We start from the raw sequence: 220,758 nt of genomic DNA on the forward strand, positions 1-220,758 counted from the left end.
CTTCTAGATTTTCTAGTTGATTTGCGTAGAGGCGTTTATAGTATTCTCTGATGGTTGTTTGTATTTCTGTGGGGTCGGTGGTGATATCCCCTTTATCATTTTTTATTGCGTCTATTTGATTCCTCTCTCTTTTCTTCTTTATTAGTCTAGCTAGCGGTCTGTCAATTTTGTTGATCTTTTCAAAAAACCAACTCCTGGATTCATTGATTTTTTGGAGGGTTTTTTGTGTCTCTATCTCCTTCAGTTCTGCTCTGATCTTAGTTATTTCTTGCCTTCTGCTAGCTTTTGAATGTGTTTGCTCTTGCCTCTCTAGTTCTTTTAATTGTGATGTTAGAGTGTCAATTTTAGATCTCTCCTGCTTTCTCTTGTGGGCATTTAGTGCTATAAATTTCCCTCTACACACTGCTTTAAATGTGTCCCAGAGATTCTGGTATGTTGTATCTTTGTTCTCATTGTTTCAAAGAACATCTTTATTTCTGCTTTCATTTCGTTATGTACCCAGTAGTCATTCAGGAGCAGGTTGTTCAGTTCCATGTAGTTGAGCGGTTTTGATTGAGTTTCTTAGTCCTGAGTTCTAGTTTGATTGCACTGTGGTCTGAGAGACAGTTTGTTATAATTTCTGTTCTTGTACATTTGCTGAGGAGTGCTTTACTTCCAATTATGTGGTCAATTTTGGAATAAGTGCGATGTGGTGCTGAGAAGAATGTATATTCTGTTGATTTGGGGTGGAGAGTTCTATAGATGTCTATTAGGTCCCTTGGTGCAGAGATGAGTTCAATTCCTGGATATCCTTGTTAACTTTCTGTCTCGTTGATCTGTCTAATGTTGACAGTGGAGTGTTGAAGTCTCCCATTATTATTGTATGGGAGTCTAAGTCTCTTTGTAGGTCTCTAAGGACTTGCTTTATGAATCTGGGTGCTCCTGTATTGGGTGCATATATATTTAGGAGAGTTAGCTCTTCCTGTTGAATTGATCCTTTACCATTATGTAATGGCCTTCTTTGTCTCTTTTGATCTTTGATGGTTTAAAGTCTGTTTTATCAGAGACTAGGATTGCAACCCCTGCTTTTTTTTTGTCTCCATTTGCTTGGTAGATCTTCCTCCATCCCTTTATTTTGAGCCTATGTATGTCTCTGCATGTGAGATGGGTCTCCTGAATACAGCAGACTGATGGGTCTTGACTCTTTATCCAGTTTGCCAGTCTGTGTCTTTTAATTGGAGCATTTAGTCCATTAACATTTAAGGTTAATATTGTTATGTGTGAACTTGATCCTGTCATTATGATATTAACTGGTTATTTTGCTCGTTAGTTGATGCAGTTTCTTCCTAGCCTCGATGGTCTTTACATTTTGGCATGTTTTTGCAATGGCTGGTACCGGTTGTTCCTTTCCATGTTTAGGGCTTCCTTCAGGGTCTCTTGTAAGGCAGGCCTGGTGGTGACAAAATCTCTAAGCATTTGCTTATCTGTAAAGGATTTTATTTCTCCTTCACTGATGAAGCTTAGTTTGGCTGGATATGAAATTCTGGTTGAAAATTCTTTTCTTTAAGAACGTTGAATATTGGCCCCCACTCTCTTCTGGCTTGTAGAGTTTCTGCCGAGAGATCTGCTGTTATTCTGATGGGCTTCCCTTTGTGGGTACCCGACCTTTCTCTCGGCTGCCTTAAGATTTTTTCCTTCATTTCAACTTTGGTGAATCTGGCAATTATGTGTCTTGGAGTTGCTCTTCTGGAGGAGTATCTTTGTGGCGTTCTCTGTATTTCCTGAATTGAATGTTGGCCTGCCCTACTAGGTTGGGGAAGTTCTCCTGGATGATATCCTGAAGAGTGTTTTCCAACTTGGTTCCATTTTCCCCCTCACTTTCAGGCACCCCAATCAGACGTATTTTGGTCTTTTTACATAATCCCATACTTCTTGCAGGCTTTGTTCATTTCTTTTTCTTCTTTTTCTTTGGTTTCTCTTCTCGCTTCATTTCATTCATTTGATCCTCAATCGCTGATACTCTTTCTTCCAGTTGATCGAGTCGGTTACTGAAGCTTGTGCATTTGTCACGTATTTCTCGTGTCATGGTTTTCATCTCTGTCATTTCGTTTATGATCTTCTCTGCATTAATTAGTCTAGCTGTCAATTCTTCCACTTTTTTTTCAAGATTTTTAGTTTCTTTGCGCTGGGTACGTAATTCCTCCTTAGCTCTGAGAGGTTTGATGGACTGAAGCCTTCTTCTCTCATCTCGTCAAAGTCATTCTCTGACCAGCTTTGATCCGTTGCTGGCGATGGGCTGCGCTCCTTTGCAGGGGGAGATGCGCTCTTATTTTTTGAATTTCCAGCTTTTCTGCCCTGCTCTTCCCCATCTTTGTGGTTTTATCTGTCTCTGTCTTTGATGATGGTGACGTACTGATGGGGTTTTGGTATAGGTGTCCTTCCTTTTGATAGTTTTCCGTCTGACAGTCAGAAGGACTGTCTGTTGGTCTGTTGGAGATTGCTTGAGGTCCACTCCAGACCCTGTTTGCCTGGGTATCAGCAGCAGAGGTTGCCGAAGATAGAATATTGCTGAACAGCGAGTGTACCTGTCTGATTCTTTCTTTGGAAGTTTCCTCTCAGGGGTGACTCCACCCTGTGAGGTGTGGGGTGTCAGACTGCCCCTAGTGGGGGATGTCTCCCAGCTAGGCTACTCAGGGGTCAGGGACCCACCTGAGCAGGCAGTCTGTCCGTTCTCAGATCTCAACCTCCGCGTTAGGAGATCCACGCTCTCCCCAAAGCTGTCAGACAGAGTCGTTCGCGTCTGCACCTGCCCGCGCTTTCCCCTGTTGGACTGCAGCTGTGCGCTGTCCCAGAGGTAGAGTCTACAGAGACAGGCAGGCTTCCTTGAGCTGCTGTGAGCTCCACCCAGTTCGAGCTTCCCAGCGGCTTTGTTTACCTACTTAAGCCTCAGCAATGGCGGGCGCCCCTCCCCCAGCCTCGCTGCTGCCTTGCGGATAGATCGCCGCAGACGGCTGTGTTAGCAGTGAGGGAGGCTCCGTGGGCGTGGGACCCTCCCGGCCAGGTGTGGATATATCTCCTGGTGTGCCTGTTTCCTTAAAGCGCAGTATTGGGGTGGGAGTTACCCGATTTTCCAGGTGTTGTGTGTCTCAGTTCCCCTGGCTAGGAAAAGGGATTCCCTTCCCCCTTGCGCTTCCAGGTGAGGTGATGCCTCGCCCTGCTTCAGCTCACGCTGGTCAGGCTGCAGCAGCTGACCAGCACCGATTGTCCGGCACTCCTTAGAGAGATGACCCCAGTACCTCAGTTGAAAATGCAGAAATCACCGGTCTTCTGTGTCGCTCGCGCTGGGAGTTGGAGACTGGAGCTGTTCCTATTCAGCCATCTTGCTCCGCCCCACCTCATTTCATATTTTAATTATTTGGGTATTTTCTCTTTTTTCTTAATCTAGCTAAGGGTTTGCCAATTTTGCTGATCTTTTCAAAAAAACAAAATCTTTGTTTCTTGATTTTTTCTATTGGTTTTCTCGTTTTATTATACTTGTCCCTGCTTTAACCTTTATTATTTCTTTCTTCTGCTTGCTTGGGTTTAGTTTAATTTTTATTTTATTAGTTCCTTGAAATGTAACATTAGATTATGGATTTTAGATCTTTCTTCCTTTGTAATGTGTGTGTTTGAAGGTATTAACGTCCCTTCTAGTAATGTTTTTACTAGACCCCGTAACTTTTGGTATATTGTATTTTCATTTTAATTTGAGAGAGTATTTTCTTCTTTTCCTTGTGACTTCTTTGACTCACCAATCATATAAGATTGTCTTGTTTGATTTCTATGTATTTCTGGATATACAAGTTTCCATCTCTCGTTGATTTCCATTTTCTTTGTATTTTATAGTTTCTTTACATGGAAACTATAAAATACATTTTGCATAATTTGAATATTTTTGAAATTGTTAAGACTATTTCATGGTCTAACAGATACTCTATGCTGTAGAATGATCAATTGCTCTTGACAAGAACATGCATTCTAATGTTGTTGAGTGTAATGTTCTGTAAATATCTGTAAGGTCTAATTGGTGTATACTGTTGTACAAGTTCATTATTTACTTATTCATCTTCTATCTAGTTATTCTGTCTATTGTTGAAAGTGGAGTATGGAAGTATCCAACTACTATTGTGCTACCATTGCTTCCTTCAATTATTTTTGAAGATTGCTTCCTATATTTAGAAGCTCTGATATTTGATGTATAAGTACTTATAATTATTATATCTTCTTGGTGAACCGCCCCTTTGATCTGTAACTAGTGTCCTTTTTAGTCTCTTATAACAGTTTTGGTTTACAGCATATTTTGTTTGATATGAATATAGCTCTTTTGACTCTTCTCTGGCTACCATATGCATGAAATATGTTTTACAATCCTTTCCCTTTAAGTTAATATGTGTCCTTGTGAATTAAAATAGCAGGGCGGAGCAAGATGGCCAAATAGGAACAGCTCCAGTTTCCAACTCCCAGTGTGAGCGACACAGAAGACCGGTGATTTCTGCATTTTCCACTGAGGTACTGGGGTCATCTCACTGGGGAGTGCCGGACAATCGGTGCTGGTCAGCTGCTGCAGCCCGACCAGCGAGAGCTGCAGCAGGGCGAGGCATTGCCTCACCTGGGAAGCGCAAGAGGGAAGGGAATCCCTTTTCCTAGCCAGGGGAACTGAGACACACAACACCTGGAAAATCGGGTAATTCCCACCCCAATACTGCGCTTTAAGCAAACGGGCACACCAGGAGATTATACCCACACCTGGCCAGGAGGGTCCCACGGCCATGGAGCCTCCCTCATTGCTAGCACAGCAGTCTGTGATCTAACCGCAACGCAGCAGCGAGGCTGGGGGAGGGGCGCCCGCCATTGCTGAGGCTTAAGTAGGTAAACAAAGCTGCTGGGAAGCTCGAACTGGGTGGAGCCCACAGCAGCTCAAGGAAACCTGCCTGTCTCTGTAGACTCCACCTCTGGGGACAAGGCACAGCTAAACAACAACAGGGGAAGTAGCAGAGGCCTGTGCAGATGCGAACGACTCTTCTGACAGCTTTGAAGAGAGCAGTGGATCTCACAACACGGAGGTTGAGATCTGAGAACGGACAGACTGCCTGCTCAAGTGGGTCCCTGACCCCTGAGTAGCCTAACTGGGAGACATCCCCATTAGGAGCAGTCTGACACCCCACACCTCACAGGGTGGAGTACACCCCTGAGAGGAAGCTCCCAAAGGAAGAATCAGACAGGTACACTCGCTGTTCAGCAATATCTATCTTCTGCAAACTCTGCTGTTGATACCCAGGCAACAGGGTCTGGAGTGGACCTCAAGCAATCTCCATAGACCTACAGCTGAGGGTCCTGACTATTAGAAGGAAAACTATCAAACAGGAAGAACACCTATACCAAAACCCCATCAGTACGTCACCATCATCAAAGACCAGAGACAGATAAAACCACGAAGATGGGGAAGAAGCAGGGCAGAAAAGCTGGAAATTCAAAAAATAAGAGCACATCTCCCCATGCAAAGGAGCGCAGCTCATCACCAGCAACGGATCGAAGCTGGTCGGAGAATGACTTTGACGAGATGAGAGAAGAAGGCTTCAGTCCATCAAACTTCTCAGAGCTAAAGGAGGAATTGCATACCCAGCACAAAGAAACTAAAAATCTTGAAAAAAGAGTGGAAGAATTGATAGCTAGAATAATTAATGCAGAGAAGTTCATAAATGAAATGACAGAGATGAAAACCATGACACGAGAAATACATGACAAATCCACAAGCTTCAGTAACCAACTCGATCAACTAGAAGAAGAAAGAGTTTCAGCGATTGAGGATCAAATGAATGAAATGAAGCGAGAAGAGAAACCAAAAGAAAAAAGAAGAAAAAGAAATGAACAAAGCCTGCAAGAAGTATGGGATTATGTAAAAAGACCAAATCTATATCTGATTGGGGTGCCTGAAAGTGAGGGGGAAAATGGAACCAAGTTGGAAAACACTCTGCAGGATATCATCCAGGAGAGCTTTCCCAACGTAGTAGGGCAGGCCAACATTCAAATTCAGGAAATACAGAGAACACCACAAAGATACTCCTCCAGAAGAGCAACTCCAAGACACATAATTGCCAGATTCACCAAAGTTGAAATGAAGGAAAAAATCTTAAGGGCAGCCAGAGAGAAAGATCGGGTTACCCACAAAGGGAAGCCCATCAGACTAACAGCAGACCTCTCAGCAGAAACTCTGCAAGCCAGAAGAGAGTGGGGGCCAATATTCAACATTCTTAAAGAAAAGAATTTTAAACCCAGAATTTCATATCCAGCCAAACTAAGTTTCATCAGTGAAGGAGAAATAAAATCCTTTACAGATAAGCAAATGCTTAGAGATTTTGTCACCACCAGGCCTGCCTTACAAGAGACCCTGAAGGAAGTACTAAACATGGAAAGGGATGACCGGTAGCAGCCATTGTAAAAACATGCCAAAATGTAAAGACCATCGAGGCTAGGAAGCAACTGCATCAACGAATGAGCAAAATGACCAGTTAATATCATAATGGCAGGATCAACTTCACACATAACAATATTAACCTTAAATGTTAATGGACTAAATGCTCCAATTAAAAGACACAGACTGGCAAACTGGATAAAGAGTCAAGACCCATCAGTCTGCTGTATTCAGGAGACCCATCTCACATGCAGAGACATACATAGGTGCAAAATAAAGGGATGGAGGAAGATCTACCAAGCAAATGGAGAACAAAAAAAAGCAGGGATTGCAATCCTAGTCTCTGATAAAATAGACTTTAAACCATCAAAGATCAAAAGAGACAAAGAAGGCCATTACATAATGGTAAAGGGTTCAACTGAACAGGAAGAGCTAACTCTCCTAAATATATATGCACCCAATAGAGGAGCACCCAAATTCATAAAGCAAGTCCTTAGAGACCTACAAAGAGACTTAGACTCCCATACAATAATAATGGGAGACTTCAACACTCCACTGTCAACATTAGACAGATCAACGAGACAGAAAGTTAACAAGGATATCCAGGAATTGAACTCATCTCTGCACCAAGTGGACCTAATGACATCTATAGAACTCTCCACCCCAACAACAGATATACATTCTTCTCAGCACCACATCGCACTTATTCCAAAATTGACCACATAATTGGAAGTAAAGCACTCCTCAGCAAATGTACAAGAACAGAAATTATAACAAACTGTCTCTCAGACCACAGTGCAATCAAACTAGAACTCAGGACTAAGAAACCCAATCAAAACCGCTCAACTACATGGAAACTGAACAACCTGCTCCTGAATGACTACTGGGTACATAACGAAATGAAGGCAGAAATAAAGATGTTCTTTGAAACCAATGAGAACAAAGGTATAACATACCAGAATCTCTGGGACACATTTAAAGCAGTGTGTAGAGGGAAATTTATAGCACTAAATGCCCACAAGAGAAAGCAGGAGAGATCTAAAATTGACACTCTAACATCACATTAAAAGAACTAGAGAGGCGAGAGCAAACACATTCAAAAGCTAGCAGAAGGCAAGAAATAACTAAGATCAGAGCAGAACTGAAGGAGATAGTGGCACAAAAAACTCTCCAAAAAAATCAATGAATCCAGGAGCTGGTTTTTGGAAAATATCAACAAAATTGACAGACCGCTAGCAAGACTAATATAGAAGAAAAGAGCGAAGAATCAAATAGACGCAATAAAAAATGACAAAGGGGATATCACCACGGACCCCACAGAAATACAAACTACCATCAGAGAATAGTATAAACCCCTCTACGCAAATCAACTAGAAAATCTAGAAGAAATGGATAATTTCCTGGACACTTACACTCTCCCAAGACTAAACCAGGAAGAAGTTGAATCCCTGAATAGACCAATAGTAGGCTCTGAAATTGAGGCAATAGTTAATAGCCTACCAACCAAAAAAAGTCCAGGACCAGATGGATTCACAGCTGAATTCTACCAGAGGTACAAGGAGGAGCTGGTACCATTCCTTCTGAAACTATTCCAATCAATAGAAAAAGAGGGAATCCTCCCTAACTCATTTTATGAGGCCAACATCATCCTGATACCAAAGCCTGGCAGAGACACAACAAAAAAAGAAAATTTTAGACCAATATCCCTGATGAACATCGATGCAAAAATCCTCAATAAAATACTGGCAAGCCGGATTCAGCAGCACATCAAAAAGCTTATCCACCATGATCAAGTGGGCTTCATCCTGGGATGCAAGGCTGGTTCTACATTCGCAAATCAATAAACGTAATCCAGCATATAAACAGAACCAAAGACAAGAACCATGATTATCTCAATAGATGCAGAAAAGCCTTTTGACAAAATTCAACAGCCCTTCATGCTAAAAACGCTCAATAAATTCGGTATTGATGGAACGTACCTCAAAATAATAAGAGTTGTTTATGACAAATCCACAGCCAATATCATACTGAATGGGCAAAAACTGGAAAAATTCCCTTTGAAAACTGGCACAAGACAGGGATGCCCTCTCTCACCACTCCTATTCAACACAGTGTTGGAAGTTCTGGCTACGGCAATCAGGCAAGAGAAAGAAATCAAGGGTATTCAGTTAGGAAAAGAAGAAGTCAAATTGTCCCTGTTTGCAGATGACATGATTGTATATTTAGAAAACCCCATCTCTCAGCCCAAAATCTCCTTAAGCTGATAGGCAACTTCAGCAAAGTCTCAGGATACAAAATTAATGTGCAAAAATCCCAAGCATTCTTATACACCAGTAACAGACAAACAGAGAGCCAAATCAGGAATGAACTTCCATTCACAATTGCTTCAAAGAGAATAAAATACCTAGGAATCCAACTTACAAGGGATGTCAAGGACCTCTTCAAGGAGAACTACAAACCACTGCTCAGTGAAATAAAAGAGGACACTAACAAATGGAAGAACATACCATGCTCATGGATAGGAAGAATCAATATCGTGAAAATGGCCATACTGCCCAAGGTTATTTATACATTCAATGCCATCCCCATCAAGCTACCAATGACTTTCTTCACAGAATTGGAAAAACCGGCTTTAAAGTTCATATGGAACCAAAAAAGAGCCCGCATTGCCAAGACAATCCTAAGTCAAAAGAAGAATGCTGGAGGCATCACGCTACCTGACTTCAAACTATACTACAAGGCTACAGTAACCAAAACAGCATGGTACTGGTACCACAACAGAGATATAGACCAATGGAAGAAAACAGAGTCCTCAGAAATAATACCAGACATCTACAGCCATCTGATCTTTGACAAACCTGAGAGAAACAAGAAATGAGGAAAGGATTCCCTATTCAATAAATGGTGCTGGGAAAATTGGCTAGCCATAAGTAGAGCACATAAACTGGATCCTTTCCTTACTCCTTATATGAAAATTAATTCAAGATGGATTAGGGACTTAAATGTTAGACCTAACACCCTAAAAACCCTAGAAGAAAACCTAGGTAGTACCATTCAGAACATAGGCATGGGCAAGGACTTCATGTCTAAAACACCAAAAGCAATGGCAGAAAAAGCCAAACTTGACAAATGGGATCTAATTAAACTAAAGAGCTTCTGCACAGCAAAGGAAACTACCATCAGAGTGAACAGGCAACCTACAGAATGGGAGAAAATTTTTGCAATGTACTCATCTGACAAAGGGCTAATATCCAGAATCTACAAAGAACTCACATAAATTTACACGAAAAAAACAACCCCATCAAAAACTGGGCAAAGGATATGAACAGACACTTCTCAAAAGAAGACATTCATACAGCCAACAGACACATGAAAAAATGCTCATCATCACTCGCCATCAGAGAATTGCAAATCAAAACCACAATGAGATACCATCTCACACCAGTTAGAATGGCAATCATTAAAAAGTCAGGACACAACAGGTGCTGGAGAGGATGTGGAGAAATAGGAACACTTTTACACTGTTGGTGGGATTGTAAACTAGTTTAACCATTATGGAAAACAATATGGCGATTCCTCAAGGATCTAGAACTAGATGTGCCATATGACCCAGCCATCCCACTACTGGGTATATACCCAATGGATTATACATCATGCTGCTATAAAGACACATGCACACGTATGTTTATTGCGGCGCTATTCACAAAAGCAAAGACTTGGAATCAACTCAGATGTCCATCTGTGACAGACTGGATTAAGAAAATGTGGCACATATACACCATGGAATATTATGCAGCCATAAAAAAGGATGAGTTTGCGTCCTTTGTAGGGACATGGATGCAGCTGGAAACCATCATTCTTAGCAAACTATCACAAGAACAGAAAACCAAACACCGCATGTTCTCACTCATAGGTGGAAACTGAACAATGAGATCACTTGGACTCGGGAAGGGGAACATCGCACATTGGGGCCTATCATGGGGAGGGGGGAGGGGGGAGGGATTGCATTGGGAGTTATACCTGATGTAAATGACGAATTGATGGGTGCTGACTAGTTGATGGGTGCAGCACACCAACATGGCACAAGTATACATATGTAACAAACCTGCACGTTATGCACATGTACCCTAGAACTTAAAGTATAATAAAAAAATTAAAAAAAAAAAGAAAAAGAAAAGAGAAATGACTTAAAGCTGAAACTTACTTAAAAGTAAAGCAGAGCATTGCAGTTTGGAAAATTTACAGCCTAACCAGGAGAAAAATTCAAGCAGGCTTCTGAGTAACCCAAAATATAAGACAGCAAGTTTTTATTGCTCTCTTTTACTATTGGCCATAAGTACAAAAAAATTTCTGTTTTTCTTTTTCTCTGTATACCCTCTAACAGACCAGTTTCAATAAAGCTTGTATTAAATTTAAGGATTTGATACAATTTTTAAAAATACATTTCCTGCTTACTAATAGAAACAACCCCAAGTTCAGAAATAAAAAACAAACAGCTGCTTTGTTGAAACAGCTGCTTTGCTAACACATAACAGTGATTAACATGTTTGTAATCATTATTAAGATATTCCTCTTTGTAATGTCTAAAAAATATGCTTGGTACTAGATAATATTAGTAACGTATTGGTCAGTTTATCTTGATGATGAATGGCCAAACAAGGAAAACACTGCAGAAGATTAGATGGAAGATGGGTCTAGCTTCCTGCTAAGTGAATCTTTGTTTCAAACAGTAACAAGATTTTTGATCTATGCATCTCTTGGGTGTCTTTGCATTGTGGCTGACAATTCTAACAAGCTTTCATATATGATAGCAATAGGTTATTTTACCTCTCTGCTTTTCTAGTCCACAGTGTGCAATATTTCAGAAGAGTAGAGAGAGCTTCTCCTTTCCAACATTCATTTCAATACTTGGTAGTGGAGGAAAACATGAACAATCTTGTGAAACTGAATTTCCCACTACTGTACTATCATTGTATCTGAGGATGGGTGTTCAGATTATCACCCTGTGTCAGAAGCAGATTCATGCGATTTATAATCCCCTTATAGTGGAGGTGGAACAGATCCTGAAAAGAAAATTACTTGAACTGCAAAATGAAAAATAAGTCTATCGGACATTTTTTTTTCATTAAGTATAAATACTTTCTAGTTATTTTGAAGAAAATAGATATTTTGAAGAAAATGGGATGCATTTTAACTATGAGAGCTTTCACTAAAAATTGTTTAAAAATTGGGGTGAAACTCACAAATCATACAATTGACCATTTTAAAGTGGCCAACTCAGCTTCGTTGAGTACACACACAATGTTGTACCTCTATCTACTTCCAAAACATGTTCGTCAACACAAAAGGAAACCCCTGACCCGTTGAGCAATTGCTCACATTCTTCCTTCCCCTCAGACCCTGGAAACCGCCCATCTGTGTTGTCTCAATGTAGTCCCCTATTCTGGATATTTCATATAAGTAGAATTGTGCAATACTTGACCTTTTGCCTCTGACTTTCTTCACTTAGCATAGTGTTTTTGCAATATGTGTCCATACTCCTTGTAATATGTGTCCATACTCCATTTCTTTTTATCATTGAAAGTATGTTATTGTATGTATATTTACAATATATTTATACCTTCATCAATAGATGGATATTTGGGTCCTTTCCAATTTATTTCACTATAAATTTTTAGTAAATCCATAATTTAACACTAAACTGTTAAATGATAGAAATGATAGATGCTAATACAATGTACCTTTTGAAATTTTTGACATTTTTAATTAACCCCTTCATATATGTGTGTGTGTATATATACATATATATATACACATATATACACACACATATACACATATATACACACACATATATATATATACACATATATATGCGCACACATTTTGTTTCCATTTGTCTCACAGATACGTAAAAGAGGACATGTTTGCAGGAAAAGCATAGATCTGTGCGATTTTACAGAATACTGCAATGAAACATCTGAGTCTTCTGTACCTGATGTGAAATCTGCTGATTACAAACTATGCAATAAGACTGCCTATTGTCTTAGAGGAATATGCCAAGACAGGGATGGACAGTGCGTGCAATTGTTCATTTTTAAACTGTAGTTATTCTGAAGTCAGTAATCCATCCTATAACCATGTAAAAGAGTTTTGTTTTTTTAAATCCAAATTTAAAAATAAAATTGCAATTTAAAGTAACTTTGAACTATATCAAGAGGTAAAATGGACTTAATAATCACAGGACAAAAAAAATAGAGCATTAGTCAAATATCAGATGACAGGTAGAAAGGGAGAACACTATTAGAATAATAGAAAAGAGAGAAAATGATTGATCTCTCAATTATATCTGCACTAAAGTAACACTTTTGCTCTTTCTTCCCAAGTGGATAGTTTTTAGCAGGTGTTTCTCCTTTGTGTATAGACAGTACTTACACCAAAAAGTTGTGGTGGATGACACTGAATGAGCATTATTGCTCTCTAGATATCTCCATATTAATTTACTACATTTTTACTTTTAATTATTTTTTTAAAATGAGTAATTGGAACTTCTTTATTTATGTTTTCAGTTGCTCAGGGTGCTCCTTACCTGTGTTCACAAGAAGTGAATTTGCATGCTGACGATTTTGAAAACTGTAAAACTAGTTCCTGTAATTTTGAGTATGTATTTTTAAATGTATACATTTTTCTAATGTTGGTATGTGTGTGTGTATATTTCAGAGGGTCACTTAATACAAATGAGAGATGAACCTAGCATATACAGGTGAGTTTATATTTTACAGTTTACAAAATGTTATAGGTTCTGAATATATTGGGTGGTGTAATCTAAGTAACATTTTGAATTATCATTATATTTTGAGCTATTATTTACCTAGTATATTTTGTCCCTAAGTGAAAAAAGGTTAATTTTTTCTGCCTTATATTCCCAGACATGTCCTTTGTGCAAGGCTAGTTTGTCACTGGAAAAATGCAGACTTAATGTCACATGAAGATTATGATGTTCAATATTCTTACCTTGGAAACCGTGTATGTGTGTCTGCATTTTTACAAAATTCAAGTGGTAGCAAAAAGGATAACTCCTATGTCAAGAATGGTACCTTATGTGGTCCAGAAAAGGTAAATAAAAATTTTACTTGACACTATATGGTGTGTGTGCATACGCATAACAGTGTGAGAGAGATAGTCATCTTTACTGTTGTATTACTGTTATAAATTTTTATTACTGCGTGATCTTGAGATTCAACTTCAGAATCCTTGTTGGTCAAAGGAACTCTTACTTTACTACCTGTCATTTTTTCTTTTTTATTATACTTTAAGTTCTAGGGTACATGTGCACTACGTGCAGGTTTGTTACATGTGTATACATGTGCCATGTTGATGTGCTGCACCCATTAACTCATCATTTACATTGGGTATATCGCCTAATGCTATCCCTCCTCACTACCCCCACCCCACAACAGGCCCTGGTGTATGATGTTCCCTTCCTGTGTCCAAGTGTTCTCATTGTTCAGTTCCCACCTATCCTTTTCTATGGCTGCATAGTGTTCCATGGTGTATATGTGCCACATTTTCTTAATCTAGTCTACCATTGATGGACATTTGGATTGGTTCCAAGTCTTTGCTATTGTGAATAGTGCCGCAATAAACATACGTGTGCATGTGTCTTTATAGCAGCATGATTTATAATCCTTTGGGTACATACCCAGTAATGGGATGGCTGGGTTGAATGGTATTTCTAGTTCTAGATCCTTGAGGAATTGCCACACTGTCTTCCACAAAGGCTGAACTAGTTTACAGTCCCATCAACAGTGTAAAAGTGTTCCTATTTCTCCACACCCTCTCCAGCACCTGTCATTTCTGACCTTTTAATGATCACCATTCTAACTGGTGTGAGACGGTATCTCATTGTCATTTTGATTTGCATTTCTCTGATGGCCAGTGATGATGAGAATTTTTTCATGTGTCTCTTGGCTGCATAAATGTCTTCTTTTCAGAAGTGCCTGTTCATATCCTTTGCCCACTTTTTGATGGGGTTGTTTTTTTCTTGTAAATTTGTTTGAGTTCTTTGTAGATTCTGGCTATTAGTTCAGATGAGTAGATTGCAAAACTTTTTTCCCACTCTGTAGGTTGCCTGCTCACTCTGATGGTAGTTTCTTTTGCTGTGCAGAAGCTCTTTAGTTTAATCATATCCCATTTGTCAATTTTGGCTTTTGTTGCCATTGCTTTTGGTGTTTTAGGCATGAAGTCCTTGCCCATGCCTATGTCCTGAATGGTATTGCCTAGGTTTTCTTCTAGGGTTTTTATGGTTTTAGCTCTAACATTTAAGTCTCTAATCCATCTTGAATTAATTTTTGTATAAGGTGAAAGGAAGGGATCCAGTTTCAGCTTTCTACTTATGGCTAGCCAGTTTTCCCAGCACCATTTATTACATAGGGAATCCTTTCCCCATTTCTTGTTTTTGTCAGCTTTGTCAAAGATCAGATGGTTGTAGATGTGTGGTATTATTTCTGAGGGCTCTGTTCTGTTCCATTGGTCTATATCTCTGTTTTGGTACCAGTACCATGCTGTTGTGGTTACTGTAGCCCTGTAATATAGTTTGAAGTCAGGTAGCGTGATGCTTCCAGCTTTGTTCTTTTGGCTTAGGATTGTCTTGGCAATGCGGGCTCTTTTTTGATTCCATATGAACTTTAAAGTAGTTTTTTCCAATTCTGTGAAGAAAGTCATTGGTAGCTTGATGGGGATGGCATTGAATCTATAAATAACCTTGGGCAGTATGGCCCTTTTCATGATATTGATTCTTCCTATCCATGAGCATGGAATGTGTTTCCATTTGTTTGTGTCCTCTTTTATTTCATTGAGCAGTGGTTTGTAATTCTCCTTGAAGAGGTCCTTCACATCCCTTATAAGTTGGATTCCTAGGTATTTGGGAGTTCACTCATGATTAGGCTCTCTGTTTGTCTGTTATTGGTGTATAAGTATGCTAGTGACTTTTGCACATTGATTTTGTATTCTGAGACTTTCTCTTGCCTGATTGCCCTGGCCAGAACTTCCAACACTAGGTTGAATAGGAGTAGTGAGAGGGGGCATCCGTGTCTTGTGCCAGTTTTCAAGGGGAATGCTTCCAGTTTTTGCCCATTCAGTATGATATTGGCTATGAGTTTGTCATAAATAGCTCTTATTTTTTTGAGATATGTTCCATCAATACCGAATTTATTGAGAGTTTTTATCATGAAGGGCTGTTGAATTTTGTCAAAGGCCTTTTCTTACCTGTCATTTTATATTTTGAATTTTGCCATAGGTATTTAAAATTTTCTCATTTTTGAAAACTAAGCCTCTCTGTGAGGCAAGACTCTTATCTCAAATAATATGCCTAAATCTAGAACAAAAAATAAAATCAAACAACATTCCAAACAAAGGTCAGAAAATCTGAATAATTACAACATTAAAGAAATAGAGGAAAAAACTCCAAATATTTAGTAATTGACAAGAACTTGTTTAGTTATAATGAAAGTAAAATATTTATTTGCTCATCGACCTGCACTCTGAATTTGTTCTCCAAAATCATGACATACTTATTAAAATTTTGGCTTGCCCATAACAGTAAAACATAGAGTTTAAGCTTTACTTACTTTTGAGAGACATAATAGATAAAGGATCTTTGAACCAGTGCCATTGAAAAATTAGTTGACTGATGAAAAAGTACAAACTTGTCACACATTTTACATAATTTTTATATAGATCCAATATTTTAAGAAGAGAAAAATTAGAGGAAAATGGATATTAATAGTAAAATTATTTCAGAATGGGAAAAGTTGTTACCACATAAAAATAATGAAGTAATGACAAAGATACATTCTTATGTGGCTACATTATAAAGGAATATGTCATCCTTTCAAAGGATGACAAAACTGATAAAATAAACTGACAAAAATGTTTACTATGAATATGACAGGGTAAATATATAATTCGCAGCTAATTTAATCATCAATTAATGAAAGAAAAAGCACAAAAATGATGTGTATATGTGCTACACTTCAGAAGACATTTGGTCTTTGTCCCTGGTTCCTGGTGCAGAGCACCTAAAACTATCAGAATTTCCTAAGTGACAGGATTATCATTTGTTATTCATAATGAGCCCTTCTCAATCAATATCTGAGTTTATGCTAATGCAGTAACTTAGGGTAGGGCCCCTAGATAGCCTCAGGACGGGGATGGTCACCAGAAAGACCAAGTGATTAGAAGGTTGACACTCTCAGTCCTACCCAATGACCTTTGGAAAGGGACGAGGTGAAGCTGTGGTTGAGCTCCATAAGGACTCTCTATGCGGCTCATGCCTGTAGTCCTGGCTACTTGAGACGCTGAGGCAAGAGGACTGCTTGAGCCCTGGGGTTTGAGGGAAGCTCTGGTGCGCTTGAATTGTGCCTGGGAATACTCAACTGCACTCCAGCCTGGGCAGCATAGGGAGGCCCTATGTCTAAAAACAAGCAAATGAATAAACTTCTTTTTTTTTTTTTTTTGAGGCGGAGTCTCGCTCTGTCGCCCAGACTGGAGTGCAGTGGCCAGATCTCAGCTCACTGCAAGCTCCGCCTCCCGGGTTTACGCCATTCTCCTGCCTCAGCCTCCCGAGTAGCTGGGACTACAGGCGTCCGCCACCTCGCCAGGCTAGTTTTTGTATTTTTAGTAGAGACGAGGTTTCACCGTGTTAGCCAGGATGGTCTCGATTTCCTGACCTCGTGATCCGCCCGTCTCGGCCTCCCAAAGTGCTGGGATTACAGGCTTGAGCCACCGCGCCCGGCCATGAATAAACTTCTAAACAAAGAGATTCAGAGACAGCTTCTGGGTTGGTGAACACAACGACTTGCTGGGAGGGTGATGTGCCAGGAGAGGGGCATGGAAACTCTGCCTGTACCACCTCGTCCCCATCAAATACCTTGCCCAACACACCTCTTCCAATGGGCTGCTCCTGAGTTACACCTTTATATTCCTATACATTTTTTTACAGTTTTATTTTCTTTTTAATTGACAAATGATAATTGTGTATTTACATGGTATACAATATGATGTTTTGAAACAGTATATACTGTGAAATGAACAAATGAGTCTAATAATTATCACATTCATTATTTCAAATATTTATAATTTCCTTACTGTGAGAACATTTTAATCCCCTTTCAGGTATTTTGAAATATATGATATTTTATAATTAAGTATACTCATCTTGTTCAATAAAAGATCCAAACTCATAATTAGCTTTTACTCACTGACATATTTTTCTTTTCTTTGTTTACTCCTTCCCTAACTCCTTGTAACCACCATTCTAGTCTCTATTCCATGAGTTCAACATGTTTAGATTGCACATGTGAGTGAGATTATATTTGTCTCTCTGTGCCTATTTTACTTAATGTCATATAGGCTCACCAGTGTTGTTGAAAATGAATTTCCTGTTATTTTTAAGTCTGAATAGTATTTCATTGTATGTGTATACACACACACACACACACACACACATCACATCACATTAAAAAATATATATGCATCTGTTGATGGACACTTAGGTTGTTTGCATAGCTTGTCTATTGTGAATAATACTACAATAAACATGGGAGTCAGATATCTCTTTAGCATACTAATTGCTTAGATAAATACACAGCAGAGGGACTGCTGGATCATATGATAGTTCTCTTTCTAGTTTTTTGAGGAATCGCTGTACTGGTTTTCCAAAATCGCTGTATCAATTTACAATGCCACCAACAATGTGTAAGCATTTCCTTTTCTCCACCTCCTAACCAACACTTGTTATTTTTAATATTTTTGATAATAGCTAATCTAACAGGTTTGATGTGATGTCTCATGTGGTTGTAACTTGCATTTCTCTGATGATTAGAGATATTGAAAATCTAATTGGGTACTTTCTCTATGTGACTAGGGTTTATCAAATGACAGCCTTCGTCTTGGAAGCTGATTTTAGGCCATGATCACTAAATATGATACTATACTAACCACTGGTTTAAATGGGTAGTGCTTATTCTAGAGGACAGAACATTCTAGAAGCCCGAATTCTGTAGTCTTATCAGTCTAGTTGCTTTAGGAAACAAAATACCCTTCTAAATCTTTGGGATAAAAGTGCTGTGTGAACTGCATTCAGTCATTGAGTGAGAGAGGGAGAAGTGAGTAGTGGATGTTGAGAGCAAAGTAGGTTTTGTGGACAGACTTCTGTGGATAAGTCCACATCTTAGCCATCCCTCCCCTTCCTGTCCTTTCAGCTCTTCTCCCTCAGTTTTACTTATAATCTTGAGGCTGTAGCTCTTGAAAGCATTGCCAAGCTAATCAATGAGGCTCCTCTTTGCCATTTTCTTTGATATGCTTGCTTTTCCACTTCATTTTATCCATTGTTGATCTTCCTTTTTATTTCAGCATTCCAGGAGGTTCTTACATCTCTTTTCTTCCTTTTGCCTCTTTTTGATTATCCTTTACTCTCTTTTATTGGAAAAAGAGGGCTTTTGTGTTCGCCAGCTCTGTCAATTCAAATTGGAGTTATTTTCTGGCTATTTAAAAAACTCATCAAAGATGTGCTTTGTTTTCATTTGTTGTTCAACATTGTTCAATTGATTTCAGAGATATAAGAAAGTAGAGACTTCTTTACCTCACCTTCATGAAATGTGGGTCCTTTGTAAAAATTAAATTTAACATATATTTATATTTACCTCTATCCATACCTATATAAGAAGATAAATGCATTTTGTTTAATATATTTCCACATCTACATCTATACCTATATGACTTTAGACAGGTCTTCTTTATTTCTTATTTGTCGATATCAATATACATATATCTTTCTTATTAATTGGAATAAAGATTATAAATAAAACACTCATAGATTTAACATAGTAATATATTAAGTCAACAGTATGCTACATGAAAATAGGCATTTCCAGCTAGGCAAATTTGCTTAATATTGGTTATGATACAAAGTGCCTTTGAATTTGTTACTTATAAAACAGGAGAAGAGTTTATCAGACTGATTCTAGCTCATGTATATGAGCTAGGAGAGATAAAAACATCTAAGTATAATCATTTGATAACTGAAAAGGAATATGCTTGGGGCATATTGATGAGATAATCAACAGAGAGTTTTTCAAATTAATAAGCTTGTCAATTAATTTAAAAAATAACATTAATTGCCTTTCTTTTACCTATTCTTATACACAGGACTGTAAGTAAATATGATATTCAATATTTTACAAAGTATCTATAAGTAAATATGATATTCAATATTTTATAAATATATTTAATATTTCATAAAGTAATTTAATTTTAATTTACTTTATTACTTAATTTTTCTATAAAGTTACAAGTAATAACATATCATTTTGATACGACTTCAGGTTCTACTACTACAATGGACAAAAGTCATCAAATCCAAATTTATGTGTTGTGTTTATATCTTATGGATATAATTCTTGTACAAAATACAGTTGCTCAACTCTTGACTTTGCATTTAAAATTTTTGTTGTTGGTTACTTTAACATTTTAGTTATGTGATAATCCAAATATGTGCATCACTTAAATATTCATAAGTATTATCATATTCAAGAAATACCATGACCTTTTTTTTTTGCGACCTATCATATACAGAAATATATACTTCAATATATACTGGCCAGACTAATTTATCAGTCTATTAAATACATTCTAAATGTGCTAAATCAATTGCTAATTTGAATTTATTTGATAACTGATAATTGGGTTCTTCAGAATGCATTTGACTTGCACTTTGGGGCCAGCGTCTTCTGTCATACAGGTATTTCATATTTATACAGTAAATCAGAAAAAAGTGGCCTATCTGCATGTCTTGGATAAGAATTTCTTCCTAAATTACTTATACATCCTATTACTTAGAGTTTCTTTTCTTATTGTTGATTATTTAATTTTAATTTACATTTTTACTTAATTTTTTCATAAGCCTATTTCTGGGTTCCCAATTCTGCCACTGATTGTTTTTTTTTCACCTTTTAAGTTCAGGGGTGCATGGGCAGGTTTGTTAACATATGTAAACTTGTGTCTTCAGGGTTTGTTAACATAGACTATTTCATCCCCCAGGTATTAAGCCTAGTACACATTAGTTATTTTTTCCTGATCCTCTCCCTCCTCCAACCCTCCACTCTTTGATAGGCCCCACTGTGTATTTTTCCCCTCTATGTGTCCATGTGTTCTCATCATTTAGCTCCCAACTGTAAGTGAGAACATGTGGTATTTGTTCCCACAAAGGAGATGGCATAGTTTTTTTTTATGGCTTCATAATATTCCATGGTGTGTAGTTATATGTGTGCAGTCTTATTCCTGAGGTCTCTATGCTGTCCCTTGGTCTATGTGTCTGTTTTTGTATCAGTACCATGCTGTTTTGGTTACTGTGGTATAGTTTGAATTCAGGTAGTGTGATGCCTCCAGCTTTGTTCTTTTTGCTTAGGATTGCCTTGGATGTTTGGGCTCTTTTTTGGTTTCATACAAATTTTAAAATAGTTTTATTTTCTAGTTCTGTGAAGAGTCTCAATGGTAGTTTAATAGGAATAACACTGAATTTGGAAATTGCTTTGGGCAGTATGGCCATTTTCACAATATTGATTCTTTCAATTCATGAGCATGGAATGTTTTTCCATTTGTTTGCATCATCTCTGATTTATTCGAGCAGTGGTTTATAATTCTCCTTGTAGAGATCTTTCATCTCCCTAGTTGGCTATATTCCTAGGTATTGTATTCCTTGACAATTGTGATTCCTTGATGTTCATCAGTGAAAAAATCCTCAAGAAAATACTGGCAAACTGAATTCAGCAGCACATCAAAAAACGTATCCACCATGATCATCTAGGCTTTATGTCTGGATGCAAGGCTGGTTCAACATACACGAATCAATAAATGTGATTCATCACATAAACAGAGCTAAAAACAAAAAACACATGATTATCTCAATAGATGCAAAAAACACTTTTGATAAAATTCAACATCCATTCATGTTAAAAACACTCAATAAACTAGGTATTGAAGGAACATACCTCATAATAATAAGAGCCATTTGTAACAAACACACAACCAACATCATACTAAATGGGAAAAATCTGGAGGCATTCCCCTTGAAAACTGTCACAAGACAAGGATGCCCTCTCTCACCACTCACATTCAATGTAATATTGAAAGTTCTCAGTGTGCAAAAATCACAAGCATTCTTATACACCAGTAACAGACAAACAGAGAGCCAAATCATAAGTGAACTCCCATTCACAATTGCTTCAAAGAGAATAAAATACCTAGGAATCCAACTTTCTTTCTTTTTTTTTTTTTTTGAGACGGAGTCTTGCTCTGTCGCCCAGGCTGGAGTGCAGTGGCCGGATCTCAGCTCACTGCAAGCTCCGCCTCCCGGGTTTACGCCATTCTCCTGCCTCAGCCTCCCGAGTAGCTGGGACTACAGGCGCCTGCCACCTCGCCCGGCTAGTTTTTTGTATTTTTTAGTAGAGACGAGGTTTCACCATGTTCGCCAGGATGGTCTCGATCTCCCGACCTCGTGATCCGCCCGTCTCGGCCTCCCAAAGTGCTGGGATTACAGGCTTGAGCCACCGCGCCCGACCCTAGGAACCCAACTTTCAAGGGATATGAAGGATCTCTTCAAGGAGAACTACAAACCATTGCTCAATGAAATAAAAGAGTACACAAACAAATGGAAGAACATTCCATGCTCATGGATAGGAATAATCAATATCGTGAAAATGGCCTTAATGCCCAAGGTAATTTATAGATTCAATGCCATCCCCATCAAGCTACCAATGACTTTCTTCACAGAATTGGAAAAAACTACTTTAAAGTTCATATGGAATCAAAAAAGAGCCCGCATTGCCAAGACAATCCTAAGCCAAAAGAACAAAGCTGGAGGCATCATGCTACCTGACTTCAAACTATATTACAGGGCTACAGTAACCACAACAGCATGGTACTGGTACCAAAACAGAGATATAGACCAATGGAACAGAACAGAGCCCTCAGTAATAATACCACACATCTACAACCATCTGATCTTTGACAAAGCTGACAAAAACAAGAAATGGGGAAAGGATTCCCTATGTAATAAATGGTGCTGGGAAAACTGGCTAGCCATAAGTAGAAAGCTGAAACTGGATCCCTTCCTTTCACCTTATACAAAAATTAATTCAAGATGGATTAGAGACTTAAATGTTAGAGCTAAAACCGTAAAAACCCTAGAAGAAAACCTAGGCAATACCATTCAGGACATAGGCATGGGCAAGGACTTCATGTCTAAAACACCAAAAGCAAGGGCAACAAAAGCCAAAATTGACAAATGGGATATGATTAAACTAAAGAGCTTCTGCACAGCAAAAGAAACTACCATCAGAGTGAGCAGGTAACCTACAGAGTGGGAAAAAAGTTTTGCAATCTACTCATCTGGACTAATATCCAGAATCTACAAAGAACTCAAACAAATTTACAAGAAAAAAAAAAAACAACCCCATCAAAAAGTGAGCAAAAGATATGAACAGGCACTTCTCAAAAGAAGACATTTATGCAGCCAACAGACACATGAAAAAATGCTCATCATCACTCGCCATCAGAGAAATGCAAATCAAAACGACAATGAGATATCGTCTCACACCAGTTAGAATGATGATCATTAAAAAGTCAGGAAACCACAGGTACTAGAGAGGGTGTGGAGAAATAGGAACACTTTTACACTGTTGGTGGGACTGTAAACTATTTCAACCATTGTGGAAGACAGTGTGGTGATTCCTCAAGCATCTAGAACTAGAAATACCATTCGACCCAGCCATCCCATTACTGGGTATGTACCCAAAGGATTATAAATCATGCTGCTATAAAGACACATGCACATGTATGTTTATTGTGGCACTATTCACAATAGCAAAGACTTGGAACCAATCCAAATGTCCACCAATGATAGACTGGACTAAGAAAATGTGGCACATATACACCATGGAATACTATGCAGCCATAAAAAAGGATGAGTTCATGTCCTTTATAGGGACACGGATGCAGCTGGAAACCATCATTCTCAGCAAACTGTCGCAAGGACAAAAAACCAAACACTGCATGTTCTCACTCATAGGTGGAATTGAACAATGAGAGCACTTGGACACAGGGTGCGGAACATCACACACCAGGGCCTGTCGTGGGGTGGAGGTAGGGGGGAGGGATAGCATTAGGAGATACACCTAATGTAAATGATGAGTTAACGGGTGCAGCACACCAACATGGCACTTGTATACATATGTAACAAACCTGTACATTGTGCACATGTACCCTAGAACTTGAAGTATAATAATAATAAAAAATTTCCATTACAATCTTAATTTCCACTTGCAGAATGTGTATTACTAATGTCTGTAAATTTTGCGTATCTCTGTTATATGGAAGTTCATAAAAAATGGTCATTTCTGATCCATATTTTATATAAATTGTGACACAATGTATAATTAAAAAAAAATTCTTGCCAGTGCATTCAGGCAAGAGAATGAAGTAAAGAGCATTCAAATAGGAAGACTCAGAGTAAAATTATCCCCCTTTTTTTATTTTTTATTTTTTTGTCGCCCAGGCTGGAGTGCAGTGACCGGATCTCAGCTCACTGCAAGCTCCGCCTCCCGGTATTACGCCATTCTCCTGCCTCAGCCTCCGGAGTAGCTGGGACTACAGGCGCCCGCCACCTAGCCCGGCTAGTTTTTTGTATTTTTTAGTAGAGACGGGGTTTCACCGGGTTAGCCAGGATGGCCTCGATCTCCTGACCTCGTGATCCGCCCGTCTCGGCCTCCCAAAGTGCTGGGATTACAGGCTTGAGCCACTGCACCCGGCCAAATTATCCTTTTTTGCAGAGGACATGATCCTATATCTAGAAAATCCCATAGTCTCAGCCCAAAAGCTTCTTAAAATAATAAACAACTTCAGCAAAGTCTCAGGATACAAAATCAGTAGGAAAAATTACTAACATTCCTATACAACAACAACAACAACAGTCAAGCTGAGGGTCAAATCAGAAGTGAACTCCCATTCACAGTTGCCACAAAAAGAATAAAGTACCTAGGGATACAGGTAACTATGGAAGTGATCATTTTCTTTTTCATCCACTACATCATGTTTAAAATATTTTTTAGTCTTTCATATAAATGTTGGTATCTGTATCCGAAAGCACGTTTGCCCTTTGTTTTTGTTTGCTTGTTTCTTTTCATAAAAGCTGGCTCTCATTGCAGCTATTTTACTTAAACCTGTCACTATTCAGAATACATTTTTACTTCAATCACAGCAATTTCTAACTTCATAATTTCTATGCCTTTCTAGTATAAGCCATTTCACTTGTATCAAGAATGTTATCTACTTTTATTTAAAAATACAAGAGACACACCCAGGTGTGTTGGCTCAATTCTGTAATCCCAGCACTTTGGGAGGCTGAGTCGGGTGAATTACCTGAGGTCAAGAGTTCGAGACCAGCGCGGCCAACCTGATGAAACCCTGTCTCTATGAAAAATACAAAAATTCGCCAGGCATGGTGGCGCTGCCTGTAATCCCAGCTACTTGGGAGGCTGAGGTATGAGAATTACTTGAACCCAGGAGACGGAGGTTGTTGTGAGCCGAGATTGTGCCTCTACACTCTAGCCTGGGCAAGAGATCGAGGAAAAAAAAATTACAAGAGACAAGAGGAAAACTTTATGATGCTTAGAAAGGTATTGCATGAGTATTTATCATATTCCTTTTTATTTAAAAAAGTATTTTTTCACATGTAAATAAAAACTACTTATAACAAATTACACTATATTATTATAATAAATTATATTAAAATATAAATTATAAAATACTTATAAATGAGAATTTATATTGTATATAATTAATTATATATTATAATTTAATATTATAAAATTGTAATTTACATTAAATGTCACAAATAATTCATTAAATGTTCATGTTGTGTATATATAATGCTCTTATTTTATTTGCTTTTGGCTTTAGGTTTGCAATACTCTGAATAATTGTCAATGCGATGTTGGATATTCTCCAACTTGTAGACAAGACAGTTCATCACCAGGAGGAAGTACTGATGATAGGTTACAGATTTTAGGTTAGTCTCTAGATCTATGTTCCAATAGAGCTTTCTGCTCTCAAAGAAATGGTCTACATCTCTACTGTCCTATGTGGCTATTAAGCGCCTGATGTGGATGGTACAACCAAGGAACTGAAATTTCAACTGTACTTTACTTTAATTTAAATTTATATAACCATTTGTGGCTAGTGGCTAGTATATTGGATAGTGCAGCTCTAGATCATACTGTCAACCAAACTTTTCTGTACTCTTAATTTTCATCCAAAAGTCAACATTTGAAGAATCCTTTCCTCACCTTAACTATTAACTGTGGTCCCAAGAACATTTCTATTTATTTAAACTTCAAAGGACCTACCAAACCATTTTCTAGAATGGTTGTGTCATTTGGCATTCCCACAAAGAATATATGAATGACCCAATTTTTTGGCATTCTCACTAATATTAGATAGCATCATTATTTTTTAAGACATTCTAATAGGAGTGTATTAATCTCTATTATGGTTTTAATTGTGCTTCCTCAATATGTAATGATGTTAAACATGTTTACTGTGTTTATTTGGTATCTGTATATTCTCTTCAGTGAAAAGTCTGTTCGTATATTTTGTCCATTTTTAAAATTGGATTGTGTTTTTTTAATGTTGCATTTTGAGAAATTTTACATTTTCTAGATACAAGTAGTTTTTTGAGAATATGTTGCTTCACACATATTTTCTTCAACTCTGTAATTTATTTTTTCAGATTAGTTATTTTTTAAGTTTTATTTTGATAGAGCATTTTTTTTCTGTTTTAAGATCATGCTTTTGGTGTCAAATATATTGAACTCTCTGCCTGTCCTAAGTCCTAAAGATTTTTTGCAAAGATATTTCTAAAAGATAAAGTTATTTATTTTACATTTAGGTTCATTATATATTTTGAGTTATTTTTATAAAAGATGGGAGATATTAAGACAACAGTAATTTTTTAATTTATGGATGTCCCAGTTTTCCAGCAGCATTTTTTGAAAAAGCTATTACTCATCCATTGAATTTCTTCTCTCACCTTTGTCACAAACATTGGACAGATTTCTGTTGGTGTGTTTCTTAATCCTCTCTTCTCATCTTTTGATCTTTGCGTCATTGTCTCCACCAGTACACCAGTACCACACTGCTTATTATAGCTATGTCATAATTTTTAACATTGTAAAATAATTCTTTTTCTTCAGAGTCATTGTGCCTATTTTAGAATTTCTCCTTTTCATATGAATTTTAGAATTAGCAGAATAAGCTCATCTATGTTTATAAAATATCTTGCTGTGATTTTGATACAAATTGTATTAAACTTATAGATCATTTTTGGAAGAATTTGCCTCTCTTCTATTATTGAATCTTCCAATCTATGGACACATGCATCTCCCTGTATTAGTCTGTTATCACACTGCTATAAAGATACTACCTGAGACTGGGTAATTTACCAACAAAAGAGAATTAATTGACTCACAGTTTCACATGGCTTGGGAGGTCTCAGGAAACTTACAATCATGGTGGATACGAAGGGGAAGCAGGCACCTTCTTCTCAAGATAGCAGGAGAGAGAGAGAGAGAGAGAGAGAGAGAGGAGAGAGAGAGAGAGAGAGAGAGAGAGAGAGGAGAGAGAGAGAGAGAGATTGAGATAAAGGGAAACAGCCACACACTCATCAAGCAACCAGATCTCATGAGAACTCCACCATGAGAACAGCATGAGGGAAACCACCCCCATGATCCTCACCTCCTACCAAGTCCATCCCTCCACACATGGGAATTACAATTAGAGATGAGATTTGGTTGAGGACACAGAGCCAAACCATATCACTCCATTTATATAGGTCTTCTTAGATTGCTTTCATCAAAATATTGTAATTTTCACAAGATACTATACATGTTTTGTTGTTTCATTATTGAGTACTTAGTTTTCTTTAGAGCAATTATAAATTATGTGAGTTTTTTTGGGGGGGTTAAATTTTGGCTTGTTCACTGTAAGTATACAGATATGCAATTCATTTTGGGGTGTTGATCTTGGATTCTGCAACATAATATATTCATTTTTAGTTCTGAGATTTTTTTGTAAGTGCCTTCAGATTTCTGTGTAGACTATCATGCTATTTTTAAAAACAGAGCTTTTTCAATATGAATCCCTTTTATTTCTTATTATATTGGCTAGAAATGAATTAAAGTGAGTAAACATTCTACCTTTAATACTGATTTTAGGAGGGGAATAATTCAGTCTTTCACTATCAAGTCTGATGCAAGCTGTAGGGATTTTGCTTTGTTTTGTTTGGAGATAACCTTATGAGTTTGAGGAAATTTCTCTCAATACCTAGTTTCTGAGAGAGTTTTCATATACGTAGCACTGGGTTTTATGAATGTATTCAGTTTCAATGGCTAGGATCATATGATTTTGCCTTTTTGTCTGTTGACATAATGGATTTGGATATCCACATGAATTTTGGATACTGACCTAGTCTTGAATATCTAAAATAAATTCTTCTTGCCTATAATCTATTATTTTATTATTAGTAGTATTTTTATAAAGATAATATTGTTATTTATTATTGCTTTTATTTATTTTATCTATTATTTATTGCACATTACTAAATTTGACTTGTTAATACTTTGTTGAGGATATTTGTAGATATATAGGTTTATATCTGTCATTATTTGTTCATTGTACTGTATCTTGTTTAGGTATCGGTAATACTAGCTTCACAAAATCACATGGGAAGTATTTACTTCTATATTCGATACTACTTAAAATTGATATCATTGTTTCTAAAAGTACATTTTCCAGGTAATTCTTTTGTGCTGGTAAATTTCTTTTCAGGGAGTTTTTGAATTTTTAAAAAATCGTTTTTAAATGGAAAGACAAAATTGCATGTATTTACCGTGTACAACATCTCACATATTTATCATTTTGGTCATGAGAACATTTTAAAAATGCTCTCTTTGCATTTTTAAGAACACATATTTATTTTCTTAATAAATATATAGCCATTCATTGTATCAATTTCATATTAGCTGAGTTGAGTAGTTCGTACTTTCTGAATAATTGATCTAACTAATTCTTTTCTACTTCTATCAAATACTGAGACAGAAGTTTTTAAAAGCTCCAAGCATGATTATGGATTTATTTCCGTATTTTTTATTTCACTGTATTTTTCATTCCATCTTGAATCTTCATTAATTGCTGCATTCATTGGATTTTAATGTCTTTGTGTGGAACAGCTTCTTTTATTACCTCTGTAATTTATTTCTTTATATTTGTCTTGAAGCCTACTTAATCTGAAAATAACCCTCAGAAGTTATCTTTAACCTGGGATCCATTAAATCCTTACTTTGTGTACTTTAAAAATCGTATCACAGATTATTTAGAGAAGTAGGAATAAAAGCAGCAAAAACCAGCTTTATAAAATCTTACATTGAAATTTAAACACAGAAAATCAACTTTATAGTCTACATTTTTACTGTGTTTCAATATGAATGAGGTGAGATTAGTGTACTTGTAAAAGAGATCCCAGTGAAATTCTTCACCCTTTCCACAAGTGAGGTTATAGCAAGAAGATGGCTATTTATGAATGAGGTAGCAGGCCCTGACCACACAATGTCACCAGCACCTTTATCTTGGACTTCCTAGCTCCAGAACTGTGAGAAGTACAATTCTGTTGCTTATAGGCCCCCAAGTCCGTGATCATTTGTAATAGTAGCCTAAACAGACTAAGATAATTATCATTACAGATTAGAGTCCAACTTTATGTTTCTTTGGATTTGTCTGATTCATATTGTGTAATGTCTTCTTGTACTGATTTTTAAAAATCATTATGGGCAGTACAAAAAAATCTGAGTTCTCACTTGTGTTCAATAATAGCTAAAATAAAAAGACAATTTGTCTTCAAGACTCTTCTGTACCTTCTTGAAAACTGATACATTACTTTGGTAAACAAATTAAGAAAATGAAAGATTTACAAAGAAATAAAAAAGGGTCCCAGGAATAAATCCTTTCATATATGTTGTAATAATTTTCAACAACATTGACAAAACCATTCAATAGAGAAAGGGCAATCTTTTCAAAAAATTGTGTTGGAAAAACTGGATAATCGCATGCAAAAGGATGACGTTGTACCCATACTTGTATTCTACACACACACACACAAAAACTCACAATGGATTCAAGATCTAAATGTGAGTTTTAAAACTATAAAAATATCAGAAGAAAATACAAGGAGAAATCTTCATGACATTGGATTTGAAAATAATTTCTTGTATATGACACCAAAACCATAGAAAGCAAAAGAAAAATAGATAAATTGGAGTTTAATAATTAAGAATTGTGCATTAAAGAACACATTCAACAGAGTAAAAAAGAAATGTGTGAAATGGGAGAAAATATTTGAAAATTATATATCTGATAAATATCCAGAATAGGTAAAAATTTCCTGCAGCTCAAAACAATAAAACCCTGTTAAAAATGGGCCAATGACTTGAATACAGACATTTCTTCAAAGAAGATATATAGATGACTAATGAGTACATGAAGGAAGATATATAGATGGCTAACGAGTACATGAAAGAGATATATAGATGGCTAATGAGTACATGAAGGAAGATATATAGATGGCTAATGAGTACATGAAGAAGATATATAGATGACTAATGAGTGCATGAAAGAAGATACATAGATGACTAACGTGTACATGAAGAAGATATATAGATGGCTAATGAGTACATGAAAATATATTTACCATCACTAACCTTTAGAAAAACGCAGGTCAAAACTATAAGGAGATAACAATTTTAACCTACTAAAATGGCTAGTATAAATTTTTTTTTTTTAAATTGTGTTGACAGGAGTGTGGAAAAATTGAAAGTCTTGTACATAACTGATGGTATGTAAAGTGATCCAGGCTTTGTGGAAAATACTCTAGTGGTTCCTCAAAAAAAGAAACACAGAATTATCATAGTAGCCAGCAATTTGCATATACATGTAAACCCAAAAGTATTGAAAGCAGAGACACCGACAGATATTTTCGCATCCATTTTCATAGCAGTATTATTGCCAATAGCCAAAATAGCACGGAAATAACCTTTTCTCATACATGAGATAGTGAAGAACCTTAAAAGCGTTGAGCTCTACCATACTTTAAGGTTGCTGCATATTTGCTTAATTTCAACAGTTTTGCATTGCGATTCATTTCTTATATAAAACATTCTGAATCACTTTTCTTTAGACAAATCACTTTAAATCAAGATATCATTATACTGTCTGCCTGTATGTGTGTGTGCATCCTGCACATGTGTTTTAAAGTTACTGTTTCCTCGTCTTTTTTGATGGTCACTAAATCTATTTACATTTAATATCATAATATTTTGATGGCAATACTGATTGCTTAATTCATTATATTGATATTTTACTTGTCTGGTTTATTTCTTTCATTTAATTCTATAGATATTTTTGCATAGATTTTATATTCCTCTCTAATTCTCTTGATACTCATTTTTATATTAATTGGAGAAATATCTATTTTTCTAATTAATACAGTCAAAAGTAGAATAACGTTACATTATACAAATAATGTGGAAATTTTCCATAGAAATTTTGCCAGTAACTCACTTTAAAATTAGTTCCCAATCATGTCAATACTTTTTCATAAAATTATTTTTGAAACTGCTTATATAGCTCTGCTTTAAAATTTACTTTTAAATGTTTGTAATTTTAACTGACAACTTAAAATTGTATACACTTATGAGGTAAGAAGTGATGTTATGATGTGTCATGACATGTTATGATATGCTATGATATGTATATATACAATGTGGAATGATTGAATCAAGTTAATTAGCATGTCAATCCTATCAAATACTTATTATTTAATCCTCCTATCTAACTAAAACTTTGCATCCTTTGACCAACATCTCATTTTTGCTATGCCCCTAGCCTCTGGTAACTACCATTCTACTTTTTCCATATATGTTTATATTATGGTTTCATATGAATTTTATAAAGTTTTATTTATATGAAATATAGCAATGATATTTTTATAAAAATTTCATTGAATCTGTAGATTACTTTGGGTAGTATGGACATTTAAGCAATATTAATTCTAATTCATGAACATATGAACACGTCTTTCTATTTATTTATTATTTCAATTTACGTACTATCATTTATTAATTTTTATGATTCACCCTCAATAATTTTTTATAAAATTACTTTGAAACAGTTTTTTTGCTCCATTTTTAATCTGAAGTACACTTTATTAGATAACATTAAGTTAATGTGTTATATGTAGCCATTCATAGAAGGGAATATATTAGAATAAGATAGATTAGAATATATCATGTAAATAAAGATTAAATATAGCTAAAAGTTTAAGACTAAATTTGTCAATAATATTGCATATTGCCAGTGGCTGTATATTGTCAAAGATATGTGTAAGTGTACTGAGTTGACATAAACATAGAATGCACTTTGGGGCACAGTTCATAGAAGATTAGAAAACACTTTTAAATTCAAATTTATGTATTTATTCTATAACTGTATTTGAATTTCAAATTTTAAAATTCAAATCAGCAGTATGCTTTAAATATCACGTTTGTAAAAGTCACTCTCATATTTTCAGGAAAAAGTACACCCTTGTTTGTGAAACGACATGCTGTTCCTCAGAAAAATGGTCTTTTCATCAGTTCCTACATTTTTCTACCTTTCCTCATTTTAACTGCCATCATTGGTCTTAAATGGAATAAAATGAAGGGATTTTGGCACTGAGCAAAAAGTGTAAGTGGAAGGTAAAAAACGTTAGACCCACATTAGATAAAGGCCAAACACAAAAATGTATGCTCTCTGAGAGGTATATGGAAAGCAAAGTGTGGTATTGGTACCTATTAATTAGCTATCACAAATGTAGTTTTTTTTACTCTTCTTGATTTTGCTTGAGATTACAATGGCTATTAACCCTAAAACCAATCTTAATCTCTTTTATACAGTTCTACATCAGAAGTCAGCAGTGGTAGCAGCAACAATAACAGCAGTAGTGACAGCAACCAGTCATAGAGGTAAGTGATATAATTCATAATACATACATATTTAAAAATTTTTAACAGTACCTTAGTTTGAGAAAGCTGTTATTCCCATATTTTATCATCACAGCTTCTACATTTTAGTATCATATGCTAAGCAAAGACCAAAGTATTTTATGTTATTACTGCTTTATGCTAATTTGGAAATATTTTAATGTAACTGATATCAGCCAGATATTTATTAAAAATATTTTTGTAATAAGAAATGACTTCCAAATTATTTTACATACATTCTTAAAGTATTTATGAATAATCATATTTCCTGCTCCTTCATTTAAGATTCTAATTTGTTTAGAAATTGGTAAATCTAGTTGATTTACACAGATTGTTTCCCTACATTTACAGTTTTTCCTTAATAACACTACACGGGTAGTGTTATTCTTATTTTAGAAATAAGAATATGGATGTAAATAATTTAAGTAATTCCTCATATGTATAGAGTTTTAGTAAGTTTTGCCGTTGGGGTTTAACTTAAAGCAATCAAACTCTAGAGTAGAAACTTACAATCTTAAAACATAGCCTGAAATGTGGTTAGGGATAAGGAATAGAATATACATGGATTGAGGACCTAGTTGATGCTAAGCAAAATGTTAAATACACTCTCCAAGGCATAAAGACAATTAATTATTTACCATGAAATGGCTTGAAATAGGCATACACATGTACTGTTCAAATTCATATGTGTTGAAAAATAATAAAGTTTGATGTTAGGTCTATTACTGGCAGTAAATTGAAAAATTCAAAAATTCAATATAGAGCAAGATCAAGATTTCATCCAATTGTTTATCTCCCATTCCTTCATATAAGAGTTTGAGTAATAATTATGTCCATGGGTCTCTATTTCCTTATCTGCCACCAAATAAAACCTTTATAACTTGTAACCTCAATGTAGAAGTTTTATTCATGCCTAGACCAATCTCTACATCCTCATTAAATCTTTATTAGAAGCCCATGTCTTACCTGAGGATTCTGGCACTTGGCTACTGCCTTCTTCTCATGTCCTTCAATCAGAATCTCACCATCCTGCTGCGTGTCTTCACCTGAACTCCCTACCACCACCATCGACCAACCATAGTTATTTTCTCCTAGAACTTACCATTTCCCTGATTTCTTCCAACTCATAAGTCGTAAATGCAACATCTTGCTTTCCTTTTTCCTTCTTTTCACAGCTTCCTTCTGCCAACAGTAGTTTCTGGTTGCACTGAAGTCTTGCCTCAATAATATGAGAGAGAGGGTTAGGCTATCAGCCCATAAATAATAGCCATACAAGTTGATGATACAGTAAATGAAACACGATTAATCATATACAAAAGATTATAGCAGCAAGGATGAGTGGGAGAGTTGCTGTTGAGGAAGGAATTGGATAACAATTTTACATGTTTTTTTCTCAATAGGTCATATAGCACAAGTGATTTGTAAGCAAGTGATCTGAAGGAGGTGAAATAGTTTTGATCATTGAAAGGAGTTACCTGAGTTCAAAGGATGAACTCACAAAAAGCTTTTATTTAAATGCAAAGGGTACAGTGTAGCAAGAGAGCGTGCAGGCAAGCATGGGGGGTCAGAAAAACAAGGGGCTCCAAGGTTCCTTATTGTAGATTTTAAACAGCGCATTAATAATCCCAATGCCTTTTCCTGAACAACAAGTCAAAACCAGACACCCAGGCTTTCCTGGAAATAAAGATTGAGCTTTTCCGTTTTAGCTGTAAATTAACTCTATCCTACAGAGGCATGGAATTGGCAGAATTACTCATGCATATATCTAGGCAATATATTTCCAAGCACATGAATGATATGATACAAAATAAGTTGGGAATGTTTGAAGAATACCAAAGATGTGAGTCCACCTGGAGTAGAGTTAGTCAGAGGGCTGTCGTTGTGGTTAGGTCAGAGAACCAACACCATGAAGGGTCTTGGAGCTTTGGAGTCCATCTCTGTTTTACTTTGAGTGAAAGGAAGGAATTACTGAACAGTTCAGATTCCAGGTACATGGCCTTACTCTTTAAAAGGCTGACTTGTTGAAAACTGTCTGTATGATCGCAAGAGTAGAAGTAAAGAAAATACTGCAATAATATATGAGAGAAAAGATAATACTTCAAGTCAGGAATGGTAAGGATAATCTTATGGATACATTTTGAAGGTGACACAACAGAATGCATTGACAGTTTGGATGCAGAATGTAAGAAAAAGTGCTTAAATAATATGACTATGGATGCAAAGCAGGAAAACAGCAAGGCTAAAATGTAAAACTAGGCCTGTTTCTAGAATTTGGGCTCTTTGTGCTTTTTAAAAGTCATTTGCAAATCTATGAATATCGAGATTTAAAAAAAAAAAATAGGTAACATGAGCCAAGACAAGTAACTGGTATGCTACAATAAGGACTTTAAATATTTTTCTATATGAGCAAGAGCATAAAGTATTTTTGAGGTTGTAAGAGAGAGATCTGGCATGACATGTTTTGCATTTTACCTATTTCATTGGGATAAAGTAGGGAGAATGGATTCTGTCAGAACTGCAGACTGGTGAAGCAGCTAAGAGATTACTGAATGCATAGGAAAGGTGTGATAAGGGCAGGATTAGAGAGGAGGAAAAGCACAAAACTATTTTCAGGAATATGACAGAGGCAGAATCTGGTGAATTGGTTACTGAATGGATGTATTTGAATTAGAATTAAAGAGAGAACTACAAAGACCTCTACTTTTCTGACAGAATGGATAGTGAAACCTTTTACCAAGGACATACTGTATAGTAGGGAAAGAACTGTCTTAGGTTGGGGTGAGGAAGTGGAGGGGAGTGAATGATGAGTGTGGTTTTGAATGTGTACATGTGGAAACCTGTTGGAAATGCACTGAGCGTTTTTGAAAATTCTGTCCCTCTGCAGATACATAATATAATAGAGAAATGAATAGGAACTTTTTTCTGTTTTTTCACAGGTTTACATTGCTCTTTCCCCTTCTGTTTTCTTGTTGGTGATTTCCATTTATTGATGTAAATTTAGAGACCATGCTAATGAAACGTATGTGACTACGAATTTACAACATTTACTTTTAATGTGACTGCCACACATTATTCATGAATAAGGAACTTTGCTTTATGAATGTCCTGAGTATCAGGCACAAATTATTAATACAACAGTATAGCAAGCAGTGTCTTATTTGACTAATTAATTGCTATACCTATAGTTGCATTATAAAAGTAGACAACTTTTATTAACAATGAAAATTTAACATTTCTATTTTTCTGTATTTCTTTTACAACAGTAACTACATGACAACATCAAAAGCCGTAAGATAGAGAAGGGATATTACCAAGAAATTTACCATTAACTGGTTTGATTCAACAATGAAAACAAAAATCGCCTTTTTTCTCCTTTCATTATGGCTTAAAGCTTTCAATTGCACAAACAAAATAAATTCTATGACAGAAAGTATGCAAGTGTGTATCTATTATTCTACCTGCCATGAATCTTTAGGCAAAAAACACTTTGCCTTTTTTTCACCCAGAAACCTGTTGTCACGCGTATCCGTGTGAAGAGGCTACCAAACAGGCTTTGTGTGAGTAATAAAGCTTTTTTAATCACGTAGGGGCAGGCAGGCTGAGTCCGAAAAAGGGGTCAGCAAAGGGAGATAGGGGTGGGGCAGTTTTTATAGGATTTGGGTAGGTAGTGGAAAATTACAGTCAAAGGGGGTTTTTCTTGTGTAGGCGGGGCGGGGGTTACAAGGTGCCGGGTGGGGAGCTTCTGATATTCATTGTCCAAGGAAAGAATTTCACAAGATCAGTTGATCAGTTAGGATGGGGCAGGAACAAATCACAGTGGTGGAATGTCATCAGTTAAGGCAGGAACTGACCATTTTCACTTATTTTGTGGTTCTCCAGTTGCCTTAGGCCATCTGGATGTATACATGCAGGCTTGGACTCAGAGGCCTGACACTTGTTACATCCTAAACTGAAAACTTTCAGATTCTTCAGATGCCCACGGTCATGCTGACTGCTGCCATCTCAAGAGAAGACACCAACAGCCACACCTCTCTGATAGTTCATGATTCCCCTGCCCTGTCTGTTCCAGGCTTTAGGATACTGAGTGGAAGAATTGCTAGGTATTCACTCTCACAGCCCCCAGATAGTCACTAGTATCCCTTCTAAGGAAATTGCTCAAGCTGAGTTTGAGGTCATAGTGTAGCAGGACGAGCTGCAGACAAAACCTCTCAGACACTCAGTTGTAGAAGGAAGGGCTTTAGTCCGCTGGAAGCATGGGCAAGCTACTGCCTTAAAAATCTGAGCTCCCCGAGTGCACAATTTCTGTCCCTTTTAAGGGCTCACAACACTAAAGATTTCATATGAAAGGGTTGTGATTGATTAAGCAATCTAGGGGATACGTGACAGGGATTTCATGCACTGGTAGTCAGAGAGATACAGAACATGGCAGGGAGTTTCACAATGTTCTTCTATACAATGTCAGGAACATCTGTTTCTAAGCCATGAGTTCATTTTTAACTACTGGGTTTAGGCCAGGCAGACCCTGGCTTGGTTCCGGGGCTGGTGCCAGGCTGCCTGTCTTTAGTTTTACTTCATTGTTTTTTCTTAAAATAGGTACTGAGTATAAAACAATATAAAACAATATGAGAGGGTTTCTCTTTCCTCAATCGTACCATCAGGTACATATGCTTCCTTGGCCCTGTATAAACTGATCTAGAAGATTTCTCTGTCCTTTGGGAAAACCCAAACTTGCTGCTCTATCTTCCCTGAAGTTGGGCATTTCTGGGTAAGATTTTCTCGCCTCGGTCTCCCCTCCCCTCTGCCTCTTGCTGAGATGGGGGCACTTCTACACATCGCAGAGCATTACACATGGGTTAGGGATCCATTAACCCACCTGGAGTCCAATTAGGACCTACAGAGTCTTCATCACAAACCAAGATGCTCCTCGGACAGGGGTGGAGGAACCTCACCACAGAGGTCCAGAGTTTCCTATTCCAAATATCCCTCAACTGAAAAATGGATAAAAAAAATGTGGTATATCCAAACAATGGAATATTATTCAGCCCTAAAAAGGAATGAAGCACTGACACTGGTACAACATGATGGTTCCTTGAAACCATTAGGCTAAGTGAATAAAGCCAGTCACAAGCATCAAATATTTACATGTGTATTTGAAGCAGCCTCGTTGTCTGGGGCAAGTACAAAGTTTCTTGGTCTCATGGCCAAGGAGATGGAGGTCGTGGACACACACACACAGACACACACACACACACACACACACACACACACACAGAGGGAGTTTGGAGCAGGAGTTTAATAGACAAAAGGGAAGAACAGAGAGGGGTCCCAAGTGGGTTGCCAAGTTGTCAGGGTTTTTATAAATGGGCTAGTGAGGAGGGGGCTCGTGAGGAGGGGATGTCTTCTCCTCCTAGGACCAGACGATTTGATTGAGACCAGGTGCACTATCTGTGTGGCGCAGAGTTTTTTGTCAGTTCTCATTCCATTCCCTGCACACATAGGCAGAATCTCAGTCTGTGTAACTTTGTTATGCTTATCTGGGAGGGAGAATTTCTGTGTCTGTTCCCAGACATCTTCTTGCAGCTGCAGGCATTCCCTCCCCCCAACAAGTCTGCTTTTAGCTTCCCTATCTTAGCGTGCCTAAAGGGAAAGGAATGTGCTTATTAAAGTTCACTGTTTTACTGGGGCCCATTGTGTAAGTGTGAAGTTTGGTGATTACGCAGGATACTTTCCCCTTCTTTCTGTGCCCAAGCGGCTGATCTGTGATTTACAGCCTGAACTTTAGCCTGCTTGTTGTTAGAAGAGAAGTGATTTCTTTGAACTGCCTGAGGTGAGAAAGGGGGCTATTTTTGAGCTGCGTTTTGTTAAAAGGAAAGGTTTCTACCAGGGACTCACTTTACCTTGTGTACCTAAATAATTTCTTTCTGCCTCCTATGACATATTCATTTGTATGAAATGTCGAGAATAGAGACCTCTCTTGAGATAGAAATTAGTTTAGTGGTTATTTAGGGAGTGGAGGGGTGGGACAAAGAACTTGTGTTGGGGGTGGGAGGGTACTGTATGGCTAATGGGCACAGAGTTTTTTCACGATGCGATGAAACTAATTTCAAATTGACTATAGTGATGGTCACACATATCTGGGAACATACTAAAAATCACTTAATTGTATGCTTTAAATGGGTAAACTACATGGCATGTGAATTATATCTCAATAAAGCTGTTTAAAAATATAATCTGGGACAATTTTACCAGAAAATATAACCTGGGATAATTCTACCAGACTTCTCTCATCTTCATTGCCACTAACTTATTTTGGGTCATTGTGTTCACTGACCTGCTTCTTGTCAATAATAATTTTTGAGCTATCTGTTCAGGTGTACCAGTACCTAGCAGATCCAAGTTTTAGTCCTCATGTGTTTTATTTATTTTGTTTTTTATTTTTTGAGATAGAGGTTTGTTCTTGTTGCCCAGGCTGGAGCGCAATGGCATAGTCTTGGCTCACTGCAACCTCTACCTCTGGGGTTCAAGCAATTCTCCTGCCTCAGCCTTCCAAGTAGCTGGGATTATAAGTGCCCACCACCACACCAGGGTAATTTTGTATTTTTAGTAGAGACAGAGTTTCACCATGTTGGCCAGGCTGGTCTCGAACTCCTGACCTCAGGTGATCCACCCATCTTGGCCTCCCAAAGTACTGGGATTACAGGCATGAACCACCATGTCCGGCCCTGATCAGTTTTATTTTTGCACACAATTTTGCACACAATTTTTGCACACATATTTTGACACAATTCATCCCTGAAATAGGGGGTACTGGAGTAAAAGGCTTGAATGTGATAGATGAATTAGGTTTTGGACATGTGCCATTTAAGATAGTTGTCAAAAAGCTAAGGGAGGCAGTTGCATAGTCTTCTACAGTGGTCTCAATTTTTCTCTCTCCCCTTGCCTTGCTGCCCTTCCTGTCTCCAGAGTTTCTTACTCAGAGCTTAGAGTCACTGTTAACAAAACAGTCAGATTGCATTGCAAAAGTTTTCTTTTCCCTTAGAACGCTATATTATAATCTTGTGTAGTAAGCAAGGTACACAACTGAAGTAAAGTGCTTTCTAATTGTCTTTTCAAGAAAAAGTTCCATTTTCTTGAATTCTCTTTATTTGCAAAAATAACACTAAATATTAAAGCTTTCCTTTCTCTTTCCTCCACTGATTATAATACAGTTTTATGAGAAAAATACACAGTTGAAGAAAAGTGCTTTTTGATGGTCTTAGTAGGATAAACTCCATTTTCTTTTTTGCAAATATATTTCAAATAATTTTGTGTATTTATAGGGTACAGTGTGATATTTTGATCTACGTATACATTATAGAATGCTTCAATCAAGCTAGTTAACATATCCATCACCTCATCAATTTATCATTTCTTTGTGGTGAGAACATTGAAAATAAATTTTAGCAATTTTGAAATATGCTTATTATATTAACTGTGGTCACCATGTAGTGTAAGAGATCATTAAAATTTATTCTTTCAGTCTGACTCATACTTTGTACCTTTAGATCAACATTTTCCCTTTCTCCATCCCTCATCCCACTTTCCCTAGCCTCTGGTAATCACCTTTCTATAAGATAGACCTCATTAGATTTCACACACAAATGAGATCATACAGTATTTATCTTTCTGTGCCTGGCATATTTCCCTTAGCATAACGTTCTCTGATTCCATCCCTGTTGTAAATGAATTTCCTTTGTTAAGGCTGTGTACTATTCCATTGTGTATATGTACCACATTTTCTTTATTCACTCATTCCTCATCGACACTTAGGTTGATTCCATGTCTTGGTATTATGAATAATGGTGAAATTGTACCAGCATTAAAAAGTTCAATTTTCTTGATTTTTCCGTATTTGCAAAGATATTTAAGTCAGCAGTAGCATGTAGAAAATTGCTAGTAATAATAGCTAATAATAATAGCTGTTATTTCTCTTTTCCTCTTTCTCTTCCACCTTAGTAAATAAAACCTGCCATAAAACCGTGATATGGAGAAACAAAATTACCAAGAATCTCACTAAAAAGGAAAATCTGGCGTATTTACTCCAATGTAACTACTGAGGGCTTTAAACAACTTAAACTTCTCTGCAACAAATTTTGCGCAACCTATGCTTCCATCTGGCATTTCCTCTCCCTGCCCTGTGAAAGTGGCCCAGCCCCCAGAGCTTGTCAGGCCTCACCCCCAGGGTCCTGGGGCAGCACAGGGTCCTCCCTGGCCCAGGGGCCCGGTGGCCAAGAACCTGCCCGCGAGCTCAGCGCTGCTCAACGGTCTCTGTCCTTGGCTGTGCCTCCTGCGCTCTGGTTGAGCCATGTTCTTTCTCCTTGCCTTCCTCACTGAGCTTGGAAGGCTGCAAGCCCACGTAGGTAAGTCCACCGGAGCCTCCCCTTTCTTCTTCGGCTTTAGAGCGGGCCTGGGCTCTTCCTGGGAGCAGTTTCTTGTGATTCTGGGACCCTCCGCCGCTCCCTTTTGGCATCTCAAGCAGGTGCTTCCGGTGTGTCAGGGACACCTTTCCATGCCAGGCCAGGGGAAGCAAGGTCCTTAGCGGAGGAGCTGTTAGCGCTCTGCATCAGCGCCCATGGTCTCAGTGGCCCACACGCAGTGCGCCTTCCGGGATCTTCCCACTCGGTGAAGGATGGAGGTAGTGGAGTACTAATGCCTTCAGCGAACGCCTCAGATCCTGAGGAAGCAAGCCTCACAGCGATTCTAAAAGGCAGCTAGAGGGGCCTGTAGAACAGCAACGTCTACTTTTTTTTTCTTTTTTTGTACCTTAGCAATTTTCAATGTGCTGTTAATTATGTAGTGAAATTTGTGGACTAGAGAGTGTGAGCACATGTAAAAACGTTTACTTAAAATTTTAGGCGCCACCATGTAGTCAGGGATAAGAACCCATGCTTGACTGAAACGATTGTGGATGCAAAACAAAGACGAAAACAAACACATTTCCTTACTTCAGGTTCTGAAGGAATATTTCTGCATGTCACAGTTCCACGGAAGATTGTGTCAAATGACAGTGAAGTTTCAGAGAGGAAGGTAAATGATGAGGAATATTTATTCTATATTTAAAGTTTTATGGCAATTTTTATTTACCCTTATATTAAGTCAGATCATACGGAATTGTATTCATTGCTAAATCATATTTTGCCTGTGTTGTTTTGTCTCCTGCCATGTTTTGATCCTCTTCTCCCCCATTTCTACTGCTTATTTCCCTGTCTTTTCTCTTCATCTCTTCCTAACACACTACTTGTTCACAATTTCCAAGAAATGTTCAGCAATCAAACTGGTAGGAAAAAGAAACCAATATAAAATATGCATGACCATGGTTTAGCCAACAAACTAACAAATTTTTTATTGTCCACTAAATGATGTAGAAATTGGTCATAAGCAAAATTTAGACATGGAAAATTTGATCCACAAGCATCAGTCTTAATAGCATGTAACCTACAAAGACATTTGTAAAAAGTGAAGAAAAAATAAGAATGTCACATTTGCCCTGTTATGATGAAAAATATTACAATAAGTAAAAATTAACTGGAAAAAGAAGTTGGAAAATTACTAACCTGCTAGATTAAAAAGTGATTAAACTGAAGGCCTTCAGTCTTGTATATTTGCTTGATTAAAATGCCTAGTTAATGACATAGTTAAAATGTTCTATTTTACAAACTGGAAGTTACATGGAAGTTACAATATAGAGGTTTATATTTCTATGCAGTCAAAAGGTACACAATATATGTCAACTCTGAAAATGTTTCAGGTTGAAAGAGTGATTTTAAAATTATGAGTAAGGAAAAGATTAATTCATTAATTCTATTTTGGCACACAATATTGGGACTTACCATGGCTATGTTCTACTAGTGAACAATTGTAATAAATAAAATATATGTCAAATTGTGTTTAGGAATCACAATAAAATGAATACTTTCCTTTAGAGAGGTTGGAAAGGATTTTCATTTATAAATCTTATTTATCACATTATCCTCCTGAAGTGGAATTATTTATTATATATATTCATTTTAAAAGACAGAGGATTAAAAAATATTAATGGCATCAAATCTGTGTCAGCATGTAGAGTCTAATCTTTAATTTGTAACTCCAATTCCACTACAGTAAGCTGCTTTCTGTTGAAAAGTTACTTGCATAAGTTATTTTCTGCCAACACAATGGCTCATGACTGTAATCCCATCCCAACCCTTTGGGATCCCAAGGTGGGAGGATTGCTTGAGCCCAGGAGTTTGAGGCCAGCTTGGGCAAGTTGGTGAGACCCGATCTCTACAAAAATAACCTAACTGGGTGTGGTAGTGTGTGCCGGTAGTCCGAGGTGTTCCGGAGGCTGAGGCAGGAGTATCCCTTGAGCCCAGGGTTTGGAGGCTGCAGTCAGCTATGATTGTGTCACTGTACTCCAGCCTGGATGACAGAGGGAGACTTCATCTCTTAAAAACAAAAAACAAACAAAAACCCCCAACTATCTATCTATCTATCTATCTATCTGTCTGTCTGTCTGTCTGTCTGTCTGTCTATCTATCTATCTATCTATCTATCTATCTATCTATCTTTCTGGGTTTTTCCCCCCTGATTTACTACTATTACACGTTGTCATTGTATAATCACTGTAAACTTCAAATTTCTTACTACTTGTCAAGAAGCATATAGCAACTACGCAGGGCTTGATGAAATACTTTTACTATGAGAGACATGCAGTATTCAGTCCTTGTCTACACTTTTGGTATTATTTATATGGAATTCTTGAAGTTATATTTTATTGTATATGGTATTCTCTTCATGTTTTAAAAACTTTATTGAGTTATAATTGATATAAAAATTGCACATATCTAGTGTAGACATTTTGATGAGTTTGAATATATGCATATACCCATGATATCATGACCACAATCGATGTACTAAACATATCCATCACTTCCAAAAATGTCCTTGCATACTTTAATTTTGTATTTTGTGCTAAGAATGCTGAAGATGAGAAAGATCCTCTTAACATATTTTCAAGTGCACAATGATGTATCGTTAACTATAGGTACTATGTTATACAGCATATCTCTAGAACTTATTCATCTTTCATTACTGGAAGTTTGTATTCATTGAGCAACAATTCCCCACTGCTCTCTTTCCCCAGACCCGTGGCAACCACTATTCTATTTTCTGCTTTTATGATTTTGACTATTTTATTTATTTATTTGAGGTGGAGTTTCTCTCTGTTGCCCAGGCTGGAGTGCAGTGGTGTGATCTTGGCTCACTGAAACCTCCACCTCCCAGGTCCAAGCAGTTCTTGTGTTTCAGCCTCCTGAGTAGCTGGGATTACAGGTGCGTGCCACCACACCTGGATACTTTTGTATTTTTTTAGTAGAGATGGAGTTTCACCATGTTGGCCAAGCTGGTCTTGAACTCCTGAACTCAAGTGTTCTGCCAGACTCAGCCTCCCCAAGTGCCGGCATTACAGGCGTTAGCCACCACACCCACCTATTTTAGCTATTTTAGATTCCTCATATAAGTAAGTGGAATCATATAGTGTTTGTCATTCTGTGACCGTCTTAGTGTTCCAATATGTTTATATGCCACATTTTCTTTATGAGTTAATGTCATTGAACTTTTGGGTTGCTTCCAAACCATGAATATTGTGAATAATATTGGAATTAACATGGGGCTGCAGATATCTCTTCAAGGTCATGGCTTTAATTTTTTTTTGGATATGTAGCCAGATGTTACATTGCTGGATCACATGGTAGTTCTATTTTTAATTTTTTGTGGAACCTCCATACTGGTTTTCATAATGGCTACACCATTCTCCATTCCCGCCAATAGTGTACAAGAATTCCAACTTCTCCACATCTTTGCCAGTGCTTGTTATCTTTTGCTTTTGTTTGTGGGTATGGGTTTGTTTGTTTTTTTAATAAAACCCATTATAATAGCTGTGAGGTGATATCTCATTGTGGTTTTGATCCTGCATTTTTCTGATGATTAATGATATTGAGTACTGTTCCTTATACCTGATGGTCATTTGTATGTTTTCTTTGGACAGACGTCTATTCAGGTCCTTTGCCCATTGTTTAATCAGGTTATTTGTTTTGTTTTGTTTTTGGCTGTTGAGTTGTAGAAGGTCCTTTTGACATTTTGGATATTAATTCTTTGTCATATAGATCGTTTGAAAATATATTCTTCTATTCCATAAAACAATGGCTTAAATTTTAGGATATTACAGGAACTATGAAGAAAGTTTCAAACCTTCTGTTTTATCTAAGTATACATATGGAAGCCGTAGTACCCATTGTTGGTTCAACACTGGGAAACAACTCTCCAGTTGGGGAGAGCTGACCTCGGTTAGGATGTGTTTGTTTCCTGCTATCAATGCCTTCTTACCAAAGACCATTGTGAACACACTAGCAATTGAACAAATGAGAATTATTACACATTGCAGTGAGGGAGAATGCACACCGTGGGGAGCCATGGAACATCTCTTTAGGAGGTTGTTAAAGCACTTGTAAGACATTGGCATGTTTTGGGAATTTGGGGGAAGTTTTAGGACTTGTGCCTTCGATCTGGTTTAGATATGGTCCGGAAGTAGGCATAATACTATGATTGTGTATCTTAGTAAGTCTTATCTAGGGCACAGGAAGACCAGAAGATTCCTAAATCTGTCATTAGTTAAGAAGCAGCAGTCATTCACACTAGCCCAGTAAGGGTATATTCAATCTTTCTTTCTTTCTTTTTTTTTTTTTTTGACTTGGAAGGGCTTGCATTTTGTTGGTGTTCACACACGATTATGAAGCAGTGTTGGTTTTGTCTTGATACACAATTGTCTCACAGTGGTCCTGTGTTACATTGATGTCCTTTTAAAGTGATTATATTCAACAGAAGAATTCCAAGGCTAGCTGATAGTACCAAGCCAACTCTTTAATGTTACTGGCTGCTCTCCCCTTTCTTATTCTTTATGTAATTAATTTATGTTATGCACATTATGTCTTACTCAGACTATAGCCAGAAGCAAGCATTGGAATCATAAATGTCTGCACAAGACAAATATATATATATTTTGTAGTGAATTAAGTTGTCATGGTAAGGTTGAGAAGAACTATCTATGCAGAATATCTATTCCAAATGACTGTTGTTATAGATATTAATATAAATAGAAAATATAAGAATATATGTAACTGTATATTATGTATAAATTATGTATGATTGTGTATATTATGTATATCAAGATGTATGTATATATTCCTTGACATGCACATTTTACACACACAAACATGTCAATGATTATGTACACACATGAAGAATATATAAATATATACACCAACATGTGTGTATGAATGTATATATTTTTATTATTAATGTTTTTATTAATAATAAATAGTTTTTAATTACAAATTTTGTAACGTATGTTTAAAAATTTTACACTTTCATTTTAAGTACTCCTTGAGTCATATTCTATACTTTTTTATTCATTTTTCAATATTTTAAAATGAATACTGTCATTTCTTTTTGGCTCAAGTATTTTGGGAAGAGGACATTTTGCCTTTAATTTCCAAAATAAATTTTTCTAGGTTTTCTTTTTTATACTAAAATAACATTTTACATTGATAAATAACACATATATCTCAATGAATTTTCACAAAGTAGACACACCTCCAAAATTAGCACTCGATTCAGAAATAGAACATAAGGAGCAAGTCACAAACTCTCTCCTGATTCCTTCTAGTTATTTTCCTGCTTATTTTGACTTCTAAGGTCCTCGCTTATTATTGTTCAAAATTGAAAGTTACAGGCATATCTTGGAGATATTGCAGGTTTGGTTCTGACTTACACTTGGTTCTAGACTAATGTAAGTCACACAAACTTTTTGGTATCCCAGTGCATACCAAAGTTCTGTTTACACTATACTATAGTTTATTAAGTGTGCAATAGTGCTATGGCTAAAAATAACAATGTATAAACCCTAATTTAAAATACTTTATTACTAAAAAATGATAACTATCATCTCAATTTTCAGTGAGTTGTAATCATTTGCTGACAGATGCCCTTGCCTGATGTTGATGGCTGCTGACTGATCAGGGTGGTGCTTGAAGGTTGGGGTGGCTGTGGCAATTTCTTAAAATAAGACAATGATGAAGTTTGCTGCGTCAGTTCTTCCTTTCATGAAAGATTTCTCTGTAGTATGCAATGATGTTTGATAGCATTTTACCCACAGTAGAACTTATTTTAAAATTGGACTCAATCTTCTCCAGTCCTGCCACTGCTTTATCAACTAAGTGTATGTAATATTCTGAACTTTTTTTTTTTTTTTTTTGTAATTTTAACAGTATTCACAGCATCTTTACCAGGAGTAGATTCCATCTCAGGAAACCAACTTATTTGCTCATCCATGAGAAGTAACTCCTCATCCATTCAAGTTTTATTATGAGATTGCAAAAATTCAGTCATATCTTCAGGCTCCACTCCTAATTCTAGTTCCCTTGCCATGTCTACCACATCTGTAGTTATTTTCTCCACTGAAGTCTTGAATCCCTCAAAGTCATTCATGAGGGCTGTAATTAACTTTTTCTGAGTTCCTGTTAGTGTTGATATCTTAACCTCTTCCCATGAATCGTGAATGGTCTAAATGACATGTAGAATGGTGAATTCTTTCCATACTGTTTTCAATAGACTTTGCCCAGATCCAGTAGAGGAATCACTATTTGTGGCAGCTATATCCTTACAAAATGTATTTCTTAAGTAATAAGACTTTAAAGTCAAAATATCTCCTTGACTAGGCTGCAGAATGGATGTTGTGTCTGCAGGCAGGAAAACAGCATTAATTTCCTTGCACATCTCCATTAGAACTCTTGGGTGACCAGGTACATTGTCAATGAGCAGTAATATTTTAAAAGGAATCTTTTTTTCTGAGCAGTAGGTCTCAACAGTCAACTTCAAATATTTAGTAAACCATGTTATAAATAGTTATATTTTCATCCAGACTTTGTTGTTACATTTCTCATCACAGGCATAGTAGATTTAGCGTAATTCTTAAGGGCCCTAGCATTATCAGAATGGTCACTGAGTATTGGCTTCAGTTTAAAGTCACTAGCTGTGTAATAAGCATTAACAAGAGTCAGCCTGTCTTTTAAAGCAAGACATTAACATTGGGTTGAATGATAGTTCTGTTTTTACTTTTTTTGATGTTTGACCCAGCAATCTCACTAATGGGTATCTACTCAAAGGAATATAGATCATATAAAAAAGACACTTGCACTTGTGTATATATTGCAGCACTATTCACCATAACAAAGTCATGGAACCAATCTAAATGTCCACCAAAAGTTCACTGGATAAAGAAAATGTGGTATATATACACCATGGAATATTATGCAGCCATAAAAAGAATGAAATCGTGTCTGTTGTAGCAACATGGAGGAACTGGAGGCCATTATCCTATGTGGAATAACCCAGAAGTGAAAAATAAAATATTGCGTGTTCTTACTTATAAGTAGGAGCTAAATAAGTGATACAGTTGGACATAAAACGATGAAGAAAATAGACTCTGGGGACTCCAAAATGGGGTATGGGGACAGAATGCCTACTGGATACAGTGTCCAATATTTGAGTGATGGGTACGCTAGAAGCCTAACTCCCAGCATCATGCATTTAATTCCCATGTAACAATCAAGCATGTGTACCCCTGAATCTAAAATAACAATTTAAAAAATCCTATGCATGGATTTCCCCTCTCTAGCTATGAAAGTCTCTAGCTGAGTCCTAGATGGCATATTCTAGTAGAAGGCTGTTTTATCTACATTGAAAATCTGTTGTTTAGTGGAGCAGTCTTCATCAATTATTTTAGCTAGATCTTACAGATCACTTATTTCAGCTTCTACATCAGGACTTGCTGCATCATCTTGCATTTTTGTTTTGGAGATTATCTTCTTAAGTCTCACGAACCAACCTCTGTTAGCTTCACCCTCTTCTTCTTCACTTTCTTATCATTCTCAGTCTTCGTAGAAATGAAGAAAGTTAGGACTTTTTTCCAGATTAAGCTTTGGCTTAAGGGAATGTTATGGTTGGTCTGATTGTCTATCCAGACTGAGGAAACCTCCATATCAGCAATAGCTTGTTTGCTTTTATGTTATGGGGCCACTGATTTTTATTCTTGCATAATGTTGCTAAAATGTCCATACTACCCAAAGCAATAGGCAGATTCAGTGCAATCCCTACCAAAATTCCAATGGCACTCTTCACAGAAATAGAAAATACAATGCTAAATTTTGTATGGAACCATGAAATAACCTCGAGTAGCCAAAGCAATACTGAGGAAAAAAGTTAGAGGCCTCATACTTCCTGATTTAAAATTGTATTTAAAAAACGTAATATTCAAAACAGCATGGTACTGTCATAAAAAAAAAAAACTCCAGACATGTAGACCAATAGAACAGAACAGAGAGCCCAGAAATGAATCCAAACATATACGGTCAACAGATTTTCAACGAGTTCACCAAAAGGACACAATGGAGAAGGATAGTCTTTCCTTTCTGTCAGGTTTTGCTTCTTATATTTTGCAGTTCTTTGGGGCGTACCCATTTAGGATTATTACATCTTGCTGGATTGATACCCTTTATCATTATATAATGCCCTTCTCATTCTCTGATAAATATCTTTGCATTATCTGATACTAATATAACAATTTCTACTTTTCTTTGATTTATGTTTGCATAAGTTTCCTTCAATATTATTGCTTTCAGCCAGCCTAGGCAATTGTCTTTGATGTGAAATTATTTTTAACAGAATATAGCTTTGTCAATTTTTAAATCCACTCAGTCTATAATTTCCCCTGTTCATACCATTTATATTTAATGTAACTATTGGTGTTACATCTACCAACTAATTTTTTGTTTTGCTTTTAATTTTTATTTTCTTTTTTCATGCTTTTGTATAAATTGCCAGAATCATATAGTTTTTTATTGTGGTGGTGATTCAAGAATATATACTTGTAGAGCTCTTTTAGTGGTTACTCTAGATATTACATTACATGTACATAACTTTTTAAAGCCTACTGTCATCATTTCACCAGGTTACGCAAAGTATTTAAACCTCAATGTGTTTCTAAATGTATGTTGAGGAAATGTTTAGGGCAATTGTAAATGGGCTAAAGTAAAGGAACACAAAGAAATAAGTGTTATAATTTTTGCTTCAATCTTCAAATTAATTTGGAAAACTCAATATGAAAAGGGAAACTTTTGTAATTACCCATACTTTCCCCTGTGTGTTTTTCTTCATTCTGGGTGTTTCAATCCTTCCTCTTTTATTTTTACCTCTTTGTTTAGAGAAATTTATTTAGTCATTCTCTTAGGATAGGTTTGTATGAGACAAATGTTCTTAGTTTCCTGATCTGAGAATGTCTTGATTATCTCTTCATTTTTGAAGGATATTTTTTAAACTGAATTTTCATAGAATTCTAGATGTATGGGTCTTTTTTCTCATCATACTTATGTTATGACATTTCCTTTGATTTTCATGTTTTCTTATGAGAAATTTGCTGTCATTTGAATTTTTTTTCCCTAATGTGTAAGTTGTCATTTCTCTCATTACTTTCAAGATTTTAAAAATTTCTTTTAGTTTTCAGAAATGAGCTATGATGCATTTTGGTGTGAGGTTTTTTTTTTTTTTTTTTTTTTGTAGTTTCAATAGTTTCTAGCTTCTTAAATGAATAAGTTTATGATTTTATCAAATTTGGTAAATTTTCATCCACTATTTCTTGTGAGTACCTTTTCCACTCTAGCCTCCATCTGTATTTGGGATACTAATGACACAACCGATATAATTTTTGTTACAGTACCCTAGGTCCCTGAAGCTGTGTACATTTGCCTCTCTACATTTTTTGTAAGTTTCCTCAGTTTTCGGATTAGGTAATTTCTATTTTTCTGTCTCCCATTTCAATATTTTCTCCCCTAACCCCATTCTGTGGTTGAGCCTTTCCACTTAGATTTTTATTTTGGTAGCTTTGCTTTCATGTGTTATTCATTATACGTCACTGGAGTCCTCAATAGGTGAAGCACAGGGCTGACTTTCACTGCCATGGAGGGTGGTGCTTCATCACTACAAGGAGGCACTGCAATCTCAGCTCTGCACTGGACCCTGTTGACACTGTGCCTGTTGGTAGTTCCAGGTTGCTATCTTCTCCAAACCATTTACAATGCATGGAAGTGAAAAGGAAACCAGTGAACTAACTTTTTATTTTTTGTTTTGTTTTTTAAAAATATTTATTTATTTGTTTGTTTGTTTGTTTATTTTGAGACAGAGATTCACACTGACTGGATTCACTCCAGGAGATTCACTCTGGAGATTCACTCCAGGCTGGAGTACAGTGGCATGATCTCGGTTCACTGCAACCTCTGCCTCAGAGGTTTCAAGCGATTCTCCTGCCTCAGCCTCCCAAGTAGCTGGGATTACAGGTGCATGCCACCACACCCGGCTAATTTTTTTGTATTTTTATTGGAGATGGGGTTTCACCATGTTGGCCAGGCTGGTTTCAAACTCCTGACCTCAAGTGATCCACCCACCTCCGCCTCCCAAAGTGCTGGGATTACAGGCATGAGCCACCGGGCCCAGCCTGAACTAGTCATCACTCAAGTCTTTATGTCACTGGTTAGTCTGCCTTCTTGTTTCCATTTCTCCAAAATTTTTTATTTTTATTTTTCAATTATAATCCAGGATTTCTTAGCTTTAAGAGGGAAGAATTTGGAAGAATAAGGCTATTCCATTTTGGCTGGAACTTGGCTGGAATCTGATCTTATTCATTTTTAATTTCAAAAATTTATAAAATAAACTTTGTTTTTAGAACAGTATTAACTTCAGAGAAAAGATGAGAAGAAAGTACAGAATCTTTCAATTTACCACGGTCCTTATGGATGCACAGCCTCGCTGACTATCAGGTCTCACATGTTTGTTTCAATTAATGAATCTATATTTACACATCATCACTCAAATTTTCATAGTGTACCTTAGGGTTCTCTCCTAGTGCTGTGTGCCATGTGGGTTTGAAGAAATGTGTAATTACAAATGCCCACTAATAGTATCATACAGAATAGGTTCAGTGTTCTAAAATTCCTTTGTGCTCTACCTAATCATCCCTCCCCACCAACCAAATCCTTGACATTTACTTATTCTTTTACAGTCTCTATAGTTTTGCCTTTTCCAGAGTGTGTTATAATTGGAATCTTGAAGTATGTAGCCTTTTCAGATGGCTTTTCTTTCCACTTAGTATGTGTTTAAGATTCCTTTATATCTTTTAATGGTTTGATAGCTCATTTCTTTCTATAATCGAATAATAATCTATTGTCTGGCTGTACCAAAGTTTATTTAGCCATTTACCTACTGAAGAATGTGTTGGCTGCTTCTAAGATTTGGCAGCTATGAATTAAGCCGCCATAAGTATTTCTACATGGGTACTTGTATGGACATAAGTTTTCAGCTCTTTTCAGTAAATACCAAGGAACACAATTGCTGGATTATATGGTAAGAGTATGTGTAGTATTGTAAGCAACTGCCAGCTTATCCTCCAAAGTTGATCTATTATTTTGCATTTCTACCAACGAGGAATAAGAGTTCCTGTGGCTCCTCATCTTTACTTCAATTGGGGTTGTCAGTGTTTGGGTTTTGACTATTCAAATCAATGTGTAATAGTATTTTATTTTTAATTTGCAATTCCTTAATAATATATAAGGGTTAATTTTTTTAGAGCAGTATTAGGTTCAGAGAAAAGTTGAGAAGAAAGTACAGAATCTTTCAATATACCACTGTCCTTATGGATGCATGGCCTCCCTGACTATCAGGTCTCATGTTTGTTTGACATATGTCTTATTTGCTTGACATATATCTTATTTGATGAGATGTCTGTTTAGGTTTTTGTTTCTTTTTAAAGTCTGGCTGTTCATTTTATTATTGTTGAGTTTTAGGAGTTGTTTACATATTTTGATCCTTTATCATATAGGCCTTTTGCAAATATTTTCTTTTAATCTGTGGTTTATCTCTTGATATACTTGACAATGTCTTTCACAGAGAAGAAATTTTTAGTTTTAATTAAATCCAGTTTATCAATTATTTATTCACGGATCATGCCTCTGGGGTTGTACTAAAAAGTCACTGCCATAGCTAAGATCACTTAGATTTTCTCCTATGTTCTTTGCTTCAAGTAGTTCTATAGTTATGTATTTTACATTTTGGTCTGTTATTAATTTTAAGTCAATTTTGGTGAACTATTATGTTCTGTGTCTAGATTTATTTTTTTTTTTATGTTTGGATATCCAGTTGTCCCAACACCATTCGTTGAAAAGACTATCTTTACTTCATTGTATTTCCTATGCCATTTTGTCAAAGGTAGTTTATTTATATAGATCAATTTCTGTGCTGTTTATTCTGTTCCGTTATTCTATTTGTTTATCCTTTAGCCAAGACCACGTTCTCCTAATTACTGTAGCTTTATAGTTCAGTCTTGACATCAGGTAGTGTCAGTCCTCCAACTTTGTATTTCTCTTTTAGTATTGTGTTGTGTTGCCTGTCCTTGGTCTTTTGCCTCTCCATATAAACCGTAGAATTTGTTTGTCGATATTTGCAAAATAACTAAATGGGATTTTGATGGGAGCTATCTTGAATCTATCTTGAATCTATTAATCAAGTTGGAAATAACTGATGTCTTAATGATATTTAGTGTTGCTATCCATAACATGGAATATTTCACTTAGTTCTTAATTTTTTTTCCATCAGTTTTGTAGTTTTTCTCACATAGATCTTGTATATATTTTGCTAGATTTGTATCTAAGTATTTTGAGTTATGGATGCAAATGTAAATGTCATTGTTTTTACTTCATATTCCCTTCCTTCATGGCTGGTATGTAGGAAAGCAATTGACTTTTGTATGTTTACCTTCTATCCTGTGACCTTGCTATAATTGTATTTTAGTTCCACAAGGGTGACTCATCAATTCTCTCAGAATTTCTACATAGACAATCTTTTTGTCTATGAACAAAGACAGTTTGATTTCTTTTTTTCCCAATCGACTATACCTTTTCTTATTGCATTGGCTAGGACTGGTAGTGTGATGTTGAAAGGAGTGGCTATCTGTGCCTTGTTCCTGATCGTAGCATGAAAAGGTCTAGTTTTTTTTTTTTTTTTTTTTTTTTTGAGACAGAGTCGCTCTGTCACCCAGGCTGGAGTGCAGTGGCTGGATCTCAGCTCACTGCAAGCTCCGCCTCCCGGGTTTACGCCATTCTCCTGCCTCAGCCTCCCGAGTAGCTGGGACTACAGGCGCCCGCCACCTTGCCTGGCTAGTTTTTTGTATTTTTTAGTAGAGACGGGGTTTCAGTGTGTTAGCCAGGATGGTCTCGATCTGCTGACCTCGTGATCCGCCCGTCTCGGCCTCCCAAAGTGCTGGGATTAGAGGCTTGAGCCACCGCGCCCAGCCAAAGGTCTAGTTTTTCAAAACCTATGTATGATGTTAGCCTTAGATTTTTTAAATAGATATTCATTATCAAGGTGAGAATGTGGCCTGCTATTCTTAGTTTGCAGAAAATTTTTATCATCATTATTATTATTATTATTATTATTATTATTTTTTTTTTTTTTGAGACGGAGTCTCGCTCTGCCGCCCAGGCTGGAGTGCAGTGGCCGGGTCTCAGCTCACTGCAAGCTCCGCCTCCTGGGTTTACGCCATTCTCCTGCCTCAGCCTCCCAAGCAGCTGGGACTACAGGCGCCTGCCATGTCGCCCGGCTAGTTTTTTGTATTTTTTAGTAGAGATGGGGTTTCACCATGTTAGCCAGGATGGTCTCGATCTCCTGACCTCGTGATCCGCCCGTCTCGGCCTCCCAAAGTGCTGGGATTACAGGCTTGAGCCACCGCGCCCGGCCCATCATCATTATTATTACTCAAAGTGGGTGTTGGCCAGGCACAGTGACTCACGCTTATAATCCTAGCACTTTGGGAGGCCGAGACGGGTGAATCACCTGAGGTTAGGAGTTCAAGACCAGCCTGGCCCACATGGCAAAACCTGGTCTCTACTAAATATATGAAAATTAGCGGGATGTGGTGGTACATGCACATGATCCCAGCTACTCGGGAGTCTGAGGAAGGAGAATCACTTGAACCTAAGCTGAGATCACACCACTGTACTCTAGCCTGGGCAGCAGAGCAAGACTCCATCTCAAAAAAAGAAAAAAAAAAGAATAAGAGGGGGGTGGAGCAAGATGGCCTAATAGGAACAGCTCCAGTCTCCAACTCCCAGCGCGAGCGACACAGAAGACCGGTGATTTCTGCATTTTCAACTGAGGTACTGGGGTCATCTCACTAGGGAGTGCCGGACAATCGGTGCTGGTCAGCTGCTGCAGCCTGACCAGCGAGAGCTGAAGCAGGGCGAGGCATCGCCTCACCTGGAAGCACAAGGGGGAAGGAAATCCATTTTCCTAGCCAGGGGAACTGAGACACACAACACCTGGAAAATCGGGTAACTCCCACCCCAATACTGAGCTTTAAGGAAACAGGCACACCAGGAGAATATATCCCACACCTGGCCGGGAGGGTCCCAAGCCCACGGAGCCTCCCTCACTGCTAACACAGCAGTCTGTGGCGATCTATCGGCAAGGCAGCAGTGAGGCTGGGGGAGGGGCGCCCGCCATTGCTGAGGCTTAAGTAGGTAAACAAAGCCGCTGGGAAGCTCGAACTGGGTGGAGCTCACAGCAGCTCAAGGAAGCCTGCCTGTCTCTGTAGACTCCACCTCTGAGGACAGCGCACAGCTGAAGTCCAATAGGGGAAGCAGCGGGGGCCGGTCCAGACACGAACGACTCTGTCTGACAGCTTTGGGGAGAGCCCTGGATCTCCCAACGCAGAGGTTGAGATCTGAGAACGGACAGACTGCCTGCTCAGGTGGGTCCCTGACCCCTGAGTAGCCTAGCTGGGAGACATCCCCCACTAGGGGCAGTCTGACACCCCACACCTCACAGGGTGGAGTCACCCCTGAGAGGAAGCTTCCAAAGGAAGAATCAGACAGGTACACTCGCTGTTCAGCAATATTCTATCTTTGGCAACCTCTGCTGCTGATACCCAGGCAAACAGGGTCTGGAGTGGACCTCAAGCAATCTCCAACAGACCAACAGACAGTCCTTCTGACTGTCAAACGGAAAACTATCAAACAGGAAGGACACCTATACCAAACCCCATCAGTACGTCACCATCATCAAAGACCAGAGACAGATAAAACCACAAAGATGGGGAAAAAGCAGGGCAGAAAAGCTGGAAATTCAAAAAATAAGAGCACATCTCCCCCTGCAAAGGAGCGCAGCCCATCGCCAGCAACGGATCAAAGCTGGTCAGAGAATGACTTTGACGAGATGAGAGAGAGACTTCAGTCCATCAAACTTCTCAGAGCTAAAGGAGGAATTACGTACCCAGCGCAAAGAAACTAAAAATCTTGAAAAAAAAGTGGAAGAATTGACAGCTAGACTAATTAATGCAGAGAAGATCATAAACGAAATGACAGAGATGAAAACCATGACACGAGAAATACGTGACAAATGCACAAGCTTCAGTAACCGACTCGATCAACTGGAAGAAGAGTATCAGCGATTGAGGATCAAATGAATGAAATGAAGCGAGAAGAGAAACCAAAAGAAAAAGAAGAAAAAAATGAACAAAGCCTGCAAGAAGTATGGGATTATGTAAAAAGACCAAATCTACGTCTGATTGGGGTGCCTGAAAGTGAGGGGGAAAATGGAACCAAGTTGGAAAACACTCTTCAGGATATCATCCAGGAGAACTTCCCCAACCTAGTAGGGCAGGCCAACATTCAAATTCAGGAAATACAGAGAACGCCACAAAGATACTCCTCCAGAAGAGCAACTCCAAGACACATAATTGCCAGATTCACCAAAGTTGAAATGAAGGAAAAAATCTTAAGGGCAGCCAGAGAGAAAGGTCGGGTTACCCACAAAGGGAAGCCCATCAGATTAACAGCAGATCTCTCGGCAGAAACTCTACAAGCCAGAAGAGAGTGGGGGCCAATATTCAACGTTCTTAAAGAAAAGAATTTTCAACCCAGAATTTCATATCCAGCCAAACTAAGTTTCATCAGTGAAGGAGAAATAAAATCCTTTACAGACAAGCAAATGCTTAGAGATTTTGTCACCACCAGGCCTGCCTTACAAGAGACCCTGAAGGAAGCCCTAAACATGGAAAGGAACAAGCGGTACCAGCCATTGCAAAAACATGCCAAAATGTAAAGACCATCGAGGCTAGGAAGAAACTGCATCAACTAACGAGCAAAATAACCAGTTAATATCATAATGACAGGATCAAGTTCACACATAACAATATTAACCTTAAATGTCAATGGACTAAATGCTCCAATGAAAAGACACAGACTGGCAAACCGGATAAAGAGTCAAGACCCATCAGTCTGCTGAATTCAGGAGACCCATCTCACATGCAGAGACATACATAGGCTCAAAATAAAGGGATGGAGGAAGATCTACCAAGCAAATGGAGAACAAAAAAAAGCAGGGGTTGCAATCCTAGTCTCTGATAAAACAGACTTTCAACCATCAAAGATCAAAAGAGACAAAGAAGGCCATTACATAATGGTAAAGGGATCAATTCAACAGGAAGAGCTAACTCTCATAAATATATATGCACCCAATACAGGAGCACCCAGATTCATAAAGCAAGTCCTTAGAGACCTACAAAGAGACTTTGTAGGTTTTACAAAAAAAAAAAAAAAAAAAAAAAAAAAAAAAGAGAGACTTAGACTCCCATACAATAATAATGGGAGACTTCAACACTCCACTGTCACATTAGACAGATCAACGAGACAGAAAGTTAACAAGGATATCCAGGAATTGAACTCATCTCTGCACCAAGGGGACCTAATAGACATCTATAGAACTCTCCACCCCAAATCAACAGAATATACATTCTTCTCAGCACCACATCACACTTATTCCAAAATTGACCACATAATTGGAAGTAAAGCACTCCTCAGCAAATGTAAAAGAACAGAAATTATAACAAACTGTCTCTCAGACCACAGTGCAATCAAACTAGAACTCAGGACTAAGAAACTCAATCAAAACTGCTCAACTACATGGAAACTGAACAACCTGCTCCTGAATGACTACTGGGTACATAACGAAATGAAAGCAGAAATAAAGATGTTCTTTGAAACCAATGAGAACAAAGATACAACATACCAGAATCTCTGGGACACATTTAAAGCAGTGAGTAGAGGGAAATTTATAGCACTAAATGCCCACAAGAGAAAGCAGGAAAGATCTAAAATGGACACTCTAACATCACAATTAAAGAACTAGAGAGGCAAGAGCAAACACATTCAAAAGCTAGCAGAAGGCAAGAAATAACGAAGATCAGAGCAGAACTGAAGGAGATAGAGACACAAAAAACCCTCCAAAAAATCAATGAATCTAGGAGTTGGTTTTTTGAAAAGATCAACAAAATTGACAGACCGCTAGCAAGACTAATAAAGAAGAAAAAGAGGAGAAATATCAAAAGACGCAATAAAAATGATAAAGGGGATATCACCACTGACCCCACAGAAATACAAACAACCATCAGAGAATACTATAAATGCCTCTACACAAATCAACTAGAAAATCTAGAAGAAATGGATAATTTCCTGGACACTTACACTCTCCCAAGACTAAACCAGGAAGAAGTTGAATCCCTGAATAGACCAAGAGTAGGCTCTGAAATCAAGGCAACAATTAATAGCCTACTCACCAAAAAAGTCCAGGACCAGATGGATTCACAGCTGAATTCTACCAGAGGTACAAGGAGGAGCTGGTACCATTCCTTCTGAAACTATTCCAATCAATAGAAAAAGAGGGAATCCTCCCTAACTCATTTTATGAGGCCAACATCATCCTGATACCAAAGCCTGGCAGAGACACAACAAAAAAAGAGAATTTTAGACTGATATCCCTGATGAGCATCGATGCAAAAATTCTCAATAAAATACTGGCAAACCGGATTCAGCAGCAATCAAAAAGCTTATCCACCATGATCAAGTGGGCTTCATCCCTGGGATGCAAGGCTGGTTCAACATTTGCAAATCAATAAACGTAATCCAGCATATAAACAGAACCAAAGACAAGAACCACATGATTATCTCAATAGATGCAGAAAAGGCTTTTGACAAAATTCAACAGCCCTTTATGCTAAAAACGCTGAATAAATTTGGTATTGATGGAACGTACCTCAAAATAATAAGAGCTATTTATGACAAACCCATAGCTAATATCATACTGAATGGGCAAAAACTGGAAAAATTCCCTTTGAAAACTGGCACAAGACAGGGATGCCCTCTCTCACCACTCCTATTCAACATAGTGTTGGAAGTTCTGGCTAGGGCAATCAGGCAAGAGAAAGAAATCAAGGGTATCCAGTTAGGAAAAGAAGAAGTCAAATTGTCCCTGTTTGCAGATGACATGATGGTATATTTAGAAAACCCCATCGTCTCAGCCCAAAATCTCCTTAAGCTGATAAGCAACTTCAGCAAAGTCTCAGGATACAAAATTAATGTGCAAAAATCACAAGCATTCTTATACACCAGTAACAGACAAGCAGAGAGCCAAATCAGGAATGAACTTCCATTCACAATTGCTTCAAAGAGAATCAAATACCTAGGAATCCAGCTTACAAGGGATGTCAAGGACCTCTACAAGGAGAACTACAAACCACTGCTCAGTGAAATCAAAGAGGACACAAACAAATGGAAGAACATACCATGCTCATGGATAGGAAGAATCAATATCGTGAAAATGGCCATACTGCCCAAGGTGATTTATAGATTCAATGCCATCCCCATCAAGCTACCAATGACTTTCTTCACAGAATTGGAAAAAACTGCTTTAAAGTTCATATGGAACCAAAAAGGAGCCAGCATTGCCAAGACAATCCTAGGTCAAAAGGACAAAGCTGGAGGCGTCACGCTACCTGACTTCAAACTATACTACAAGGCTACAGTAACCAAAACAGCATGGTACTGGGACCACAACAGAGATATAGACCAATGGAACAGAACAGAGTCCTCAGAAATAATACCACACATCTACAGCCATCTGATCTTTGACAAACCTGAGAGAAACAAGAAATGGGGAAAGGATTCCCTATTTAATAAATGGTGCTGGGAAAATTGGCTAGCCATAAGTAGAAAGCTGAAACTGGATCCTTTCCTTGCCCCTTATACGAAGATTAATTCAAGATGGATTAGAGACTTAAATGTTAGACCTAATACCAAAAAAACCCTAGAAGAAAATCTAGGTAGTACCATTCAGGACATAGGCATGTGTAAGGACTTCATGTCTAAAACACCAAAAGCAACGGCAGCAAAAGCCAAAATTGACAAATGGGATCTCATTAAACTAAAGAGCTTTTGCACAGCAAAAGAAACTACCATCAGAGTGAATAGGCAACCTACAGAATGGGAGAACATTTTTGCAACCTACTCATCTGACAAAGGGCTAATATCCAGAATCTACAAAGAACTCAAACAAATATACAAGAAAAAAACAAACAACCCCATCAAAAAGTGGGGAAAGGATATGAACAGACATTTCTCAAAAGAAGACGTTCATACAGCCAACAGACACATGAAAAAATGCTCATCATCACTGGCCATCAGAGAAATGCAAATCAAAACCACAATGAGATACCATCTCACACCAGTTAGAATGGCAATCATTAAGAAGTCAGGAAACAACAGGTATTGGAGAGGATGTGGAGAAATAGGAACACTTTTACACTGTTGGTGGGATTGTAAACTAGTTCAACCATTATAGAAAACAGTATGGCAATTCCTCAAGGATCTAGAACTAGATGTACCATATGACCCAGCCATCCCCCTACTGGGTATATACCCAAAGGATTATAAATTATTCTACTACAAAGACACATGCACACGTATGTTTACTGCGGCACTATTCACAATAGCAAAGACTTGGAATCAACCCAAATGTCCATCTGTGACAGACTGGATTAAGAAAATGTGGCACATATACACCATGGAATACTATGTAGCCATCAAAAAGGATGAGTTTGCGTCCTTTGTAGGGACATGGATGCAGCTGGAAACCATCATTCTTAGCAAACTATCACAAGAAGAGAAAACCAAACACCGCATGTTCTCACTCATAGGTGGGAACTGAACAATGAGATCACTTGGACTCGGGAAGGGGAACATCACACACTGGGGCCTATCATGGGGAGGGGGGAGGAGGGAGGGATTGCATTGGGGAGTTATACATGATATAAATGAGGAATTGATGGGTGCTGACGAGTTGATGGGTGCAGCACACCAACATGGCATAAGTATATATATGTAACAAACCTGCACCTTATGCACATGTACCCTAGAACTTAAAGTATAATAAAAAAAAAAAAAAAAAAGAATAAGAAATGGGTGTTGGATTTTTTTCTTTTTTCTTTTCTTTTTTTCTTTTTGAGACAGAGTCTTGCTCTCTCACCCCGGCTGGAGTGCGGTGGCGTATCCTAGCTCACTGCAACTGCCGCCTCCTGGGTTCAAGCGATTCTCCTGCCTCAGCCTCCTGAGTAGCTGGGATTACAGGCACTCACCACCACGCCTGGCTAAGTTTGTATTTTTAGTAGAGACAGGGTTTCGCCATGTTGGCCAGGCTGGTCTCAAACTCCTGACCTCTGGTGATCCACCCACCTCGGCCTCCCAAAGTTCTAGAATTATGTGCATGAGCCACTGAGCCAGGCTGGATTTTTTCAAATGCCTTTTCCACATCTATTGAAATGATCTTGTGATTCTTTTCCTTTAGACAATGTGATGATTGCATCAATTGATTTTCAAGTGTTGAGTTACCTTTGCACACCTAGGATAAACTTCACTTGGTTGTAATGTATAAAAAATAAAATAATTTGTATAAAATATGTAAATAGTTTGTATAATGTATCAAAATAATTATTTTTATACATTGTTGAATAAGATTTGCTAATATTTTGTTGAGGATTTTTCATCTAGCTTTATAGAAAAAGAAGTATTCCCTGTGCTTCTATCTCTTGAAAGAGATTGTAGAAAATTAATATAAATTGTTTCTTAAATGTTTAGTAGAATTTACCAGTGAATCCATCTGGGCCCGGTGCTTCCTGTTGTAGGAGGTTAATTATCGATTCAATGTCTTTAATAGATGTATTTCAATGGCTTTATATATGTATATACACACACATCCATTTATTTATGTCTTTGTTAATTTCACTAATCATTTTTCTGAAGCATTTTAGATGCAGATATTACTCATATATTTTATAACTTTTAAAAAATATTTCATGTTTTTGATGCTTGTGTAAATTCCATTTTGGTTGCGTATTCCTGTTATCCGTTGTTGTTATGTAGAACTAAATTAAATTGTAAATATTGAGCTTCCATCTTCATATTACTAAATTCACCCATTAATTCTAGTAGCTTTTTTCATATATTACTGAGAATTTTTTCTGTGTATTATCACATATTTTGAAGAGTTAAAAATTTGTTTTTTTTTCTTAATTCTGCCTACTAGTTATTCCTTTTCCTTGTAGTACTGCACTGACTAGAACCTCCAGTACAATACTCAATAAAAAGTGTGAAATAAATTGTCAATAAATATTTATTTCTTGAGATTTCAGAGAGGATGCATTCAATCATTCACCATTAAGTCTGACGTTATCTGTAGATTTTGTTCAATGCCTTTTAAAAATTTAAGAAAGTTTTCATCTGTTCTTGGTTATTTCTTGCTAATACAAATATTTAAATTTGTACATTTTTAAAAGCACTGTTAAAGAAAGGTCTGTAAAGTTTCTTTTAATCACAGTTTTTATTTTTCTGCAGGCCACAAAGTTTTATAGGTTATGACTTTATCATTATTTGTTTAAAATTATTTCTAAATTCTCAAAATTGCTTCTTTGACTTAGGGAATATTTAGAAGTGAGTTATTTAATATCTAAAAACTTGAGAAATTGTCTAGATATTTCTCATACTGATTTATATTTTAATTTTATCAGATCCAAATAAATAACTTGCTTTCAGTGACTTAAATATTTTTAGAGTATTGAGGCTTGGGCTAAAACAAGGTATATCTTAATCATTGTTCTTTGTGGATTTCAAAAATGTGTTTATTTCATCTTGGTGGATTGCGTGGTCTATAAATGTAAATTATTTCAAGTTGATGGATAGTGTTTAATCTTCTGTGTCCTTGCTAATTTTCTATCACTAATGCTATTTCTGTGGATAACTGCTCTCAGTTTGAGAAACAGTTTTTGACTTGCTAATGAGCCTTAATAAGACTGAATGCTTAATCAGGGCACCAGATTACCCTGGGACCTGAGCTGCCCATGAGTAACTGAGTGCTCTCTGACCTACGAAGCTTATGGTGGCGAATGCACAACAGGATTTCACCATCAGATGGAAGGTGTATAAACATGACTGGAAGGCTTTTGAATGTGCCTGAAGGCGGTATTAAGTTACATGATGAAGTGGCCCAAATGCCCACAGTTTCAATTCCTATTTGTATTAGTCTGTTCTCACACTGCTATAAAGAAATCACTGAGACTGGGTAAGTTTTAAAGAAAAGAGGTTTAATTGGCTCACAGTTGGGCAGGTTGTACAGGAAGCAAGGCTGGGGAGGCCTCAGTGAGCACTCGATCATGGTGTAAGGGAAAGGGGAAGTAGGCATGCTTTACATGACAGGAGCAGGAGGAAGAGAGAGGAGGAGATGCTGCTCACTTTTAAACAACCAAATCTCACGATAATTATCACAAGAACAGCACTGAAAGGGAAATCTGCCTTTCTGATCTAATCACCTCCCACCAGGCCCCACCTCCAACATCAGAGATTACAATTTGATACGAGATTTGAGTGGGGACACAGATCCAAACCGCATCACTGCTGCACTATCTTCTGTCTTACAGCCCAAATGTGGCAGGGGCCAGGTGGTGGCACTTTGCTCTCAGTAAAGCGTTTAAATCTCCATTTATAGTTAATTGTTTCCTCCACATTTCAGTTTTTCATGCATTTTACAGCTTTATGCACATTTGGATTTATATCGCCTTCTTGATGAATTGACACTTTTATCATTATGAAATGTTTCTGCTTATTCCTAATATTATTTATTATTATCATGAAGTTTGCCTTCTTAGTGTTTAATGTACACATTTAGTTTATTTATGATTAGCATTTGGATGATATATTTCTCTTTGTTCTCTTAATCAACCCATGTCTCTGTGGGCATATAATTGGGTCTTGGTTTTTTATCCAATCTCACATTATCTGTCTTTTAGAAAAATGTGTTGTACAATAGCATACATAAGATAAAATTTACCACCGTAACTATTTTTAAGTATACAATTCAATGCTGTTAATTAAATTCACACTGTTATGCAACAAGTCTCTAGAATTGCTTTATATTGGAAAACTGAATCTGTATACCCGATAAATACTAATTTCTTTGATGGCCTTCCCCAGCCCTTTCCAACCATCTTTCCACTTTTTGTTTCCATGCTTTTGACTACATTAGATATTTTATATGAGTGCAGACATACATGATGTATTTCATGTCTGGCTTATTTCAGTTAGCATAGTGTTCTCAAGATTCAACCTTGTTTTAGCATGTAATAGCATTTCCTTCTTTTTTAATGCTGCATAATATTCTATTGCATATTCCACATTTTATTCATCTATTCACCTAGATGGGCATTTGGGTTGCTTCCACCTCTTGGCTATTGTTAACTATGACACAAAGAATATTGGTGTGCAGATAACCTCTTCAAGATTCAGCTCTGAATTGTTTTGGATGCATACCCAACAGTGGGGTTTTTAAATCATATAATAATTCTATATTTTATATGATTCTATTTTTATGTGATTTTTTGGATGAACTTCTCTACTATTTTTTGTAATGATTGCATCATTTTAAATTTCCACCAACCCCACGTACACACCAACATTTGCTGTTTCTTGTTCTTTTGATAGAAGCCATTCTATAGTGTTTGAGGTTTTGATTTGCATTACTCTTATGATTCTACAGGTGACCATGTCTCATGTAATAGACTGGAAGTCACAGTTCCACCTTTACTGGAACTGCCCTGAATCCAGATGAGAACTTTAGGGTCATTTCTGCCACACTCTTGTGTGCCTTCTTGACCTTCAATCTCTTGCAAAATCCTTCTTCTGTTCTAAGATTTTTAAAATATACCTGTTATTTTCCATCTGTATATCTTCTTTGGTAAGATTCGAAAATTTTGTTCATTTTTAAATTGGGTTGTTTCTTATTTTTGAGTTTCAAAAGCTTTTTATATACTCTAGTTAAGTATTTTATAAGATGTGTGATTGGCAAATATTTTTCCCTGTCTACAGCTTTTTTTTCAGTCTTTTTTTTTTTTTTTTTTTTTTGAGACGGAGTCTCGCTCTGTCACCCAGGCTGGAGTGCAGTGGCCAGATCTCAGCTCACTGCAAGCTCCGCTTCCCGGGTTCACGCCATTCTCCTGCCTCAGCCTCCCGAGTAGCTGGGACTACAGACGCCGCCACTTCGCCCGGCTAGTTTTTTGTATTTTTAGTAGAGACGGGGTTTCACCGTGTTAGCCAGGGTGGTCTCGATCTCCTGACCTCGTGATCCGCCCGTCTCGGCCTCCCAAAGTGCTGGGATTACAGGCTTGAGCCACCGCGCCCGGCCTTTTTTCAGTCTTTTAACAATGTCTTTCTTTGAGCTAATTTTTTTCACTTAAATGAAGTCCAACTTATTATTTTTCTCTTGTATGGATTATGCTTTTGCTCTCATATCTAAAAACTCATCACCAACATCAGGAATACAGAGGTTTTTCTCCTGTGTTTCATTTTAGATATTTTGTGGTTTTATGTATTACCTTTAAGTCTATGATTTCTTTCCACAGTTGTGCAAGGTGTGATGTCTGTATTGAGATTCATCTTTTGCCTATGGACAAATTGTTCTATCACCATCAATTGAAATGACGACCATTTCTTATGAAATGACGACCCTTTCTCCATTGAATTGCCTTTGAATCTTTTTCAAAAATCAGTTGAAGGTCTATTTCTGGGCTCTTTTTTCTGTTCCATTTGTCTGTATGTCCATTTTGTTTTGCCAATATCATTCTGTTTTCTTTATGGTAGCTTTAGAGGGAAATGTTGAAATTAGATAAGGCAATTTCTCCATCTTGGTTCTTTCTTCTCAAAATTTTGATGAGTATTTTATGTGCTTCACCACAGACATACGTTATTTTATTGTGCTTTACTTAATTGCAATTCACACCTGTGCCAAGCAAGTTACCTGTGCCACTTGTACAACAGCAAGTGCTCGTTTTGTCTCTGCGTTTGCATTTTTTAGCAATAAAGCATTTTTTAAACTAAGGTTGAATATTTTTAGACATAATTTGCTTTACATATTCAATGAACTATAATATAGTGTAAATGTAACTTTTATATGCACTGATAAACCAAAAAATATATATCACTTGCTTCATTGAAATATTTGCTTTATTGCAATGGTTTGGAAATAAGCCTGCAGCATCTCTGAGGTCTGTGTTTTAAAATCTTTATATGACCCTTGATGAGCACATTAAATGATAATACTTATGTGTTCAATTTTGAAGTAGTAGTTTTTAACTATTAATATTTCTTTCACGTTGTTATCTTTATTTTTGCCTTCTTAAATTCTTACTAGTTGATATTGGAAGTCCTGGAAATAGCTTCTCTGTTTCTTATTTATTCTTTCAGATCTTCCACTTTTAAAATACTTTTGTGTTTAATTCACAGAAACTTTCTTAGCTTTGATGTTCAACCTCACTAATTAATCCTTCAGATATAGCCAGACTCTTATTCAGGATAATGATTTACTTAAGAATCAGCAGTTACATGATCATTTATATGATCTATAATTGATTCATTTTTTACAATTTTCTGTCTTTTCTTCACTAAGAACTCTCTGCTCTTCACCACGTGCTAACATTGTCACACAGTGGTAAAGCACATTGCTTCTCTCCCGGACTCCTACACTCATTCAGTGTGTCATGTTTGGAGAGTTACTCAATCTCTTTTTCTTGAAATGAAAAATAACTTTTCTGAGGATAAAAATATTACAAAAAACATACAAAATGCTTTGGACAATGCTAGGCATTTGATAAGCCCTCATTAAGCATTAGAAAATTATAGAATTAGTTTCTTATTACATTCAATCCCTACTCCTTGTGATACCTATTTTTATTTTTCTAAAGATATTAAATACACTTTTTTTTTTTTTTTTTTTTTGAGACGGAGTCTTGCTCTGCCACCCAGGCTGGAGTGCAGTGGCCGGATCTCAGCTCACTGCAAGCTCCGCCTCCCGGGTTTATGCCATTCTCCTGCCTCAGCCTCCCGAGTAGCTGGGACTACAGGCGCCCGCCTCGTCGCCCGGCTAGTTTTTTGTATTTTTAAGTAGAGACAGGGTTTCACAGTGTTAGCCAGGATGGTCTCGATCTCCTGACCTCGTGATCCGCCCGTCTCGGCCTCCCAAAGTGCTGGGATTACAGGCTTGAGCCACCGCGCCCGGCCAGATATTAAATATACTTATATTAAGGTCCTGTTTTATTCACACATGATGCGGTTTGTATATGTGTTCTCTCCAAATCTCATGTGAAACGTGGTCCTCAGTGTTGGAGGTGAGGTGCAGTGGGAGGTGTTTGGGTCATAGGGGTGGATCCCTCATGGCTTGGTGCTGTCCTTGCAATGGTGAGTGAGTTCTTCTGAGATCTGGTCATGTAAAAGTGTGTGGCACTTCCCCCCGACCCCCACTCTCCTTCTTGCTTTTGCTTTCGCCATGTGTAAGTTCCTGCTTCACCTTCTGCCATGAGTTTAAAAAAACTCCCTAGGCCTAGCCAGAAGCCAAGCAGATGCTGGTCTCATGCTTGCAGAGCCTGCAGAACGATGGGCCAACTAAACCTCTTTTGTAAATAAATTACCCAGTCTCAGGTAGCTCTTTATAGGAACACGAGAACAGCCTAATACAACACACTTCATGGTTTTCTCAGGAGTAATTTGAGAAATCACTCCTTTTGTTTGTTGAATTCGTTATTGTCCCTTCTTGGTGTAGATACCTCGGAAGTTAGATTTTTATTGTGACTTGCCATGGAGTGGAGATTGTGTCAGACCTTTTGTTACCTCTGTTTTGCATTCAATCTGGGAGAATGCATTGAATTTACCGTAGTAGCTTACGTTAGTTTTAGGGGAATAATGGGATGAGATTTGCCTCCAGTCTGGGTGATGAGCAGATAGTCTTCTGAGCCTGTGTGCTCTGTTTTCTTTCTGCCATTTCCAGTCATAGGCAGTATTGCCCTGTTTCTCTCTACCCAGTTCACAGACTGTTCCAGCTTAAAATCAGAGATCTCTCTTGACATTGGTTTGCCGTGGGAGAGAAATGGTGGGTTAGTAGGATAGACCTCTGCCTGCATCTGTAGACATAGGCCAGTTACGGTCCCTGTAGAATTTCATGGCATCACCTGCTGTTTCTGGATGCCATGACAATAGGATCATGAGCATTGTTAGTACCCAATTTGTGATGGTTTAGAACTCTTATCCCTGGAGGTGTGGCCTTCCTCACTGGCGTCTTGTCTGCTTTCAGTCTCTTAGCTCTTTTTCCGCAGTTTTACATGTTGAGAGAGAAATGCTAAATGTCTCTGAATAGGTATGACTGCATATACGTATGTATAAAAAATTTATTAGTGGTTCATTATATTTTGTGTGACAGGTAAGCCTACAGTCATGTCTAATTTATCTTGACTAAAAATGCATGCTTTTTTCTAAATAGAAGCAATTAATATAGTGTTAATAATGCTAGAGTTATATATATATATATATACTAAAATGTACTCTTCATTTTTATTTTATTTCATTTTATTTTTATTTCCATAGGTTTTTGGGGAGCAGGTGGTATTTGGTTACATGAGTAAGTTCTTTAGTGGTGATTTGTGAGATTTTGATGCACCCATCACCCAAGCAGTATACACTGAACCCAATTAATAGCTTTTTGTCCTTCACTTCCTTCCTACCCTTTTCCCCTGAGTCCCCAAATTCCATTGTGTCATTCTTACGCCTTTGCATCCATAGCTTAGCTCCCACTTATGAGTGAGAACATACGAAGTTTGGTTTTCCATTCCGAAACTCAGCCAGGTCACTGCAAATACCATTAATTCCTTTCTTTTTATGGCTGAGTAGTATTCCATCATGTATATATACCACAATTTCCCTTCACTTTTATTTTAAAAAGTCACCCCTGCACATTAAATTGGTCACATTGTTCCTGAATTTATTAAGATGCTAAATTCCTACTATTTAGAATAATAAATTCTAAAGACGATGTTCATTTTTAGTAGATAGAGTGACTCATTTTTATTAACTTGGGCGAATATTGTTTTATTTTATATATTTCTGATTTCCTTCATAATCTTTACTGATGTGTTTTATTTTAGATGATTTACATCATTACAATTGATGGACAACCTTATACTCTACATCTCAGAAAACAGTAAGATGTGATTTTTTTTTCATTGAGGAAAAGGGAAAACCTGTAAGTTTAGATTTTACAGCCTTAAAGTTTTTGTGCAGTATTTAAATTCAGGAATGCTGTATAAAGTAGACTTGTTTTATCAGTTGACTTCCCAATTTAGGATTCATTAGGTCTTGAATATCAGATCTGTAGAGCTCTTTCATTTTAATTTTTGCTTGGTATTCTCAAATTATGAAATAAATTACATACTTGTAAAATCTCTGATTGCATGTAAGCCATTGAACCCAAGAACTGCAAGTTATATATTAAGTCTATCTGGTGTGAAGTCAAATATAGTTACACGTCAAGTAATTATTGGTGGGAAATTCAACTAGTAACACAGTTTTTATGATGTGCTAATTACATGTGTGTCTATTTTTAACAAGTTTATACAAGCTACTTTACATGTAAAATTCTCTAAAGTATAAAATTCAATAATTTTATGACTTTATGCACTGTTGTCACCATCAAATATAAATCAGTTTTAGAACGTTCTTTCCCCACATAAGAGCCCTCATGTTTTTTCAGTTAGTCTTTGTTCTCAGTCACAACTCTAGGCAACAATCTACTGTTTGTATCTTGATTTATATTTTCTGAAAATTTTATAAAGATAAGTTAAGTAGCCTCTTCTCTGTCTGCATCTTCAAACATATATATTTATAGCAACTGTCCCTTGTCTGCCTGCTTCCTTGTAATTGAACAAGGCTAGACCAAATTATTCTAACTTAATTCATGACTACCCTACTTAATTCACATTTACTTTTCTTCCTGTACAACTGCACAAAAGTGTTTTCCGATAGAATCATCAGTGGTCCTCATGTTTTTGAATGCCCTGTTTGTGTTTTAGTTTTAATTTTTCTTAACCAGTTGGCAGCATTGATCATAGTTGACTGGTGTCTCCTCCATAAAATACTGTCTCCATTTGACTTCCAGAATACCACAGACTCCTGGTCCTGATTTTACCCATTGTGGGTACTTCAGTGCTCTCTCTTTCTCTCTGTCCCTCCTTTCTCTATCTTTTTTTTTTTTAATTCTTTCTCATCTCTCAAATCTTAAAGTACTCCGTGGTACTGTTTCTGCATTCTGTTTTTTTATTTTTCTCTAGCTATATTCAGTCACCTGGTTGTCTAATTCTTGTGACTTTAAATGCCATCTACATGTTGGTTGCTTCCAAATTAACATCTCTACCTTATTCCTCTTCAATAAACACCATATTCACTTACCTGAGTACTCAGTTGATAACCAAGTATTTACTAGAATCCTCATAGGTAACATGTCTAAATGGAATTCTGACTTTCTTCTCAAATTTGTCTTTCCCACAGTCATGTCAGGAATTGGCAAATATACCAATTTTTCAGGGAAAAAAAACATTTAAAAAGTTGGAATCATACTTGACATCTTTCTGTCATTTCCCCCTATTTCCAGTGGATTATAAACCCATATATTCAAAATATATCTATATCTATATCTAAGCCCTACAAAATATATCCAGAATTAGACCTCCCCCATTGATGCTATCTTAGTTCAAAGCACCATCATGTCTTACATCTAAATGGTTTCCCTGCTTCTTCTGCTTATTTGTACTGCAGAGTCTTCTCAACATAGCACTGATTTTATTAAAACATTGGTCTGATGCTGTCTTTATCTGCTGAAACCCTCCAATGCTTCTCACCTCTGTTACACCATCTCTTACTATAGTCTCTCTTCATCACTCCACACTCCAGTCATATTGCCCCCTAGTTGTTCCTTGTTTGTACGAAGCATATTTCTGCTTGAGGGTCATTGCGTTTTCTATTAATTCTGTCTAGAATAACACTTCTGTGAAAATCCATGTGGTTTATTCCTCAGGTATTTAATCATCTATTCAGAGAGATTTTCCATGCCATCTTATCTACATTTTGTAACCACCCTCCCCGGGCCTTATCTATTATCATCTAATTACTAATACTATGTGCCCCTGGCTGTCACAAAGACTAAGGCTTTTTGTCTCTTGTTTATTGCTGAATCCCAGCACCTACCTGAGGGTCTGTCAGATAGTGAACACTCAGTACAGTTGTTGAACGTCATCATACACAGCCATATGCACATATATCTGATGCAGAGGAGTCCCAGACTCTGTCCCAGTTCTGAGAAAGTCTAAACTCCTTGATTCACCACTTCTGTGAATTTCAAGTGTTATATCTCATACCTCACTAGAGTCACTCTAATTAAATCATGCAATTATATAAAGCTAATTAAATCATGCAATTATATAAACCTAATTAAATCATGTTATATAAAATGTAATATTTGTTTTTAACATTTATATTAAAATTATGACAAACTTTTTTATTATTTCTTGCTTTTTTTTAGATCATTCTTACCTCAGAACTTTTTGGTTTATACATATAATGAAGCTGGATCTTTGCATTCTGAGTCTCCATATTTTATGGTAAAGTAAGATACCTTATGTTTTTTGTTAAAGTGGATATATTATTACCATTAGATTGTGTTTCATGTTGACAGTTTAATACAAATGTTTTATCCTTACTGACGTGTTACTGACTTTTGTACATAGAAATGGCATGTGATAGAGATGAAACCCAGGTACAAGAGAATATTCACAGAGGCCTAGGTGGTGCAAAGTAGAGAGAGTTGTCACAAATCTTTTTTTTCTGAAAATATGCATTAATAATTCTACATGGGCCGGGCGCGGTGGCTCAAGCCTGTAATCCCAGCACTTTGGGAGGCCGAGACGGGTGGATCGCGAGGTCAGGAGATCGAGACCATCCTGGCTAACACGGCGAAACCCCGTCTCTACTAAAATATACAAAAAACTAGCCGGGCGAGTTGGCGGGCGCCTGTAGTCCCAGCTACTTGGGAGGCTGAGGCAGGAGAATGGCATAAACCAGGAGGCGGAGCTTGCAGTGAGCTGAGATCCGGCACTGCACTCCAGCCTGGGCGACAGAGCGAGACTCCGTCTAAAAAAAAAAAAAAAAAAAAAAAAAAAAAAAAAAAAAAAAAAAAAAAAAAAAAAAATTCTACATGATTCATGATCTTATTAAATCTTTTAATATTTTGAATCTTCTGACATGTTTGACAATACATTTTTTATTCACAACAAATTTATATACTTGCCTTTCTATACTGTTTTTCAGATGCATTGCCATTACCAAGGACATGCTGCCGAATTTCCAAATTCATTTGTGACACTCAGTATATGTTCTGGTCTCAGGTAATAGCACCTTATAAGAAATCTATAGATGGAGAATTTAAGATATACTTTAAAACAAAGTTTAAGTGACTAGCAGACACAAATCATGAAAGTTTAAGGGAAATCAAAATGGAAAGTTTTCTTTATAACAGCTTTTTTCTATTTATATTAATGTTAATACTTAGACCTAAGGGCCTACTCCCATGAAATCAGTCAAGGGATATCATGGAAAATGGAATAGTTTCATGAAAGAAAACTTTAAAATATCTCCTTAAGTGTGATTGTTGTATTCTGCATCTGTTTTCTCAAATAGTTATGGAAAATGGCATTAATTAGTTATATAAATATAATAGGAAAATATAGTATGTTCTCATCTTAGTACCAGATATAAAACAATTAATTAAGAAGATCCCCCAGGAATAAAGGATAGGGAAAAGTGATTTTTGTGACTGATTCTGGGAGACTCACTTATGATACGTTCATCAGGAAAAGAAGGATCCAGAGCAGAGAAAAAATGTTCTCTCTAACTTTCCTTTGGTTTCAATTGCCTGATTTCCAGAATTTGTTCACATCAACTCAGAAACTTGGCATTCTCTGAATGTGTTTTTTATAGATAATAACCTATTTAGATATATAGTCTACATACATGCTGTTCCTTATCAAACCTTTGTAAGAACACGAACATTACTCCTGGGATTCTCAACAAATATATTTGTTTGTGGCAAATTTGGCCTTAATTAATATGATTGCCTTACAAAAATATTCTTCATTGCATTTAGATCTTTAAAATGTAAGCAAAAGGAAGCCAAATATGGTGGCTCTTACTAATGATAAACTGCCCCCTCCAAAAAAATGGAAAAAGAAAATGGGCTTAAAATGTGTTCTTTAGTATAGTTATTTTACTTCTTAGGCCATTTCAGATCATCATTTTGATGGGATCATTTGTGGGATTTTTATAACTATTTTCTTATGCTTTCTAAATTTTCAGGGGATTTCTCCAGTTTGAAAATGTCAGTTATGGAATTGAACCATTAGAATCTTCAGCAAGATTTGAGCATATAATTTATCAAATGAAAAATAATGATCCAAATGTATCAATTTTAGCAGAAAATTACAGTCGTATTTGGCAGAAAGACCAGTCCTACAAAGTTCCTTTAAACTCACAGGTGACTGTCATCATTCTGATGTTATGACATACTAGAAAATTGCCTGTGTAGTTTTCTTTTAAATCATGAAAGGAATTTAGTTAGCTACTGAGTAGGAATATTAAATTTTATATATTTTTCTACCTTTAAATAAAACATTGAAACTTCATCTAAAATACTTGGAAAGTTACATATTTCAAGCTTAATATTTTATGATGTATTACGTAACACTAATTTTTATATTTTTTTCAAGCCAAATGGATACTATTGAAAACGTTTAGAAATGTAGAAAGAACAGTCACTGTTATTCCAGTACCTTGGTAAAATTACTTTTAATATTTTGATATCTATCTTACATACTATCTGAACATATCTTTCTAAAATACACAGCCATTTGCATGTTGCTCAATGCTCTTAATTTGCTGCTAGACTAGGTATAGAGTTCTTGCTTGACAGTTTCTTTCTTTCAGCACTTCGAATATTTCAATCCATCACCATGTGGCCTCTGTTTTTTTCTGATAAAAATATTCTATTATTCTTATTGAGAATTCCTTGGACAAAATGAGTTGCTTCTCTTTTGTTTCTTTCGAGATTTTTTCTTTGCCTCTGTCTTATGGCAGTGTGCTTATCATGTGTCTATGAATGGATCTCTTTGTGTTTACCATACTTGGAGCTCAAAGCACTTCTTGGGTCTATAACTAGATGTGTTTTGAAATTAAATTAGCTTGTATGAATCCTGAAAAAAAAAAAAAAATTCCGTGAAGCTGTGAAACCAACTATCTGTATGGTTCCTAGAGACTTGACACTTTTTTGCTACTTTAAAATTTGTCTCGATTTTGTGGTTCATTACTGCCAAAAGTATTTACTGAGATAAATAAAAAGGCATTCTTCTCAGGTTTCTGGTTTCAGGTGAGATATGGAAAGCTGGAAACAGCATTGCTTCCACATATAGAGCAGAGTAAAATTTAGACCAACTGCACATTAATGATTTTTATGGAATACATCAAAAACCTGAGATTGCCGATTAAACCATTAACAAATATGTGGAGAAAAAAAGTGCCTATAGGTTGTGATGGGAACCAAATGTATAAAAAACAGAGTTTTTCTTTTTCCTTTTTTTTGTCACCACAATTAATTTGGTATCAGTACAAAATAACCTGCTACAACTATAAGATGTTCTTTGTAAGCCTCATGATAACCATGAAGCAACATTTTTAACAGACCCACTAAAAGTGGAAAGCAAGAAATCAAAACATACTTGATAGAGAAAAAATCACTTAACCACAAAGGAAGATAGCAAGAAATGAAAAAAAAAAAAAAAGAAGAAGAAGAAGTTTATACAAAACAACTAGAAAACAAATAAGAATATGGTAATACCAACTTCTTACCCATAAATAATTACCTTGAATGTAAATGAATTATTCTGTCCAACTAAAAGAAATAATGTGGCTTAATTAGTGAAAAAAAATAGGAGGGAGGAGAGCAAAGATGGCCAACTAGACACAGCCAGGAAGGTTATCTCCCACTGGAAAACAAGACAAAGAAGACCAACACATTCTGAGCAGATCTTTGGAAGGAAGAATTTGAGGGTGGGTGGAGGGAGGATGTAGACCCTGTGCTGAATGGGGAGGAAGCTGGGAACCCTGCACAGGGCTGTTAAGCACCAGGACTCATCCCTGGCTTCCAGTAGCTCCTGGGGAAGAGGTGAGTTAAATGTTAGAGGAGTAGTCCACTCTCACTATAAAAACTTCCAGAATTCTAGCTGCAGGAGATCCCATGACCCCCACAGACACTTGATCTGGCAGGGAGAGCTGCTTGGAGAAGTGGTAGGGACAGGACCCCAGCCTGTGCAGAACCCAGGGCATTTGGTTCAGGAAGAGCTGCAGTGGATTAAAGCCAGGAGCGCTCATACCCCAAGGCTCCCCACATTCCTCTAGGTGGCTTTGGCTTTTGTTGATTGTTGGACCTGGACAAAACAGGGCTGCCTTGCCTGGGGGGACAAGGCTGTTCTGATCTGAGCACCCCACTGTCTGACGTATTCTTCTGGGGTTCCTCCCTGGCTACATTCATTTGCAGCACAACCTCAGCTGCCCAACCTGAATGCCTCCCTGTTGCTGCTACCATAGCTCCTTCACCAGCAGACCCTACCTAACCATTGGAGAAATTTAGCAGATGGACTCTTGCCAACACACATGTGCCAATAGCCTCTCCCACCACTTTGTTGGTGCACACTCACCCATAGCCTCCCCCATTATTTTTCTGGTATGTGTGCATGCACCTTGCTGTTGCAGCCTCATCCCTGCCGGTACATGTACACGTGCAGACTCCATAGAGCTACCACTGCTGGAACACACCTGGATACGTGGACTCCAGCATGTCTCCCTGTTGCTGCTGCCATGCGTGCATGCGTGGAAGCCAACATGCCGCTACCACCACCACATGTACATGCATGCAGACCCCGCTGCACCACCAGTCAGCCACTGCTGGTCTGCATGAAGGAGTGCAGACCCTGCTGCCATCACCATGACAGAGCACTTTTGATAGCACCCCCAAATGGAATGTTGTTGCTAACATATCAGGAATATCTTGGCCTCTCAAGCACAGCAGGCGCTTAACCAAAGAACAAAGCCATGGGCCTGATTTCAGCCCCCCAGGGTTACAGCATGCGGTCCAGGAGTACAAAACCAAGCATGAACCCCCTAAAATCATCCAGATACAGAGTCAGTTGACTGAACCCAACTTACAAACATGATCAAACCCTCAAAGCATCCAAGAATATAAAAACAAAAAGCCTCACCCAAAGGACAAAAACTTTAAACATCAGCCCACACAGATTAGGAAGCACTAGCACAAGAACTCTGGCAACTCAGAAAGCCAGAGTGTCTTCCTACTTATAAATGACTGTACTGTATCTCTGGCAATGGTTCTTAACCAAGCTGAAATGACTGAAATTACATACTTAGAATTCAGAATCTGGATGGCAATAAAGATCATCGAGATTTAGGAGAAAGGTGAAACCCAATCCAAGGAATCTAAAGAATCCAATTAAACAATGAGGAGGTGAAAGAGGATATAGCCATTTAAAGAAAGAATCAAACTGGTATAACAAAACTGAAAAATTCACTAAAAGAATTTCATAGTACAGTCAGAAGTGTTAACAACAGAATAGACAAAACTAAATAAATAATTTCAGAGCTCAAAAACTGGTTTTTCAAATCAGTCAAACACAAAGCAAAAATGAAAAAGAATGAACAAAACCTCTGAGAAATATGGGATTATGTAAAGAGAACAAACCTATGATTGTCATCCCTGAAATAGAGTGAAAGAGAGAGAGCAAGCAACTTGGAAAACATATTTGAGGATATTTTTTACAAAATATTTCCAAACTTTACTAGAGAGATTATCATTCAAATTTAGGAAATTCAGAGAACCCCAGGAAAATGCTATACAAGAACAACCATCCCAAGACACATAGTCATCAGATTCTTCAAACTCAATGTGAAAGAAAAAACATTGCAAATAGAAACAAGGGGCAGGCTATCTACAAAGAACACCCTATTAGGTGAAGAGTAGATTTCTCAGCAAAACTCTAGAAGCCAGAAGAGATTGAGAGCCTATATTCAGCATTCTTAAAGAAAATAAATTTCAACCAAGAATTAGATATCCATCCAAACTAAACTTTATAAGCAAAGAAGAAATAAAATCCTTTTCAGACAAGCAAATGCAGAGATAATTTGTTCCACCAGATCTGCTTTACAGGAGACCCTTAAGGGAATGCTAAACATGGAAACAAAAGACCATACAGGGCACCACAAGAACACACGTAAGTACACAGACAATTGACACTACAGGGAAACTACACAATCAAATCTTCTTAACAGCCAGCTGACAACACAATGACAGGATCAAATCTGCACATATCAATGTTAACTTTGAATGTAAAGGAGAAAAACACCCCACATAAAAGCATGGCAGGTTGCATGAAGAAGCAAGACCCAACTGTATACTTTCTTCAAGGGACCCATTTCATAGGCGATGCCACCCACAGATTCAGAGCAAGAAATGGAGAAAAATCTACCAAGCAAACTGAAAACACAAAACGCAGGGGTTGCTATTCTAATTTCAGATGGAATAAAATATAAACCAACAACAATCAAAATGGACAAAGAGCACTGCATGATGATAAAGGGTTCAGGTCGACAAGAAGATTTAACTATCCTAAACAGATTTTCACCTAACACTGGCACACCCAGATTCATAAAGCAAGTTCTTGCAGACCTACAAAGAGATGTAGATAACTGCGCAATAACATTAGGAGACTTCAACACTCCACTGATGCAGTAGACAGAACATTAAAGCAGAAAACTAACAAAAATATTTGGGACCTAAACTCAGCATTTGACCAAATGGACCTAACATGCATCTACAAAACACTCCACCCTAAGAACAACAGAATATATATTTTTCTCATGGGTGTATGGCATGTACTCTAAAATCAAACACATGCTCGACCATAATGCAATTCTAAACAAATTAAAAAAAAAAAAGTCATACAGACCACACTTTTTGGAACACAGTGCAATAAAAATAGAAGTTCACACCAAGAAGATCTATAAAAACCATACAATTACATGAAAATTTAGCAACTTACTCCTGAATGACTTCTGGATAAATGATGAAATTAAGGCAGAAATCAATAAATTCTTTTAAACCAATGAGAACAAAGATACAACATACCAGAATCTCATTCAGTAGCAGGTTGTTTAACAGAATCCCACATGAGCATCTCAGCAGATGCAGAAAAGACTTTCAATAAAATTCAATATCCTGTTATGTAAAGAACCCTTAAACTAGGCATTGAAGGAACATACTTCAAAACAATGAGTCATCTATGACAAACCCACAGCAAACATACTCAACAGGCAAAAGCTGGAAGCATTCCCCTTGAGAACCAGAACAAGACAAGCATGCCCACACTCACCACTCCCATTCAACATAGTACTAGAAGACCTCACTAGAGCAATCACGTAAGAGAAAGAAATAAAAGGCATTCAAATAGAAAGAGAAGAGGTCAATCTCTCTTCATAGATGGTATGATTTTATACCTAGAAAACCCCATAGTCTCTGCTCAAAGGCTCTTAGATGTAACAAACAACTTCAGCAAAGATTCAGGATACAAAATCAATGTAAAAAAAAAAAAAAGTAGCACTTGTATACACTAATAACAACCAAACTGAGGGGCAAATCGAGAACATAACCTCATTCACATTAGCCACAAAAAATAAAATACCTAGGAATACAGATAATCAGAGAGATGAAAGATCTCTATAATGAGAATCAGAAAACATTGCTGAAAGGAATCAAATGACAGAAACAAATGGGGAAAATATTTTATGCCCATGGTCAGGAAGGAAGAATCAATATTGTTAAAATGGGCCAGCCGCAGTGGCTCATGCCTGTAATCTGAGCACTTTGGGAGGCTGAGGCAGGCAGATCATCTGTTATCAGGAGTTTGAGACCAGCCTGGCCAACATGGTGAAACCCTATCTCTACAAAAAAAATTATATATATATACACAAAAATTAGGCAGGAGTGGTGGCGTGCGCCTATAGTCCCAGCTACTGGAAAGGCTGAGGCAGGATAATCACTTGAACACAGGAGGCTGAGGTTGCAGTGAGCCGAGATGGTGCCACTGCACTCCAGCCTGGGTGACAGAACAAGACTCCTTCTCAAAAAGAAAAAAAAATGTTAAAATGTCAGTGCACCCCAAAACAATTTACAGATTCAATGCCATTCCTATCAAACAACCAACAAAGTTTTTCACATAATTAGACAAAACTATTCTAAAATTCATATGAGACCAAAGAAAGAGCTTGAATAGCCAAAGGAATTCTGAGCTAAAAGAACAAAACTGCAGTCATCACATTATCCAACTTCTAACTATACTTTAAGGAAGTAACCAAAACAGCATGGTCCTGGGAGAAAAACAGAAACACAGACCAAATGGAACAGGTTAGAACCCAGAAATAAAGCTGCACATCTACAACCATCTTATCTTCAACAGCATCAACAATAACAAACAACTGGGAAAATAATTTCTATTCAATAAACAGTGCTGAGATAACTGGCTAGTCACATGCAAAAGATTGAAGATGAACTCCTTCTTTTACAATATACAAAAATCAAATCAAGATATATAAAAGACAGTGTAAAAGCTAGAGCTATAAAAACTCTAAAATAAAACCTAAGAAATATCACTCTGGACATAGGCCCTAGCAAAGATTTTATGATGAAGATGCCAAAAGCAATTGTAACAAAACCAAAAATTGACAAGTGGAACCTAATTAAACAGAAAAGCTTCTGCACAGCAAAAGAAGCAATCAACAGAGTAAACAGACAACCTACAGAATGGGAGAAAACATTCACAAAGTATGAATCCAGCAAAGGCCTAATATCTAAAATTTACAAGAAAAAAAGAATCCTATTTAAAAATGGCCAAAGGACATGAACAAGCACATTTCAAGAGAAAACATACATACAGCCAACAAGCATATGAAGAAATATTCATCATTGGTAATCATTAAAAAAAAACAAATCATAACCACAATGAGATACCATTCCACACCAGTTAGAATAGGTATTACTAAAAAGAAAAAGTGACAGATGCTCATGAGGCTGTGGAGATAAGGGAACAATTGTGCACTGCTGATGAGAATGTAAATTAGTTCAGCCACTGTGGAAAGCAGCTTGGAAATTTCATAGAGAACATGGAACTACCATTCGACCCGGTAACTCCATTATTGGGTGTATACCCAAAGGAATAAAAATCATTCCACCATAAAAACACATGCACACATATGCTTATCATAGTACTGTTCACAATAGTGAAGACATAGTATCAACCTAGATGTCCATTGATGATGGAATGCATAATGAAAATCTGTTATATGTACACCATGGAATACTACACAGCCATAAAGAATACTAAAATTATGTTCTGTGTAGCAATATGAATGGACTTGGAGGCCATTATTCTAAGCAAAGTAAAGCACAAATAGTAACTCGAATACCACATGTTCTCACTGATAAGTGGAAGGTAAACATCGAGTACACATAGACACGAAGAAGGGAACAATAGACACTGGGCCTACTTGAGAGTGTAAGGTGGGTATAGGGTGGGGACCTATTGGGTACAATGCTCATTATCTGGGTGACAAATTAATCTGTACATTAAACCCCTATGACATGCAATTTACCTATGTATCAAACCAGCACTTGTACCCCCCAAACCTAAAATAAAAATTGGAAATGAATAAAGTTAATAAAACCAGAAACCCTAAAACAAGACCTAACTATTTGATGTCTCCAAAGACTCCCTTTTTCTTTAAGTATACACATAGACTGAAAGTATACACATAGAAAGAACTATATATGAAAAGTATATATTTAATACAAATAAAAACCAAAATCAATTAGGAGTAGCTATACTTAGATAAAAATATTCTCCAATGAAAAAAGTGTAAAAAAAAAAAAAAGACAAACAAGGGCATTATATAATGACAAAGTGGTCAATACAGGAAAAGGATTTAACGATCACAAATATCTTCACACTCAATAATTGTAGCACCTAAATATATAAAGCAAACATTAATAGATCTAAAGGAAAAGATAGACACATATACAATAATAGGGGATTTCAACACCTCACTTTCAGTAAAGGAGGAAACATGCAGGTATAAAATCAACGGAGAAATACCACATTTTAACTCTACTCAAGATTAAAAGAGACTTAATGGACATTTATAGGAGATCTGGTCCAACAACTTGAGAATTCACATGTTTTTCAACTGCATATGGAGCATTCTCCAGGATAAGTCACATTCTGTGACACAAAACAAGTCTTCATAAAGTTTTTAAAAATTGAAATTGTATCGAATAGTTTTCCTAACTATAGTGGGATAAAACTAGAATTATAAGAGAAACATTGGAAACTGTACAAATACATGGAAATTAAAAGCAGCATGTTCTACATAAAATAATCAGTAGCATTTCTATATGCCAATAGTAACCTATCTGATAAAGAATTCGAGAAAACAATTCCATGTATAATAGCTACAAAAAATAAAAAAACTATTAGTAAGTTTTTCTAAGGAGATTAAAGATCTCCACAATGAAAACTATACAACATGGATGAAAGAAATTGAAGTAGACACAGTAAATGCAAAGATATCTAATGTTCCTGAATTGGAATAATATTGTTAAAATGTTCATATTACTTAAAGAGACTTACAGATTCAATGCAATTTCTGTCAAAATTCTAATATCAGTCTTTACAGAAATAGAAAAAACCCAGTCCAAAATGTATATGCAACAAGAAAACACCCCAAATATCTAAAGCAATCTTGAGCAAAAAGAGGAAAATATACTATAAAGCAATAGTAACTGATACAGCACGGTATTCGCATTAAAACAGACACATAGACCAATGAAACAACATAGAGAGCCCAGAAATAGAAGCGTGCATTTACAGTCAGCATTTTTTTATTTTTTATTTTTTATTTTTAACAAAGGTGCCAAGAACTCACAATGGAGAAAGGACAGTCTCTTCAATATATGGTGCTGGGAAAACTGAATATTCACACACAAAAAAGAGAAAGTAAATTCCTATCTCTGAACTTATATAAAAAGATCAAAATGTATTAAAGATTTAAACTTAAAACCCCAAACCGTGAAATTATTAGATGAAAAGCCTAAGCGAAACACTACATGACATAGATCTGAGCAGGGATTTTTTTAGACAGGACCTAAAAAGCACACACAACAAAAGCAAAAAACAAACAAAAACAAACAAAAAAACCAAAAACAAACAAAAAAACGAAAAACAACCAACCAAACAAACAAAAACACTACAACAAACTAAAAAGCTTTTGCTGGCAAATGGGCAAGATATTTGAACAGGTAAACATACTTTCTCAAAAAATCACATACAAGTAGCCAACAGTTATATTAAAACAGAATAAAATCCCATCATTGGCAACAACACAGATGAACTGGAGGTCTTTATCTTAAATGAGACAAGTCAGACACAGAAAGATAAACACTGTATGTAGTTACTTATAAATGGGATATAAATACTGTGCACACGGGGGTGTAGAGTGTGGAATGATAGACAATAGAGATTTGAATGGGTGAGGAGGTGAGAGACGGGTAGATAATGAGAGAATATTTAATGGATACAATATACAATATTTGGGTGATGGATACCCTAAAAGTTCTGAGTTCACCACTACACAATGTATGCATAGAACAAAATTATGTACATTTATATCCCAAAAAGATAAGCTACAGACCTGAAATGTGACAATGGACTGATATTGAGACAATATAAATAACTCAAAAGTCAACATTTAAAAAATACAATTAAAGAATAGCCAAAACATTAAGAGGCATTTCGCTGAAAAGGATATCGACATGGCAAAAACAAAACAAAATAAAAAATACATTAAAATATTTACATCATCACTACCTATTAGAAAAATGCAAATTAAGAACATTATCAGGTACAATTACATACTTAATAGAGCAGCTGAGTTTTTTAAATGTGACATAAATACATGCATGACAAAATGGCACACACACACACACACACACACACACACACACAGAGACTGTACCCATGTCAGTGTCCTGGTTTTGATAAGTTTATGACCACTGGGGAAAACTGGATGAATGACACATGAGTTCCCTGATCTTCTTTGGTATTTTCTAGTGTTTCAATTTTTTTTATTTTTTAAGTATAAAATATGGAAAATGAAAATAATCTATTAATATTATAATAATTTTGGAAGTTACTTTTATTGCAGGTAACATATCCAACAATATTGTGAATATTATTTTAAATTTATTTAAAAACTCAGATACTAAAGATATTTATTTTTGTTTTGAGACTAACAAGAATATAAAGTCACAATAGTAATGGCATGGAATCAACCCAGATGCCCATCAGTAACAACTGGATAAAGAAAATATGGTACATATACAACATGGAATACTATGCAGCCATACAAAAGAATGAGATCATGTAATTGCAGGGATATGGATGGAGCTGGAAGCTGCTATCCTCATCAAACTAAAGCAGGAACAGAAAACCAAACACTGAATGTTCTTTTATAAGTGGGAGCTAAATGGTGAGAACACATGGACACATGTGGGGAAAAAACACACACTGGGGCCTGTCAGAGGGTGGAGGATGAGAAGAGGAAGAGGATCAGGAAGAAAAGCTAATGGATGCTGGTCTTAAAACCTGGATGATGGGATGATCCGAGCAGCAAACCACCATGGCACATGTTTACCTATGTAACAGACTTGCATGTCCTGTACATGTACCCCTGAACTTAAAATAAAAATTGGAGATTTAAAAAAATGTATATATACATATACATTCAATTTCCAACTTTTATTTTTAACTACTTCTACTTAAAAGTTATTGACAAAACTAGTTGTTTTTCTAAAAACAAGTACATCAACACACAAGGCAAAATTATATTCTCATTGATTAAAAATAGCATAAGGAAAATTATATGTAATATATGATGTATATTATATACATAATTTTACATATATAATATACATAATACATATATATAATGGCCTTTAGAAAGATTCTATTGAAAATGTTCACAATTTTTAATGTATTAACCATGAAATGCAATTTTGAAAATAATCATAGGCAATCTAATGAAAATATTAAGATAATATTGAAAAACACATTGCTCTAAAATATCAGAAATATAGCATTAGAAGGAGAGACACCTAAGAAAATAAAGCCCATGAGAATCTATCAAGTGCAATTATTTTACTTATGCAAGTTTTAATCGATGAGAATATAATTTTCTCTTGTGTGCTGTTATATTTGTTTAGGAAAACATCTAGTTTTGTCAATAACTAGTTTTAATTATATCAAAATAATACAAACTTATTAATTTTTCATTTCATATCTTATATAATGCTATTTACAATCGTGCTTATCATACTTATTTTACAGATACATAACTGAGGTTATAATAAGTTACATAACTTAACAGAAGGCACAGAGATAAAAGATTTAGAGGAGTCATACACAACACACACTGCTGTTTGTAAACCTCTAAGACTTTCTAGTTTTCCAGGCTACCAGTCTCTCTCTCTCTCTCTCTGTCTCTCTCTCTCTCTATATAGTCAATTCAATTGCTTTTGGGTATGAGCGGACACTTACATGGATGAATCGTATAGTGGTGATGTCTGAGATTTACTCCACCCGTCACTTGAGTAGTGTTCATTCTACCTAATATGTGGCTTTTAATCCCTCACTCCCCCTCTCAACCTCCCCATTTCTGAATCTCCAGTTTCCATGATACCACTCTGTATGTCTTTGCATACCACTTAAAAGTGAGAACATATAGTATGTTTTTCCATTCCTGAGTTACTTCACTTAGAATAATGGCCTCCTCCATTCAAGTTGCTGCAAAAGACATTAATTCTTTTTTTTTTTTATGGCTGAGGAGAATTCCGTGGTGTATATATTATCCACTCACTGATTGAAATACATTTAGGTTGGTTCCATATCTTTGGAATAATGAATTGTGCTGGAGTAAACATATGTGTGCAGCATTCTTTTGGATATAATAATTTCTTTTTGGGGGGATAGATAATCAACAGTGGGTTTGCTAGATCAAATGATAGATCTACTTTCACTTCTTTGAGAAATCCGCATACTGCTTTTCCATAGTAGTTGTAGTAATTTGCATTCCCACCAGCAGTATGTACATATACTCCTGAACTTGAAATAAGTTCCCTGTTCACCACATTCACACATCTATTTTTTTTTTCAGTTTTTTAAATAATGACCATTCTGGCTGGGATAAAGTGGTATCTCATTATAGTTGTTTGTTTGTTTGTTTTTTGTTTTGTTTCGTTTTGTTTTGTTTTTTGAGATGGAGTCTCGCTCCGTTGCCCAGCCTGGAGTGCAGTGGGGCGATCTCGGCTCACTGCAAGCTCCGCCTCCTGGGTTCACGCTATTCCCTTGCCTCAGCCTCCCAAGTAGCTGGGACTACAGGCGCCCACCACCACATCCGGCTAATTTTTTGTATTTTTGGTAGAGACGGGGTTTCACCGTGTTAGCCAGGATGGTCTCCATCTCCTGACCTCATGATCTGCCTGCCTCGGCCTCCCAAAGTGCTTGGATTATCATTATAGTTTTAATTTGCATTTCCCTGATGGTTAGTGATGTTTAGCATTTTTCATGTTTGTTGGTCATTTGTATATCTTCTTTTGAGAAAGGTCTATTCGTGTAATTTGCCTACTGTGTGGTGGGATTATTTGTTTTTATCTTGCTGATTTGTTTGAGTTCATTGTATATTCTGAATATTAGTCCTTTGTCAGATGCATCGTTTACAAATATTTTCTCCCCTTCTTTAGGTTGCCTGTTTATTCTGATGGTTATTTCTTTTGCTGTGCAGAAGATTTTTAGTTTAATTATGTCCCATTTATTTATCTTTGTTTTTGTTGCATTTGCTTTTGAGGTCTTAGTCGTAATTTCTTTGCCTAGGACAATGTCCAGAAGAGTTTTTCCTAAGCTTTCTTCTAGAATTTTTGTGGTTTCAGGTGTTAAATTTAAGTCTTTGATCCATCTTGAGTTGAATTTGTATATGGTGAGAGAGAGGGATGCAGTTTCCTTCTTCCACATGTGGCTATCCAGTATTCCCAGCATCTTTCATTGAACAGGGAGTCCTTTCCCCAATTTATGTTTTTGTTTGCTTTGTTGAAGATCAGTTGGTGGTATTTGGGTTCATTTCTGGGTTCTCTAGTATATTCCATTGGTCTGTGTATCTACTTTTATACCAGTACAATGCTCTTTTGGTTACTAAAGCTTTGTAGTGTAGTTTGAAGTCAGGTCATGTAGTGTCTCCTGATATGTTATTTTGCTTAAGAATGCTGGTATGTTTCTGTATCCTCCCAAATCTCATGTGAAATTGTAATTCCCAGTGTTGGAGGTGGGGCCTGGTAGAAGGTGATTAGATCATGGGTGGTTTCTCATGGCTTAACACCATCCTCCTAGTACTGTTCTTGCCATAGAGTTCTCAGGAGATCTGGTTGTTTAAAAGTGTGTAGCACCTCCCCTGCTCTCTCTTTCTCCTGCTCTGTCCATGTGAGACATGCCTGCTTTTCCTTTGCCTTCCACTATGATTGAAAGTTTTCTGAGTTTTCCCAGAAGCTGTCATGCTTCCTGTACAACTTGTGGAACCGTAAGCCAATTAAATCTCTTCTTTATAAATCACCTAGTCTCAGGTATTCTTTTATAGCAGTGCAAGAATGGACTAATAGAATTGCTTTGGCTATTCAGACTCTTCTTTGGTTCTGTGTGAATTTTAGGGTTTTTTTTTCTAATTCTGTGAAAACTGATTTTAGTATTTTGATAGGAATTGCTTGAATATGTAGATTGCTTTTGGCAGTATGGTAATTTTCACAATGTGGATTCTTCCATCCATGAGCATGGGATGAATTTCCACTTGTTTGTGCTATCTAGGATTTCTTTACACAGTGTTCTGTAGTTCTCCTTGTAAAGATCTTTCACCTCCTTGGGTAGGTATATTCTTAATTATTTTATTTTATTTTTGCAGCTGTTGTAAAAGGAATTGAGATCTCAATTTGATTCTCAGCTTGGTCATTGTTGGTGTACAGCCATGCTACTAATTTGTGTACATTGATGTTGTAACCTGAGACTTCACATAATTCACTGGTCAAATGTAGGAGTCTTCTGGAGGAACCTTTTAGGGTTTTTTAGGTAAATGATTATAATATTGGCAGACAGAGTTAGCTTGACCTACTATTTTCCAATTTGGATTTCCTTTATTTATGTCTTTTGCCTGATTGCTCTTGCTAGGATTTCCAACACTATGTTGAATAGAAGTAGTGAAAGTATCCATCTTTGTCTTTTTCCAGTTTTCGGGGAATGCTTTCAGCTTTTTACCCATTCAGTATGATGCTCGCTGTGAGTTTGTCATATATTGCTTTTATTATTTTGAGGTATGTTCCTTCTATGCCTAGTTTGTTGAATTTTTTTATTATAAAGAGATGCTAGATTTTATTGAATACTTTTTTCAGCATCTATTGAGATTATTATAATTGTTTTCCATTTTTATGTGGTAAATCACATTTATGGACATGCATATATTGATCCGTCCCTGCATCCCTGAGGTGAAACCTTCTGATCATGGGTGAATTATCTTTTTGATGTGTTATTGGATTCTATTTGCTAGTATTTTGTTGAGGATTTTTGCATCTGTGCTCTAAATACTTTGCAATAGTTTCAGTAGGATTGGTATCAATTCTTGTTTGAGTGTCTGGTAGAATTTGGTTGTGAATTCCTGTGGCCTTGGGCTTTTCTTTGGCAGGTTTTTAAAATTACTGACTCAATCTCACTGCTGGTTATTGGTCTAGTCAGGATTTCTATTTCATCTCGATTCAAGCTAGTAGGGTTGTGTGTTTCCAGGAATTTATCCATTTCTTCCAGATTTTTCTAGTTTGTGTGCATAGAAGTGTTCGTAGTAGTTTTGGATGATCTTTTGTATTTCTGTGATGTCAGGTGTAATACTTTCATTTTTATTTCTAAATCTTATTTTAATCTTGTCTCTTCTTGGCTAATGGAGCTAATGGTCTATTAATTTTGTTCATCTTTTCAAAGAACCAAGTTTTCATTTCACTGATCATTTTAATATTTTTGTTTCAATGTCATTTAGACCTGCTCCGATCTTTGTTATTTCTTTCCTTCTGCTAGCTTTGGGTTTGGTTTGTTCTTATTTCTCTAGGTCCTTGAGGTTGAGATTAAATTGTCAATTTGTGGTCTTTCAGACTTTTTGATGTAGGCATTTGGTGCTATAAACTTTCCTCTCAGCGCTGCATTTGCTGTATCCCAGAGGTTTTGATAATTTGTATTATTATTACCATTCATTTTGAAGAATTTTTAAATTTTCATCTTGAGTTTATTGCTAACCCCAAAATCATTCAGGATCAGATTGTTTAATTTTCTTGTATTTCTATAGTTTTGAGGGTTCCTTTTGGAGTTGATTTTTAGTTTTACTCCATCGTATCTGAAAAGATACTTGATATAATTTTGATTTTTAAAAATTTTATTGAGACTTATTTTGTGGCCCATCATATTATCTGTCTTGGAGAATGTTCTATGTGCTGATGAGAAGAATGTAGTTCTTGGGTAGAATAGTTTGTAAATATATGTTAGGTCCATTTGTTCTAGAGTACAGTTTAAGTCCTGTGTTTCTCTGTTACCTTTCTGCCTTGAAATCTGTCTAGTGCTGTCGGTGGAGTGTTGAAGTCATCCACTATTATTGTGTTGCTGTCTATCTCTTTTCATAGGACAAGTAGTCATTGTTTTATGAATGTGGGAGCACCGAAGTTAAGTGCATATATATTTAGGACTGCAATATCTTCTTGTTGGATTGATCCTTTTATCATTATATAATGACATCTGTATTAGTTTGTGCTGACACTGCTGATAAAGACATACGCAAGACTGGGTAATTTGTAAAGGAAAAAGGTTTAATGGATTCACAGTTCCACATGACTGGAGAGGCCTCACATCATGGCAGAAGATGAAGGAAGAACAAAGGGACATCTTTCATGTCAGCAGGCAAGAGAGCTTGGGCCAGGGAACTCCCATTTATGAAACCATCAGATCTCATGAGACTTATTCACTACAATGAGAACAGTATGGGGGAAACTGCACCCATGATTCAATTATTTCCACCTGACCCCACCTTTGACAGATGGGGGTTATTACAATATTTGGATGGGAACACAGTCAAAGCATATCAACATCCTTTTGTCTTTTAAAACTGTTTTTGCTTAAAAGTCTATTTTACCTAAGAATAGCACCTCCTGCTTGCCTTTAGTTTCTATTTGTCTGGAATGTCTTTTCCACCCCTTTGCCTTGAGTCTATAAGAATCTTTACATCTTAGGTGAGTCTCTAGAAGACAGCAGATGTTTGATTTGTGAATTTTTTTATCCATCCTGCCAATATGTGTCTTCTAAGTGGTATATTTAGACCATTTACATTTGACATTAATATTGAGGTGTGAGACACTGCTCCAGTCCTGCTGATTGTCACAAAGATACTTCGTATTCTTCATTGTGTTATTGTTTTATAGGTCCTATGCATTGTATGCTTTCAAGAGGTCCTGTTCTGTTGTGTATTGACATTTTGTTTTAAGAGGTACAACTCCTTTTAGCATTTCTTGTAGGGCTGATCTAGTAGTGACAAATTCGCTTAGTATTTGCTTGTTTGAAAAAGACTTTACTTCTTCTTCATTTATAAAACTTAGTTTTGCTGGCTACAAAATTCTTGACAGAGTTATTCTTTATAAAGAGACTAAAGATGAATGTCACCCCTTCTTGTTTGCAAGATTGCTGCTGAGAAAGTTAAACTTTTTAGTCATTAAGTATCGATTTTAATAATTCTATAATTTTGATTATTTTAGTGCACCCTTTTCTCACTCAACATTATTTCAGTTTGAGCAATAAGTTGTATGGTCATTCAATAGTATGATCACAAAAAACACACCAATAACAGAAAGTTTAAAAGACAAAACTCACATATTTTAGAATATTGAAAAAAAATGAGAGTCCCCTTTTTTACAAAATTGCATATATACATGTATACACAAGGAGAGGATGTATAAATAGATGGATAGATAAATAAACATATATGTCTTGATAGATGATAGACTGATAGATTTAGATGATGAATAGATAGTCTGATAGGTCCATTAGATAGATAGACAGATAGATAGATAGATAGATAGATAGATAGATAGATAGACAAACAACAATAGATATATGAGATGAGGCATACTTTACTTTCCCATGGAAATATAAACCAACCTATTTAAATAGAGGCTCTATCCAGTAAGCTTGTTCGTTTGCTTGTTTACCTATTTTAACTCGGACTACTCTATTGCAGATTCAACACCCTCTTTACTCTTGTATTTGGTGGCCAGCAAATATGCTTAGATCAAAGAGGAAATTTCTCTGAAGTTTCTATGTGTGAGAAGGCACTTCAGTTTGTTAGAAATAAAGCTCATGTAAAATTATCAATAAAGTGTTCAATGAGGATGTAATAAGTGATGATTTATAGGCGATAATCATATGGGTACACAGGGAAGAACAGAATGTAAAATATCAGAAATAATTCAATAGCTCCAGAGCATAGGCTTTGTGTGTCATTTGATATAATACAATGATTATTGATTGTGCTAATAACCTATAAATCATCAATTATTATTAATAGACAAATCACAGTATTTACCTGAATTTCAGTATAGACTGTGTGTTCTCAAATATTTCCTGTATCTCTATGAATGGACAATTTTCAGTATGCCACAGTTAGTGTTGCTTAGTCCTTCATAAGACAGTCAGTGAAAAATGTTCAAAGTGTAGATTTGTCAGTAGATGAAGACAGCAGAAGGTGTATCCTTATGTTTATGTTTTTTTCTCCTCATTCAGCATTAACAGAGACCACACCCTTACATTACTCTAGCAGGTTCATTGTAAATATTTTAAGCTTGAAATATGTTTTGAAGTAGAATTTTCTACATTGGAATTAATTTTTATATTTAAGTCCTCATGAAAATTTTATATGCAATTTTTTTGCTGTCTTTACATGCCATTTTTTCTGTTAAATTCAATACATGTAAACATTTTATAAATCCCTGTTGTTGTTGTTTTCCAGAAAAAAAATCTTTCAAAACTATTACCCCAATATCTGGAAATATACATTATAGTGGAAAAAGGTTTGGTAAGTATGCTTTCAAGAGGTCTTTCAAAAAAGAACTAAGTATGCTTTCAAGAAAGAACTTTCCTTCTTGCCTTCCTGTCCTCTCCCTTTTCTCTCTTCCTCCTCCTTTCCCTTCCTCCATTGTCTCCCTGTTTTCTTCCTCTCCTCTCTTTTCCTCCCCTCTCCTCTGTCTTCCCTTTTCTTCCTCTACCCCTCCTTCATTCACTCTCTCCCTTTGTTCCCCTCCCTCCCTCCCTCCTTCTCCTTGTTATCAAGATTATCCTAGCCTCATCAAATAAGTTAAAATTTTCTTCTTCTTATAGTCTCTTTGAGAATTTAGATGTTATGAGTATGACTCCTTCCACATATAGTTGAAAGAATTTACTCTGAAACCCTGTAGACCTTAAGTTTTCTTTGGGCAAATATTTTAAAGTACACATTAAATTTCTTTACATATGATATACATAGGGAAGTTTAGATTTTCTTTAAACTTGTTTTACTTTCTACAAGTTAGATTGCTATGGTTTGAATGTGTTCCCTTCATAATTCATGTATTAAAACGTAATGGCCAACGTTATGGCTTTAAGGAATGAGGCAATTCTGCCTTGAAAGATTCTTCCCTCATGTATGGGATTAAGTCTCCTATAAAACAGACTTCATGCAGCATTCTGTAGCTTGCCTTTCTGCTTTCCTACCTATGAGGACATAGCAAAAAGGTCCTCACCAGACCAGTTTGTGATGCCTTGATCTCGGACTTCTCAGCCTCTAAGACTGTGAACAATAAATTTGTGTTCTTTACAAACTACCCAATCTGTCATATTCTGTCATAGCAGCACAAATAGACCAACACAGAAGTTGGTATCAGGAGTGGGTGTTGCCATAGCAAGTGTCTAAAAATGTGGAAATAGTTTTGGTACCTGGCAATGGGTTGAAGCAGGAGCTGTTTTGAAGTAAATAATGGAAAAAATTTGTATTACTGCGAATGGAGTATGAAGGGTGAGTCTGATGAGAGCTCAGAAGAAGAGAAGGGAAGTAGGGAAGTTGTGCATCTTTTTAGAGATTAGTGGTTATGAACAGTTTTTAGAAATTACTTAAGTGGTCATGAACAGAATGCTGGTAGAAATATGGACAGTAAAGGCTATTCTTATGAGAGCTCAGATGGAAGTGAAGTCCAAGGTACAGGAAACTGGGAGAAAGGCCACTCTTGTTATAAAGTGACCAATCACTTGGCTGAGTGAAGCCCATGCCGTAGAACTTTATGGAAGGCAGAACTTAAGAATGATGAACTCAGGTATTTGGCAAAAGAAATCTTTAAGCAGCAAGGTGTTCAGGATGCTGCATGGCTTTTTCTACTTATTTATAGCAAAATTTGAGACAAGATAAATGGTTTAAATACAGATTTTATAATTAAAAGGGAAGAAGAATGTAAATATTTGAAAAACTCTCAGCCTGGCCCTGTAAAAACAAACAAAAACAAACAAACAACAACAAAAAAGGTGGAGGTGGGAGTGGGGGTGGGGTAAGTATCTATGGTAGAGAATAGCAAGAGTGTGTCAAGTGACCTTTAAAGAAAATTGATGTGGATAGAGGAAGTCAGCTGCTATTTATCAACACAAGAGGAGAATAACCCCAAAGACATTTTGGAGATTTTCAAGGCTGCCTTCCTATTACAAGCCCAGAGTGCTAGGGATTTGCAAGCAAGACAAGTTAAAGAGAGAAGCCAGAATGCTTATAGGACCTCGAGACTTACACACCAGGGCCACCTCAGGTCTAAGATCCTTGCATCACATCCAGGCACTTCTCTGCTGCCCTGGCTGTAGCTCAGCTGGGCCCAGGTGCATCTCAGACTGTGATTTCAAAGGGTGCAGACTGTGAACCTTGGCTGTGTCCACCTGGTGCTAACTGTCCAGGCTCACAGAGTGCAAGAGCTGTGGTGGCATGGCTACCTCCACCTATATTTCAAAGGATTCCTCAGAGAGATCCCACTAAGGCAATGTCTAGCAGAGACATAGGTGCTGGACCACCCACAACACCCCAGAACTATAGAGTCACCAGGAAGGAACAACAGCCTGGGAAAGCGGCGTGCATGCATTTTCAATGTGTGAGAGCTGAAGCATGGGCTGCACACAGCAAAGCCTTTGGGGCTCAAATCCCACCCCAGTGTGTCTCATGGGTAGCATGGAGTCAAAGAAGATCATTTGCAGGCCCTAAAATTTAATATTATTTGCTCTGTTGGGTTTTGCATTGGTTTGGGACCTGCTGTTCCCTTCTTCTTGACTCTTTCTTCTTCCTGAAATGGGAATGTCTGTCCTATGCCTGTCCCACCATTGTATCTTGGAAGCATATAACTTGTTCAATTTCATAGACTCATAGCTGGAAATTAATTTGCCTCAGGATAAATCTTGCCTTGAGTCTTACTCATATAATGTTTAGGTGAGATTTTGAAATTAGACTTAAAAGCTGGTGATAGAACAAGTTAGGATTTTTTAGGACTATTTGGATGGGATGAAGGTAGTTTGTACATGAGAATGACATGAATTTTGGGAAACTAGGGATGGAATGTTAGGGTTTGAATGTGTTCCTTCCAAAATTCAGATATTAAAACTTAATGGCTAAGGTGATGGTATTAAGGAATGGGACCATTTAGAGGTGATTAGTGCATGAGGAACTTCTTCCCTTGTGGATGAGATTAAGGCCCTTTTATAAAAGCACTGCGTAGCTTGCTCTTCTGCCTTCTGCCATGTGAGGATATAGCAAGAAGGCCCTCACCAGGCCAGATGCTAGCAACTTGTTCTTGGACTTCTCCACTCCCAGAAATGTGAGGAAATAGAGTTCTCTTTTTTATAATACCCTGTGTGTGTTATTCCTTTTAGCAGGCAAATGGACTAAGGCATAGGTTTTCAAGTAATTTTTAAAAAATGATCTAAATTACCAAATTTCTTAGAATGAATTTGTAAGACATTCTTTTTATCTTTTAGAAATTGGTATATTTGTAGTATCAGCATTTCTAATGTTCACCAGTAATATTGGTGGGATATCCCTCTTTGCTTTTCAGCTGCATTTTATTATTTTAAACTTATTATTTTGAAAGAACTTTAGACTTACATGAAAGTTAAGAAACAGTAAAGAGATTCTTTTCACAACTTCTCCTAAGTTAACCTCTTATTATAATCATAATATCATAATCAAAACTTAAAAGTTAATGTTTCTACATTATTATCAACCATTATAAAAATTTTGACATTTTTCCCACAAATGTCTTTTTCCTAATTCAGTCCTCAATTATAAGATCCTACATTCCATTGAGTTGACATGTCTCTTTTTTCTACTCCAATCTGTGGCATTACTATGATCTTTGTCTTTCACGTACCTTGGCACAATTGGAGAATACATACCAGTTATTTTGTAGAAATGTTTCTCAGTTTGGACTTGCCTGAATTTTCTTGTGGTTACATTGATAATCCATTTTATGTCTGACGAGAATATCCAAAAAAGACCTTTTCTTATTGAGCTGTTGTTAAAGTAGTGTTGGTTTCATAAAACAAATTACAATGTCTGCCCTTTTCCTACATTCTGAATGAATGATTTTTGTAGAAATGCCTTTACTTATTCTTTACTTATTATTTAAATATCTGTAACCATTAACTTTTTTTAGAGAGAGAGAGAGAGACAGGGCCTCACTCTGTCATGCAACGTGGAGTACAGTGACAAAATCATAGCTCACCGCAATCTCGAACTCCTGGCCTCAACCAATCCTCCTGCCTCATCCTTCCAAGTAGCTGGGACTACAGGCATGCACCACAATGCCTGGATAATTTTTTAAAAAATTTTATAGAGACGAAGTCTCACCATGTTGTCCACGCCTCAGTCTCCCAAAGAGCTGGGGTTATAGGCATGAGCCACTGCACCTGCCCAACAATTAACCCTTACAGTCCTCTCAACCTGATATTTCTTTATGGGAAGGTTTAAAGTTACAGAATCCACTTTAATAGTTATATGATTATATATTGTTTGAACTTTACCTTTGGCCATTTTGGCAAATGCCATTTTAAGTAGTATTTTCAAATTTATGAAAATGTAATAAGTTTTTGACATCAGTATTTTCATACTTTATTATCATCCTTTGATATAGTAATCTTCTTTCATTCCGGATTTTGACAATTTATATCTTCTCTCTAACCTTTTATTCTTTAAAAGTATATATGTTTAAGATGTATACATCATGATGTTTTTGTATACATAGTGTTACATTTTTGTGGTAAAAGTACCTAAAATCTACTCTCTTAGCAAATTTTCAGTATATAAAGCAATATTGTTAACTGTAGTTCTCACATTGTACATTAGGTCTCTAGATTTATTTATTCTACATAACCCACACTTTGTATCCTATGAATGCCATTTCCACATTTCTTCCCACACTCTGCCCTCTGCCCGTTGACAACCACCTTTTCACTTTGTTTCTATGTATTTGAATATATTTGTTTTGTTTTGTTTAGATGCCACATGTAAGTGAGATCATGTAGATTTTCTTTTCTGTATATGGCTTATTTCACTTAGCATAATGTCCTCCAGATTCATCCATGTTTTCACAAATGACAGGACAACCATTTTCAAGGCTTAATAATATTTCTGTGTGTGTGTGCATTTTATATATATGTATATACATAATATATAATCCATAGAAACTTAAGTCCCTTATATAAAATAGTGTAGAATTTGCTCAAATCTACACACATTCTCCCATGTACTTTAAAACAGCTCTAGATTACTTATAATACCTAATACAATGCCTAAATATTTCATTCACATGATTCAAAATAATACTTTTATGAAAAATAAACTTTCTTTTTCAGTATGATTATATGGGATCTGAAATGATGGCTGTAACACAAAAAATTGTCCAGGTTGTTGGGCTTGTCAACGCTGTAAGTTTTTACTTTTTCACATTTCCATTTTCATGAAAGTTTCTTTAATATAATTTGGGTTCTGTCTTGGCCAATGAATAACTTAAATACTTTTTGTTAGTTCAATACTCAAAATACTGGAACATTTTCTTTATTTTTTAATGTATCTTCTAAATGTAATAACTTGTTACTTTAAAAATGTATAATAAATTTATTTTTAGATGTTTACTCAGTTCAAATTGACTGTTATACTGTCTTCTTTGGAATTGTGGTCAAATGAAAACCAGATTTCCACCAGTGGGGATGCTGATGATATATTACAAAGATTTTTGGTGTGGAAACGGGACTATCTCATCCTACGGCCCCATGACATAGGATACTTACTTGTGTAAGCACAGTGTTCTACATTAATAAAGATATCTGCATAAATAATTATTTTAAATTGGTAATTTAGTGAATTTATTGTGTTCGTCAACTTTTTGTAAGCCCCTTTGAAAGTGTTTAAAAATTAGTAGCCTTTGCCATGGAGGTGCTGGTGTACTTAAAGATATAATAAAAGTAACAATAATCAATTTTGTATTAGAATAGTTTGGAGTATAAGTATTATTTCAAAAACCTGCATTTCATGAACTTCTACGATTGACTTTACTACAGAAAACATATAATCCTTAGTTTATGAATGATGTAAAAACGGAGACTATTCAGTTAAAATTATCCGTGATAAATTAATACGTTTCATGTCTACTTTTCACTAGGAAGGATTTGGTTTTTTTTTTTTTTTAACTATTTAATATTTTAAAATGCTTATCTTTAGGAGTGGTAAGATTGCCTCTTCCACAAATTAAAAATTATTTTTTCTTTAACTTTTGGTAACCAAATGAAGTTAAATTTGAGCTAATAAAATTATATCCATTTTAGGAGATGCAAAAGGAAATTACATCGGTGTTAAAGTGAATTGATTAAAGTCAATGATTTTAGTATTTTGTATAGTTTATTAGATATTACCTAGTTTGAAGCTTTATATGTTTGCAAAGTCATTTTTAAAATTTTATGTAAAGAAGGTTTAATTTAATAAATAAGTTTACAAATTGTTTTGCATAACGATGTTAATAAAAAAATTATAATAATGTAGTTACAGGAAACATCCTAAATATGTGGGAGCAACATTTCCAGGCACCATATGCAATGAAAGCTATGACGCAGGTATTGCTGTGGTACGTAATTTTTATTCTTTGTTACATCACTATTTTTAAGCTGTATATTATATTTTATAAGTATTAATTTAAGTAAATAGTGTATAATCACTTGATCTTTTCTGAATATGTATATTCATTATTATTTTGTTGGGACAAAATTAATAGAATCTCAGAAAGTTTATTTATTTATAAAGTTCAAACACAAAGAATATTATGTGAACAAACCTTAGTGTAACCACTCACTAACTAGTCATAATGGACATGAACATTTGCTTTAGATTTTTAAATGAATAAAGCATTAGAGCAATGTTAAAGCCTCCTACATATTTTCTCCAAGTTCAATAAATAGCAAAAATCATGAATTTTGTGCTTGCAATTTTACACATACTTTATGCTATTATAATAAATATATGTATGCATAAATGATATATATTGGTTTGGGATATTGAAAATTTGTATATTGATAAAAATGTTTCCTGCATAATCTACAACCCCTAAATCATCTTTCTCAATTAAAACATTTCCTCTTTGTAAACATATAACTCCATGTTAATTTCTTTTTAAAGAAAAGTTTTATTGAAGTACAAAATATAGCATATAGATAAAATTCCACAAGTCAAAGTATATAGCACAATTAATTTTTATCAAGTTTATACATAGGTGTAAACACCACAAAGATCAAGAAATAAAATATTATCCACACTTCAGAAGGTGCTTGTGAATCATGCGTCCTCCCACCTACTATTTGTACCAAAGGAAACTGCAATCCCATTGCCCTTGTTTAATTTTACTTCTTTTTGAAGTTTATGTAAGCAGAACAGTGTGTATTTTTGTCTGCTCTATTTTGCTCAATATTATGCCTGTAACAATCATTTATGTTTTTATGGGTAGGAATAGTTTATTTATTCTTTTACTATGTATTTCTAAAAAATATGCCCTCACTATTCAAATGTGAGTATTATCTATTGACTTCCTGTTATTGAAGTTAGAATGTAACGTCCCAATAGTTCATCATATCCATATTTTGACTCCTTTATTTCCCCTCTGTAATTATATACTTCATTTGAATTGTGTCTTACTCCCTAATGAGCCAAGTAATGAACTTGCCTTTATTGTGTGCCTTTTCGTTCTTCCTAAATTTAATAGGTGCATTATACTGATTTGCACAACAATTGCTTAATAAAATTATACATTGCTTCTAGTTTTCTCCTTGTTTCAGAAATTTCTTTTTCCTTTCTTGGAGACATTCTGGAGAAATTGTCTGTTTTACCAATCTATATTAGACTTGATGCATAGACGGGGTTTGAGAATTTTCAATCTGGTTTCCTTTGTATTGTATGTATCCCTCTTTCATATTTTGCTCATTTTGGTAGAAATGAGCTCCTATAATATACTGACAAAGAAAAATGGGAAGTAAATTGTGTGGAGTTATATGATAGAAAACATTTTAATTTTTTTTAATTCCAACTTTTAAATTCAAGGGTACATGTACAGGATGTTCAGGTTTGTTACCTAGTTAAAAGTGTGCCATGCTGGTTAGCTGCACATATCATTCCATCACCTAGGTATTAAGCCCAGCATCCTTTAGCTGTTTTTCCTGATCCTTTCCCACCTCCCACTCCTCCAACCTCCAACAGGCTCCAGTGTGTGTTGTTCCCACCATGTGTCCATGTGTTCTCATTATTCAGCTCCCACTTGTAAGTGAGAATGTGTGGCATTTGATTTTTTGTTCCTGCCTTAGTTTGCTGAGGATAATGGCTTCCAGCTTCATCCATGTCCCTGCAAAGGACACAATCTCATTTCTTTTATGGCTGCATAGCATTACATGATGTATATGTGCCACATTTTCTTTATCCAGTCTATCTTGATGGCCATTTAGGTTGATTCTATGTCTTTGCTATTGTGACTAGTGCTGCATAAACAAATGTGTGCATGTGTCTTTATTACAGAATGATTTATATTCCTTCGGGTATATAGTCAGTAATGGGATTCATGAGTCAAATGGTATTTCTGCCTCTAAGTCGTTGAGGAATTGCCACACTGTCTTCCACAATGGTTGAACTAATTTACACTCCCATGAACAGTGTAAAAGCATTCCTTTTTCTTCATAACCTTGGCAGCATCTGTTGTTTATTGACTTTTTAATAATAGCCATTCTGACTGATGTAAGATGCTATCTCATTGTGGTTTCAATTTACATTTCTCTAATGACCAGTGATGTTGAGCTTTTTTTCATGTTTGTTGGCCACATATTTTTTTTTATGAGGAATGTCTGCTCTTGTCCTTTGTCCACTTTATAATGGTTTTTTTTTCTTGTAAATTTGTTTATGTTCCTTGTAGATGCTGGATAGTAGACCTTTGTCAGATGAGTAGATCGCAAAAATTTTCTCGCCTTCTGTAGGTTGTCTGTTTACTCTGTTCATCATTTTTTTGCTGTGCAAAAGTTATTTAGCTTAATTAGATCCCATTTGTCAATTTTGTTGCAATTGCTTTTGGCATCTTCTTCATGAAATCATTGCCTATGCCTATGTCCTGAATGGTATTGCGTAGCTTCTACTTCAGGGTTTTTTAGGTTTTTTTTTTTTTTTTTTTGAGTTAATTTTTGTATATGGTGTAAGTTTCATTCTTCTGCATATGGCTAGCCAGTTCTCCCAGCACCATTTATTAAATAGGCAATCTTTTTCCCATTGCTTGTTTTTGTTAGATCAGATGGTTGTAGGTGTATGGTCTTGTTTCTGGGTTCTCTACTTTGTTCTATTGGTCTGTGTGTCTGTTCTTGTACTAGTACCATGCTGTTTTGGTTACTGTAGCTTTGTTATATATTTTATTGTACAGATTATTTCAACACCCAGGTATTAAGCCTAGTACCCATTAGTTACCCTTTCTGATCCTCTACCTCCTCCTACCCTCCACCCTCTGATAGGCTTCAGTGTATGTTGTCCCATGTGTCTAGGTGTCCATGTATTCTAGGTGTCCATGTGTTCTCACCATTCTAGGTGTCCACATGTTCTCATCATTTAGTTCCCACTTATAAGTGAGAACATGTGGTATTTGGTTTTCTGTTCCTGTGTTAGTTTGCTAAGGATAGTGACCTCCAGCTCCAGCCATGTCCCTGCAAAGGACATAATCTCATTCCTTTTTATGGCTGCATAGTATTTAGAATGATTTATATTCGTTTGGGTATATATCCAGTAATGAAATTGCTGGATCTAATGGTATTTCTGTCTTTGGGTCTTTGAGGAAACACCACATTGTTTTCCACAATGGCTGAACTAATTTACACTCTCACCAACAGTGTATAAGTGTTCCTCTTTCTCCACAACCTTGCCAGCATCTGCTATTTTTTGACTTTTTAGTAATAGCCACTCTTACTAGTGTGAGATGGTGTCTCACTGTGATTTTGATTTGCATTTCTCTAATGATCAGTGATGTTGAGCTTTTTCTCATATGATTGTTGGTCACATGTATTTCTTCTTTTGAAAAATGCCTGTTCATGTCCTTTGCCCAATTTTTATGGAGTTGTTAGTTTGTCTTCTAGTAAATTTCCTTAAGTTCCCTACAGATGCTAGATATTAAACCTTTGTCAGATGCATAGTTGGCAAACATATTCTCCCATTCTGTAGATTGTTTACTCTATTGAGAGTTTCTTATGCTGTGCAGAGTAAGAAACTTTAGTTTGTTCATTCTTCTACATATGGCTAGCCAGTTCTCCCAGCACCATTTATTAAATAGGCAATCCTTTTCCTGTTAATCCATTCCTAGTTAATGAATGAAACTTTAGTTTAATTAGATCCCATTTGTCAAATTTTGGTTTTGTTACATTGCTGTGGCATCTTCATAATGAAATCTTTGCCCCTGCCTATGTCCTGAATGGTACTGCCTAGTACCATTCTGTCTTCCAGGGATTTTATAGTTTTATAGTTTTATAGGGATTTTATAGTTTTGGATTTTACATTTAAGTCTTTAATCCATCTTGAGTTAATTTCTGTATATGGTGTAAGGAAAGGGCTCTGTTTCATTCTTCTGCTTATGTCTAGTTAGTTATCTCAGCACCATTTATTAAATAGAGAATTCTTTCCCCTTTGCTTGTTTTTGTTAGGTTTGTCGAAGGTCAGATAGTTGTAGGCCTGTGGTATTATTTCCGGGATCTCTATTCTGTTCCGTTCGTCTAGATGTCTGTTTTTCTATCAGTACCATGCTATGCTATTTTGGTTACTGTAGCCCTGTAGTATAGTTTGAAGTCAGGTAGCAACCATTATGCCTTCAGTTTTGTTTTTTTTGTTGTTGTTTTTGATTTTTGTTTGTTTGTTCTTTTCTTACAATTACCTTTCTATTCAGTCCTTTTATGGTTCCATATGAATTTTAAGATACTTTTCTCTAGTTCTGTGAAGAACGTAAATGGTAGTTTAACAGAAATAGTACTGAATCTATAAACTGCTTTGGGCAGCGTGACCATTTTAACAATATTGATTCTTTCTGTCCATGAGCATGGGATGTTTTTCCATTTATTTTTATCATCTCTGATTTCTTTGAACAGTGGTTTGTGGTTCTCCTTGTAGAGATCTTTCACTTCCCTAGTTAGCTGTATCCTAGGTATTTTTTTCTCTTCATGACAGTTGTGAATGTGAGTCCATTTATGACTTGGCTGTTATTGGTGTATAGGAATACTAGTGATTTTTGCATATGCTTTTGTATTCTAAGACTTTGCTGAAATTGTTTATCAGTTTAAGAAGCATTTGGGATGAGATTGTGGGGTTTCTAGAGATAGTATCATGTTATCTGTAAACAGGGATAGTTTGACTTCCTCTTTGGATGCCTTCTTTCTCTTGCCTGATTGCCTTACTAGAACTTTCAATAGTATGTTGAATAGGAGTGGTGAGAGAGGGCATCCTTATCTAGTGCCACTTTTAAGGAGATATTCTTCCTGTTTACTCTTTTGCACTGCTCTGATGACAATTTTGCTGTAACTCTTACCTTTTCCTCATTATGTAATGTGTCTTCCCCATTCCTGGGCACTTTTAAGATATATTACTTTGGTTTATGATATATTAGGGGATCTGTATTAGATTTCCAGGGCTGCCATAACAAAATACTGCAAACTGAGCACTTAATCAACAGAAATGTATTGCTTCACAGTTCTGGATAAAATGGAATTCTGAAATCAATATGAACAAAGTGGCTTCTATTAAGGACTGTGGAAAACAATCTCTTCTCTGCCTTTGCCCTAGCTTCTGGTGGTTTGCGAGAAGTCTTTGGCATTTCTTGGCTTATGGATGCATTACTCCAATATTTGCCTTTCTGTTCACATGAAGTTCTTCCTGTGTCTCTGTCACAGTATCTAAATATCTTCTTTTTATAAGAGCATCATTTATACTGGAAGTACAAGACCATATTTCCCTCTCTGACCTAGTATCAAAAGTCTAGCTTTTGGTTTTTATATTTTGCCCCAAAACATGATGGTCAGCCTAGATATCATTCCTCATATTCTGTTCTGGCTTTAACTTCTTTCAAATTCTGACACTGTAACTTTTAAACATATTTATTACGGGATAATAGGAAAGGATACTTATTAGTTTATTTTTTCATCTGCCAATTCTGTGTTTTCAGTCACATACATACAAACATGTACACAATTTTTTTTTCTTTTAGCTATGCATTACACAAATTTTCTAGTTACACATTTAAATTGATACAGAAAAATTAGACATGTTCTCAGATTTGTGTTTGTAATGCTTAAAGAGTTAAGAAATATATCATGATTTAAATAAATATCAGAGATAAATAATATGAAAAACACTTCGAGTCCACATCGTTAGCAAGCATTTTAAAATATCTTCTCACTTCAAATTTATTTCTTGTTTTTTTTGGTCTTTGAGACAGGGTCTCACTCTGTAGCCCAGGCTGGAGTACAGTGGTACAATCAGCTCATTGCAACCCCAAACTCCTGGGCTCAAGTCATTCTCCTGCCTTCTCCCGAATAACTGGGACTGCAAGTGTGCATCACCTTGCTGGCTATTTTAATTTTTTTTTTTTTTTTTGTAGAGATGGAGTCTCACTGTGTTGCCCAGGCTGGTCTTGAATTCCTGGCCTCAAGCAATCCTCCTGCCTTGGCTTCCCAAAATGCTGGGATTATAGGCCTAAGCCACTGTCCCGGCCCAAATTTCTTCACTGTGATTGTGTCTGAATCTCCGGCTTCTGTCCTGTCATTTCTTCACTTTAATCATTATACATAACTTTCCGGTAGGTCCCCACTCAAGCCCCCTATACATATACACAATGTTGGGTCATTTCCCATACTTTATATCTCAGCCTAAATAGAAATTTCACAAAGAAGATTTTCTAACTACCGTAGTTAACTATCTTATTTTATACCCCTCCATAAAATTTTCTATTGGAGTACTTTATTTACTTAAAAGCATGTGTAACAATCTATTTTTATATAGAAAGTTTATTGCAGATTACTGTTAATTATCTTTCTTTCTATAATATAAGCTATAGATGTGAACAAAGTCCTTTTCTTTCATACATGCCATTATATTCCTACCATCTATCATAATACCTGACACATGAGTACACTCAATTGATATCTATTCATTGGATGAACTGATTTAATGAGAAAGTGAAATAAATGTGTTTTATTGTATCAGAAATACCACCTGTTCAAAGCTCTAGAATTTTGGCATGCAAAATTTAAAATCAGAGACTATCATAGTTTGATTACTTGTTTCATGCTTCTTAATCAGTAAATTATGGCAGATAAAAAAATGACATACCAAAATAATTTTTGTGAAGTATGTGCAATATAAAAAGTATTAAAATAGAAAATAAGATAGGAGTAAAAATATTTCAAGTTATTACTTGCTTTTGTTTTCACACATAATAATTTTCTCTTTAATGTCTTTATTTTAGTATCCAGATGCAATAGGTTTGGAGGGATTTTCGGTTATTATAGCTCAACTGCTTGGCCTTAATGTAGGATTAACATATGATGACATCACTCAGTGTTTCTGTCTGAAAGCTACATGCATCATGAATCATGAAGCAGTGTAAGATGTTTTCTTAATTAATTTCACTTATATTTTTATAAGGTTGTTTCCAAAATGTGATAAAGTTTTTAAACTTTTATATTCCACATCACATCGATAGCTAGAAAGGTATGTCATGCTTGAAAAGTTATCACACAAAAATTCTCTATACTTAAGGATATATACTATAGATTGATCTATATCTACGTCTGTGCACACACATACACATCACTGACATCGCATTCATATTCTTTGTTGTCATGCCCAACTTTTAAGCAGAGGTTTCAAAACTTGATTGCTTTGTACCCATCTTAAACAAAAGTCTTATTTTGTATACAATATTTTTAATTTTCAGTTGGAAATTATATGGCCCAAGTAGAAGATATCTTCTGAGTCCCTATCTATTTATCCCCTGATTTTCTGTGAAGAGATTTTAGTGCCCAATATTTACAGTATTTGTAGCTTTTTGCATGAGTGTCTTGCAAAGGTATGGTAATACTTATTCCTATTAAAACAAAGTATTTTAAAATAGTAGAGACAATTTGATTAAATAACATTATTCTGTGTAATATTTCTCTTACTTTTTCATAGTTGTTCCACAACAAATGGGTGTTAATACAAGCGAAAGCATTTCTTTTTGCTCTTAAACTTCCAACTCTGAAACTTTAGAAGTTATACATTGATTTCCTTGGAGGCTTAAAGGACTACCCAGAACCTCTGTCATCTCAGATTTTGCGGTTTAAGTATTTGCTATGTGAGACATGATTGTCTAACATAGTGCTATAGACATGATTGTCTAACATTTATAGTGCTAATAAATGATTGTCTAACATGATGCTGTCCAATAGAAATAAAATATGAGTCACATATGTAATTTTAAATTTTCTAGAAGCTTTAACAAGGTGAAATTAATTGTAGTAATATATTTTAATGATATATTTTATGTAACCCATTAGATCCAAAATATTATCACTTTAACAAGTAGCCAAAATAAAAATTGTTAATTCGCTATGTTCTATTCTAGTGTAGATGTGTATTTGTGTTGGGTATGGATTGTGAGAGAAAGAACAGAGTCCAGGGTCACACCAATGTTATCAGCCTTAGCCACTGAAAGAATGGAGAATTCAGCAGCTGAGAACAGACATGGTTGTGATAAGTAGTTCAATACCACATACGGTGTATTTGAAATGTCTGCTGTACATCTATTAGACATTTCTCCTAGACATACTAGTGGAACTATACCTGTGAACATGTAAATAAAGATCTCCCCGGGACTTATATTTTAGTGTGAAATTTAGGTAATATGAAAGGAAATTTTGAAAATTAAAACTAATGAAACTTATTTTTACGTAATGCAAAAGTGCTATATAGAAAAATATTGAAAGTGGAAGGAGAATGAAGAGGGGGCACAATTTAAGATAGTGTTGTCAATAAAGATCTCTCTGGGAGGTAACATTTGAGCAGACATCTGACTGAAATGAAGAAAGAAAGCTTGAACTGTATAACAGAAGAGAACACTATGTAGGGGGAACGATAGATAGATGGTTAGAAACAGAGATATGTAAATGCATAGATACATGGATACATAGATTTAACCACCATACCTTATTGCATTACTTTGATGAGAAAATACGTTTTCAGTTTGTTTGTTTGTTTGTTTTGAGACGGAGTCTCGCTCTGTCGCTCTGGAGTGCAGTGGCGCGATCTCGGCTCACTGCAAACTCCACCTCCCTGGTTCACGCCATTCTCCTGCCTCATCCTCCCGAGTAGCTGGGACTACAGGCGCCCGCCACCACGCCCGACTAATTTTTTGCATTTTTAGTAGAGACGGGGTTTCACCGTGTTAGTCAGGATGGTCTTGATCTCCTGACCTCGTGATCAGCCCGTCTCGGCCTCCCAAAGTGCTGGGCGTGAGCCACCGCGCCCGCTGAAAATAGGTTTTCAATGTAATTTTTAAAGAGAATGTTAAAGATAAGCAATATTAAAATTGAATTATCATTGGTTTAATCTCTGCTGAGGTATAGATTTTGGGGTGGCCATCTTGTGATTTATATGATTATGTATGGAGTGTAGTTTAGATGTGATTTTATTAGCAAGGTTTATTTGCCTGAGGAATATTATTTTATTTTAGGAGTGCCAGTGGTATAAAGATTTTTAGCAACTGCAGCATGCATGACTATAGATATTTTGTTTCAAAATTTGAGGCTAAATGCCTTCAGAAGCTTTCAAATTTGCAACCATTACATCAAAATCAACCAGTGTGTGGTAATGGGATTTTGGAATCCAATGAAGAATGTGACTGTGGTAATAAAAAGGTGAGTAACAAAGATTGAAATGCGAGCACAGTTTTTATGTTTCTGATAAAACATAAGACATGTTTGTCATGGTATATATAATGATATATGCAACTATGCCATTAATTTATAACTGAAATATGAGAAAGAGGATGAGTTAAGATGTATAAATCACACTCCCACACTTAAATTGAGAAGGCAAGTCTGTCGTTAACACTAGGTTTGCATATCTGTTTCCAATCATGCCAGCAGATTGATTTTGAATATATTGGCTAAATGAAGTCCTTTTTATTATCCACATCTCAGTTCCTAATTCATTTTTGTATTTTCTCTACAAACTTCTACTAAATTTGGTCCAAATTTTGCCCTATCTCTTGTTCTTGCAAGAATTGCTAAAGATTGTAATGAGGTTTTTAAATCCTTCTCAGGCATTCCTGCATTTACAAATTTTTGAATGACCAAAATTTGTTTTATTTATTCATTTAAAAATATATGTATACACCTGATTATAATTTCATCAATCAAATGTTCAGTGAACATTATTTTCAACAGGTGAGATGACATGCTTAATCCACTTTAATTATTGTCCCATAATATTTAACAATTTGTCTCTATTTCAATAAAGTTTCTTCATGATTTATCCTCCAACAGTTACATGAATTCCTTCTCCCTACATAAACAGCTGTCACCACATTTTAACACACTGTTAAATCCTCTCAATTTCTCTTAAGTCATCCTATATTTCACAAGGTAAAGCCTATATGTAAGAGTCTGTGTGCATCTATATATGTGTATACACACACACATATCACACTTAAACATATGTAGTACATACATAGTACACACACACATACCTGTGTGTGTGTGTATATATATATATATATACCAGTTTCCAATTATCTCATATTTTTCCATGCTATCTTAGTTTTCTGATAAGCTGTACTGTGCTCATCTTGCAGTCTCCTGCCCCTAAATATGGTATCATTTACCTGCCAATAAGTACTAGCTGCTTTTTATGAAGCATAAAATAAAGCAACACAATCTGGGTCTAGGTCTTCACATTTTGGGTCTCTACAACTATAGAATGTAGGCAGATTGACACTAAGAGCAGATATAGCCAGTGTCCCATCAGTATTCCCTTTATATTTGCTGTTCCGGCAGTACTTTTGTTTCAAGTATCAGAGACTTTCTGCTGGAGTGTGCCTCCTGTTACCTCAGTGGTATGTGCATCCATTAGCACGGTGAGTTCAATGTGCTTGGAAACTAATGATCAGCCATCAGATAATTATGATGGTCAGTCCCAGATTCCTTTCTCCTTGTGAGGAAATTCTCTGAGGCATTTTCTACATCAGAGTTCTTTAACTGTGGTCAGTTGGTTAAATCCAGCTGCTGCCTGCCTCTTCTTGTAAATGAAGTTTTATTGAATTACAGCCATGCCCGTGTGTTTGAATGTTGTCCATGGCTGCTTTTGTGCTATAATAGCAGAGGTAAATAGTTACAACAGATACTATATGACAAGTAAGTCTGGAAAAACTATTTGACGTTTTACAGAAAATGTTTGTTAATCAAAAGGGAATTTAGAGAGTAATTTGAACTATATGAAAGTTAAATGTAATGAAAAGAAATAAAAGAAATAGAAATAAAAAGAAATAAATAGAAATAAATAAATAGAAAGAAAAATAAATAAATAGAAAGAAAAAGAAATAAAAGGTATCAAACTCAGAAAAAGAAGTTAAACTCAGAAAAAACTCCGAAAAGAAAAAACTCAGAAAAGAAGTTAAATTGTCTCTGCAGATGACTTGATCATATTTATAGAAAACCCTAGTGTCCAACAAAAAATTAGAACTAATAAATAAATTCAGTGAAGTTGCAGGATACAAAATCAATATACAAAAATCAGTAGCTCTTCCTGCAGTAACAATAAACTGTATGAAAAAGAAATCAAGAACACAGTCTCATTTACAATATCTACAAAAAATAAATACTTGGGAATAAATTTAACCAGGGAGATGAAAGATCTGTATACTGAAAACTATAAAGCATTGTTGCAGGAATGAAAGGAAACAAATAAATGGAAAGATAAACCATGTTCAAGAACTGGAGAAGTTAATATTGTTAAAATATCTATAGTGGTTAAAGTGATCTACAGATTCAATGTAATCTCTATCAAAGTTCCAGTAACATTTTGCACGAAAATAGAAAAACAATCCTCAAATTCATGAGAAGCCCCATAAGACCTTAAAACCCAAGCAATTCTGAGTGAAAAGAGCAAAGTCGGAGGCATCACAATACCTGACTTCAAAATATCCTACAAAGCTGTAGTAATCAAAACAGCATGATAATGACATAAAAACACATAGACCAATGAAACAGAGTATAGAGCCCCAAAATAAATTGACACATTTATAGTCAATTGATTTGTGACAATAAAGGATGTCTACTAACTCTCCAGTTTACTAACTGTATATTCACATGTAGAAGAATAAAATTACACCCTTGTCTCACAAAATATAAAAAACCAATGCAAAACAGACTAAAGATTTAAAACTAAGACCTGAAACTATAAAATTATTAGAGGAAAACATAGGAAAAAGCTCCACAACATTGGATCTGGCCATGATTCATAAATATGGCACCAAAAACACAGACATCAAAAACAAAAATAGAGAAATGGAATTATATCTAACTAAAAAGCTTCTACACAACAAAGGAAACAGTCAACAGATTAAAGGGAGAACTTAAGGAATTAGAGGAAATATTTGCAAACTATACATCTAATAACAGGTTAATATAAAAATACATAAGAAACCTCAACCACTCAATAGCAGGAAAACAATCCAGTTAAAAATGGGCAAAGGACCTCAGTAGACATTTCTCAAATAAGACATACAAACGGATGAAAGGTATATGAAAATATGCTCAAAATCACTAATAATCTGAGTAATTCAAATTAAAATCAGAAAGAGATATTACCTCACGTCTGTCAGAATACTATCATCAAAATGGATGACTGATAACAGATGTTGGTAAGGGTGTGGAGTAAAGGAAACCCTTGCATGCTATGATGGACATATAAATTAGTACAGCCATTACAAAAACAGTATGGAGATTCATAACAAAATTAAAACTTCATATAATCCAGTGATCCCATTACTGGGTATATATACAAAGGAAATAATAGCAGTATGTTGAAAAGATGTCTGCACTCCCATTTTAATTTCAGCCTCATCTACAATAGCCAAGGAATGAACCTAAGTGTCTATCAGTGAGTACATGGATTAAAAATCTGGTAGAGATACACAATGGAATACTACTCAGTCTTTTTTAAGAGAAGAAAATCCTGCAGTTGGTGACAGCATGGATAAAACTAGAGGACATATGTTAAGTGAAATAAGGCAGGCATAGAAAGACAAATACATCATCTTCTCACTTGTTGTGGAATCTAAAAATGTGAAACATATACCAGCCAGGAGTAGAATGGTGCTACCAGGGGCTGGGGGTGGGAAACTGGGGTGACGGTGGTCAAAGGTTACAGAATTTAAATGAGATAGGAGGCATAAGTTCATGGCGACTATGGTTAATAAAGATGGATTGTATACTTGAAAATTGCTAAGAAAGTAGATTTTAAGTGTTTTCACCACAAAATAATCACAAGTTTGTGTGGTAATGCATGGGTGTGTTAGCTTGGTTTAGCCATTTTAGAGTGTATACATGTATCAAAACACTGTGCTGTATATCATTAATATATAAATTTTTGTTTTTCATTTTTAAAGATGTATTTTTTTAAAAATCAACAATAATGGTCATTAAAGTTGAAATATAACTAAAGATCTTATACAGATATTAAAAAATGGTAAGATAATATCACACACATTATGTAAGTAAACAATCAGATAAAATTGACAAATTATTCTAAAATTGTATTTATAAACACTAACAGGAGTCGAAATTTAAAAAGTGAATAAATAGCCTTAAAGGAAATCATATCTATAATTTCACAACCTCTCATCAGAGAGAAGTTCATACCACATGACTCTACAAGTAATTACTTAAAAGTTAAGGAATTCTACTGATTTTAGACTTAGGGAAAAACCTAATATACCCTTACTTCTTTGAGGATAAAATAATCTTGATGCGAAAATCTGATGAAGATATTTCAAGAAGAGTTTTTATGTGTTTTTAATTGATATATCATAGTTGTACATATTTTGGGGGTACGTGTTATATTTTGATACATGTATACAATGTGAAATGTTCAAATCAGAGTAACTGGAATATCTTTTATTTGTGTTGGGAACATTACAATTCTCTTCTAGCTATTTTTAAATATGCAATAAATAATTTTAAACTATAATTTACTTATTGTGCTACTGGACACTAGAACGTATGTTTTAATTGTATTTCTGTACCCATTAACCAACTTCTATTCATCCCACTTCCCTTCCCAGCCTCTGGTAACAATCATTCTACTCTCTGCCTCCGTGAGACCCACTTTACTGGCTTCCACACATGATTAAGAACATGTGATATTTGCCTTCCTGTGTCTGACTTATTTCACTTAAGATAATGTCCTCCAGTTACATCCATGTTGCTGGCACTAACAGGATTTCATTCTTTTTATGGCTGAATAATATTCCATTGTGTATATAAACCACATTTTCTTTATCCTTTCATTTGTTGATGGGCTCAGGTTGATTCCACACCTTGGCTATTGTAAATAGTGCTGCAATAGACATGAGAGTGCAGATATCTTTTTTCAATATACTGATTTCCTCTTTTTTGGATGTGCACCCAGCAGTGGGACTGCTGGGTCATGTGGCAGTTCTATTTTTTGTTTGTTGAGGAAGCTTCATACTGCTTTCCATAATGACTATAATATTTTAGATTTCCATTAACAGTGTGCGAGTGTTTCCCTTTCTCAGCATCCACATTAGCATTTGTTAGTTTTTGTCGTTTTGATAATAGCCATTCTAACTGGGATGAGGTGATATCTCATTGTGGGTTTGATTTGTATGTCCCTGATGATAACTGATGAACATTTTCTCCATATATCTGTTGTCATTTGAATGTCTTACTTTGAGAAGTGCAAGGACTTTTTGTCTATTTTTAAATTGGATTATTTGGTTTTTTCTATTCAGTTGTTTGAGTTCCTTATATATTTTTATGTTAAGCTATTATCAAATGTGTAATTGGCAAATATTTTCTCCCATTCTTTAGGTCGTCTCTTCACTCTGTTAATTGTTTCATTTGCTGTACAGAAGCTTTTTAGCTTGATGTAATCCCATCATTTTTACTTTTGTTCCCTCTGCTTTTAGTCTTGCTTAAAAATAACTTACCAAGACAAATTTCCTATAGTGTTTCCACAATGTGTTCTTCTACTAGTTTCATATTTTCAGGTATTACATTTAAGTCTTTAACTCACTTTTAGTTAATTTTTGTAAATGATGAAAGATGGAGATCTAGTTTCATTCTCTTTCATATAGATATTTCATTTTCCCAGTGCCATTTATTAAAGAGACTGTTCTTTTCCCAATGTATGTTGTTGGATATGTCCATAGTTCTCATGAACACAAAATCTTCACTAAATGATTAACAAATTGAAAATAATGATACAACATATACATAAACAGTAACATTATGTTCTATTTTGGGGAATATTGTGATTTATTTACAGAATGTAAAAACAGTGATCATCTCAATGATAATAAATTTTGAGAAAAAGGGACAAGAGGGAAATTCATTATATTTAAGAAAGTGTGTCTATAAAATCTACAGTTAACATCATACATAATAGTTGAACAACCCAGAGGTCGGAAATGAGGCAGTGAAAGATCTGTTGTCATCTTTCACACTTATTATTGAATGTGATAAACTAGCCACCAAAGCAACAAAAAGAAAATACATAATAGTTGGAAGAGAGAAAATTTAATTTTCTTTATTTATAATCATATCATTGTGTACATAAAACCCAAAATAATCTAGAAATAAATTATTTGCACGTATAAATGAATTTATCAAGGTCACTTGTTACATGGTCAATTCATAAAAATCAAATACTTCTTTATAAATGATTAGAAGAAAAAATTTTAAAATAACAGCATCTTTTTTTTTTTTTGAGCTGGAGTCTCGCTCTGTCACCCAAGCTGGAGTGCAGTGGCCAGATCTCAGCTCACTGCAAGCTCCGCCTCCCGGGTTCACGCCATTCTCCTGCCTCAGCCTCCCGAGTAGCTGGGACTACAGGCGCCCGCCACCTCGCCCGGCTAGTTTTTTGTATTTTTTAGTAGAGACGGGGTTTCACCGTGTTAGCCAGGATGGTCTCGATCTCCTGACCTTGTGATCCGCCCGCCTCGGCCTCCCAAAGTGCTGGGATTACAGGCTTGAGCCACCGCGCCCGGCCAATAACAGCATCTACAATAATACCCAGGAACACAAAATACTTAGGAATATATATAATAAAACCTGTATAAGACTACTAAATATAAAACTGCAAATCATTAGGAGAAAAATTATGGAAGTACTTAATGCAAGGATATGTTTTAAAATTAGAGGAACTAATATTGCTAAGATGTAATTTTTGGTCCAAATTCATCATCCCCAAGTGCAATTCCAATTCATATGCCAACAGGAATTGTGTTTGTGTATGTGTTGGTGTGTGTAAATAGACAAGCTGATTTTAAAGTTTAAATGGAAACATGAAAGGCACAAAGCTAGCCAAAGTGATCTTGAAAAAGAACAAATTTGGTCCACTGAAATTTTCAGAAATCTATTTTCATTATAAAATTATAGTTATTAAGGCAGTATGGTATATATGCTTGGACAGACACAGACAAATGAAACAGAATGGAACTTAGAATAGACCTACATAAATATAATTACTGCTTTGTGACAAAAAGGACATAGGAATGCAATGTAGAAAGGATGACTTTACAAAAAATGATGCTGGGACAATTCAATATACATAAGAAACAGTCTCTACCTATTTGGGTTATATATAGAACCTGATTCCAGATGTATTGTTGATAAATGTGTAAAGGCAAAAAAAAAAAAGTGTGAAACATAAGTGTATATGTACTCTAATAATTTTCTCTAAAAGTCAAAATTACCTAATATTTACAAATTGAATTTTGATAAAATATCAGATAAAATATTTAAAGGGTAGAATATACAATAGGAGATTGTTTTCTCCATATAAATGTGGCAGAAGATATGTACTCAGATAAAGAATACATATAAATCAATAAGAAAATGACAGACTTTCAGACAGAAAAATTGACCTAATTCTTAAACAGAAACTTCCAAAATGGATATACTAATGGCTTATAAATTTGTGAATCGATGCTCAACATCCCAAAATGCAGATTGAAAGCATAATTTGAAAACAACCAAACACCATCAGAACGACAAAGAGAAAAAATTGGTGAGGATGAGTCACTGTAGCTATTATGCACTGCTGTTGGTAGTGAAAATTGGCAGAAGAAGTGAAAAGTTGTGCTATTTTATTGTAAAGTTGAACACATTCATAGCTGTGTTCCAGAATTTCACTCTCAGGTATATATAAAACATAAAACATATTGTAATAGCAAAGAAAAGCAAACAGAGAAATAGCCCAAATATTCTTTTTCAGCAAAATGAAAAACAAATTGTGCTATAACAATAAAATAAAGTATGCTGCACAAAACAAAGTGGTTGAATTCAATAAACATTATTTTGAGCAAGATAACCTAGACCAAGAAAATTATAGTAAGTTGAAAAAATAAAACTATTATAAACTGTTAAAAGGCAAGATCACATTTCCCTTTATTGGTTAGTAGTCACTAAAAAGTGTGTTTTTGTTGCTTTTTTTTTTGAGACAGTCTTGCTCTATCATCCAGGCTGAAGTGCAGTGGCTTGATGTTGGCTCACTCTAACCTCCGTCTCCCGGGTCAAAGTGATTCTCCTGCCTCAAACTCCTGAGTAGCTGGGATTACAGGGACCCACCACCAAGCCTATTTAATTTTTTTTTTTTTTTTTGGTAGAGACGGGATTTCGCTATGTTGCCCAGGCTGGTCTTCAACTCCTGGCCTCAAGTGATCCACCCACCTTGGCCTCCCAAAGTGCTGGGATTACAGACATGAGCCAAGGTGCCTGGCCTAGTTACTAAAAAGGAGTTTAAGGAATCGTCTTTAGACTTGACAACACTGTTCACATTGTTTTGGGGAAATGTTGTAGATTTCAATCTCTTCTAGAAGTGTATTCAACATATAACTGTAGATATATGTTAATTTAAAAGGTAAACAGTACATCTAAAAAGGAATATATTGGAAATTGTATTTTCAATGAAAAAGACATGAAAGAACAAAGTCTTGATAGTCTTAAAAATGAGAAGAGAGGAAAAGCAAAACAAAATAATAAAACCTATGATACCTCAAAATATTAAAATATAATGATGTCAGAGTAAGAACATAACATTTCAGGAATGGACATAACTATTAAAAGGTTATATTTTCCTATTGAATGAGAGACACTTATGTTATAAAATATCCAGCTATATGCTGCTTACATTTCCGTATCTACAGCAATCGAAACACATAGGGAATTGTTTTAGGAATCTTTGAGCTGAGATTACTGATGGCAGTCTTGCTGGTGAATATTAATAATTTGTTGCTTTTTATTAACTGAGTGAAATGAAACATTTATAAATCAAAGGAAAAGAACTTAAAAGAATCTATGGCAAATCCCTTAAACTGTTTCATTAATATAATTGTGATAGGCAGAATATTGTCCTCTCAAAGGTGTCCCCATCTCACCCTTGAACCTGTGTGCATGTTATTTCACATGACAAAAGGAACTTTGCAGGTGTGATTAAGTTAAGGACCTTGTGATGGAGAAAGTATACTACATTATTCAGATGCATCCAATGGCTCAGATTTTTTAAAGCAGAAGAGGAAGGAGAAGAAAAGCTGATAGTGATGTGCTATGACAAAAATTTGACTTTCCTTTACTGGCTTTAAAGATAGAGGAAAAAACCATAAACCAAGGAATTTGAGGGGCCTTCTATGAACTGAAAAAGGCAGGAAAATAGATTTTACCAGAAAGCTTCCAGAAAAGAATCCAAGCCCATCAATACATTGATTTTTAGCTGATTGGACTGCTATACTACAGAAGTTTAGATCATATGTTTGTATTGTTTTAAACCACTAAGTTTGTGGTAACCTGTTAAAGGTTACAGCAGTAAGATGAAACAAACACAATTATAGTAAGTAATAAGTAGGGGTTATTTATGCTGGTTTCTTAGTATACCACTGGAGATTTCTTTCCCAGAAATCTAAGTAAAAATAACACTGCATTAGGGAGGGTTGAAAACGGAATAATGCTTCTGAAGAGTACCTCACATGCACCTCTTCATTATAACCTGAGTGTTGGAGGGCAGATGTTCTATTACAACTTTTCTTATTTGAGTTGTGGAGAGGAGTACTTCCTATATTCTCTAATCAACATTTAAAAAGTAGTATATTTTTCAAAAGTGAGAATAAGACGAATAATAAATGTAAAGAACACTTCACATTTCCAACTTGATCTCTTGCTAGAAAACATTTAAAATAGTTTTGGGGAATGAAAATATCTGAGTCTTAATATAGAATGCCTCAGAGAAATTTGGGACAATTAGAATGCATGACGGATTTTTAAAATAACCCATGGAATTTTGAAATTATGTATTTTTTTATTACAAAGTTCCCTTGCTATTAGATTATACCTCTCAGTGGCTGTTGCTATATGTTATCTGATAATTGATTAATTGTTTGATAGCTAAAAGAATTGATTGGATTTTAAATGTAAAGACCATCTATGCTAGGAAGAAACTGCATCAACTAACGAGCAAAGTAACCAGCTAATATCACAATGACAGGATCAAGTTCACACATAACAATATTAATCTTAAATGTAAATGGACTAAATGGTCCAATTAAAAGACACAGACTGTCAAGTTGGATAAAGAGTCAAGACCCATCAGTTTGCTGTATTCAGGAGACCCATCTCACATGCAGAGACATACATAGGCTCAAAATAGAGGGATGGAGGAAGATCTACCAAGCAAATGGAGAACAGAAAAAAGCAGGGGTTGCAATCCTAGTCTCTGATAAAACAGGCTTTAAACCATCAAAGATCAAAAGAGACAAAGAAGGCCATTACCTAATGGTAAAGGGATCAATTCAACAGGAAGAGCTAACTCTCCTAAATATATATGCACCCAATACAGGAGCACCCAGATTCATAAAGCAAGTCCTTAGAGACTTACAAAGAGACTTAGACTCCCATACAATAATAATGGGAGACTTCAACACTCCACTGTCAACATTAGACAGATCAACGAGACAGAAAGTTAGCAAAGATATCCAGGAATTGAACTCAACTCTGCACCAAGCGGACCTAATAGACATCTGCAGAACTCACCACCCCAAATCAACAGAATACACATTGTTCTCAGCACCACATCACACTTCTTCCAAAATTGACCACATAGTTGGAAGTAAAGCACTCCTCAGCAAATGTACAAGAACAGATATTATAACAAGCTGTCTCTCAGACCGCAGTGCAATCAAACTAGAACTCAGGACTAAGAAACTCAATCAAAACCACTCAACTACATGAAAACTGAACAACCTGCTCCTGAATGACTACTGGGTACATAACGAAATGAAGGCAGAAAAAAAGATGTTCTTTGAAACTAATGAGAACAAAGATACAACATACCAGAATCTCTGGGACACATTTAAAGCGGTATGTAGAGGGAAATTTATAGCACTAAATGCCCACAAGAGAAAGCAAGAAAGATCTGAAATTGATACCCTAGCATCGCAATTAAAAGAACTAGAGAAGCAAGAGCAAACACATTCAAAAGCTAGCAGAAGGCGAGAAATAACTAAGATCACAGCAGAACTGAAGGAGATAGAGACACAAAAAACCCTCCAAAAAATCAATGAATCCAGGAGCTGATTTTTTGAAAAGATCAACAAAATTGATAGACCATTAGCAAGACTAATAAAGAAGAGAATCAAATAGACACAATAAAAAGTGATAAAGGGAATATCACCACTGACCCCACAGAGATACAAACTACCATCAGAGAATACTATAAACACCTCTATGCAAATCAACTAGAAAATCTAGAAGAAATGGATAATTTCCTGGACACTTACACTCTCCCAAGACTAAACCAGGAAGAAGCTGAATCCCTGAATAGACCAATAGCAGGCTCTGAAATTGAGGCAATAATTCATAGCCTACCAACCAAAAAAAGTCCAGGACCAGATGGATTCACAGCCGAATTCTACCAGAGGTACAAGGAGGAGTTGGTGCCATTCCTTCTGAAACTATTCCAATCAATAGAGAAAGAGGGAATCCTCCCTAACTCATTTTATGAGGCCAACATCATCCTGATACCAAAGCCTGACAGAGACACAACAAAAAAAGAGAATTTTAGACCGATATCCCTGATGAACATTGATGCAAAAATCCTCAATAAAATACTGGCAAACCGAATCCAGCAGCACATCAAAAAGCTTATCCACCATGATCAAGTGGGCTTCATCCCTGAGATGCAAGGCTGGTTCAACAAATGCAAATCAATAAATGTAATCCAGCATATAAACAGAACCAAAGACAAAAACCACATGATTATTTCAATAGATGCAGAAAAGGCCTTTGACAAAATTCAACAGCCCTTCATGATAAGAACTCTCAATAAATTCAGTATTGATGCAACGTATCTCAAAATAAGAGCTATTTATGACAAACCCACCGCCAATATCATATTGAATGGACAAAAACTGGAAGCATTCTCTTTGAAAACTGGCACAAGACAGGGGTGCCCTCTCTCACCACTCCTATTCAACATAGTGTTGGAAGTTCTGCCTAGGGCAATGAGGCAAGAGAAAGAAATAAAGGGTATTCACTTAGGAAAAGAAGAAGTCAAATTGTCCCTGTTTGCAGATGACATGATTGTATATTGAGAAAAACCCATCATCTCTGTCCAAAATCTCCTTAAGCTAATAAGCAACTTCAGCAAAGTCTCAGGATATAAAATTAATGTGCAAAAATCACAAGCATTCTTATACACCAGTAACAGACAAACAGAGAGCCAAATCATGAATAAACTTCCATTCACAATAGCTTCAAAGAGAATAAAATACCTAGGAATCCAACTTACAAGGGATGTAAAGGACCTTTTCAAGGAGAACTACAAACCACTGCTCAGTGAAATAAAAGAGGACACAAACAAATGGAAGAACATACCGTGCTCATGGATAGGAAGAATCAATATCATGAAAATGGCCATAATGCCCATGGTAATTTATAGATTCAACGCCATTCCCATCAAGCTAGCTACCAATTAATTTCTTCACAGAATTGGAAAAAACTGCTTTAACGTTCATATGGAACCAAAAAAGACCCCACATTGCCAAGACAATCCTAAGTCAAAAGAACAAAGCTGGAGGCATCACGCTACCTGACTTCAAACTATACTACAAGGCTACAGTAACCAAAACAGCATGGTACTGGTGCCAAAACAGAGATATAGACCAGTGGAACAGAACAGAGCCCTCAGAAATAATACCACACATCTATAGCCATCTGATCTTTGACAAACCTGACAAAAATGAGAAACCGGGAAAGGATTCCCTATTTAATAAATGGTGCTGGCAAAATTGGCTAGCCATAAGTAAAAAGCTGAAACTGGATTCTTTCCTTACTCCTTACATGAAAATTAATTCAAGATGGATTAGAGACTTAAATGTTAGACCTAAAATCATAAAAACCCTAGAAGAAAACCTAGGTAATGTTATTCAGGACATCGGCATGAGCAAGGACTTCATGTCTAAAACACCAAAAGCAATGGCAACAAAAGCCAAAATTGACAAATGGGATCTAATTAAACTAAAGAGCTTCTGCACAGCAAAAGAAACTACCATCAGAGTGAACAGGCAACCTACAGAATGGGAGAAAATTTTTGCAATCTACTCATCTGACAAAGGGCTAATATCCAGAACCTACAAAGAACTCAAATTTACAAGAAAAAAACAAACAACCCCATCAAAAAGTGGGCAAAGGATATGAACAGACATTTCTCAAAAGAAGACATTCATACAGCCAAGAGACATGAAAAAATGCTCATGATCACTGGCCATCAGAGAAATGCAAATCAAAACCACAATGAGATACCATCTCACACCAGTTAGAATGGCAATCATTAAGAAGTCAGGAAACAACAGGTGCTGGAGAGGATGTGGAGAAATAGGAACACTTTTACACTGTTGGTGGGATTGTAAACTGGTTCAACCATTATGGAAAACAGTATGGCGATTCCTCAAGGATCTAGAACTAGAAATACCATATGACCCAGCCATCCCATTACTGGATATATACCCAAAGGATTATAAATCATACTGCTATAAAGACACATGCACATGTATGTTTATTGTGGCACTATTCACAGTAGCAAAGACTTGGAATCAACCCAAATGTCCATCGGTGACAGACTGGATTAAGAAAATGTGGCACATATACACCATGGAATACTATGCAGCCATAAAAAGGGATGAGTTCATGTCCTTTGTAGGGACATGAATGCAGCTGGAAACCATCATTCTCAGCAAACTATCACAAGAACAGAAAACCAAACACTGCATGTTCTCACTCATAGATGGGAACTGATCAATGAGATCACTTGGACTCTGGAAGGGGAACATCACACACTGGGGCCTGTTATGGGGAGGGGGGAGGGGGGAGGGATGGCATTGGGAGTTATACCTGATGTAAATGACGAATTGATGGGTGCTGACGAGTTGATGGGTGCAGCACACCAACATGGCACAAGTATGCATGTGTAACAAACCTGCACGTTGTGCACATTTACCCTCCAACTTAAAGTATAATAGTAATAAAAAAAAGAATTGATTGTATTTTTCATGGAAAATGGCCTACGATGTCTCAGTTTTCAAACATATTTTCTAAGGATCCCCTGGTATTGGAATGAATAATTTTTTTAAAAAAACAAGCAAATGCACAAAAAGGCAAGTATGTGTGTGATATATTATGAAAGAAAACCGAATTATAAATATTGAACAGTATGTAAGTGACAACAATTACTAAAATTGTAAAATCTAAGAAGATGGGCAAGATGTTGAACTGAATATAACTAACGAGTTGTCTCTGAAATATATAAAACAAAATGCATGGACTATGCACATATCCATAGTCCACAAAGCTTTAATATACCTCTTTCAGGCTATCAAACAACTAATCAATTATGAGATAATGTATAACAACAGTCACTAAAAAGCATATTCTAATAGCAAAGGAACTTTATAATGAATAAAAGAATATATGTAATTTTCAAAATTCCATGGGTTATTTTAAAAATCAGTCATGCATTAAATGGTCATGCTGAAAATAATTATAGATACTAAAAAATCTGAAAATAAACATATATTCCCACAACATAATAAAAGTGGATATTAACCTAAAACACGTTGTCCCTGAAAATTCATCTGCAAAGAAAAAGAAATGCTTTATTTTTAAATACATTTAAACTGGGGGTGGGGTGAAGTCTTGAGTTTTTGTATGTGACTGAAGTTAAGTTGTTATAAGTATACAATAATTTAAGTATAAGATATTTTATGTAAGCCTTATGATAACCACAAAGCAAAAAACTATGGCAGGTGCACAAGTGAGAAAGGAATTAAAACATAACACAAAAGAAAATCACCAAATCACAAGGATAAACAACAAGAGAAGAAGAAAAGAACAAAGATCTACAAAACAACCAAAAAAAAAAAAAAAAAAAAAACTAAAAAAATGGCAGTAGTAAATTCTTGTCTATAAATAGTTACTTTGAATATAAATGGATTAGAGTATTGAATCAGAAGACACAGAATGGCTGAATGGATTTTTTAAAAAGATTAAATTATATGCTGTATCTAGGAGACTAGCTTTAGCTTTAAGGACCCACATAGGCTGAAAGTAAAGGAATGGAAGACTGTATTTCATGCAAATAGTAACCAAAATAGAACAGGGACAGCTATATTAATAACAGATAAAGTAGACTTCAAGTGGCAGACAGTCACAAGAAACAACAAAATACATTGCTTAATGAAAATGGTACAATTCATCAAGAATACATAACAGTTATAAATGCATCCAATACTGAAGTACCTAAGTTTATAAGGTAAATATTAACAGACATTAAAGGAGAAATAGATGGCAATACAATAATAGGAGATGATTTTAATACTCCACTGTCAACAATGGACATATCAACCAGACAGAAAATTAACAGGAAAGTACTGGAAGAGTTATTTTAAAAGAGTAATATGAACATTCCAGTCCTGAAATTAGGAAAATATAACATAAGCATAAAAAGGTAGTAATTCTAATCAATAATAGCAAATGCAAACATTTATAACCTGTGAAATATTAATGCAATATTGTGCAGAAACAGTTAACCTACCAGCCCTGAAGTTGCCATCTTTAGAAAGACCTGCTTCTAAGGTTGGCCCTCAGTTCAGGTCTGAGAATTTGAAGTTTTAAATGTTCCATAGGTAATAATGTTGGTTTGCTTTCCCAGGCTGTAATGTTGAACAATTTAATTTATAGTGGATACCTGCTTCCTTTTGGGATTCTAGAATTTTGGTTATTGTGATTGATCATTTAAGTACATGATCAGGATGTCTATATGACCATACTCACATAAAAATGCTGAGTCTCAAATGGGCTTCCCTAGGCAGAAGCGTTACATGCAATATTGCCTTTTTGCTAATAGAGAAGGGAACATGCTTATTGTGCTTTCTCTTACACTGGGTAGATGAAATTTGTGTAAGGAATTCTCTGGACTTTATCGGATATGTATTTTTCCCTTACTAATCCAGGTGTATATTCTTGCTGTGCTGTTGTAATAAATCTTACATGTGAATGAAACTGTCTTCTAAGTCCTATAAATGTTTCTGGCTAATCATCACATATGTGTGTGGTGTTGGGGGCCCTGGAAACATTGATGAATTAACATTGGCATAGTTATTTATGTAAAACTAAAGACACATGTAAGGAGCACTTAGGAATGATAAAGAGGACATTAAAATATGGAGAATATTTAAAATGTTATTAACACATTCTAATGCCTTCATAATATTGGTGATTTTATAGTATAAATTTAAAGTATTAACTCATGAGAGTAGTCAGCAGTGTTACAATTAATGAAATATTAATAAATTACCAAAAATATATAACAAAGGTTTAAAGCATCTATGGACTATTTCTATCCTTGAGGAATATTCAAGGTTTAAGAATTAACAAATATTTTTTATTGCTTTATCAAGGACAGTTTTGATTTTTTAGAGTGCATGATTGTGAATAATACAATGACTATCAGATTTAATTTATACGATGGCCTCAGCAGTTATGTCTACTGTTGCATTTGTATGGTCAGTGCAAATGCTAGAACAATAGAAAAGGCAAAGTCTAAGTTTTATTAAGGAAATTGTTTTCACCTCATAGATCTACTAAAAATATTTTGAGCCCCCCCACCAAAATCTTCCAACTACATTTGGAGAACTTCCCATTTAAACTAATTGATAGACAATAAAGATGCAATATTCAACTCATTACAGTAGTAAAAATGGGAGAGAAATAGTAATAGTATTGCCAAAAATACAATAAATAGTGAAATAAAAGGAAATTCACATTAGTAAAATTAAAACTATGTAAAATTACAAGTAAACTTAATAAACACTTTTAAAATAAATATTTTTAAATACTTCAAATAACTGAATGATACAACAAAACTGAAAGAAACACAGAGATGTGAATAAAAGCATAGTTTTTTTCCTGGGATGGGAATACTTAACATCAAACTACATCCAATTAAATCTCTAAAGTCCCCATAAACACCTCCCTAAATTGAACTATTTTTCTACCAAAGCAGATTCTAAATTTCATCTGGAAATAAAAACTTACCAAATATCCCTTTTAGTAATTTGGAGCAATGACCATCTAAAAAATGCTGTGATTAATGAGATATGGTATCGGCAAAAGAGTAAACAATAAAGAAAATGAAAGAAATAGTCCATGTTTTGGTCGTTATTATCATCTACACATAGAATAGTGTCTGGCAAATATCACATGCTCAATAAATACTTGTTGATTGAATAAATGTAAGGATAGTGTAATTATCTTGATAGCAACACGTCATTTTTATCACTGAGTAAGGAATGATTCCAGTATATTCAGAATACCCCATTAGAAATAGTGTGACTTGGAAGGTTTATTCAAAAGTTTTACTTTTTTTTCTTTTTTTTTTACTTTTCATTGAGTGTGATGCTTTTATTTCATTTCATTTTACTTTTTATTATACTTTAAATTCTAGGGTACATTTTTCTTAAAAAAAACTAAGGACGAATGCAAAGGAATTTTTACGAAAGTAGTAGACTTTAGCAAAAACTTGCCTTAAAAATATCAAAATACACTATAAGGCTGTTTAATTTCACTTGCAGTGTTATTGGGTCATTGGCTGAAGAAAGAAGTATAGATGTTTATACATCTGTTTCTACCTATTTATACATCAATATTTATATCTGTCACCAGATCTATCTAAGTATGTAAAAGTTGTATAGAGAGATAACATTTATTTCTAGGGTGGAAGTGGTTAATTTCACAAATATTAATTTATAAACTGGATGCATTCCCTGTGAGAAAGGAAGAAGCGCCTGTGACATCCAGGATCTGACCTGGTAAAATCAGTCAGGCTTTGGTGGCATTAGGAGCTGATTTGGTCCTCATGTATGGGCGTTGGTGTTCTCTTAAAGCTCTTTTGACCTTTGACTCCAAAGGTTAAAATCAGACTAGGAAATTCTATTATTATGATGAATCAAGAAAGAGAAATAAGGTCACTCTTCAATTATGTCTTAACAGAGAAAACACATGCACCAAAATGACTAAACACTCACCTATCCTAGCTAATATGAGTAGTTGCTGCAACTGTACCACTTTCAGCTTTAGCATTGGCCCAGTATTTCCTCCTTCTAGATAAGAATTATTAAGTTTCCCAGTCACAGAATGAACCCTTGGCTCCTGACAGCATTCAGTCCAGAGGAAAGTCCAGACTTCTTAAATTCTCCCTGAAAATCACCTAACACAAGCCCAGATCTTATCATTAAACCCTCCTACTGCAGTATTCCATGGTCCCCTTGGTGTGCGTTCTTTGCTGCATCAAGCAATAAGCCTAATTTGTAACACTACAGATATGTTCTAGGTAGTCTTTGTTGAAAGGGCATTGACACCTGTATCTTCATAAATATCCTCCAGTTTACACAAATGGAAGCTCTGTTTTGTGTACCCACTCACCCATACAAATGTGGGTGCATGCACCTTATTTGTACCTGTGTTCACATATATAATAACTGCTAATAAATATTTGAACAAATATTCAACAGCATATAAAGCGATATATTTTACAAAAAGTAAAGCTATAAGCCTTAAAATTAGCAATAAAATATAAGAATAATAAGTACTAATATTGTTTTATATTCTTGGCGTGGTGGAGGTCTTGATAATCAATATATAAAACTCAATAGTCCTAAAGGAACAAGAATATTACAAATCACTCAAATTGATAGGCACCATTAACAGACCAATTATAGACTGCAAAGAAACATTATAAAAATGTAGAAAAGAGAGGCTGGGCGTGGTGGCTCATGCCTGTAATCCCAGCACTTTGGGAGGCTGAGGAAGGCGGATCACGAGGTCAGGAGATAGAGACCATCCTGGCTAAAACGGTGAAACCCCATTTCTACTAAAAATACAAAAAAAAAAAAAAAAATTAGCCAGGCATGGTGGCGGGCACCCATAGTCCTAGCTGCTTGGGAGTCTGAGGCAGGAGAATGGCATGAACCCAGGAGGCGGAGCTTGCAGTGAACCGAGATCACACCATTGCACCACAGCCTGGGCAGCAGAGGGAGACTCCATTTAAAAAAAAAAATATGTGTGTATATATATATATAAACAAGATATCATATAAAATCTGGTTCTGTTATCTAATGGGAAGAGGGAAAGAAAAAAGCCCTGCTATGCAAAATGTTCAAAATATATGATTATTTAATTCATAAATAAAATTGCACAAATGCAAATTTATTCACAAACTCACTGGTAATCAGAGAAGTAATAATGAGAGCTTTGAGTTCGTTTTTTCCATTCCTTGTTACAAATTAAAATGATTGGTCATAATTAGTACTGCTAAGTGTTGTGGTACAGGGAGAGCTTCTTCATTAACTGCTAGTGAAAGAATATATATACACACACATACATTCATACAGCATTATTTAACTTTGGCAGGTTAAACAGTAAATTACACAATGTGATTACCCCTAGGGAGTCTGGAGAATGTAATTACAATTTCAACTTTTGCTCTGCATTTTATATATTATTTGATTGTATAAGCATGCATCTATTTACATGCATACACATGAAAAAGTGCGAACAAATGGGAATTTCAAAATGAAGAAGAATCCTGCCTTCATATCAAAGGACAAGATCTTTGAAACTAGATCTCTGAGTAAATAAAATTGTTTAATAAAAGTTAAGAATATAAAAATATGGTGTAAATGCAGTGTTATTTACATACAAATAATATTTGTTTTTTAACATTCTTTAAAGTTATTACCTAATTTATTTATCTATTTTTCTGAGATGGTGTCTCACTGTGTCACCCAGGCTGGAGTGTAGTGGCATGACCTTGGCTCACTGCAACCTCTGCCTCCCAGGTTTAAGTGATTCTCTTGCCTCAGCATCCTGAGTAGCTGGGATTACAGGCACGTACCACCAAGCCTGGCTAATTTTTGTATTTTTAGTAAAGATGGGGTTTCACCATGTTGGCCAGGCTGGTCTTGAACTCCTGAGCTCAAGTGATCTGCCCACCTTGGCTTCTCAAAGTGCTGGGATTACAGGTATGAGCCACTGCACCTGGCTCCTAATTTGAATAATAATTGACGGCCATTTACTTTTTAAAAATAATAGGTATAGGCATTTTTTTGTTTATTTCTATTATAGTAAAACATGGTACATAAATATATACTAAGTACATTTTTATTCTACTTGTTGCCTCACTCTAACTTTATTTACAATTGGAATCCTTAGTAAAAAAAATCACCCATGAGACCCTTGAGAAAAGTTTGTTTCCCGTAAAAACCACCTTTTCATTCCCCCAAGGATATATTTTGGTATTGGTAACTTATGAGTTAATTATCAAATATTTTAGCTAATGAATATTGCTGACCAACTGCTATTTTAGATGTTATTTCTGCAGTTCTTACACTTGCATGCACCTGTGGCTATTCTAGAAATAGTAAAATAGGGTCTGGCACACTTGCTAACTGCTGTAATCCTAGCACTTTGTGAGGCTGAGGCAGAAGGATCGTTTGAACTAAGGAGTTTGAGACCAGCCTGGGCAAGATAGTAACACCTAGTCTTTATGAAAAAAAAAAAAAAAAAAAAAAAAAGGAAAAGAAAAAGGAAAAAAAAAATATCTAGGCATGATTGCTTGCACTTCTGGTCCCAGCTACTCAGGAGGCTGAGGTGGGAGAATCACTTGGGTCTCACTGGTTGAGGCTGCAGTGAGTCATTATCACACCACTGCATTCCAGCCTAGGGGACAGAGTGAAATCCTATCTCAATAAAAGAAAAAAAAAGAAGAAGAAGAAAAGAAATGGTAAACTAATACAGCTTCATTGGAATTATACAATTACATTGTATAATTACAAGTTTGTACAGAACAGAGTATTAAATTGAAATTGAGATTAAGAAACAAGAGCTCTTAAGTGGTTGAACTGTAATAATATTTCTTCCTTAAAATTTTAGGAATGTCAATTTAAGAAGTGCTGTGATTATAACACATGTAAACTGAAGGGCTCAGTAAGATGTGGTTCTGGACCATGTTGTACATCAAAGTGTGAGGTAAGTTACCAACATTCATTAAAAGTTGAACTGTGGTATGAGAAGTCTATATTAACTGAGTCAATGTGCAATTAATAATAATATATAAGAAATTTAGTGTAATAAAATGTAGAGTACATGAACAAACACAAGTTTAAAGGAAAATTGCTACAAAATATAAAAGTCATCTCAGACAGGTACCATTACAGTTATTATATGCATGGGCTCCACATACTGAATCGCTTAATACATGCAAACATGAATTAGGCACGTTAGCATGATGCTTTTGAGATTTATTCAAGTTGTGGTGTCTATTAGCAAATAATTCCTTTTTGTTGCTGAATAGTATTGCAAATATTGTAAAGATATGCCACAGTTTGTTATTTTTATTTTTGTCTTTATTCCCTAAACAATACCGTATAACTGTTTACATAGCATTTATATTGTATTAGGTAATATAAGTAATATAGAGATAATAAAAATATATGAGAAAATGTGTATCAGTTATATGCAAATACTACAAGATATTATATAAAGGACTTAAGCGCCCATAGATGTAATATCCCTCAGGGTTCCTGGAACCAAATGCCCATGGATTCTCAGTGATGACTCTATTCTTCAGGGTTAAAATCACAAAGTTTACCAACTTGTAAATTATCAGATAAAAGGGAGAAAAAACACACATTACTACATCCAAAAAGTTATTAACTCTCAAATAAATGATAAAGTCAAACAAATGATCAATGATTATGGAAAAAATTGTAGCATGAATAGCAGACAAAATGTGCATGATATCGAATGTGTAGAGAACTCTCACTTACTGATAACGGAAATGCAAATCATATACATACAATGGAAACAAACAGTATTTATTGATATTGGAAAGTTACATAACTATATATTGTACAAGAGTTAGCAAATATGGGCTAAACATTTATGCAGTAATATAGTGTTATGTCCAAGACACACATTTGGATAAGAAAACAAGTTCCTTAATAGCAAGATATTTTATTATTCCAATTCTGGTAAATCACCTCTATGTAAATATTTTATGTATTCTTTTTGTTGAATTTAGCTATTAATGTGTAATTTAATATACTAAAATTCTGTTAGTGAATATTCCCAAGTGTCAGAAGAAACATATTTAAGCTTATAACTAGCATCGTAATCAAGGGTAGGCAATGTCATTACTCCTCTCTCACATCTCCCTGTGCCTCTTTATACTCAATCCATGACTCCACCCTCAGCCCCTGGTAACCACTGATCTGTTTACTGGTGCTGCAATTTTGCTTTTGCAAAAATATCACATAAATTGAATCGTACAATATGTGCAAATGTGAATTAGGCATCTTAGCATAATGTATTTGAGATTCATTCATGTTCTTATGTGTATTAGCAGATCATTTCTTTATAGTGATTGCATACTAGTAGTATTGCAAGGATTGTAAGGATATACCACAGTTCATTAATCCATTCCCCAGTTGAGGGATACTTTGGCTGTTTTTCATTTTTGGTGATGAAAATATGGCTACTTTAAATAATATTCATAAGCATATTTGTGTATGATCATAGTGTTTCATTTCACTTAGCTAAATACCTAGGAGAGGGATTGCTGGATCGTATGGTAACCATGGCACTTTACAGGAAATTGAAAAACAGTCTTTCAAAGCAACTGTACTGTCTTGAGTTCCCACCAGACACTTATGAGACTTACAGTTGCTTTGTAAACTGAATGTAAACACTAAAATTATAAAATATATGGTTTTATGCTATCTTTGCTACTGATGTGTTATTTATACCTTTTAAAAATCATTTAAATCATGGATTCATACAAATTATTGATTATAAATTACTGATTAACCATTGCTTTACAAATCATTAATTAATCAGGCTAATTTCTTATTTCATTTAATGTGTAGTGAATACTTCTTATAATAGAACATGATCATATACTATAAAAACAAAATACATTTTTACTATTTTTGCTGAATAGTCTTTTATCTTTTAGAGTAAATAAAAGAAAAAAGAAATTAAATGAATTAACATCATTTGTTTCATTTCTGAGCTCTATTTTCTTTTGCAGATTTGTGTTTACTATCATATTTCTTGTACCTGAAGACCTCCCTTTACTATTTCTTGTCATTTATGTCCTCTGAAAATAAATTATCCCAGTTATTTTTTTTGTTTGAGACAGGGTCTGGCTCTGCTGCCCAGACTGGAGTGCAGTGGCACTATCTCTGCTAGCTGCAACCTCCACCTCCTGGGCTGAAGCCATCCTCCCACCTCAGCCTCCCAAGTAGCTAGAACTACAGGCACATACCACCATGCCCAGCTAATTTTTGTATTTTTTGTAGAGATGCGGTATTCCACCATGTTTCCCAGGCTGTTCTTGAACTCCTGAGCTCAAGCAATCTATCTGCCTAGGCCCCCCAAAGTGCTGCGATTACAGACATTAGCCATCATGCCTGGCTCCTTTGTTATTTTTTGTCTAGGAAAGTCTTTATATCTCATTCATTTTTGAAATATATAGTTACAGGGTATGGAATTCTAAGTTGAAAAAGTTGTTAAATTTCATCACTTTTAAGTTGCCACTTCTTTTATTTATTATGCATCTTTGTTTCATATTAAGTATTGTATTAGTTCGTTTTCATGCTGCTGGTAAAGACATACCTGAGACTGGGCAATTTACGAAAGAAAGGGGTTTAATGAACTCACAGTTCCACATGGCTGGGAAGGCCTCACAATCATGGTGGAAGGTGAAAGGCACATCTCACATGGTGGCAGACAAGAGAAGAGAGCTTGTGCAGGGAAATTGCTTTTTATAAAACCATTAGATCTTGTGAGACCTATTCACTATCAGGAGAATAGCATGGGAAAGACCTACACCCATGATTCAATTATCTCCCACTGGGTCCCTCCTATCACATGTGGGAATTATGGAGCTACAATTCAAGATTAGATTTGGATGGGGACACAGCCAAACCATGTAAGTGTTAATTTCATCAAACTGGATTATAGTTTGTGTGTGTATGTGTATGTGCATGTGTGTGACATCAACATATATAGCAGGACACCATTTCAACATGGTGAACTTCACTATGGATGGCAATCTATTAGGTCAGTTCACTGCAAAATTTTGACAATAACTGTACACCTCATCTAAGTGATGCAAGGAGGCCTTTATGCTCTCAGATAATAATAAATATATTAAAATGAGGCCAGGTGTGGTGGCTCAAGCCTGGGCACAGTAGCTCATGCATGTAATCCCAGCACTTTGGGAGGCCAACGTGAGTGGATTACCTGAGGTCAGGAGTTTGAGACCAGCCTGACTAACATGGTGAAACTCTGTCTCTCCTAAAAATACAAAAATTAGCTAGGCATAGTGTCATGTACCTATAATCCTAGCTACTCAGGAGGCTGAGGCAGGAGAATTGCTTGAACCTGGAGGATAGAGGTTGCAGTGAAATGAGATCATGCCACTTCACTCCAGCCTGAGCAAAAGAGCGAAACTCCATCTCAAAAAAAAGATACTGATGTGATGTGATGATAGTTATCATATGTGCACGCCGTTTACTATGTATTGTTCTAAGAACTTTTTCCATTACTCCTGTTCAATACCCATAAGAACTCTATGAGAATTTGTCTTTTATTCCAAGCTTACAAAAGTAAAACAGAAAGATTGTGTGTGTGTGTGTGTGTTTTTTTTTGTTGTTATACTTTAAGTTCTAGGGTACATGTGCATAACGTGCAGGTTTGTTACATATGTATACTTGCGCCATGTTGGTGTGCTGCACCCATCAACTCGTCATTTACATCAGGTATAACTCCCAATGCAATCCCTCCCTCCTCCCCACTCCCCGTGATAGGCCCCAGTGTGTGATGTTCCCCTTCCCGAGTCCAAGTGATCTCATTGTTCAGTTCCCACCTATGAGTGAGAACATGTGGTGTTTGGTCTTCTGTTCTTGTGATAGTTTGCTGAGAATGATGGTTTCCAGCTGCATCCATGTCCCTACAAAGGACACAAACTCATCCTTTTTTATGGCTGCATAGTATTCCATGGTGTGTATGTGCCACGTTTTCTTAATCCAGTCTGTCACAGATGGACATTTGGGTTGATTCCAAGTCTTTGCTATTGTGAATAGTGCCGCAGTAAACTTCCAAAGGAAGATTGTGTTTCTTACCCGTACAAATAAGCTAGTAAGAGTCAGAGACAGGGACTGAAACCAGGAAGCCTGGCTCCTGAGTTTCTCCAAGAACCAAAAGGTAGAGATGGCGTTCCTATAGTTCCAAGGAACAGGTATGTTTAATCTGTGTAGTTGTTTTCTAATGCTGTTTGAGTCAGCTTGTTTCAAAATGTAGAGCACAAAGGAGGTGAGTAACTGTAAACTCACTGTCAAAAGGGATTCTTTCGTGTCTTTCAGCCAGTTTTCTCTGGGCTTCACAATGAATACTGTATTTGATTTTTTTTTTTTGTGGCAAACTCATGGACTTGGGAACTCTGGTGTTCCCTCAAATATCAATAATTAGAAACATTTTATGTGCTAAATCTTTTCACTAAGCAATTGAAAAAATTGATTTACAGAACATAATTTTATTTTTCCTTTTCCTTCCAGTTGTCACTAGCGGGCACTCCATGTAGAAAGAGTGTTGATCCAGAGTGTGATTTTACAGAGTACTGCAATGGAACCTCTAGTGATTGTGTTCCTGACACTTATGCATTGAATGGCCATTTGTGCAAGTTGGGAACTGCCTATTGCTATAATGGACAATGTCAAACTACTGATAACCAGTGTGCCAAGATATTTGGAAAAGGTATTGCTCTTTCTTTCGTATTTATTTTGCCTTAAATTTGCATCTCTCTGTAGAGTACGTTATATACCACATAACTCTAGAAATGGAAGAACCTGAACCACGAGGTTAGTAAAAATTAAGTTTTAGTTAATGAAGGCTAGTTTTTTAAAAGTGTCTGAGGTTTTCCAAGAAAAAGACCATACATTATTTTTATTGTGGTCTGATTTTTGTTTTTGATGATTAGCTATCTGGGCAAAAATCCATATTTGCAGCTCATCATTTATATAAAGATTAAAATCAGTAGATTCTAAAATTTATATAATTTCCTATTACTCCCCACATTAATGATCTAATTATTATTATTATTATTATTGTTATTTTTTTTTTTGAGATGGAGTCTCGCTCTGTCGCCCAGGCTGGAGTGCAGTGGCCGGATCTCAGCTCACTGCAAACTCCGCCTCCCGGGTTCACGCCATTCTCCTGCCTCAGCCTCCCGAGTAGCTGGGACTACAGGCGCCCGCCACCTCGCCCGGCTAGTTTTTTGTATTTTTTTTAGTAGAGACGGGGTTTCACCGTGTTCGCCAGGATGGTCTCGATCTCCTGACCTCGTGATCCGCCCGTCTCGGCCTCCCAAAGTGCTGGGATTACAGGCTTGAGCCACCGCGCCTGGCAATGATCTAATTTTAATGGCATGAAACTTACAAGGCTCAGAATGAATTTCATTTAAAAATAATCATATTTCCTAATTGAGGAATAATTGCTAAGATAATGGTGGTCTTAAGCCACCTGATCAAAATTCATTTTTATATTTTGTTTTTCAAACAGCTTTGAGAGTAATTCTAATATACTTGTGCATATATATTTGCTTTTCTGGTGAGCAATTATTCATGATATCCAAATATGATTTTGTAGTTTTAGAGGAATTAAAATCATATAAACAGATCAAAATTACCCAGTGAAATGTATATAGATATAATTATTTTCTAGTTGAGTAAAGTTGGTTTATTTGCCTAGTGGTAAACTCAGGAATATAGTTTGTACCAAATGACATTTTGTATGGTCCATCTTGTCTTCCTAATTATTTGAGTAATAAATTTCAGTTTAGGAGGCTTAACCAAAATTCAACAAAAGCTGCAGAACTATGATTTCTTAAATCACAAGTCCATGCTGTTTTCTGTGTGCTGTGTTTCTAGGATGCTACTTTTTATATGTGTGTGTGTTTCGTTTTTTTAATACTTATTTCTATTTGAATAGTATTACTTGTTATTTTTAACAGGATTTAAAATACCTCTTAAAATTAAAATTAAATAATACTTTCTGCAAGGTTCATTAAGGAGAGTCTACAATATATTCTTCTATTTTTTTAATAAAAAGAAAGCCTTCAAACTAGAATTCATTTACTTGACACAGGACATCTTTTTGAGTTCTAATTGCAACAGGATGTTTAGGAAAATGTTGTGTATTCCTATAATATATGTTCTAGGATCTCCACAAAACTAACATGAATGCGTCAAAAGTTTCATCTTCTGATGCAGTGTTTTGTTCATCCATTAATTCATTCATTTCCCATTTTCTCCTTGATTCGTTTACTTAGCTTTTTACTTGCAGGCATTTTTCTTCTGTTACCAAAAACCATAGGTGGTATTTTATATGGGACATGTTAACTAACAAGTAGTTACATTAATTTTGCATTCTTTTATTAAGTAAATTTAAACTTTTAAAGAAATGTTGAAATATAAGTAGATTTGTTATTCAAAATTATACACTGGGTGTGTATATGCAAAGAGTCTACAATATTCAACCGGATGGACATTGTCACATGATTATTATACTCATGGAGCCTATAACCAAGATAAAAGGACAGTAAAACAAAAGAAGTATAAAACCTATAGCCATGTTCTTTGCATTTAAAACAATAAAAATAGAATACTAAAAGAAAATCATGGTAGTGAATAAGGAAAATACCGCCATCTGTCATCAAGTAGTCTTCAACTATCAGCTCTTTCAGAATTTTTCTCAACTGCAAAGAGACACTTTGCCCAAAGGCACACACTTCTCAAGCCAGCACACATGCAACAATTACGTGAGGTGGGGGTTTAAAAAAAAAAAGTCTCCCTATTTTGGCCCAATCAAACATACACTGGCAGGTTATTTATACCACACAGCTACCTATTGGTTTGTTCAAGACCTTATTGGGTTTGCATCTCAATTTGACTTCTCCTCTTCTTCATCCAGCTTCCTTCCACTTCTGAATATTCTGATCTTTAATAAATAGCCTTTACAGTATACCTCATTTAGATGTCAGCTCCTAGAGGCCCCAACTACTAATTGATAATGACAGTGGAATAAGTAAATATAGCCTAAAAGATGAGTTTTCAAATCCAAATCACTCTCTGCCAGGCTATCAATGAGCACCTCATCACTGGCGGAAGTTGATAATACACTCTCGGCAGATTGGGATAGTATACTTGTGAGAGAGAATACATTAGCTGGTACAATTGAAATTAATGGGGCAAATAATAATTCTAAGGGTAATGGCATTAAATGGTTATTGCCAAATACCATTGAACTTAGGAAAATATAACAAAAGGGCATGCATTTGAAAGCAAAGTGTGAGTCTAGAGGGCCTCTGCTAACTTATAAAGAGCCCTCATCATTTAAAAAAGAGGTTAGAGGGAGATGAGGAAGACTTAATTGAGAAGTTAAACTCTATATAAGTTTGAATTCCTTATCAGGTATATTTTTCAGGATTAGGGTTCTAATTGGGAGATGAATGGGACCTACACTTGGGATGGAGACAATTGAAAATATGAGCACCCTAATTTTGAGCCTCCAGGCTTCTTTGAGTCTATTGAACCTATAGAATGATCTAGTTCTGATTTCTCCCCTATCCCTCTTCATAACATAAAGTGTATTCTCATCAGTATCTTCCCACTATCCTTCATGGCCACTAGCTGAAAATGGAGAAAAGGCACAGAATAATAGAGACAGGGATGTGAGAGACTTTATAAAGCAGTAAGGAAACTATACCCCAAAAAAGATTTGGTCCTAGCCAGCAGTTACTGCCAACATCAGGGAAGTACACATGGGACTGAATTCTGAGAGCTTGATCATGAGATTGAATAGAGGAACACAACATGGGATGGGGGTATTTATTGTTTTGGGAGCACTCTCCCAAAGTACAGCATTTAACATACTGGCATGGATCCTAGAAGACAGTAAAATCTTTCCACTAGGATGGCTTCTAGCAGCATGGAAAAAACATGATGACTCACCCTAAGTGAAATTTAAATGACAGAATTTCCATAGCAGATAGTGGAGAAAAGAAGAAAAAGGCTCAGGGAAGTGAGAATACTGTAGTCTATATACTGTGTATTTAAGGCCAAATGATTTGGCCAAACAGGAAAGCCCAAGGCCGTAAGGAATGTGCTAGAGAAAGGGATACCATATTCACTATAAATTTCAAAGATGGCCTCCTCTGCAAGTCAGAGTCGGAATGCCACTATAGTAGTACACTCACCAGTAGCAATGGATAAGATAAGATCTGGAAAAATCAAGACCCAATAACAGTGCTTAACTACCAGAAGCCAGATGAATAATGTTGTTATAAGCCGTAGATACGCAGTAGCAGACATGGGTAGCTTCCCTACCAAGTGTCAGGGAGAGAGTTAATACAGTATGATTTCCCTGTATTCTGTGAGCAGTCAATAAGGGTGCTACATCTATTAAAATAGATGACTAGGAGGCTGTGAAGAGTTGTCTCAGTAAATATCGCAATGTTAGGTCCACACTCTGAATCTAAACCAATTTTCAGAGCCAGAACTCATAGACTTAAGCGGGAGCAAGGGCCATAGAAGAAAAACCCCATAGCACCTTGGCAAATATACATGTTAACTATTCCTCTAGTATGTTCCCATATGGACTTACAACCATTAATCACATATCTGTTCACTGGGGAAAAGAAAATATACAAGCATTTTAAAAACTAGTGGACACAGACTGCATTGACATTAATATCCAGAAGCCCAATGTGATCATGGTCTCTCTGTGACAGTGAGGACTTAGAGACAGCCAAAGTTAAATAGAGTCCTGGCCAAGTTTCAGTTTACAGTGGGTCTGCTAGTTCCGCAAATCCATTTGGGATTTGTTATTTCTCAGACCTAGTGTATATAATTGGAGTTGGCATATTTAATAGTTTGTGCAATTCCCTCAGTGGGACCTTAGTGTGTTTGATATCTGTAACTGTCTGCTTCAAGAAATTAGTGCTACCTTTAAAGATCTAAAGGATGAAGGGGTGGTTGGCTATACAATACATATGTTAAATTATTCAATATGATCCCTGCAGAAACAAGATCATCCTGGAAGATAATATTAAACTACTACAAATGTAATCAGGTAGTAGACTTGATTGCATTCACTGTGCCAGTGTATGTCCATGCTAGCACAGATTAGCATGGCCTCAAATATGTGTGAGAAGTGTATTCCCTGATACACTTGACCCTAAAAGCAAGTGTATTATTATTATTATTACTATTTATTATACTTTAAGTTCTAGGGTACATGTGCACAACGTGCAGGCTTGATACATAGGTATACATGTGCCATGTTGGTTTGCTGCACCTGTCAACTCATCATTTACATTAGGTATTTTTCCTAATGCTATCCCTCTCCCCACCCCCCACCCTCTTACAGGCCCCGGTGTGTGATGTTCCCCTCCCTGTGTCCAAGTGATCTCATTGTTCAATTCCCACCTATGAGTGAGAACATGCACTGTTTGGTTTTCTGTCCTTGTGATAGTTTGCTGATAATGATGGTTTCCAGCTTCATCCATGTCCCTGCAAAGAACATGAACTCACCCTTTTTTATGGCTGCATACTATTCCATGGTGTATATGTGCCAAATTTTCTTAATCCAGTCTATCATTGATGGACCTTTGGGTTGGTTCCAAGTCTTTGCTATTGTGAATAGTGCCACAATAAACATACATGTGCATGTGTCTTTACAGTAGCATGATTTATAATCCTTTAGGTATATACCCAGTAATGGGATTGCTGGGTCAAATGGCAAATTCTAGTTCTAGATCCTTGAGGAAGCGTCACACTGTCTTCCACAATGGTTGAACTAATTTACACTCCCACCAACAGTGTAAAAGCATTCCTGTTTCTCCACATCCTCTCCAGCATCTGTTGTTTCCTGATTTTTTAATGATCACCATTTTAACTGGCATGAGATGGTATCTCACGGTGGTTTTGATTTGCGTTTCTCTGATGACCAGTGATGGTGAGCATTTTTTCCCGTGTCTGTTGGCTGCAAAGATGTCTTCTTTTGAGAAGTGTCTGTTTATATCCTTTGCCCACTTTCTGATGAGGTTGTTTGTTTTTTCTTGTAAATTTGTTTGACTTCTTTGTAGATTCTCTATATTAGTCCTTTGTCAGATGGGTAGATTCAAAAATTTTCTCCCATTCTGTAGGTTGCCTGTTCACTCTGATGGTAGTTTCTTTTGACATGTAGAAGCTCTTTAGTTTAATTGGATTCCATTTGTGTATTTTGGCTTTTGTTTTCATTGATTTTGGTATTTTAGTTATGAAGTCCTTGCCCATGCCTATATCCTGAATGGTATTGCCTAGGTTTTCTTCTAGGGTTTTTATGGTTTTAGGTCTAACAGTTAAGTCTTTAATCCATCTTGAAGTAATTTTTCTATAAGGTGTAAGAAAGGGATCCGGTTTCAGCTTTCTACATATGGCTAGCCAGTTTTCCCAGTACCATTTATTAAATAGGGAATCCTTTCCCCACTTCTTCTTTTTGTCAGGTTTGTCAAAGATCAGATGGTTCTACATGTGTGGTGTTATCTCTGAGGCCTGTGTTCCATTCCATTGGTCTATATCTCTGTTTTAATACCAGTACCATGCTGTTTTGGTTACTCTAGCCTTGTAGTATAGCTTGAAGCCAGGTAGCGTGATGCCTCCAGCTTTGTTCTTTTTGCTTAGGATAGTCTTGGCTATGCAGGCTCTTTTTTGTTTCCATATGATATTTAAAGTAGTTTTTTTTTTTTTTTTCCAATTCTGTGAAGAAAGTCATTGGTAGCTTGATGGGGATGGCATTGAATCTATAAATTACTTTGGGCAGTATGGCCATTTTCACGATATTGATTCTCTCTATTCATGAGTATGGAATATTATTCCATTTGTTTGTGTCCTCTTTTATTTCATTAAGCAGTGGTTTGTAGTTCTTCTTGAAGACATCCTTCGCATCCCTTGTAAGTTGGATTCCTAGGTATTGTATTCTCTTTGTAGCAATTGTGAATGGGAGTTCACTCAAGATTTGGCTCTCTGTTTGTCTGTTAATGGTGTATAGGAATGCTTGTGATTTTTGCACATTGATTTTGTATCCTGAAACTTTGCTGAAGTTGCTTATCAGCTTAAGGAGATTTTGGGCTGAGACAATGGGGTTTTCTAAATATACAATCATGTCATCTGCAAATAGGGACAATTTGACATCCTCATTTCCTAATTGAATACCCTTTCTTTCTTTCTCCTGCCTGATTGCCCTGGCCAGAACTTCCAAAACTATGTTGGCTAGGAGTGGTGAGAGAGGGCATCCTTGTCTTGTGCTAGTTTTCAAAGGGAATGCTTCCAGTTTTTGTCCATTCAGTATGCTATTCTGTGGGTTTATCATAAATGGCTCTTATGATTTTGAGATACGTTCCATGAATATCCAGTTTATTGAGAGTTTTTAGCATGAAGTGCTGTTGAATTTTGTCAAAGGCCTTTTCTGCATCTATTGAGATAATCATGTGGTTTTTGTCTTTGGTTCTGTTTATATGATGGATTGCATTTATTGATTTGCATATGTTGAACCAGCCTTGCATCCCAGGGATGAAGCCCCCTTGATCGTGGTGGATAAGCTTTTTGATGTGCTGCTGGATTCAGTTTGCCAGTATTTTATTGAGGATTTTCGCATTGATGTCCATCAGGGATATTGGTCTAAAATTCTCTTTTTTTGTTGTGTCTCTGCCAGGTTTTGGTATGAGGATGATGCTGGCCTCATAAAATGAGTTAGAGAGGATTCCCTCTTTTTCTATTGATTGGAATAGTTTCAGAAGGAATGGTACCATCTCCTCTTTGTACCTCTGGTAGAATTCAACTGTGAATCAGTCTGTTCCTGGATTTTTTTGGTTGGTAGGCTATTAATTATTGCTTCAGGGTCTATTGTTGGTCTATTCAGGGATTCCGCTTCTTCCTGGTTTAGTCTTGGGAGGGTGTATGTGTCCAGAAATTTATCCATTTCTTCTAGATTTTCTAGTTTATTTGTGTAGAGGTGTTTATAGTATTCTCTGATGGTAGTTTGTATTTCTGTAGGATCAGTGATGGTATCCCTTTGCCATTTTTTATCGCATCTATTTGATTCTTCTTTCTTGTCTTTTTTATTAGTCTTGCTAGCAGTCTGTCAATTTCGTTGATCTTTTCAAAAATCCAGATCCTGGATTCATTGATTTTTTTAAGGGTGTTTTGTGTCTCTATCTCTTTCAGTTCTGCTCTGGTCTAAGTTATTTCTTGCCTTCTGCTAGCTTTTGAATTTATTTGCTCTTGCTTCCCTAGTTCTTTTAATCATGATGTTAAGGTGTTGATTTTAGATCTTTCCTGCTTTCTCTTGTGGACGTTAGTGTTATAAATTTCCCTCTACACACTGCTTTAAATGTGTCCCAGAAATTCTGGTACATTGTGTCTTTGTTCTCATTGGTTTCAAAGAACATCTTTATTTCTCCCTTCATTTCGTTATTTACCCGGTAGTCATTCAGGAGCAGATTGTTCAGTTCCCATGTAGTTGTGTGGTTTTGAGTGAGTTTCTTAATTCTGAATTCTAATTTGAGTGCACTGTGGTATGAGAGACAGTTTGCTGTGATTTCTGTTCTTTTACATTTGCTGAGGTGTGCTTTACTTCCAATTTTGTGTTCAGTTTTAGAATAAGTGCAATGTGGTGCTGAGAATAATGTATATTCTGTTGATTTGGGCTGGAGAGTTCTGTAGATGTCTATTAGGCCTGCTTGTTGCAGAGCTGAGTTCAGGTCCTGAATATCCTTGTTAACCTCTGTCTCGTTGATCTGTCTAATATTGACAGTGGGGTGTTAAAGTCTCCCATTATTATTGTGTGGGAGTCTAAGTCTCTTTGTAGGTCTCTAAGGACTTGCTTTATGAATCTAGGTGCTCCTGTATTGGGTGCATAAATATATATTTAGGATAGTTAGCTCTTCTTGTTGAATCGATCCCTTTACCATTATGTAATGGCTTTTGTTGTCTGTTTTGATCTTTGTTGGTTTAAAGTCTGTTTTATCAGAGACTAGGATTGAAACCCCTGCTTTTTTTTTTTTGCTTTCCATTTGCTTGGTAGATCTTCCTCCACTTTATTTTGAGCCTATGTGCGTCTTTGCATGTGAGATGAGTCTCCTGAATACAGCACACTGATGGGTTTTGATTCTTTATCCAATTTGCCAGTCTGTGTCTTTTCATTGGGGCATTTATCCCATTTACATTTAAGGTTAATATTTTTATATGTGAATTTGATCCTATCATTATGAGTTCACTGGTTAATTTTCCTGTTAATTGATGCAGTTTCTTCATAGCATCAATTTTGGCCTGTTTTTGCCGTGGCTGGTACTAGTTCTTTCTTTCCATGTTTAGTGCTTCCTTCAGGAGCTCCTGTAAGGCAGGCCTGGTGGTGACAAAATCTCTCAGCATTTGCTTGTCTGTAAAGGATTTTATTTCTCCTTCACTTATGAAATTTAGTTTGACTGGATATGAAATTCTGGGTTGAAAATTCTTTTCTTTAAGAATGTTGGAGGGGCGGAGGAAGATGGCCGAATAGGAACAGCTCCAGTCTCCAACTCCCAGTGCGAGCGACACAGAAGACCGGTGATTTCTGCATTTTCAACTGAGGTACTGGGGTCATCTCACTAGGGAGTGCCGGACAATCGGTGCTGGTCAGCTGCTGCAGCCTGAGAAGCGAGAGCTGAAGCAGGGCGAGGCATCGCCTCACCTGGAAGCGCAAGGGGGAAGGAAATCCGTTTTCCTAGCCAGGGGAACTGAGACACACAACACCTGGAAAATCGGGTAACTCCCACCCCAATACTGCACTTTAAGGAAACAGGCATACCAGGAGAATATATCCCACACCTGGCCAGGAGGGTCCCACGCCCACGGAGCCTCCCTCACTGCTAACTCAGCAGTCTGTGGCGATCTATCCGCAAGGCAGCAGCAAGGCTGGGGGAGGGGCGCCCGCCATTGCTGAGGCTTAAGAAGGTAAACAAAGCCCCTGGGAAGCTCGAACTGGGTGGAGCTCACAGCAGCTCAAGGAAGCCTGCCTGTCTCTGTAGACTCCACCTCTGGGGACAGCCCACAGCTGAAGTCCAATAGGGGAAGCAGCGGGGGCCGGTGCAGACGCGAACAACTCTGTCTGACAGCTTTGGGGAGAACCCTGGATCTCCCAAAGCGGAGGTTGAGATCTGAGAACAGACAGACTGCCTGCTCAGGTGGGTCCCTGACCCCTGAGTACCCTAGCTGGGAGACATCCCCCACTAGGGGCAGTCTGACACACCACACCTCACAGGGTGGAGTCACCCCTGAGAGGAAACTTCCAAAGGAAGAATCAGACAGGTACACTCGCTGTTCAGCAATATTCTATCTTCGGCAACCTCTGCTGCTGATACCCAGGCAAACAGGGTCTGGAGTGGACCTCAAGCAATCTCCAACAGACCAACAGACAGTCCTTCCGACTGTCAGACGGAAAACTATCAAACAGGAAGGACACCTATACCAAAACCCCATCAGTACGTCACCATCATCAAAGACCAGAGACAGATAAAACCACAAAGATGGGGAAGAAGCAGGGCAGAAAAGCTGGAAATTCAAAAAATAAGAGCGCATCTCCCCCTGCAAAGGAGTGCAGCCCATCGCCAGCAACAGATCAAAGCTGGTCAGAGAATGACTTTGACGAGATGAGAGAAGAAGGCTTCAGTCCATCAAACTTCTCAGAGCTAAAGGAGGAATTACGTACCCAGCGCAAAGAAACTAAAAATCTTGAAAAAGAGTGGAAGAATTGCAGCTAGACTAATTAATAGAGAAGATCATAAACGAAATGACAGAGATGAAAACCATGACACGAGAAATACGTGACAAATGCACAAGCTTCAGTAACCGACTCGATCAACTGGAAGAAAGAGTATCAGCGATTGAGGATCCAATGAATGAAATGAAGCAAGAAGAGAAACCAAAAGAAAAAAGAAGAAAAAGAAATGAACAAAGCCTGCAAGAAGTATGGGATTATGTAAAAAGACCAAATCTACGTCTGATTGGGGTGCCTGAAAGTGAGGGGGAAAATGGAACCAAGTTGGAAAACACTCTTCAGGATATCATCCAGGAGAACTCCCCAACCTAGTAGGGCAGGCCAACATTCAAATTCAGGAAATACAGAGAACGCCACAAAGATACTCCTCCAGAAGAGCAACTCCAAGACACATAATTGCCAGATTCACCAAAGTTGAAATGAAGGAAAAAATCTAAAGGCAGCCAGAGAGAAAGGTCGGGTTACCCACAAAGGGAAGCCCATCAGACTAACAGCAGACCTCTCGGCAGAAACTCTACAAGCCAGAAGAGAGTGGGGGACAATATTCAACGTTCTTAAAGAAAAGAATTTTAAACCCAGAATTTCATATCCAGCCAACTAAGTTGATAATTGAAGGAGGAGAAATAAAATCCTTTACAGATAAGCAAATGCTTAGAGATTTTGTCACCACCAGGCCTGCCTTACAAGAGACTCTGAAGGAAGCCTAAACATGGAAAGGAACAACTGGTACCAGCCATTGCAAAAACATGCCAAAATGTAAAGACCATCGAGGCTAGGAAGAAACTGCATCAACTAACAAGCAAAATAACCAGTTAATATCATAATGACAGGATCAAGTTCACACATAACAATATTAACCTTAAATGTCAATGGACTAAATGCTCCAATTAAAAGACACAGACTGGCAAAATGGATAAAGAGTCAAGACCCATCAGTCTGCTGTATTCAGGAGACCCATCTCACATGCAGAGACATACATAGGCTCAAAATAAAGGGATGGAGGAAGATCTACCAAGCAAATGGAGAACAAAAAAAAGCAGGGTTGCAATCCTAGTCTCTGATAAAACAGACTTTCAACCATCAAAGATCAAAAGAGACAAAGAAGGCCATTACATAATGGTAAAGGGATCAATTCAACAGGAAGAGCTAACTCTCCTAAATATCTATGCACCCAATACAGGAGCACCCAGATTCATAAAGCAAGTCCTTAGAGACCTACAAAGAGACTTAGACTCCCATACAATAATAATGGGAGGCTTCAACACTCCACTGTCAACATTAGACAGATCAACGAGACAGAAAGTTAACAAGGATATCCAGGAATTGAACTCATCTCTGCACCAAGCAGACCTAATAGACATCTATAGAACTCTCCACCGCAAATCAACAGAATATACATTCTTCTCAGCACCACATCGCACTATTCCAAAATGACCACATAATGGAAGTAAAGCACTCCTCAGCAAATGTAAAAGAACAGAAATTATAACAAACTGTCTCTCAGACCACAGTGCAATCAAACTAGAACTCAGGACCAAGAAACTCAATCAAAACCGCTCAACTACATGGAAACTGAACAACCTGCTCCTGAATGACTACTGGGTACATAACGAAATGAAAGCAGAAATAAAGATGTTCTTTGAAACCAATGAGAACAAAGATACAACATACCAGAATCTCTGGGACACATTTAAAGCAGTGTGTAGAGGGAAATTATATGCACTAAATGCCCAAAAGAGAAAGCAGGAAAGATCTAAAATTGACACTCTAACATCACAATTAAAAGAACTAGAGAGGCAAGAGCAAACACATTCAAAAGCTAGCAGAAGGCAAGAAATAACTAAGATCAGAGCAGAACTGAAGGAGATAGAGACACAAAAACCTCCAAAAAATCAATGAATCCAGGAGTTGGTTTTTTGAAAAGATCAACAAAATTGACAGACCGCTAGCAAGACTAATAAAGAAGAAAAGAGAGGAGGAATCAAATAGATGCAATAAAAAATGATAAAGGGGATATCACCACCGACCCCACAGAAATACAAACAACCATCAGAGAATACTATAAATGCCTCTACGCAAATCAACTAGAAAATCTAGAAGAAATGGATAATTTCCTGGACACTTACACTCTCCCAAGACTGAACCAGGAAGAAGTTGAATCCTTGAATAGACCAATAGCAGGCACTGAAATTGAGGCAACAATTAATAGCCTACCCACCAAAAAAAGTCCAGGACCAGATGGATTCACAGCTGAATTCTACCAGAGGTACAAGGAGGAGCTGGTACCATTCCTTCTGAAACTATTCCAATCAATAGAAAAAGAGGGAATCCTCCCTAACTCTTTTTATGAGGCCAACATCATCCTGATACCAAAGCCTGGCAGAGACACAACAAAAAAAGAGAATTTTAGACCAATATCCCTGATGAACATCGATGCAAAAATCCTCAATAAAATACTGGCAAACCGGATTCAGCAGCACATCAAAAACTTATCCAATGATCAAGTGGGCTTCATCCCTGGATGCAAGGCTGGTTCAACATTCGCAAATCAATAAACGTAATCCAGAACCAAAGACAAGAACCACATGATTATCTCAATAGATGCAGAAAAGGCTTTTGACAAAATTCAACAGCCCTTTATGCTAAAAACGCTCAATAAATTCGGTATTGATGGAACGTACCTCAAAATAATAAGAGCTATTTATGACAAACCCATAGCTAATATCATACTGAATGGGCAAAAACTGGAAAAATTCCTTTGAAAACTGGCACAAGACAGGGGCCCTCTCTCACCACTCCTATTCAACATAGTGTTGGAAGTTCTGGCTAGGGCAATCAGGCAAGAGAAAGAAATCAAGGGTATCCAGTTAGGAAAAGAAGAAGTCAAATTGTCCCTGTTTGCAGATGACATGATTGTATATTTAGAAAACCCCATTGTCTCAGCTCAAAATCTCCTAAGCTGATAAGCAACTTCAGCAAAGTCTCAGGATACAAAATTAATGTGCAAAAATCACAAGCATTCTTATACACCAGTAACAGACAAGCAGATAGCCAAATCAGGAATGAACTTCCATTCACAATTACTTCAAAGAGAATCAAATACCTAGGAATCCAGCTTACAAGTGATGGCAAGGACCTCTTCAAAGAGAACTACAAACCACTGCTCAGTGAAATCAAAGAGGACACAAACAAATGGAAGAACATACCATGCTCATGGATAGGAAGAATCAATATCGTGAAAATGGCCATACTGCCCAAGGTGATTTATAGATTCAATGCCATCCCCATCAAGCTACCAATGACTTTCTTCACAGAATTGGAAAAAACGGCTTTAAAGTTCATATGGAACCAAAAAAGACCCGCATTGCCAAGACAATCCTAAGTCAAAAGGACAAAGCTGGAGGCGTCACGCTACCTGACTTCAAACTATACTACAAGGCTACAGTAACCAAAACAGCATGGTACTGGTACCACAACAGAGATATAGACCAATGGAACAGAACAGCTCCTCAGAAATAATACCACACATCTACAGCCATCTGATCTTTGAGAAACCTGAGAGAAACAAGAAATGGAGAAAGGATTCCCTATTTAATAAATGGTGCTGGGAAAATTGGCTAGCCATAAGTAGAAAGCTGAAACTGGATCCTTTCCTTACCCCTTATACGAAGATTAATTCAAGATGGATTAGAGACTTAAATGTTAGACCTAATACCATAAAAACCCTAGAAGAAAATCTAGGTAGTACCATTCAGGACATAGGCATGGGCAAGGACTTCATGTCTAAAACACCAAAAGCAACGGCAGCAAAAGCCAAATTGACAAATGGGATCTCATTAAACTAAAGAGCTTTTGCACAGCAAAAGAAACTACCATCAGAGTGAACAGGCAACCTACAGAATGGGAGAAAATTTTTGCAACCTACTCATCTGACAAAGGGCTAATATCCAGAATCTACAAAGAACTCAAACAAATATACAAGAAAAAAACAAACAACACCATCAAAAGTGGGGAAAGGATATGAACAGACATTTCTCAAAAGAAGACATCCATACAGCCAACAGACACATGAAAAAATGCTCATCATCACTGGCCATCAGAGAATGCAAATCAAAACCACAATGAGATACCATCTCACACCAGTTAGAATGGCAATCATTAAGAAGTCAGGAAACAACAGGTGTTGGAGAGGATGTGGAGAAATAGGAACACTTTTACACTGTTGGTGGGATTGTAAACTAGTTCAACCATTATGGAAAACAGTATGGCGATTCCTCAAGGATCTAGAACTAGATGTACCATATGACCCAGCCATCCCACTACTGGGTATATACCCAAAGGATTATAATTACTCTACTACAAAGACATGCACACGTATGTTTATTGCGGCACTATTCACAATAGCAAAGACTTGGAATCAACCCAAATGTCCATCTGTGACAGATGGATCAGAAAATGTGGCACATATACACCATGGAATACTATGCAGCCATAAAAAGGATGAGTTTGTGTCCTTTGTAGGGACATGGATGCAGCTGGAAACCATCATTCTTAGCAAACTATCACAAGACGAGAAAACCAAACACCGCATGTTCTCACTCATAGGTGGGAACTGAACAATGAGATCACTTGGACTCGGGAAGGGGAACATCACACACTGGGGCCTATCATGGGGAGGGGGGAGGATGGAGGGATTGCACTGGGGAGTTACACATGATATAAATGATGAATTGATGGGTGCTGATGAGTTGATGGGTGCAGCACACCAACATGGCATAAGTATACGTATGTAACAAACCTGCACGTTATGCACATGTACCCTAGAACTTAAAGTATAATATAAAAAAAAAAAAAAGAATGTTGAATATTGGCCTCTACTCTCTTCTGGCTTGTAGGGTTTCTGCTGAGAAATCCACTGTTAGTCTGATGGGCTTCCCTTTGTGGGTAATCCGAACTCTTTCTCTGGCTGCCCTTAACGTTTTTCCCTTCATTTCAACCTTTGTGAATCTGACAATTATGTGTCTTGAGGTTCCTCTTCCCTAGGAGTATCTTTGCAGTGTTCTCTGTATTTCCTGAAGTTGAATGTTGGCTTGCCTTGCTAGGTTGGGGAAGTTCTCCTGGATAATATCCTGAAGAGTGTTTTCCAACTTGCTTCCATTCTCCCCATCACTTTCAGGTACACCAATCAAACGTAGATTTGGTCTGTTCATATAGTCCCATATTTCTTGGAGGTTTTGTTCATTTCTTTTTACTCTTTTTTGTCTAACCTTGTTTTCTCACTTTATTTCATTAATTTCATCTTCAATCACTGATACCCTTTCTTCCACTTAATCGAATCAGCTATTGATGCTTGTGCATGCCTCACGAAGTTCTCGTGCCATGGTTTTCAGCTCCATCGGGTCATTTAAGGTCTTCTCTACACTGTTTATTCTAGTTGGCCATTCATCTAATCTTTTTTCGAGGTTTTTAGCTTCCCTGTGATGGATTTGAACATCCTCCTTTAGCTTGGAGAAGTTTATTATTACCAACCTTCTGAAGCCTACTTCTGTCAACTCGTCAAAGTCATTCTCCATCCAGCTTTCCTCCATTGCTGGCGAGGAGCTGTGATCCTTTGGAGGAGAAGAAGCACTCTGATTTTTAGAATTTTCAGCTTTTCTGCTCTGGTTTCTCCCCATCTTTATGGTTTTGTCTACCTTTGGTCTTTGATGTTGGTGACCTACAGATGGGATTTTGGTATAGATGACCTTTTTGTTGATGTTGATTATATTTCTTTCTGTTTGCTAGTTTTCCTTCTAATGGTCACGTCCCTCAGCTGCAGGTCTGTTGAAGTTTGCTGGAGGTCTACTCCAGACCCTGTTTCCCTGGGTATCACCAGTGGAGGCTGCAGAACAACAAATATTGCAGAACAGCAAATATTGCTTCGTCCCAGAGGGGCAGCCACCTATATGAAGTGTCTATCGGCCCCTACTGGGGGGTGTCTTCTAGTTAGGCTACACGGGGGGTCAGGGACCCACTTGAAGAGGCAGTCTGTCCCTTCTCAGAGCTCAACTGTCATGCTGGGAGAACCACTGCTCTCTTCAGAACTATCAGACAGGGACGTTTAAGTCTGCAGAAGTTGTCTGCTGCCTTTTGTTCAGGTATGCCCTTCCCACAGAGGTGGAGTCTAGAGGCAGTAGGCCTTGTTGAGCTGTGGTGGGTTCCACCAAGTTCCAGCTTCCCAGCCACTTTGTTTACCTACTCAAGCCTCAGCAATGGCAGATGCCCCTCCCCAAGCCAGGCTGCTGTCTCGCAGATCGATCCCAGACTGCTGCACTAGCAGCGAGCAAGGTTCTGTGGGCCTGGGACCTGTCGAGCCAAGCACGGGAGAGAATCACCTTGTCTGCCAATTTCTAAGACCTTGGGAAAAGTGTAATATTTGGGTGGGAGTGCCCCATTTTTCCAAGTAGTCTGTTACGGCGTCCCTTGGCTAAGAATGGGAAATCCTCCAACCCCTTGTGCTTCTGGGGTGAGGTGATGCCCCGTCCTGCTTCAGCTCACCCTCCATGGGCTGCACCCACTGTCCAGCCAGTCCCAGTGAGATGAACCAGGTACCTCTGTTGGAAATGCAGAAATCACCCGTCTTCTGCATTGATCACACTGGGAGCTGCAGACTGGAGCTGTTCCTATTTGGCCATCTTGGCAAGTGTATTATTTTCTATCCCTATTTGAAAAGAAGATTAGAAATAGTTTACATTCACATAGAGTGGATAACAGGATTCATTTAGAATTTTTCTCCAGGGTTACATTTGCTCTTTTTCCCTCCATCATAATATAGTAGAAGAGATTTGGACTTCCCATAAAACGTAACATTTATCCAATCCATCAGTGATTTTATACTAGTCAGGCAAAATAAGCAAAGTATAGCCAGCATGCTGGAAGGACCAAATAAAACACATGTGCTACAAAGGACAGGAGATAGACTCTGGAAAACTATGTAAGTTCCAGAGGTTTCTGTCCATAAGTGACATGCTTCAGATCTCTCATTTCATTAAGAAGAGGAAGTTACAAGGTCAAGCCCAATATTCATTAGACTAGGAAGTATTTGCTCCCCCCAGAAAGAGAAACATATTGTTTTAAAAATAAAATAACTTATTGCAATAGATATAATCATTTTCTGTGTGTGTAAGATAAGACAATATTTCTTTCTACTTGCATCGACAGGGTATGCATAGAAACAAAAGCATGATCAATAAGTACATGATCTTTTTGAAATTAAATTTCCTTAGTCCGTTACTGACATTTAATTTATATTAAGACTGATAATTCAACTGACATGTTTGCATTTTAAGGTGCTCAAGGTGCTCCATTTGCCTGTTTTAAAGAAGTTAATTCTCTGCATGAAGGATCTGAAAACTGTGGTTTTAAAAATTCACAACCATTACCATGTGAAAGAAAGTACGTATGTAGAAAATGATTACTTCTTTGAATCATAAAATTATGTATTTTTATCAAGAGATACTAAGTAGTAATGAACGTTAAATTGTATAACATGGGAATATTTTCAAATACCAATGCATACATTTTTTTTCTATGAAATTCAGGACTTTCTATTATTTTCCCTTGATATCATCCTAAAAATGAGAGTGGACAAAAAAAAAAAAAAAAGGCTAATACTTAGTAACAGAGGAAGAAAATGGACACACAGTGCCAGAAATCAGAACTGCTACTCTATATTGAGAATTCAAATGAGGTTTTGTATTAGTCTGTAAATAGCAACAATCTTAAAGCAAACCTCAAGCTTTGATTTTTAAGACATAGAATTGTTGAGGAGAAAGTTATTTTTGTTTTTGCTGATTGTGTCCAAAACATCAATATGTAAAGCATGGAAGTATCTGTTAATAGCTAAATTCAGACTATTGGGACGTAGTGTCACTATAATCCATGTAATAAAGGGATTAATGAAATCCAGTAATCTAATAAAGGAAGTGCCTACCCCATAACGAATATTTCCTTAATTTTATCTTCCTTAATTTCACTGAAAATGAAAGAGTTACAAAAATGTGTAACAGAGCCAGATTCACAAAATAAGAGAATGGGAATAGCATAAAAAAATTAGATATAATTAATTCAGGGAGAAGCAGACATTTCTTTTAGTCTCAAAGACATAGCCAGGAAAAACCATAATAAAATCTTCAGGTAAGCACCACTATCAGTACTGTTAAAAACAATACGGTTCCTTTATGAAGATGAGAAATGGATGAAGAAGGTATCCAGTTGGGTGGGACTAAAATAGTATCCTCCATCACCCTCCTCCTTATATGAAATTACCATGGATATGTATGCTGTGGAGAGGATGCAGAACTTCCCACTTGCCCCAACACAGGAGGATTAGTACGTGGAAAGAAGAAAGGTGGAATCACAAAGAAAGTACTGATGAGTGGGGATCTCAGGAGGAGACCCTGCATAATCAGCCACACCTATTGATATTAATACAGAGCACCAGGGGCCAGCAGTCTCAGTTACACCACAGTGGATCCCCACAAAGACAGAAGATGGTGGCATGACAACCCCACTTAATCTTCTTCCTGATGTTCAGAGACACATTTGCTGCCTCTAAGATTATTCATGAAAAAAAGATGAAAGATACCTGGAAGAAATTGTGAAAGTTAACAAACATGACTCCTTTGGACTTTGTCTTATGTGATAATAGTACATGAATTTTCCTGAAATAACATCATTAGATGAAACTAAAATTGAATAGCATACATCATCTCATCTAAACAGACTGTGATTCCTTTTCAGAAAAGAAAAAATAGTCCTAAGAATTTAACTATAAGTGCAAATTTTGGGAAAATGGACTTGGAGGAAGAATTTGTGCTCGATAGCCAGACTAGAAGGATACATACGTACTATGCAAGTCTGGTTTAGAATATATTCTATAGAAAGAGAGTGGAGCCAAAATCAAAAGAAATATCGAGACCTGGGAAAGTAGAAAAGTTATGCTGGAGGGAAGACAAAAGTGGAAGTGGAATGTAATTTAGGTTTCAGCTCTTAATCTCATTTCAATCTTTACTTCTTGATGTAATTAAGCTTATTCTTCTGATACTGAAAAAGCCTCAAATGGTCTTTTAGGACAAATGCGTAAAATTTCCTAAGAGGAGCCTTTTGATGAAATAATAATGACATGTTCAGTAGACGCAGATCAATGGCTAAAAATGATTATGCTAATTGAGGATGGTATTTGATAATTAGATTTCAATAATTTCAAGTAAAAAAGTTACATAGATTATCTTTCAGAGCATAGTCTAGAAATACTGTTAGCCTCATAGAGAAGCCAGTATTTTACCTAATGATAGATTACAAATGGCGAAATAAAGCATCTGTGGGATAAGATAACCTTTGGTATGTTTGTGGCATGGAGGGGATCTAAAAGTTCTTAAATTTTTGACAGATAAGTTAAATATGCTGGAAATATCTGTATGTTGGGAGAAATTGTGGATCAAAATGAAGGGTGTGTACACAGCAGAAATGTACTGTCTAGACATCATGACAAGAATGATAGGCACAATAAAATGTACAGAAAGAGAAATGTAATTAGCCACTCTCAGCAAATTTTGTGTAATAAGTGACCAGGCTGGCCAAGCTATGTCAAACCGGGGCAAGTGACTAATTCTCCCAGAGTGTGGTAAAATGTGAATGGCCTAAGACGACTGGAACCTAGAGAACCAAAATTGGGCTCTATAATAGGAAATGAAGTCATGTTTTCACATCTGAGTTAAGCATATACATTTCAATTCTGCTATTAAGACAGTTGCATTTAGTTGTTGCGCACCATAAAATAATGTTTTAGTTTGGCATTTTTCAAGTGTTGTACTGTCAATTAACAGTATTTATGTTACCATCTATGCAGTACTCACTTGGAACTTGTTATCATTAAGAGATAAACTGATATGGAATTTTTTGCTTTCCACTTCCAGGGATGTTCTCTGTGGAAAATTAGCTTGTGTTCAGCCGCATAAAAATGCTTATAAGAGTGACATTCAATATACAGTTTATTCATATATTCAAGACCATGTCTGTGTATCTATAGCCACTGGGTCCTCCATGAGATCAGATGGAACAGACAATGCCTATGTGGCTGATGGCACCATGTGTGGTCCAGAAATGGTAACAAAATGTGATAATTTATATTCAGCTGTGTTAAATTATGTTGATTATCAGATACTGCATTCCATGATGACTATCACAATTATATTGAATGGATTTAAACTTGTGCTAGCATTTATTTCCCATGTGATGTTTAAATGATAATTAAAACAAGCCTAAGTTATCCAATTACATTGCTTTTTGGATTAAAATATTATCAGTCTTTATGTAAAACTAAGTACATATATATTTTAAGCACAAGATTTTACTAACTGACATCTGGTAGCTTTAAATTGTAAAATGCTAACACAAAGTTTCCCATTTTCCTTGCTTCACAAAGAACATTAATTGACTTTACATATTTCTTAAATTATTTGATTTGTATCTGATCAAAATACAAGTGTACAAAAGGTTTGAAACCAAACAAGAATCTATACTGGGAAACATTGCTATAGTATGCATATACAGGCTCATGTGTATATACATGCATGAATAGATATGAATGCTTATATCTATGTCATCATAACATAAAAAGAGGACAAAAAGGCTTTAGAGACTTGGTTAATCTTGCAATATAAGGGCACATGCTCCAGAAAACATGATAATATGTGGCATCTGAAATTTCGCACAATAATTATAAATTAGAGTGTTGCATTTAAATGTCATTTGGTGCTTATTTGATGTGTAAAAATAAAACAGAACCTAGAAATGGAGGATGAGTTAGTTAATTGTTATATCTGGTGTCAGCAACCCTAATTCCTTGAAAAACCTTCGTGTGGTGATCTGCTCCTGTAATGACTCTCAGCGATCCCACTTTCTGTCATTCATTCCTTTGTGTAATCCCTTCCTTTGCCTGTAGGCTGTATCTAATGACTTGCTTGTAACAAATAAAATGCAAAAGTTTTGGAATGTCACAAGATCAGAGGTTAGAGACAAGAAAGAAGATGAGAATAGATAGTGACTTCTGTTTTGCATGGACTGTCTCCCTTGCATTCTCAGATTGCTTGCTTTGCTGAAGCAAGCTGCCTTCCTGGAAAATCCCACAAGGAAATCAACTGTAGGACAGTGAAAATCTGAGGCCTTCAGTTCAACAGCCTGTGAGGGACTGAATTCTGCCAAAACCACACAAGCAAGCTATGAAGAGGAGCTTTGCAAGTCAGACCAAGAGATGAGACAACAGTCCCAGAAAGCAGATAACGCCTTGATTTCAGCTTGTAAGAGACTGTGAAGCAGAGAACCCAGATAAGATGTGCTTGAATTTCAGACTCACAGAAGCTGTGATATAATAAATATGTGTTGTTTAATGTCATTAATTTTAGTGATAATTTGTTAGGCAGCAATAGATAACTGATACAGATTTGATACCTGGAAATATGGTGCTGCTGTAACAAATACCTTAAAAAGTGGGAAGGAGGCCGGGCCCGTGGCTCAAGCCTGTAATCCCAGCACTTTGGGAGGCCGAGATGGGCGGATCACGAGGTCAGGAGATCGAGACCATCCTGGCTAACCCGGTGAAACCCCATTTCTACTAAAAAATACAAAAAAAAAAAAAAAAAAACTAGCCGGGCGAGGTGGCGGGCGCCTGTAGTCCCAGCTACTCGGGAGGCTGAGGCAGGAGAATGGCATAAACCCGGGAGGCGGAGCTTGCAGTGAGCTGAGATCTGGCCTCTGCACTCCAGCCTGGGCGACAGAGTGAGACTCTGTCTCAAAAAAAAAAAGTGGGAAGGAATATAGAACAAGGAAGTAGATAGGGACCAAAAGAATATTGAAGACCAAGGTACAGAAAGCTCAAATTGCCTGGGACGGACCTTAAGTACAACTCCAGAGTTTAAGGACCTGGCTGGTGAGGGCTCAAGTGGTAGTTAGGAGTAGTATTATTAAAGACTGGAGGAAGTAAGGTTCTTTTTATATAGTGGCAGAAAGCTTAGCATATTGTCTTCTACAGTATGTGGAAAGTAGAATGTGTACATAACTTGGTGATCTAGCTTCTGATCCCTTCTAACAGCTTATAATATAATATGAAATGAAATAAGCTGAGGGAACTGTTAAATAAAACATAATCATTGATGATTTTGAAAAATCTTAGCCTCTACAGACAGCAAAAGATGCTAAAATAAAGAAATGGATTCCAAGAACTATTAGGAAACCATGGTCAAGAGTGAGGCTATAAAACACTAGTTAAGAGTTCCAAAAGATTAGTCAAGATCAACTTTTAACTAATGTTCTACAATAAAAGGCTCAGAATGTTATTCAGTTATACAAAAGTCCTTTCAATAAAGAAAGACTGTGCCTCACAAATGCTCTAATTTTAAGAAGTAGAGCATCTAGAAACTTCAGAGCTTTGTCCTTCAGCCATCTCAGCACAAGCCCAAGGTAGAAAATGGTTCACTTCAAAGATATTTGAGAGCATGGCTTTTGTTTAATGTAAAGAGTCCCAAAGAGATTCACAGGAGACCCACAGTTTTTGAGAAACTGCCAGTAAAGAAAATACAAAATGAAAAGAGGCTGTTGGACCCCCAAAATTCTACTGAGAGGAGGCAGGCTGAGACAATTGCTCAGAGGCAAACACGTGCTACCTTTCCTGAAAAAAGAAGGAATGCTTAGTGAAATAAGAACCGAGAAGGCAGAACTGAGAGCCAAGAGAGATTATTCAGAAACCTTGAAAGCCAATCAAGGAACTCCCAACATGAGCCCTTCTAGATATTTCAGAATTGCTATGGACTAGTAATTCCTTTTTAGTTCTAATCCTCCCCCCAACACACACACTTTGAATGAAAGTATCTGTAAGTTATTCTATGCCTTTATTACCATTATATATTGTTGGGGTTGGGGACAGATTACTCTCTAGTGTCAAAGATCTACAGATGGAGGAGCAATACTCAAGGAAGTATACCCATGAACTTAATCCACAGATGGAGTTAACTCAGATGAAGAAATAGGCTTTGAACTGATGCTATAATGAAATGAGAATTCTGGAGAGCTTAACAATTCTTGTGGTTTTTATGTCTAAAAGATACACAACATTAGAAGCTGAACTGTGCTGCTCAGCTTTCAAAATGCCCTCCAATATCTTATCATCTTCTGCTTCCTCCCTTTATAATACACTTTCCCTACCAACCATGTGAGGGATGGACATAGTGACTTGCTTCTAGCAAATAGAGTATGGAAAAAATGGTGGACTATAACTTGCAATATTAGGTTATAACAGATAGTATTTTTCATTTTGTTCTCCTGCCCCTTCTTCATTGCTTATTTGGATGAAACAAGCTGCCATGTTGAAGAGGTATACATGGGAGGAAACTGAGTATGGCCTCCACCCAAAAGACCTTGAGGAAATGAGCATGTTAATACAACAGCCTTCTGACAACCACGTGACAAATTTGGAAGCATATTCATTTTAGTAAAACCTTCAGATGAAATTGGCTGGTATTTTAATACCAGCCTATGCAAATATCTGAAGCAAAAGACCAAGCTGTGCCATTCCTTTTATTACTTGCAGAAACTGAGACAATAGGTGTATTGTTTCCTTGTCCAAAGTCTAAGGGTGTAATTTCTGATTTGCAAGCTAAGTATGTTTTTGGTTCTATGAGAAGCTGCTATAATCTTTGATTGAGTGGCTCCACCATTTTTCATTTCCACTAGTAGTGTGTGAGTGAGAAGTTTCTCCATGTCCTCACTGGCGTTTGGTGTTAGCACTACTTATTATTTTCTCATTTTTATATGTGCATAGTGATATTTGCATTCTTTAATAGTTAATAATATTCAATATTTTTTCAATGGGCTTATATGTCATCAGTATATCCTCCTGAGTAAAGCATTAGATCATGTCTAGCCTATTTTAATCAGATTGTCTTTTTTTAAAGTTCAGTTTAATTATCTTTAAATATCATAAAGGCAAGATGGCAAATATTTTCTTCTACTCTGTAGTTTGTTTTACTTACTTTTTTTGGTTGAATTGTATAGTTTTATTTGACATACAAAAACCACTTTGAAACACCAAGATGGGAGGATCACTTGAGCTCAGGAGTTCCAGACCTTCCTGGGAAACATAGCAAGACCTTGTCTCTAAAAAAAGGAACAATATTTTTAAAAATTAGCCAGGTGAGGTGGCACACACCTGTAGTCTCAGCTACTTGGGAGGCTGAAGCAAGAGGATCTCTTGAGCTCAGGAGACTGAGGCTTTCATACCACTGCACTCCAGTCTGGTTAACAAAGCAAGACCCTGTCTCAAATAAATAAATAAATAGAAGATAAATAAATAAACAATAAGTTGATGAGTTTAGAGATAATTATACATCTGTGAAATGATCACTATCTTCCATGTTGTAAGCTACTTATAACTTCCAAAACTTTTTCCCAATCTTTTATTTATTTATTTACTTACTTATTATTGTTACCTTTCTCATAGAAGCATTTAACATATGATCTACCCCCTAGGAATTTTTTAAGTACATAATACATTATTGTTAACTATATAAACTGTGACATTCAGTCAATCTCTAGGAATTACTTATCTCAGATAACCAAAATGTTTTAACTTTTGACTAATATCTCCCCATTTCTCCCTTCCCCCAGTCCCTAGTAACCACCATTCCACTCTCTGCTTCTGTTAAGTTTTATTATTTAAGATTTGTCATATAAGCAATATCATGTAGCATTTGTTTTTCTGTGCTTGGCTTATTTCATTTAGCCTATTGTCCTCCAGGTTCATCCATGTTGTTGCAAATGGCAGGAATTCCTTTTTTATACCTAAATAATATTCCATTGTATGTATATACCATGTTTTCTTTATCCATTCATTTATTAATGGACATTTAGATTAGATTTCTTCCATGTTTTGGTTATTGTTAAAAATTCTACATTGAAGAGGGTAGTGTGGACATCTCTTTAGAATCCTGTTCCTTTGGATGTTTATCCAGCGGCGTAATTGGTGGATCATATGGTATTTCCATTTTCAGATTTTGAGAAGCTTATGTACTGATTCCCATAGTGGCTATATGAATTTATATTCCCACCAACAGTGTACAAGGGTTCCTGTGTTGGTTTATATTAGGTGTCAACCTGATTGGATTGAAGAATGCCTAGATTGCTAGTAAAGTATTGTTTCTAAGTGTGTCTTTGAGTGTTACCAGAGGAGATGAACATTTGAGTCAGTGGACTGGGAGAGGAAGACCCACCCTCAATGTGGTTTACAGCCCGACTAGAAAAAAGCAGAAGGAAGAAGGTAGGATAAGCTGGCTTGCTGGGTCTCCTGGCTTTCATGTTTCTTCCATGCTGAATGCTTCCTTCCAACCTCTGCCTGTTATCCAGTTCCAAAGTTGCTTCCCCATTTTCAGGTATCTTTATAGCAATGCCCCACTTCTCTGGTACCAATTTTCTGTATTAGTCTGTTGTCATACTAGTATAAAGAACTACCTGAGACTGGGTAATTTATGAAGAAAAGAGATTTAATTGACTCACAGTTCCACAGGCTGTACAGGAGGCCTGGCTGGGGAAGCCTCAGGAAACTTACAATCACAGTGAAAGGCAAAGGGGAAATAAGCACATATCCACATGGCTGGCAAGAGAGAAAGAGAGAGAAGAGAGAGGAGAAAGAAGGGGGAAGTGCTACACACATTCAAATAACCAGATCTCATGAGAACTCACTATCACGAAAACAGCAAGGGGGAAATCTGCCCCAGTGATCCAGTCACCTCCTAACAGATCCCTCCCCCAGCATTGGGGATTACAATTCAACATGAGATTTGGGTGGGGACATAGAGCCAAATCATATCCATTCCCTTTTCTCCACATCTTCTCCAACTCTTACTATCTTTAGTCTTTTTGATAATAGCTATGCTTACAGGTATGAGGTGATGTCTCATTGTGGTTTTAATGTGCATTTTTCTAATGATTTATTAGTGATTTTGAGTATTTTTTCTATCTATTGGCGATTTGTATCTTTTTAAAATAAATTTCTATTTATATACTTTGCCAAGTTTTTAATGAGATCGTTTTCTTACCATTCATTTGTTAGAGTTCCTCATATATTTTGGATATTAACTCCTCATCAGATGTATGGGTTTCAGATGTTTTCTATCATTTCATAGGCTGTTTATTCTCTCTGTTAACTGTGTCCTTGACTACACAGAAGATTTTGCTTGATATAATCCAATTTGTCTATTTTTGCTTTTGTTGCATATACAATTCGTATCTCCAAAATTATGCCCAAACCAATGTCATGAAGATTTTCTGCTATGTTTCCTTTTATTAATTTTATAATTTCAGGTCTTATGGATTTTTTTTTTTTTTTTTTTTTTTTTTTTTTTTTTTTTTTGAGATGGAGTTTTGCTCTGCCACCCAGGCTGGAGTGCAGTGGCCGGATCTCAGCTCACTGCAAGCTCCGCCTCCCGGGTTCACGCCATTCTCCTGTCTCAGCCTCCCGAGTAGCTGGGACTACAGGCGCCCGCCTCATCGCCTGGCTAGTTTTTTGTATTTTTTAGTAGAGACGGGGTTTCACCATATTAGCCAGGATGGTCTCGATCTCCTGACCTCGTGATCCGCCCATCTCGGCCTCCCAAAGTGCTGGGATTACAGGCTTGAGCCACCGCGCCCGGCCGGATTTTTAAATCCATTTTGAGTTGATTTTTGTATGAGGTGAGATAAGGGTCTAATTTCATGTTTCTACATATAATATCCAGTTTCCCTGGATATTGACTGTAATATCCAGTTTTCTTAACCAGTTTTTGAAGGGAATTTCCATTTCCCTGTTGTGTATTCTTGGCATATTTTTCTAAAATCCATTGACTGTATATTTGTGAATTTATTTCTGGGCTCTCTATTCTGTCCCATTGTCCATGTACTTGTTTTCATGCCGGTACCATGCCATTTTGCAGGCTATAAATTTGTAGTATAGTTTTAAGTCAGATTTTGTGATACCTACAGCTTTGTTATGTTTGCTTAATAATGGACTTTTGTTGCTTTATGAAAATTTTGAATTTTTTTCTATTTCTATGAAGAATGTCATTTGTATTTTGATGCAGATTGCATTGAACCTGTAGGTTGCTTTCGATAGTATGGACAAAAAATATATTTGCAATCTGTGAAAATGAGATATGTTTTCATTTGTTTGTACCATATTCAATTTCTTTCATCAAGATTTTATATATTTCAATGTTCAGGTGTTTGTCCCCCTGATTAAATTTATTCATAAGTATTTTTGGGAGCTATTATAAACAGGATAACTTCTTTGATTTTCTTTTTCAGAATGTTTGTTATTAGAGTATAGAAACGTGTGTACACAGGGGCAGTTCTGGTTCCTGTGTCTGCAAGAGCTTACTGGACTCTGGGGCTATCCTGCAGCCTAAGTCTGCAGCAGTGTGCTGGTGTCTGAATCAACTGGCACAGGACTGGGGCTTGGGTCTGCAGGGGTAGATCTGGAGCCTGGGTTCATGGGGACTGACTTGGTGATGTGGTCTCCTGGAGTGAGTCTGTTGCTGGAATTTGCAGCAAATTCAGACACATACTTCACTCTTTCTCCCCAATGGGAGAGCTCCCAGGTGGAGAGCATCTTTCTCCTATCTGCTGTGTTAGGCTTGGGCGAGAATTGACATGGTTAAAGTAAAATCATTCTTCCTACATTTTCCAATTTGTCTTTCCTCATTTCTGTGCTCCACATTGGTTCTTTCTTCCTTCTCTCAGACTTCAGAGTTCTGATGAAGATTATTTCATGCATGAATAGCTGTCAGATTAGTCTTTGAACCTCCTATTACTCCATTTTGCTAACGCCATTCCTGTAGCTTTTTCTCCCCATCCACAGCTTTTCTCAGAACAAAAACTTTTTATTTTCATAAGGTCCAGTTTAGCAATGTTTCCTTTTATGTATCATGCTTTTGGTGTCAAATCTAATAATTCTTCACCTAGAGCTAGATCATGAAGCTGTTCTCCTGCGTTTTTCAAAAATGTATATTCCATTTTACATTGGAGTCCACATTCCAATGTGGACTTAAAGTGTAACTTAAAGTGTAATTTTAAATTAACACTTTTGTGAAGTTTAAGAGATTTTTTGTTTGCTTGTTTGTTTTTTGCCTATGTATGGCCATTTAGTTAAAAACTATTTGTTGAAAGGCTTTTCTTTCTCCATTGAATTACTTTTGTACCTTTGTCAAAAATTAATTAGGCATATTTTGTGGGTCTATTTTGGAGTTCTCTGCACTGTTAAACTGGTCTACATGTCTATTCATCTGTCATTAGCATACTCTTGATTTCCCTAATTCTGAAGTAAACCTTAGTATTAGGCAGGGTGATTCTCTTCACTGTATTACTATTTTTCAAAATTGTTTTGACTATTCTAAGTTTTGTAACTTTTCATATAAATTTTAGAATAAACTTATGTTAGACAAAATATTTGGAGAATTTTGATAGAAATTGTGTAAAAACTATAGATGAATTTGGGGAGAATTGACATCTTTACTATATTGTCTTTCAATCTATGAATATGTGTCTTCAACTATATAGGTAGTCTTTGATTTCTTTTATCAGTAGTTTATAATTTCCAGGATATAGATCCTGTATGTACTTTTTACATTTAAATGTAAGTATTTTGCTTACACTGGAACAATTTTACATGGTATTATGTTTTAATTTTCACACATACGATTGTTAGAGAAATGTGATTTTTATGTATTGAACTTGTGTCCTGAAACCTTGGTAAACTCACGTCTTAGCTCTAAAAGTTTTTAAGGATATGTTTGTTAATATTTGGTATGTGAACAATTACATCACATGAAAAATGGGAATGCCTAATGGTTTCTTTCATAATGTTTGTTTTTTTAAAATTTACTCTTCTTGCCTTATTTCACCAACTAGGAATGTAACTACTATGCTGAAAAATACTGGTAGGAGGGGACACCCTGGCCTTCTTCCTGCTCTTCTGGGAAAACATTCAGTTTTTCTTAATTAAGTATGATATTAACTATAGGTTTTTGAAGATGTTCCTTCACTGTTTCTTCGTCATTGAGGGAGTTCCTATTATTTGTTTACTTAGAGGTTTTTTTTCTTAAAATCATAAATGAATACTGAATTTTGTCAAATGCTTTTTCTGTGTTAATGGATGTAATTATGTGAGTTTTCTTGTTTGGAATTATAATTATGTTGAGTCACGTTGTCTAAAAAACAATATATGGAAGTTCATTGATGGTATTTGGACACTTCAATATTCTGGATCCTCAAGAAAAATATGTGTTTGTAAAGATAATAAATGTCCTCTTATTCTATGTATACTAAAGTAGCTTGTAGAGATTAGATGGCACAAGACATTGAATTTACATGGTAAATTTTGGAAGATTGCTTGAAATTAGCAAAAACTTTTATCATGGCTGTTTAGGAGACATAACAGTGCTAAGCATATAAGATCAAGGAACCAACAGATTCAGTGTCTGGTGAGAGTCCACTATCTGCTTCAAAAATGGCACCTTCTTGCTGCATCCTCACATGGGAGAAAGAGTGAATAAGCTCCCTTGGAGCTCTTCTAAAAGAGCACCAATCCCATTTATGAAGGTTCTTTTCTCATGACCTAATGACCCTCACACTCCCTAAAAGCCTCACTTATCAATAGTACTGAATTGGGTATTGAATTTGAACATATGAATTTGGGGGAACACATTCAAACCATAACATTACACCCCTGACTCCCTAAATTCATATTATTCTCATATGTAAAATGTATTCCGTCCCAGGAACCCCCAAATCCATAACTCATTCTAATGTCAACTCAAAAGTCTGAAGTCCAGATTTTCATCTAAATATCATCTAACTCAGATATGGGTGCAATTCAAGATATGATTCATCCTAAGGCATTTTGCCTTCCAGCTTTGAACTTGTGAAATCAATTTATTTACTGACAAAATACAATAGTAAACAGGCATAGGATACATATGCCCATTACAAAAGGGAGAAATAGGAAGTAAGAAAGGGTTCCAAGTAAGTCCAAACTCCAATGAGGCAAAAAACATTAAATATTAGAGCTGGAGAACAATGTTTTGACATATCTTCCAGGCACACTGGGGCACAAACTGCGCCCCCAAGGCTCTAGGTAGCCCAGTCTCAATGGATGTGCTGGTTACAGCCCATGCACACCTCTCACAGGTTGGAGTTGTATGTCTGGGGCTCTCTTAGGCTAGAGTTGCACACCAGGGACTCAACCAACCTGAGGTTAAGGGGGCAGTTCTGTACTCATTGCTTGAGTAATCGTGACCCTAGTGGGGGCTATCTGTGCTGGCCTCACTCTTGCTCTCAGCTCCACTGGGCATTGCCCTAGTAGGACAGTTCTCTGCCTGTGCTCTGAGGGTCTCTTGGGCATCCTTTGAAGTCAAGATGAAGGCAGCCATGCCTCCATAGCTTTTCACTCTGAGCCCTCGTAGAGATGGCACCAAGGAGACACCCCCAAGGTTGATACAATGTGCCCTTCAGAAGGACATTCCCTTGGGTCTCATCCCATCTGGGCCCACGGGAGCCCCACCTGGTATGCTTGAGAAACAGTTTGCTAGAATGCAGGGAACAGAGACTTAAGCCATCACAAGCAGTAAGTGCCAAAGTCCTGTGGGTGCATGAAGCTCCTCTTTTGTCCCTCAAGCCTTGTAACTCCAATTCTGTAATGGGAGTGGCAGCACTGATAATCTCTGAAATGCCTTCAGGGTCATTCTTCCATTGATTTGGGGAATATCACCTAGTTTCCAAACCTTCTTAATCTCTTTTTCGAAAGGTGGCTTGGTCATATCCTTGGTGTTTTCTCCTGAAAATGTGCTTTTTCATTCTTTACAACATGGTGGGGATAAGAATTTTCCAAATCTTTTAGTTCTGCTTTCCTTTTCTTTATAAATTCCTTGTTTAATATTTATTTCTTCTCATACTTTACTATAAACCGATAAAAAAAAGCATGTTGCTCCCTCCACCATCTGCTAACATATTTCTTCTTCTCTGAAATATCCTATTTCATGGCTCAGAAATTCCACATTCTACAAAAGGACACAAACAATTAAAAGGACACATTCCACATTCTAGGACACAAACAATTTAGCCAAGTTCTTTGTCTCTTTATAACAAAGATCATCTTTCCCTCAGTTTACAGTACCTTGGTCCTCATTTCAATTGAGACCTCATAAAAATGGCTTTCACCATCCATTTTCCTACCAATGCTCTGATCAGAACCAGTTAGGTAACCTGTGAAAAGACTGAGGCTCTCTCTACAGCTATCCTCTTCTGAGCCCTCACCAGAATCATCCTTAATTTTCCACTTATAGCAATGTAGGCTTTTTCTAGCATGCACTTCCAAACCTTTTCAACCTCCAGTCATTAGTGAGTTCCAAAGCAACTTCCACATCTTTAGGTATTTGTTATAGCAACATTTCACCTCTCAGTACCAATTTCTATCTTAGTGCATTCATGCTGCTATAATGAAATACCTGAGACTGGGTAATTTACAAAGAACAGGAATGTACTACTTAATAGTTTTTGAGGCTGGGAAGTCCAAGATCAAAGTGCTAGCAGATTTAGTGCCTGGTTAGTTCTCTGCTTTAAAGTTGGTGAACAAGCTCCACTGGACCTCTTTTATTAAGGCACTAATCCCATTCATGGGGATTCTACCCTCATGATCTAATTGCCTTCTAAGGGCTCCACCTTTCAATATGATTGCACTGGAGATTAGGCTTCAACAGGTGAATTTTGGGGAACACAAACATGCCAACTACAGCATGTTAATATTTTGGTTAAAGTGTTTCTTTTTCATTTCTAAAATGACAATAACTTGTTTGTCTCTTTTGTTCTTAAATGATTACAATTTTTGGCATACAAAAACCAACACTAATTAAGAAAAATTATTTTCAGACTCTTAGATATTTTTTATTTATTATTTGCTTTTAAGAAATGCATAGGAATCAGAACTCTGTGTAATTGGAAATTTCTTTGTTGAACTATCAGTTATCACACATCACTTGCAGTGTTTTATGTGATTAAAAGTGTGTTTCCATTACTTTGTTTGGTGCATATTCATATTGAGCCAACAGATCTAAGGGGAATTTATTGAAAGTTAACTAAGATTGCCTTCATCACAGGATGTTGACCACATTGATTTTTAAAAATAGATTCCTATTTTTCTTACTTGAAGTGTCTTTTGTCCAATTAGACTTCCAGAATGGATTGCAGAAATAACAGATATTAAGTGAAACATGTTCAGTTATAATATTAGTATACATTTTAATATAAAGCTATTTTTCACATTCCCATGTGGCCTTTTGCACCTATATATAGAAAGTTCTTGTGCTACTTAGAATACGACAAAAAATAATCTCAAAAGCATTCAAAATATGTCTATGCAATATTCACATAAATTTAGATGCATACTTAAATGGCCATGAATGGTACTTTATTCTGTTTCCTAAAATTATTTACAATGCATTATTTGTTGTCTTCTTATTCTGATCAAAGCATAATGTATAACTTTAAATCAATGTATAACTTTGCAATGTATAACTTTAAATCAAACTTATAATCCAGTGAGAAATGGTACTTAAGAGTTCATCGCTTGATTATTAATTTCTTATAATCTCCCTTCCTTATACATACACTGGTCTAAATTAGACAATTTTATTCTATTGTACCATATTTTAAATTCAGGAAGTATATGTGCAGGTTTGTTACATGGGTAAATTACATGTCACTGAGGCTTGGTGTACAAATGATCCCATCACCAAGGTAGTGAGCCTAGTACCCAATAAGTAGCCTCCCAAACCAAGCCCCTTTCCCTATCCTCCCCTTTCAAGCGTCCCAGTGTCTATTATTCCACTTTTTTTCTGCTATGTGTATTTAATGTTTAGCTCCCACTCCTAAGTGAGAACATACAGTATTTAGTTTTCTGTTCCTGCATTAGTTTGCTTAGGACGATATCCTCCAGTTGCATCCATGCTGCTGCAAAGGACATTATTTCATTCTTTTTGTGTGGCTGCATAGTATCCCATGGTGTGTGTGCACCCTATTTTCTTTATCCAGCCCACCATAATGGGCATCTTCATCAATTCATGTCTTTGCTATTGTGAATAGTGCTGTAATAAACATATGAATGCATGCGTCTTTTTGGTAGGACTTGTTTTCCTTTGGATGTATATCAATAGTGGTATTGCTGGGTCAAATTGTAGCTCTGCTTTAAGTTCAGGGAGAAATCCCCAAAGTGCTTTCCACAATGGTTGAACTAATTCACATTTCCACCAGCAGTTTATAAGTGTTGCCTTTTCTCTGCAACCATACTGGACTATTTTTGGACTTTAACTGATGTGAGATGGTATCTCATTGTGGTTTTGATTTGCATGTCTCTGAGATTGGTGATGAGTGTTTTTTTCTATTTCTTTTTTTTAACTTTTAATGTTAAGTACAGGGGTACATGTGAAGGTTTGTTACATAGCTAAACTTGTGTCATGAGGGTTGTTGTAGAGATTATTCCATCACCCAAGTATTAAGCCTAGTATCCTTTAGTTCTTTTTTCTGAACTTCTCCCTCCTCCCAACCTCCACCCTACCAAAGGCCCCACTGTGTATTGTTCCCCTCTGTGTGTCCATGTGTTCTCATTATTCAGTTCCCACTTGTGAGTGAGAACATGCAGTATTTAGTTTTCTATTCCTGCATTAGTTTGCTAAGGAGAATGACCTCCAGCTCCATCCATGTCCCTGCAGAAGACACGACCTCGGTTTTTTTTGTGTTTTTTTATTTTATTTTATTTTTTATTTTTATGCTTGCGTAGTATTCCATAGTGTATATGTAGCACATTTTCTTTATCCAATCTATTTGATGGGCATTTAAGTTGATGCCATGTCTTTGCTATTGTGAAGAGTGCTGCAATGAACAGACATGTGCCTTTATACTAGATTGATGTATATACCTGCAGGTATATACCCAGTAATGGAATTGCTCTGGGAAGCACCACACTGTCTTCCACAATGATTGAACTAATTTACACTCCCACTAATAGTGTGTAAGCATACCTTTTTCTCCACAACCTTGACAGCATCTGTTATTTTTTTCACTTTTTCATAATAGCCCTTCTGACTGGTATGAGATGGTATCTCACTTTGGTTTTGATTTGCATTTTCTTAATGATCAATGATGTTGAGCTTTTTTTCCATGTTTCTTGGCTGCTGAAAGAGATCAAATGAAGAGACTAAGAGGCAGAAATGAAGTCCACAGGCAAACAGCCCGGGCGGCGCCCTGAGCCTAGTTAAAGATCCACCCGGACCTAACCGATTAAGGTTATCTATAGACTCCAGACATTGTAAGGACAAACGTTGTGAAAGTCTCTGTCCTGCTCTAATTACCAGTGTCTGCCACATATCTTAGTCCTGGGCCCAGTACAAACACAATCCTCTATTTTGTCCCAACTTCCTGGGCCCGACACAAACACATTAAGAAAAACAACACCTGGGGAAGCTCCAATAAGGTTACAACCGTTTGTAAAAGCGCAGGAACCGATAAGAAGGCTGCTAAAAGCATAACTTCACATTAACATGTAAACCAATTGTAATGCTGTAGCCTAGAGAAATGCCTTGTTCCTCTGTAACCTGACAAGTCCTGTTTACCTCGAGCTATAAAAAGCAAGCGCACGCATTGTTTGGGGCCCTCTTGTATGTTGTAGAACGGAGGGACCAAGTTCGAACTTGCATTAAAGATCCTTGCCGCTTGGCTTTGACTCTGGACTCTGGTGGTCTTCTTCGGGGAACAAACGGTCTGGGCATAACAGCTGCATGCATGTTTTCTTTTGAAAGGTGTCTGTTCATATTCTTTGCCCACTTTTTAATGGCTTTTTTTTTCTTGTAATTTTGTTTAAGTTCCTTACAGATGCTGGGTAGTAGACTTTTGTCAGATACATAGTTTGCAGATATTTTATGCCATTCTATAGGTTGGTCTGTTTAACTCTGTTTTCTTTTGCTGTGCAGAAGTTCTTTAGTTAAATTAGATCCCATTTGTCAATTTTTGCTTTTGTTGCAATTGCTTTTGGCATCTGCATCATGAAATCATTGCCTGTGCATATGTCCTAAATGATATTGCCAGGGTTTTAAGGTTTTGGGTTTTATATTTGGGTCTTTAATCCATCTTAAGTTAATTTCTGTGTGTGGTGTAAGAAAGCGGTCCAGTTTCAGCATTCTGTATATGGCTAGCCATTTATCCCAGCATCATTTATTGAATAGAATATCCTTTCCCCATTGCTTGTTTTTGTCAGGTTTGTCAAAGATTAGATTGTTATACATGTGTGGTCTTGTTTCTGGGTTCTCTGTTCTGTTCCTTTGGTCTCTGTGTCTGTTTTTGGATCAGTACCATGCTGTTTTGGTTACTGTAGCCCTGTAGGATAGTTTGAAGTCAGGCAGCATGATGCTTCCAGCTTTGTTCTCTTTGCATAGGATTGCATTGGCTATTCAGACTCATTTTTTGTTTATGTGAATTTTGAAATAATAGTTTTTTCTAGTTCTGTGAAGAATTTCAGTGGTGGTTTAATGAGAATGACATTGAACCTATAAATTGCTCTGGGCAATATGATCATTTCAGCTGTATTCATTCTACCTGTCCTTGAGCATGGAATGTGTTTCCAATTGTTTGTCATCTGTGATTTCTTTGAGCAGTGTTTTGTAGTTCTCCTTGTAGAGATCTTTCACCTCCCTAGTTCACTGTACTCCTAGGTATTTGTGTGTGTGTGTGTGTGTGTGTGTGTGGCAATTGTGAATGGGAGTACATTCTTGATTTGACTCTGTTGGCTGTTGACTCATTTGTCTGTTGTTGGTGTATGAGAATGCTGGTGATGTTTGCACATTGATTTTGCATTCCGAGACTTTGCTGAAGTTGTTTATCAGCTTAAGAAGGTTTTGGGCTGAGAGGATGGTTCTTTGAAGTTGAGCTCCAGTTGGGTTGGAGTTGCCAAAGTGCTCTCAGACTGCTGGCAATACCACTCTGTAGGAGATGATGGAGAGTCATGAGTGTAGGTGTGCTGGTGGGTGTGGCAGGTGTGCCACTAGGGCAGGGGCACTCCAGCATGTGGCGCCATGGGCAGGGGTGCTTAGGAGGAGATTACAGGAGCGTGACAAGTGGAAGGTGTGTGCACTTCAGTAGGGATCACCATGGGCAGTAGAGGTGCTCTGTTGGAGGTCCCATGGGCAGGGGTCACTCCAGCAGGTATAGTGGGAATGTCATAGGTGGGAGGTGCTACAGTGAGTGGTGCTGCAGGTAGGAGGCCTAATTTGGACAATTTTGTAATCTTCATATGGCATATAAAACTTTTTCTTTTTTTATTGTGATAAAATATACATAATGTAAATTTACAATTCTACCCATTTTCAAGTGGACAATTCATTAATTACATTTGTATTGTTGTGCAACTGTCACTACTATTCAGATCCAGAACATTTTTTTGTCATCCCAAACTGAAACTCTCTACCCATTAAAAAATAAATCCTTGTTATTCTCTCCCCAACAAACAAATGTTGGTGAGGGTGAAGAGAAAAGGGAACACTTACGCACGATTGGTGGGGATGTAAATTAGTTCAGCCACTGTGAAAAGCAGTTTGGAGATTTCTCAAAGAACTTAAAACAATTGCCATTTGACCCAACCATCCCACTTCTGGGTATATACTCAAAGGAAAATTGCTCACTCTATCAAAAAGACACAAGCATTTGTATGTTCATTGCAAGACTATTCACAATAGCAAAGACATGGATGGAATCAACTTTGAAGCCCATCAATAGTAGATTGGATTTTTAAAAATGCACACCATGGAATACTGTGCAGCCCTAAAAAAGAATGAAATCATGTCATGTCCTTTGCAGAAACATGAATGAAGCTGAAGGTTATTACCCTAAGGAAATAATGCAAGAACCAGATGATGTATATGCATCTCTTATGTATATATATTAAATCATTGTTGAATGCTTTTTCTTGTTTTATATGAAACAAGAAAAGTTTGCAAGGTACAATGTACCTTATAAATATGTACCATTTGTGTATATCAATTAATGTAATTCACTGTATGTATACAATGTATAATGATCATATCTGACTAACTAGGAAGCTCATCACCTGAAACTTTTAAAATACAAAAATGCAGAGAATGCAGAGAAAGGGTAACTCTTATACATTGTTTGTGAGAATGCAAATTAGTACAGCTACTATGGAAAACAATATGGTGTTTCTTCCAAAACTAAAAATAGAGCTACCATGTGATCCAGTAATCCTACTACTGGGTGTTTATTCAAAGAAAAGGAAATAAGTATGTTGAAGAGATAGTCACACTCCCATGTTTATTGCCACACTATTCACAATAACCAAACTATGGAATCAAACTAATTGCCCATTAATGGATGAATGGATAAAGCAAATGTGGCACATACACACAACAGAATCATTATTTAGTGATAAACAAATAAATTCATGTTATTTGCAGAACATGGATGAACCTAGGGATCATTGTATTAACTGAATTAAGCCAAGCACAGAGAAATAAATATCATATATTCTTACTCATACATGGAAGCTAAAAACAGTCTTGGATATTGTTTTATTTTTTGCTGAATTGCTCTGGCCAGAACATCTGATATTTGCTGAATATGAGGGACAAAACCGGGTTGACATATGCAACTTATAATCTATAAATTGGTTTCATGCAGATTTGAGGAAATAATTAAAAAGCTAATTTTTATTCATGTTTGGTATTGTTATATTGTGAATGACTTAAACAGATTTTGTGGTGACATTTTGAAATAAAAAAGAAGCTTACAAAGTCAGAAAAAAATAGAAAAACATAAATGAGGCAAAACACCACATATCTAGATGATTATTCACCACTGTATTACCCATTTTGCAATAAAAAAGTTTTATAAGAAATATATATTTTTCTTGCCATATTATTTTGAGGAATATTATAACAAAGATTCATAACTTATGAATTATACTTAAAATCTAAACAAAATGATTTTCTGCTCCATTTTTTGAGAAGATAAGTCATTAACATCTAATCAATTATTCATAACAAAATATTAACATGATTTAGAAAACTCATATGGTGAGTGTCTCAATCCAATCCCAGCTGTAAGTATCAAAAACCAAAACTATATGTAACCTTTACATAAACCACGTCAAGGTAAGCACCCTCAGTTTTTTTGCTTGCAATTACTTTGTTGTTTAGATTTTTGTATTAATGACTAATATTAATATGATTAATATTATCTTAATAATTTATTAATATTTGTCATATTGATATTAATAAAAGTCTTTCAACTTAAACATCTCTTATGCATATATATGAAACCATTTATGTTTTTTCTTGTTTTAGATGACATTTGTGAATTGTAAAAATTTTGTTTGTTTCCTTTTAGTACTGTGTAAATAAAACCTGCAGAAAAGTTCATTTAATGGGATATAACTGTAATACCACCACAAAATGCAACGGGAAAGGGGTAAGTCACTTTTATATCTAAATTGCATGTTATTGTTGTGGGTAATTCAAATAGACATCTGCTTATGAGGATTGAGAGTCTAAGCTATTTAAACTTGCCCGGGTCTAGTAGACTAATATAAAGAAAATTACTTGACCTAGTTTTAACACTATATAACGTATTAAGTGAATTGTACAAGATACGTATTGAACTGTAAGCAGTCACAACTTAATAATTAGTAATATGTTTAAATAAAAACATTTACTCTTCTTCAACACAAATAAATGCGTTTTTACTTATATTGTGAATATACTTTTTCTCTCACATACATTTAATAATTAAGGCATATGAGTATACAATATTTTACAGAGTATACTTAAAAACACATTGACATATCGGGGAATATTTTTTTCTCATGGAGAGATTTCCAATAGCAAATGCAACTTGACGCAAAAAGCTTTCTTTATTTCTTCTGAGTTGTTTGTCTGTTTTAATCTGGTAATTTAAATTTGTTAGTTTTATATTGCATTTCCATTTATTAACATTTACAAGTTGAGGGTTTTAAAAAATTATTTTCCTAAAAGAAAATCAATGCGTGATGTAGTCAACATAAGAGTAACCTCAAATTCACCAGAATGTATTAATATTTAATTCTATAATTTCTAAATTAGTTGGATTCAGAAGATATAAAATGCTAGTACATTGTCAGTAATTTGCTATCAGTTGTTAACAAAGAAAACAACCACATTTTAATGTTTTGCTTTTTTCTTTCTGTAATTGTAATTTTTGATTTGAGTTTTTTACTTCCTCTGTTATATTATAGGTCTTCAGCCTTATTATTTTTTATAAGATCTCAACACAAAGTTATACATTGTCAATTTTTGCTACCATGTTTCATTGGGTACATAATTGTTTTCTTCATATATTTTTATTTACATTCAGTCATTTTACTTCTACTTGTTAGTTTTTTTAATAAAACCTTTTACTATGAAATATTACATTCATAAAGGAAATACATAAGGTAAAACTTCTGTATTTACATTAATTTATATTTCTACATATGTTATATTTTGTAGTTAAAATGTTTAAAAAGAAAAACTACTTAAAAATAATTATAAGTCAATAGAAATCTTACTGAATCTAGGCAAATTTGCATAGATTCTTTAATGACAGTTCTCAATAGACAGCTTTATCATTTATCATTCCAGTTCAATTGAATTAGCATGTAGGTGTTCTGAAATTCCATTATTCATGAAATGTTGCCAGTTGTAATAGTGTCATTCTCTTTTTGTTAATGATATACTTTTCATTAGTTGCCATGGACAGTTATAATTTATTACTCTGAAAACTAGTAGTCTAAGCATCAATATCAAGAAGTTAAGAAAATAACAGAATATTAAATTCAGGCTTTTATGCATGATTCAATGTAAGTGGTGGATATTCTTGCCTTGTCCTTATTGTGAAAGAAAAAATTTCAAGGCTTCACACTTTAATGTAATATTTGCAGAATATTTTTATTATAATTTTCTGTTAAAATAATTATTTTGTTTCTAGTTTAAGTGTTTTCTATTATGAATAAATGTTAAATTTTATCAAAGACTTTTTCTGCATCTATTGACTTTACTATATGATTTTCCCCTTTAATCTGTTAATGTACAAATGTATTTATTTATTTTTAAAATAGTAAGCCAACTTTAATTCCCAGAATAAAACCAACCATGACCTGCTTTTAGTTCAATTTTTGAGTATTTTATTTGATATAAATGTTTCTATCTTATGGATTTGATAGTTTTATATCTTGTAGTTAATGTTTCTGATTTTGTATCAAGGTTATGCTATTTTGGTGGTGCTTCTTCGTTGTATATTTTCTATAGTAGCTTTAAAAAAAATACAGACATTTTTCAGAGCAATGTTTGGTTTACGTAAAAACAAGCACCAAGTACAGTGAACTACAATATATCTGGTCCCTCTCCCTCCCTGCTTCCCCTATTATTTTGCATCTTGCCTTAGAGCGATGCCCTATAATTCCTGTGCTACTATTTATACATTATTATTAACTACAGTCTATAGTTTACATTGGGTTTAACTCTTTGTACTTTCTATGGGTCCTAAAAATATATGGGTCTTATAATATATGCATCTTAAAAAATATGTGGATCTTAAAAATATGTTTCCATTATTACAGTATCATACAGAATAGTTTCACTGTGGAAGAATGCCCTGTGATCCACATATTTAGCCCTTCATCCCTTTCCATAAACTCCTAGAAACCCATGAACTTTTTACTGTCTCTTAGTAATATTTATTTAAGATCCCTCCATGTCTTTTCATGGCTTTATGGCTTATTTGTTTTTATCATTGAATAATATTCCACTCTACAGATGTACCACAGTGTGTTTGATCATTCATCTATTAAAGGACAATGTGGGTTTTTTTTTTTTTTTTTTTTTTCCATTTTGGGCAATTGTGAATAACAGTTGCTATAAACACTAATTTACAGGTTTTGGTGTGGACATAAGTTTTTATTTCAGTTGGGTAAATACCAAGGAGCACAATTACTGAGTCATATAATAGCAGCATGTTTGTTTAGTTTTGTAGGAAATTACTAAATTGTCTTTCAAAGTAGATGTATCATTTTGCATTCTCACCAACAATGAATGAGAGTTCTTGTTGCTTGATATCCTCACCAGCATTTGGTGTTTTCAGGAATTGAGATTTTAAGCATTCTAATTATTTAGTGGTAATTCAATGTTGTTTTAATTTACAGCTCTCTAATGACATATGATGTTGAGCATCTTTTATTACACTTATTTGGAATATGCATATCTTCTATAATGAAGCATCTTAATCTTTTGCCTGTTTTTTTTTTTTTTAAATAAATCCTCCATTATTCCCTCTCCCTAGCCCGTGGTAACCACTATTCTACTTGAGGTTTCTATGAATTGATTACTCTAAATACCTCATATAACTGGTATTATACAATATTTGCCCTTTTGTGTCTAGCTTATTTCACTCAGCATGATATTTTCAAGGTTCATCCATGATGTATCATGTAACAAAATTTCATTCTTTTTTAAGCTGAAAAATATATCATTGTATGCATATACCACATTTTGTTCATCCATTGATTTGTCAGTGGATGCTGAATTTGCCTCTACCTTCTAGTTGTTGTAAATAATATTGCTATGAACATTGGTATACAAATATCTGTTGAGGTCCCTGTTTTCATTTCAATTATTTCAGGTATATGGCCAGAAGAATTGCTGGAGCATATGGTAATTCTATTTTCAATTTTTTTGCAGAGTCACCATATTTTTTGCCAGTCTCACCAACAGTGCAAGCACAGGGGTTCCAATTTCTCTACATCCTGCCCAATATTTATTTTTATTTTTTAATAGTAACCATCTTAAGAGTTGCAAAATGGAATATCACTGTAGTTTTGATTTCCACTTCCCTAGTGATTAGCAAAATTGAGCTTTATTTCCCTTATTGGCAATCCATATACCTTTAGAGAATTTTCTATTCAAGTCCTTTGCCGATTTTAAAATAGTTCTTCCTTTTTATTATTGAGTTTTAGAATTATTTATATATTTTGGATATTAATTCCTTATCATATATGTGATTTGCTATTTTTCCATTCTATGTATTATCTTTTCACTGTCTTGATAGTATGCTTTTGTGTACAAAAGTTTTTAATTTTGATGATGTTTAGTTATTTTTTCTTTTGTTGCCTGGTTTTTTGTTTAATACTAAAGAAATCATCAAATCTAATGTCACAAAGCTTTTCCCTTATGTTTATCTCTAAGAGCTTTAACTTTTTAACTCTTCTTTCAGTTAGATCTTTTTATCTATTTTGAGTTAATGTTGATATATGGTCGAGATCAGAGTCTAACTATATTTTTACACATGGATATACACTTTTCCCAGCATTTGTTGAAACAATTGTCATTTACCCATTGAATGGTCATGGAAGCCTGACAGAAATAATTTGACCGTAAATGTTAGGGTTAATTTCTGGGTTCTCTATTCTCCATTTGTCTATATGTCTATCTTCATCCCAAACCACATTGTTTTCATTATTGTGGCTTTGCAGGAGGTTTTGTCCTCAGGAAGTATAAGTTATTCAACTTTGTTATTCCTTTTTAAAAACTTTTAAGGCTACCTGAAGTGCGTTGGGATTTCATATGAACTTTGTGAAGCATTTTTCAATTTGTGCAAAAAGCATCATTGGAATTTTGATCAAGATTGTTATGAATCTGTAGATTGGCTTGGGTAGTATTATCTTGGCAATATTAAGTCTTTCAAATCATGAACATGAGATGTTTTTAAATTTATGTCTTCTTTAACTGCAGCAATGGTTTGTAATTTTGATTGTGTATGTCTTGTCTCTCTTTGGTTTTAAGTTTGTTCTTAAGTAGTATTCTGTTCTTTCTAATAATATTGCAAATGGTATTGTTTTCTCAATTTCCTTTTTGGGTTATGCATTGCTAGCTAGTGTATTAAAATGCAGCTATTTTTTGTATGTGTGTTGATTTTGTATCCTGCAACTTTTAAAATTTATTAGCCTAAGATGTTTATGTGGGATCTTTAGGGTTTTCTACACACAAGAATATACTATCTGTAAATATATTTTATGTTATTCTGTCTTTCCAATTTGATTGCCTTTTATTTCTTTTTTTGCCTAATTGTTTTGGCTAAAATTTTGCTGTATAACATAAATTTTTGTATGTTGTGTTTTTATTTACATTTCTCAAAATATTTTCTAATTTTCCCTGTGATTTCTTTCTTGAACAATTGGTTGTTTTAAAAGGTAGTGAATTTTTTCACATCATTCATTTTGTCTTCTATATCTTTTAAACATCAAAACACAATAATTATTGTTTTCTATAGTCAACATTTATTTATTCTTGCTTAATCATATATTTTACTCTTTCTATTTCTTGTATTCTTTTCTATGTTTCTGTGTTTATTTCTGTTAAAAATTTTCTTCAGCGTGAAAAAAGTATGGTGGCTAAAATTAACATTTTTTCTGATAAGTGTTTTTTTGAATGTTTTATCTTTAGGTCAGAATTTTCTTTCAGTAGTTTAAAAAATATAATCTGTTTTATATTGACTTACATGATCTCTTCTGAGAATTCAGATGCATTTTACCTTTGCTTCTTGAGGAACACCTGCTTTTAATGTTTTCTTTTTGACATTAGTGTTCATGTGTTTGCATATGATTTGTTAAAGTGTAGTTTTCATCATACTCGGAACTTACAGAGCTACTGAATTCTACTAAGAATTATTTTTCTCAAGTTTTGGAAATAAAATTTTAGGTCATTACTTAATTTTGCTTTTTCTATATTCTCTATTAATCCTTTTGGGATTAAATTTACATCAAATTTATGGTTTTGTACTGTGTTCCAAATACATTTAAAAAATTTTTAACAGAAATAAACACAGAAACATAGAAAAGAATACAAGAAATAGAAAGAGTAAAATACATGTTAGATTTTATTCTGAATTTCTCAAGCTTTCATTCTCTCCTCTTCAATCTGGGAGTTTTAAAGCTATTTTCTAGTTCTGTTATTATTCTGCTGTTTCTAATTTGCTTTTACAGCCTTGTATTGTCTTCCCGACTTAATCATATTATTTTTCCATTTTTAAATTTCTTTAGTTTTAATAGATTTCACTTATGTGGGGAAATTTTGTCTTCTCTATTTTTAGAATTTTTTTTTTTTTTAATTATACTTTAAGTTCTAGGGTACATGTGCATGACGTTTATATCATGTATAACTCCCCAATGCAATCCCTCCCTCCTCCCCCCTCCCCATGATAGGCCCCAGTGTGTGATGTTCCCCTTCCCGAGTCCAAGTGATCTCATTGTTCAGTTCCACCATGAGTGAGAACATGCGGTGTGTTTGGGTTTCTCTTCTTGTGATAGTTTGCTAAGAATGATGGTTTCCAGCTGCATCCATGTCCCTACAAAGGATGCAAACTCATCCTTTTTTATGGCTGCATAGTATTCCATGGTGTATATGTGCCACATTTTCTTAATCCAGTCTGTCACAGATGGACATTTGGGTTGATTCCAAGTCTTTGCTATGTGAATAGGCCGCAATAAACATACGTGTGCATGTGTCTTTGTAGTAGAGTAATTTATAATCCTTTGGGTATATACCAGTAGTGGAATGGCTGGGTCATTGGTACATCTAGTTCTAGATCCTTGAGGAATCGCCATACTGTTTTCCATAATGGTTGAACTAGTTTACAATCCCACCAACAGTGTAAAAGTGTTCCTATTTCTCCACATCCTCTCCAACACTGTTGTTTCCTGACTTCTTAATGATTGCCATTCTAACTGGTGTGAGATGGTATCTCATTGTAGTTTGATTTGCATTTCTCTGATGGCCAGTGATGATGAGCATTTTTTCATGTGTCTGTTGGCTGTATGGATGTCTTCTTTTGAGAAATGTCTGTTCATATCCTTTCCCCACTTTTGATGGGGTTGTTTGTTTTTTTTCTTGTATTTGTTTGAGTTCTTTGTAGATTCTGGATATTAGCCCTTTGTCAGATGAGTAGGTTGCAAAAATTTTTTCCATTCTGTAGGTTGCCTGTTCACTCTGATGGTAGTTTCTTTAGCTATGCAAAAGCTCTTTAGTTTAATTAGATCCCATGTGTCAATTTTGCTTTTGCTGCCGTTGCTTTTGGTGTTTTAGACATGAAGTCCTTGCCCATGCCTATGTCCTGAATGGTATACCTAGATTTTCTTCTAGGGTTTTTATGGTATTAGGTCTAACATTTAAGTCTCTAATCCATCTTGAATTAATTTTCGTATAAGGGGTAAGGAAAGGATCCAGTTTCAGCTTTCTACTTATGGCTAGCCAATTTCCCAGCACCATTTATTAAATAGGGAATCCTTTCTCCATTTCTTGTTTCTCTCAGGTTTCTCAAAGATCAGATGGCTGTAGATGTGTGGTATTATTTCTGAGGACTCTGTTCTGTTCCATTGGTCTATATCTCTGTTGTGGTACCAGTACCATGCTGTTTTGGTTACTGTAGCCTTGTAGTATAGTTTGAAGTCAGGTAGCGTGACGCCTCCAGCTTTGTCCTTTTGACTTAGGATTGTCTTGGCAATGCGGGCTCTTTTTGGTTCCATATGAACTTTAAAGCAGTTTTTTCCAATTCTGTGAAGAAAGTCATTGGTAGCTTGATGGGGATGGCATTGAATCTGAAATCACCTTGGGCAGTATGGCCATTTTCACAATATTGATTCTTCCTATCCATGAGCATGGTATGTTCTTCCATTTGTTTGTGTCCTCTTTGATTTCACTGAGCAGTGGTTTGTAGTTCTCCTTGAAGAGGTCCTTTACATCCCTTGTAAGCTGGATTCCTAGGTATTTGATTCTCTTTGAAGCAACTGTGAATGGAAGTTCATTCCTGACTTGGCTCTCTGCTTGTCTGTTACTGGTGTATAAGAATGCTTGTGATTTTTGCACATTAATTTTGTATCCTGAGACTTTGCTGAAGTTGCTTATCAGCTTAAGGAGATTTTGGGCTGAGACGATGGGGTTTTCTAAATATACAATCATGTCATCTGCAAACAGGGACAATTTGACTTCTCTTTTCCTAACTGGATACCCTTGATTTTTCTCTTGCCTGATTGCCCTAGCCAGAACTTCCAAGACTATGTTGAATAGGAGTGGTGAGAGAGGGCATCCCTGTCTGTGCCAGTTTTCAAAGGAATTTTTCCAGTTTTTGCCCATTCAGTATGATATTAGCTGTGGGTTTGTCCTAAATAGCTCTTATTATTTTGAGGTACGTTCCATCAATACCAAATTTATTGAGCGTTTTTAGCATAAAGGGCTGTTGAATTTTGTCAAAAGCCTTTTCTGCATCTATTGAGATAATTATGTGGTTCTTGTCTTTGGTTCTGTTTATATGCTGGATTACGTTTATTGATTTGCGAATGTTGAACCAGCCTTGCATCCCAGGGATGAAGCCCACTTGATCATGGTGGATAAGCTTTTTGATGTGCTGCTGAATCCGGTTTGCCAGTATTTTATTGAGGATTTTTGCATCGATGTTCATCAGGGATATTGGTCTAAAATTCTCTTTTTTTTGTTGTGTCTCTGCCAGGCTTTGGTATCAGGATGATGTTGGCCTCATAAAAAGAGTTAGGGAGGATTCCCTCTTTTTCTATTGATTGAAATAGTTTCAGAAGGAATGGTACCAGCTCCTCCTTGTACCTCTGGTAGAATTCAGCTGTGAATCCATCTGGTCCTGGGCTTTTTTTGGTGGGTAGGCTATTAATTGTTGCCTCAATTTCAGAGCCTGCTATTGGTCTATTCAGGGATTCAACTTCTTCCTGGTTTAGTCTTGGGAGAGTGTAAGTGTCCAGGAAATTATCCATTTCTTCTAGATTTTCTAGTCGATTTGCGTAGAGGCATTTATAGTATTCTCTGATGGTTGTTTGTATTTCTGTGGGGTCGGTGGTGATATCCCCTTTATCATTTTTTATTGCGTCTATTTGATTCTTCTCTCTTCTTCTTTATTAGTCTAGCTAGCGGTCTGTCAATTTTGTTATCTTTTCAAAAAACCAACTCCTGGATTCATTGATTTTTTGGAGGGTTTTTTGTGTCTCTATCTCCTTCAGTTCTGCTCTGATCTTAGTTATTTCTTGCCTTCTGCTAGCTTTTGAATGTGTTTGCTCTTGCCTCTCTAGTTCTTTTAATTGTGATGTTAGAGTGTCAATTTTAGATCTCTCCTGCTTTCTCTTGTGGGCATTTAGTGCTATAAATTTCCCTCTACACACTGCTTTAAATGTGTCCCAGAGATTCTGGTATGTTGTATCTTTGTTCTCATTGGTTTCAAAGAACATCTTTATTTCTGCTTTCATTTCTTTATGTACCCAGTAGTCATTCAGGAGCAGGTTGTTCAGTTTCCATGTAGTTGAGCGGTTTTGATTGAGTTTCTTAGTCCTGAGTTCTAGTTTGATTGCACTGTGGTCTGAGAGACAGTTTGTTATAATTTCAGTTCTTGTACATTTGCTGAGGAGTGCTTTACTTCCAATGATGTGGTCAATTTTTGAATAAGTGCGATGTGGTGCTGAGAAGAATGTATATTCTGTTGATTTGGGGTGGAGAGTTCTATAGATGTCTATTAGGTCCACTTGGTGCAGAGATGAGTTCAATTCCTGGATATCCTTGTTAATTTTCTGTCTCGTTGATCTGTCTAATGTTGACAGTGGAGTGTTGAAATCTCCCATTATTATTGTATGGGAGTCTAAGTCTCTTTGTAGGTCTCTAAGACTTGCTTTATGAATCTGGGTGCTCCTGTATTGGGTGCATATATATTTAGGAGAGTTAGCTCTTCCTGTTGAATTAATCCCTTTACCATTATGTAATGGCCTTCTTTGTCTCTTTTGATCTTTGATGGTTTAAAGTCTGTTTTATCAGAGACTAGGATTGCAACCCCTGCTTTTTTTTGTTCTCCATTTGCTTGGTAGATCTTCCTCCATCCCTTTATTTTGAGCCTATGTATGTCTCTGCATGTGAGATGGGTCCTGAATACAGCAGACTGATGGGTCTTGACTCATTATCCAGTTTGCCAGTCTGTGTCTTTTAATTGGAGCATTTAGTCCATTGACATTTAAGGTTCATATTGTTATGTGTGAACTTGATCCTGTCATTATGATATTAACTGGTTATTTTGCTCGTTAGTTGATGCAGTTTCTTCCTAGCCTCGATGGTCTTTACATTTTGGCATGTTTTTGCAATGGCTGGTACCGCTTGTTCCTTTCCATGTTTAGGGCTTCCTTCAGGGTCTCTTGTAAGGCAGGCCTGGTGGTGACAAAATCTCTAAGCATTTGCTTATCTGTAAAGGATTTTATTTCTCCTTCACTGATGAAGCTTAGTTTGGCTGGATATGAAATTCTCGGTTGAAAATTCTTTTCTTTAAGAACGTTGAATATTGGCCCCCACTCTCTTCTGGCTTGTAGAGTTTCTGCGAGAGGTCTGCTGTTATTCTGATGGGCTTCCCTTTGTGGGTAACCGACCTTTCTCTCTGGCTGCCCTTAAGATTTTTCCTTCATTTCAACTTGGTGAATCTGGCAATTATGTGTCTTGGAGTTGCTCTTCTGGAGGAGTATCTTTGTGGCGTTCTCTGTATTTCCTGGATTTGAATGTTGGCCTGCCCTACTAGGTTGGGGAAGTTCTCCTGGATGATATCCTGAAGAGTGTTTTCCAACTTGGTTCCATTTTCCCCCTCACTTTCAGGCACCCCAATCAGACGTAGATTTGGTCTTTTTACATAATCCCATACTTCTTGCAGGCTTTGTTCATTTCTTTTTCTTCTTTTTTCTTTTGGTTTCTCTTCTCGCTTCATTTCATTCATTTGATCCTCAATCGCTGATACTCTTTCCTCCAGTTGATCGAGTCGGTTACGAAGCTTGTGCATTTGTCACGTATTTCTTGTCATGGTTTTCATCTCTGTCATTTCGTTTATGATCTTCTCTGCATTAATTAGTCTAGCTGTCAATTCTTCCACTTTTTTTTCAAGATTTTTAGTTTCTTTGCGCTGAGTACGTAATTCCTCCTTTAGCTCTGAGAGGTTTGATGGACTGAAGCCTTCTTCTCTCATCTCGTCAAAGTCATTCTATGACCAGCTTTGATCCGTTGCTGGCGATGGGCTGCGCTCCTTTGCAGGGGGAGATGCGCTCTTATTTTTGAATTTCCAGCTTTTCTGCCCTGCTTCTTCCCCATCTTTGTGGTTTTATCTGTCTCTGGACTTTGATGATGGTGACGTACTGATGGGTTTTGGTATAGGTGTCCTTCCTGTTTGATAGTTTTCCATCTGACAGTCAGAAGGACTGTCTGTTGGTCTGTTAGAGATTGCTTGAGGTCCACTCCAGACCCTGTTTGCCTGGGTATCAGCAGCAGAGTTGCCGAAGATAGAATATTGCTGAACAGCGAGTGTACCTGTCTGATTCTTTCTTTGGAAGTTTCCTCTCAGGGGTGACTCCACCCTGTGAGGTGTGGGGTATCAGACTGCCCCTAGTGGGGAATGTCTCCCAGCTAGGCTACTCGGGTCAGGGACCCACCTGAGCAGGCAGTCTGTCCGTTCTCAGATCTCAACCTCCGCGTTAGGAGATCCACGGCTCTCCCCAAAGCTGTCAGACAGAGTCGTTCGGGTCTGCAGCGGCCCCGCTCTTTCCCCTAATGGACTGCAGCTGTGCGCTGTCCGCAGCGGTAGTAGAGTCTACAGAGACAGGCAGGCTTCCTTGAGCTGCTGTGAGCTCCACCCAGTTCGAACTTCCCAGCGGCTTTGTTTACCTACTTAAGCCTCAGCAATGGCGGGCGCCCCTCCCCCAGCCTCGCTGCTGCCTTGCGGATAGATCGCCGCAGAGGGCTGTGTTAGCTGTGAGGGAGGCTCCATGGGCGTGGGACCCTCCCGGCCAGGTGTGGGATATATTCTCCTGGTGTGCCTGTTTCCTTAAAGCGCAGTATTGGGGTGGGAGTTACCCGATTTTCCAGGTGTTGTGTGTCTCAGTTCCCCTGGCTAGGAAAAGGGATTTCCTTCCCCCTTGCGCTTCCAGGTGAGGCGATGCCTCGCCCTGCTTCAGCTCACGCTGGTCAGGCTGCAGCAGCTGACCCGCACCGATTGTCCGGCACTCCCTAGAGAGATGACCCAGTACCTCAGTTGAAAATGCAGAATCACCGGTCTTCTGTGTCGCTCGCGCTGGGAGTTGGAGACTGGAGCTGTTCCTATTCGGCCATCTTGCTCCGCCCTCTATTTTTAGAATTTATTAATCAATTTATCTCATGTCTAAGTTGTAATTATTTGGCATATTCTTTTTATATCCTTGTAAAGTCTATATAATTTGTAGTGATAACTCCACTTTTTGCCTGGTATTGTTAATTTAAGTACTCTCTTTTATTGTATTGACACCCAGCTAGTGTCCACTGGAGAACCTTTTGGTGAATTGCTTGGTGTGTGAGAAAATATCTCAACACATCAGGAGTCACAGAAGCGTTCTTTGTTGACTACATTAGGGTGATTTTCTGTACCTTTCACAGTCATTTCAATTGCTTGATTTTCTTCTTGATACCTTTCTATTTCCTTACAAACCTCCTTACATAATTTGCAATGGAATGTTTAACAACGATGGTAAGTTTTACAAGAGAGGCTTTATAGTTTTCTCTTGGCAGAAATAGTGTGGATCTGATTAGTTTAAATCCATTTATAGATTGAGCTAGGTAAATACAAGTTCATCGCTTTATAAATTTAAGACACAGTTTTATAAATCTGTTACACCATATTTCAATGGTGTAAGTATCTAAATCTTTCACCTAAAAAACTGCAGCATCTTTATCTCCTCAGCATCCAGAAACTCTAAGAATTACAGCAGTGCTTTAGAGAAATTTTTGAATTAGCTTTTAGCTTAAGAATATGGAAAATGCTTTTAGGGAGATAATGGCTGTATTATCTAGCCCTTCACAACTCCACTTTCCAACCCCTGCATTTCAAGAAAATGATAATAATTCTGTTGTTTATTTGTATCCTAAAAATTGCCCTAATTACTGTCAAGCTGGAGTTATACTTCTAAATGTGCCAAACTGGCAAGGGCTTCTTTGAAAAGGGGCAATCAGTGGTTTGAAATTATCATTCCTTAAAGAACAAGTCTCACTTGTTTTTTATGATTTTTCTGCTTAGTAATTGCATGTTGAATTATTCTAAAGTTTAGTAATGTGCATCATATTCATTCTAGGTTAATGGAAGCTTCCAATATTTGCTTAACTTGCTGAAAAATTTAGGAAGAAAGACTTCAATTTTATTGAATTATTTTTTATTATTTAATTATATAATGTTTTTTCATTAATAATTTACTTGAATGAATCATATTAGTGAATTTCCTAAAGCTGAATTATCTTTTAATTTCTAGGATAAACCCTCCTTAGTTTTGATTTATTATTTTTTAATACACAAGTGAAATGTGTTGTGTTAATATTATAATATATATGAATTTGTTTTCTTAAATATACTGTGTGTAGAATTTTTTGTGCTAATATGAGATGTTTTATGATCTTGATATAAAAAATAATGCAATGCTTATAAATCACAGTTTTTCATCTAATAACTGGACCACATTTATACTGCTAATTGAATACAAGTGTGCCACAAGATATTGAGTCTGATGGACTGCAGGTAATGAGGTTGGATATAGAGTAAATATTGTTTCAATGAGAAGCCCATCCAATGATCTTCAAGGAGGGACAAAGCAGAGCAGAATGTGATAATGGGACCTTATTGCCCCAGTAGGCAGCAATGATGATTAGAAAACTCTTGAAATTTCTGATCTTTCCCAATAAGCTGAGGATATCCAAAGAAGTACACAACTACCTGTGCATTTTTCTCAGAAATTAGTTGTATAATGTATGTGAACAGGAGGGACAGGAAGGTGACAGGGAAATGTATTTTCTGAATACTCAAGAGAGCATAGAGTGTAAAACAATGTGAAATGAGGGACTGAATTGGTCAGAATATTCTATCTGTGTGTAATTTATGCCACTTTAATTAACTACACTTAAATTAACTACAATGTGATTTTTCTTAAAGTGCTTGTGTATTCTAGAAATTAAAGCTACAGCATTACTTGGAAAACGACATTAAAAATTGATTTTTAAGACAATCACATAATCACTGGAAATTTTAACCTCAAATTTATCAACAAATAAAAGAGAATGTTGTTGAAGCTTAAAATAATTTTAATTGCCACAAATTCTAAATGTACAGTAATTTCATTTCATAATTGCTTACTTGTGTAAACAGTTTTCTCATTCAAAATTTTATAGAGCTTATCATTAATATTTCTTGGTCGGGAGATGTATGTGAAAAAGTAAACACAAAATTTGATATGAGAATATTCACAAAACAATTCTCTCACTGAAAGTTGAAAAATTGTACATAGAACTTTTAGGTAAATGTAATAGTAAATATGTGTCCTAACATTTTGCAATCTATCTTTCTTAAACAATTATGAAATCTAATGAAAATTTAATAAAAATAAGTTATCCCAATCTCTTTTTATCTAATTGGTACATTATAAACATTAATTTCTGAGTATAACATGACATGAAACATTCAGATTATAGAGTCATTTGGACACTTTTTTATTTTATTTCTATGATGTTGACAAGGTTAAGTGATATAAATATATTTGCTTCCAAAATTTTTGCTCAAAATTAATAATGAATTTGGATCTGCTGTTCTTACAAGACTTAGAATAATTGATTATATTTTTAACTTTTTCCCCACCAACTGACCCACATAAGTTAAAATTTATTCTAATATAAGTGTGGTTTATTTGTGTTTTATATGAAAATCAGTGATTTTATACATCTTTTAATTTTTTTCTAAAAATATATATATTTCTGATAATCTTATTTTTCTTATTCTTGTTTTTGATATGTTCATTGTGATATATTTTTGCTTGTATTTACTGATATATATATTGTTCTATTTCCTATTTTTACTTTTTAATACATTGTGATAATCTCTGCCTTTTATTAATCAAGATGCTTGTTGTTCCTGACATTATATGCTCCGTATTTCTTATATTTCACATTTAAACATTTCTTTTCTTTTTTTAATTAACTATGAATTAATTTTTAGCTTTCATTTTAAGTTCAAGGGTACATATGCAAGGATGTTACAGAGGTGAACACATGTCATAGGAATTTGTGATACAGCTTATTTGTTACATAGATGAACACGTGTTATGGGAATTTGTGATACAGTTTATTTCATCACCCAGGTATTAAGCCTAGTATCCATTAGTTATTTTTCCTGACCCATTCCTCCTCCCAATCTCTGCGTGCATGTGGACCCCACTGTGTGTTGTTCCCCTCTATGTGTCCATGTGTTGTCATCATTTAGCTCCAACTTATAAGTGAGAACATGTGGCCTTTGGGTTTCTGTTCCTGTGTTTGTTTGTCAAGGATAATGGCCTCCAGCTCCATGAATGTCCTGGCAAAGGACATGATCTCATACTTTTTTATGGGTGCATAGTATTCCATGGTATATATGTACCATTTTGTTTATTAAGTCTATCCTTGATGGGCATTTAGGTTTATTCTATGTCTTTGCTATTGTGACTAGTGCTGCAGTGCACATATGCCTGCATGTGTCTTTATAACAGAATGACTTATATTCCTTTGGGTATATTCCCAGAAATAGGGTTGCTGGGTTGAATGGGATTTCTGTCTTTGGGTCTTTGAGGAATTACCATACTGTCTTCCACAATGGCTGAACTAATTAACCCTCCCACTAACAGTGTATAAGCATTCCTTTTTCTCTACAACCTTGCTAGCATCTGTTATTTTTTGACTTCTTAGTAATAGCCATTCTGACTGGTATGAGATGATATCTCATTGTGGTCTTGATTGTTATTTCTCCAATGATCAGTGATGTTAGGCTTTTTTTTTCATGTAATTGCTGCCTGCATGTATGTATTTTTTTGAAAAGTTTCTGTTCATGTCATTTGGCCACTTTTTAATGGGGTTGTTTTTATTATTTTTTTTCTTCTCATAAATTTGTTTACATTCCTAGCAATGCTGGATATTAGACCTTTTTCAGATACATAGCTTGCAAATATTTTCTCCCATTTTGTAGGTTGTCTGTTTAATCTGTCAATAGCTTCTTTTGCTGTATAGAAGCTCTTTGATAATATCCCATTTGTCAGTTTTTGCTTTTGTTTGTATTGCTTTTGGCATCTGCATCATGAAATATTTGCCAGTGCCTATGTCCTGAATGATATTGCCTAGGTTGTATTCTAAGGTTTTTATAGTTTTGGGTTTTACTTTTAAGTCTTTAGTCCATCTTATATTGATTTTTGTATATGGTGTAAGGAAGGGGTTCAGTTTCAATTTTTCTGCATGTGGCTAGCCAGTTATATCAGCACCATTTATTGAATAGAGTATTCGTTCCCTATTGTTTGTTTCTGTCAAGTTTGTTGAAGATTAGATAGTTGCTGGTGTGTGATCTTATGTCTGGGTTCTCTATTCTGTTCCATAGGTCTATGTGTCTGTCCTTGTACCAGTACCTTGCAGTTTTGATTATTGTAGTCCTGTAGTATAGTTTGAGTCAGGTAGTTTGATGCCTCTTTTTGCTTAGGATTGCTCTGGCCATTTGGACTCTTTTTTGCTTCCCAGTGAATTTTAAAATAGTATTCTGTAGTTCTGTGAAGCAAGTCAATGTTAATTTAACGGGAATAGCATTGAATCTATAAATAGCTTTGGGCAGTGAGGCCATTTTCACAATATTGATTCTTCCTATCCATGAGCATGGAATGTTTTTCTATTTATTTGTATCATCTGTGATTTCTTTGAGCAATGTTTTGTAGTTCTTCTTGTAGGGACCTTTCACCTGCCTAGTTAGCTATATTCCTAGGTATTTTATTCTTTTTGTGGCGATTGTGAATGGGACTTCATTAGTGATTTGGCTCTCCGCTTGACTGTTGTTGGTGTATCAGAGTGCTAGCAATTTTTGTACATTGATTTTGAATCCTGAGATTTTGCTAAAGTTGCTTATCAGTTTAAGAAGCTTTGAGGCTGCTGAGACAATGGGGTTAATTGTAGATATAGGATCATGTCATCCACAAAGAGGAATAATTTAGCTTCCTCTCTTTCTATTATTTCTTTGCCTTGCCTGATTGCCCTGCCCAGAACTTTAAATACTATGTTAAATAGGAGGGGTGAGAGAGGGCACCTTAGCTCATGGCAGTTTTCAAGGGAAATGCTTCCAGCTTTTGCCCATTGATTATGATGTTAGCTGTGGTTTTGTCATACATGGCTCTTATTGTTTTGAGGTATGTTCCTTCAATAGCTAGTTTATTGAGAGTTTTTAACATGAAGGGATGTTGAATTTTATCAGAAGTCTTTTCTGAAGGAAATTGAGACACACACAAAAACATTCAAAAGATTAAACAATCCAGGAGTTTATTTTTTGAAAAAAGTTATAAGACAGACCACTAGCTATATTAACCAAGAAGAAAAAAGAGAAAATTCAAATACACACAATCAGAAATGATAAAAGGGAAGTTACTGCTGACTGCACAGAAATACAAACAACCATCAGAGAATATTATAAACACCTCTATGCGCTTAAACTAGAAAATCTATAAGAAATAGATAAATTCTACATACATTGTCCCAAGATTGAACCAAGAAGAAATTGAATCACTGAACAGACCAATAACAAGTTCTGAAATTGAGGCAGTAATAAATAGCCTACTAACCAAAAAAAGCCCAGGACCAGATAGATTCACAGGTGAATTCTACCTGAGGTACAAAGATGAACTAGTACTATTCCTACTGAAACTATCCAAAAAATTGGAAAGGAACTCCTCCCTAACTCATTCTATGAGGACAGCATCATCCTGATACCAAAATCTGGCAGAGACACAACAAAAAATGAAAATTTCAGGCCCATATCTTAGATAAACATCGATGCAAAAATCCTCAACAAAATACTGGCCAACCGAATTCAGCAGCACATCAAAGAAGCTTATCCACCACAATTGAATAGTCTTCATCCCCAGGATGCAAGGTTGGTTCAACATATGAAAATCAATAAATGTGATTCATCATGTAAACAGAACTAAAGACAAAAATGTCACAATTATCTCAAAAGATGCAGAAAAGCTTTTGATAAAATTCAACATACTTTTTAATTTTCTGTAGATCATTTTTAATGTTTTATCTTGCCATGACTTGCCCTAATACAAAGTAAATTCTATAATGTGACTTTGTATTGACTGAGGGGACCCTAGTTACCTGGGAATTTAAACATTTGTTTCTTTTTCCTTATTTGTCTATTTCTATGCCCAGATTAAATAAAACCTATTTCTCCTTGCCCATGGAATTAAGGAGTGACCATTTTTGCACTTGTACCTACCCTTTACCTTAAACCTCTAAAATTTGTGGTTTTTTTGGAAATTTTAGACTTGAAGTTCCTAATATTATAAAGGATTATATACATTATGTTAATTCTGGTTTTTAAATTATCTTACAGTTAAAAGTATAATATATTTAGATTTGCTATCCTAGATGAAATGTTCTATCATGTCCTTGTACTTTCATTGGAGGGGTGGGGAAGTGGAATAACGCTTTGTCAAAATATAGAGAAAAAATATATACGAGAAAAATGCATTTAGAGATCTTATATCAAAATGCAAAAATGATGGTTTTCCATATAAGTGATCCTTTGTTGTCTAAAAATTATCATATTTTTGTTTACCTTCAAACAAAATACTCACACTATTGAATATTATGAGTCTAATTTTTAAAATGTGCCTGTGAATTCTTTATATATACGGGTATGAGAAGAAGTTCATGGTATCTTGTTATGGATATTATCTGGCAAAAATCTATTAATGTGTGTGTGTTTGTGGATGTGGGTACGTGTATTTAGAAATGCATTTGATATATATGAATGAAACAACATCTTTAGCAGCTGGAAATGGTACTGAAATAGTGGCTGAGGAATTTCACTTCTATACACTTGTATTGTTTGAATTTTACAAAATATGTACTTGTTTTATTTTAAAATGAAAATACTAAACTGTTGAAATATTAATACAAAGGCATGAATAATACAGAAACATTGTCAAACGTTAACTTCTAGCAATGCAAGGTTATCATAAAGTTGTATTTGATCGTTGATTTTTAATATTTGCACGTATGTTATTTTATTATGGAAAATATAATTACTTAAAAATAAAATGCACATTATTGACCAATAATGTCAAATGTTGAAAAGGGACTAGGATAAGGAATTAAAGTGGCCAAGTCGATTGATGTTTATTTTATCACAATACTTTGTATAGACATTGAAGTGCATGAATAGAAAATGTCCAAATAGTGACAATAAATGTTTTCAAATTACTGAATAAGATAACAGCCATTAAAAAAATTTAACCTCTCTGAATATGAAGGCTACAACTTTATTAAATTTTATTTTTTAAAGATGATTGAGGAAGATATTAAACATGCTCAGGCCAGAAATAAACTTTCATGTAGGCACTTTGCCATCTGGCCATTATGTTGTGAAAATTTTTACCACTTTTTCTAACCTATTTCTCATGTTTTATAGTCATAATAATCTTAAGAAAAAATAACTATTCTATGAAGTTTAGGTATTTATATCAGATACAAAGACGAAGATGACTCAAACTGTTTCTGTATTTTTCTGTTTCAGATATGTAATAATTTTGGTAATTGTCAGTGCTTCCCTGGACATAAACCTCCAGATTGTAAATTCCAGTTTGGTTCCCCAGGGGGTAGTATTGATGATGGAAATTTTCAGAAATCTGGTAAGTGGAAATTTATTTTCTAAGCCAAAATACAAGGTTGTTTTATATAAAGCTAATTAAAGAAATCTAAGTTATCTTGAATGATAGCTTCATCTACATTGCAGTAATCCCTCCTTATTTGTGGGGGATACATTCTAAAACCCTCAGTGGATGCCTGAAACTGTAGATAGCACCAAACTCTAAATGTACTGTTTTTTCCTACATATACATATCTATGATAAAGTTTAATTCATCAGTTAGGCTCAGTAACAGCAATGACTAACTGTCCTTCCATGTTTTATGCCCTGGCGCCTCCTTTGCACTTTCATTACTGTAGGTTCTATTGGTCTTCTTCTTCCAGAAGACTGCCTTCATTACAACTGATAATTGGCTTTGGATGATATCCTTTCTCCTTGATTAACGTCAACTCTGCTGGAAATGTGGAAGCTGCATTTTCATCAGCAGACACAGCCTCTCTAGTAATTTTTCTATTTTTCAGTCCAGACATATTTCTGAATCTGTGTAACCATTTCTTACTTGCAATAAATGTCTCACTTATTTCAGGGAATTCCATGCTGAAGTATTTCTACAGGTTCAAATGTTTTCTGGTGCAACACGTTGCTGTTAATCAGAACACATTTTCTGTTCATGTCTTCTACTTACAAATTTACTGTCTTTTCTGTCATAACTAAGCGTTTATCATGCACTGCAGTCTTAACTTTTGTAGTTCGAGATACATCAGCAAAACTAGTACAGATTTCTTTCTCCTTTACAACTTTATAGACTGAAGATTTGTTTTAACCATAGATCTTAGCAATGAATAGTTTCCTTATTAAGGAAAATATGTATGTATGTATATTTTGTCAAAAGTTGACATTTATAAATATAAAGTTTATTTAAATATTAAAATATAAATATACACATACATTTGTAAGTATGCATATATGTTTTTCTTACATATATTTGGAATATGTATGTATTAATATATTTTCCTTAAGTCAAAAGTATTCACCCTTTTCCTTAAGGAAAGAATTTTTGCCTTCTCTTTGGCATATACAAATTGATGGCTTCACTAATCTTGCCCTTTGTGATCATTATGAAGTAAAATAAGGGTGATTTGAACAAAGCACTGTAATGGCATAACAGTCAACCTGATAACTAAGATGGCAAAGTGACTAATGGACAGGTAGCGTATAGAGTATGTATTCATTTGGAAAGATTCAGGTCCTGGGTGAGACAGAAAGGAATGATGGGAGATTTCATCATGCTACCCAGAACAGCATGCAGTTTAAATCTTGTGAATTGTTGATTTCCAGAATTTTTCATTTAATATTTTCACACAGTGGCCGCCCATGGTTGTTACTGTGCAACCAAAGCTGTTGATAAGGGGGAGTGACTACTGTAATCTCACACAATATTTATAATCAGATATTCCCAGACATATTCAACTTCAATTAACTCAGGTAAGTTAGAACACAGTACCAGTAAGTTTCAACAAATGTCATTCAATCAAATTTTTTAAATTCACGTATAAAATAATAAAAATTACACAAATGTTTTTCATTCCATATTATTACAAACTCTGTAGGCTGTTAAAAAAAACTGTACCATACAGTGTCTATTCTCAATGAACTTTGAAAAATATGGCAATTTTAAGGAAATAATAGTAAATCACATTTTGAGTGATGGCATACACATGTATACTTTAATTGTTTCTATAAATTAAGGCAATATTGAAGCGGGATATTTCCGTGACCCCTTCATGGGACTTGCGACAGGGGTGTCTCATTTACACAACTTGCAGTTCTCAACTCCTTGCAGGAGGGAGTGTGTGAGTGAATGAGGCGGGAACTGGAGTGCATGAGCACTGGAATCAGCTGGCTCCTTCAGTGCCAGCACGGGCAAACTCCACACACTGGGACCTGCTGTGGTCCAACCCTTGAAGGAGGGAAAACGTAGGTAAGTGGGAGCAGGAGCCAGGGCGAGCGCTTTTGAGCGTTGGCAGGAGCAAAGGACGTTGAATAGTTAAAATGCCTTTGAAGAAAAATATTGTAGGAAATACACTGCCCAATATTGAAACTCACTATAAAGCTACAGTAATCAAGTCAGTGTGGTACTGTCATTAACGCAGACATACAGGTCAATAAAATAGAATAAGAAACCAGAAACAGACATACAAATATATGGAAATTGGATTTCTAATAAACGTTCAAAGCAATACAATGGATAAAGTTTAGCTTTTTAAACAAATTGTGCTAGAATAATAATATATTTACATGTAAAAAAGATAAACTCAGAGCTGTATTTCACACCATGTTCAAAAATTAAGGATTACAGACCAAAATATGAAACTTCTAGCGCCAAGCGGACCTAATAGACATCTACAGAACTCTCCACCCCAAATCAACAGCATATACATTCTTCTCAGCACCACATCACACTTATTCCAAAATTGACCACATAGTTGGAAGTAAAGCACTCCTCAGCAAATGTAAAAGAACAGAAATTATAACAAACTGTCTCTCAGACCACAGTGCAATCAAACTAGAACTCAGGACTAAGAAACTCAATCAAAACCACTCAACTACATGGAAACTGAACAGCCTGCTCCTGAATGACTACTGGGTACATAACGAAATGAAGGCAGAAATAAAGATGTTCTTTGAAACCAATGAGAACAAAGACACAACATACCAGAATCTCTGGGACACATTTAAAGCAGTATGTAGAGGGAAATTTATAGCACTAAATGCCCACAAGAGAAAGCTGGAAAGATCTAAAATTGACACCCTAGCATCACAATTAAAAGAACTAGAGAAGCAAGAGCAAACACATTCAAAAGCTAGCAGAAGGCAAGAAATAACTAAGATCAGAGCAGAACTGAAGGAGATAGGACACAAAAAACCCTCCAAAAAATCAATGAATCCAGGAGCTGGTTTTTTGAAAAGATGAACAAAATTGATAGACCATTAGCAAGACTAATAAAGAAGAAAAGAGAGAGGAATCAAATAGATGCAATAAAAAATGATAAAGGGGATATCACCACTGACCCCACAGAAATACAAACTACCATCAGAGAATACTATAAACACCTCTATGGAAATAAACTAGAAAATGTAGAAGAAATGGATAATTTCCTGGACACTTACACTCTCCCAAGATTAAACCAGGAAGAAGTTGAATCCCTGAATAGACCAATAACAGGCTCTGAAATTCAGGCAATAATTAATAGCCTACCAACCAAAAAAAGTCCAGGACCAGATGGATTCACAGCTGAACTCTACAGGAGGTACAAGGAGGAGCTGGTACCATTCCTTCTGAAACTATTCCAATCAATAGAAAAAGAGAGAATCCTCCCTAACTCATTTTATGAGGCCAACATCATCCTGATACCAAAGCCTGACAGAGACACAACAAAAAAAGAGAATTTTAGACCAATATCCCTAATGAACATTGATGCAAAAATCCTCAGTAAAATACTGGCAAATCGAATCAGGCAGCACATCAAAAAGCTTATCCAACATGATCAAGTGGGCTTCATCCCTGAGATGCAAGACTGGTTCAACAAATGCAAATCAATAAACGTAATCCAGCATAAAAACAGAACCAAAGACAAAAACCACATGATTATCTCAATAGACGCAGAAAAGGCCTTTGACAAAATTCAACAGCCCTTCATGCTAAAAACGCTCAATAAATTCGGTATTGATGGAACGTTGTCTCAAAATAATGAGAGCTATTTATGACAAACCCACAGCCAATATCATACTGAATGGACAAAAACTGGAAGCATTCCCTTTGAAAACTGGCACAAGACAGGGATGCCCTCTCTCACCACTCCTATTCAACATAGTGTTGGAAATTCTGGCTAGGGCAATCAGGCAAGAGAAAGAAATCAAGGGTATTCACTTAGGAAAAGAAGAAGTCAAATTGTCCCTGTTTGCAGATGACATGACTGTATATTTAGAAAACCCCATCATCTCGGTCCAAAATCTCCTTAAGCTGATAAGCAGCGTCAGCAAAGTCTCAGGATACAAAATCAATATGCAAAAATCACAAGCATTCTTATATACCAGTAACAAACAGAGAGCCAAATCATGAATGAACTTCCATTCACAATTGCTTCAAAGAGAATAAAGTACCTAGGAATCCAGCTTACAAGGGATGTAAAGGACCTCTTCAAGGAGAACTACAAACCACTGCTCAGTGAAATAAAAGAGGACACAAACAAATGGATGAAAATACCATGTTCATGGATAGGAAGAATCAATATCATGAAAATGGCCATAATGACCAAGGTAATTTATAGATTCAATGCCATCCCCATTAAGCTACCAATGACTTTCCTCACAGAATTGGAAAAAACTGCTTTAACGTTCATATGGAACCAAAAAAGACCCCACATTGCCAAGACAATCCTAAGTCAAAAGAACAAAGTTGGAGGCATCATGCTACCTGACTTCAAACTATACTACAAGACTACAGTAACCAAAACAGCATGGTACAGGTACCAAAACAGAGATATAGACCAATGGAACAGAACAGAGCCCTCAGAAATAATACCACACATCTACAGCCATCTGATCTTTGACAAAGTTGACAAAAACAAGAAATGGGGAAAGGATTCCCTATTTAATAAATGGTGCTGGGAAAATTGGCTAGCCATAAGTAGAAAGCTGAAACTGGATCCTTTCCTTACTCCTTATACGAAAATTAATTCAAGATGGATTCGAGACTTAAATGTTAGACCTAAAACCATAAAAACCCGAGAAGAAAACCTAAGTAATACCATTCAGGACATAGGCATGGGCAAGGACTTCATGTCTAAAACACCAAAAGCAATGGCAACAAAAGCTATAATTGACAAATGGGATCTAATTAAACTAAAGAGCTTCTGCACAGCAAAAGAAACTACCATCAGAGTGAGCAGGCAACCTACAGAATGGGAGAAAATTTTTGCAATCTACTCATCTGACAAAGGGCTAATATCCAGAACCTACAAAGAACTCAAATTTACAAGAAAAAAAAAAATCCCATCAAAAAGTGGTTAAAAGATATGAACAGACATTTCTCAAAAGAAGACATTCATACAGCCAACAGACATGAAAAAATGCTTGTCATCACTGGCCATCAGAGAAATGCAAATCAAAACACAATGAGATACCATCTCACACCAGTTAGAATGGCAATCATTAAAAAGTCAGGAAACAACAGGTGCTGGAGAGGATGTGGAGAAATAGGAACACTTTTACACTGTTGGTGGGATTGTAAACTGGTTCAACCATTGTGGAAAACAGTATGGCGATTCCTCAAGGATTTAGAACTAGAAATAACATTTGACCCAGCCATCCCATTACTGGATATATACCCAAAGGATTATAAATCATGCTGCTATAAAGACACATGCACACGTATATTTATTGCGGCACTATTCACAATAGCAAAGACTTGGAATCAACCCAAATGTCCATCAGTGATAGACTGGATTAAGAAAATGTGGCACATATACACCATGGAATACTATGCAGCCATAAAAAGGGATGAGTTCGTGTCCTTTGTAGGGACATGGATGCAGCTGGAAACTATCATTCTCAGCAAACTATCGCAAGAACAGAAAACCAAACACTGCATGTTCTTACTCATAGGTGGGAATTGAACAATGAGGGCACTTGGACTCCGGAAGGAGAACATCACACACCAGGGCCTGTTATGCAGAGCGGGGAGGGGGGAGGGATGGCATTGGGGGTTATACCTGATGTAAATGACAAGTTGATGGGTGCTGACAAGTTGACGGGTGCAGCACACCAACATGGCACGGGTGTGCATATGTGACAGACCTGCACATTGTGCACATGTACCCTAGAACTTAAAGTATAATTAAAAAAAAAGAGAGAGAGAAATCCTCAGTGACTTTGAGCACAGATTTTGTAGGTATAACACCAAAAATATGACCCCAAAATGTGATAAATTGGACAACATAAAAAATTTAGAACTTTTGCTATTCAAAAGCCACTGTTAGGGGAATAAAAGGGCAAGCCACTGCTTCTTAACAAATATTTGTAAAATATACACCTGATAATGTATTTGTATTCAGAATATATAGTGAATCCTTGAAATTTAATTTAAAAAGCCACCTCTATAGAAAAGGGGGACAAAATAAGTATATGTAAAGATGCCCAACATCATAGGTCATCGGAGAAATGCAAATTAAAATCACAAATAGATGCTACTCATTCCTTTAAAAATTGCTTACATTTAAAAGGGCTGACCACGTTAACTTTGGCCAAGATGTGGGGGTAGGAACCATATACTGATATTTAAAACACTGATATTTAAAACAAAACTTATAGTTTCAGAGATTCTTAAGGAGGTAAATATAAATCACCATATAATACAGCTATTACACTATTTACCCAATAGAATAGAATGCTGACGCCCACACAAAGCCTTGGGTATAAATGTATATAGTATCAATTTTTGTAATAGATAAAATCTGGAAACAATAAACATAAATCAAAATGTATACAGTAACAATTTTTGTAATAGATAACACCTGGAAACCATGTAAATATAAATCAACAGATGGCTAAACAATGTGTAGTCTCTCAATACAGTGTAATACTATCAAACAATAAAAAGAAACAAACGTTATGTACACCAATATGGATGAACCTCAACATTTATGCTAAATGAAACATGTTAGACTATGAAGAATACATATTGTCTTGTTCTATTTACATATAAGTATAAAAAAAGAAAGCTAATTTATAATGAAAGAATACAGACCAGATGAGCTGCTGCCTGTGTGGGGAGTGGCAACATGGCAGGATTAGTGGGCATGGGAAATGTGTGTGGATTATGTATATATGCATTGTTTGCATTTTTATGGTTTCATGGCGGTATACATATAACAAAACCTATCAAATTATACATCTAAAGTGTGGGCATTTATTTGATGTCAATCATCTCTCAGTAAAGCTGTTAAAACAACAAAATTAAAATAATTTATAAAAGAATTTACACTATTTTGTTGCCAACTCTTAGGCACTAGTTAAACCCATTCTATTATCAAATAAAATTTTATAAACACTTTACATTAAGTGAAAAAACTAACACATCAAAACAAAAAAAAATAGAATGTTTGCCTTATATTTAAAATGTTTGCCTTATATTTGTGAGGGTTAATATTTGTTTATATTTGTGAGATTATATTTGTGACATTTCATCCAACTGTACAGTGGTTTTGCATTTCATTTTACATGAAGAATAACTAGGGAAAGAAGAAAAATACCAAAGATAAGTAAAAATGAAGACACTCATTGACTACTAATAGGAATATAATGGTTACAACCACTTAGGGAAATCATTGGAAATATTTACTAATGTTCAATACGATAATATGCAAGCATTGACACTTCCCATGTATACATATGTCTGAGAGATTTTCAAACACAATGTTGATCAAAAGACATGCTGTAAAATAGTCACAGCAGCACTCTTCATAATACCTCAAATTTCAGACTACCCAAATGTCTGTCAGAATATCAGAAATTAATACCTGCTGTTTCTTTTATTTATTTATTTGTTTGTTTGTTTATTTATTTATTTATTTAAGACGGAGTCTCGCTCTGTCGCCCAGGCTGGAGTGCAGTGGTGCGATCTGGGCTCACTGCAAGCTCCGCCTCCCGGGTTTACACCATTCTCCTGCCTCAGCCTCTCGCAGTAGCTGGGACTACAGGCCCTCGCCACCACGCCCGACTAATTTTTGTATTTTTTTAGTAGAGACGGGGTTTCACCGTGGCCTCGATCTCCTGACCTCGTGATCCATTCGCCTCAGCCTCCCAAAGTGCTGGGATTAACACCTGCTATTTCTACACAAAGGTATAGTATGCATCAATTAGAATAAGCATTTTACAACTATAAGCAACAACATCTGTGAATTTCAAAAGTCAGTAATAATGAACAAAGTCAGAAAACAGTGTATACAGTATAATTCCATTTATATAACATTTAAAATCTGTCAAAAATGATCCACGCTCACCCTATTCAATAAATGGTGCTGAGAAAGTTGAATAGCCACATGCAGAAGAATAAAACTATGTATTTCAACTTATACAAAAATTAACCCAAGACGGATTAACAACTTAAATGTAAGACTTGAAAGTATAAAAATTCTTACAGAAAGCCTCTGAAATCCTTTTCTAGACATTGGCATAGGCAAAGAATTTATGACTCAAACACCTCAAAAGCAAATGCAACAAAACTAAAAATGGACAAATGGGACTTTTTAGTTAAACTAAAAAGCGTCTGCAAAGAAAAATTAATTATCAACAAAGTAAGCGGACAACCTACAGAATGAGGGAAAATATTTGCAAACTATATATTAACAAAGTACTGTTATCCAGAATCTACAAGGAACTAAAAAAAACTCAAAAAGAAAAATATGAACAACCCAATCAAAAAATTGGCAAAAGACATGAACAGACACTTTACAAAAGAAGACATGCAAGAGGCCAAAAAACATATGAAGAAATGATCAGCATCAATAATCATCAGAGAAATGCAAATTAAAACTACAATGAGTTATCATGTTATCAGAATGGTTATTATTCAAAAGTCATAAAACAGATGCTGGTGAGGATGTGGAGAAAAGGGAACACTTGTATACTGTTGGTGGAAATGTACATTAGTACTATCACGATGGAAAACACTATGAAGATTTCTTAAAGAACTAAAAATAGAACTATCACTCAATCCAGGAGTGCTACTACTGACTAGCTACCCAAAAGAAGAGAAATCAGTATACATCATATGTTCATTGCAGAACTAGTCACAATAACAAAGTTATGGAATCAACCTAAGTGTCCATCAATGGAGGACTGGAAAAGAACACACACACACACACACACACACACACATTTATCATGTGATATATATTGATATCATATATATATATCAATGGAGGACTGGATAAAGAACACATGGTGCATATATATATATATATAAAATATTTTCTCCCATTCTGTAAGGTTGTCTGCCTACTTTGTTGGTTATACCATGTGTGTGTGTATATATATATATACCATGTGTTTTTTATCCAGTCCTCCATTGATGAATACATATTTATACCTCTTTATACATACATCATGGAATACTACTGAGCCATAAAAAAAACAAAACCCAGCAACATGGGAAAGGCATTAACCTAAGTGAAATAACTCAGAATCAGAAAGCCAAATGCTGCATGTGCTCACTTATAAGTGGGAGCTAAACAATGGGTACCATTGGACATTCACAGTGGAATAATAGACACTGGGGACTCCAAAACGTTGGAAGGTGAAAGAGATATGAAGGGTGAAACATTACGTATTGAATACAATGTACACTATTCCGATGATGGGTACACTAAGAGCCTAGACTTCACGACTACACAATATATCCATGCAGCGAAACTGCACTTGTACCTCCTACATCTATTTTTCAAAGTGTATACAATATCAAAAGATAGAAGTATAGCTAATGTGTCTATATTAATAGCAAGTCAAAATGAAAGGAAAATAAGATTCATGCTGTTAGAGGCAAAATTAGTGATTTTCTTTGGAAAAGATAGTGTCTGGTAAACTAAGTTGGGGAGTTATGTTTCCAAAATTTGTTGCTGGTTACATGGTCTTGTTCAATGTAAATGTATTTTGAGCTGTACAACTTTATGGCACAGATTTTTGTTACTATGTTATATACATTAATAAATTTCACTAAATAATTAAACAAACCATGACTTTTGTAACTTTCAGAGAGGAGAAAGGATTAGGAAATGTCGCGCAGTGCTTTGGAATTATAACAGGATCTTTTTTGAGACCTGGAGTGTGGGAATGTGTATGTTCTTTAGTTAACTCATTACTCATTTTGCTAATGTATTTACATATTGTATACTTCTCAGAATTGTGTGATATCTCAACTTTTTAAGTATAGAAAAATAACCAAAGGGAGTAATATGCTTATAGAATGTCAATGAGTGGAAAGATACACACATACACACATGCACACAGAGGCACATGTAATGTATAGATATATAGATATAGATGCAGATACAAGCATAGGTATAAATATGAATTTTCTTTACATACGTAGAACATAGACACTAGATGGAGAGAAATGAGTCCTTTATAAATGGTTTTCTCTAAGGAAAAAAACTGATTTAGCAAGCGAGTGGGATGGTGGTTTCTCAAAGTATATATTTTTAAAAATTGTAACAATCCCTATTGCTGTATTAACTTTTAAAGTATTGATGTTACAAATAAGCTGAATACAGCAAACAGCACTCTAAACATGTATACAGCAGATTAATATTAAATATGTGTAAACAAATAGAAATCCATGAAAAATATGGCACTGTAGTTTGCATTTATGTTCTATTTTTTCCTAGTAGTTTGCAATGCGTTAAAACCTCATTATATATACACATATATGATTAAGGTGAAAAAATATAAATGCATTTAAATATCCACTGAGTCCCCGCTAATTTATGATGTGATTCATTTCTAGGTGAATTTTATACTGAAAAAGGCTACAGTACACACTGGAACAACTGGTTTATTCTGAGTTTCTACATTGTTCTGCCGTTTTTCATAATTTTCACCATTGTGATCTTTAAGAGAAATGAAATAAGGAAATCATGCAACAGAGAGAATGCAGAGTGTAAGCGGTAAATATGATATAGAATTAATGTATTAGGCTAAATTATCCTAGTCATTAACCAGTGTCATGCATGTTATATAACATTTTCAAATATTAATTCTTAAATATACTATTTTAAATCTAATGTAAGTGGTATCTGTATAATTTTCTTTTTCAATAGTTTGTTATTATATTGGGGCAAGCCTAAATTCTGAATGTTCTAGAACTTTTCTTCATGAGTATACTATGCTGTACCAAAGACTTACCAGGTCAGAAAAGAATATAGTTGGTACATTATTTTAAGTGCCCTTCTAGTTAGATCTAATTACACATTGGTGTTGGTTTTACTTACCATTTTAATATATCTATTCTTGTAATCTGTTCAGATTTTCTGTTCTTTATTAAGTCATGTTTGGAAGCTTGTGACTTAAAAAATATGTCCCTTTCTTCAAAATTGTGTAATTTGTTGCACAAAGTTATTCATCGTATTTTCTTATAATCATTTTAATGTCTGTAGGGTCAGTATTGAATTATTGCACTTTATTCCTAATTTTGTTTATTTGCATTTTCTTTTTTTTTCTTGTTGAGACCTGTTAAAGATTTGTTAATGTTGCTGATATTTTTAAAGATCCTTAAAAGATCCAACTTTTTGTTATAATTATTTTTCGCTAGTGTTATTCAGTTTTGTATTTCATTAATTACAGGCTAATATTTCTTATCTACTTTTTTTTCCTTGCTTGGGGATTGGCTAGTTCTTTTTCTAGTAATTGTAAGGTCAATGCTTGCATCATTGTTTTGAGATCTTTGTTCTTCTGATATAGGCATTTAAATCTATAAATTTTCCCTTAGGCTTAGCTGCATTCTATACATTTTGATAGCATATGTTTTCATTTCCATTCAGTTCAAAATATTCTGTTTTTTCTCGTGAATTCTTCCCTTGGACTCATACATTATGAGTAATAAACTCATAATATTGTTTAATTCCCAAATATTTATAGATTTCTCATATTTTTTGTCTTGTTAATTTTCAACTTAGTTGAGCACAAAATATACTTCATGTGATTTCAATCATTGTAAATTTAAAATCATTTTAAATTTTTTGAGACTTTTAAAATGGCCTAGTATATAGTCTGTCCTGAAGACTGTTCCAAATACACTTGAAGAGAAGGTGTATTTACTATTGTGAATACCCACTGCGTGGGTGGGGAGTTCTATAGAATACAGGTAGGTCAAGGTGGTTGATGGTGTTGTTCAAGTCTTCTATATCCTTGCTGATTATTTTTGTCTAGTTATTCTATCAGCTTTATACCACTTCATGGAAGTATAATTGACATACAAATATGTATACATACTTAATATATACATCTTGATGAGTTTGGAAATAAATATTTCCCTTTAAACCATTATCACCATCAAGGCCATAAATATATCAGCTCCCAAAATTTCCTCCCAAACTCTTTATTACTATTGTTGTTTTAACAAGGTAAGAACATTTGACATAGATCTACCCTGTTAGCAAATATCAAGTATACAATACAGTATTGTTAGCTATAGGTACTGTGGTGTATAGTAGAGCTCCGGAATTTATCTTGCATAACTGAATCTTTGTACCCTTTAACCGTCACCTTCCCATTCCGTGCTCCCATATCCCTTGGCAACCACTGTTCTACTCTCTACTTCTATGAATTTGATTATTTTTGAGCCCACATATAGTTAAGATCATGTAACTTTTGTCTGACATATTTCACACAAATTTTGTCTGGCATATTTCCCTTGGCATAATGTCCTCTACATCTATTCATGTGATAACAAATAAGAGAATTTTCTTCATTTTTAAGGATGAGTAATATTCCATTACATACATTTGGCACATTTTCTTTATCTATTTACCCACGATGGACATTTAGGTTGTTTCCATATCATAGCTATTGTGAACAATGCTACAATGAACATGGTCATGCAAATACCTCTTCAAGGTCTTGATTTCAAGTCCTTTGAATTCATACCCAGAAGTGAGGTTGTGGCATCATATAGTAGTTCTATTTTTCATTTATGAAGAACCTTCATACTGTTTGCATAATGGCTATACCAATTTACATTTCCACCAATACTGTACAAGAGTTCCTTTTTCTTCATATCTTTACCAACCTTGCTCTCTTTTCCCTTTTTTCAATAACAACCATGTTAACCTAAGATGTGAAGTAAGCCATTCTATGTAGAAAGTAATATCACATAGTGGTCTTCATTTATGTTTTCCCAATTATTGGTGATATTAAGTACCTTCTGATACCTGTTATTCAATTCTATGTATTCTTGAAGAAATGTCTATTAAGCTGCTTTGACAATTTTTAAATCAGGTTGTTTGCTTTCTTGCTATTCAGTTGTATGAGATCTACACAGACACACACACACACACACACAGACAAATATATATGTGTGTGTGTGTGTATATATATGTATATATAAAGTTTGTAGAGACACTGTCTCCGTATGTTGCCTAGGCTTATCTAAACTCTTGAGCTCAAGTAGTCCTCCCGCCTCAGCCTCTCAAATGCTGGGATTACTGGCATGAGCCATGGTGCCTGGCCTCCCACACATATTTTTGATATTTTGATATTATGAAACCCTTTATCAGATATATAGTTTGCAAATACTTTGTCTCATTCTATAGGCTATCTTTTTATTTCATTGATTGTTTCTTTTGCTATGCAAAAGCTTTTTAGTTTAATGCAATCACTTTATTTCTGCTTCTATCGCACACACCCCTCACCCCTCACATTCTAATTAGGATGACTTCTTCTTACAGTGGTCGTAACACCCATCTATTAGCTTATACCAATTGCAGGCTGATTGCTAAATTGTTTTCAACATGCCTTGGAGCATAAATTGCTCCATAGTCTGATCAATTAAATCCAAGTGATTTTGCAAAAATAGTCTTTGAACCTAGCCCTTGAAGCTTATTTCTTCCCTCTAATCCCCAGTGAACCATCCTTAGTGATCTCTTTCTTTGGTTGTCTTTGTTAAACATCTAGCTGCTGTATAATTTAGCTTGTTTATATATATATATGTGTGTGAAACAAGATAATATATATATATATACCATCTTTTCTTAATTGTTTACCATCACAGTCTCCACTGATTTTGACAGCATCCTTAGACTCACACTTTCCTATCCTCTGTTGTAATTAAGTTATCTTTAAAAAGGTACAGACCAAAATTTTACTCTTGGACATTTATCTCCAAGAAATGAAAATTATGTTTTCTCAGAAACTTGAATTCAAATGTTCGTAATACTTTAATTAATAATAATGAAAAACTAGACATGACTTCAATGCTCTTCAATAGGTGAATGGTTACCAAAAGCAGAGTAAATCCATACTATGACATATACTAACTAAAACAAAGCCATTTTCAAAAGCTGACATACTGTGTGATTGGACTTATATAAAGTTGTTGAAATGGAAAAAAAATCAGTATGGGAAAAAGATTAATGATTGTCAGGGACTAGGAATTGTGGGAGAGTTTGATGTGTATGTCTATAAAGGGGGAAGGCATCAAAAAGTCTTGTGTTTATAATATAGTTCTGTATCTTAATGTGATTATAGTTATATGCTATTACGCATGTGATCATTTGCACACAACTACACACATGCCAGCATAAGATCATGTATACCTGGTGAAATATGACAAATCTCTGTGACTTGCATCAATATTAATTTTCTGATTTTCATATTATATTATAGTTAGGCAAAATGTTAGCATAAAGGAGGTTCAGTAAAGGGTACACAGGACCTTCCTGTGCATTTCTTTGAAATGTCCCATGAATATGAAACTATTTCAAAACAGAAAATCAAAAAGTTATTTCATGAACATAAATGTAAAGATAAAGTTATGGAGCTTTTTGAAGAAAACAAAACTTTTGGAGACCCAGAACTATACCAAGAGTTATTTTACATGAGAACAAATCATGATTCATAAGGAAAATTTGAACTTCATAAAAATATAGAAAGCAATTTTTATAAGGTACTTTCAGCAGAAACAAGGAAATAGTATGACATTAAAAAGTAGATTGGTTAACATTAGGTGACTTCAGGTTATATTTCCCTGCAAATGTTAGAGCAGAGGGCACTTTCTTATCACATAAGCTGACATTGACCTGTGTAAGGATTAGGCTTTAATTCCTCTCCTGATTTCTTGGAAAGTCAGATAAACAACTTAGTTTCAGTTTGGTTACATGGCACCTTAGGATGAATGGCTCCATTTCAGTTTGTTCTGTTGGAGACTAGTGTAAGAACTCAGCTCAACGATAACCTCCCATAAACTGTATTTAACAACCACTTTCCCAAACAACCATCTTGCAAAATCTTTCTAAGATGAGAAATTGACACTCACACTTAAAACTTTTGAATAATTTAATATTACTCTCATAAAAAGTTTATTTACTCACCCAATTAGCTTAAATCTCAAATGTGACATTCTTTCTGTAGTTACTTTTGATAGAGAAAGATAGATTATTTTAACTGCATTCCCAGGGAAAGTTGTATACATCCTAAAAATGAATTTGTAAAGTATATCTAGCTATGACATTTCTTCAATATGTCTAGTTTCCTATTAGCCTCTGACCTACTTGAACATAAGGATGGCATCTCTATATTTTGGAAAGAGCTGCTCCAAAGGTCCCTGAAATGTCTTCAAGGCCTTTCCCCTATTGTCTTGGATATTAGCACTTGGCTCCTTTTTAGTTAACAGAGATTTTAATAAAATCATGAGTAACTGTATTATTTATCATGCCTTCAGTGATGTATAGTAGACTTCAAAAATGTGTTCAGGTCATAGAGAGTCAGAAAGTCATTATTCTTTAATAGCAACACTGTAAATCTTGATACATTAATTATCAATTATGTAAATTAACAAAATATATAAATAATAAAGTCTTTAAGGTGTATAGGACTATTTAAATAAATATGACATACAACATATATCACAACCAAAAGCACATGGTTAAAAAATAAATACTTCAGTGAAATAAAAATTTTGGCTATTTGGAGGTTAATTTTTTATGTTATTATAGTTTGTAAGTCAAACAAATATTTTATATTTAGAAGGAAGTGTGGAAAAATGAATTGTAAAAGAGCCAACCTTATTTTGTTTCCTTCTACAAACTGGAGAAGACAATCAATATTTGATTTTGTTTTTAAATATTGCATGAAAGGTATAGAAGCAAGAGTATTCCACAGAAGGACAACTTAAGAATGTCTGGCCAAAGAAAAAAATTGCAAAATTGAAATTAGGTAATTCCATTTTTATATTTTTGAGAACTACCATACTGTGTTCCACAGTAGTTTTACAATTTTTCATTCCCACCAGCTGTCCAAAAGGGTTCCAATTTGCCCATATTCTTGCTAGGATTGTTATTTTCTGCTTTTTAAAAAAACATAGTAGCCATCCTAATGGGTGTGAGGAGATATCTCATTGTGGTTTTGATTTGCATTTCCCTAATGATTAGTGATATTGAGTATATTTTCTTGTGTTTGTGGGCCACAGAGGATGGGAAGTTATTGAATACGTATCATTCAATGAGGAGTTATTCTTTATTGAGCACAGTTCATTTTTGCAAGAAGAAAATGTTTCTGGAGACAGATGGTGATAGTTTCACAGCAATATGAATGTACTTAGTACCACTGAACTGTACACTTAAAAATGGTTAGAATGTGTATTTTACTACATAAAGTATTTTTATAAGCTGAATAAATTGTGAAAAAATTAAAGTCAGCAACCTGAATATTAACTATAAAATGAAAATTATTTCCATGTTAATTCTATTGTTTTCATGTGTGAATGTCATATTAATGGGGAAAAAATAAAGACTAACCTTTTATTTTGTCTCCCTAAGCCATAGGTTTTTCTAAGAAACAAAGTATATAAAACTGAATAAATGGATTTTGATTGTTTTTACATAGTCATTTCATAGTTTGCCTGGTAAATTATAAATCTATGCTAATGTATGAAAACATATACATTTATTTTATGTTTAGCTTTTTAGTTGGACTCCTTATAATATAGATAAGTTACCTATAATATAGATAAGAACCAAATTTATCTATAATATAGATAATATAACATCTATAATATAGATAACCAAACTTATCTATAATAATCTTTGAATTTTAGCAATTATAAAGTAGAAATTCAGTAGTAAATATGGTTTAAAATAGGCACTGGCTACTGCTAAACATATCGTGAATTTCTATTTTTTCTGTTTTTCTTCACTATAGTAATTCATCCGCTGTATCAGAAAGCTATGATGTGGAACATTAATATTGCACAGAACTTCCGTAGCAAATAAACTAAAGGAACAAATGTGCTTTATAACCTTATGTTATCCCCGAATGCATTGTAAATGCTAAACTTTTGGAAAATAAAGCCTGCGTGCCTTCCCACGTGCCTCCTCCAAAGCATCCGGTTGCGGGTGGGGAGCCCCCTGACTCCAAGTTCCACGAGTCTCTGGGATCCACAGAGCTGGGTCTGGGCCGTGCCCTTTAGACTCCACCGTTCTTGGGCTCCGCTCGGCCTCCCCAGCCCTGGCCAGAAGCAGCCCTGTTCCATGCTCAGCAGCCATTACTGTGGCGAGGCCGCTGGCCACGCAATGCTCTCTTGCTGATCCTCTCAGAGCTGGGCCGGCTGACCTCCGCGGGTCATTGCAAGTGAAGAATTTTGCTGCGTACAATGACTGCATTTCAGTGTCCAGAGAGGAGGCATGTGTCTCCCTCCCTGTTCCAGTAGCTCAGGCCAAGCTGGGCAGAAGAAACAGCCCGTTGCTCCAGAGCCCCAGAGCCTCAAGGACAGGCGGGCATCATCCTCCTTGGTCTTGAACCTTAGGCCAGGTTGGGGAGGGACACTGTCAGAGCCTGCCCAGTTTCAGGGCCACTGTGCCACTGGAATCTGGTTGAACCTACTAATTGGAGGGCTCAGCCCAAAACTCAGACAGCTGTTCCTCACTTAACCTGACTCTGCTCAAGAGGGTGCATTTCCTGGATTTCCTGGAGAGCTGGGAGAAGGAGGGAGGCTGGACAGGGTCTGACACCTACAGCCCATACTTCGTTTGCCATTCTGGGTTGAGGTCACCGAGACCCGGAGTGTAGGGGATGACTCTGGGTAATACTCCCTCTTCTCTTCTAGGAGAGCTTCTTCTTGGAACTGGACAAAGTCTGGTTTTGTGGGGTGTGTGTGTGTGTGTGTGTGTGTGTGTCTGTGTCTTTTGGGGCTTGGAAGTATGGTGATGTAAGATGAGCAGACGAATGAAGAAAGGATACAGTGATATGCTGGGAATTTCCACATGTGTTTCCTTACTGCCGATTCTGAAACACCATTTCTGCAAATTGTATGGCCACAGAATATTAAGAAAGACACCAATAATGGCGATGTATCTATACACATTCATCTGTGAAATTATGTTTGTGCTCATATTTACTTTGTGCTTACATTTTGTCTGAGTGAAAATAAATGGTTTGCTTAACGTTTTCTTTCATTATTCTTCAAGTAATATATGCCTACTAGGGAAATAATTCTTAAATATTTAAAAATACAGTCTCAAATAGAAAAAACAAAGCATACCAAATTCCTAGCACATAAAAAGGCTAAACAGTCAACTTGAACTTGATTTTAACCAGCTTTATTGAAACATAACTAACATATCATACAATTCACTCATTTAAAGTATGCAATGCAAAGGTTGTAGTAAGATCACAGAACTGTGCAACCATCACCATAATCAATTTTTGAACATTTCATCACCCAGAAAAGAAGCTCCAGAAACATTAGTAATCACTCCCCATTGTTTTCTTCTACTTTCCAGCTAACTTCTCCTTTACTTCACTGGCCCCAGGCAATCACTTATCTACCTGCTAGCTCTATATATTTGTTTATTCTGAACCTCAAAAGACAAGAAAAGCAAGAATAGAAAATAAGGGATTACTTTAAACTGAAAAGCTTTGATATACCAAAAGAAACAATAGAGTGAAGAGACAACCTATATAACAGGAAATGTTTGCAAATTATACATCAAGTAAGGGGTTAATATCCAAAATTTATCGGTGACTAAACTCAATCACAAGAAAACAAATAATATTATTTTGAAATGGGCAAAGGACCTGAATCAACATTTCTCAAAAGAAGACATCCAAATGGCCAAGCATTACATGAAAAAATGGTCAACATCACTATCATCAGGGAAATGCCAATGAAAATCACATGCACGTGATGTCACCGCACAACTGTAGAATGGATCCTTTATTGACAAAAAGTGCACAGTTATGCTGAGAGATTTTCTCATACAAATTCTTAGAAAGTTTAGCAAATGATACTTGAGCTCTGAAAAATTAATACCATATGAATGATAATGGTTAGAAAGCTGAAAAGCGTTAAAGGAAGTGACACATGCGAGTCTCTAGTTGTGTTTCAAAACAATTCTAACTGCTCTGCATCTTTAATTTTCTTAACAGTAAAGTAGGTAAAGTTATGCCAACTTGTGAGTATGTTGTTAGACTTTATGAGATATTTTATAAGGCATTTAGCCATGGTACATAAAACTTGTTTTTCACATTTTTTGTTATTGAGTAAGGTGCAGGTAAGTTATGTTGTTGAAATATAGATTTGTGTTTTAAGCAACTGTGTATATTGTGATACCATTACCTGATATCCAGAATGTAGAAGGCAAAATATATGTCTTTATTCTCAAACAATAGGATAAAAGAGGAATGCAGAGTATTTCATTGGCTCGTTTCCTATAGATTTTGTATCAAATACAATTATAAGACACATCATGAAGTTCTACATATGAAAACCAATCCATGTAATAGAATGAAAGAAAAGAACCACATGGTCATCCTAAGTGAGGCAGAATAAGCATTTGACAAAATTCAGTATACTTAATGATAAAAAGCCTCAAGAAGCTAGGAATAGAGGGAAACTATCACAAAATAGTTAAAGGTATAATTAATAAATCCACAGTGAATGTCGTATGTAATGGTGAGAATGAAAACATTTACTCTAAGATGAGGAATAAGGTAATGATGTCCATTTTCACTGCTTCTATTCAACATAGTACTGGAAGATCTGCTTAGAGAAATTAAGCAAGAAAAAAAGCATTCAAACTAGAAAGAAAAAGTAGAATCTCTGTTCCAGTGGTCAAATCTTATCTATAGAGAACACTACACACAAATGCCCCCCCCCCACACACACCATGTTATAACTAATAAATTCAGCACAGTAGCAGGATACCAAATCAACACCCCAAAATAAGTTGCTTTTGCCCAGGCATGTGGTTCACATTTGTGATCCCAGCTACTTGAGAGGCTGAGGCAGGAGGATTGCTTGAGGGAAGAAGTTCAAGACCAACCTGGGCAAAATAGCAAGAAGTCATCTCTAAATTAAATTTTTTAAAAAAATTACCTGGCCCTGATGGCACACTTGTAGGCGAAAGGATCGCTTAACCCCAGGAGTTCAGGCTGCAGTGAGTTGTGATCATACCACTGCACTCCAGCCTAGGTGACAAAGCGAGACCTCATCTTGGAAAACAAAAAGAAAAAACTGTTGCATTTATTTATACTAACAATAAACAGTCTAAAAAGGAAATTAAAAAATTAAACAATAGCATTAAATGGGGTGAAATAATTACAAATAAATTTAACCAAAGAGCTGCTGAAAGACATGTACAATGAAATCTACAAAAATATTGTTTAAAGAAAGTAAAGACATAAGTAAATGGAAAGTTATCCCGTGTTCATGGATTAGAAGACTTTATATTTAAGATGCCAATATTATGTAAATTGATCAGATTCAATGAAATCCCAATCAGAATCCTAATGACTTTCATGCAGGAATAGAAAAACCTATTCTAAAATTTATATGGAATCACAAAGGATTCTAGCCAAATCCTTTGATTTCAGAACTAGCCAAAATAGTTCTGAAAAAGAACAAAGTTGGAAGGCTCACACTTTCTGATTTTAAAATTACCTAAAAATCTACAGAAATTAATAAAGTTGGATGTAAAGACAGATATATAGATCAAAGTAACAGACTAGAAAGACCAGAAACAAACCCTCACGAGTATAATTAAAAGGTCTTCAATAAAGTACCCAAGACAAATAGGGAAAGGGCAGTCTTTTAAACAAATCATGTTGGGAAAACTAGATTTCCACAAGCAAAAGGACAAAGTTGGACCCTTTCCTAAGGCCACATACAAAAATTAACTCAAACTATATCAAAGACTTACATATAAGAGTTAAAACTATAGAAGCCTTAGAAAAAATATATAGGCCAAAAGCTTCATGATGTTTAATTTGGCAGTGATTTATTGACATGATATCAAAGGTACAAATAACAAAAGAAAAAAATAGACAAATCAGACCTTATAAAAATTAAAAACTTTTAAGCAAAAAAAAAAAAAAAGAGTAAAAAGGCAACCCATAGAATAAAAGAAAATATTTATAAATCACAACTCAAAATGGATTAACATCCAGAATAGATATACAACTTCTAAAATTCAGCAACTTCTAAAACTCAATGCCATAAAAACAGTTCAAAAGGACTTGAATAGACATTTATCCAAAGAAGACAAACAAATGGCTAAGCACACGAAAAGATGTTTAACTCCAGAAACATTAAACAAAAAAGTAGAGAGTCATGAAAATAGCAAAAGACAAATAACTTTGTCACATACAAATGATGCTGAATAAGAGTAATAGCTGATTTATCATTAGAAACCATGGAGGCCACAAGAGGGTAGGATAAAATATTCAAAGTTCTGAAGGAAAGAAATGATCAATCAATAATTTTATATTGAGCAAAACCATCCTTCAAAAATGAAAAAGAAATTAAGACATTCTCAGATAGACAAAAACTGAGAGAATTTGGCACCAGCAGACCTACCCTATAAAAGAACTGAATCCATATGAACAAAAATTAGGCACCATTAAGGGTAACTATGAAGGTAAATATAAAAGGCAACATAAGTTTATTTTGGTTGTGTCTTTCCTATCCTATCTTATTCAAAAGACAGCTACATAAAGCAATAATTATGAATCTAAATTGACTGGTACACAATAGTTAAGTATGTAATTTGTGACAATAACACAAAGTATACTGGAGCAGAGGACAGACCTAAATATAAGCTAAGCCTGTATACTATTGAAATTAAATTGGTATTACTCCAAAATAGATTGTTATAAATTAAGATATTAATGTAAACTGCAGGCCAGTCACTAGGCAGACAATTCAAAAATATATGTTAAAGGAAATAACATTAAAATAGTAACTCGAAAATATCCATTTAACTCAAAGAAAGCAGTAATGGAGGAAAAAAAGGAAGAGAAAAGGCATAAGACATAGAGAAAACCGAGGGTCTGTTTCAAGATGACTGAATAGGAATAACTCCAGTCTGCAGCTCCCAGTGTGATCGATGCAGAAGACAGGTAATTTCTGCATTTCCAACTGAAGTACCTGGTTCATCTCACTGGGACTGGTTGGACAGTGGGTACAGCCCACAGAAGGTGAGCTGAAGCAGGGTGGGGCATCGCTTCACCCAGGAAGCACAAAAATTCAGGGGATTTTTCCTTTCCTAGCCAAGGAAAGCCATGACAGACTGTACCTAGAAAAATGAGACACTCTCGCCAAAATACTGTGCTTTCCCATGGTCTCAGCAACTGGCAGACCAGGAGATTCTCTCCCGTGCCTGGTTCGGTGGGTCCCATGCCTATGGAGCCTTGCTCACTGCTAGCACAGCAGTCTGAGATCGACCTACGAGGCTGCAGCCTACACCTACAAAGAAACATAGACTTCTAGACAATAATAGTGGAAAACTTCAAGACTCCACAAACAGCATTAGGTAGACCATCAAAGCAGAAAATTTAATAGATATTCAGGACCTGAACTCAACATTGGACCAAATGTATCTATTAGACATCTACAGAACTGTCCACCAGAAAACAACAGAATATACATTCTTCTCATTGCCACATGGCCCATACTCTAAAATCAACCACGTAATTGGACATAAAGCAATCCTTAGAAAATGCAAAAAAAAAGTTATACAAAACACACTCTCAGACCACAGTGCAATAAAAATGTAAGTCAGGACTGAGAAAACCACTCAAAACCATGCACTTACATGAAAATTAAACATGCTCATGAGTGCCATTTGGGTAGTAATGAAATTAAGGCAGAAATCAAGAAGTTTTTTGAAAAGAATGAGAACAAAGATACAGTGATACTGTTTGGCTGCACCCCACCCAAATCTTGATTGTAGCTCCCAAAATTCCCATGCATCATGAGAGGGACCTGGTGAGAGGTAATTGAATCATGGGGCTGGGTCTTTCTTGTGCTGGTCTCATGATAGTGAATAAGTCTCACAAGATCTGATGGTTTTATAAAGAGCAGTTCAGTTCCCCTCCAAATGCTCTCTCCTGCCTGCTGCCATGTAAGATATGACTTTGCTCCTCTTTTGCCTTCTGCCATGATTTTGAGCCTTCCCCAGCCACGTGGAACTGTGAGTTCATTAAACCTCTTTTTCTTTATAAATTACCCAGTCTTGGGTATGTCTTTATAAGCAGCATGAGAACAGACTAATACAGTAAATTGGTACCAGTAGAAAGGGGTGCTGCTGTAAAGACACCCAAAAATGTGGAAGCATCTTTGGAACTGGGTAACAGGCAGAGGTTGGAACAGTTTGGAGGGCTCAGAAGAAAGGAGAAAAATGTGGAAAGGTTTGGAACTTTCTAGTGACTTGTTGATGACTTTGATGAAAATGCCGATGGTGATATGAACAATGAAGTTCAGGTTGATGTGGTCCCAGATGGAGATGAGGAATTTTTTGGGAATTGGAGAAAAGTTGACTCTGTGCTTTAGCAAAGAGACTGGTGGCTTTTTGCCCCTGCCCTAGAGATATGTGAAATTTTGAACTTGAGAGAGATGATTTGGAGTATCTGGTGGAAGGAATTTCTAAGCAGCAAAGGACTTACTCAAGGAATTACTTGAGCAGCAAAGGACTCAAGAGAAAGCAGAGCATAAAAGTTTGAAAAATTTGCAGCTTAATGATGTAATAGAAAAGAAAAATCCATTTTCTGGGAAAAAAAAATCAAGTCTGCTGCAGAAATTTGCACAAGTAATGAGAAACTGAATGTTAATCATCAAGACAATAGGGAAAACGTCTCCAGAGTATGTCAGAGAACTTCTTGGCAGAATTATTCTCAGAGGGTTGTTGTAGTGTAGGCCAGAAAAGTAAATCTCATGTAAAGTGTCTTTGTTTTGTGTTGCTATAAAGGAAGATGTGAGACTTGGTACATTTTTTATTATAAAAAGGTTTATTCTGCTCACAGTTCTGTTGGATGCAAGATTGAGCTCTGGTGAAATCCTCAGGCTGCTTCTACTCATGGTGGAAGGTAAATGGGAGCAGGCATGGGCAGAGATCACATGGTGAGAGAAGAAGCAAGACGTAGCGGGAGGTGCCAGGCTCTTATTAACAACCAGCTCTTACAGGAATAGAGAGAGAACTTAATAGAGAGAGAACTCACCCATTACCGTGAGGATGGCACCCAGTAATTCATGAGGGATCTGCCCCCATGACCCAAACACCTCCCATTAGGACCAACTTCTAATACTGGAAATCAAAATTCAACATGATATTTGGGGTGAACAAACATCAAACTATAGTATTAGGTCTTAATGTCAATCAATATAACTTACACTTTAAAAGACTATTTTTTTGCAAATAGATTATAGATAGGCAAGGGGAAAAGTAAATGAAACAAGTATGGGGGCTGTAACAATAGTCAAGGAGAGTAACAACGGTGGTTCAACTAGGAATGGTAAGTGTGGTCAAAGTTTGAATATTTTTTGAAGTAAACCAATGGAGATAATTGACAAATTGAATGGCTACTGTAACAGCATTACTTTACAATCCAACGATTTCACTTCTAGGTAAATATCCAAGAGAAATAGAAACATATGTCCACAAAAACCTACATTCGAGTTCATAGCAGCATTATTCATAGTAGTGAAAAAGTGGAAAGAGTCCAAATATCTGTCAACTGATATATGACAAATAAAAATATAATAATGAATGAATGAAATGTACTTTATTTACAAAATGTGGTGTAACAATGAAATGTTACATTTTTGGCCGGGTGTGGTGGCTCACACCTGTAATCCCAGCACTTTGGGAGGCCGAGGTGGGTGGATCACCTGAGGTCAGGAGTTTGAAACCAGCCTGGTCAGCATGGTAAAACCCTGTCTCTACCTAAAATACAAAAATTAGCCAGGCATAGTAGGGGGTGCCTGTAATCCCTGCTACTTGGGAGGCTGAGGCAGGAGAATTACTTGAACCTGGGAGGCAGAGGTTGCAGTGAGCCAAGATCATGTCACTTCACTCCAGCTTGGGCAAAAGAATAAGACTCTGTATCAAAAAAAAAAAAAAAAGAAAGAAAGAAAGAAAATAAATGTTGCATTGTCGTTTTGACACTGTAACAGCAGATTAGGGGATTTGCAACAGAAGCCATGTGACTCATAATGCCAAAAACATTTAGTATCAGGCTCTTTACAGAAAAAATTATATGCTAACTACTGGACTAAATACAAGTTATGAGATAGACATTGTCTGATTGAATTAGAAAGCAAGGTCCATCTGTATGCCTCTATAATAAACCTTTTAAATATAAACATTTAGATAGGTCAAAGGTAAAAAGACAAATGTATCAGGCAAACACTAATTAAAGTAAGCCCAGGTACTTATCCTAATTTCAGATAAAATAGATATTCCAACAGACAGTTTTCAGAGAAAAAGGGGACATTACAAATTATAAGGGGAAAATTCTCCAAGAAGACATAACAGTACTAAATGTGTATGCTTGAAAATAAACTGGAAAACTGACAGATCTGAAAAGAGAAACAGACACATCCTCAATTATAGTTGTAGATTTCATTATTCCTCTTTCATTATCTGTTAGAAGTGCTAGGAAGAAAATCAGTAAAGATACAGATGATGTGAAGAAAGCCATCAAGCAACTTGACCTAATTGGCATTCAGACACCCAACATCCAGATACACAGTCTTCTGAAGTGCACATGGACCATTCATCAAGACAGATCATATTTTGGACCATAAAATAAATAAGTACTACTTTGGAAATGTTCTTGTTGCTTTAACTGCACTGTAAAAAAGTTGCAGAAGAACAATGATCACAAGTAGTTTATAATTAAAAGTTCCTAACCGGTGATGAGAAAGTCAGTGGTGAATTATACAGGGAGGGTATTTTACAAATAAACTGGGAGAACTCTATTCTTATATCTGCAGATGTCTGAATGTTCGGCTTTCACTCTTGACTTAAGTAAGAGAAAGAATATGTATAATTTGCTGTTTAAGGTATAATTCCCTGAAAACCTCCAGGACCAATGGACACACCCCACTCACACGGAGCACTCATACCAATTATATGCTCAGGTGCAAAGAAAGTAACCACGGTGCAGTCTTTAGAATCAAACTTTACTATCTGTAATTTCCCATTTCCACTATGGTATTTCCATTTCACTCACATACATCTTAGGTCCTCGTCTCTCGGAGGGTTTACGGTACATTGAGTTCCTGTAACTAACAGTTCTAAGATAATTTGCATGCCAACTCAGGTCACTTTACTCAAACTATTGATTCTCCCCCAAAAAAGTCTGGACCAACATATTTTGGCCTCCCTATCAGTCTTTTACAGATTTATGGCTTTAAATAAGTTATTAAATTCAGCTCATTCTTTAACTATTTTCTGTTCTGAACTACAATCCTCATGATTAGATTTGAACTCCACTGGACTAGAATAGATAAATTTCATATGCCATTGGTCTATGAGTTGGGGTTGGGGTTGGAACAGGTCACTTAGCTCTCAAATATTGATAAATTGCTGTCAACTTCTTAGTGGAAACTTCATTTGTTTATTTTTTTAACTGCATATTTAAAAGTAATGAAATAATTTTAATCAGTGGGCCTGTTATGTCTACTTTATCTTTTCCTTTTTGTATTAAGTCCACTTTTTTCAATTGACAGATAAAATTGTATGTACCTATCATGTATAGCATAATGTTTGGAAACATATATACATTGTGGAGTGATTAAATATAACTAACTGATAAATTCATTATCTCAAATAGTTAACATTATTGTGGTGCAAACATATATCTGCTCTCTGTGTTTTTCAATAATAAAATACACTGTCATTGACTACAGTCAGCATGATGGATTTCTTGAGAATATTCCCCCTATTTAACTGTAAATATGTACCGTTGGACCAACATTTCCCCAAACCCTTTTGTCTTCTAATCACTTCAGCTTCTGGTAACCACCATTCTACTCTCTACTTCTATGAAATCAACATTGATAGCTCCCACATGAGTGAGATGATGTTATATTTGTCTTTCTGTGGCTTATTTTACTTAACATCATGGTCTCTAGGTTCATAAATGTTGTAGCAAATGAGATAATTTCCTCTTTTTATGGCTGAATTATTGTATATACGTACTGTATTTTCTTTATCCATTCATTAGTTGATGGACATTTAGCTTGATTCCATATCTTGACCCTACTGTGTGTGCTGCAGTAAACCAGGCAGTGCAGACATCTATTCAACATACTGATTTTATTTGCTTTGAATACATAACCAGTGGTGGGAGTGCTGAGTCATACAGTACTTATAGGTTTAATTTTTTGAGGAACCTCCATACTGTTTTCTATAATGATTGTATTAATTTATATTCCCAACAACAGTGTATAAGTGTTCTGCTTTTTCTGCATCCTCATCTGTACTTATTATCTTTTATCTTTTGATAACAGCCAATCTAACATTGTATCTCCATTGTATCTTATTGTGGTTTTGATTTACATTTTCTGGTGATTGGTGATATTGAGCATTTTGTAATTTATGTGTTGGCCACTTGTATGTATTCCTTTGAGAAATTCTATTCCTTTATTGTGTCCATTATTTAATCTGGCCATTTTTATGTATTCCTTTGAGAAAGTCTATTCCTTTATTGTGTCCATTGTTTAATCAGGCTATTTGTCCTCTTGCTGTTTGAATTTGTTAATATTTTGAGTATTAACTTATTATCAGATGTATAGTTTGCCAGTCTTTTCTCTTTTTCTGCAAGCTGCCACTTCACTCTGTTGAGTCTCATTTGCTGTACAGAAGTTTTTTAGTATGGCACAATTCTATTTGTCTATTTTTGCATCTGTTGTCTGTACTTTGAGGTCATATTCTAAAAACCCATTACCCAGACTAATGTCTTGGGGCTTTTCCCCTATGTTTTGTTTTCCTTATACTTTTACAATTTCAGGTCTTATATTTAAGTATTTAATTCATTTTGAGGTAATTTATCTATATATTAGATCCTATATATCTAAGACATAAGGATCTAATTTCATTCTTCTGAATGTAGGTAACCAGTTTTGTCAACATCATTTGTTGAAGAAACTTTTCCTCGTATGTATTCTTGGTGCCTTTGTCGAAAATCAGTTGGCTGTAAATGCATAGATTTATTTCTTGGCTCTCTATTCTGTTCCATTGGTCTATGTGTCTGCTTTTATGTCAGTACCATGGTGTTTGCACATTTTGAAGTTAGGTAGTGTGATTTACTTACAAATTATCCAGCTTCAGCTGGGTGCAGTGGCTCACGCCTATAGTCCCAGCACTTTGGGAGGTCAAGGCGAGTGGATCACCTGAGGTCAGGAGGTCAAGACCAGCCTGGCCAACATGGTGAAACCCCATCTCTATTAAACATACACAAATTATCTGGGCGTAGTGGTGTGCACCTGTAATCCCAGCTACTCAGGAGGCTGAGGCAGGAGAATTGCTTGCACCTGGGATGCAGAGGCTGCAGTGAGCTGAGATCACCCCATTGCACTCCAGCCTGGGCAACAAGAGCAAAATTCCGTCTCAAAAAAAAAAAATCCAGCCTCAGGTTTTTCTTTATAGCAATGCAAGAATGGCCTAACACTATCTTTAATTTCTTTTAATAGTAATTTATCATTTTGTATGTATAGGTGTCATAGTTTTCCTAGAATGGTTATTTCTAGGGATTTAATATGTTTGGTGCTAATGTAAATAATATTCTTTTAAATATTCTAGTTTTTACATTTTTTATTTTATATGTAAATGGGATACTTGTGTATTAAATTTACACCTAATGGATTTTTCAGATTCACTTGGTAATTAAAATATTTTATCTATAGATTATTTTGGATTTTCTGTGTTTATATTATAATAAGGCTTTCTTTGGATAAAGATTCCTTTTTAAAGTGTATTTTTTATTTTTTTGCAGCCATATTTACTACTATTTCCACAGATATATAAAAATGTTAATAGTGAATTTTCTAAATGTCTTCACAATATTAAGAGGAAAGACTAGAAAATTCAATATTAATTATTTTCATTATATATATTTTGCTGATCCCTTTTATCGGATTAAAAAACTTCAAATCTATTTCTAGTACCTAAAAATCTGTGTGTCTTGTGTGTGTATATGCTTATAAATCAGAGAATTGAGTCAAATAGTTTGACTATTTTAGATTCCTCATATAAATGGAATCATGAAATATTTGCCTTTTTGTGATTCGCTTATTACACTTAGCATATGTCCTTAAATTTCACCCATGTTACTACATATAACAAGATTTCCTTCTTTTTTCAGGCTGAATAATGACTGCCATGTTTGGTTACTAATTTTTGCTGAACCTAATAAAAGGAATCAGCATGTGTAGGACTGAAGTTATATCTTCCTAAGTACTTGCTTGATTGCAAAGAGGAAGCCATCAAAAGCTAAATTTTCTTTATTAAACACTTTTTAACTTTGATTACAGTTGCTTTTAAATTGCAGTTACATGCAGATATTTAAATTCTTCTTAGGTCAATTTTGGAAAATAGAAATACTTCTATTTCATTTAAATGTTTAAATTTCTTACTATTAATAGTGACTGTGAGTGCGTGCCTTTTCACTTCTGATATTGTTAATGTGTGCCTTCAAAATTTTTCTCTAGTATTAGTATATTCTTAAAGGTTTATTAATTTTATTGGTTTCCTCAAAGAAATAACTTTGGCTTTGTTTATTCTTAATATTATAGTTATTTTCCTTAAATTTTTCCTTTTTCTATATTATTTCTTATATTCAATTAATTTAGAAATAGTTATAGGCTCATATTCAATTTTCCTTTAACATCTTCAAGTAGTTTCAGATTCCCACTAAGCAAGGACCAGCTACATCAGTTATTCTTTTTTCTATACTTTTATAGCATACAGTTCAAAGTATATTTAAATTTCCATTGAATGTTCTTCTTTGATCCATGAATTGTTTAGAAATATATTGTTTATTTCAAATACTTGGAGAATTTATATTTTATAATATATTTATCTTAAATTTGCTTTAGTTAGAGAACATAATCTAAAATATTTCAGTTATGAGAAATTGTTTAGACGTGTTTTATGCCCAAG

At 36.0% G+C, this 220,758-nt stretch overlaps 1 protein-coding gene and 1 long non-coding RNA gene across 5 annotated transcripts; both read left to right on the forward strand.

Annotated features, from left to right (window-relative positions):
- Positions 1-4,494: 4,494 nt before the first annotated feature.
- On the forward strand, positions 4,495-35,988 carry LOC117092272. Of its 2 annotated transcripts, XR_004440711.1 has the most exons (6): positions 4,495-4,527; positions 13,000-13,090; positions 13,360-13,546; positions 32,166-32,320; positions 32,530-32,598; positions 35,880-35,988. It is a non-coding gene; the product is annotated as an uncharacterized LOC117092272 (long non-coding RNA). The 2 variants fall into 2 exon arrangements; XR_004440712.1 differs by lacking the exons at positions 4,495-4,527; positions 13,000-13,090 and adding an exon at positions 13,133-13,193.
- Positions 35,989-40,742: 4,754 nt separating this feature from the next.
- LOC117095185 (disintegrin and metalloproteinase domain-containing protein 18) lies at positions 40,743-207,682 on the forward strand. 3 transcript variants are annotated; one of them, XM_033231933.1, is made up of 20 exons: positions 40,743-41,015; positions 41,606-41,682; positions 69,140-69,195; positions 71,569-71,647; positions 72,354-72,430; positions 73,398-73,575; positions 91,338-91,403; positions 96,236-96,307; positions 96,508-96,674; positions 97,419-97,500; positions 104,392-104,528; positions 106,639-106,822; positions 127,685-127,780; positions 132,373-132,571; positions 149,998-150,103; positions 152,626-152,815; positions 171,176-171,256; positions 190,475-190,589; positions 201,111-201,270; positions 207,518-207,682. In XM_033231933.1, exons 1-20 carry the CDS (start codon positions 40,961-40,963, stop codon positions 207,558-207,560), a joined length of 2,220 nt encoding a protein of 739 aa, XP_033087824.1. In that variant the 5' UTR covers positions 40,743-40,960; the 3' UTR covers positions 207,561-207,682. The 3 variants fall into 3 exon arrangements, with proteins under 3 accessions (XP_033087824.1, XP_033087813.1, XP_033087835.1); XM_033231922.1 differs by having other exon boundaries at positions 201,111-201,263; positions 207,518-207,667; XM_033231944.1 differs by lacking the exons at positions 171,176-171,256; positions 190,475-190,589; positions 201,111-201,270; positions 207,518-207,682 and adding an exon at positions 153,794-154,241 and having other exon boundaries at positions 40,744-41,015.
- Positions 207,683-220,758: the final 13,076 nt, after the last annotated feature.

This window comes from Trachypithecus francoisi, unplaced genomic scaffold (genome assembly GCF_009764315.1).
Source record: "Trachypithecus francoisi isolate TF-2019V2 unplaced genomic scaffold, Tfra_2.0 Contig01440, whole genome shotgun sequence".
NCBI classification, from domain to species: Eukaryota; Metazoa; Chordata; class Mammalia; order Primates; family Cercopithecidae; genus Trachypithecus; species Trachypithecus francoisi.

Coding starts and splice junctions, on each gene's coding strand:
- LOC117095185 (XM_033231922.1), top strand. CDS start 40,961: ATGTTCTTTCTCCTTGCCTTCCTCACTGAGCTTGGAAGGCTGCAAGCC. Junction 73,576..91,337: donor AAGTTCCTTTAAACTCACAG/GTGACTGTCATC, acceptor GTTGTTTTCCAG/AAAAAAAATCTTTCAAAACT. Junction 96,675..97,418: donor GACATAGGATACTTACTTGT/GTAAGCACAGTG, acceptor ATAATAATGTAG/TTACAGGAAACATCCTAAAT.